The sequence below is a fragment of the Cetorhinus maximus genome, chromosome 7, assembly GCF_964194155.1.
Source record: "Cetorhinus maximus chromosome 7, sCetMax3.hap1.1, whole genome shotgun sequence".
Taxonomy (NCBI): Eukaryota; Metazoa; Chordata; class Chondrichthyes; order Lamniformes; family Cetorhinidae; genus Cetorhinus; species Cetorhinus maximus.
The window spans coordinates 84,027,294-84,315,651 of NC_135885.1; the positions used below are offsets into that span (position 1 = coordinate 84,027,294).

Genomic DNA, 288,358 nt, shown 5'->3' on the forward strand with positions numbered 1-288,358 from the left:
AGCTCTGTGCCTCAGGGAGATTTTGAAGTGCTCACTTGCACGCTCGCGTGAAGTTCGCCCCTTGGCCCACTGACCCCGCTCGCCCTCCTCCCCCCACCTGCACAGGTAGTGCTCAGCGTTGCCACTCACGTTTCATGCTGGGTGGGCCTTAATTGGCCCGCCAGCGTGAAATCGCGGTGCGGTGCTGATCACAGGTGGCTGTTGGCTTCCTGAACGCCCCTGCCTGCCCCCACTGAGGGCAAAATTCTGCCCCAGATATATTTAGTTAGCTGGCTATTAAAATGGAAACTGTTGCCTTCAATGGATACACAGGATTTCTTCAATTACCTATCTAACTTGCTAATGTGTTGATAATGTCTCTGTTTCAATCATTAACTTCGGTATTACATTATACAGTCTTACAACATGGGAACAGGAATACACCATTCAGCCCTCAAGCTTGTTTAACCATTCAATTAGGTTGTGGCTGATAAGTACCTTAAGACATGAATGGAGTTATCTATAACTTCTACTGATATTTAATCCTCCCATCCCCACCTCCTCGACACATTCTTCTGTCACCATGAGGCCGAAGCAGTTCTAGGAAACTAGGTCAGATAATTGACACTCTCATAGGCAGTATTTTCACCTCTCCCCACCATGGCTGACTGGTCGCGTGATAGTCTCCATCTGGTTGAAATCGTGTTGAAACATAAAATTCTTTAATAGTATTAACATTTTCATGCAATGGAAACGTTAAAGCGCTTCACAGAATGAATCACCTTGTGAATGTAGTGAACCTATTTATTTAGCAACCTCATTCAGGCAAATGTAGCTATTGAGCAGTTACATATGAGTACCAGTTGCTTTTTCCCTACACGTTGTTTGATTATTTTTGCTGGACCATCTCATGGACTCCTAGGGCACTGCAGACACCCTGTTGAGAACCTTTGTATTAGATGATGTCCATCCGTTGAATTTCCTGGATAGAAAGAAGTCCCACTCCCTCAATTTTCAAATCACCTGTGACAGCTAAAATTAATCCAACACGCTAAATGCCAGATTGCAAAGAGTTGTTACAAAACTTGTTTCTAGAGCAGTGGTTTCCAAACTTTAAAATCCCGCGAACCCCTTTCATTAAAATGCCAAATCTCACGAACCCCTCACTCCTAAAAATAAACTTTTTCTGGGGGTTTTTCTTCCTTATCTGAGTATAAGTTATAAAAGTAGTGATCTTGGAAATATAAAATTTGTTTTTCATATGACAAATAGTCATTTGGTAGTACAAAACTTGAGTATCACAAAAAAAGACATTTTTTAAAGTTTTTTGTTTTGCACACAGCAAGACAATTCTCAAGAATACAATGGAAGGGAAAACAGCAAATTTATACTGTATGAGAAGAGAGTGCTGGTTGGTTGGCATGCGAACCATGATTGGTAGAGGCATTGCCATAGCGAATGCACCAGTTGATGGTGACTGACAGTTAACTGCCAAACATTGTTTGAAATTTAAACCAGTCCCCTTGACTCCAATTGGTCAAGGCATTTCCCTGAGTAATGAACCAGTGAATGGCTCACTTATTTTGTTTATCTGAAACAGATGCAATTTGTGTACATGTTCTTTCTGCAAAGAATAGGGCCCTGTGTATTAATATGTATAGCTTCCAATTCACACAAATACAACACACTGTGAGCCTGACTGACAATCTTAAATTGGTTGCCAGCATAATTCTTAGCACACGGAGGATTATTTAGAAAATGTTGTTCAAAGAATCTGGGAGTCAGTAGTCTCCCCGCACCTGTGTTGCAGCTATTAAATGCCTCATAGAAGCATCAGGATAGAAAAAAACATACGAATATATGAACAAGGAGCAGGAATAGGCCATTCAGCCCCTTGAGCCTGCTCTGCCATTTAATAAGATCATGGCTGATCTGATAGTAACCCGAAATCTGCATCCCACCTTTCCCTGATAACATATCACCCCTTGCTTACCAAGAATCTATCAACCTCTGCCTTAAAAATATTCAAAGACCTTCGTGAAAAGGTGGTGGAAGTAGAAAGTTCCAAAGACTCATGACCCTCTGAGTGAAAAAATTTTGCCTCATCTCTGTTTTAAATGGGCAACGCCTTATTTTTAAACAGTGACCCTTAGTTCTAGATTTTTCCACAAGAGGAAACATCATCTCCACATCCACCCTGTCAAGACCCCTCAGGATCTTATATGTTTCAATCAAGTCACCTCTTGCTCTTCTAAACTCCAGCAAATACAAGCCTAGCCTGTCCAACCTTTCCTCATAAGACAACCCAACCATTCCTGGTATTAGTCTGGTAAACCTTCTCTGAACTGCTTCCAATGCCTTTACATCCTTCCTTAAATAAGATGACTGATACTGTATACAGTACTCCAAATGTTGTCTCACTACTGCCCTGTACAACTGAAGCATAACCTCCCTACTTTTGCATTAAATTCCCCTTGTAATAAATTATAATATTCTACTAGCTTTCCTAATTACTTGCTGTACTTGTATATTAGACTTTTGTGATTCATGCGCTACGACACCCAGATCTCTCTGCACCTCAGAGCTCTGCAATCTCTCACCATTTAGATAATCTGCTTCTCTTTTATTCTTCCTGCTAAAATGGACAATTTCACATTTTCCCACATAATACTCTGCTTTCTAGCTCTTTGCCCACTTGCTTAACCTATCTATATCTTTTTGTAGCCTCCTTATGTCCTCTTCAGAACTTACTTTCCTACCTATCTTTGTGTCATCAGCAAATTTGGCAACCATCCCTTCAATCTCTTCATCCAAGTCATTTATATAAATTGTAAACTGTTGCGGTTCCAGCACTAATCCCTGTGGCACACCACTCATTACATTCTGCCAACCTGGGTCAAAATCCAGGAACTCCATCCCTAACAGCACTGTGGGTGTACCATGGACTGCAGCGGTTCAAGAAGGCAGCTCACCACCACCTTCTCAAGGGCAACTAGGGATGAGCAATAAATGCTGTGGGTGAAGACCACATCCCATGAATGAATAATAAAAAACCTGAAAAATACCCATTTATACCTACTCTTTGCTTTCTGTTAGCCAGCCAATCTTTTATTCATGCCAATGTTACCCCTATACCATGAGCTTTTATTTTCCACAATAACCTTTGGTGTGGCACTTTAAAAATGCCTTCTGGAAATCTAAGTACAGTACATCCACAGGTTGTCCTTTATCCGCAGCACATGTCACTTCCTCAAAGAACTCCAATAAGTTGGCTAAACATGATTTCCCTTGCACAAAACCATGTTGACTCTGCCTGATGACCTTGAACTTATCCAAGTGCCCTGCTATAACTTCTTTAAGAATAGCTTCTAACATTTTCCCTTTGACAGGTGTTAAGCTAACTAGCCTGTAGTTTCCGGCTTTCTGTCTCCCTCCCTTTTTGAATAACGGAGTTATATTTGTTATCTTCCAATCTAATGGGGCCTTCCCAAAATCTAGGGAGTTTGGAAAATTAAAACCAATGTATCAACCATCTCACTAGATTCTTCTTTTAGACCCAAGGATGAAGTCCATCTGGATCCGAGTGCTTGTCATCCCACAGCTCCAACAATTAATTCAGTATCACTTCTCTGGTGACTGTAATTTTCCTGACTTCCTTCCCCACTTCCATTTCCTGGTTTATAGCTGCTTCTGGGATGTTATTTGCATCTTCTGTAGTGAAAACTGATGCAAAATACCTGTTCAATTCATCTGCCATCTCCTTGTTTTCCATTATCAATTCTCCAGACTCACTTTCTATAGGACCGATGCTCACTTTATTAACTGCTTTCTTTTAAAAATATTTATAAAAACTCTGTTTTTATATTTCTGTCTGGCTTTCTCTCATACTCTAATTTTTCCCTCCTTATTAGTCTTTTAGTATCCTTTGTTGTTCCTTATATTCTGTCCAATCTCTTAACCTGCCACCTGTCTTTGCACAATCATATGCTTTTTCTTTAAGTTTGATACTATCTTTAACCTTTCTCGTTAACCACGGATGGTGTGTCCGTTCCTTGGACTTTTTCTTACTCGTTGGAATTTATCTATTCTGTACATTCTGAAATATCCCCTTAAATATTAGCCACTGCACCTCTATTAACCTATCCCTTAACATAATTTGCCAATTCACTTTAGCCAGCTCATAATTACCCTTATTTAACTTTAAAAACTTCATCTCAGACCCACTCCTCTCTCCCTCAAACTGAATGTAAAATACAATCATATTATGGTTGCTGCTACCTAGGGGTGCCTTCACTATGAGATCCTTAATTACTCCCATCTCATTGCACAATACTAGGTCTAGTATAGCCTGCTCTCTGGTTGGAGAACATGCTGTTCTAAGAAACTTTCCTGAAAACATTCAATGTACTCCTCATCTAGGCTATCTTTGCCCATCTGACTTTCCCAGTCTATATGTAAATTAAAATCTCCCATGATTATTGCCATGCCTTTCTGACAAGTTCCAATTATTTTTTTCCTTTTTTCTCAACCCTATCATGTGGTTACTGTTAAGGGCTTGTACACGACTCCCACAAGCGACTTCTTGCCTTTACCATTTCTCAACTCTACCCAAGCCGTTTCCACATCCTGGTTTCCTGAACTTAGGTCATCCCTCTCTAATGTGCTAATACCATCATTAATTAACAGGGCCGCCCCACCACCTTTTCCTCACTTAACTGTCCTTCCTAAATATCCTGTACCCTTCAATATTCAGGTCCCAATCCATGTCCTCCTGCAACCATGTTTCCATAATGGCTATCAAATCGTACTTATTTATTTTTGTGTGTGCTGTCAGTTCATCTGTTCTGTTTCGAATGCTATGTGCATTCAGATACAGAGCTTTTAGTTTTATCCTTTTATTATTTTAATAACCTCTAGTTTCAGTTGATTTACTGTTAGATTTGTACTCTCTATCCCTTCCTGTCATGTTCTGTTTTTCATTTCCCATAATATCTTTTTCTTTTGTCTTGTATCTGCTCTTTGATTTATCACATCTTCCCAAATTTGATCCCTTGACCCCACTATTTAGTTTAAAACCCTCTCTACTTCCCTAGTTATGCAACTCACAAGAACACTAGTCCCAGCACAGTTCGGGTGTAGACTGTCTCAAAGGTACAGATCCCACTTTCCCCATTACTGGTGCCAGTGCCCCATGAACCGGAACCCACTTTTCCCACACCAGGCTTTGAGCCACAGATTCATCTCCCTAATCTGATTTGTCCTATGTCAATTTGCACATGGAAGACAGGCACTAACAGAATGCACAAGAGTGAATATAATGCAAACAAAGTTTAATTAATGAGTGAATTTATAAATTTGAATTGGAATGTGAATTTTCTGATTTTTTTATTTTTATCAGGAAGAGAACAATATGATGATTAGTAAATGGAGGACAAAATAAGGAGTGTGAAACTGGTGATAAATGTGGAGGTGTGGTTGAGGTTACATGTACTGATCATGAATTATTTGATCGTAGAGCACGGGCAGAAAGGAGCTGCCCCTGTTGTAGCCCCCCTTCTTCTTCCTGTTGAATTTCCTCCTGCTCAGCTTCTTTCCTGATGAATAGTGGCAAAAGCTATTCCCTCATAATGGCCAAGTTTGTACAGCATGTTCTATATAACCAAAAATCTTGATATCCATTTAGCCGAGTAGTGCAGGGCTCCTCCACAGTGGTTCAAGCTGCGTTGCCTGGGGCACTGATGGTGTGCTCCACAATATTCCTGGCACAGCAAGGCTGCCATTGTGGTCTTGCTGTGCATGTGGGTTTGGGCTCCAGGCAGGAGTCATGAACTATGTTATGAGGGGACAATTCTTTTCACCCAATAGCCAGCCTTATATTTAAAGTACCACTGGATTCTAAATGGCACAGAGGTTTGCCACAGAATTAAGGAATCATGACTACAGCCAGTAAGATGGGCATTCAGCTGCATGACAAGCTGCCTGTGGTCACACAGACACACAAGTTACACATTGAGGGAGTGAAAACCCTTCCACTCATGAAAATAGCAAGTTCAAATGAGATGCATGTAAGGCAATGTGCATGCAGTCAATAGTCCCCTACACCATGGAGAGATCTGCAATCTATGCAAACCTTTGTGCGCATTTCACCTAATTGTCCATAGCATGATGGAATGAGAATAAACTATTTGACTGTGTAAATGACATCCCTTATGCAGCAGTGCACTGCAAACTATGAGATGGTGCTTGTATGTCCAGCACGAGCCTGGAAGGAGCCAGACACAAAGTTAAGATCCACAGTCATTTTGACAGCCACAGACAATGTTGCCCTTGTTCTAGCTGCTTTGAGCTTGCAGTTATGGCTGCAGCAGTCGGCAGGTTTCAGTCATGACTGCCTTTGTGAAGCAAAGATGTCTCATTCAGTGGTCCTTGCTGAAATTCAGGTTATATTATTGTTCCTAAAGACCTTCAGCAATTATGGTCTCCTGTTAAAACCCCTCTCCCTTCCTCCTTCCTCTTCTAGTTGCTTGTCCTGCTCTACATGACCTCTCTTCATTCTCTCATGTATGTTCCATTCCCAGTCAAAGTCTTATTAGGTCACCCATGTCCGTTTAAGTTGACAGGCAAAAGCTTCAACACTGGCCAGGTCACTCATTGCAGATTTTCCAAACTTTGAAGTAGTATAGAAAAGCTTCAAAAGCAAATGCAATTGCACCAACAGCCAGAAAAACTAATCAGCAAATAACCCATAACTAGTTTGTGATCCATTTAAATAACATTGATGAGAGAGGCTCTTCATTCCATTTGGCATGTTCAACTATGTGAGGTTAAAACAGGGTGTTGACTGGAGTGTGCAATTGGAAAATGGCAGTGCTGGCATCTAATCATCACTACATGCTGATTGGCATCATAACTTATTTGCTGTGTATGCTATTGGTTGTGTAAACAAGCCCCCTTAGCAAGGTACTACCCTGCATACTTCCAGTCAGAAATCTGTGTGCACATCTCTTAACTCACTGTCAAAGAACATGAAGGAGTCCGGCTCCAGCTTGGCACAGGGTATTGTGCAGTTCCTGCTTTCTCCGCAGCCTCTGCTCCATCTCCTTGTTGTGAGGCAGACCCAGAGGCACTGCCAATGCTGTTCCCACTACCTGTTGCAGCCTTTATGAACATAGACCACCTACTCCTCTGGCCCCCTTGTAAGGATGTGACAAGACTCCCTGGCCATTGCAACTTCAAAAACACTCCAAAGTACTTCCGAACATGTGCTATAGAGAAAAATCAAGAAATTTAACTTACCTGCAATTGGACCTTTAAATAATGCTGGGGCCCATCTTGCAGCTTCACACTGATTTTTTTTGTTGAGCAAATAACAAAGACACTACCTGGACATATTGTTCAAATTTGTAATCATTGTGTGAAATCAGCCAGTTGGACCATATGATGTCAGGATTGTACCAAATCAGACTCTTCTGGTGCATGCATCAGAGACACCCTTACCTGGCAGAACTCTGAGGCTACACAGGAAGCAACCAATGGTGTGGGAGGACAATGCAAGATACTCTGTACAACCAGCACTATACAAGCGAATTTATGGCCCATGACTCTCAAACAGGCCAACTGTAAACACCATGTTTCCTAATAATGCATCAGATATGGGGATCTCATTGTAAAATTCTTTAAATTACATAAAGCACATCACCCTATGTCCTATTTTTTTCAACCTGGCAATTCTGCAAATGCCATGACAACTAAAGTTAATTAAACCTTTTCATCTTCAAAAACATTTGTAAAAGTCTTGAAGAAAATAAATCTTCACAAAAGATAGCTCTCAGGCATGCTGCAGAAAGCTTTCTGTGGAAAATTGAAAAAAAATAATTGCTGTACTTTAACATTAGGTAGAAACACTAAACACAATTATTATTGAAATGTTCAGAAACCATCATCTGCAAAGATTTCTGCCTCGAGTTTATATGCATTAATGTCTGATTGATTGATGTTTCTAATAGCCTTCAATTCCACTATCCAACCAAACATATTTTTGATAATGCAAACTTGGTGAAAAACAAAACAGGTTTTTCTTGTAGAATGCTGACAAGCTGATATGTGGGTAAAAAACATTGACTGTCAGCTTAACTTGATAGCTGGCCTTCTCATGTTTCCACCGAGTGCCCAAATGTGCTTTCCTGATACTTATCCTGCATTAGGGTTGCATCTAGGTGACACCCGAGGACTGGTATCACGAGCGGTGGCTAGCTGCTGCTCTTGCACAAGAGAACTCTTAGCACTAATGTGGCCCATGTCTCTTTATAGCTGAATACAGCATTGTAGGTTGTATTTCAGGCATCTGCCTGAGAAGCCTGTTCCTGCATCCTATGTGCTCTTTCAGCAAGCCTCTGAGCACGTGTGCCGTTATCTAGAAAAACAGCAGCATCACGTCACTTTACTCCAATTGTGCACCTGGTCCTGGGCTCGCATCCTGCTTGGCAACAGATAGTAAAAGTTGTTAGAAACAATCAAATCAGCAGGATGGCAGATCTATTGCTCACACCAAATCCTGAAATTGCTGAGAAATTGTTTCCTGTAACCTGGCCCCATGTCTCTGAAGGCCAGAATGCAGTTCTCTCTCAACCATGTTTCCCATGGCCTCCAGAGCTACAGACTGCTTCTGATGATGACAAAATCTTGAGCAATCACAAAGGAATCCTTTGGTAAGAAATCTTCTCAAAAGTAAAAACACACCTGTGCTTCCAGGAAATGGCTCCCACTTTAAGTTGCTACAGGCTTTTAAATCCTAGAAGCAACAATTTTCCTCTCACTCAGCGATTTACTTCATGTTACATAGTAGTTGTTTTTAAGTGTAAACATTGAATGGTGGGACTGAGCTGACCCACAATTCACCAGTGAGCAGATGTTCTGCTTTGTCAGGATTACTCCAGTGCAAAAACTGATATTACATTTTGATCCCATCGCTTTTGAAAATGGCAGAATTTAGATTCAAGGGCAAGTATGCTTTCATATCAATCGTGACTGTATGTTCCCAGAAATATGTAAATGAAGATGGTCTTCCTGTGCTTTTTTGTTGAATGTAATCTTAAATTTAACTGCTCTGTGGTTCTCTCTTCATGTTTCTAACTCCAATTCACAGATATTCTAAACACTGCTCTATCAAAATTGATTTTCTTCCTCTGTTGCTGTAGTGTCCTGGCTTGAAATATTTCTTCTTCCATCTTTTTAACCTCATTCCTGCCTTAATGTTAACTCATTCATGGTTTGAAATATATTTTTCTACTCACTCTCTGACCTACTCGTTCATTGACATTTTGACATCTATGTTTATCAAGCTGCCTTTGGTAACAAAATATTTGGGTAACAGAAGTCAGTTCTTAAGAGGCAATAAATTTAAAAAGCTTAAGCTCAATCTTTTCCATTTTTAGTTGGATAAATTCTTTGGCATTTGCCTGCACACTACTATCTCAGAGCAAAGTTGCATATTAACTGTTTGAGTACTAAATGTTTTAAAATTTTACATTCTAATAATCCCTCCCCGTCCAAACCCTGAAAAATGAGGTTTTTTTTGCAGAATAAAACTAGCAGTGGTATAGACTGTTAACTAAAAACATATTCAAAGAAAGAGAGAAGGTACAGTTCACTTGGTACTATTTTGGTATAGTAATATAATTCTTCTTGCTGGGCTTAATGCCATACTTTACTTCAAAATAATTGGTTCACTGTTTGAAACTCGGATATTTTAACTGGAGAGAGCAAATATTAATGTGCTGGGACTTAAGCAATAAACATAAGTGTGTAGTAATTTGATTTAATAACAATTTATGGACAATAGAAGCACGCTGTCATTTCACTACTGGGACTTGAGCTTGATTCACACTCAAGTTTCCTTTCTTTGTCGGCTATAAAAGGTCGGTAGTGAAATTAGTTTGAGATGTCTTTAAGCTTTACCATGAGGGCTCATGTTGCCCAGATGTTAGAGATTATACACTGTGGGTAAGATTTTGTCTGCATGCTATATGTAAATGTTTATAAACATTGTGGCAGAATTAAATGAGCTTTACTCACTGGCTGGCCCATCAGATGCCTGAAGCTTACATGTTTGATCCTGGTATTGGATGCCAAAACAATTCATTCACAGCATTGATAATATTCTGCTTATCAAGCAGAGTTTAAAAGTGGGAAAATTTACTCAGCAATCTTTTCATTTTATCTAACCCTCTAGGCCCCAGTCATCCATAGCCAAGACATGGCCAAACACCGCCCCCAAGGGCAGGTCTTCTATCCTATGTCTCTCATTCTGCACCTCAACTGAAAACTCAGGTAAGATCTGGAACTGTCTTTATGGGGAATAATTTCCAAAATACTTGAATAGTATTTTAAAATTCAGATTATTTTTGGAATATAAACATAGAAATTACGTTGATGTTACTAAGTGAACAGTTAGTGGGCAGAATCTTACGGTCCCCCACTGGCCGGTTTGCAGGTTGGGTTGGGGTAGGGGAGGGGATGTAAAATTCCCCGGGTGGACTTCCTGCCACCCGCCTGCCCGGCCTGATCTATCTGCAATTTTATGTGGGCAGGCAAAGCCAAGGTCAATTAAGGGTCACTTCCTACCCTGGCTCAATTTTGAGGCGATGGAGGGATTCAGGGGCTGTGGGAGAAGCCTAGTAGGTCGCCCTGCTCGGGTCTTGGGTGGGAAGTGGTGGGTGGGGGGCACTTGTCTCAAAGACCCCTTTCAATGTCAGGTGCAATGCTGCACAAGGTCTGCACCCACCCCCCCTCAGGTGTTCCCTTCATCCCTGGCCTTCTCATCAAGACCCCCACCACTCTGACTCTCACCTACCTTCCCCTCTGAGAGATCCAGGACTTAGAATCTGGGGACTGCAGATTGGCCAGCAGTTCTCAGAGGTGGGACTTCCATCCAAGTGACAGCCAGAAGTCCTGCCTCCAGCCAATTAATGCGCCTGGGTGTTAAATGGCTGCAGGCCTGCTGTGATTGGCAGGGACGTGATCCCCACTGACTCTTTGGGTGGCAGGGCAGGAAAAATTTGCCATTGTAAAGTCCTGCCTAATATGTTTGTATGAAACTCCTCTGTCTTCTAATTTAAAACTAGTGTTAACCCATTTCACATGGAATTAATGCCTTTGTTAAAATAGCATACAGGAATACTGTACAAATGCAATTCAAGTGCTAACAATAATTTCTAAGTGACATACAGGAAAAAATATGGTTCGATAATCTGGTTTAGTTGTGAAAGTGTTAAGAAAACATACGAAAACATAAGCCATGTTGTAAATAAAATCTTATTTCCAGGCTACACCAGATTGCTCTAGCCATATCCTGTATATTGGGTCATAAGTTAATGCAGCTACTATTGTTGCCAACAGTTTGGATAGTTGTAAATCTACTAAATCTGCTATGTATCTGCTGTTGTAACAAGATTAACGATGCTACAAGAGGCATTGAATCCCATAAGGACCATTTTCAAAAGTACAGTTACAAAACAAACAATTTAGTTAGACACAAGTAAAAAGGTGAGTTAGTCTGAGTAGCTGTTTCTATATTTAACTATCCAGTAATAATTTCAGATCTGTAGATACTAGTAAATGACATATACCACACCGTAACAGATTCCTACTAAATATCAAGAGAAGCAGTTATTTCTTCGATATTGGATTTCTACAAAAAGTAACAATTATTGTCAAGATGAAGGTACATTTAATTTTCACCTATAGCCACAGCCAGACCCATACTAGTTTTTACATGTCTGAGATCGAGGGAGGGTGTTTTATGGAGTGCACAATAGTGGGAAACGTGGTTTATGGGGTGACTGGATTAGGCAGGATGCAAAATTTTGATTTCCCGAAGGTGGATTGAGAGGCGGAGATAAAGTCAGCAGAGTGTTTACAGCGTGTCGAGCATTATGCCAGCCTGTGGCGGGTTCATACTCACAAATCGTTTGCAAGCCATGAGTACTCATTAGCATAACATTTTTTAAAAATAAAGTCCTATCTTCAAGATGAAGTCAGCAGGGCATGAGAATCTCGTCGCACCTGGTTTAAGTTTGTTTAAAGGTGGCATGCACCAGTTGACTTTGTATAGTTGTGTCTGAGGTCAGTGGTTTTCTTTGTTGAACTCTGCAGCACTAGGAAGGGAAGCAGAGGAATGGCAGCTTGCATGGAAGCTTGGGACTGGCAAGGGTGAGTCAGTGGTGAGGGAAAGGGTGTGGAGTGGGCTTGGGATATAGAAGAGTGAAGAGGCAAGGGCCTGGCACCCAGGGTATGGTGGGGCCGTCAATCAAAATAAGAAAATGAGGGGCCTAAAGGGCAGTGTCAGTGCTGTCTAATTGTGGGTCCATCTCGGGGTGACAAAGTCTTTGCAGGGCTTTGAGCTCACCTACATCATTTCAATTATCCCCGCTGAGAGTGATCTCGGACAATGTCCTTTACAATACATAGAAGGGAGGACCAGCTGAGCCAGCAAGTTCAGCCATTTCACGCAGCATGGCAAATACAACATAGACACTAAGAGCAGAATTTTCCCTTTGGCGTGCCCACGTGTAAAATGACATGCGGTGACGTCGGGCGAGTATTCCGACGTCATCGCGCACCATCGTAATATTTCGCTGGGCGGGCCTGCGATGATGTCCGAAGCAGCCCATCATTAATTAACGGGCCACTTAAGGCCGAGGCGCAAATTGATGCCAATTTTTCGGTGCCCGTTCAAACTTTGGGCACAACGAGCAGGCGGGTAGGACACATTTGTATTAGCCTCACCCATGGGTGGGATAAGAGAGCTCACTGGAGTCGCGAATGTGCACAGTCAAGCATTTATTTTTGAAAGTTTTTGAAACTTGCCTGTGTGATCTGCAGTACTTCAAAACGCATACCAGCTGTTTTGCCTGGACTCTTAACCTTCAGGTCAGCGCTCTGCAGTGAGTAATCTTTTCTGAGCCTACAGGTTTCAGGAAGCCTTCCCTTAGCCTGGGAATGGGAGCTGAACTGGCCACTGGAGGCAACTCCTCTGGGTAGGGAGGGAAGGCTAGAAGTGGGAGGAGGCCAGGAGTGCACATTCAGCCTCCAGGGGAGCCAACTTTGGTAGGACAGGCGCAGGCACAAGGGACGCAGGGCCAAGAGGTAGTCCAAGGCGGAAGGGGCAGGAGAAGACACCACTATCCTGCTGCCAGGGTATAGAGGCGGCGAAGCAGCTACCTCAATATGACTGAGGTGCAGTGCTGAAGGAGGTTCTGTCTCTCGAGGGAGACGGTCAACCATATCTGTCAGATGATTGGCCCTGAGATCTCCATTCACTGCGTGGGTGGACACCCCATGCCAGTGGCTCTGAAGGTCACAGCTGCCCTTCACTTCTATGCCTCTGGCTCCTCCCAGGGGTTGGTGGGTGATCTTTGCGGTTTCAGTAGATTCATAAGGGCAATAAGTGGAGAATGGGGTAGGGTACAAGACAAAAGCATCATGGAATTTTCCAGGAAAGTAGGGAGACACTTATATGATCACCACATTCCACGTACACAGTAATAAAACAAAGTCCTTTCCAGTTCATTGAAGTCATCTGCAGAGGTCCATGTGGCAATATGCATGAAGTATATGATGGTTAGGACTTTGGTGGAAGGTAGCTTGGAAGCCTGAAAACTGTGCAGAGCCCAAGCTTGTTGCCTTCTGGTTGTCCATGGAACTTTGCAAACATGGCATCAATTCCCCGATCAATGCAAAAATGAAGTGTGGGCTGATTGATGGTGTTGATATCCTGGCGCAGCCTGGATGCAACAAGAGGTAAACTCAAGGCAATAAGCAACCTTGCCTGCAGTAGGCAATATAGCACCACTTGTGGCAGTGGGTTGCAGATCTTGTTACAGAAGTGACTTAGGTTTCTGACAACCTCTCTGGAAAAGTACAGAGAACTGCATTGATGTAACTCTGGCCCTATGAATTCAGACAGGAGGGCAAGTAGTCTAGAGTTATTTTCCTCCTCTATGGTTACCCTCAGCTGCATATTTTCCTTCCACCTGATGCTGCGCTTCTCTTCCCCTAACCAAAATTGAGTGGCCAAAATGAATTTTGAGCTTTTAAGAAAAAGAGCAAGGATCTGCCCAGATTATAGGAGCTCAGAGTAGATGATCAGTTAAACTTTTGAGATGTTTAATTATACCAACTGTTATAACCTTGGAGAAGACCAGAACCTTTAAGAAATATGAGCTCCCAGTTATTAATTGAAAGAGTTATGCCACAAGATTTCACGTTTTGAACAAAAAAAACTTTACCGTTAAACAAAGCAAATACTAACAACACTATTTTTGGTAAATATTTATACTCATTAAGGCACTTCCCATTTTACTTTTATTTCCGTCCAAAAGTTCCCATATATTTTACAGGATTGAGGGTTCCTTCGCTTGTGATACCAAACGCGAAGCCGACCACTGCCCTCGATCGGACCCTGACACGAATTTCATGCTGGCTGGTCAATTATTGGGGTGGGGGTGGGAGGAGCGTGAGCACAGAAGTGTGCTCAGGCGTAGGGGTGCATGCAGTAAAAACTCTGAGGCACGTAGCTGCCTCAGGCAGCTGAAGATTTTTAACAATAAAAATAAAGATATTAAAAATAATGAAAACATGTCCCCTCCTGTGACTCTATCACATGAGCAGGGACAGGTTAAATGAGTGCTAAAAGTTTTTAATTTAAAAAAAAATTACTGGTTGAAACCTCATTCCACCCGTGGATGAGGTTTTGCCAAAAATGCGAAGGTCGCTTGGCCTTTTTGCCTGCCCGCCAGCCGAACAGTTGGATGGGCAGCAAAAAATTCGAGTCAGTTTAAGAGCTTTAATAGGCTGTTTAATTGTTGGCGGATGCACTGCCGACTCCCACACACACCCGCCAATTAAAATATTGCGAGCACGTGATGACGTTGAGATGCTTGCCCAATGTCATTGTGCTTTATTTTGCACTCGGTTGGGTTGGGCGTGGGCCCGCCAGAGTGTAAAATTCTGCCCTTGATTGGAAGGATTCAAACATGGAGCGTTGGGAAAGGTTGGCAGATTTGTGAGGTGATAACATGTTCAATGATTTTAGGAAAGGGAGGTGCAGATGTGGCGATAGTTTGCAAGGATAGAGGGATCAATAGTCATTTTTTATTGAGGAGGGGAGTGCTAACAGCAGATTTTAAAGAGAGGAACAGTACTAAAGAGGGAATCATGTGCAATCAGTATGCGTCAGGAAGGTAAATAGGGTGCTCGAATGTTTCTCTGCCTCATCTTTACCCTACTTGCACTATCCCATTGGAAATTTTAATTATTCAAATTCCACCCTTAATTTGCCTCTTCCCTTCTCCCATTCAGCCAGATTGTAGAATTAACAATTAGGCCAAATCCATGACGAGTTTATTTTTTTACTGGTCATAGTCTCACTTGAATCCTTCAAAAGTATTGTTGTTTCATCAATAAAAATAAGCTCAAGCTCAAGAGGTTGAAGAATTAAATTCAAATTTCATCCCATAAATATACTGAACCAATTACATGCATCAAAGTCTCAACATCTATCTGTACAAATCTCAGCATGAGGATTGGTTATTATTCTGGTTTACCAAGTAAAAGAAAAATCCAGGAATAGATGACTCCAAATTAATTGAAAGGAAGAGGGGTTATTAGAGATGATAACCTAGTTTTATCTTTCTGCTGCTAACTAATGTGCTGTGCATTTCCAGAAATTATGGTTTGTATTTCAGATTTCCATCATTTGCATATCGGGGTTAAAAAAGAGAAACAATTTGTGTTGTAAGAATACTAGTGCTTTTGTTAACATTAAGATTTTGGAATTCACTAAATGAATAGACACTTTAAAAATATTAGAACCCTATATAAACTACTCCAAAAAAATAAAATGACCTGGAGTGGGTAACCTGCCATATGCGACCCATCAGGGTTCTGAGCGCAGCCCCAAAGACATTTTGTTGACCGTTGCCCACGCTCAGGATTGCCAGATTTCGCTGGTTTCCATCCACACAGTTTTTTCCCCCCTACCAGTATCACTAAAAAGTGATATGCACGCAAAGCAAAGGCAAGAGAGGTGTGTGCTGATTGCACACAACAGCAACTATGAGAACCGTGTGTTCCCTCTGTGTCCAAAGCATGGCTATGGTTCAATCTGCACACCCCTCAAATTCTTATTCATGTGATCACATGCCCGATTTCAATCAATGAGGTGAAGGAGGGGCACTCATGCGACCCACTCATTAGCCTAGATTGCCCACTGTTTTATTCTCTGCTTTTCAAAAAAAAATCTCAAATGTTAGCAAACTATTAGTTGTCATTGTCTGCAAAAGTGAGAGTAATCACTAAATATTTGGCAGTGGAACACCCTGCCCACAACGGTATGTAAGCAGAGATGGTCAAATGGAAATTGGATGGGCACTGGAAGGAAATAAACTTGCAGGGTTACAGGAATAAACAGGAGAATGGGGCTGGCTGGATTGCTCCCGAGAGCTGGCATAGATTCATTGGGCCAAATAGCCTTCTTCTGCGCCATAATTGACTGACTTTATGAAGATTTGCATCTAATTATAGACAAAAACTTTAAATCATTGATAATCAACTTCTGATAAAACAGAAGTATTAGAAATAGTTGCAATTAGATCAAAAAATTGAAACATAGATTGAAAGACCATTTGGTTTAACTAGATCTAGCTGGCCTGAGCTTTAAAAACAAAATAGATGTTACTACTCTCCAATATATGCTGCTGGCTCTGCCTGCTGAGCATTTCTAGCATCTGCAGTATTTTGCTTTTATCACTACCCATATCATTCAAATGATTTTCTCTCCAAATGTTTGCCTAACTCAATGTCAATGGTCTGGATTTTGTGAAAGGAATTGGGGTGAGGCAGTCAACCTTTAACATGACAACCAAGTAAATCAGCTAGAAACTGCCAGTGTCGACCCATATGAAATTAAATGCAGAATATTGGACAGAATATGCTGTCCAAAATAACTCCGCTCCTCCCCAGGGTGTGCTGCAACAATCCTCATGGATAGAATTAGCACTGGAATCAATGTAATGGTGTAAAATTAGGGTACTTGCCCAGTAGGCTCCCCACTGTTAAGCTAGTTCATTCAGAAGCAAGTGATGTTTTAAAACAAAAAGCATGCTAAGCAATAATTATTGCCAAACAACCTCTCTGACCCTGAAAATTTAATCTTCCAATTAGAGAGATTTGTAAAGATTCATTCCCAGTTAATTCTTCATGGAAACTTAAGTTTTTCTTTCTGTCGATCTCTTATCCATCTATCAACCCCATCTGTCTTCCCCAATCTTTACTTCATTTTTTGCACCGGATTTAAATCTAACATATTTCCTGCTTTCTACTTCCTGGGTTATACTTCTCAGTGAGAATTCTTCAATCTGACTGGTGAAGTTCTTGAACAATTTCTTGCCCTGCTCAGATGCCTCAAATGTCCTGTAGAGGGTGCAGCACTGAATCAGAACAAGTCTCCTGGCTAAAGTCCATGAAAGCTTTGTGGGCAGTTAGCAACAAGATGAATGATAAACACCAGTCCATTGCTGATTACTGCAAAATCAGGGCCCATTTTACAGTTAATATCTTCAATAGGATATAAGCAGTCTGCTTGATCCCCCCCTATCCATAAACATTCACTCCATTGTACAATGGCAGCAATGTGTACAATATACAAGATGCACTGCAGCTACTCACCGAGGCCCTTTCAACACCTTCCAAACCAGTGGCTTCTACCCACTTGGACGAACGAGGGCAGCAGGTGCATGGGAACACCACTATTTGCAAGTTCCCCTCCAAGCCACTCACTAATCTGACTTGGAATTAAATAGCTTTTCCTTCACTATTACTGGGTTAATATAACACCAGTGTGTGTACCTACACCAGGTAGACTCCAGTGGTGGCTCACCACCTTCTCAAGGGCAATTAGGGATGATGCTGGTCTTGCCAATAATGCTCACATCCCAGGAAAGGATAAACAAAAACAAAGTTTGGGTTGTGTATTCCAAATATTCACCATTGAAAATATAAACTTGATTCTATGGCTACAAAATGTTATACTATAGCCAAGCACACCACTCTTACCCCTCTCATGACAGCTTTGTTGATAGCTGCCTACAAGATGAATGATAAACACTATTCCTGCTTACTGCAGCCACCCCCTCCCCCCCTCCCCCCAATTAAGAGCATTCCTGTGATCTGATTTGCTCTCTCCACTTCCTTGTCTAACATATCACCCATTGGCAATATCTTCTACAGATAAGGAACCAACTATCACACGTACACTTGACACCTAGCTCTACCTATACATCTCTCAACGCCTCCTCTTGCTCTCTGACTGCTTATCTTGCATCCAGTTTGGATGAGCTACAATTACCCCTAACTAAACATTGGGAAGACCCCAAGGACAAATTCTTGACTCCCACCACAAATATGAGACCCTCTGCAGGTGCTATTTGGGATTCTACTTGGCAATCAGAGAGTCCTGTTCGGCTATGAACCAAGCTTCTAACTCAATATCCAGTAAGGCAAAAAACACCTACTTCCACTCAATTAGCATTGCTCACTTCTGCCCTAAATTAGCTGCTAATGAAACCCTTGTCTATGCCCTGCTCAAGTCCAGACTCAACTAATCCAGTGCTTATGGCAAGACTCCCATCAGAAACTCTGCTGCCTATACCCTATGCATACCAAGCTCTGCTCACTCATTGTCTACTGAACAAATTTGATTCACAGTCCCTCAATTTAAAAAAAATCTCATTTTAGTGTTTAAATCCCTATTTTGCACCCCAACCCCCCCTTCCACACTATTTCAAATCTTCTCCAATACTACAACCCACTTTTGATCTCTCAATTCTGGAGTCTGATCTCATCATCTCATGCATCTTCCCTCTTCTATGTCCCACCATTGAGGTCCTTGCCTTCAACTCGAATTCCATCTGCTTTTCCAACATCTTACAATCTCACCTTTGACAAAGCCTTTAGTTACCCATCTTAAAATCTCTTTTGTTTGGGCACTTATCCCTTCATGGTTTGAAAATGTTTAAAAGCACAAGCAGTTGTTGTAGAAAGAACAATGAAAATAAGTTTTCTTTTTCAATTTTATTGAAACAAAGGGATTCTCTCCCTTCCCCCAATAACTGAAAGGAAATCTGCAAATAAAAATATGATCTTTCTTGACAAACCAACTCCATTGTTTCGTATTTATAAACTGAACATTTTTAATCTCAGGAATAAATGCAGATTATCCTTTAAGGGGAGAGTATATGGTTAAGAATGTATTCATTCCATGGCCACTCTAGCATGGCAGTAAACATGGAAAACTATTATGAATCTTGCAGTCTCGCTCATCAAAATGCAATGCAATACGCCATCTGTGTCAATCTCCACACTTGATGCCTTGTGTTTTTCCTCCAAGTTAGATTCAAAACATATGTAAATATCACAGGAAAAACTTTCCTTAAATAGGTCACAACTATAAAATCACATTTTTAGTAAAAGAGAAAATTATTCAGAAAAAAGCTGTTAAATAAAAACTGCAGGAATCAATTGAGTAATGAGTAAATTTCAACCCATCCCCTTTGACTGCTGGTGACCACAGATTCACCACTTACAACTTTTATTAGCAGCTGCAAGGGATAATTTTCACTAAATGTGCGAATTAGCAAAACAGATGTAGAGAGGAAAGTTACTTAAACTTTTACACATTAAGCAGTTTGTGTCAGATATGGCAGGAGCTGTCCTTTGCATTTGCAATTATGGAACCTCTTATTCCAATGTAGCTTTCTTCAAATACATCACAAAACAAGGCAGGTGGATTGAAACTAGTGATGCTCGTTTCATGCAATACATTTTTTGCATATACATTTAAGCATACAGTAACAAAGCACAAGACAGAGGCATAAGTCACAGCTTTTGAATATAATCGTTGAATATACGTATTATCAAGAAAGCATCCAAGATTATTTATAATACTGTTCGATCACCAAACAGATAATCACAAGATTTCAGCACACAACACAAAATACTTGTTTCTTTTTTTAAAATCTACTAAGTATTTTTTTCTTGAATACTTGAAACACATGACTCAAGGCTTGGTTTTGAGATGAAAGATTGGAAGATACATTCATTATATTTAGTCATCCAGAAGAATAAAGACATGGGAGGAGATTTCAAGTTTTAAACCCATTACTTAATTTAAATCCAGTTCTTTTGCCGGCACATATCAAAAACTGGCTCATTTGATAAGTTCAAAAGCTCTTCTAAGATGGTGTTTAAAACGGAAAAAAATTATGTCATCTCAAGGGAGAGGGCTTTGTTGTTTTTGGGCAAGAATTTTAATTTAAATCATACTCTTGTGCTCCATTCCCCATCGCTGAAGATGACGACAGACATACTTGCCTTTATAAAGATCCTGTCTGTGCCTTAGGATGCCCCCAAAGCATTTTACAGCCAATGAAATAAGTGCAGTCACTGTTGTACAGAACTGGTATCTGTTAACATTCTGAAGTGTTCTGGGAAATTTGCCATAGGTCACTTTATAAACATGAGCTATGCCTTCAATGCACCTCAAATTTGCCAGCCAGATAACAGTGGCAAATCACACCGAGCACACCAGCTGCATTGGGAACTTGCAGCCCTGTACACAATGCTTAATTAATTATGGGTCATTGTGCTTGATCGAGGTGTCAGACTGGGGCTAACACTGCAAATACACAGTGCACGCTGCAAACTCCAAGAGTTGCACTGCATAATTAGTGCTGCACTTAAGTCTTAATATCCATTATACAGATGTAGCTGTTAAATAACAGCAAATCCCAAATGATAAGAGTGGAGTTGATTTGGCCAGGAAGTCCATTTGAACAGCACAAACCATAACTAATTAAAACCAGTCAATCCAAGCAAACCAATTTTTTTTTTATTCTTTAAAACCACTTGGCTCTCTTCTGATGCCTGTAAAATAGCTGAAGTTATATCAAACGCAGTTGATTGCAATGCTTATGCCATGAATTTCCATTTTAAAATTAGGATAAAATTTTCAGGCAAAAAGTTGCACACTACTAGAAATGAAAATACACGTGAGACTCCTATTTCTTTGAGTGGTGGTTGTTCAACTGTAAATATTGGTTTTCAATGTGTTACTATTAGCAATTAAGCAGCAGGTTTTTATGCAATTTCCACACGTATTATAATTTTGGCACAAGGAACTCTCATGTTTTGAATAATCTTAATTATGAGAAGTGAGCACTTAAAAACATCCGCTCTATGAATTTAAATGAATGTTTGGTTAGTACCCTAGAGGAATTAACTGCAATGCCATTCGATGACCACCCAGATTATATCTTTGCCCTTCAAGTCACATTCCCCACCATCATAACATTTGGACAAAAATTTGCCAGTCACACAACAACATTCAATGTTTGGAAGGACCCACAGACCAGTGAACATGAGTAAAGGATACTCTTCCCAATTAAGTAAATAGGAATAGCAACTTGTACAAAACCAAATGCCAGTGCCACTTTTTAAATTTCACATCATGTGTGGGACTATGTTTTCCCAATTTTAAAGCAATCCTGGAATCAGAGAAAATTATATAGTCAGATATTAGAGGTGGTGGTGGTGGCAGTGGTGTGGGGAGAAAGAGCAGAGAGAAAAAGGAGTGTATTACACAATTCTACCAGAATTTAAATTGTGGCCATCCAACAATACTTGACACCTAGCAACAGAACTCCTTGATGTTCTTAATTTAAATACCGCCACCCAAAATAGGGACACAGAGTTAGGCATTGGTACTCATCATCTGGTTACATTTATAACTTGATTTGATCATTAGTCCAAAAAGTTCATGCAAGCAATAACCCAAAAACACTCAAGTTTATGGAGACACTGTGGTCACAGACTCCAAAATGTGTCAGGCACAGAAAAATAGAACTCATATGATCCTAGATAGTGAGAAAGTAAAACTCCTGAGGCATCCTAACTTTCCTTTGATACATTCAAACTTTCTCCCCCAACAGAAGTAGCCAATCCCTTTTGCTAGTCCTAAATGTGAGTGTACAATAAAACTGTTGAGCAGAAAGTTTCTCAAATTATGCAATACAATACAAAAAGACTTTCCTAAACAATTAGTGTCTTGTGATAAACAGCAGAATTTGCACTCTAAAGTGTCAACTTTGATACCAGAGCTTCTCTAGCCAAATAAAATCATAAACTGGTGAGACGGGCATTATTATCTCTAGAATAAATACAATGGAACCCAGCTTCTCTCAACAGCATATCATCTAGTTTCTGAAATTAGATGTTAAGAACTGATTTTGACAGATAAAAGTATTATCCCATCATTGGACTAATTTTCCCAAACTGTAATCAAATCTGTCTCTAACATATTTCTTAATTCCCATTTCTTAGCAGATAGCACTTAAAGCCTTAGCTCTCACTTTAAAAACTGAAGGTAAATTTACCCAATTAATATTCTCAACTAAATTTTTGTAAAAAGATATTTTAGCATTGGCAAGCACAAGTAATTCTCCTCCAAGTGCTAAATGTTGGTGCTGTCACCCCTGGGACTGGATTTTACGGCAACCCGCTGGGCACATTTTCAGTGAGGGGGCATATAAAATATGATGGGTGAGTAATGCACAGCCTTCCTGACTACCCCCAATCTGCTCCCCATAACAAGGTAGGTGGCCTGCCATTTTTAAAAAGATAATTAACGGACAATTGAGCTTGTAACAAGTCAATTGACCTGTATATAATGCTGGTATGGTTGATGTGGCAAGGCAGGCAGAAGTAGGTAGGCCACTTTTTTAACTCAAACTAGTTAAAAGGTGGGAAGGAAGGGGGTGGGTACTTAATTTGGAGGTTGTCCTGTGCACATCAGGGACACCTCCCACGCTCCCCCACCCCAACCAACCCAAGATATTTCCCTCCCATTGTTCTTTCCTGCATGACCTTCAAAGCCTGCCTCCATCTTGCCCCATTCCCTAGGTTGCCTCAACCCTTCCCACCCAGGACTTGCCATACTCCTGACCCCATCACTCTTCCTTGAGGGGGTGCTTGTCATTCCAGCAGTGCCCACTACTGAATTCTGACGCTGCTTGGACTGATTGACATCAGCATTTGAGGGTGGGACTTCCACTGAAGGGTGAAGTCTGACCATCACCTGCTTAAGGCCGCCAGCAGAGCGCGATTGGTGTGAGGCAGGCTTCTTCAGCGTCAGCCAGTGCGGGACCAGCTTTCCTCCTGGCAAGGTGGGGGGGCGGGGGGGATGGTGGGGAGCAATAGGCTCCCCCCCTCTGTAGAATTCAACCCCTTAAGTATTTCTTCATCCCAAAGTCTTAAAAAACTCACATGTAAAGCTCAAGCTCTATTCAATGAAACACAAAAACTAGATAATATGAACACTAATTTCCCCAAGAGTAATTGGTTGTGGCAATACAAATTCACAGAGCAATTTTTTTAGGATTACATTCCGTTTATGGTTTTCAACAGTAACAAATGAAGGGCAGGTGAACTTTAGCAAATAGTTTACAGCAAACTCATTTGATAAGTGCACGACAATTACAGATGAAAATCTGGTTTTGCTACATCCAACTTTCAACAATAAATAGTAATCATCCATTATTTATTCCCAATTGAATTATTTAGTAATCTCACCAAATCCCAAATGCTTTTGATTTGATTGAGACAGCCCTGCCTTTTCCATAGGATAGTTGTGTTAAAAACTTTATTCTGGAGATTACATTTCTGGAATATGTAGAACAGGAAGGGTTATGTATAAAATAGATGATTGTAACTACTACAAGAGAGCAGAGGATGATCAACAAATAAAACAAGTTCAAATCAGGTTTTAGATCACACGCACACAAAAATACATTTATTTTAAATTGCTCATCTATCTTTAGTGGGTCCAGTTCTTACATTTTAGGTCTACTGAAATCCTCTAGTTTATAAAGGCAGCTGTGCAAATAGAATTCTACTGTGACAAATGAGAAAACAACTCACAGGAAGGGACAAAACCCATCTATGCTAGCTTTACAGCAAACAATACCTTCAAAATGTTTGTGTTATGATTCAATTCACATTTTGAAAATTACCAAGGTCCTCTTTCACCCCCAGTTCTCTCAAACCACTTCACATTACAACCAACTGTAACTGAGAACAATAGCACAGGCAAATACATTAACAAGGGTCTGTGAATTTGGTGAGTGATTAGTTATGAGTACTTTTCAGTGTTAAACTTAGGAACATTTCAATTATTCTACAGTATAAATTGCACATAATAGCTAAAGTTTAGGACAATCTTCTAGAACGTGTTCATCGTCACAATCCTGATAATTCAGATTCGGCACTCGTTCACCTTCCATTGTCAGCAAAGTTCTTGAATAAACTCTTCTCCTGGTTTCAGGTCATGTACTGAGTTATAGCACGCAGAGCATACAGGAGTTCTGCTTGCATACGTGCTTCCATCAACAGCAAATTAACATGGATCTGAAAGAATGGAGAATAGACTTTTACAATCACACTCTCTCAGCAGAATAGTAGAGTTAAAAAAAATCCTTTGTTTGTGATGCTCAGTTGTCTGCAAGCCAGCTCACCCAATCTTCTGAACATTAAGGGCTGGATTTTTGTGGAGTCAGGGAGACTCTGTAGACCTTTAAAAAATGGCATGCGGAACTGGATTCCGGATCCCATTCCTGGTACCCACAATTTTCACAGTACAGGATAAGGGTGCGGACTGGTGCAGGTTGCGAGACTGTACTCGGAACTCCTGAACTGGCTAGCTCCAGTGCGGGGCCAGGCATGTACAAGCCCTCCGCAATTTTTGTGGAGATGGGCCAGCCAAGGACTCCTGATTCACGATCCCTCCGAGGTGTCGTGAACCATAGTCTGGATGAGGAAAGCTTTTGAAAGGTAGTTCTTAAGGTCTTACCATGTCCCCTTGTCAAGCTATGCCCCTCCACTCACCCCTCCCGCTGCCCCTCATACCTGCTATGCTAAGCTATGTCCCTTCACCTACCCCCATTTCCCCTCGTACTCTCCATACCAACCTATGCCCCCTCAACCCACTCAATGCCTCCTCATACCCTCCATACCAAGCTATGCCCCTCCACCCACCTCCCATGGCCCCTCATACCTGCTATGTCAAGCTATGTCCTTCTACCTACCCCCATTTTCCCTCATACTCTATGCCAAGCTATGCCCCTCCACCTACCCCATGACCCTCATACTCTCCATGCCAACCTATGTCCCTCAACCCTCTTGATGCCTCCTCATACCCTCCATGCCAACCTATGGCACTCACATACCCATTCACCCAGTGCACGCTCTATACAGAACCACTGAATGCTATAGTCACAATAGCATATGTAAAAATAGTATAAAGTCATTCATCCATACTTACTTTATTTTAAAAAGATATTGCTTTTATTAGAACCCTATGAAAGTGTCAATCATCCAGACACTTTAAAGTATCAATAGCTGAAACTGCAAGTACTTGATACCTCTTTGTAAACATTGTGCAATAGACAGAATAGACCACAGAGAAAGCACCGTCAATCGAGCAATGTTTTTCCTGGTGTGTATGTGTTTAAACAGACTAATAGATGCCTGGGCTATCAACCAAGAATGCATAATGTGAGGCTTGGCTGAGAGTCCAGGCATCCATCATTAAGTCCACATATTGAAGAGTCATCATTACATAAAATGCAGGAGATATGTTGAGCTGGACGTTATCATTATCAGTGAGTATAATAATACAGGTGTCAGCTTTGTTCATTTGATGATGCAACCTTCCAATTTGGGCAGGAGTGAGTTCAAGTCACCATTGTGGCTGCAAGTCAACTACTGAATTACTTCTCAAGTACATGGAGACATCTGGCATGTGTTCCATATGAAAGCAAGTTCTAACTGTTTGGAATGCTAAACATTCAATGGGATTAGAGCAGCTTAACCACCACTACAGTTAATATATAACTCCGCCAATAGTGTCAGGATGGAACAACTGCAAGTGGCACTGGAAACGTAAATAGTGAGCAGTATTATGTTGTGTTTCACTAGTTTAAAACTGGAAAAATATCTTGCAACATGCATTATTTTGTAAAGCTGAAGGAGCAAATACTTGATCAGATTACTGCTCGAGAAAAATATTTACAGTTGTAGAATCAAACTATATACATTGTAAACCTATGGAAAAAAAATCAAAAATGTGCACCAACTCTGGAGAATTGCAACATTCTTTAATTCAACAATTTTAATATCTTTCCCCACTTTTAAAAAACTCTGCAATAAAGAACTTCCTTACTTATGTGTGGTATTTCAAGAGTTAGCAGAGGGTTTGTTGGCCTCAAGGATCATTGAACCGATTCCTCACCACTGAGGGGTAATGGAGTTAGCACATATCAAGCATTAAAAGCAAGTTCTCCAAATGGCCCATGTGCACATTAACGATGAAGAAATTGGAAAGAAATACACTTTGCAACCAAGGAGTGAGATGACAATTAAAAGGCCAGACGCCATTCACAACCGCAAAAAACTTGAATTTATAGTGTCGCCAACATAGTAAAACGACCTAAGGCACTTCACAGGGGCATTATCAGACAAAATCTGACACCAAGCCACAAGGAAAGCTTAATCAAATATGTAGGCTTTATGGAAAATCTTAAAGGAGGCAAGGTACAGAGATGGAGTGGTTTAGGGAGGGAGTTCTGAAGCCTAACGGCTTGATAGCTGAAGGCTGCCATGACAGGGTGATGGAAATCTGAAATGCATAAGAAGCTGGAATTGGAAAAACGTAAAGTTCTTGGAAGGTTGGAGGAGATTAGAAGACGGGGAAGAGCGAAGCTAAGGAGAGATTTGAACATAAAGATGAAAGTTTCAAATTCTGCATGTACACAAAGTTTAATTTTGGACTCAACTGTCTACGTTTTTGCTGGAATCAAATTCAAAGATCAGAAAAGACAAAATTCTTGTTCTCTGCCAACAATTCAAGTTTTCCCAGTAATTTTTGAGAGCCAGATTAAGAAAACCCTGGTTTAATTGCCAATCTGTGTTGGGTTAACTTTCACATAAAACAAAGGTAGAGGCACTACAATCCATTTCAGTGTCTTGGATTAGGAAGGGAACATTCAACAGTGTTTTGGTGCCTCATCACTACTCTGGTAACATTGCTGGGTACACATACGAAGATGCTGCCGGAGGGCATGATTAGGCCCAGTTTTTTTAATTCATTTACAGGATGTGGGTGTTGCTGGCTAGGGCAGCATTTATTGCCCATCCAAAATTGCCCTTAAGGTAGTGATGAGCTGCCTTCTTGAACCGCTGCAGTCCATGTGGTATGGGTACACCCACAGTGCTGTTAGGGAGGGAGTTCCAGGATCTTGACCCAGTGACAGTGAAGTATGGTGTTTGACTTGGAAGGGAACTTGCAGGTGGTGGTGTTCCCATGTGTCTGTTGCCCTTGTCCTTCTAGATGGTAGCAGTCATGGGTTTGGAAGGTGCTGCCTAGGGAGCCTTGGTGAGTTTCTGCAGTGCATCATGTAGATGGTACACACTGCTGCCACTGATCATTAGTGGTGGAGGGAGTGAATGTTTGTGTGTGGGGTGCCAATCAAGCAGGCTTTGTCCTGGATGCCGTCAAGCTTTGAGAGTGTTGTGGGAGCTGTATTCATCTAGGTAACTGGGGAGTATTCCATCACACTCCTGACTTGTGCTTGTAGATGGTGGACAGGCTTTGGGGAGTTAGGAGGGTTACTCACCACAGGGTTCCTAGCCTCTGACCTGCTCTTACAGACAGTGTTTATATCACAATCTCAATGTTACAGCGCAGGAGGCCATTTGGCCCATCGTGTCCGTACCGGCTCTTTGAATGAACGTTATGAATTAATGCTTATATAGTTAGTCCAGTTTAGCTTTTGAACAATAGTAACCTCAGGATGTTGACAGTGGGGTTTTCAGCAATGGTAATGCCTTTGAACGTAAAGGGGCGATGGTTAGATTCTCTCTTGATGGTGATGGTAATTGCCTGGCACTTGTGCAGTGCGAATGTTACTTGCCACCTGTCAGCCCAAGCCTGGATATTGTCCAGGTCTTGCTGCATTTGGAAATGGACTGCTTCAGTATCTGGGGAGTCGTGAATTGTGCAATCATCAATGAACATCCCCACTTCTGACATTATGATGGAAGGAAGATCATTGATGAAGCTGAAGATGGTTGGGCCTAGGGACACTACCCTGAGGAACTCCTGCAGTGATGTCCTGGAACTGAGATGACTGACCTCTGACAGCCACAACCATCTTCTTTTGTGCTAGGTGTGACTCCAACCAGCAGAGAGGTTTCCCCTTGAATTCCCATTGACTCCAGTTTTGCTAGGGTCCTTGATGCCACTCTCAGTCAAATGCTGCCTTGATGTCAAGGGCAGTCACTCTCACCTCACCGCTGGAGTTCATCTCTTTTATCCATGTTTGAACCAAGGCTGTAATGGGGTCAGATGCTGAGTGACCCTGGCAGAACCCAAACCGAGTGTCAGTGAGTAGGTTATGGCTAACTAATTGCCGCTTGATAGCACTTTGATGACCCCTTCCATCACTTTACTGATGATCGAGAGTAGACTGATAGAGTGGTAATCGGTTGGGTTGGATGTGTCCTGCTTTGCGTGTACAGGACATACCTGGGCAATTTTACACATTGCCGGGTAGATGCCGGTGTTGTAGCTGTACTGAAACAGCTTGGCTAGGAACACAGCAAGTTCTGGAGCACAAGTCTCAGTAATATTGCTGGCATGTTGTCAGAGCCCATAGCCTTTGCAGTATCCAGTGACTTCAGCAGTTTCTTGATATCACGTAGAGTGAATCGAATTGGCTGAAGACTGGTATCTGTGATGCTGGGGACCTCTGGAGGAGGTTGAGATGGATCATCCACACTGCACTTCTGGCTGAAGATTGTTGCAGATGCCTTACCTTTTGTACTGATGTGCTGGGCTCCTCCATCATTGAGGATGGGGATATTTGTGGAGCCTCCTCCTACAGTGAGCTGTTTAATTGTCCACCATCATTCATGACTGGATGTGGCAGGGCTGTAGAGCTTAAATCTGATCCATTGGTTACGGGATCGCTTAGCTCTGTCTATCACTTGCTGCTTATGCTGTTTGGCATGCAAGTAGTCCTACGTTGTAGCTTCCCCAGGTTGATAGCTTATTTTTAGGCATGCCTGGTGCTGCTCCTGGCAGGGCCTCTTTGCACTCTTCATTCAACAAAGGTTGATCCCCTGGCTTGGTGGTAATGGTAGAGTGGTTGTGGTTGATTGTGGTCGAGTACAATTCTGTTGCTGATGGCCCCACGGCGCCTCGTGAATACCCAGTCTTGAGTTGCTTGATCTGTTCGAAATCTATCTATTTAGCACAGTGGTAGTGTCACACAAAACAATGTGAAGACAGGACTTTGTCTCCACAAGGACTGTGCAGTGGTCACTTCTACCAATATTGTCATTGACAGATGCAATATCTCCCATAATCGAATGGCCTGTTGATACAGTCTCCAAAACTTCTACCATCCAAGCTTATCCTGCCCAGCAGCCTATACTGGGCAAAGATTGCTAACAGCTTTCCACTGCCATCGGAGTCAATTACATTAACTTCACCTATAACAAAATAAAGCATGCCAGTTGTTCCAGGCAATTTCATAGGTTCTTCAATAAACTTGCATCTCATCAATCCCCTGTATTTCCTGGTTTATGAATATAAAGCAACAGGCAATATCCTCTTTAATTGCTGCATTTGAGAAATTAGCCCCATGTGATTCCAGTTGAGAAAAAAATGAGCTCTAATCAGGCCTCTACATCAAAAATCAAGCAGGGAAGGGAGAAAGAGAAAGGCACCATCAAAACAGGCTACCATTTAAACCATAGCACCCGATATTGATGGATTTCAACCTTGAAAATAATTCCATGGGGCTGTCTGTCCAGAATGTTAGCTTCAGTTTGTTAGTGACAGTACAGTCATCTGAACAGAAGTGATGTATTGTGGATAGAAGGGAAGGAAATCCAGTGCAAATCGTGGGGGCCACGCACTCCATCTGATGCTTTGACGAAACCATTTGTTGTAGAGACAAAAGGAAGAGTCTAACACTGGAGACAGGTGTACAGTATAAATTATGGTTAAAGCATCTATCCTTTATACCAGGCAACTTTCATCAACACCAAACGCTTCTGCTGTAAGCAGTGGACACTGTGCTTTTGGTCAAGACTTAAATACAAATAATTGTTACTTGGATGAGGAACTATAGGACAATTGGTGCTTAGAATGGTTCCCAATGAGGAGTTAATGCTTTAGAACAGAATGAGGGGGGAACAGAATTAGTCAGATTTATTTCTAATATAAATAGGAATGCATGATTTTTTTTGCATTTTTGTTAATATTAAAGAGAAGGTTGGATTTACAACATACTAATTGGGCCCAGCAGAAATGTTTCTCAGCTTGGATGTACTCACCTTTTCAGAGTGTTTGAATTGTCGCCAATAGCTATCATACATGCGTTTTGTGGTTCTTTCAGGATAACAGGTCACGGTCTTGATATAAACCTTCAGGCTTCGTTCTAGTAACTGGTTGACTTCACCATAATCATAATCATCATACCTTTAAAAAAAGTAATTGATTCCAAATAACATTTATTTAAGCAACTACACAAAAAATATCACACCATGTTTATTTAACTTTCTTTGTTTGAGATTTGAGTTTTAAAACCACAAACGAAATCAGGAAATACTATTAGAATTAGGGCTGCAGTGGTTCAACAAGGCCAGCACCACATTTTCAGGACAATTAGAGGTGCGATAAAGGCAGCCTTGTCAGCACATCCCATTGAACACAATTACCAATAGTAGAGTGGAAAACAAGTCAAATTAAATTGCTCCAAGTTTTTTCTAAAAATGGTTTGTTGCCATCTTGTTAGCTCAACTCGAATAATTGAAGGTCAAATTAGTCCAAATTTTTGCATTTGGAGAAAATGGTTAATTTTTAAAAAATTCTTAAATGGGATGTGGGCATCACCAGCATTTGTTACCCACCCCTAATTGCCCTTGAACTAAGGTAGCTTGCTAGGCCATTTCAGAGGGCAGTTGAGAGTCAGCCACATTGCTGTGGATCTGGAGTCACATGTAGGCAGATTTCCTTCCCTAAAGAACATTAGTGAATCAAATGGGTTTTTAAATGACAAATCAATGCTAGTTTCATGATCACCATTACTGAGATGATGTTTATTACCCGAATTTAAATTCCACTAGCTGCCTTGGTGGGATTTGAACCCACGTTCCCAGAGCATTATTCAGAGGCCCTGGCTTACTAGTCCAGTGACATTACCATTATACCACCACCTTCCCTATGACTGAAACATCATTTTTTTTTTATCATCAGCACTGTTCCCTGTAAAGACAAATGCATCTGTACTAGTCTATTTTAGAAAGCATTAAGCACATCATTACATATCCAGGTAAAGAGGAAATATTAAGTAGCCAGCACACATTTTATAAGTAACATTCATGCTTGACAGATCTTATTTATATAATTCTTTGAGGAGATAACAGACATGGTAGATAACAAATGAAATGGGTGTGTTTTACAAAGAATTTAGGCAAGTCTTTAACAAGGTATCACAGGGAAAATTGCTACAGAATAAGGGAAGGATAATAAACCGAATTGAAAAATTAGTTAGAAAGAACTAAACAGAATAGAAACCCTGGGCACTTTTTTGTCCATGGTGCTTGGAAGTGGTGGTAGTGTCTCACAGGATTCAGTCTGTGACTACTTCTGTTTACTATATACATCAATGATTTGGCCTAAAGGGAGAGGTGCTGCAACTTGTAGTTGATACAAAACATGCTGATATTATTTCTTCATAAGGCTAGAAGGAAGCTAGAAATATTTGATAAAATAGGAAACTGGCCAAAGGTGGCTGATAAATTGAGGTAAACAGAGGGCATTAAAGGCTGAAACTTAAAGTCACTAAAGCTATTAAAGAAAATAGCTAATGAACGTCTGGATTTTAATCTGATGAAGAATATGGAAGCAGAGAGATAATGAAGAGCCTACATCAAAGCTTAAGATCTTATGCAGTTTTGGGCTCAATATCATAGGAGAATATTGAGATATTATATAAGGTATAATCATATTCTCCAGAATATGATCTGGTATGAGGAAATACAATTATGAAGTCAGATTTAAAATATTGGGACTTTTATTATTATAAAATACATAACATGGGGTGATGATGAGGTGTTTAGAATTTTGAAAGGATGGCGCAAGGTAGATAGCAGATTTTGCCAGTAGTTTGCGGACAAGATACAAGATTAAATGCAAGACATTTATAACAGAGGGCACAGGAAACCTCTGTTGTTGTTTGAGTTGCGACTCTTATTGTGTTCACTTCCAGGGCTAGTGGCTGAAACAGGAAGTATGTCAACATTCAAGAAAAGGATGTGAAGGGATATGGGAATAGAGTATATAAATGTGATTAGGAATATTTGCTGTGTTTCAGTAGTACATCTGTCAGTTTCAATCTGCAACTTGTTCTTTTAAAATGTTCAATTAAGAGTTTTTGCCTCAATTGTTTTGGACTATTCAAAGTTCACGCAAACTTGTATATCCTGCAAAAAAAGTTAGTTAAACATCAAGTCAAATGCAATTTCTTTGAAGATGCAGCATTTCATTTTCAGATATGAAGCTTTACCTTATGCCAAACATGCAGTGAACATAGTTCCATATAGCTCTTCTTAACATGGTTGTGTCCACATCTTCATGTATAGCCATCGTGTTGTACGTTAGGTTGCGGACCATACGAAACTTTTCATCCAGCAGTTGGCCAATATCAGAATAAAGTCGGTTAACAAGAGAAAAACCATGGTCCTCCCAGGAGTAGTCCTGCAGAGAGATAGATAGATATCCCAAGAGGTCCATATGGGGAAGAAGATGAAAATATGGGTAGCAATATAGACCATTTTCTTTAGTCAAGATAGCAGGGTTAAAACAAATCAAGCAGAATGTATGGTTAGACAAGGGGCCAAATAGCTAACAAAAAAAACTTCTGATGTTGTTCCCGTTTCCTGGCACTGGAAACTTGAAACATTTTTTTACATCTTGATTTTTAAAGGGAGAAATTCACCATTGTTTAACAGTTTTAAAATTGTGATTCTTATTGAACATCATATAAATGTAGACATAGGGTATAGAGGCTCAAAAAGAGTACCCCCAATTTCAGGCTTACCCAAGATACTTGATTGATTGTGATACAACCTTCCCTGTCTATTGTTGAATTCTTAAGAGTGAATCTGAATACATGTGGCGTTTTGGACAGTCACCTGGACGCAGGATGTGGATGATGTGCTTCAGCTTTCCACATATGGTGATCTTCATATTAAGCCTCAGTTGAGCGCTGAATGATGGGCAAATTTGTCAAGCAAGTTTATCCCTTGGAGCCCAACTGTCATAAACAGCTCCCTCTCTAATCTTACAATTTACTGGGCAAGTCCCATCTGGGTCATTTAATAGACTAATAATCTAATCTATGCTTTATACTCCAAAAATAATAAAGAAACAAAGGAAAAGACTTGCATTTATATAACACTTTTCATGACCACTATATCACAAAGCACTTACAGCCAATTAAGTACTTTTTGAAATATAATCACTTGTAGTGTAGGAAATATGGCACCCATTATTTAAACTGCCAGAAACAGTAATTTGTTAATGCAGTTAATATGTTTTGTGTGATGTTGATCGAGGGATAATTGTTGGTCAGGACACCAGTGATAAATAGCGCCAAGGGATATTTTATTTCCATCTGATCAGGCAGATGGGGCCTCAGTTTAACATCTCTCCCAAAAGACGACACTTCAAACAGTGCAGTGATCCCTCAGTAATGCCTTGCTCATGCCTTGGAGTGGGACTCGAACCTGGAACCTTGTGATTTCAAGGCAAGCGTACTACCAACCGAGCCACAGCAGACAGAAATAATACGGTAGCAGACGGAATTATCATCATACTTGGACTTGATCCAAATGCTTTGGCAGATTGCAGGAGCTGAACTTATTGTAATAGGAAAACCACTGATCTCCATTTCTGGAGTATGTTGATGGCAAGTTGGTCAGATTCCCCTTGGATCAGAATCAGGAATATTGATTTGGGCTGACAACAATGTGGTCGGTGGCAGACAACAGAATATCTACAGGTATATAGTTCTTCTACATAGAATCAGAGTGGTTACAGCACAGAAGGCAGCCATTCGGCCTGTCATGTCCATGACAACTGACCTGGTGCCACTCCCTCGCTCTCACATTACAGTGCTAAACCCCAGGAAACCTTAGCAAACTGTGATCTCTTAAATTTTTGCAATGATTTACTGTTCATTGCACAAATGGTCGTCATTCTCTGGGTTCCAGGTGTGGTAATTTTAGGCTATGACCAAATGTCTGCAGTTACATTTGGAATAGTTTTGCCATTAGTAGTATTGCTCAAATAGATTTACAATTGCTTTCACTTTAATCCTGATTGTTCCTATTCTATCCTTGATTTTCGATAGAGGGGACAAATTACCATGCCTGATGAATTTTGATTTCTGACTCATTTCTGAACAACTGAGAATGTCAAGGATTGTGTTCCAGGATGGTGTGTAAATGTTTAATACGGATGCCTTGGATAATGAATCATTAATTGGTCGGGTTTCTAAAAAAGTGTTCTCACACATTTGAAAACCTTAAATAAAAGAAAGCATATTTTTTAATGGACAAAGACTATAGGGAAACCCAATCAGAATGTGGAGTATCTATTCACTTGTAAAGAATGAATGATCCTGGCAACTCCATTCCTACATATATTTGGCTATTACGATCAAAACAGTATCTTTAGTTTCAAAAAGGTGAAAGAAAAGCATGAGCTCTATTTTTATTGATCTTGAATCTCACCCTTCACAAATCTGAGACAAATTACCTGTGCTCTGAATGTAGGAAGGTGATCATCTCCTCGCCTGGCAAAATCTTTATACCCAAAGCTTGGGTCGTCTACATATCGTGACGTGTAAGAGGTTGGAATCAACTCATCTTCATAAGCTGTTGGGTCATTAAGTTCAATGCATAAGTAATGTAAGCATGAAGGACAAATTCAGCCTCTTCCTATGGTAAAGAAAACAAAACAATAGCAGAACTGGAAAGTTTTGTTAAATATTTAGGATGGAACGGCAAAAAAAAAAGGCAGACTTCCTGACCTTTAGTAATCTGATGTCAACTTACCACCATGCAGATATTAATAATTCATGTGCTAAAGTACATCTGCACTTGCACCAATTTACAAATTTCAGATCAGAAGTAATTTAAAAAAGTCAATTAACTTTAATGGTAATGCTGTAGGTGCTGAATTGTCATCACAAAATAGTTCATCTGAGCACAATCTGCTCAGTTCATCTGATCCTTCCACAATACCAACCATATACTCTTCCAATTAGAGCAGTTTATAAGATTAACTGTGCCCGAGCCTCAGCTACCCTTCTGGAAAGCAGTTCCATTCCCTAAAGAAATACTTCCTGATACCAGACCTAAATTTGTCCTGTGCCGCTTTAAATCTGCCTCTCGCTTTATGGCACATGAAGGATTAATTTAGTTAAGTACCTTTGAGGTTGAAAAGTCCTAGTGTAGTTCTTTCCTTTATTTTTTCCACCTGATACCATGGATTGACCTCAATCTGCATTGCCTCCACGCGTTAAAGGCCCCTTATGACGTGATGACAACTGAATACGGGTACTGCAACTGAACACTGCATAACTCGAGCATAATTTCTGGAGATGTGAACACAACTGATTTAGCTATATTAACCAGCATCTTATTTGCCTTATTGCCACCTCATTATATTTAGACACAGTAAACAAGTTAACTGCACCTCAATTTATCTGATTGGATCTTCTAAGTCATATTTAAACCATGCACTGTTTTGAGCCTAAGGACTGAAGTAAATACCTTTTTCCAAATCTAGTAAAATTATACCATATTGTCAAAAATCTATAATGCAGAAAAGCTGATTAATTTATCTCACTTTGGTACATATTGCATACACAATGCAATCTTTACAAATTAGTGAGAAATGCTGTTTATTTATCCAAAAAAAGAAAAATCAGTGCTTGGATAACTGACAGACCACATTTATTTGACAGGAAAACAGGCAGGTTTCCATTTATACTACATACAAATGATATGTTCAACATGTGAAAGGAGTGCAGCCAGTTTAGGATGTTGATCATTTTAGTACGTAGCATCCAACTGTATTTTCCAAATGCACATACCGGACAGGGACACATGTGGAAGTGAAAGAAAACTATGGGCGGAATTGACCCAGGTTTGCACTAAGTGCGGTAGCGGGCGTGAAAAAAATCATTTGATCCGCCGGCCACAATGGCAGGTTTTCATGCTGTATCACCTCCTTCCCGCCTCAGTAATGATGCATCCACAGGAAATACGCTGCTGGGCAGATTCAGATTGCCCGCCTCACTGTGACCTCAGTACTTCCTCACTCTGGGCGCCATATTTAAAGTGCACCAGAGCGCAGCCTACTTCAAATCTACAGATCAGGACTGCTCCAGGCAACAGAAAGCCCCAAAAGCAAAGAAAACTACAGCCCCTAAATGTAGTAATGCCGCTCCGGAGTGCCTGTTGGTGAAGCGGAAGGCTGTCACGATGTCCTCTACCCCGCTCTGGCTGACCAAAGTCACCAATCCAGCCTGGGAGGCAGTGCAGTGGTGGTCATTGCCACCAGAGCACAGAGGAGGTCAGCTGTCCAGTGCAGGAAGAGGACGAATGCGCTCATCCATTCCGCCAGGGTAAGTCAACCACCTCATCACTCAACTCTCACTCCCAAACCCATCACACATCCACAGGGGTCTCACACCTCAAGGGGCACCGCCACTAACTCTCACTGACACCCTCACATCTCCATCAGCCTCATTTCCTCTGGAGCTCACATCCTCATCCCATCCATGGCTTCGCTCACCACACAAAACATTCCACGCTGTGCCATGTGCCCTGCTCACACTCTGTGCATCTGTTTTCATGCAAGAGAATCTGGCTCACAACAGCAAGGAGGTCCCAGGCTGCAGTGGAGTTGCCCACAACAGGCCCCTCACTCACTTTGAAGGGCATGCCATTGTGCTAACTGGCGAGGATGTGGATCATGCCTGTAGCAGTGAGGTCGGGAGCAATCAACCAAGTGAGGATCTTGCACCACATCATCCCCCTCAATGCAAATGTGAGCGCCCACTCTGCTGCCATGCACTAATTATCTCTACTTTGGTTCACAGGAAGCTCTGCCAAGTGACCGACACCCTCAGCCAGCCAGTATCTCACTTCCAGCAAAGAGGACACCTCCTCCATTGAAGAGCTGGAAATAAGCAGCCTGGAGGACCCGTCACAGCGCTTACCCACACCCTCCACCAGCACAGAGACACACACACCTCAGTGGGACCGAGATCGGGAGCAGACTCGGATTCACAATCTGGTGGTTGCTGCAAGGACACGTGGCCAAAGCAGGGAGAGGCAGGTTCAGCTGAGCTCCCCAGCACGAAGGACTGCTGAGGAAGAGGCATCTGAGAGGTCCGAGTCAGATGACGAGTCTCTGGATTCAGCCTTCCAACTTATTGTGGAAAGTCAGCAGAAGGCGGGGGAGCATCACACAAGGCTGTTGGAAGCCCCGAGTGGCATGAGTTGGAAAATTACGTCCACCTGCTCTCTGATGAAGTCATACCCACATGTGCATACATGGATGTCTCCATGGGGAGGATGGCGGACGCCATGGAGACCCTGGTCCAGCAGAATATGGAGGTGTGTGCAGACCTGCACTCCATCGTGGTAGCCACGGGTGAGTTTTTGCAGTGGAAAAGCGAGGGGGAAAACAAGACACCTCGATGTCCCTCCAGGTACCCTTTCCCCTCAAGGAGTCAGAACCCCATCCTTTCCCCTCTCCCAGTCACCCATGCCCTTTCCTCCTCACTGTCGACCCCTCTGGTATCACCTTCCACCACCACACCATCACCTACCATCTTGAAACCTTGACTTTCCAAATGTCCAGGTGAACATGCATGCTCCCTACCTTCCTGGGAATCCCACCCCCATTGACCTCCCCAGCCTCTTACTTCACAAACCCAGGGTCCATGTCTGCCTCAGTCTCCAACAACCACCCTCGCTGACCCTTCTACTGCTCCCATTGCGTGCTCACCCTCCCATCCCACTGGCTCCCTCTGCCCCCTCTTACACCCACCCTCAGTTTGTTCCCCAGGAGGCATTCTTTGACTTCACAGACCCCTCCCTTGCACATTCATCAGGACATCCGCACTCCCTCTTCCACCCTGACATTTTTCCCTCCGAACTCCCTCCCTTACACCTAACTCCTCACTTGCTGCATTCCCCCCCGCTACACCCTCATCCCTCCCACTGATACCTTGGTTTTCTCTGCCCCTCCCACCCCTGTACGCCTTTGGCACCCCCCCTCACCACCCCATACATCTTCCTCTCCCACTTTTTTCCGTGTTTTCCCGCCGGTGTAACAGTAAATCAGGTATTTTTGGGGTTTTTTTGGGGTGGGGGGAGCTAGGACAATTCCAGTCAGGCCTTACTTTGCATTCCATTAGCGGGATGCAAGTCTGGTTCATGCCTGCCTCCAGCGGGATTCACACTCTGACGTGGTGGACACCATTGGATGATCCTGCTGTGCTTTGACACTGGCATGAAACCAATTTCTGTCCCTCCCACTGAATTGATCCCCCCCCCCAATCTGCCATGACACCTGCCACCAACGAGACCAGACGATTCCGTCCTATTTCTCTGTTGTAACTTATACATGGCAAGACTCCTTCATATGGATGTTAACTGTGGCAGAACTGATCAGAAACAGAACATTTGAAAACTATCACAGGATAATAAACAGCAGATACTGAAAGATTATGGGGTAGATTTTCAACTTGTTATTGGAATGGCGATCATCCAGCCATTACAGAAACCATCTAGTTTCTTTTCTAATGATTTCAATACAAATGAAAATTGGATGACAGACAGCTGATCCAGAAGGCCAATTTTACATCCTAACAAGTTGAAAATTTACCCCATCAATTGACATTAACCTGGTTTGAAAGACTGGCATGGACAGGTAATAGACACTGGAGACAAAGCAAGAAAAAGTTTTACTTCTAGCTAAAAATTTAGCCAATAAAGGTTGTAATTTAAAACCAAATTACACATGAGCAGTTATCTTCATTACAACCTTAAGCTAAAACTGAAAATAAAGATACAACTTGTAAAATATTTAAAGTGCTTGTATGGAATTTTTTCAGTGATGCGGTAATCAATTCACTACTAGAGTCATGCATGCCACATTAAAGACATTGGAGAAAAGTACAAGTTAATATGCCCTTTCTATTTACAAACTTGTACAAAATTTACCACCACTTTAAGGGGATCGGACATTGATAAGATTCAGTAAAACATAGGACGGAATTTTACAGCCCCTCCTGCTGACGCGATTTTCTGGTTCCGCTGAAGTCAATGGGCTTCAGAACAGCTGCCGTATCTTCCAGCCCTGCCATGAGATGGCCGTAAAATTCTGCCCATAGTGCGCTGAACTGGAGACCATGTCAGATATGGCAGAACTGGATACAAAACTCAGAATCCCATCACTAAATGTCTTCAGACATCTTGAAAACCCTGAAGTAATGTCGACAATGACTCGTTTTTAAAAAATATATGAGGAATTGGCTCTTCAGTCAACATGTTCCACCAACTGCTTACATTAAAATAACTTTATCATATTTGTGCATGTCTGAGTATTTCAATGGTCTGATGGAGACATCCCCTTTCCAGCAGTCACCAGTGTTATAATGATAGCTGATGGTATTTGCTAAGCAAGCTAAATTCCAGAAGGAAACTTGTCTTACTGATCATAACCGTTTTTTTTAATATATTCTGAAAATGAGGAGAAACCTATTGATCCAAGAAGCATAGAATTCCAGTAACACTTAGGATTTTACAATTGAAGGATTTATCAACGAGGGAAAAAACTTGAGCACACAAGATTAAAGTTACACAGTTAAAACAGTTTTACAAAACCTCTCCAAAATAACCCACTTGGTCAGAACACACAAGCAAACACCTTATGGCAACACTCCCTTATAGATTTTTAACTCTAAAAATCCAGTAATATTACCCAAGGCAAAACTGCTGTCACTTTACTAAAGGTGTATCACATGACTTCTCACTCTCTTCCACTCTGCTGTGGAAATTCAAGAATATTCAGAAACAAGACTGCTTTCTGAAACAAAGACTTTCATGGTTTCTGGATGGCTGCTTCAGATTTCACACCTTCTCTCAACACAGAGCTGGTCCCAGGATATCTCCCTCACACAGCCAACACAACTCATCTCAACATCTTTCCTTAAATATCTTTTGTCCCCTTTCATCTTTGAATACATTGTTTTCAAACACCTCAGCTTAACTGTTTCAAATATAAAAACTTCCATGTTTTCCTATTGCCTCCACTTTTGGGTCAAATAAAATTTAATAACCTTCCCTTGTTTAATTATGAAACCTTTGTAAATTGTAAAAGACCCTCATCACTTCTAAACTCCCCTTTGAAATTTAACAGCTGAAAATTCAAGTCCTTATGCAAATTTCAAACCCAAGCTATTTACTTGAAGTCCAACTTCACCATAGCCTCTCGTACAAATGCATGCATCTAGCACCTTTACCTGACATCTTTCAGTTCCCATAGACAAGTTGTCTTTGCTAACCTTCCCCCAGTTTAATTAATAATGGACACACACCCATCCCCTTCTTTACAGAATGCCACCACATTTCCAAAAATATTTTTAAAAAGATAACCTTCATCTTCACACCAGGATAGTAGTAATGGAATATTTTTGATATGTTGCTTGTATGTCAATAATGAAGTTTTGTTCAAAGTACAACTGTACTGGCTTATTTAATTGCCACAATACACAAAAGACAAAAAAATAACTTTGCTCACAGTAAAAGAATACTCAAACAGTTGCTGTTGTTTTGGCTTAGCCAGGAGTTTTGGATGGTGTGAGTACACACCAGTCAGTTCAAATCCAAACATCTAACTGTATTAGTTTGAATATAATGACTTCATTTTTGAAGTTTAAGTAAATTTCAAACATGGTCCAAAACCATATTCTCCAAGATTTTTTGTCAGCCTGACTGGTTCAAATTGGTGTGAGAGAGAAGCCGTGGAGAGCGACGTGTGTAGACACTGAACAAAAGGAAAAGAACTGCCGTGTAAGAATATATAGCTTAGTGCAGCAGTTACAATTATGTTTACTAAACTTACTTTCTATTTATTGAGTAGCAAGTTACTTCTGTACAATCTACGTTGCATCATAGCAACTTGATCTTCACTGTTTAATAAATTAGTTTGAAAGCTAAAGTCACAATCTAGCCTAGTTACTTTGCCTTCCAAAAGATGATCATATGAGGGCATATGATAAACCAGTAAACTGTAATGACCTTTGACACATTGCAAATTTACACACACATCTGAGCAAATGAAACCACTGAGTATTGAACCCCAAAAATGCCAAAGCTTAAAAATTCAGAACTCAGACCACAGGGACCAGGGAGGGGACATTGGAAAGCCTGGAACTTTTTCTCAGTCTGGATAAGCTGATGATTTATTGTTGCAGGTTTTCTAGCTTGTGGGATATAGAAGCATTGAATCTTTGAAGTTTGCAACACAAGAGGTTTGACCTTGGACACATTGTGTCTGTGCTGGGTCTTTGCTTGAGAAATTTAGAATGAATCCAGCTATTCTTGGATCTTCCTCTGCTTCAAATATTCATCTAATTTGCCCTTAAAAGGTGCAATGCGCTTGGCCTCAACCATTCCTTGGCAAAGCACTACATGTGTCAACAACACCACCTCATACAAAATGTTTTCCTAACCTTGGTTTCGACTGGTAGGAGGTACAGAAACCACAGGACACAGGTTTAAAAGAAATAGCACAAGAACCAAAGGAGAAATGAGAGTTTTATTTTAATGAAAACTAAGGAAATTGAATATTAAAACTATAGCCATACCTGCACATGTGTAAATAGCTCTAATTTCCCACCACTGCCATCATCCTGATGAGTTTATGCTCTATGAGCCCTGTGGCTTTAATGTCATTTCTTTATATGTTTTAAATAGTTGGTGTATTTCATATGTACCCCCTCAATTTTGACTTACACTTTCTGGAATGTTGACCCTTGACTTTTCTGTTTTGTCCATTTCATTCTTTAAATAATTGATAACAACATGGTGCTGCTCACTCTCCCTTTACAGTTTTTCTGCATACTTTGTGATGTGACTCCATGGTGCTGAGGGAGGCAATGTAATATTTGGGATTCCTGATCATAACTGCAAAACAAAACAAAAAAAGCTACCCATATGCCTGATTATAGAATCCACCATAATGACCATCCCCCTATTCTTGTAGGGAACCTGATTCACAACCTTGGTACCCAGGGTGCCACAATATAGCTCATGACTGTAAGGATTTGGGGTCTTGAATAAACAGATATTTTCTGCATGATATAACACCCCCTAAAAAGCTTTCTGAAAAGGCAACAATTTTTAAACAAAGTCTGTGGAAACAGGCATGGTCATTTAGTTCATGTTGTCATTCCCAAGTTAAGATAGTGACTTCTGTAGCCCCTTATCTATATAGTTGTTTAAGGAGGACCAGGATATGACCCTCAGCAACATGTAAATTAAAAAGCTGACCTCGAGCAGGGTGATGCACAAGGGGGGTGGGGTGGTAACCACCCTGACGTTTTGAGTACCTCTCCTGTACCCAATGGTCAGAATAGCTAGGTAGATGATTGACACTGGGTAAGCTACCAGCATCCTGCCCCCCACAAAAAAATGGGTATATAGATTGGTGTCATACTGGTGAGGAGCTGCTGAGGCGGCAGTGCTCATTGGGCAGCTGCCTTCTTCAGATGGAAGATGGACCAGAGGAGGAAGATCGAGAGATCAAGGGAAAAGAGTTTCCTAACACTTTGACTAGAGAGCAAAATGCTGTTATCACAAACTGTTACAGGTCATATACTTATAAAAAAAATATATAAAATTAATGTATCATATCTAAACTGTTGCTTCTTAGTAAACCATCTTAAAAATTACACACCAATAGTCGACTGCCTACTTAAGTATTTGTGGTCCTGCACCTAGAAATCGTACATGACCAGCCCCCTCTGAATTGCTGTCACTGCCCACTTCATATCCATCCAATTCTAAGTATCCATTGGACAACTCCAGTAATTTAGGATTCAATGCACCCACAAGTTCTCTCTCCATCTGCTTCCAAGTTCAACAACATTTATCAGAAGATTTGTTGAAGGTTCTTCCCAATGCTTTTCAATGTGAATTCTCATTCCATGGCCTGTACTTGGCAGTTAGAGAATACTCTTTGCGCAAAACAGTTTTTATATACTTCATCACAGTCTTCATTTAAAATAGCAATGTCAGAAATGAATGTAACATAAGTGATAATAACTTGTGAAAATAAGAGGATATTGTGTTATTAATGACTAAAGTTAACACACACCAGAATATCTCTACATAAGGAATACTGTAGGCAGCAGAAAGCACAAAATGGTTTATACAATTCCATCTGAGCAATATGAATACAAAGTTTTGTTTATAATAATTGATTATTTTATACAACTAAATAAATTAATTAAATATGAATCATTTTGAACTACATGGTATACAAAAAATTAAAAACACTCACCAGAAATATGTTAAATAGGTGCAGTTGTTTACATATTTAAGCCAAGTGGTTGTTCTGCCACTTCATGTTTATGGTGCTTGCCTTTTCGGTTTAATCCTTGCTGATTTTTGTCCTTTAACAACCCCAGCTAATGTCATATGGTTGTAATACATGAACACAGGTAATACACCTTAGCTGCAGTTTGGAAATCTTCTAACTCTCATTTGTGCTTACAGCATACTGTAATCTTTATTGGTGAATCACAGTTCCTTGGAGCTGAAACTAAAGCTAATGACAAACAGGTGTCTCATGCCTCAGGGTTTATTATATCCCTTGAACTATTGGATTTTGCCAGGTTGATGCAAGCCCTGTTGCAAACTTTGGATTTTTTTTTTCATTCTTTCATGTCGGCATCACTGGCTTGGCCAACATTTATTGCCCATCCCTAATTGCCTTCAAGGTGGTGGTGAGCCATCTTCTTGAACAGCTGCAGTCCATGTGGTGTAGGTACATCCAGTGCTGTTAGAGAGGGAGTTCCAGGATTTTGACCCAGCAACACCAAAAGGAATGCCAATATAGTTTTAACTCAGGATGGCATGTGGCTTGGAGGAGACCTTGCAAGTGGTGGCGTTCCCATGCATCTGCTGTTCTTGTTCTTCCAGGTGTTAGAGGTTGCAGGTTTGGAAGGAGCTGGGGAAGAAGCTGCAGTGCATCTTATAGATGGTACATACTGCTGTCATTACATGTTGATGGTGGAGGGAGTGAATATTTAATAGTGGTGGATGCATTGTCCAGGGTGCTGTCAAGCTTCTTGAATATTGTTGGAGCTGCACTCATCTAGGCTAGTGGAAAGTATTTCATCACACTCCTGACTTGTGTCTTGTCGACGGAGGACAGGCTTTGGGGAGTCAAGAGCTGAGTTACTCGCCACAGAATTCCCAGCCTTTGACCTGCTCTTGTAGCTACAGTTTTTATATGGCTAGTCCAGTTCAGTTGCTGGTCAATGGTAACCCCCAGGAGATTGATAGTGGGGGATTCAGTGATAGTAATACCATTGAATGTCATGGGGCAATGGTTAGATTCTCTCTTGCTGGAGATGGTCATTGCCTGGCACAGATGTTGCTTGCCACATATTAGCCCAAGCCTGAATGTTGCCCAGGTATTGCTGCACATGGGCGTGGACTGCTTCAGTATCCGAGGGGTGTCAGTGAATATTGTACAATCAGCATCGAACATCCCCACTTCTAACCTTATGATGGAGGGAAGATTATTAATGAAGCAGCTGAAGGTGAATAGGCCTAGGGCACTAACCTGAGGAAATCCTGGACTGAGATGATTGACCAACAACCACAACAATTTTCATTTGTGTTCAGTATGATCCAACCAGTGAAGAATTCCACCCCCCCCACCACACCACCGATTCCCACTGACTCCAGTTTTGCTAGGGCTCCTTGATGCCACATTTGTTCAAATGCTGCCTTGATGTCAAGGACAGTCATTCTCACCTCACCTCGATTTCAGCTCTTTTGTCCATGTTTGGACCAAAAAAAAGGCTTAATGAAGTCATAATGTTATACATCTGAAATAAGCACACTTTTTCTGTTTCATCTTAATCTCCATCTCGTGTGTCACCCAGGGAGCTCTCAATTTGTTTGCCCTGCCTTACCCCTCTGTGGGAATATACCATGACTGTATCTGAACTCTTCTCTTCTCTTTAAAAGGCAACCCTTCACTCATTTACACTTTTGCCTGCTCATCTTTGATTCCAATTTATCTGGGCCAGATCTATTCTTACCCAATTGAAGTTGGCTTGCCACCAGTTAATTATTCCTACTCTAGCTTGCTCCTCGTCATAAGGTTTAGTTTGGCTATAGAAAAGGACACAATGATCAATGTTTCCCTCCTGACACTTGATCCACTTGGCTCTATTCATTCCCAAGAACGAGGTCCAGCAATGCCTCCTTTCTTGTTGGACTGGAACCATTGCTGTAGAAAATTCTCCTGAAAATACTCTGGGAACTCTTGCCCCTACCTGGCCTTACACTACTACTATCCCAGTCTATATTTGGATTATTAAAGTCCCCCATTATAGCTACTCTATACCTCTTGCACTTCTCTGTAATTTCCTTGCAAATTTGTTCCTCTCCACCCTTTCCCACTGGTTGATGACCACACCAAACACTAACTGCACCTTGTTTGTTCCTTAGCTCCAGCCAAATAGATTCCGTCCTTGATCCCGCCGGGAGACTCTTTATTGCCAGCACTGTAGTGTTCTCCTTTATCAATACTGCCACCTCTCCTTTTTTTGCTAACTTTCCTGAAAGCCTTGTATCCAGGAATATCTAATACCCAGTCCTGCCTCTCTTGGAGCCAGGTCTCTTATTGCCACAACACATTTCCACTTGGGTATCTTATTTACCACATTCTGCATATTCACCTACATGCACTGTAATCCTAATTTAGTCTTTATTACTTTCCCTCTTTCGCTGAACCCACCTAATATCTTATTATTTCCTACTCTAGTGCCATCTGTCACTCCTAATATTCTTTGCACCTTAGTATCCCTCTCTACCATTACTTCCTGGTTCCCATACCCCTGCCAAGTTAGTTTAAACCCTCCCCAATAACAAATCACCCTGCAAGGAAATTGGTCCCAGCTCTGTTTAGGTGCAATCCCTCCAGTCTGTACAGGTCCCACCTCCCTAAGAACTGATCCCAATGCCCCAAAATCTAAAGCTTGCCCTCCAGCCACTCATTTTCTGCTCCACCCTCATTTCTATACTCACTTGCCTGTGGCACTGCGAGTAATTCAGAGATTGCTACTTATGAGGAAATTAGCAAGCAGGACCTATCGAGCTCCCTAAATTTTGACTGAAGGACCACATCCCTCTTTCTACCCATGTCATTTGTACTGATGTGGACCATGAGCGCTGGTTGTTCAATCTTTTCCCCTCAGGGTGCCCAGCAACCATTCAGTGACACCTTTGACTCTCAAACCAGAAAGGCAATATACCATCCTCGATTTACATCTGTGGCCACAGAGATGCCAATCTCTTCCCCTAATTACCAAATCTCTTATTGTTCTTTCAGTTTCTTCATGCCACCCTGTACAGCTGAGCCAGCTACAGTGTCACAGGCCTGGCCCTGGCTGCACTTCCTAGATGAATCATCACTTTTATCAGTTCTCAGAACTGAATACTTGTTGGAAAGTGAGATGCACTCAGGGGACTCCTGCGCAAACTGCCCATTTCTTCTTGACTGCCTGGTGGTCACCCATTCCTCCTCTCCCTGCATTCTCAAGTTGTGGAGTAACCACATCTATAAACATGCTATGCAAAGCTCTCAACCTCATGGTGTGCCGCAGTGACACCACCTGCACCGCCTGCTCCTCAAGCTCCAGAACCCAGAGCCCTAGCTGCTGCATCATACAACACTTCCTGCACATATCGTTATCCAGGACATGGGAAATGTCTTGGGATTTCACACATGCAACAGGGTGTGAACTTAGGGGCCAGTGCTGCCCTGCCATTCCTCTATATATATTTTAATAAAATCTACTACTAAAAAAAAACTCACCAGCTACTCACTTCTCTTTTTCTCCTGGCACTTAAATATATGGAGGTTAAGTGAAATACTTTACTTAGCCTTTATAAATATCTTTAGTCTAATTTCCTAATTTTGGAGAAAGGTAAGCAAAGCTACAATACTCACACCAATCAACTTGAGGCCTTCTTGTGATGTCACAGTTAGATTCCTTTTTCCTCTCACTTCACACGCCTCCTGCTCTTCTTGATACTCTTTTCGAGTTATCAACAGTCACAGATTGCAACTCTTTTGAGTACAATCACAATTCTTGGTTTCCGGGAGTGGGACATGAACCCACAACCCTCTGATTCAAAGGCGAGGGTGCTATGAACTGAGCCACAGCTGACACAGTTTAACCAGCCTATTAACTAGCATCACGATGTTGGACCAATAGCTTGATTCAATTGTACTCAAGTAACTTCAGCTCTACATCACAGACAAATACCTCTTTCCAGGATAACTGTCCCCATGTAGAGTTCCATCAGCTACTTTTTAATCCTGTTCTTTTGCAAGCTCTCATTTCCCTTTAGCCAAAATTCTGCCTCAAAATTTGAAGATGGAGAAGGCTCCAACTCTTTGCCATGTTGAGCCCTAGTGTTACTCCAGTGCCCCTGAAGTACATCTGGCATGCCTGCTTCAGCTGAGGATGTTACAAGTCATGATATTCAACAGTTTGATCAAAACCTTCTACAACTGATGGGCACTGCATCTGCTTCAGTGATGACACAAATCAAATCATTTAAAACTCCTCACTTGTTAAGCATTAGTGGTTCCCTCCTTCTGAGGTGGACATGGCGGTGGGGGATACAGATGGAGGTGGTGGGAGAGAAATAGTACTTGTAGTGGTATTTGTTCTCGTTACGGTAGGCTCACACCCAGTTCCAGTCTACTGGCCCCCAATTCAAAACAGAACTATGCCTCAGAGCTACTTGTATCTAATTTCCCCATGCTTCTACCATTGGATTAAATGCTAAACCAAAGAGGTTGCTATGCTTCAAGACACTGAAAAGCACCTTTTCTTCTGAATATCGGCCCTTTTCTCAAATTAATTAACAAGCATAATTTCATAAATTAGTTAACAATTAGCACCTAAGACTTCAGTCGGCAGTGTGAAGACAAACCTTTTGCGCAAACCTGAAAACATATGAATGCAACAGGACTCAAGTTGTTCTTTATCCTCCTATTGTTCTTAGTCAATTATACTTTTCATTTTAAAATGAAACCCAGAAAACTCAGTGAAAACAAAATGTTTTAGATTGGGTCAGCTTTAAAGAGGCTTCAAGCAAAAGGCTTAAACAAACATTTTGTGAAGAAGCAGACAAGTGGCAGATGAAGTTCAATGCAGAGAAGAAGTGAGAAGTGATTCATTTTGGCAGGAAGAACATGGAGAGACAGTATAAAATAAAAGGAGAAACTCTAAAGGAGCTGCAGAACAAAAGAACTTCAGTGTATATGTACATAAGTCATTGAAGATGGCAGGGCATGTTGAGAGGGAATTTAATAAAGCATATAGTACCTTAGGCTTTATTAATACGGACATTGAGTACAAGAGTAAGGAGGTCATGTTGAACTTGTATAAGACACGAGTTAGGCCTCATCTGGAGTACTCGCCTAGTTCTGGGCACCATACTTGAGGAAGGATGTGAAGGCATTAGAGAGACTACAGAGGAGATTCATAAGAATGATTCCAGGGGTAAACAACTGTAGCTATGAGGATAGATTTGAGAGGTTGGGTCTGTTTTCTTTGGAGAAAAGGCTGAGAGGAGACTTGATAGAGGCATTCAAGATCCTGAGGGGTATGGGCAGGGTAAATAACGAGAAACTGTTCCCACTTAAGAGCATCAAGAACGAGAGGGCAGAGATTCAAAATAATTGGCAAAAGGAGTAAAAATGCAAGGGCATTTTTTTTCAGAGGGTGGCTGGAGTCTGGAATGAACTTCCCGAGAGGGTGGTGGAGGCAGGTTCAATCGAGGTATTCAAAAGGGAATTGGATTGCTATCTGAAAAGGAGGAATGTGCAAGGTTGCAGGGATGGCTTGAAGGAGTGGGGCTGGGTGGAGCACTCTTTCAGAGAACCAGTGCAGACTCTATGGGCTGAATGGCCTCCTTCTGCACTGTGAAGATTCTGTGAATGCATGACTAGCTTTGAATTGTTAGTTAGCAGAATGATGTAAAGGTGCTGGAGACAGATCATGTTTTATTCTATCCTAGTTTGTAAGGCAAGAGGACAGTATATTTTATTTCCTTCCCATCTCTTCTGAAGGTACCGACAATTATTCAGGCGTTGATTCTACAAGGGCAATGTCACCGTCTGTGACCTTGCCCACGCGATTATTATCCATCTATTAGCCTAAACAGCGAGTGTCAGAATGCTATTTGATACTAATGATGACACAATTGACCCCAATCCAGTCACCAGCAGTCATCCAGACACATGTAATCCCAGCAGTTGGTTGATATTTCTTCCCCTTAACCCTAGGAACAGAGACAAAATGTAGTCCCTAGAGACCAGCTATTTTGAGATAAATCGAAGATCAGACCTAGGATTGCCTTGGTTTATTTGGCTCATTGAATAAACACAGGTCACTGGAAGGCCACAGTTTTGTATTTATCTCAAGATTCAAGAGTTCAGAGTCAGTTAGAAATTAATATAATACATGGTTTAGTTTTAAACACATTGTGCATTTGTTTTAACTGGAATAATTAAACTGTTCCTATGCTAGTCAACATGGAGAACATTACATCCACAAAGCAATCTGAAATAATGACTGAAGACGGCAATAACCAAACAGTGTAATTAAGTAAATTTGCAAATATCTTAGTTTGTAATTTGCGGATTCCCACTAAACTGACAAGTAGCTTGACTGTGTACAAACTCAAGTAAAGGATTACGTCACTGCTGGCTGCAATTGACCGAATGACATGGCTTAGAGACAGTCATCATCATTTGTTCTCACTAAAATTCATACTACCACTTAAGGCCTTTTGTTGTTTTATCTGCATTTTTTTCAGACTGGTTTCTGCTGGCAGGAGGATCAGTAACCAGAGGTTGCAGATTTAAGATGATTGGCAAAAAAATCGGAAGGAGAATAATTTTTTTTGTTTTTTGCTGTTTATCATGATCTGGAATGCACTGCCTGAAAAGGCAGTGGAAGCAGATTCAATAATAACTTAAGAGAATTAGATAACTACTTCAAAAAAAGAAACATTTGCAGGACAATGGGGAAAGAACAAGGGAGTGGGACCAAGTTGATAGCTTTCAAAGAGCTGACACAGGCGGGATGGGCTGAATGTCCTCCCCTGTGCGATATAATTCTTTAATTAAACAATCACAAGACAGAGCTGCTTCTCAAACTCAAAATGGCATGCAAAAGATGTACAATTTGCATGCATAAAAAGAAACCTTAAAAATTTCAAAACAAATTGCAAAAGTATGTGTACTGTTTTCCAAACTCATCATTATGAAATTAAGATGCTCAGGCCAACATATAACTGCCTAAAGCTGGGCATGTTATTGGCAATTAACGCAATCTACACAACTACAATATGGCAACTATAGTCCTTCACAGCAATACATAGAAAATTTTAATTCCCCATCAAGGCTATCATTTAATCATTACATTCCTATCACCTAATGACAAGCAGTTGACCCAGTAGCTGGATGCAAACTTCTTTTTAGGGGTGAAAGTCAGATTGGCTTGAGGGGGTTGCAAGGTGCAAACATGTACGATAGTTCTATGAAATTATTTGTCTTACTCTGGAAAGCCAACCTTGATCAATATGGAAAGATCATTGAGGGGCAGAATTGCTAACTTCTCTAAAAATAAGATTGCAATTAACAGTTGAATTACCTCCAGTGGCTACCAAAAGGCTGTCTTTCTTCTCCTTTTCAAAACGTGTTGCCATCTCTTCTTGTGATGCTTCTTCCTCTTCGTTCTCCTCCTGAAGTCTCTTCATTCTCTCCATAAGAGCCTCCAATTCACTGACCGAATCCAAAGTCTACAAGCCAATAAATAAATATTTTAGAGCTATTCTGGATTAGAGGACAATGGCATTCTGGCCAAGATTGAGAAACCAAATGCTTAAATTACTTCAGCTAATAAGATTTTGCTTAATTAGAAGCTGTAGAATTAAATTCTTGTGATATCTCCTGTATGGGAGAGTTATGAACTTAATGCAACATTCTGAAAATGAAAAATGCACAAATAAGAAAAGGGAATAACCTTCTGAACTATTGTCCTGAAATTAATTGATGGAAAGTACATGTTTGGTAAAAGGAGATGTCTTTCGAAATTATGCTGAAAGGAAAAACAAACTCATGACCCATGGGATCACGCAGAGATTACCAGAGGATTAGTGTAGAATTTTTATCCAGGAAAAAAAGTGTTTCTATTGAGTAAAGGGTTAATGTTTGTTAATTAGACAATATGTTAGTGATGCTGTAAGCATGACATCAGATCAGATGACCAAGGGATTCCAAAGCAGCAGGTCACAGAACAGTCTATGAAAAGAGACTAATGTTTCTTACCATGTGGTTTTGGTTGTAAATAAATAGTTTTTAAGAAAAACTTAACACAGCCCATGTCCAAGTCACTCACCATATAAGAGGAACCTCATCCAACCCAAAACCAACAGAGAGCTTAGGTCAATGATCCAAACCAGTTTCCTTTCCTTGATGTTGTGCTTTGCAAGTAACTCTTATTTGATTCCTACTAGTATATCTTCCTCTTGGGTTCTGGATGAAAATATTAAAAAGCATACAGCCCTAGTCCAAGATCCAAAGATTTTTCTACTTATAGGCTTGAAAAAAGTGACCTCCCCAGCTCTGAAAATCTATCATAAAATAGGATTCGGATGTATACTTCAAGAAGATTGCACTCTCCTTTCTACCAGTTGAGGGCTTTCATTATTTCTAAAAAGAATGTTTAATGCATCAGACCTGTGATCACCTAACTACAGATAAAGGCTCCAGTATGGAAACTGAATCATGTCCTCCAAAAAGGCCCTCAGCTACAGTGCCAGGAAGTTCCCTTTTAAAAAAAAGAGTATACATATTTAAATGGGGAGGGCAATAAGGTAGAGATTTAAGTAATAGGGAAAGATGAGTGAGAACGAGAAATCATTTTAAATGATTAATTACATGGAGTCTGGAAGACAGTTACATTTCTATTCTTAATCTGTAATTAGCTGAAGTAGCAAGCATAAAGTTTGGAAGTCACCAAAGGACAAAGGTGAGACTGGGCACAAGGGACCAATTAAAGGCCTAACTAATTATCAACCCCTAGAAAATTCATGGAGCTACAAGCATTTAGCAGTTTGATACTCACCAAGTGTTACAAATATTATACAGACGATTGGTAGAAATTCTCTATCATTTAAAGCTTGCTTTTAATTCCATAAATTTAATCTATTTAACCTCCATGCAGGTTTGCTGATCAGGAAATACATAGATTAGTAATCCTTGGCTTCCTCACTGATATACAAGGTCAATATACACTCAACTCTCTCCTGCTGGAGGGTATTATTCATTATTTCATGAAGCAAGAGTCCATCACTTCACTGGAACAATGCCTCCAGGTTACATCAACAGTTCAACTTTCTTTTGGCAATACAGTAATTAGAAGCTGGATTTTCAATGAGTTGGACTGACTTGAGCGCCCTTTAAAATGGCAGGTGCGTGCAGATTCAGGGATTCCTGACTTCATTCCCCATGGTTTTTGATTTCCGGGTGTGCCTGTCAAGGGTGTGGGAGGGCCGAGCCGGGAATTTGCTGACTCCTGCTATCCGCTTCAAGGATGAAAATCCAGCCCTATATACTTTAAAAATTAGCAGAGACAAGAGTTTTATCCCTGTAGACAGCCCACTATTTTTTAAAAAACTTTCTAGAAGCACTGTATTGAGGCAGATTTTTAAAAAATCACTTGGATCTAACACAGAAGGTTTGTTTTTATTGGAGACTATGTAAAGACGACCTAGATCCTCTCTATTTAGTACAATATGTTAAAACTCAGCTAAATTACTTCTGAAAATTTTACTTCTTTAGATGAATTATTGAATGTGTCACTGGCTTCTTAAAGTTTGCCCCTCCTGAAACCAAATGGAGATTTGATGAGCATCTTATGAAGATAATTCTTTTTTATTGGAAGATAGTCCCTGCAAATGGTGGAAAATAATTCAGAACCCAAATTTACAGCAAGGAAAATAAACCCTGATCAGTCAGCAAATTTGGATTGCGTACGCTTAGCTGAGTGTTCAGGAATCAATTAGAGTATTAAAATACCCGAGCCCCAGGGGAAACATGACTAATCTCATCCTATGGCGGGATGTGCTTTCCGAGATTAATTTAAAGAAAGATAAAAATGTTTGGGCACAAATTTCAGCATCCAAATGCTTAGGTGACTCATTCTGATGCATGGGCGTTTTTTCTGGATTTCTAAAACTGTTTTTATTGAATTTAAATTCTTCAGCGCCCTGAGGCAGCTCTCTGCCTTCAGGGAGCTTTCATTCCACACTTCCCCGTGCCGACTTCAGTGCTCGCCCTCCTCCCGCACCTACCCCGGCAGCGCTGAACCTTTTGGTGTGCATTTCACACTGGCTGGCCGATAATTGGCCAGCCAGCGTGAAATCACGGTCAGGGGCTGATCGTGGGTGGCAGTCTGTTCCCGGGCCCGCTGATCGTGGCTGTCCGCCAAACCGATCCTGCCCAATGTTTATTTACACAAGAGTAAGAGATTTCAAGTGCTTGCAGCTTCAGCTATTGATACTTTAAAGGGTCTGAATGATTGTCACTTATTGGGCTGTAGTAAAAACAAGTTTTTTTTTAAAGTGTAAAGTTATCGATGAATGATTCTGCTTCTTTAAAGTTATTTTGTATATCCTGTCACTATAAGGTTACAATGCAGTCTATAGTGGGTGGAGGGGAATGGAAATGCCATAGCTTGGCATGGAGGGGGACATGAGGGGCCATAGGGATTGTTTGTGGAGGCATATGTTGGCATGGGGGCATGAGGAAGACCTTTTGAACAGACCATTCAAAAGGTACCCTCATGTAGGTGATGGTTCATGACACCTGAGGTGTCGTGAACCACGACTCTTTGAAAACCTGGCCTGACTCCATGAAAATTGCAGAGCACAAGGACATGCCATTCCCTGCAATGCAGCCAGCCAGGTCAGGAGTGCAGGGTATGGACTCATGACCCACACCAGCTCACAACCTTAAACAGCACTGTTAAAAAATCATAAAACCCAGGAATGGGGTCAGGAATTCCAGAATCAGGACCCAACTGTCATTTTTAAAAGGGCTCGCAAGTCATCCTGATTTGACGAAAATCCAGCCCTTTAACTCTGGATTGAATGTGGCCTTGTACAAATTCTCTGTCCTATTGGTCTAGATCATGAAAAAAAAAATTGAACTCTTTTTCCAATCTTGTTATCTGGAATCTTGTGGATTAATTTTTCATCCCATCCTCATCATTTTACATTTATTCTTTCTAGCTGCAGGGATATGCAGAGGCTCAAATCAGTAACAAAACAGAAGTATAATGAGGTCTATGATAATATCTTAAGTGAGCATGAAACTTAGCTGGTGAGAATGAGACACAGAAGCAGGAATGAAGCCGAGAAAATGCATCCACTGGGTCCCCCTAGTTTCTGGGCCAAAGAACTGAACACTCAAATTTACTGTACAGCTGCTTCTGAAAATTGGATTGCCCCAGTGGTAGAATTAAAATGCATCCAATTCAGGAATTGTATATTCTGGAAACACCAAAGCTGCTGTTTTAACTTCAAGGTCAAATTATCATTTTTTCATTCAGTAAAATAATCTTCTCTTTTTAAAGAGGGATTTTGATTACTCCAAGGATAAAACAATTAAAAACAAATTAACTTAATTTCATGGTCTATTTAAACATTATATACGCGAATAAAAGAGAATTAAAATCTTTGTTTGTCTACACTAACCCCAGGACTGCTGCACATAAATATGACCTCTTCCACGTTGCTCGCATTGCTGGCATTGCACAGACAGAAGTTGCTGATGGCTGGTGTTCTATCTTGGTCAATCTCTGGATTAATGCCACTTCCAAAGACAAAGCTTGCCAATGCATGATAATGTGCCAACAGGACCATGGCATGTACCAACTCAGCAAGGGACCAACTGTTCTCCCCAGTTTTAAGCAATCTCTAAAAATGAAAACACAAAAGAGTAACATGAGCAATGTTTCTTTGGTCACTCAAACCCTACACAATTGAACTATTTCTGCAATGCACCCACTTTTTTTTCATAATATTAGTCAAATTAACACTTATGGGCCTCAATGCTAAAGAGGTCACTGAAGTATACAGCTTTTATGGTATGAGCACCAAGATGAAACACTTAATTTATTGAAAATATTTTGATCCACAAATTCATAAATCAGACTTTGGACAATATACAGACAGAAGCAGTCAAATAGCACATCCAATACAAAATTGTTTCAGACACAAAATATTATACATCTTAAAAATGTTAGATGGCTCAGGAAGAGAGAATGGTCTGTAATTGAATGGTAATTTGAATGATCCAGGTTCAAAATTTACACCAGGAATTTTATTTCTAGAGGAATAGAATTGAAAAAAATCAAGTTATGCTAAACCTGCATCAAACCTTGGTTAGACCACACTACCAGAGTACATGCCATATTATAAAAAGGATATAAGGCACTGGAGTGGGTGCAGAGAAGATTTACAAGGAAATGAACAGGTATAACTATCAAGAAAGGATTGGCAGGCTGGGTTTCTCTTCTCTTGAAGAAACAGGCTGAGGGGTAACCTAATAGAGGTATTTAAAATGATGAAAGGTTTTGACAGAGTCCTTGCAGGGAGAATGTTTCCACTTGATGGGTAGCGTGGAATTAGTGGCCATCAATAGAAAATAGTCACCAAGAAATCCAACAGGGAATTCTGAAGAAATGTCTTCATCCAAACAGTGGAAAGAATGCGGGACTTGCCAGGGAGTGGTTGAAGCAAACAATGCACATGCATTTAAGGGGAAAATAGACAAGCATGAGGGGGAAGGGAATAGATAATTATGATGGTAGATTTTGATGAGAAAAGATGGAGGAGGTTCAAGTGGAGAATGAACTGGTTACACTGGATGGCTAGTTTCTGTGCTGTATATGATTACATAATTATATGTAAATTCAGTCTGATCTATCCTTGGCCCCCTCCTATTTCTCATCTACATGTTGCCCCTTAACAACGTTATCCAAAAACACTTTAGATTCCACACACGCTGACAACACCAAACTCTGCCTTATTACCGCCTCTCTCGACCCCTCTACTGCTGATTTTTAACACTGCTTGTCCAACATCCAGTATCAAATAAGTAATAATTTCCTCCAATTAAAGTCTTCGTCTTCTGTCCCGGTCATGTCCTCTCTCCCTAGCAACCGTGAGGCTGAACCGGATTGATCACAACTTTGGCATCCTATTTGACACAGAAGTAGTAGTGAGCTTATGACTACATATCCATTCCTTAACCAAGATTGCCTACTTCCATCTCTGCAACAGTGTCCATCTTCATCTCAGTTTATCTGCTGCTGAAAACCTCAGCCATCTTTGCTCATTTCTAGACTGGCTCTTCAGTCAGCCTCCCATCTTCCACCCTCCATAAGCCTAAGATCATCCAAAACTCTACTGCCCATATCTCAACTTGCATCAAATTCATTCACTTATTTGGGAACTTGCTGGCTTCCATTGACTTCTGGTCTGAAAACACCTCAACTTTATAATTCTCATCTTTGATTTCAAACCCCTCTATGGTCTTGCCCCATCCTCATCACAACTTCCTTCTGCTTTGCAACCCTCCTAGATCTCTGCGTTTCTCCCAATTTTAATCACTCTCCACGATTGATGGTTGTGCCTTCAGTTGCCTAAGCCCCAAACTTAAACTTTCTCTCCAAGCCTCTCCACTTCTCTCTCAAGAAGCTCTTTAAAATGCACCATATTGACTAAGTTTTGGTCATCTGCCCTAATATATCAGTTTACATGGCTCTATACACTCTTATGAAGCACCTTGGAATGTTTTACTATGTTAATGACACTATATAAATACAAATTATTGTTGTTTTGCTGGATTAGATGATTTCAGATGGGTTGATAATTCCCTACTGTTGCCCTGAACAATCTCCTGCTAAATGGAGAGTCAGGGTAGTGGAGGCATGGTGGGAAGTTAGTTAGGTTTCCCCAAGCCTGGTCACTATCCAAATATACTAAGCTACCAATTATTAGAAATACACAGAGATTTTTTAGAAAACTAATGTTGACAAGATGTCTCTCCATAGAAGTCGAGAGAAGAATCAAAATTGGTTTTAAGAATCTATGCTGCAAATCATATACCAGTTGATTGCCCATGAAGTCCATGTAATCTTATGTGGGATTAGGAGGTCAGGAGATAATTGGACCAAGGAATACAGACATAATTTAGTCCCCATTTTAAGGTCATATATACTGTTCTTATTTTTATATATGTTGATTTTATATTAAACAACAAGACTTGTGGCAATTTGGAAAGCAAAGAAACATAGTTGATTGGAGAAGGGTTTCTTCAGTAGATGCCGAGGAGCTCAGCAATGCAACATTTAGTTCCTACAGCACCATCACAGGAAGGAGGGTGTAATTACAGGATAACAGGCTCTGTTACAAATGTGAACATGAGGATTTATAATGGAAGCGTACACAGATACAATTTTTTTTTAAAGTTGAAACGTTGCACACAGAGAATGAAGACATATGTAGTAGTCAGGTAAAGTAGGGTTAGAGGGCAGTGTGAACATCAGGACTGATGGGAGGAGGAGTAATTTTAGTTTTCCACAACCTCTTCAGACGAGTGAGAGGAAGCCAGGAGTTTGTGGTTAAGGGTGGAATTCATTGCTCGTGGGGTGGGGATGGTCATAAGTTGAATGGACAAAAGTAATGCTTGGTAGAAGGGGTGGCAAAGACCTAAATGCAGATTAGTGGTGGCGGTGGTGGGGGGTGGGGGGGGGGGGGGGGGTGGGGGGAAAGAGAGTGGGGATGGGGTACGGGCCAGGGAAGTGTAGGCAAAATGCAGTCAGTGGGGGACAATCACAAAGACTTATTTACTGCACAAAGTGCAGAAGCTGTTTAGTTGAAGGGATGCAAATGAAAAAGGAAGAGGAATAGAATTGGTGGCTGAGTTACCCAAAGAACTGCCAAGCAGGTACACTAGCAAGCATGTTGGCACGTGCATATTTGTGCCACTAGCAGCTGAAGGCAAGTTCTGGGATTAGTGGCTGAACCGAGGTGGGAAAAGGAGGTGTGAAACACCATGGGCAGAATTTTGTGCCTGCCGGGCGGGCCCGACCCATTCTCCAGTGAGCGGGGAGCTGATCCCCACCGGAGAAGCGGGCTCCGCTGCCATTTTACGTGGCCAGGCCAATTAAGGCCCGCCCAGCGTGACATCCGGTGGGAAGCGCTATGCGCTTCCTGTGCGGACGGGGAAGGATTCCCCAAAAGTGAGAGTACGCTCTTTCATGCATGCGCACGAAAGAGCACGCATCTCCCTGAGGCTAAGTGCTGCCTCAGGGAGATCGCTGACAGTTTTAAAAACAATGTCACATGAGATGAGACATGTTCATAAATTACACTAAAACTTTATTAAACTTTTTAAATCTCTACATGAAATCTTATCCCACCGCTGGATGAGGTTTTCATGTTTTTCCTAATTCCCGCCGGGGCTCCTGGCCTGCCCGCCAACCTTAAGGGTGGATGGGCAGGTCCTTTAATTGTTTCAATGATCCTGTCAATGGCCTCAATTGGCCATTGACAGGTCGGCGGGCGGACAGCTGATTTTGCTGCAGGCCCGCCTTCCTGAAAATTGAAAGGGGACGGGATGACATTGGGGGGTTCCCCCCCCGATGTCATCCCGCATCATTTTATGTGTCAGCGAGTGGGCCCTACCCCCTGCTCACCAACGGCAAAATTCAGCCCCATGAAAAAAACTGAAAACTAGCTTGCAGGGCCCTCGGCAGTCAGGGTCTACCTGTTAAGTAGGTAGCAGCTGCTGTACCCTAATACTGTACAATAACTAACCAGGATAACAGGAATCACATTATAATAGGTTCCCATAGATGGAATTGTATGAATCAATCCAACTTAAAACAAAATGGATTCGACTCAGCATTTTCAATAGATATAATACTGTACTTGATAAGTGTAATATTTATTGAAAAGGAAACAAAAATATGGATCTGTAGAACATTTTATTAGAATTAAGATTACTATATACCATACCTAACCAGTCTGCAAATATTTTTATACAAATTCTGAACCCAAACAGAAACAACACTTAAAATGCCATATACAAAAGAAATTAAACTTCCTGAATATCCCATTATGGACTGAAGAGTGTGACACTGTGGGTTAGATAACAAGTGATTTTGTTATTTGACCTGTTTTGAATTCTACTTTGAATACATCGGTATCAAGGGCAAGTTGGCTAAAAATAAAGGTTGGAAAACTAAATTAAAAGATATGATGGTAGATATGCAGTTGGAATACAACATGGCAAAATGTGAAGTTAGCCAGTTTGGTAGGAAAGTAGGCAAGTATAATATCTTTAAGTGTTGACAACTGGAGATGTTGGTATTTAGAGGGACCTGGGAGTTCTTGTACACAAATCACAAGGTTAACATGCACACAAATTAGAAGTAAGGGTAGGTCACTTGGCCCCTCAAGCCTGCTCCACCATTCAATAATATAGCAGCTGATCCAATTGTAGCCTCATCTCCACATTCCCTACATTTCACCCCCTTGCTTATCAAGAATCTATCCTTGCCTTAAAAAATTTCAAAGACTCTGCTTTCACCACCATTTGAGGAAGAGAGTTCCAAAAACTCACGACCCTCAAAACAATTCTCCTCCTCTGTCTTAAATGGGTGATCACTTTTTTTTTTTAAAAAAGTGATTCAAAAGGTTTAAATCTTTGAAATTTTCTACCCCAGACAGCTGTGGATGCTCATGGAGTAAATTCAAAACAGAAGAAGTTGATAGATTGAGTACCAATGGACAAAATAATGCCTTGCTACCCCTTCTACCAAGTGTTACTTTTGTCCATTAGTACTTTTGGCTATTCCTCAAAGGGAAACTTGGCCAAGTTATCACAATGATTTGCAATTTGCATTTTATTGCATAAAAGGTATATACGCTGAAGTCAGAAATAAAAGATTCCACTATCACTTCTGGAGATTTTAAATTAAAACATTTATTAACAAAAGAAAAACTTAAATGCACAGGATTATATCTACACAGTTAAATTTAGTCTTATAACATTTCTCAAAAGATTTCTACTTAACCAGACTCAAAAATAAACACCCTTTTTAGGCAACAATCTCAACAGATTCTTAACCTATAAAACATCCAGTAATATTACTGCAAGGCACCCACTGTTGCTATAAAGGAAGGCATTTCACAGGGCTTCCCCCTCCCTCGACAATGGAAATCCAAGGCTAAAAAACAAAACCTTGCTTTCTGGAACAAGCAAGCACTTCTTGGGAATGACGAGAGGCTGTCTTTCCACAGGTCTGTCTTTGCACAGGCCACCTTTCAAGATCTCACATGGTCGCTCACCCTTATACAGGTTTCAATCTTCCCTTAAATATATTTTCTCTCCTTATATCTCTAAACCCATTGTTCTAAACTCTCTTTGGAACTTACCTTTCCCAGAATATAAAAATCTTCCATGCTGTCATTATGGCCAGTACTAAAGAAAAATAAACTTAACTTTGCCTTATTTATTTGCAATTTTTGCCAGTTGTAAAACTTCCAATTATGCCTCTTTGAAATTTAACAGCTAACAATTCACTCCTTACTTATCTCCTAATGCAAATTCCCATTCATTCTGTATCTACTGGAATCTCATTTTAGCTCACCCATCTCCATTTCAAAATGCCTGTTTTTACACCTAATCCCTTTGATGATTTAAACCTTGCAGTCTGAATGTCATTAAATTACACTCAGACACACTCCTATTTCTCATACTCTTGGATACCCACTTTGTGTGAGGACCCAAACCATCTTAATCTAGTTATATATGTGTGAGATTGAATTTGGTTGCAAGGGCCTCTGATGGGCAGAGTGAAAACATTTATACTGGCACGCACATTCACGTGGCTTCCTCTAAAGTTGGGTTAGTATTGCTAAGGAAGCTATGGCTTAGTGCAATATTTGGTGCGAGAAAGATTAATGTTGGCACAGGATGGGAAAGAATGAACAATTGTTGCCTTCTTCAGTAGATAAATCTGTTTTATTGAGCACAAAAGATTTCCCTTTTACCTGAATTTAAAAGCCATGCGGTTGAAATTTGTCATTTGACATTTCAACATAGTGATTGAAAAAATCTATGTAACAGGAGTAAGTAGGGCATTGTTTGTTGTGAAACATCATGTTTAGACCGGTTATTCATTTATCTTCAGCTAAATGAAAATGACATGCTCATGATCGTTTTTTGAAAAAGGGGAAGAGAAGTGTAGGTCGCACCATGATGGAGCAGCAAAGAAAAAAAATGTTGAAACCTCAGGATTCACCCAAAATGGAAAATGGAAGAGATAAAAGAAAGCCCATGAAAAATACAGAAATTGTTAGCAATTCACTATAAGGCAACAAGCATACAAAAACAGATAGGTATCATAAAAAAGTTAGCAGTTAAGATGTTATCTTGCATAACCAACATTTTCCATACCAATTTCTGAAAAACCAAATCAGCTTTTCATTCAGCGCAGACATATAGTTAGAGGACAAACAATGTCAAGACTATAAAGTCTGTTAAGGGCCTATAATCAATCAAAAGCACGTCATCTGTTCAAGGTTTACCTTGATGTGTTCCTTTGTGATCAGCCAGGGTCTGTGTGCAAGGATTTTGTTGACTTCATTGATGTTTTTCAGTTTCTGTGGGACATACTCTAAACCATTTAGCCACTCTCCATCTCCACCCACCTGCAAGAACTCATTTACATGAGTGTTTACCAGATGGGAGCACTGGTGCCTGGCAGTAGCCTAGTTAGGAAAGGTCACAAAAAGCATAAAAGTACAAGGTCATAAAAAGCATAATGGTACAGAGTCATAAGTACTTTCATTCTGACAATGAGAAAGATGCGATTATTGTAGATTTTGAACATGTAGTGTTTCTTTAAAGCAGTGAGAGATATTCTGTAACCGTAAACCTTAGATCATCACTACTATTAGATTACAGGTAGAAAGTCTCAATTTCTACTGCTTTTTGAGAATCCCCTTTGTGCAATGGCACCAATTAATACAGAAAAACAACAGATTTTTGAGATCAAACGATGTAAAAAATCTGATATACCCTCACGTGCTTTGTCCTCAGAATAGGCAGAAAGTTCAAATTAATGTCAAAAGTCTTGGGAACCTTTTGTTCAATGTTACAAAAGGAAAGAGCTGCTCTTGTTTTAAATCAGCTTTATTATTGTCCAATGGCACTATAACTCTGCAGCAGCCTGACTCCATAAAAACAACTCTGTGGCTGACAACAGGATTTAAAAGGGAAGCAGACCAGAAATAGCAAAGTCTTCATGATGCCTCAAAAAATTTTTTAAAGTGCATTTTTTTGCCGACAAGGATCAAAAAGAATTCTTTGCATAGAGAAAGGCTGTACTAGACTTTCATTCAAGTTTTACAGCTGTCATTTGGATTAAAACTAATCAGACGTGGATTGTATTCTAGGATTTTGTAAGTGAATGGCTATCAAAAGCCTTATCCTCAGTGATTAAACAAACCCTGCACTTATGTTATCCCTTTTAAAATGTTACATATAAATCGCAACTCTGAACACAGCAATTACTGCATTCACTCAGCAATTGCTTAGCCAGTGGATTTTAGATAACAGTTGGCAAAATCTGATGTAGTGGCCCTTTCCCTTATTAACCCCCACCTCAGTGAACTAATGATGGTAAAAAGGAGGAATGTAATGAAGATACAATTATTAGTGGTTACTTATTCAGTAACATACCAAGCACCAGCAGAAAACATGAATATGATGTATTAATCCCATGTACAAAGATCACTTTTAAGCATGAGACATTAAAAAAAGAAAAACACGTTAAAGTGAGTATAATCTTCAGAGGTTCGTGTTTCCTTATAAGTGGTGACTGTACTGCATACATGGCCACTTTCAAAAATGGATTGCAAATGATATAAATCTCATTTAAAAACTCCAATGTAAAAGAAAAAGTTTGTATTTAGGCAGCATCTGTTACTAAGTCATGACACCCCAAAGTGCTTTACAGCTAATTAAGTACTTTTGTAGTCACTGGTGTAATATAGGGAAAACAAACCTGCTCAGCAAGGTCCCACAAACAGGCAATTAGATAACGACTGCATAATTTGTTTTAGTCATGGTGCTTGAGGGACCAACACTGGGGAGTCATAACACTGGGAGAACATCTTTCCTAATACTGTAATGGGATCTTTTACATACATATCTGAGGGGACAGGCAGTGCCATTGTTAGACATCTCATCCAAAAGACGCCACCTCAGACGCTCAGTACTGGACTGATGTATCAGCCTAGATTATGCGCTCAAATTGATGGAGCGGGATGTGAATTCACAACCTTCTGACACAGACGCGGTTAGAGTGCTACCACTGAGCTAATGTTGACATTGTAAAACGTTCCCAAGTGTCAAACAAGTTAAAGATCTGAAAATGTGTTGACTCTGTTATATGGTAATGTACAAACAGGAAATTAAGTGGTGTGTAAAATCGTCAATAAAGTAACTGCATTTTACAATTTGTTTCGTGCAATTATTTAAAACCCTGCAATAACTTTGACGCATGATTAAATACTTAGCAGTTGTATTCAGTTTGCTTTACCATTATTGCCAAGTAATGCCTGTATTCAAAGGGGAGCGGTCCGTCCATGCGCAGTATGTAATACTGGGTCCGGAGAAAGGATTCCAAATATTGAGGGTGTAAACCCATGATTCGTGTAGTGTTGTCAAGGCATCCTGTGGTGGAGTATTCTTCCAGAAATAGCAAGTTGGTATGGCCATCTACAGGATTATCTTGGGCAATCTATAAAAGGAAGACAACAATAGCAAAATCATAGAATGATTACAGCACAGGAGGACAACATTCAGCCCAGTAGGTCCATGCCAGCTCTCTGCAAGAGCAATTTTGTTAGTCCCACTCCTCCACCTCTGCAAATTTTCTGTGGGTGCTTATCCAATTCAGTTTTGAAAGACACTATTGAATCTTCTGCAATCAACCATTCCTGATCCTAGCCACTTGCTGATTTAAGGATATTCCTCATGTCGCCATTGATTCTTTTGCCAATCAACTTAAATCAGTAGTCTCTAGTTCTCCTCTTTTCCACCAATGAGAATGATTTCTCTGTCTACTCTGTGTAGACCCCTTATGATTTTGAATACCTCTATCAAATCTCCTCTCGGTCGTCTCTTTTCCCAGAATGCCAGCTTCTCCAATCTATCCACATAACTGAAATCCCTCATCCCTGGAACCATTCTTGCAAATCTCTTCTAAACTCTCTCTAAAGCCTTCACATCCCCCCTAAAGTGCAGTGCCTAGAATTGGATTCAATACTCCAGTAGAGGCCGAACCAGTGCTTTACATAAGGTTCACCATAAATTTTCTTGCTTTTGTACTCTAAGCCTCTATTTATTAAGACCAGGATTCCATATGTCCTTAACCAATTTCTCAACTTGCCTTGCAACCTTCAATGATTTGTGCACATATACCCCCTGATCTTTATGTTCCTACAACACTTTTAGAACTATATCCTTTAGTTTACATTACCTTTCCTGGTTTTACAAATATGTATCATTTCACACTTTCACATGTCCCATTCCACCAGTCTATGAAGTCTACCTCTAATCTCCTTTTATTCCATGGACTTCAAATTTGCTGGCAAGTCTATTATATGGCACATCATCAAAAGCCCTATGGAAGTCCATGTACATGTTCTTGTGGAAGTGCACGTCACTTGCCGACGTGACTATTCCCTCAGCATCCTTGGATGCATCCCATGAAGTCCTCGTGACTTATCAACTTTAATTGCAACCAGTCTTTTGATATCTCCTCTATCAATTTTTAGCCTCTCCAGTATCTCAACTATGTTCTCTTTCACTATGATCCCAGCAGCCATCATCTTCCTTGGTAAAGACAGATGCAAGTACTCAGAGAGCCATGCTCTCTGCCTCCAACTGTAGATCCCCTTTTCTGTTCCTGATTGGCCCTCCCCTCTTACTTGCCTTTTTCTATGCCTACAGAAGACTTTTGGATTCCCTCAAATGCTAGCTGCCAGTCTCTTTTCATACTCTCTTTGCCTGCCATTTTATTTTTACCTGCCATTTCCTTTTCACTTCCTCTCTGAACTTTTTATTTTCAGCCTGGTTCTCACTTGTGTTATCCACCCAACTCCTATCATAAATATCCTTTTTCTGCTTCATTATACAGTGTTTTGTCATCCTGGGAGCTGTGGCTTTGTTTGTTCTACCTTTTCCCTTCATGGACGTACCTTGACCCTACCTAAACTATGTTCTCTTTAAAGGCAGCCCATTGTTCGATTTCAGTTTTGCCTATCAATCTGTCATTCCAATTACCTGAGACAGATCCATTCTCAACCCACTAAAATTGGCTCTCCTCCAATTAAGTATTTTTACTCTAGGTTGCTCCTTGTCCTTTTCCTTGGCTAATCCAAACCTTGTGACACTATGATGACTATTGCCTAAATGTTCCCTTACTACACTTGATCTACTTCACCCAGCTCATTTGCAAGGGCCAGATCTTTCCACTTTGGGCTGGGAACACACAGGTCAAGGATATTCTCCCAAATATACTTTAAAAATTCTTCAGCCACCACCACCCCTCCCACCACCATTATTTCACTCTTCTAACACAGACTGGGGTGATAGTGTTTTGCCCCCATTATCACTACCCTTTAGTTCTTGCACCTCTAATTTCCCTGCCAATTTGCTCCTTTATCTTTCCCACTATTTGGTGGTCTGTAAAACAACCTAGTAGTGTAATGGCACTACTTTTGTTTCTTAACTCCAACCCAACAGATTTTGTCTTTGCCTCATCTCTCCCCAGCACTGTAACATTCTCCTTAATCAACATTGCCACCCCTTTTCATTCCTTTTCTTCAGTGATTTTCCTGAACACCTTGTGTCCAGGAATATTTAAGGTCCTAGACCTCCCCTTATGAGATGGGTCTCATTCCCACCACATCGTATTTCCATGTGCCTTATGGCACCTGGAAATCATCAACCTTATTTACCATGCTTTGTGCATTTAGTTACATACATAGTTAACCTGAATTACTGCATTCCTCCTTAGTAAGGTATTAGGTGGGTTGAGACTATTTCTCGCTCCAGTGCTGTCTCTCCCAGTGATTTGCATGCTTTGTTTCTCCTTTCTAATCTGCCCACCAAATTTTTTTAAATCATCCCAACAGCACCTAAAAATAAGGGACCACTGGTCCCAGTCCTGTTGAGGTCTAGCCTGTCTGTTCAAAATAGTTCCCACTGCCCTCGGAACCTGTCCCAATGCCCTAAGAATCTAAAGCCCTCCCTCCCACAGCATCTCTACAGTCACACATTCATCTGCACTTGCCTCCTATTTCTGTAGTCCCTAGCACATTGGCACAGAGGAATCCACAAACCGATACCCTGGGGGTCCTGCTTCGTAGTCTCATTCTTAACAGCTTAAAATCTGCCTGCAAGACCACATTCTTCTTTCTACCTACACTGTTGGCACCAATTTAGACCACTGCTGCTGGCTGTTCACTCTCAATGTTCTGCAGCTGCTCAGTGTAATCCTAAGCCCTGGCACCAGGGAGACAACATACCACCATAGAATCATAAGCAAATGAATAAATTCTTTGATAAATGAACAAAATGAAAAATTTTGTACTCTAAAATCACTGGCTATGGAAAGTGTGTTAAAAGTGTGTGTTTGATCAAAAACAGCACCAGCTTTGCAGGAGGGGTGGGGAAAGTCAACAAAATTAAAGAGATGATATTTGGGACAGAAAGCATTCAAAGTAGGCTGAGAGCAAAATTCTGCTTTATTCAATAATTGTACTAAATCATTAGAAACAGATTTCTCTTTTGTCAAGGAGAAAGTAACTGAAATATTTGTCACCTCACCAAACCTATTTGAGAAATATGCTATATCAACAGCAAACATAACTGAAGCATTCCATCAAATTTATCTTTCGAGCAAGATCAAATAGCAGTTTGTTCACATTTCCTCACCCAGCTTCACAGTCATTGACCAGAGAAGATTTTCTAGGTTAATTACTATGGCATCCAACAAAATTCTCCCCAATTGTTTTTTTTCATATCACTACTTTTCAGCTGTGCTGTATAACCAAAGCTTGAACATCCAGGCCTGAAATTCCGCTCATGTCGGGAGCCCAGAGTCAGGTGAATTCTCGGGTCCGGGAACACAACTCTTGAAAGAGTGCTGCAGAAGTTCCAATTTTCCTTCCTGGAAGTTGGGGGGGCAGGGAACAGGGTTGTGTTTTACAGGAGTCGTGTCCCAGAAACTGTTCTTACACAGCTACAGGGGCTGCTGGGTGTAGAGGTGGGCTGGGTGAAAGGCTGCCCCCCCCCAGTGATCCGGTGCACTTTGATCAGCTGTGAAAAAAGAATTAAACAGGCAAAAAAAAACAACAGCCCTCCAGCATTCACCCTTCACACCCCCTCACTCACTCCCCATGTCCATCCCCATGACCCTTCATGCCAACCTATGCCCCTCCATCTGCACCCCATTATAATACCTACACCAACTTAGTGATGACCCATGCCCCCCACCCAGCCCCCTTTGCCCTTACATCCTCTATGCTGACTCATCCAGTCTCTACTATGGACAGATCTTAAAAACTAAAGTGTCTACTGTTGAATTTACTATTTAAAAAAAAACCAAACACTAATAAAAACCCATTCACTACATTTAAACTTCTTTTAATCCCAAGAACAAACTTTTATATTCATTGTCCCACTTAAATAACTTTATAAGCACTTGGAGCTAACAAACTGTGAACTGATAAGACACCCTAAGGTGATAATGACAGGATGTGAAATCAGTCATTCAGGGCTAATCCTGTCATGGTGGCTTTTAGGATTATGTCAACAGAGAGAGATAGCAAGTACTGACTTTTTTCCAAACACTGCAGACAGTTTTCCCCCCCAAATATTTAAAGGGTAGGAGATTTAAATTCCTTGACAGTTCCAATGAGTTTATCCACTCTTGCACACATTCACGTCTAATTTTAACAATCCTAAAGGGCACCCGACTGCTCCCAAAGGTGTTCCAGGTTCATATCCAAAAGGATACCCTACCTCTATAAAAGAATTCCAGTAAGTTTAGACCTTCTCCTGCCAGGTCTAATGTCGACAAGTTGTATTTCCCGCTCTCTTCTTTCAAAAAAATCAGACTGAAGGCAGCTGGATTTTAATATGTGTAGCCGCCTCCATAAACCACAGTAGTCAAAAGTTTGACCTGCCCCATTTTCATCCCCTGCCCCCAGCAAAAATGGTGGGGCTTGGCTTCAGAATTTGAGCCTCCGGCACAATTTTTGCAAAGATGGAGAGTCTTTCCGTCTGCACAAAAATACAGGCTTTAGTTTGCTTTAACAATTTGCTTCCAAAAAAATGCAAATTTCAACATCCTAGCTAAAATATTAGCAACAGTACCTGAACTCAGCTGGTTCACACAAAACATTATTTTGCAGAAAAATCAAAAGTTATTGAATGTTGAGGTGCTAAAAAGGACAGAGGTAGGAGACGCAATGGATACACAATTAAGCTTTCTGCAATATGCAACATAAGTAATTTAATTTTTTTTGTTTTACCATTTAAAAAATATGTACAGAGCTATTATTTCACAAAAAAATATAGCTTTTAAGGACTTCTAAGTTCAGGAGTGCAACGTAATGGCAATTAACATGATTACTCACTCCTATCCTGGCTGATTCCCTGGAGTAACAACTTAAGCATCTTTAATGTATTGAAACACCCCAAAGTACTTCACAGGAGCATTATAAAACAGTATAACACCAAGCCACATAAGGAGATATTAGGTTGGATGGCCAAAAGTGTGGTCAAGTGGTAGATTTTAAGAAGGGCCTTAACTAATGGCAATAAAGTAGAGAGGGGAGAGGTATAGGAAGGGAATTCCAGAGTTTGGGGCCTTGGCAAGTGAAGGCACAGCCACCAATGGTGGAGTAATTATCATTGGGAATGCACAAGAGGTTGGAATTAGAGAAGAGCAGGTATCTCAGGGGGTTGTGGAGTTGGAGCTGATTACAGAGAAAGGGAAGGACAAGGGCATGGAGCGGTTTGAAAACAAGCATGAACATTTTTTTAAAAATCAATATGTTACTTGACTGGGAGCCAACATAGATCAGCAAGCAAAAGGGCGATAGGGAAACCAGGCTTGCAGTGTGTTAAGACATCGGCAGTAGAGTTTTGCCTGACTCAGTAGCCCCCCTCCTTCACTGCTGAAATCCAAGGATTGCACAATTGAATACACATGGCACATAATAGTCTTAACCTCTTCTCCCCAAACCATCCATCACTCTAGAATCTTCTTGAAAAGTGGCAATCACTCATTGTATTTTTTTCTCCACTACCAATTGCCTTTTTAATCCCTTTTCACTGTCTCCTCCAGCCTCAAGTGCAAGGCAATCATCAACTTTTATCACCAAGGTTGTGATCCCCATTCAGCTGCTACTGCTGCTTTCTACATGCCTCCCTCCATTCCTGATTTTCCCCTTGCTCATCAAGCCAAACACCTCCCCATGCTCCCACCTTATCCAGCTCTCCTATATTCCATCATACCCTCTCCAAGTTCATCCTCTTTCTCCCTTGATCCCATTCCCACTAAACTGATCACCAAACTTCACTTCCTGATCCCCACGCTAGCTGACATTGTAGATGGTTTTGGGCAGTAGCTGAAAACAGGGAACGGTCATTGTTCCTCAAAAAAAAGAAACAACCTTGATCCCTCTGCTCTGCAAAGAAATATCTCCTCTCCAACCTTCATTACCACTCCAAAGTTCTCAAATCTATTGTTGCCTCAAATTCATGCCCATCTTCAGCACAACTTTAATGCTTTCATCTCTTCAATTAGGCTTTGGACACTGCCACAAAACCAAAATGTCCCTGGTCAATCACAAATGACATACTCTTTGGTTGCGAGATTTTTCTGTCCTATTTGTAGCCTTTGATGTGGTTGATCACAATCCTCCTCCAACATCTCTTCTCCACTGTGACTCAGTGGGCAGAATTTTTCATATGGCGGGCGGGCTCGGTGAGAGTGGGCATGGAGCCGATCACCGCCCGCCATTAGCTCCGCACCACTATTTTATGTGGTGGGTCAATTAAGGCCTGCCCAGCATAATATGCGGCCAGTAGCGCTTGCTACCTTTGCGGGTGGGGGGAGGGAGGGAGAGAGAGAGAGAGAGAGAGAGAGAGAGAGAGAGAGAGAGAGAGAGAGAGTGAGTCTGGCTCAGTGCTCTTTGGCAGCCTCGGAGATTGAATCAACATTAAAACTATTAAATAAAAGGTGTAAAAATGTATTTAAACATATCCCCACATGTGGCTATGTCACATGAGTTGGGACATGTTTTTAAATTTTTGAAAATTTATTTATTTAATAAAAGCTTCAGGAAACCTCATCACATGCGTGGAAGAGGTTTCCTAAAAAACGCGAAGCCACTTGGGCTTTTTGCCTGCCTGCCAAACTTAAGGTTGATCAGGCAGCATTCACAAGTACTTCAATTAAATTCTTCATGGCCTTAATAGGCCGTTTACAATTTGGCGGGCGCGCAGCCGACTCCGGCACCCGCCCACTGAACGAAATAACGCGGGGCTGCATGATGACCTCAGGACGCTTGCCTGATGTTATCGTGCGTCATTTTACATGGTGTGTCAGTCCCGCCCCTGCACGCTGACTGAAAAATTCTGCCCAGTGTGATTACCCTAGTATGGCTCCACTCTGACCCAATGATGACCAAAGCATCTTCAACAATGACTTCTCTTCCTGCCCCCACACCACATTAATCATCAAGAATCTCCCAAAAATATTTCCTTGGCCCTTGGCACCCCTCTTCATCTACATACTTCACCTGGAAAATATCAGCAACCATGGAATATGCTTCTTGTACCTAGTTCTCTCTCTCAGCCAGTGCCTTTTTGCTGCCAAACGGCTCATTAGACCATCCAGTCTTGATGAGCTACAATTTTCTCCAGTTAAATAGAGCCCAATGTCTTTGGCTCTGCCAAAAACTTCATGCCCTTGCCACTGGCTCCATCCTCCTCCCTAGTGACAGTCTCTGGTTAAATCCAGCTGTTTCAAACCTTTATCCTATTCAACCCAGAGTTGTGTTTCCAGTTGCACACCCATTGCAAAGATCATTGACTTCCAACTTCAGATCACTGCCTACTTCCACCCCTAACTCAAGTATATTTGCTGCGAAACTCTCATCCAAACTGACTGAACAGTACAATTCTTCCCTACCAGTCTCCTAACCAGCATCTTCCATAAATTACAACTCATCCAAAAAGCTGCAGTTATATCCCATCTCATTCTTAAATCCTGGTAACCCAAAATCCTTTTCTTTGCTGACCAACACTGGCTCATTTTCCCAATTCTGCTGTATAAGCCTTTACTTACCCTCACCCCTCGTCATATCTGCAACCTCCAGTTTTAAAGCACCACACACCCACTTCACTCACTCAAACACACTTTCTCGGATCTGGCCTTCCATTTTCCCTTCCTTTTTACTGCATCAATATAGCCATGTCTTCAGCTGCCTTAGGCCCATATTCTGAAATTTCCTGTGCCCTCTGCTCACCATCTCCCTCTCCTCAAACACTTCTTGGGACTCTCTCTTTGACCAAGTATCTCGTCACTTCTCCCAATAACTCCTTTTCCCCATGGTCCATTATTTCTTTATTCTTTGGAATACCTAGGGACAAATGTTTGCATCAGAGATGCAAGCATTTCCCTATCCCACAACCAAGTTATATATTGTTTGGGCATTTTTTGCATTAAGAGTCATTATTTGCTGATATACAATTAAAACCTGACAAATCATACATCTGTCACATACAAAAAGTATTTATCTCACTTTCATATGTGAAGTTTGTACCACGCTTACTTTCCTGAGTCCTGCTCATCATTCATAAAAATGCATCAACTCCCTTAATGTTCAGTAATACTTAAAGTAATTGACATGTAAAAAAAAAAAATTACCTCTTTCTCTGGTATAAAGGCAGTTGGTCCAGTTTCTGTAGGCTGAGGGACCCTCACATTTTCCTGATGAAAAAAAAGAGTTCACCATATATAGATTTATTGCTGAAAAATTTTGAAAGCTCTAACAGACTGACATGGGCAGTGGTTACAATTGCTTTGCACACATGGATGCAACCACTTTAGGTGCACGCACTTAAATTTTTAATGATTAAAACAGGTTTGTAAATTCCAGAATACAGTGCAACTCTTCTCCCAATATAGATTTGCAGGAATCATTGCTACAAAGGCTCTACTATCCACATCTAATCCTTTACTAAGCCTCACTTATTTATCATCTTGCCTCATCAGGCATTGCTCAGCACTCATTAACCAAAATGTATGGATTTCAAAATCCTCTTCCTGGTCCATATATTCTTCCACTGTAGAACCTGCTCTAGGCCTACATCCCAGCTCATACCATCTGATCTACCAACTTCAGCATACGACGAGCTTCCTCCTTTCACTTTGCTCTACCAAAACTATCAACCTTCAAGTTACTGGATTCAGACTCCTTTCCTAAATCCATGCATCCATTTGATGCACACCACCCAACCTTCAAAATACCGTAAGCCATAGTGTAGATTACCTCTCCCAACTCTCGCCATGTCTTTATGAAACATCTTGGGGTAATTTTGTACATTAACAAAAGTTGTATTGTCCATTAATCACACTCTAGACTGCAATCCCTCAATGTATGCAAGTTTCAACGTCAACCTTAATTTGCAAGAGAGGATAAAAATTTGTTTTTCAACAATTTCTTCAGTGCCTTGAGAATCTAACCAACAGCTACAATCTGTACCTTTAAATGGCTCAGACATTAAAGCTTTCATCTTAAAAAAAGATTTTTGGTCTCATCTACTTTGGCCTTACATTAACTTCTAAACTTTCTTCAATACTCAGTCTCCCTGATTAGCTGAACTTATCCTTCATGTTTGACATGCTCCTAAGACATGAAACAAATCAAACTATGTAAATCAAACTTTAATAGTTAATTTTTTACTATTTGAAAATGACCTCTGCTGAACCAAAGGATGGCTGCCACAAGTCACCCGATGTCTGGAATTGAAAAGGTGACCACTAAGACATTACATGCATTGCACTGGAGACGTGCCCTGACATGTTGCTCATGGAATCTCATACCCGGGACTATCAAGGCCCATTTCAAATATGAACTATTGAAAGTAAATGATATCATTTACATCTTTACAAGCTTATCCACTAGTGGAGTCCGAGGATCTACCAAGACAATAGCTACCGAAAACACGGTCATCAATATGGATGATGGCTCTTTCAGAGACTAATGGCTGGGACATTATAAGCCACCAAACAAAAGCCAGTTCCAAACACCAAATAAACATTCCTTTATGAACTCATTGCAGAGGAAGGATCCAAGTGACATTTCAAACTCTCTATATAAAGTCGAGAACTCAAAAGCAGAGTCAGTCTGCTGATTTATCACCAACCTACAAACATCCAACAGCAGGAATCCAGGCTGACAAGGCAGCCAGCACCAAGCCCTTATCGAAGCCAGTTTATCTGGAAGCTACTGGTCACTGCCTGCCAAGCAGACCAAGCCTCTGATATCAACCTCATCTCACTGTGGCACTATCTCAAAAGAACTCTGCACTTCTGCCTTCAGCCAGGATCCTGCCTGAATTGGAACATCTCGGAGGGAGCCCACTCTGGATTTGGATTTTCTTGGCTCTGGAAATTATGTGAACTGATATCCATTTGTGGTTCTTTTTACTGTTAAGTTGTTCATAGTTGTAAGACCCTTCTTCCCTATCTCCTTCCTGTGTGCGCACATATGTGCACGCGAATTTTATGGCCTCATCCACCTGCAGAATTTCCCGGTCCTGCCGAAGTGAATGGACTTTGGAACAGCTCACCGCATTTTATGGCACCACTGCTACAAGGCCGTAAAATTCCACGTGTGCTCGCCCGCGTGTGACATTCAACACCCCCCAGGATTGAATGTGTGAATAAACTAAATTTTCCATTTAATCCCAAGAGACTCTGTGGCGAACCACTTTAAAAAAAAAATGACTACACAAACAAAGGGTTTTTCGAATAAGCGCCACAACCTATTCTTAAAGCAAAACAAAAAAAAACCTCTGTTTACAGACAGGCAAGAGAATAAAGGAGTTCAGTTTTTCCCCCCTCTTCTGTCTGTAACATGTCAAGTACTTGTTTTCTCATCATTAGTCTTCAACTCTAAGAACTGGGTATTCAAAGGACTGAATCTTACATTGATTGGGTCAGGCGTGCGTCCGCACGATCAATCAGGCGTGAAATCGCATGAGATGACGCCGGGTGAGCGCCCCGATGTCATCGCACACTTGTGTGATATTTCGTTTGGTGGGCGCATGCTAAAGTCAGAATCATGCCCGCCAACAATTAGGAGGGCAGTTAAGCCCATTAACGGCGCAGTTGTCTATTTTTCATCGTCCATCCAACTTTACGGTTGGCAGACAGGCAAATTGGCCAGGTGGCCTTTACATGTTCCATGAAACCTCATCCAAGGGTGGGATGAGGTTTCCGTAATAAAATAAAAATAAAAATCTGCGGGCAGCATTTTTATCATCTATATTTTCAGGTGCCTGGTGCTCAGACATTTTTCTTCTGCTTTTTAAAACTTTATTGAAACATTTTCAGGTCTGCAGCTCCGTGGCAGCTCTTTGCCTTCAGGGAGCTTTCTATCAGTGCTCGCCCCTGTTGACGTCATCAGCCACCATCTTCCTGCCCCCCACCCCGGCAGTGCTGAGGTTTTCAGCCCATGCTTCATGCTGGCTGGCTGTTGATTGGCCGGCCAGCGTGAAATCGTGGTTGAGTGGGCCGATCGCAGTCAACATTCCGTTTCCCGGCCGATCCAAACCAAGCTAAAAATTCAGGCCAAAGATTCATCCTAGATTCACCGACAAAGGATTGTCCAGCTGCAGCTAAATATTGGAAAATTAGCCAAAGGCAATCTAGATATAGTAAACAACTTAATCTCCTTTTCATTTAGATTGCTGCAAGGAAAATTGGGCAAATTTCTCATGGCTGTGTCTTACGCCAATCCAATTCTCTGATATTTACAGTGCCCAAGCAACCCTGGTTGTGTAGCAGGTCTGGACTAGCAATTCAAACGCCTGGATTAATAATCCAGAGTAAAAATTCAAACCCCAGTTTAAAGTTTGGTTTTGGCAGTTCGAGAATTTAAGCAAGGGAGCCACTTTATGGGAGGGAAAGTCTGCACTGTATGACTGGGGCTCTGATCAACTAGCTTTCCGATATTTGCTGCTCCCTTTTGTACTTGTCTATATGATTCATACAAGGACATACTGCCAAGATAACCATGAACATCATAAAGATCACCGTTAGAATTTCTATCCAAAATGATCACATTCACTGGGATTCATAAATAAATTACCTATTACTTTTCATTGCAACCTGCTGCTGCTCTGAAGTCACCCACCACCCCACCCCTCCCCCCGCACCCCCGACCCCGCATTCTTACTGTGTTTAAGAATCATCCTATGCTAATAGGTTTCCCTGAAGATCAACAGTTTGAGCATTTGTTTCCAACTACAAATAGTGAAAATCCCTATTTGCTGTCATTTATTCACTAGTTTTTAATTACATAGTTTTCCTTTTTTTTTAAAAAAACACCTAATCTTAGAGAGGTGTCATACTGAATAACCAGTGTTTCACCACAGTTCCTCATGAAAAACAAATACTCCCATTTATTTAAATCATCTGAGTTACTAGGATATTTCTAAGAATTATAGATAAGCAACATCACTTTGAACTCGTTACTGCTGTGCAAAGTTCATATCGTGACATCATTCTGATGCAACTACGAAAACAAAGGACAAAAGATCAATATTAGAAGTACACAAATTCTACCTTTTAAATCATAATTAGCAAATAAATAGGGAATGGCTATCTAGCCAAAAAACATTGTCCAAAGAAGAAAATGAAGATCTAAGGGATTAGAAACAGTATATGAATAAATCCCATTTGTTCTAGAAAATAAAGTTCTGACAGGGTTTGCTGTCGTAACTGCAAAATTTAATGCGGCATTAAAGTAATGCTGATCAGAAAATCTGGTGTGTTTAAATTGCCATCAACAGCATAGACTCCGGTTCAATCCATCATTATAAAACTGCACCTGTCCTCCAGAGAAGCGCCGATTAGAGGGCCTTCATTCTCCCACGACAAGGTGCGCGATAGAATGGACAGGCATAAAAGTTTGTGGAAGTAAAAGGCTGCACTGTACGATTGGTCCATTCTCTTTACATTTTTTTTTCTTTGGAACACAGCTAGTGATGAGTGGGAGAAGTTTTTCCTCCTGTATGGAAGATTTATATGATGGGAATCCCTCCAACACAAAGCAACAATGTTTGTTCAACTTTGCACTATTGTGTAACCTTGTTTTTCATTTCATTAAAACTTTCCCAATTTCCCTGGAAAAAACAAGAATAAATTATGCTTACTTCATATTAAAAGTAAACAAATCATTACAGATATAAAGCTGGAAAGTACCTCAGGAGCCACGGCCCCACAATTTGAACAGTCTCGTAGAAATTCCCTCAGTGCCGTTTCCTTCAGCATGGAAGGGTTTCTTGTACAGGCCACTTCCTCATCAACCATCCGGACACACCATGGTGTTCTGTCCTTCCGTCTGGCAGTGGGAGGGTCCCCAGAGGAGGGTCGTCTACATAGGAGTTCTCCCCCACCCCTCCCACCCCTTTTCCATCAGGAACCTGGCACAGAGGGTGTTCCAGGATTTTGACCCAGCAATAGTGAAGTAATGTCAATATAGTTCTAAATCAGGATGGAGTGTGGCTTGGAGGGAACTTGCAGGTGGCAGTGTTCCAATGCAAATGCTGCCCTTGTTCTTCTAGGTGGTAGAGGATGTGGGTTTGGAAGGTATTCTTGAAGGGCCCTTGGCGAGTTGCTGCAGTGCATCTTATAGGTGGTACACACTGATGCCAGTGTGCAAATGGAGGAGGAAGTGGATGTTCAAGGTTGTGGATGAGATGCCAATCAAGCAGATTACATTGCTCTGGGTGGTGTCAAGCCTGAGTGTTGTTGAAGCTGCACTCCTCCAGGCAAGTGGAGAGTGTTCCATCACTCTTCACTTCTGCCTTGTAGATAGCAGACAGGCTTTGGGGAGATAGGTGGTGATTTACGCACCATAGAATTTCCAGCCTCTGACTTGCTTTTGTAGCCACAGTATTTGTACGGCTGGTCCAGTTCAGTTTCTGGTCAATGGCAAACTTCAGGGTGTCGATTTTGGGGGATTTGACGATGGTAATGCCATTGAACATCAAGGGGAGATGGTTAGATTCTCTCTTATCGGAGACGGTCATTGTTTGCCACTTAAGTGGCAAGTAACATTCTCCACATGTAAACCCAAACCTGAATATTGTCCAGATCTTGCTGCATATGGACAGGGACGGCTTCAGTATGAGTCATCACAAATGGTGCTGAACATCATGCAATCATCGTGAACATTCCCACTTCTGACCATATAATGCAGGGGACAGAAGCTCACTGAGGAAGCAGCTGAAGATGGCTAGGGCTGGAACACTACACTGAGGAACTCCTGCACTGATGTCCGAGATTGAAATGACTGACCTTCTATAACCACATTAATCTTCCTTTGTGCCAAGTATGGCTCCAACCAGCAGAGTGTCCCCCCGATTCCTATCAACTTCAAATTTTGCTAGGGCTCCTTGATGCCACACAGTCAAATGCTGCCTTGATGTCAAGGGCAGTCATTCTCACCTCACCTTGAGTTCAGCTTTTTTGTCCATGTTTGGATCAAGGCTGTAATGAAGTCAGGAGCTGAGTGGCCCAGGGTGGAACACAAACCGAGCGTCAGTGAGAAGCTTATTTCTCAGGAAGTGCTGCTTGATAACACTATCGATGACACATTCCATCACTTTGCCAATGATCAAGAGTAGACGGACGGTGCACTAATTGACCAGATTGGATTTTTAAAAAATTCTTTGATGGCAAGGCCAGCGCTTGTTGCCCATCCTCAGTTGTCCTTAAAATGGGTGGCTTGCTAGGCCATTTCAGAGGCCACTGAAGAGTCCAAATGCAGCAAGATCTGGATGATATCCAGGCTTGAGCTGACAAGTGGCAAGTAACATTTGTGTCACAGAAATGCTAGGCAATGACAATCTCCAACAAGAGAGGATCTAACCATTGCCCCTTGACATTCAATGGCACTACCATCGCTGAATCCCCCACTATCAACATCCTGGGGGGTTACCATTGACCAGAAGCTGAACAGGACTAGGCATATAAATACTGTGGCTACAAGAGCAGCTCAGGGGCTAAGAATCCTGCAGCAAGTAACTCACCTCCTGACTCCCCAAAGCCTGACCACCATCTACAAGGCACAAGTCAGGAGCGTGATGGAATATGCTCCAATTGCCTGGATGAATGCAGTCCCAACAACACAAGCTCAACACCGTCCAGGACAATGCAGCCTGCTTGATTGGCACCCAATCCACAAACATTCACTCCCCCCACCACCGATGCACAGTGGTAGCAGTGTATACTATCTGCAAGGTGCACTGCAGGAACTCACCAAGACTCCTTAGACAGCACCTTCCAAACCCATGACCACTACCCACCTAGAAGGGCAAGGGCAGCAGACACATGGGAACACCACCACCTGGCAGCTCCCCTCCAAGACACTCACCATCCTGACTTGGAAATATCTCTGTTCCTTCACTGTCGCTGGGTCAAAATCCTGGAACTCCCTCCCTAACAGCACTGTGGGTGTACTTACACCGCATGGACTGCAGCGGCTCAAGGAGGTCACCACCACCTTCTCAAGGGAAAATTAGGGACAGGCAATAAATGCTGGCCCAGCCAGCAACACCCACATCCTGTAAAAGAAAAAAGTTTACAGCCTAGAAGCTAAACCTTTTTAACCACGCTCTAATTGATTAACACAGATGTGTTTACTGTGTCCTTACTTGATGGAATTTTTACGTACATGCACAAGTTGTGCCTGAGACTTTGCTTAATTACAAATCCTGAGAACATTTTGGGACCATTTGAACAGAATAATGTCCCAAACACCAAAAACAGGCCTTCAGAAACATTGGATGGAATCTTCCAATCCTGCCAGCAGCAGGAAGTTCGGTGGATGGAGGACCTTAAATTGGCATAAGGCCAAAAATCAATTTCCTGATGTCAGGATGGATTGTAGGAATTAAGTTCTTGGGACTTTAAAGGAGGGTTGAGCTTCCTGACGAACAATGTCGGGAAGACCTTTTGCATGTATTAACAGGTCACCTTCACAGGAATTAAGTTCTCCTCCAGTCAGAAATTAAAGCGTTCACTTTTCCAACTGTATACATACACCTGGCGAGCTCGATTCCTTCCACAACTTAAGACCATAAGGCATAGGAGCAGAAGTAGGCCATTCGACCCATCGAGTCTGCTCCACCATTCAATGAGATCATGGCTGATCTGATAATCCTCAACTCCGCTTTCCTGCCTTTTCCGCATAACCTTTGATTTCCTTACTGATTAAAAATCTGCCTATCTCAGCCTTGAATATACTTAACAACCCAGCCTCTCCAGCCCTCTGCAGTAAAGAATTCCACAGAATCACTATCCTCAGAAGAAATTCCTACTCATCTGAGTCTTAAATGGGTGACCCCTTACTCAGATTGTGCCCTCTGGTCCTAGACTCTCCTGCAGGGGGAAACAACCTCTCGGCATCTACCCAGTCAAGCCCCCTAAAAATCTTATATGTTTCAATAAGGTCACCTCTCATTCTTCCAAACTCCAAATGAGTATAGGCCCAACCTACTCAATCTCTCCTCATAAGACAATCCCTCCATACCCAAGATCAGTCCAGTGAACCTTCTCTGGAAGGTACAATGCCAGTATATCTTTCCTTAGATAAGGGGACCAAAACGGTTCACAGTATTCTAGGTGTGGTCTAAATAGTGTCTTGTACAGTTTTAGCAAGACTTCCCTATTTTTATACGCCATTCCCTTTGAAATAAAGGCCAACATTCCATTTGCCTCACCTATTACCTGAACTTGTATGCTAGCTTTTTGGGATTCATGCACGAGGACCCCCAAATCCCTCTGTGCTGCAGCTTTCTGCAGTCTTTCTCCTCTATCCTCTATATTCAGCTCCTCTATTCTTCCTGTTAAAGTGCATAACCTCACATTTTCCCACATTATATTCCATCTGCCAAGTTTTTTCCCCACTCGCTTAACCTGTCTATATCCCTCTGCAGACTCTCATCCTCACCGCTTGCCTTCCCACCTATTTTTGTATCATCTGCAAACTTGGCGATAGTACATTCACTTCCCTCATCTAAGTCATTAATATATATTGTAAATAAGTGTGGCCCCAGCATTGACCCCTGTGGCACTCTAGTTACAGGCTGCCATCCTGAAAATGCCCCCCTTATCTCAACTCTGCCTTCTATTAGTTAGCTATCCATGCTAATATACTACCCGCAACACCATGGGCTCTTGTCTTATTAAATAGCCTTAAGTGCGGTACCTTATTGAATGCCTTTTGGAAATCCAAATATATTACATCTACTGGCTCCCCTTTATCCATCCTGCTTGTTGCCTCTTCAAAGAATTCTAATAAATTTGTCAGGCGTGATATCCCTTCAGAAAGCATAAGGTACATCTACAGTGCGCTTAGGGAGGGAGTTCCAGGATTTTGACCCAGCAACAATGAAGCAATGGTAATATGGTTCCACGTAAGGATGGTGTGGGGCTTGCAGGGGAACTTGCAGGTGGTGTTGGTGTCCTTCTGCATCTGCTGCCCTTGTCCTTCTAGATGGTACAGTTTGTGGGTTTGGAAAGTGCCGTTGAAGGAGCCTTGGTGACTTGCTGCAGTGCATCTTGTAGGTGGTACACACTGCTGCTACTGTGCATCATTAGTAGGTGGAGTGAATGCTTAAGATGGGGGATGGAGTGTCAATCAAGTGGGCTGCTTTGTCCTGGATGGTGTTCAGTTTCTTGTGTGGTTGGAGCCACACTCACCTAAGTGGAGAGTATTCCCTCACACTCCTGACTTGTGCCAGTCACATGCCTAATGATGGCTTCTATTGCTCAGTTATTAATCAGAAATGCAATTAGCCTCTGTGGTTGGTGGCTAAAGAATTGGGAAACACTGCAAAATAAACCGAGCACTGATTAGTGGAATAAATGCAATCTTAATCTCCAGCAATAATCATATGGTAATCCATCACTGCTGGTAGTAGATGCATAATGCAAGTCTGGAACACAAATACGTTCAAGGATCACCCCTTAGCTGATGGAAAATTACAGCAAGTAACAGTGGCCCTTCCACATCCTTTTATTCTGCTTCAGCAATTTTACTCTAACTACCAAACTGCCCAACAATTAAATTCAAAATGTGATCTAGGTTTGGTTAACTTCAATATCAGAAGCTGATTAAGTTATAATAACACAGTAACGTCTGAGACAGATTTCATCTCTCACCACCATCTTTCCCAAATGCCTTTTCTAAAAAAAAGTGCTTAGTTTAAATACATTAAAATTATACTGGGCGAGTTGCGGATATTTGAGTTGAGCTCTGATGGCCAACTAGCCCTTCCTTATTCTTAACCCTTAAATTCTTACTTAATTTGGTGAAAGCAACTAAATGTTGACAAGTGCAAGATGAGGGATTTCCAGAAGCTGTAAGCTAACAGTGCCATCAAATTCCACCTGCTCTATGGTCAAAGAACGGAGTGTGACATCAAGGAGAAACAGCCTAGAAATGATTGCTTGAGAGAATGAGTATTTGTTATAGTATATAATATTATTCTGCTTTCAAGTACTAACGAGATTGTCAAATAAGAACCAACAAAACCTATGGAATTTTTAAGACTTATTCCTCATATAGGAGTATGTAGGTGATTCTTTATAGCATCTTCAAAAAAATGAAGACACTCCTGCTATAATAAATATATAAACAGGCACTTGCACACAAAAAACGGCATTAGATCATCACAAGATAAATTCAGTCGAAACTGTCCTTTAGTCCATTTCATCTTTTCTGTCCAGATTTAAACTTCCCCCAAGAACAGAGCCTTAGCTTAATATATGTATTTTAAAAAGTTAGCACTTCTGACATGATTCTCAAATGCACTGAACTAGAACAATTTAGAATTGTGCCCTCATTACAGCTTGAAACCATAATCTTAATTGGTTACATTTTGACCTCTGGTTGAAGTCAAAACAGACAGGCATTAAATTATAAAAGCAAAATACTGCGGATGCTGGAAATCTGAAATAAAAACAGAAAATGCTGGAAAAACTCAGCAGGTCTGGCAGCATCTATGGAGAGAAACAGGACATAATTGATCAGAAACTGAACTGATCAGCCATATTGTGGATGTGTTAATAAGGCCAGGGATAGGTTGTATTTTCTGGACAATTGGGTAATGTCTCGATTCTTTAAAGCCTTTCTGACATGAGATTGAAGTCAGTGACGAAATACTATTCACTGGCCTGAATATATTTGCAACCATACCCAGGTCAAGCAGCTCGAAACCACACCAGACAGAGCAGTATGCTCGATTGGCACTCTGGTCATGTGAATAGACGGATTGAGATTTTGTGCCTAGTGACAATAGATTACATGTTTTTAAAAATCAAAAATGCACTCGCCACATCTGGATTCCCTATTAATTCAATGTGGCTACTGACAAACATATTAGACACCACCTTTCCTTGAAGAATTAGGAAGTTCTTCATCCAAGGAGGATGCTTTTTGTTTCACAACATAGTTTATCCAGGCTCAATTTAACATTATGAATTGTAGAACTGCAGCTTTTTAAAAAAAAAAATCAGAAGGTTCATAGAATTCTTTTAAAGATAATTTAAAAAATTTGTTCATGGGGATGTGAGTGCCATTGGCTAAGCCAACATTTATTGCCCATCCCTAATTTGCCCTCAAGAAGGTGGTGGTGAGCCACATTTTTGAACCTCTGCAGTCCATCTGGTGTAGGTGCACCCACAGCACTGTTAGGGAGGGAGTTCCAGGATTTTGACCCAGTGACAGTGAAGGGCAGGCGATATATTTCCAAGTGAGGATGGTAAGTGGCTTGGAGGGGAACTTCCAGGTGGTGATGTTTCCATGTGTCTGCTGTCCTTGTCCTTCTTGGTAGTAGAAGTCATGTGTTTGAAAGGTGCTGTCTAAGGAGCCTTGGTGAGTTCCTGCAGTGCATCTTGATGGTCCACACTGCTGCCACCGTGCATTGGTGGTGGAGTGTGTGAATGTTGGTGGATAGAGTGCCAATCAAGTGGGCTGCTTTGTCCTGGACGCCTTCTTGCGTTGTTGGAGCTGCATTTATCCAGGCAAGTGGGGAGTATTCCATCACATTCCTGACTTGTGCCTTGTAGATGGTGGACAGACTTTGGGGAGTTGCTATAATCCAGATCTAACAATTTAACAACATATTAGATTTCCTCAGTTGTTAGAAAGCTGCAAGATCAAGTTCCACTGCAGGACATATTCATCCATGCCTTTGACTATTCCAATGCACCTCTGGTTGGTCTCCAACATTCTACCCTGCATAAACTGGAGGCCATCCCAAATTCTCTCCTAACTTGCACCAATCACTATACATCTATCACCGCTCTGCTTGCTGACCTATGTTGGCTCCCGGTCAAGAAATATCTTGATGTTAAAATTCTCAACCTGGTTTTCAAATCCCTCCATGGTTTCACCCCTCCCCATCTCTAATCTCAAGCTTCCAAGATATCTGTGCTCACCTAATTCTGGTCTCCTGAGCATCCCCAATTTTAACTGTTTCAACATTTTTGTGTACATGTCTCTAGCTTCCTAGGGCCTAAGCTCTAGAATACCCTCTCTACGCTGCTCCAGCTCTCTTTTTCCCCTTTAAATACTCTCCCTAGAATCTACCTCTTTGACCAAGGTTTTTGTATTCTGAGCTAATATCTCCTTATGTGGCTTGGTGTCATGCTTTTACAATGCTCCTGTGAAGCACCTTTATTGCACTAAAGGCACTACATAAGTATGTTGCTGGCACAGACACATCACTTCAGCGCACTGTCAAAGATGCAGATTGCTAGCTGAGATATTAAATGGTAGCAATGTGCTTGTTCAGGTGCACATAAGAAACTGTGGCACTATTTTAAAAGATAAGCATGGCAATTATGCTGCATGATATTTACCCACAAATCCTACCACACAGATTAAAAGGTCATTCATCTGTTATTTCGGAGACCTTGTTGTGTGCAAATTAGCCACTATATTTTTCCTACGTAACAGCAGTGACAACATTTCAAAAATAATTTCATTGTAACTGAAGTGTTTGGGTTGTTCGGAATGTGAAATATGCTACATAAATAAAGGCAACTACTTGTTTAATAGTGTTATGACATGGCAGATGGTGTGTGCCAGGTAGATCAAATCCACAAAGGAAACTTGATCGTGCTATCACAACAGTTTTGCAATTTGAATTTATTTTGATATGCGTGCATTGAATTCAGAAGTAATAAGTCCACCAAGACTTGAGATTTAAAAAAAATTAAATTATAATACTTATTAACAAAAGAAAAGATTTCAAGCCCATATAATAGTAGTAATTTGTAGTCCTATATAACTCCTAAAATTCCTAATTAACCTGACTCCCACAGTTATACTCCCTTTAAGGCAACGTTCCAAGATTTTAGATTTTAAACAGATCCAGCAAATTAACAATACCCTGAACAGTGGAATTCCAAATGACTTTTCTCCAGCTCCAGTTTCTATGGACAGCTGGCTTGTGCACAGATACTGTGGGCTTCATTAAGACTATTTCACACACTTCTGTTAGATCTCACAATGCCTTCCCCTGACACACAGCCTCATTCCCCTTTATATAGGTTTCTCTCTTCTTAATATGTAAATTCCATTGTTTCAATATACGTCTTTGAAACATTACCTTTCTCATAATTTAAATCTTTTCATGTTGCCAACACTCTCACTAACCTCTGAAATTCAAACCTCCCTTCATCTGTCTAAAAATGTAAATTCCCTTCACACCTTACATGCTAAGACCCGAACCATGTTTACCTACTTAGCATTATAAAGACACTTCTACACCATACTTCTTTTGATAACTTTAACTTGCAGTCTGCTTGGTACAAAATGTAATTAATCAGACAGGAAAACACAACCCCCCAATAAACCTACTTTACAATAAATCACAGTAATATTATAAATATTATGGAAATGATTATACTTTCATGACAACAGACTTAAATTCTTGCCATCTACCCCCCGCCCCCTCCTGTTTTTTTTTAACAGTTATCCTTGTTATTCAGAAAGTACATATTTACTCTCATTTCTCACTGCAACTGAACATTATAACAGAAACTCCTGGAATATACCATTTAAGTTCATTTCCTTTGGTGCTGTCAATTCCCATCTTGCAGCAACGCCATTTCAATGTTCAATAAATATGACCGGGCTGCGACTAGGAGCTCCGACATATCATGCTCCTGCTTCTCATCACCACCAGCTGATCACCAAAGAGCTTGAAGAAATTTTACCATCTGTACAAGGGCTTGTGCATAAGGCCAGTGGCACAGCAGGTCCCATACTATTTTGGTGGGGCATTGCCTGGTTGCAATGATCTGGTGAGCTTGTAAAATGGAGGACAAAGCCCTGCTGCAAACTTTGTTTACCTTCATAGTCATCAGCTGATCCACCACTGAAGGATATTGTTGTGGTACTGAATGGCCGCCCTTGCTCGCCATGCCACAGGGTGTTATAAAGTAAGTTTATCTGGGTTTTGAATGTAGAGGCACCATGCGCTACTTCACCCCACCCTAAATACCTTGCTGCTGCAGTCTGCAGCTACTTATTCATCAGGCGCCCTGCATATTTTCCAGCTATCCATCACCTGCCAACTAGGTCCGTGGCTGCAATTCCCAAGCCCCAATAACCAAGACAACAACCACTTCTGTAAAAGAGCTAGAGTGCTGACAATATACAAATTATTGCTCATTCTGAGTAGCTACAAAGATTGTTGATATATTCACCAAATCCTGCAAGAGCATGGGACTTATTCTGAACACCAGGAAGGCCAAAGTTCCTTACTAACCCACACCAAATATGTCAAATCCAACATCTTCAATTGAGATCCATGAAGTGTTGGAAAATGTCCCTCACTTATGTCACAAAAAGTTGACGTTGAATAAGAGGTACACCAGAGGCAGAATTCCAAACTCAAGAGAGCACAAACAGGTGCTCAAGAGCACAGGGGCCAAAGGATACATTTCAACAACAACAACCTCAAGGCCTCCATGATGGTCTGCTTTATTAGCATCAACACATGGGAAGCAATTACCTTATCATGACCAAAAATGCAATTCACCTTCAAAAATGTCGTCAAGGCCTACCAATCAACAAGAGCAGCCACAGTGAGAGCAGACAGACAGAGGGGTCAGGTGGGGGCCATGGAGGACTGGCAACAAGGGCTGGCTCAGCAGTACCCCTTTCCGAAGCCGGGCCCTCGGTCATTAATTATCTGCCCAGGGGCCACAGTTGGCGGCGGGGCAGGAAGTCTGACCACAGGCCTTCCAGCCCCAAATATAACTTTTTGCCAGAGGCAGGGTCCTTGCAAGCCACCCTCCTGCCTGATTAAATGTTCTCCCTACCTCCAAACACACAAGGGAGGGCATAAAACTGCCCCCTCCTGACATGGTTACGCTTTCATCTAACTACCAAAAAAGCCACCTATTCTGGTGTTTCGCTTTCTATTCCATTATCTAAGTCATTAAATACAGCAAATGATCGAGGCCCAAAAAGAGATCCTGGTAGGCATCACTGGTCACTTCCTGACAATAAGAGTACCCATGCATTATCCCTTTGCCTATTCTCTCCTTCCTATCATGGTCATATCCTATGCCCGTAGTATTTATCTTTAAAAAAATAAATAAATAGAGGCAGCATGAAATAGACAATTTATCTTACAAAATAGGCGCCAGAGGGGTCCAGTGACTTCTTTGTGGTTTCTATACAGACAATAATTACAGTGGCATATTCAGATGAGTTAAAGTAATTAAAATGTAGATGCCCTTGTGGCAAACCTTCCAATGAAGAGAATCAGGATGCAACAAGATCACTTGTGGAATTTACAGGTACTATTGTCTGGATATTTACAGAAACTCAAATATAAATGATCATCTCTGTCTGCAAACTTGAAATCTATCAAAGTGGGATATGAAGGAACCATTTTATCACAAGAGATGTGGACGGCCACCATTCATTCCCCATTGTGACAAATGGCTTATGACATTGTATTCCATGTCTACACAAATGATCACCAATATTGCTACATGATTGAAACTGGCTGGAGATGCCAATTATCTTATTAATCCAGATGGGCAGTCCAATGTGTTACAGGGAAGCCATCTCTCATCCAGCACAAGGGAGAACCCTGCCCCAAAAGCCACCTTTGGCAAAGAATTGGGGCTTATTTGTTTTACCTGCAAGATTATAGATCTTCACTACAGGGACTCAACTAACTTAAAATAGAAATCCAGAAGCTTGCTGTTGTTTGAGGTGAACTATTACGAATTCATCACCTTCATTTTTCTCCAGTACATCGAGAGAATCTTTCAGGCCTGCAACATTTCAACAACCATCTTATGGGCTGATTAGAGTTGTTTTTTTAAAAAGTAATTTCTAAGATAAGAAGAGTTATCCATGCTACATCTTTTGAAATCATGGGAAGAATTTTCCTGTCAGCGAGCGGGGGTGGAGCCCGCTTGCCGGCAGGTAAAATGATGCGCGGTGACGTCGGGCGGGTGTCCCGACATCACCGCGCGCCATTTAGATTTTCAGTTCGGCGGGCGCGCAGCTGAGTCGGCTGAGCACTTGCCGAACTACCAAAGGCCTGTTAAGGCCATTTAAAACCTAATTAATTCAATTTAGTGAGCTGCCCATCCAACCTTAAGGTTGACAGGCAGGCGAAGAGCCCAGGCAGCCTTCGCATTTATCATGAAGCCTCGTCCACGGCCGGGATGAGGTTTCATGAAGTGTTTTAAAATCTAATAAAAATGCATACATATATTCTTTGACATTTCCCAGCTCATGTGATAGTGTCACATGAGGGGACACGTTTTAAAAGTGTTAAAAACTTATATTTAAAAAACTTTAGCACTGAAACAAATCTGAGGCACTTCCTTGCATCGGGGAGATCTCTGCACACTTTCTTGCGCAGGGAACCACTCAGGGAATCCCCCCCCCCCCCGCCCGCACGCAGAGTGCTCAGCGGCCACAGATTGGGTTCGCGCCTACCCACTCCTGACAGGGGGAAATTTCTGGCCCATCTTTTCCTGTACATTTAGTGTGAATGAGGAATGGATGTTTGTTATGTTTTATTTCCGGTATTGTGAACAAAAATTCTTTGATTGAAACTGACAAGAAAAACTGTTCAGTGTCTGTTCTTTAATGTCACAGCACTCCAGGGGTTAAAATTCTCCATCTCTAAAAATACATATTGCTGAGGTTAGCCAAGAGGTAGAAAAGGGGAAGTTATTCCACATCTCACCCCCCGATCTCCAACATTCCATTCAGCTAATTTCCCAACCAGGTCAATAATTTGCCCTCAATTCCATCAGCTTTAACTTTAGCTAACAGTTTCTTTTGAGGGACTTCATCCAATACCTTTTAGAAGTCCATATAGATAACATTCATAGACATTCCCCTGTCTCCTACTTTAGTTACCTCTTCAAGCAAAAAAGTTCAGGTTCTTCATTTGTACCCTTTACAAATCCATGCTGGTTCTCCCTGATCAGCTGAAAGTTCAAGATATTCAGTCACCCTATTCTTAATTATAGACTTGAGTAATTTTCCAACAGTAGATGTTAAGTTAAACAGTCTATAATTTATTGGTTTTCCACTCTCAGTAGCTCTTAAATAGCACGCACAATTTTCCAATCTCAAAAAGAACAGTTTCCAAATTGAATGAACTTTGTAAGATTATAGTTAGGGCACCTGAAATTTTTCTCATCTACCTCTTTTAAAACCCTGGCCGGAAACCATCTATTTATTGCTGTCTAATGCTTATGTTAATGTTCTTGTCCCTGATTCAATCTCAGTTTCTTCAGGATATCTGACATGCTGATCTCTCCCATTGCTGTAAATACTGACAGGGAAATTGTTCAATGTGTCCATTTCCTTATTTTCATTGACAATATCACTTATCTGTTGACGAAGGGCCCACAAAGCTGCTGACCAGGACACCCATTTTTTCCTAATATAATTTTAAAAATGGTGTTGATTGCGATACTCCCTTTTTGTAGTTCTGTTTTGTCATCTTTTCCTGCTCTTTACATCTTAATCATTCACCAGGATGTGTACTATTTTCTGCATTTTTGTATGCTTTTTCTTTTAGTTTTTTGGTGTCTCGTACTTTTTAGTTGTCCATGTTGGTTTTTTTTTGACAAGAAGAACTCTTGCTCCTTAGGAGAAAGATCATAAAATAGGCCCTTTGACCCATTGATCCTGCTCCACCATTCAATACAAACATGCCTGATCCACTTTCTTGCCTGTCCCCTGTAACCCTAGACTCTCGTCAATTAAAAACCTGTCCAATTCAGCCTTGAATATATTCAATGACCCAGCCTCTACTGCTTTTTGGAGAAGAGAATTCCAGGGACTAATGGCCCTTAGAGAAGAAATTCTTCCTCATCTCCATCTTAATTAGGAGATCCCTTATTTTTAAGATATGTCCCCTAGGAGCTCCCTGGATGACAAAGGAGATGGAAATTAAGTTAAAGATGAAAGAAAAAGTGTGCTTACAGCAGGTGTCATGTAGCAAATACAATTGAGAACCAAGCTGAATACAGAAGGTTCAGAAGGGATGTGAAAAAGCAAATACAAGAAGCAAAGAGGGATTATGAAAAAAGACTGGCAGCTGACATAAAAGGAAATCCCAAAGTATTCTATAAGCACATCGATGGTAAAAGGGTGATTAAAGGAGGAATAGGGCCGATTAGGGACCAAAAAAGGGGATTTAAACTAAAGGTAAGAAGCAGGGCTGAGGTGTTAAATGAATACTTTGCATCAGTCTTTACTTACAAGGCAGATGCTGCCCAGGCCATGGTGACAGAGGAGGAAACTCAGTCACTAGAAGGGTTTAAAATTGATAAGGAGGTGGTATTGGGTAAGCTGTTGGTACTTAAAGCTGATAAGGCACCGGGACCGGATAAGATGCAAGAATATGAAGGAAGTGAGAGTGGAAATTGCAGATGCATTGGCGATAATCTTTCAATGTCCCCTGGATTCAGGGGAGGTGCCGGAGGACTGGAGAATTGCAAACATTATGCCCTTGTTCAAAAAAGGTTGTAAAGATCTGCCCTGCAACTCCAGGCCAGTTAGTTTAACTTCAGTGGTGGGGAAACTTCTAGAAACAATTATTCCGGATAGAATTAATAGTCACATGGAAAAACGTGAATTGATTCGGAAGAGTCAGCATGGATTTGTTGAAGGAAAATAGTGTGCGACTAACTTGCTGGAATTTTTTGAAGAGGTAACAGAGATGGTTGATGAGGTCAAGGCCATTGATGTGGTGTATATGGACTTCCAAAAGGTGTTCGATACAGTGCCACACAACAGACTTGAGGAAAGTTATAGGACATGGAATAGAAGGGACAGTAGCAACTTGGATACAAAATTGGCTACACGATAGGAAACAGAGTGATGGTTAACGGGTATTTTTTAGGCTGGGGGGAGGTTTGTAATGTAACTTCTCCAGGGGTCAGCATTGGGACCCTTGCTTTTCCTGAAATGTATAAATGATCTCGATCTTGGTGTGCAGAGGACAATTTCAAAGTTTGCAGTTGATACTAAATTTGGGAGAATTGTAAACTATGAGGACAGTGTAGAGCTTCAAAGGACATTGAACCATTGGTGGAATGGGCAGGCAGGTGGCTGATGAAGTTCAGTGCAGAGAAGTGTGATGTGATACACTTTGATACAAAGAACATGGAGAGACAGTATAAAATAAAAGGACACTATTGGGTGTGTAGGAGCAGAGACATCTGGGCTGTGTGTACATAAGTCATTAAAAAGGTACCAGGGCAGATAGAGAGCTGTTTCTAAAGCATACAATGTTCCATGCTTCATTAATAGGGGCATAGAGTATAAGAGCAGGGAGGTTTTGATATAAGACACTGGTTAGACCTCAACTGGAGTATTGTGTACAGTTCTGGGTGCCACAATATAGGAAGGGTGTGAACGCATTGGAGAGAGTGCGAAAGAGGTTTACAAGAATGGTTCCAGGGATGAGACACTTCAGTTATGAGAAAAGATTGGAGAAGTTGGGACTGTTTTCCTTGGAGAGAAGGCTAAGAGGAGACTTGATAGAAGTTTTCACAATTATGAGGGGTCTGGACAGAGTAGATAGCTTGTAAATGGATCAAGAACCAGAGGGCACAGTTTGAAAGTGTTTTGCAAAAGAAGCAAACGTGAGGTGAGAAAAAGCTTTCTCATACAGCGAGTAGTTAAGGTTTGGAATGCACTGTCTGGAAGTATGGTGGAGGCAGGTTCAGTTGAGGCATTCAAGAGGCCATTGGATGATTATTTAAATAGAAACCATGTGCAGGGTTACAGGGAAAAGGCAGGAGATTGGCACAAGGTTAAAATGCTCAGAGAGCCGGTGCAGGCACAATGGGCCAAATGGCCTCCTTCCACACCATAACAATTCTGATTCTGTGAAATTGTAGATTAGGAGATCATTGCCAGGTTGTACTCTTGATAAGACCACAACATTAACCCAAATGAATTTCTTCTGGGAAAGTTCCTCTTCCCAGCCCCATCCAACTTTTCAATCCGATTCCTTAACTGAACTTTTCTTATAATAAGTTACCATAAAACCCAACATATTCTAATTTGAGAACACATTCAAATTAATTCATGCCAAGTGCAACTTTTCTCAAAGCCTACACAAAACAAAATCATTTGACGCCTCGTCTTCAACAACACTCAAGCTTGACAACATCCTGGACCAAGCTCAACTGACCCCTCAATCCAGTCCAACACTGAATTTATTCATCTACTCATTTATAAACATCCACCCTCTCCGTCACCACCATATTGTGGTTGTTCCTTCAATGTCCTGGAGCTCTATCTGAAAGCAATATGGGACATTCTTCACTCAAATTTCAGTTGTTCAAAGCCTTTCACCATCTTGAGGGCAACTAGGGATGTACAATAGATGCCAACATGTCAAGGACAGAGTTCAAAAGGCAGAATGAACTCGTTCTATGCCCAGCTCAAGCAAGTGCTGCAAAATGGAACTGCCTCCAGACATTTCACACTCTTGAAATGAAAGCTCATCGTGTTACCACAGACAGAGACTAAGTTAATGGAATAGAGTTTCCCTCTAGTGGCAAAATTCAAACTAGGATTTCTTACTTCGATCGGTGGAACTTTCCACTTCAAAATTGCTCAAACAAGTTAGCATTAAGCAATATAGTTTAACTGTCAAGGGAAAGAAAAAGAATCTGATTTTGGCAGTGTGCATTAGAATAAGAAAATTGATTGGCAAAGGATAAATGGTAATTGGTTTACATTACTCCTACTCCAAAACTACTTCTATTAGCTACAATGAATATTGGCCTGGATTTTGCAGTTGGCAGCAGATTGATGTGGCTTGCTGATCTCAAAAAAAAACAACCCAAAAATATCTAGTGATCCCTGTAGTATGGACTTCTCCTTTCCTGGTGTTAGCTTGAATCTGGTGCCAAGTCGAGGATCACCAGCCATTCAATAACAGTTATCCTCAAGCAAGTTAAGCAGTCGATCACATTGAGAATATTCTCAGAGAACAAAGCTGGTTAGAATCTTTAAAAGTGCAATTTGTGGATAAATATGACAAACTCCAGAAGTTAGTCAATTTCAGAGAAATAATGCCAGAAAAACACTGACCATTTTGCCATCATTACTACCATGAAATTCAGGCTTAGATTATTCCTTCAATGTATCTGCAAATACAAAACAAGATACATTGGTACATTGCCTCCCTGGTCCCAGGGTCAAGGGTGCCACTGAGTGACTGCAGAAGGGTGGGGGTAAGGATGAACAGTCAGGAGGTTGTGATCCACACTGGTATCAATGGCATTGGTAGAAAAAAAAGAATGATGGAGGGCCTGCAGGCATATTTCAGGGTGCTACAAAAGAGAGAGATTAATAAACAGGGATGTCAAAAAGGTAGTCATCCCCAGATTGTTCCTGGTGCCATGCATTATGGAGTATAGAAATAGGAGGATGACGCTAATGCATACATGTCTGGAGCTGGACAGGTGGTGCAGAAGGAAGGGAGGGCTTTAGATTCCTGGGACATTGAGGACTGGTTCTGACCAAGGTGGGACCTAAGCAGGCTGGATGGGCTAGACCAATGTCCTTGCAGAGTGGTTTGCTATTTCTGTTGGAGAGAGTTTAAACTACCTTGACAGGGAAACAGCCACCAGGATGTAGCATAAGAAGAAGCAGGGTGCACAAAGAATTAGGAGAGGAAGATAGCCCTGGTGTGAGAAACAATAGGATATTAGGTGAATTTAAACTGGGAGAATACAAGGTAGTCTAAAATCAGGCTTATAGTGCATGTAAATAAATGCCTGAAGTGTGGTAAATAAGACTGGTGAGATACAGTTGCATATATAGCCACATGGGAAAATTATGTGACAATAAGGGAGATACTCAAAAAAGCCAGGATTGGGTAATAAATATCCTTGGAAACAAGAAAGGAGGAATGTCAGTATTAAGGAGAATATTAGAGTGCTGGAGGGGAGAGAGAGGGAGAGAGAGAGAGAGAGAGAATGTGAAAGAGAGAGTGGGGCGGTGGGTGTGGATGTCCTGGAGAGTTCAAAAAAAGGGACAAAATCTAATTGGTTAGAGTTAAGAAACAATAGGAGGTACATTACACTATTGAATGTATTCTATTGGCCACCAACTTGTGGCAAACATATAGAGGAACACGTTTGCAAGGAAATTACAGAGATTAAAAAAGTAGAATAGTTATAATGGGGGTCTCCAATTATCCAAATACAGACCAAAATAGTAATAATGTAAAGGGCATAGCAGGAAGAGTGTTTCTGAAGTGCATTCAGGAGAATTTTCTTGGCCACTATGGCATCCAATGACGAAGGAGGTATTGTTGGATCTGGTTCAGGGGATTTAAGGGGTCAATTGGATTAAGTGTCGGAGTAATTTTTTAAAAATTCATTCATGGCACGTGGGCTTCACTGGCTAGGCCAGCATTTGTTGCCCATTCCTAATTGCCCTTGAGGTGGTGGTGAGCTGCCTTCTTGAACCTCTGCAGTCCGTGTGGTGTAGATACACCCACAGTGCTGTTAGGAAGGAAGGGAATTCCAGGAATTTGACCCAGCGACAGTGAAGGAACAGTGATATATTTCCAAGTGGGGATGGTGAGGGCTTGAAGTGGAACTTCCAGGTGGTGGTGTTCCCACGTGTCTGCTGCCCTTGTCCTTCTAGATACTAGCAGTCTTGGGTTTGGAGGGTGCTGTCTAAGCAGCCTGCGTGAGTAACTATAACGTAAGGTTTAGATTAGCTATGGAAAAGGACAAGGAGCAATCTAAAGTAAAAATACTTAATTGGAGGAGAGCCAACTTCAGTGGATTGAGAATGGATCTTTCCCAGGTAAATTGGGATGAAAGATCAACAGGCAAAACTGAAATCAATAGGCTGCATTTAAAGAGAAGATTGTACCTCTATTGTAATTGAACATTCTCACGAAGGGAAAAGGAAGGGCAACCAAAACCAGAGCTCCCAGGATGAGAGAGACTATAAAGCAGCAGGAAAAAGGGGTAAAATGACAAATACAAAGTTCACACTATAAGAAAGAGCCAGGCTATATATAGAAGATTCAGTAGGAAAGTGGAAAAGGAAATAAGAGGAGCAAAGAGAGAGCATGAGAAAAGACATAGCCAACATCAAAGGGGAATCCCAAAAGTCTATAAACATATAATTAGCAAAAGAGTTGTGAGGTAGGGATGGGCAGGGCCATTTAGGACCAAAAAGACGACAGATGCAGAAGGCACAGTTGAGGTATTAAATTAGTACTTTGCATCTGTATTTACCAAGGAAGTAGATGCTGCTGCCAAAAAGTGGATCAGAAGGTAGTTGAGATGCTGGATATGCTAAAAAATTGAAGAGGACGTACTGAAAAGGCTGGCCACACTTAAAGTTCATTAGTCACCACGATCAAATCAGAGAGAAGGGAGGGTGGAAATTGCAGAGGCACTGGTCATAATCTTCCAATCCTCCTTAGGGGTGGTACCAAGGAATTGGAGAATTGTAAATGTTATACCCTTGTTCAAAAAGGGTGCAAAGGATAAACACAGCAACTACAGGCCAGTCAGTTTAACCTAAATGAAGGGAAAGCATTAGAAATGATAATCCAGGACAAAATTGTCACTTGGATAATTGTGGATTAAGAAAAGCCAGCACAAATTGGTTAAAGGCAAATCATGTTCAGCCAACTTGATTGACCTTCTTGAGGAGGTAACAGTGTTAATGAAGATGATGCAGTTGATGTGGTGTGCATAGAATTCCACAAGCTGTTTGATGAAGTACCCATAATAAACTTGCCAGTAAAGCTGAAGCTCATGGAAGGAAAGGGACAGTGTGGCACGGATACGAAATTAGCCAAGTGACAAGGAACAGTCTTGGTGAATGGTTGTTTTCAAACTGGAAGGTAGGTATATAGCAGGGTTCTCCAGGGGTTGGTACTAGAACCACTGCTTTTCCTGATATTCTTAACCACTTATATTTGGGTGTATAGAGGACAATTTCAAAATTTGCAGGCAATATAAGCTTGGAAATTTAGTGAACTCTTGAGGAGGGTAATGATATCAAGTGATCATAGGTAGGCTGGTAGAATATGCAGACACCTGGCAGCTGAAATTTGAAGCAGAGGGGAAGTGTGGAGTGATCCATATTGGTAGGGGGAACCAGGAGAGGCCATCTAAAACAAAGTGTACAATTCGAAAAGCATTGCATGAACAAAAAGATTTAGGGATATATGTGCACAAATTGTTGAAGGTGGTAGGGCAGGTTGAGAAAGCAGTTAAGGAAGCAGATTGGATCCTGAAAGTTATAAATACAGACATAAGTACGAAAGCAAGGAAGTTATAATGACCCTTTACAAAACACTGATTTGGCCTCATCTGGAATAGTGTGTCCATTTTTGGGCACTACACTTTTCAAAAGATGTGAAAGCTTTGGAGAGGTTGCAGAAAATATTTACAAGAATGCTTCCAGGGATGAGGGGCTTCAGTTACGTCAATAATTGGAGAAGTTGGGGTTGTTCCCCTGTGATGAAAGTCCAATAATTTTCCCAATATTTTTCTGGTTTATTGTGAAGGTGGTTTATGGGGGTAAGTATAGTTGGGTCTGTGTGTGATTTAATTACATTTGGAGTCAAGCTTGACATGCTGATGAGTAAACATGGATGGCGACTTAGCATGCAAGGTGTAAAGGGAATTTGCATTTTTAGATAGATGAAGAGATTTGGATTTCAAAGTGGTCTTAGTCTGTTTACAACTAGCCAGATAAGCAAGGCTAAGGAATGTGTTTATTTTTCCCCAAAGGTTACTGACAATATATATTGGCAACATGAAAGTTTTTATATTGTGAGGAGGATGCAGTTTCAAAGATGTATGGAACGATAGGATTAACATATTAAAGGAGAAACATATATAAAAGGAGAATGAAAGGCTGTGTGTCAGAAGACCATGTAAGATCTAACAGGAGTGTGTGAAATAGCCTTAAATGAAGCCTCCAGCATTTGTACATAAGTCTGCTATGTAACGAAACTGATGTTGGGGAAAAGCCAATTGGAATTCCACTGTCCAGGGTATTGTGCTAACTTGCCGAGTTTGTTTTAAATCCAAAATCTATTCTGGATTGTTGCCTTAATAGGGGAGTATAACTGTAGTCAGATTAATTAGAAATTTTAGCAGTTATTATAGAAGTAATTTGTAGTCTTACGTATGTGCTTTAAATTTTTTAAATCTCTAAAAGGTCTTGATAATGTTTTTTTTGAATTCAGTGCACACATCTCTTAAATACAATTTCCTTGCGAATTTGGTCCGCCTTTCACACATAATATGCCACATCATAACACTCTTTGGATTAGGTAAGGTGGAAGATTTGAAACAAATGTTCTTTGATGGAAGGGTGAGGATACCTATTTAATGTGATTGTTGCTTTTGGTTGTTTTTCCAAGGAAAACCTTTTATTTTATAAAATGCAGAGAGTAGCTATGATCTGGAATACACAGCTTGATGGGGTGTGAAGGAGGCAGATTCAATAGTGGCTTTCAAAAGAGAATTGGATAAGTGCCTGAGGGAAAAACAATTGAAGGGCTACGTGATAAGGGCAGGGTAGTGGACTAGCTAAATTGCTCTTGCAGAGAGCCAGCATGGGTTCAATGGTCTGAATGGCCCCCTTCTCTGTTGTAACCATTCTTTGGTTCTAAAATTCTAAGTATTACTACCTTGTGTATTAGGCCTCCAAAGTTGTCAAAGAATCTTTCAAGTTGTAGACTCCATTCATAGTACTATTTGGTTTATTTAAGACAATGAAACAGATTATTCTAGCTAGTAAGTATACTCAAATCCATTAGGAGGTTTTTAGAATTAGAATCAGTGGATTGGATATGAAATAACACCTACAATGTGGGAAAGAAATTTTGTGAATTCCATGCATTGACTTTTTCCTTTTAAAAAACTACATTGGCTAACATACATCTTTATTATAAAAATATCAAACATTAACATAATGCAGTTTGTCTCAAAATGAGCGAGTGTTTAATGTTGCACTCATACGAAGTCATATATTTTTAAAAATGGTTTCCCACTTGTTAACTTCCAGTGCCTCACAGATTAAATGTTAATGATCAACCTGCAAAGTCTACAGTGTAACAATTATTGATCTATTAATATATTGATGATCACAATATTGATGGGCAACATTCATCCCACCACTTACTGAGAATTTTCATTTTTATCCTAGTAATTAAATCACTTTAATGATTGCAATGTTTAGTTCATTTGTCACTACTAAGGCAGTTGTGATTTAAAAACTACCAGAATATGGGACAAAAGAAATGCAGAATACAACTGTGCTATGAAACGATTTTCCGAGTTACATCCACGTACCAGCAGGGATCAGGGGCTGCATACACAAGTTGCAGAATATTCAGACCAAGGAAACCAGTTGTGCTGATTTGAATACAAGATATAAGTAAGGTTCTAACACAACAAAATTAAATTAGTATCTTTAAGGTCTTAAATACGATTAATGAAGATTAAACTGTCAAATTATCCATGCTTTTGTTAATTAGTTGCTGCAGTTTAATTTAGGATTAATATCAAAAGCCATAAAAAGGAGGATTGGGGAGGGGGAGGAGGGCAGGAGGGAGGGTCAGTCATTAGAAAACTGAAAGATTTAATAAATGTTCTTGGAAATAAGTTAATTGGTTTGTATTTCTGCTATCACAGATAGGGGAAAACTAAGTGGAAAATCAAACCATATCACTGAAATAATGGGCTTTATTCAATGACTTATTGTAATTAGCTTTATGTTTGCATTATTGGAATGAAATAAATTGAGTGTTTCGAAGCAATGTACTTGGGTGCAGCAATGAACAAATCTGAAAAAAACTGAAATTGTGCTCATGGAAATGGGAAACTTGAGACAGACGCTTTCACATACCTTAATGCCCAGCTTGGGGAGTGGGGGTGGGTGGTGAGAAAAAAGGGAGACCACAGGAAGGAAAGCACTATATAGTAGCAAGGGATTTAACTATCAGGAGTAGAGAGTGTTTTTTTTTTAAAAAAAACAGCGATGACCCAGAGTCCCAAGTAGTATGCTATCTCCCATGTTGCCAGGGTGTGGAACAGGGAGGAGAAATTTCTGGAAAAGGAGAGAAAGCAGCCAAAATTCATGGTCCACATTGGAATCAGTGGCATGGATAGAAGAGTATACATAAGGTCTTGCAAAGAGAGTTTAAGAAATTACATACTAACTGGAGATTCCAAAAATGGTAATCTCCAGATTGTTTCCTTGGCCGTTCCCCAGACAGATTGAAAGGTAGGTAAAGGCAATGTATATAAGAATATATATAACTGAAGGAGAAGGGGGTTCATATTCGAGGGGCAAGGGAGCATTTTCTGGAACAAGGGAAGGTAATGCTGAAGGGAGAGCCTTCACCTAAACCAGAATAGCACCCATTTCCTCATGGAGAGCGACAACAACAGTGGGACAGGATTTAAATGAAGAGGAGCTTGGGAAAAGATTAGTTTTGATGGAAGGGTCAGAGGACACCTATTTAAAGTGATTGCCACTCTTGGCTGTTTTGCCAAGAAAAGCCTTTTTTTGTAAAATGCAAAGAGTTGTTATGACCTGGAGAGAGGGAGAGATAGGATGTGGAGGAGGCAGATTCAATAGTGGCTTTCAAAAGAGAATTGGATAGCATCCAAATAGCTAGCAAAAGGGAGAGAGCAGGATTGATAAGATGCTGGAAGCAGAAAGCAAGATTAAAAGGGTGAGAAACTAAGAGGAAGAAATGGTAAGCTAGCGATGACTGTTACAGAAGGAAGGGACAAACGATGTTAAAATTAATAAACCAGGAAAGATAATGCTGAAACAAAAACTAGAATCAGACTTGGCTCATGTATGTAAATGCACAAATAATTCAAAACAAGATTGGATACTTAGAACCATTAATAGCTATGTAGATAGTGAATAACCCACCTCCTGAGGTCCGGCACATCACAGGTGCCAATATTTAGCAAACTCAATTCACTCCATATGCTATCAAGAAATTGCTGAAGGCACTAGATACAGCAAAGACTATGGGGTCTGACAACATCCTGCCAGTAATACTGAAAATTCGTGCTCCAGAATTAGTCATACCCCTAGCCAAGCTGTTCCAGTACAGCTATATAACATTGGCATCTGCCTGAATGTAGAAAATTACCCAAGTACGTCTTATGCACAAAGAGGACAAAATCATTCCGGCTAATTACCACTATCGCTCTACTCTGGATCAAAAGTGACGAAAGGGAAGGAGTCATTAAAGTGCCATCAGGTCGTACTAACACAGTAACAACCTGCTCACCAATGCTCAGTTTGGGTTCTGCCAAGGCCATTTGGCTCAAGCCCTCATTACCGCCTTGTGCCAAACATGGACAAAATAGCCAAACTTAAGACATGAGGCGAGAGTGACTGCACTTGACATCAAGGCAGCATTTGATCAAAGTGTGGCATTAGGGAAGCCTAGCAAATATGAAATCAACAGAAATGAAGGGGAAAACTCTCCACTTTTTAGTCATACTTAACAGAAATGAAGATGGTTGTGGGTGGCCAAACATCGCAGCCCCAGAACATCATAGGACTTCCTCAGGGTAGTGCCCTAGGTTCAGCCATCTTCAGCTGCAGTATCAGTGACCTTCCCTCCATCATAAGGTCAGAAGTGGGGATGTTCACTGCAATGTAGAGTGCCATCTGCAATTTCTAAGAGACTGAGACAGTCCATGTCCACACACAGCAAGACGCAACAACACAGACTTAACAGCCTAAGTGGCAAGTAACATTCATGCCCACAAGTGCTGGGAAATGACCATCTCCAACAAGACAGAACCTAACCATCTCCCCTTGACATTCAACAGTATTACCATAGCCGAATCCCCCAATAACATCCCGGGGGTTACCATTGACCAGAAACTGAAGTGAACTAGCCATATAAATACTGTGGCTACAACAGCAGGTCAGAGGCTGGGAAGTCTGCAACAAGTAACTCACCTGCTGAATCTCCAAAGCCTGTCCACCATCTACAAAGGCACAAGTCAGAAGTGAGACAATACTCTCCACTTGCCTGAATGAGTATAGCTCCAACAACACTCAAGAAGCTCAACACCGTCCTGGACAAAGTAGCCTGCTTGATCAGCACCCCATCTACCACCTTAATTATTCACTTCCTTCACCTCCGGCACACAGTGGCAGCAATGTGCACTATTATACAAAATGCACTGCAGCAACTCACCAATCCTCCTTCCAAACCTCGCAACCTCTACCACCGAAGAAGCATGGTAACACCACCACATGCAAGTTCCCCTCCAAGCCACTCACCATCCTGACTTAGAACTATTGTATTATTCCTTCATTGCTGCTAGGTCAAAAAAAACCTGGATCCCCCTTCCTAACAGCACAGTGGGTGTACCTACCAGAGATGGGCTGCAGCAATTCAAGGCTCTCCGGCACCTTCTCAATGGAAATTAGGGATAGGCAAATGCTGGCCTTGCCAGCAATGCTCACATCCCATAAAAAGGAATATAAAAAAAAGTAGCAATTAAAGATAGAGATACAGATTAACAGTGTGGATTTTTTTTTCTGGCACTTCTAAATCTGATATACTTCTAGGTCACATATAGCATAATTCTTTTCATCATGTCTTAGCCTTAAATCTTATACTGCATCAGTGTAAATGTTCCACTTATTATTAAGCCCTTTAGGACGTATTCCTAGGTTAAAGTATCTTATTACTGTAACTCATTCTTGATATGAAAATGTCAATTATAAATTGTTGCTCATTTTGTACTATGTGCTCTGTATCAAGAACAGTTACGGACATTGTTTTAATTTGCTGATCTTGTAAATTGTCTGGTACATGAACAGCAGTAACCTAAAGTTTCTATATTAGCTCACATTTAACTATTTTCTCTCCTCAACCACTATCCCCTTCTCCTTTAATTCTACTGTCATCGCCCCTCGCTTCAATAAACTAACTTTTTGCCCTTTATCACTCCAAACTATTTCCTCATCTCCAACGGTCTGTGAATAAGCTATTGCCTCCCAAATTCAGCCAATCATTTCTAGAACTTGGTGTTTGAATCAGGTTTCCAGCCTTGCAGTGCCAAAATAGCACTCAACCTCTCAAATTACATCCTATATAATGGTGGCCATGGTAACTTATCCTCCTTGAACTTAAGTTGTCTGCAGCATCTTTATCCAATATCTCACTAGGTAGGGCTGCACTCACCAAGTTCCATTTTTATCTATCCAGTCATAGCCAAAGAATCACCCGCAATAGCTTCCCTTCCCACTCCTGCACTGTTACCTCTGGTGTCCCCCAAGGATCTATTCTTGGACCCCTCCACTTATATTTCTCCTTGGTAACATTATCTGAAAAAATGGTGCAAGTTTCTACATGTACACTGACGATATCCAGCTCTACCTCACCCACTACCTATCCAGCTGCCTGTCCAACATAAGAGTACTGAATGAGATATTTCCTCCAAATGTTGAGAAACCAAAGCCATTAACTTTGGTTCCTCCCATGAACCCCGTTCCCTAGTCACAGGCTCCATCCCTCTCCCTGCAACTGAGAGGATGAACCAGACGGTTTGCAACCTTGGTGTCATATTTGGTCCCAAGAGGAGCTTACGAGCACATATGTGCACCATCACTATAACCACCTACTTCCACCTCCATAACATTGCCCCGACTCCACTCCTGCTTCAGCTCATCTGCTGCTAAAACCCTCATTTATGCCTTTTGTTACCTCTCAACTTGACTATTTCAACACATGCCTGCTTGGCCCTCTTATTTTCTACCCTCCATAAACTTGGTCATCCTAAAGTCCTGTGCTAACTCACACAAGTCCCATTCACACCCCATCAACTTGGGGCATTGACCTCCATTGTATCTCAGTCAGATAACACCTTGATTTTAAAAATTCTCATCCTTGTTTTAAAATCCCCTCATGGCTTATGATTAGTTGTTGTTTCGGTCATGAAACTGCCACCATACAAGTGCTTATGAAATATCCTTATTCCGAAAATCATGGACAATGCTTCATGTTCCGAGCATAATTCGGTCACTGGCACTGAGTGTGCATGAAGCAAATCTTTCCTCACCGTTATCCAACATGAGTTCACAACACGTCCTCCATAAGGAGAGGCAGCACATGCCAACAACCTATTTGGACACGTCATAACATGCAAGCATTGTAGCGACTATCAGTTTTACATAACTTGAAAGCTTTGTCACACTCCTTTGTCCAAATGCACAGAACACCCTTTCAAGAGTTCATTCAATGGATGCAATGAGGTTGCCAAGTTTGGTCTGGATTTACTGTAGTAATTCACTGGGCCCAAGGTCTGAATTCAAGAGATATTTTGAGGATGTTATTATTTCTTATTGCTGGAGCCTTACTCTTGGTAAGATGTGACCCATCTTCATCTACCTTGTCACCAAAGTACCCTACAGAGTTTTGAAACATTTCACATTTGTGTGCCTTCTGCCAAACTCCATGCTTTTCCAAATGTTGGAACACCTCTTTCAGTCCGTCACCATGATCAACCTGTTTGGAGCCAAAAATAAGTATGTCATCCAAATAGCACACTATTCCTTGAATGCCTTACAAAAGTTAGTTCATCACCTTTTGGAAAATTCCAGGGGCTCAAGAAACACCAGTAGCAGCCTATAGAACTCAAATAGGCATGTGTGTGTATTGATAGACAAGTATGACTTAGGCATTTGTCAGATCTAACTTTGGAAAAAAGAATCTGGCCTCCTAACAACATTATGAATAGCTCCTCCACATTTGGCAAAGTATTGGGTGGGTTATATTCCAGGACCTGATTGACGGTTACCTTATAATCACCACATATTCTTACACTACCATCAGACTTTGGTAATACCTCTCTGGGAGAAGCCCAATTACTCTGTTCTTAGAGATGTTTCAATTCTTGTTCCATTTTCTCTAAGAGCAGAGTGTACTGGACAAAGCCTGCAATAAACAGAATTTCTCTGAACCCATACGTTAGCCTTGTATCCTTGAATCTGTTTGTTGGTTTCACTGAACACTTGAGGGTACTTGTTGATCAATGTTGTGGTGTGAATCTTGTTTTGGTGTGAAAAAGCACGTCCCCATTCAACTTAAGTGCAAACCAGTTTGTTCCTAACAAGGCTGGATTCACCCTTCGTTACAATGATGGGCGATTTTGCACACTGCTCAATGTATGACTGGAACTGACATTTCCAATTATGGGAATTTTCTCTCCTCCATAACTGCATAATTCTATTCGCAATTTCTCCAGCTGACAAGATACTTCAGAAATCACGCTGACGGATGCGTCGTGTTGACCTCCATGTTTAGCGAAGCTCTATCCATCACAACATGGGCAACGATGCTTTGTGAATTTCCACTGTACATCCTTGTGCTTCAGATTGTATGGATCTCAACCAACCCCTCATTGGATGTGTTCAACAACCATATGCAGTGACTGCTGTTACCTCCAGCCAGCTTTTCCTTAGTTTACATTCATTCGACATGCCTTGGCAAGATGACTCTTATTGCAGCTGTAGCACTATCTTCACAAAATGGACAACTATGCCCAAATAAGAACAGAAAAGGCTGGAGAAACTCAGCAGGTCTGGCAGCACCTGTGGAGAGAGAAACAGAGTTAACATTTCCAGTCTGTATGGCACTTCGGAGCGATATGGACCCAAAACGTTAACTATTTCTCTCTCCGCAGATGTTGCCAGGCCTGCTGAGTTTTTCCAGCATTTTCTCTTGTTTTTATTTCAGATTCCCAGCATCCGCAGTATTTTGCTTTTAACACTGTGTCCGATGTTGGTCTAAGCACTGGTAACAGGACTTTTTAGTACCACTGCCACTGTTTACTCTGGCCTTAGGGCCTTCTGCTCACTCAGCTGCAGCTTATCCAGCAGATGACTGGCGATTGTTAACTAACTTTGAGTCACGTTCCACCATGCCCATGGACGATGCTGTTTGCCAAAGTTAACTTGACATTGACAAACCTTGTCGACAGTTATCAACTTACTGCGAATGTGCTCACTTTTTTTTTAAAAAAAAGTCTAACACAAATTTGGTCCTGCGAGCTTCTCTTGAAATTCTCAAAAATTACAATGAATGAACAGCTCTTTCAAGACCACGATAAACTCTCCAAACGTGCTCTGAGCAACTGATTTCTTGTTCCAAATCGATAGCTTTCAGCAATCTCCAATGGCTTGGGGCTTGTAGTGCTGCTCAGGCTTACACAAAATGTCTGACAGCAGCATGGCCTTTAGGCTTTATTGGAACAAGCAAATTCTTGAGTGTTTCATACATGTCTGAGTCTGCTTTCAAAAAATAAATAAATCACCCTTTTCCTTTCCCTCACTGCCTTATTAACAGCTGGATTATCAGGTTCTTCAAGGATATTATTAGCGACAAACATTATCTCCAGCCGCTTCACATACCTGCCATTAGACTGTCAATGTTGTACTCTCCCAGTCGCGCAATAACACCTGTCGATACAGCTATCTCTGAAGGTCAGTCCACCAATGTGTGCAGATAGCCTTTTCACCAAGGCCAGATTTTTAAGCCTATTTCTCATGGTAAAACACATTAAAGTTCCTCTGCTGGTTTGATAGAAGCTTCTCAAACCCAAATTAATTCAGCTAGGAATACCATAAACCCAACCTCTTTGCTAGACAAAACACTATGCAGCGTAAGAGCTTTGTACCCAGGTGAAAACGTTTTAATCCAGTTTGGTTTACACACACACATGGGGGTGCTATTAAATTGGCCTTGCTTCTTCCCATCACTAAATTTCTCCAGCCCTCAGAGCTACCTGTGCTTCAACTCTAGCCTCTTGAGCTTCCCTGGTTTTAATTGCTCTACCATTGGTGGCTGCACCTTCAGCTGCCAGGTCTTAAGTTTTGGAATTCCCTCTTTCTCTATCCGTCTTTAAGACCTCTCTTTGACCAAGCTTTTGGTCATCTACCTTAATATCTCCTTATGTGGCTTGGTGTCCACTTTTATTTGATAATGTTCCCGTGACACGCCTTGGGATGTTTTATTGCGTGTTGTGGTGCAGTGGCTGTTGTTGAATTGAGGAACTCAGATTGAATAATGACCAGGGTGGTTCATGGTTCTTATAGAGAAGACATTTCAATAGTGCTGGGAATTCAAATGGGAGTGATGGTGAAGGACAAGAGAAACAGCAAGATCCAGCAGCTTGGTATTTCCTATTGGCTGAGAACCACTGGATCCTGACAAGAGACCATGAGGTTAAAATTACAAAGTTTTGACAACAGTTGTCTTCTGAATATTAATTCAGATATACATTGAGTTGTGACAAAGCAGCCGAGGAAGAGGGAACTGTGGGCAGAATTTTGCCCTTGGCGTGTGGGCTCGGCAGGGGCTGTCAGGAAGCCGACCAATGCCCACAATCAGGCCTGGAAGGCAATTTCACGCTGGAGGGCCAATTAAGGCCCGCCCAGTGTGAAACGTGTGTGCCAGCGCTCAGCGCTGCCTGTGCTGAGGCAGGGGAGGAGGGGAGAAAGAGAGAAAAAGAGGGGAGTGCGAGCTGGGAGAGTACGACCTTTGCGTATGTGCGCTACATAACCTCCGAGGCAGGGAGCTGCCTCAGGGAGATTAATTTATTTTTCAAATCAACTCAAGATTTGATAAATGTTATGAAACATGTCCCTTCTCATGTGAAGGAGTCACATGTTATTTGTGAAAAATTAAAGTTTTTATGTAATTTTTATTTACTTTTGGAAACCTCATCCCGCCCGTGGATGAGGTTTCCAAAAAAAAATGCAAGGGTCGCTTGGCCTTTCCGCCAACCGCAAGGTTGGACGGGCAGCGGAAAATTTACTTCAATTATCTTTCAAATGGCCTTAATAGGCCTTTTAATTGTCAGCGGGTGCGCTGCCGACTCTGGCATGCACCCGCTGACTAAAATATCATGAGCGTGAGCAATGATGTTGGGACACACGCCCGACATCACTGCAAGTCATTTTATGCTCGGTTGGGTTGGAAGTGCCCCTGCCCACCTGCCAAGTTAAAAATTTTACCCTATGTTTCTTTCCTTCCAGAGAAAACTAAAGACTGGATAGCAAGATTCCATTCCATTTCAATAAGTTATATTGATGCCTGCCAATGAATTTGGGATTCAGTGTAATAGATTTATATTCAGATGTTGAAAAGGCAACTTCATATCCGTACAAGTAATGAAACCACAGATTTGCACTGGTTAGCTTTGCTACCAGAGAACATCAATTGCTTTAGTGTATTCATCCACTACAGTGATGAAAGCCGTATTTATAATGCCACTTTTGCTTTGATATGAAGCAATTTAGTGTGCATTTCAAAGTTAAAAACTCAATAACTCCAATTTGCAATGCCATATGGATTCCAGCTAGTTGAGACCCTCCAGGCGGTCATCTCATGCGACGTGAAATTGGCATCAATTAGTACACAACTCTGTTGCAGTCCGAAGTTCTGTTTATAAAGTGCTCAAGTCATCCGACAGACTTGATAAAAAAAAAAGTCAGAATCTGGTTAGAAAATGTACGTTCCTGTCTGCTCTCCAACATTCGGTATGCAGGTCCGGATTGTGCCATGGCAAAGAAACAACAGCTCAGATATAGAGACACTTTTATTGTTTAGTAGATACAAAAATCATATTTACACAGTTGTACAAGACTAAAAACCGTTCATTTTTCTATCTACTTTACAGCCTAAATCATGATATAAGAATTTATGTTTACCTGGCCTGCTGGAATGAATAATCACATAGTAGCAGGTGATGCAATCTAACTTACGACAGCGAGGGTTTTTTGTTCCAACCTTGAGTCATGTCGTCAACCTGGATATCAAGCAGATAAGGCACTCGACAGGTGTTGGGATCTATTATCTACTTCAGGGCTTCCCAGCAGCAATGGCTGCCGTGGAGCTCTGACTGAACGTGAGGCCCCTTTAAATCCTCACTTTTTAAAAAAACTATGGTGGGCATGGCCTAAATGGACGATACTTGAGGCCCGATTCCTGCTCCAAAAAACAAATTGAAAAAGGCAAGTTCTTAAAAATACGCAAAGACTGAAAACTCTCTCTCCTCCCCCCCATCCCCCACACTCTCAGCTCCCACTGAGGGGTCATGGGAGGCAATGGTCTACTTACAGGAGTGGAGTGATCAGCAATACGGAACTAAAGTTGATTGACTAGCATCAAATGGAAGAATGTAATACAACCCACATTATGAGGTGAACATTGCTGATTGTATTTTACTCTCCAGCTTTCAGTCTCAGACAAATTATCTGTCTGAAGTTTGATTAGTTAGAAGAATCTTGTTCTTTCAAATAGAATGGTGCTTTATATAGATAAGGCAATGGAGGGTACACCCCACAGCAATTTTAAATCTGTAACCTATTGTTTAAATTCACCAATTTAATACTAGTCAAATACTAGGAGGAATAAATATTGGGAAGATGTGGGTCAATGTAACACAAATACAGAGTAAGTTTTCAATAATTCAAATAAGGTCAGCTGTACAACTAGAACAAAGCAAAGCAAAAGATAACAAGGTACAAACAGGATCCCAGGATTGCTCTCCAGAGTGGTTTTGGGGGAAAAAAAAACTTACATCACAACCATTGGATCCTTAGTCCTAAGATAAATGAACATTTTCTTCCAGCTACTGCCTAGGCCTCTACACTACACTAGTCAAACTATGATATTTTTAAAAGAGTCAATATTTTTTTTTTAAATTTGAAAAAAATTGTGCTCAAGGCATGTTAATTTTCTGGCAGTTCAGAATACACCCTAACCAGGCAGGGAAACCAAAAGAATCCGTTAGGAAATGCAGAACCATCCTGGCGCAGCTTTTGACAGCCAAATAAAACAGAGTGTTGTATTTTTAATAGCTACCTTAAGTCCAGTAAATTGTCAACAATCACAGCATTTTGGAAAGATTATTCTATATAGTTCCATATCAAGACATTATGATCTATTTAAAAAGAATGCACATTCCTGCAAATTGCCTTGGGATGTTTTACAATGTTAAAAGCGCTTTATACCAGCAAATGCAAATAATTGTTTCACAATTGCACCACACATCACATCCTCCAGCATTTGCATGGCCACGAAGATAAGATTAAAGTAGCCATCCTGAGGATGTCTTAAAGAATAAAAAAAATGCTTTTATGTTTCAAGTTGAAAACCGAATGCATCACAAATATTTGGCAATGAGTTTAAAGTCAGATAGACATTCATAAGCCAGTGGCACTGCCCTTATGCAGTTTGTAGTACCAGAGGTGCTTGCCTGAATTATATCATCTTGCAACTTGCTGCCAATCATCGTTTTATTAACCTGTATACACATTAAAAACCAAATACACAGCAATTGCACAGGCTATAAAAGTCTCACACCCCCTATAAAAAAGTTTCTAGAACTCTTATAAAATGTTTAACACATCTGTTGCACATTTGCTTTTGACTAAGAAATTCCTCCTTTAGTTCAGTGTACATCTGCAATGAGGGCTCTTTTCAAAAGCAATAAATGAACTAGTTAGTTTATTACACAAGCCATCTCAATTAAAAAGCAACCTTTGCAGAGTGAGTTTCATCCAGCTGTATACTGCAATCCCTATTTAGGGCATTCTTTGAGTAGAAAACAAGAGTTCTGGTGATCAAGCTCAATATTTCCATTAATTCAGATGGGTTGCATCAGTTAAATGACATGTATTTTAGATAACCCACAAATTGCCCAACTTTTAGGTACAATGGTTTAGAATGCTAGATCTCAGGGATTGGAAAATCCTAGTCCTGTGAATTCCCACATACCGCTGTGATTAATTAAGAACTAAAGTACATAGCCAGAACTAACAATCAAATGTTCCATAGTTTAATGAAAACAAAATGCTAGAAAGACCCAGCAGCTCTGAGACCATCTGTGGAGGAAGAAACAGAGTTAATGTTTCAGGTCATTGACCAAAGTAAAAGAAAAAGTGTTCACCATTATTTGTGTGCAAATGTTACAGCAAGTTCAAGTGAGGTCAGATGTGTGGGTTAAACACGGCAATCCACGATGTGCCACTCTTCTGTTGTCTGGTGCACCACTGAAATGTGTTGATGCAATAGTTTATAAGACTTGCCAATTTCAGTCCCAATTACCATTTTAATGATGCAATGTGTTAATTGTTGCCAGTCAACCTCTCTAGCATGAAGATTAATTTCAAAATGTGAAGTCTCATTCCTTCAAGTTTTAATTGTTGTTGGAAATTTTTAGAAAATCATTTAAAACTTTTTTTTATTGTCTTTCACACCCTTGCCCCGCACTCCCACCATCCAATCTCCTCTTGCCCTCTATACTTCTTTTGGTACCTGATTTGACATTGAATTCACCCACTAACTTACACTTCTTTCTTAGTCCTTGCACTGTCAATTTTACAATCAATCAGTTGTCGGATTAGTTGAGGTCAGGGGTGGTGGTGTAGTGGTATTGTCACTAGTCTAGTAACCCAGAGACCCAGGGTAATGTTTCAGGGACCCATTTGAATCCCACTACAGCATGTGGTAGAATTTGAATTCAATTAAAAAAATTTAAATCTGGAATTAAATCCAAAAATGACCGTGGAACCTTCGTCGATTGTCGTAAAAACCCATTTGGTTCACTAATGTCCTTTAGGGAGGGAAATCAGTCATCCTTACTTGGTCTGGCTTACACGTGACTCCAGACCCACAGCAAGCCAGTCTGAAAGGAATGAAACCGGACAGATCACGCTGCATCGACCTAGGCACCAGAAACAACAATGGTAAACTCAGCACCAGAAACAACAATAGTAAACTCTGCCCCATCAACCCTGCAAAGTCCACCTGGGAGCTTGTGCCAAAATTGGGAGAGCTGTCTCAGACTAGTCAAGCAACTGCCTGACATAGTCAAACTCATGGAATCATACTTTTACAATAACGTCCCAGACAGCATCACCATCCCTGGGTATCTCCTGTCCCACCAGCAGAACAGACCCCAGCAGAGCTGGAGACACAGTCGGGAAGGAGTTGCCCTAGGAGCCTTCAACATCGACTCCAGATCCCATGAAGTCACATGGCATCAGGTCAAACATGGGCAAGGAAACCTCCAAATTACCATGTACCACTCCCTTCAGCTGCTCAATCAGTGCTCCATGTTCAACACCACTTGGAGGAAGCACCAAGGGTGGCATGGGCACAGAATGTACTCTGGGTGGCAGACTTCGCTGTCCATCACCAAGTGTGGCTCAGTAGCACCACTACTGACCAAGTCCTAAAGGACATAGCTGCTCGACTAGGTCTGCAGCACGTCATGAGGGAACCAACAAGAGAAAAAATATACCACATCCTCACCAACCTACCTGTCCCAGATGCATCTGTCCATGACAGTAATCAGCAGGAGTAACCACCACACATTCCTTGTGGAGAAAGTCCTGTCTACACATCGAGGATAGGCTCCATTGTGTTGTGTGGCACTACCACTGTGCTAAGTGGAAAAGGATTCAAACAGTTCTAGCAACTCAAGACTGGGCAACAATGAGGCGCTGTGGGCCAACAGAAGCAGAATTGTATACAACCACAATCTGTGACCTCATGGTCCATCATATCCCCCAATTCTAACATTACCACCAAGCCAGGAGTTCAATCCTGGTTCAAAGAAGAGTGCAGGAGGGCATGCCAGGAGCAGCACCAGGCATACCTAAAAAAAAAAGAGGTTTCAACCTGGCGAAGCTGCAACACAGGACTACTTGTATGCCAAACAGCATATAAGAGCTCAGTGATTCCACAACCAATGAATCAGATCCAAGCCACATCCAGTCATGAATGGTGGTGGGCAATTAAACAACTCACTGGAGGAGGCAGCTCCACAAACAACCCCATCCTCAATAATGGGAGAGCCCAGCACATCAGTGCAAAAGATAAGGCTGAAGCAACAATCTTCAGCCAGAAATGCCGAGTGGATGATCCATCTCAACCTCCTCCGGAGGTCCCCAGCATCACAGGTGCCAGTCTTCAGCCAATTCGATTCACTCCATGTGATATCAAGAAACGGCTGAGGGCATTGGATAATGCAAAGGCTATGGGCCCTGACAATATTCCAACAATTTTGCTAAAGACTTGTGCTCCAGAACTTGCCACGCCCTTAGCCAAGCTGTTCCAGTACAGCTACAACATTGGCATCTACCCGGCTATGTGGAAAATTGCCCAGGTATGTCCTGTACACAAAGCAGGATAAATCCAACCCGGCTAATCAGCGCCCCATCAGTCTACTCTCCATCAGTAAAGTAAAGGAAGGTGTCATCAACAGTGCTATCAAGCGGCACTTGCTTAGTAATAACCTGCTTACTGACGCTCGGTTTGGGTGTCGACAGGGTCACTTAGCTCTTGATCTCATTACATCCTGGGGGTTACCACTGACCAGAAATGGGACTGGACTAGCCATATAAATACTGTGGTTACAAGAGCAGATCAGAAGCTAGGAATCCTGTGACGAGTAACTCACCTCCAGACTCCCCAAAGCCTGTCCACCATCTACAAAGCACAAGTCAGGAGTGTGATGAATACTCTCCACTTGCCCAGATGAGTGCAGCTCCCACAACACTCAAGAAGCTCAACACCATCCAGGACAAAGCAGCCTGTTTGATTGGCACCACATCCACCACCAATGCACTGCAGGAACTCACCAAGCCTCCTTAGACAGCACCTTCCAAACCCATGACCACTATCATCTAGAAGGACAAGGGCAGCAGGTACATGGGAACACCACCGCCTGGAAGTTCCCCTCCAAACCACTCACCATCCTCACTTGGAAATATATCGCCATTCCTTCACTGTCACTGGGTCAAAATCCTGGAACTTCCTCCCTAACAGCATTGTGGGTGCACCTACATCACATGGACTGCAGTGGTTCAAGAAGGCAGCTCACCACTACCTTCTCAAGGGCAATTAGAAATGGGCAATAAATGCTGGTTTGCCAGTGACACCCGCATCCCATGAATGAATCAAAAAAGGTAGAGTTGCTTGCCTGTTCGTCCAGCTCTTCCCACAGCTATATTATCAGTTAGCACTTTCAACAACTTGTCAGAAGGAATAATAATTTTCATAATGTACTTTGCCTGGATCTGTTTAAATCTATGTTTTACTGTTGCCTTAAATGAAAGTAGAACTGGGAGTTAGATTAATTGGGGGAATTAGAAATTATCATAGTAGTAATTTGTAGATCTATGTGCGTGCTTAAAATCATTTTTTCTATCAATAAAGGTTTAATTTAGTTTTGTAGGAAACCTATAAGACTCGGTGGTCTTATTACTGAATTCAAAGGCACGCATCTCGAAACTTATACACATTGCAAAACAGTTGTGGCAGTTGTTTCAAGTTTCCCTTTGGGATTTGAGCAGCTTGACATTTACCATTGGCTGTGCCATAACACAACTTGTCACAATTTTTTTTTTTTAAAACCTTAACATGCAAAGGCAAAATCTAAATAAAAAGGTGGACACCTTTAAATGCTCTGCTGTGGCAAATTATGGTCCACTATTTGCTGCAAGTCCTGGCAGAATTTCCAACCTACCTCAAGTCCATTAGGTTACAATGCAATTTATAATGGCACCACGGTCAGTCAGATACTCCTGAATTAGACAGACCAAGAACTTCAATGGAGATAGGGTGTTTAAAAATACTACTGAAAGTCTGGGAGGTCTCAGCAACCCAGTAACACTGACAACTTTACTATAAATTGAACAATAAAGAGGTGGTTTAACTGTCTACAGTTGTTAGTCCCTGCAAATACGGAAGCCTGCACAACTCTAAGGGAGCAAAACAGCATCGTTGATATTTGACTTATAAAAAGTTGATAAATACCTATGAAATCTCTTGCTGGTGTTGTGCTTTGACATGTTCTTTTTACTGGCAGCCTCTAGATCTTAATTATTCTACTGCTTATTGTTTGTCTCACCTCTCCTGAAAATCATTCTGTTGTAAATTGATCAACAGTTTGAGACATTGTATTGCAGATTGACTGGAGACAGTGGAAATGCTATTTTAGCTCCAATAAGCCAAATAATATACTAATTAGGACAACTGTTAGCCCCACTCAAATCAAATCATGATATACACTGCCAGATCACTAAGGACATTGCTTGGTCCTGGATAAAGTTGTATAAATTAAAATATAAACAAACAATGCTTAAAAACAAATTAATGTAATCATGGATAAATTTAAGATTTTGCTCAATTGTCAGCAGAAAAATTAGCCAAAGTACTTTGTAGTTACAATTTGACTTTCATCCCAAGTTTTTCCTCATGCAATTAGCTCAAATGACCAGTTTTCATAAGCAGAGCAATTCTCTGGTGAAATCCACACCTTTATTCTGTGTTGGATTTAGTGTAGCCAGCCTAATAAATAAATCATCCATTGCAGAATCTGCAAGATACCCAGCACATTGTGTCATCCAGACACCATGTGCCACAAAACAAAACTATTGTTTGCATTTACAAGTACGACAATGCATTCATTCAGGAATGCAAATGTTCAAAAAGAATCATATGCAACATAATACTTACATGAAATGGAATTGCCTACAGTATGTAATAAAACCTTCTCAGAAAACCAGCCCCTTTCAGGTTCTTGAAGGTAAGCGTTCCTTTGGATAACAGTTGGTTTCTGTTTTCGTATCCATGTTCTTTCTGGTTGAGATGTTAGATGCAGTACGTGCTTACTGGAGACGAATGGGACACAGACCACTGAAAAGTCCTAGTTTTGAGTAACTTAATCCTTTTGAAGGCAGGGCCGTCAATCACTCATGATCAAAGGCACAATATTCAGTGCAAAAATATCGTTTTCTGGCACATGAACACAAAGTTAACAAATCATCTGGGTCTCGTACCAGCTACAATCCTTTACAAATCTACACCTCTACCAAAATGTTATAGCATTCTTTCAATATGTATTACACTATGATCAATGAATGTTTGCTCTACATTGGGGAGACCAAACACAGATTGGATGATCACTTGGCGAAACATCTCCATTCAGTCCACAAACACAACCCAAGCTTCTGGTTGCTCGCTGTTTTAATTTTCCCATCCCCTCAATGCAAGCTCAAGGAACAGTATCAGCTTTTGATTTGGCTCATTGCAGCCTTCTGGACTTCGACATTGAATTCAACAATTTCAGATCATAGCCTCTGCCCAAAGTTGCAGGAAACAAATGGAGGCAATGATTCTACTATTCCCAGGTACACCTCCTCTAGAGTCATCTTTTGTTTCCTGTCCCATTATCCCTCGTCACTTGACCTCCCGTCTTTCACCACCCTTTCACTGGCCTTCCTTTTTGCCCGTGTGTCCTTACTTAAAATTGTTACTTCTCCAAATTTTTCCTCAGTTCTGATGGAAGGCCATCAACTGGAAACATTAGGCTACACTTTACAGGGTGTGAGGGTAAATATTGCTCACGCACCACCACCAACCCCCAACCCTGTTACAAAAGTCAGTCGCAAACCATCTGACTTTAAAAGAAGGGCTGTCCTACTGTGATAACACGCTGCTGATGGCCTGAACAAGCAGAGAGTAGGACTTCTGCCCCTCAGCTGGAGGAAGTCCCACCCTTGAGAGCTGCTGGCCAGTCTGATTGGCCAGCTCCAGTAGTTCCAGAACCCAGCAGTGAGCACTGCTGGAACTGCAAGCAGTCCCATGGAGAGCAATGGATCCCAGAGGGCCCTGACAAGTCTGGAATTTTTGGGCAGGGAGGCATCGGGCAGGGAGGAATCACCTTGGGTGGTGGGGGGTGCGAGCAGCCAAGGGTTCAGTTTGCCCCCAGTGCACTCCCCCCAAAAGAATGAACCACCCCTTCCTTCCCACTTTTGCACCTCAGATGGTGAAAACGCAGATTCCCCACTCTCCCCCCCTTATCCACACCAATCACATAATGGTGTGGGCAGCATAATATTCAGGTAAACAAGCTCAATTGCCCATTAATGATTTTCTTTAAAAAACAAGGTGGAGGAGGGGGGACTGCCTACCATATTATGGGAAACAGGCGTATTTTACCCTTGCGCAGGATGGCAGCAGTCCCGATTTGCAAATATAAAATCTTGGCCTTTAACTCTATTTCTCTCTTCACAGATGCTGCCAGACCTGCCGAGTATTTCCAGCAATTTTTGTTTTTAAATATCATCTTAACCAAGTTTCTTAACCACGACTTCGTCGAGCCAGAGAGATGAACAAAATGGTTTGATCACATTTCCCTTACGATTAGATTACAAACAACATCACTGATTTACAAACAGAGAGAAACAAGCTGGATAAGTCATGCTTCATTTTCTTAAGGATCCTGCCAACTGACAGCATTTGATTCCAATGTTTTTCTTTAAAAAGAAAATAGCAGTTTCTTGATACAAGCTAAACTATTGGAGGTTCACATAGTTACTAGTTGCAGAATGATATTGATCGGTCACCGGCACCAGGTTACCTGACTAACTTCCAAGACACTGAATGGTACACAGTTGTGGGGGAAGGGGATAACAAATGGAGAGGAAATTATAAATAATATTTTCTACTGCACATGTTTTCTTTTAAAAATGATAGAATTAAACAAACATCTCTGTCAGTGGAAATTGTCATTAGCTATATCACGTATGCACACAGATAGTTATACAATACATTCACATGGTGCACATTTATTGTGAAAGGACTTATTTTGGCAGCAGATCCAGTTCAATTATTAAAACTCTAAGAGCAATTTTGACATGGTGCAACCCACCATATAGTGCGTATCTTGGAGAGGTCATGGATTAGATTCCTTCCTTATTGTTTGAAGCAGGCAGTTTCACAAAGAACTGAGGGATCATACTTAGAATAAAGAAACATAAAATTAGGATTCAGCATAGAGCAGCTGGCCATATCCAGTCACAATAACAATCTTGCACCAATCGCACCACTCTCTGCTCTTTTAACCCCACTTATACTTCAAAACCAGACTATATTACAAAAACTAGTTCCAGCGGCCAGTCACTACGTTAATGGGAGCAGACAGGAAATAATTGAATAAAACAGCTAATTTGAAACATAAACGTACCACAATTTCACATAGTTCTGCAGAGGAAGGATTCAAGTGACAGGCAATTCAAGTTTCAAACAATTCTAACATGATCTCTGCCCCCATGTTACATAATCGGGTGGGAAAAAAGTAAAAAGTGTTCTCCAACTTGCAGATTAGACAGACTAAAGCCATAATTTCTCAACGCTTGCCCTAAACTCCATCTCTTTCACCAGCCATTCACTAAAGCTGCCATCCCACTTGACTAAATGCTGAGCTTAAACCCCAAATTCCATCAACCACAAAACTCAATTTTATCACTGCAACACTACCCACTATCCAACTGTGGTGCTTTTAACATGCCAGTTCCTCCACCATTTCCAGCTGCTCCAAAACCCAGCCATCCACTCAGCCGCTCACTACATTGATCTTTTTTGTCCCCCCCCCCACCCCCGAATATGGTTTTGCAATGCACCCTGTGATGCTGTTTTACGTTAACTTTTTATATAAATGCAAACTGATAATCCATACCAATACCACTTCTCAAGGTATTATGAGGAAGTGACTCCCTCTCGGGAGCAATCTCACACTGCAGGTAACTGGCATGCCTACGAGCTGGATGGAGGTGGAGGAAAGAGGGGGAGCTGGAAAAACAGCAACCGAGAGAATGGATTGTGAAACATGAAAGAAATTTATTTATTTTCCCTGTTCTGTGACCTCTAAATTCTGGAGGCAAAGTACAGCGAGATTCTGATTAAATAATATAAAGCAGCAGCAGGAACAACCTCATTTATGTAGAAAATCTAACATTGTAAACATTTTTACAATCATAAGGGGACAATAGGTGGCCAAAAATACGTTTAAAGGAGGGGAGAAAGATGGTGAAGCAGAGTGGTTTAGGGAGGGAATTCCAGAACTTAAGAGCCTAGACAGCCAAAGCCATGGATGAGAATTTTAAAATCAAAGCCAATATTACGATCACACCCTCATTGTGTTTTTAAGTCCAATCCTTCTGCATTCCCTATGCTTAGTTGACCAAGAGTACGACTGAGCCACATTGTTTGGTCTGTGCAAGCTGCTGCATTTTGAAATAAAGTGATGTAAATATCCCCCACTATGCCTTCAATAGCAGGAAACAAAATTGAACCTCGAAAGTTATATTTGAGTCCCGTTTCCTCTTTAAAATTCTCAAAGCACTGCTCCCAGAAGGGAAAAAAACCAGTAATACTTGGGAAATGACTGGTTCTGGTCCAAGTTGGTCTGGTACACTTTTAAAATGGAACTCCAGTTCAGACTAGTACCAGTCATTTCCCACGTTTTACTGGTTTTCCTTCTGTTTGACAGCTGGTCAATAATTCCACTGTAATTAGACTGGCAACTGTAATTATACTTCAAATATAATTGAAGTAACAGTAGACCAGCATTCTGGACTGAAACTGAGTTTAAGAAAAAAACAGTTTGTGAAACACTGTCATCCTGGCCTTGGCTCCTCACAAAAATGGCGCTGCAGAAGTTTTGAAACCCAGTTGCAATTTCTAGTCCTCTGTCCATTTTTTTTAAATCTTGTGTTTTATTATGGGTCAGCAGTAGTTCAGTTGTAACACTCTTGCCTCTGCATCACACGATTGTGTGTTCAAGTCCCACTCCAGGCACTGTGCATTAAAATCAAGGCTGACGATCTAGTGCAGCACTGTCGGAGGTGCCGTATTCCGGGGAGGTATTAAACCAAGGCCCCAGCTGCCCTCTCAGGTGGAAAATCCCAAGACACTATTTCAAAGAAGCCCAGGAGAGTGATCCTCAGGGTCCTGGCCAATATTTATCCCTCAAATCTTTTTTAAAAATCATTTTGCTATTTTTGGGAGCTTCCCATATTAAAGTAAGACCATAAGACATAGGAGCAAAAGTAGGCCACTCAGACCATTGATTCTGCTCCGCCATTCAATGAGATCATGGCTGATCTGATAATCCTCAACTCCGTTTTCCTGCCTTTTCCCCGTAACCCTCGATTCCCTTAACTTATTAAAAATCTGTCCATCTCAGCCTTGAACATACTTAACGACCCAGCATCTACAGACCCTCTGTGGTAAAGAATTCCACAGATTGACTACCCTCAGAAGAAATTCTCATCAGTCTTAAATGGGCAACCCCCTCACTCTGCAATTATGCCTCATAATTATGAAGTAATTACACTTCAAAAAGTCCTTCATTGTCTGTAAAGCGCTAAGACATCCAGTCTCGTGAAGAACACTATATAAAACACAAACCTTTCTTCATCAATATTCACCACATGGGAAGACCTCTTGGCTACACCAATATTCTTTCCTCCTGTGTTTGTGCTGCCACTCTGGTGCCACTTTACTTAGCTGCTATATTTTATAACTGGAGTAATTATACAAATTTTAGGGCACAAACATCACACCACCAAAATCTTACTGGATCTTCTAGGTTTTGGAAGTCAGCATTGCAACACTAGTTTTATAACCCTGCACTCAATACTGTTGTCCTAACCATAAACATCATTAGAATTTTGAGATCTTTTGAGACCTAGTTGGCTGGACAGCTCAACACAGACTTGTACTCCACTAGCAGGTTTAATATTCAGCGATGAGCACACTTCACAATGCCTAACCACATTAGGAAAGCGAGCATCGCAAAGCTCACAAACCTGACTCTATGCATTGAGACAAGTGAACAGGTAGGGAGGGGGAAAAAGGAGACAGTGTAGAGCAGAATTCTGGTTCATGAAGCTAACTAACCTGTCTGAACTTAATTTGAATCAAAAGTTGATTGTACATGAACTGAACTCAATGTAATTGTATTAAATTCATACATTGTTTAGTTCAAATTGACTGGGAAGTTTCAACTTCTGGTGGGCAACTCTGGTGTCCAGAACCCTCCGAAAATGTCTCCAAATTAGAGTCAGAGACTTCAGAGAGTTCCGATTCACTTCCCAGAATAGTTACCCAGGAAACGTTAGACAGGAAAAAAACCATATCAAACTCTTGGATAGCTACACAACTGACACCACCCCCCAATGACTCCCCACAGAGATCTCCCCCATTTCCAGACCCTATTTCTCTCACACACACACACATACACACACATACACACACACAGTGAAAAGGTATTTAAATGCCACAAAGTTGTTTTTACTATGTTAGTGAATGAAGACTTACCAATGTAGACAGCTAGTTCTGTAAAGAGACAGTGTGGCTTGGCTTGCCCGATGATCCTGCCCTACGAGGAAGGGCTCCCAGAACAGGTACACTCCACATTTCTGAAGACACCTGGTTCAGAAGTCCACATGAGAAATGCGGAGCTCTAGCAAGGTGTAAAAAAATAACAGCAGGGTGGCAATCTAACAGTGATTACCACTCCTCAGAAGATTTGGCCTGATGATTTGCACAGTGGTGGTCAACTTAAGTGTTAAACATCACCAGGTGTGACACAGCAGCTCCACATTTGCTGCATTTGAAGGCAGTGGGCTGAGAGGGAGCAGGATTCACTGGACTCTCGGCCAACTGAGCTTCATTTCTCCCAGTCCCTTCCAATGCTCCTCTGAAGTAAGCTTCCAGAGATCCTGATTACAAGTGCTCAACTATAAATTGTGACTTTGTGTATTCTGCAGCGTAGAGGGCCATTTAATGCTGTTGCAACAGTGAAATGCATTCCCAGCATTTAGTTACATTAATTCAACTGTAGGTTAATTGCCCAACTAGGAAGCAATAACTATGTTATGACCACTTCATGTACCTGCATATTAATTTCAGCACAAACTATTCTGCCAAAGTAGCCTGAGATTACAAACAGCAGGGGGGGGGGAATGGGAAGAATCAGGTCAAATTTATGAGTGGCCTGCTCCTATAGCCTCCACTGTGCAAACATCTTCCTTGAATGAAAAAAACAAAAATAGCTGGAAAAACTCAGCAGGTCTGACAGCATCCGAGAGAATGAAACTTTACTCACTCAGCTATCTCACTTCCTACTCCTTCATTTCTCTTCCCACACCTAGTGGCGCATGAGGCACGCAAAGCAGGTGCACACATCTGTTTCCATAGCAAGTTTTAGCTGGAACAGGTTGCTAGCCTGGTCACCAGAGGCTAGAGGGGTGTCACTCCACATCAAGCATAGCTGACCGGGAGACTCTTCTGCTCCTATTACCTGTTACAGGTGTATTGGAAGGATTTACAGGTTGATAATCATCCTGTTTGGCCACATTATGAACGCACCATCCATGACCATTAAATCCTGGGATTCAAACCCAGGGCTTCTGGCTCAGAGGCAGGTATGCTGCCCGTTGCATCACAAGACCTCCCTCACTTCCAAAGCAGTTTAGCAAGTCACACAACCAGTTTGTAACAATTACACTATAAACTCTGCACTGTACAGCAGAAAATGTACAAAGCCTGAAAGCACTACAAAAACAAGGGCTGAATCTTACTGTTGCGATGAACATGGTAACTGCTGACACTATTGAACATTTAAAAATGCAAAACAGATGAAAAACTAGAAAATATGGCTGTAAATAGAGTTGACTCATTACATTAATACTCAGGCATTATTCACAATTACATCTCATTTTGAAAGTATTTTTCATAATTGCAGTTATGAACCAAGTCTTCTATAGTAAGTCTGCCATGGCCTAGTTTATGGTAAGCCAACTAAAATAATCAATTTGAAAGGCCTATCTCAGTTACTGATTTAAAATACTATTAAATCAAACCCAAGTTGGACAAGCCAGAGGTTTAAACAGCTGCAGTATAGCGGAAACATGCATTATACCCTCAATTTCAAAACACTTGTTTTAAGTTTACTCGATAAACCGTAGCTGTAGCATAGAAAACTAAAACTCTTTTATATCAATGTTCACGAGCCAAGAAATAGAATGATTGAAAGGATCTCCTTTAATTTAGTTGACCTGGGAGAGTGTGCAGAGGAGATTTGTTCGAATGATAAGCAGGAAGGAGAGACTTTAGTTACATGGTGAAACAAGACAAACTGGGATTGTTCGCATTGCCTGTGACAAAAGTAAACTATTATCCCTCTTCATTCTTCTCAACCAGTCTGTAGCCTTTGACACAGCTGATTACACAATCCTCCTCCAACATCTCTCCACTGTCATTCAACTGGTTCGGACTGCAATCATTGGTTCTATCATTTGTCTAATCAAAGCCAGCAATGATTTCTCTTCCTACTCCCAAGTATTATTCTGGTGTCTCCCAAGCCCTCAAAACCCCACATCCCGTTTCTCATCAACTCGCTGCCCCTCTGCAATATCATCTCAAAATTGCCATTAGTTTACGCTGATGGCATGCAGCTCTACCACCTCTCGACTCCTCCAATATCTCTAAATTATTAAACTGCTTGTCCAGTAATGGATAAGCACAAATTTCTCCAGACTCCATTTAAAAAAAGAGCTTTTGATCTGGAAAAGTGAGGGTCACTGGCAAGGGCAGCATTTATTGCCCATTCCCAGTTGCCCTCGAGATGGTGGTGTTGAGTCACCTTCTTGAATCGCTGCAGTCCATCTGGTGTAGGTACACCCATAGCTGTTAAGGTTGGAGTTCCAGTTTTTTGTGCCAGTGAAGGAATGGCGATATTGCTCCAATAGAAGATGGTGTGTAGCTTAGAGAACTTTTTGCTGGTGGTGTTCCAATGAATCTGCCACCCTTGCCCTTCCTGGTTGCAGGTTTGGAAGGTGCTGTCAAAGGAGGCTTGGTGAGTTGCTGCAGTGCATCTTGTATATGGTACAAAATGCTGCCACACTGGTGGTGGAGAGACTGAATGTAAAAGTTGGTGGATGGAGTGCCAATTAAGCAGGCTGCTTTGTCCTTCCTGGATCGTGTCAATCTTCTGGGTTGTTGTTGGAGCCGTACTTATCCAAGGAAATGGGGGAAGTACTCCACTCCTGACTTATGCCCTGTAGATGGTGGACAGACTTCAGGGAATCAGGAGTTACTTGCTGCACAATTCCCAACCTCATACCTCCTCTTGTGGACACAACATTTATATGTCTTGTCCAGTTCAGTTTCTGGTCATATGGTGAGTCCCCCAGGATGTTGATGGTGGGAGATTCAGCAATGGTAATGCTATTGAATGTAATGGGGAAATAATTAATGCTTGGCACTTATGTAGTGCCAATGTTACTTTCCACTTATCAGCTCAAGCTTGAATGTTGTTCAGGTCTTGCTCTATATTGCCATAGACTCTTTCAGTAAGAGTTGTGAATGGCACTGAACGTTGTTGCTGATGATTGCACATCCCCACTTACAACCATATGATGGAGGGGAGGTCAGTGATGAAGATAGCTGAACCCAAGACTCTACCTTGAGGAACTCCTGCAGCAATGTCTGGGTCTGGGCCATTGACTTCATCCCTTTCCCTGGCACTGTCTGAGACTGCACCAGGCTCTTCCAAGGCGAGCTTCCAACTACTTACCCACACCTTCACTAAGAGCACCTCTTTTCACCTCTAACATTGCCTAACTCTGCCCATGCCTCAGGTCATCTGTTGCTGAAAACCTTATCATCCATGCCCGTGACCCCCAGATTTGAGCAGCCCAACACACTCCTGGCTGGCTTCCCTTGTTCTACCCTCTGTAAACTTGTTATCCAAAACTCGGTGCAATTAAAGACATGTGCAAGAAAGTACCATGCACCCATTACCCCTGTGCTCACAGACCTACAATGGCTCCCAGTTAATCAGTGCCTTGATTTTAATCCAACACATTAATGAGATATGATAGGAAAGAAAAGTATCTTTTAGTTGTAAGGTTTGAGAATTAGGACAGTTAAAATGGATGTGAATAAGCCCTCAGAACAAAACTAGCCACAGAGCATAATTTGACAATATATGAAACTATTTGAATAATTGATGCAGTAACTGGTATAGAAGGAAAGTGTTATTTCAAAATATCTGGTTACAGCAGGGGAGTTATTCCTGATCATCTGGCCAATATTTATTCCTCAATCAACATCACACAGAAAAAAAGATTCTGGTCATTAACGCATTGCTGTTTGTAAGAACTTGCTGTGCACAAATTGGTGACAGTGTTTCCTACTTTACAAGAGACTATACTTCAAAGAAGTACCTTATTGGTTATAAACACAGATGTTCAGTGGTCATGGAAGGCACTATATAAATGCAATGTTTTCTTTATTGAATGAGAGAGCGTCACTCTGCACAGTTGTGCATGCCATTCCAAGCATCAGAAGGTTTTTAAATTGCTTTTATTGACACAAACATAAGTTATTCAGCTAAGGAGGGGGAATAGACTTGCCGTAAGGCCCATTCCATGTCATTTAAACTCAAGTATCCCCAAAAGACTACAAAAGAGAAAGGAAATGCAGCGATTCAAGAAAGCAGCTCAAGGACAATAAATGCTGGCCTAGCCAGTGAAACCCACGTCCCTGAATGAATAAAAAAAGGACTTGTATTTCCCCACTCATGTGGGGATAAAATCCTACTTGATGCTCTCCATAATGTACTATTGCTATGTATTTTAAATTATAAATTAAATGCAGACTTGTTTATTTTCTGATGAAGCAAGGCCACCTGCAACCATTCAATACACCCAAGATGTTTTGCAAGTGCTGTAACTCACCCCCTCATTTTGAACAGGTACATCTATGCACCATATAAAAGTTTTGCAATAAAGTAAATGCACAAAAGTGGATAATAAAAATGCAAATTGTATTTGAAGAGCTTAAGTAGAGTCTGGAATTGTACGATGTTAAAATAGCTATGAATATATCAGTATTGAAGCCTGATCATACTGCGATGTGTTGGTTAGCTAGTCATAAATTCAGCCAACACCAAATACTTGGCAATGTAACTCTTTGAATACTGCACATTGCATGAAGTGAAAGTGCCGATGCCAGCCATCAAAAAAAACTACAAATAAAAATATTTCTCTTCAGTGCTTCATGGATGCCAAATACAGGCACATAAAAAAATAAATCACTGTCCAATTCTAGGTTTCCCAATTAATTACATAAAAAATGTCCAACAAGCAGGTCTTCCCTCAAAAACTGTAAATGGCACAGAGCAGGTTAAGTACAAATCCAACAAGGAGTGTTGCCACTGTAATACCTAAAAGAGTATTATCTAAAATCTTACACCACTTTCACTTGTATCGTAAAGATGTTTTTATTAAAAAAAGCAGTAAAGCAACATTGGAAAGATTTATAGCTTAAAAGAAACAAATATGTAATTTAAGACTCTTCCCCAATTTATGTAGTGCCTTTAACAAAGCAAAACATCCAAAGGTACTTTACAGGAACATAAAGTCTGATACCAAGCCATTAAGGAGATATTTGGACAGATGACCGAAAGCCTGGTCAAAGATGTAGGCTTCCGGATGCATGACAGTGGAGGGATGGGGGTGTTGAGGGAGAGAATTCCAGAGCTTTGGGCCTAGGCAGCTGAAGGCACAGCCACTAATAGCAAATAGCAGAGCAATGAAAATCGTGGGTGCCCAACAGGTCAGAATTGGAAGAGCTCAGATCAGAGGGTTGTAGGGCTGAAGAAGGTTACAGAGGTAGGGTAGGGGTGAGAGGATGGAGGGATTCGAAAGGATCCGAAATCTAAAAGTCAAGGCATTTTTGGACCAGGAGTCAATTTGGTCAGCAATAACAGGAGTGATGGATCAAACAGGACTTGGTACAAATTAGGATACAGGCAGCAGAGGCTTGTATTAGCTAAGGGAGGAAGAGCTGAGAGGGGAATTGCTAAGCGCTGCAAGATGCTGTTACAAATCTAAGAGCAAAAGAAATCTATGAACCGCTACAGGTCCCTGAAAAAAAGATACCAAGTACTATAAAATCTGATGCACTAATCAGGCCTTCATTGCATGTTGAGATGCCTTTTGCTCCAGGGGTGAAATTCCCATGTCTGCAAGGTACGGTGGTTTTAAACATGTTAAAACAAACTTTGCAATGTCCTCCTATACATACTTATGCATTATTTGCCAGTTCAAAACAAAATCTGTAGACTACATATGGAAACCGACAACCAGTGCAACTACAACAGACACTCATTGATTAGCTCAAGGGCCAGTTTACAGGAAACATAAATATTCCATTTATCAACAATCAAACCCTTAAAGATTCCAACCATTTAAATATTGCAATATAAGAAATATAGGTTTGTTCTGCACAAAAGATTGGCCCTACTCAGTTTACATTAAGAACATTTGGGTTTCAATTACTGCAATATAGAATATTCTAACAAGCAGTGTACCACACAGAATTTAAATTTGGCATTTGGGTGAAAAGGCAAAAAAAATGTGGGGATTAAAGAGTCCTCCAACCTTTTCATTTCAGACCATCAGACTAGGCTGATAACTGTTAAAAGTACTGACATACTTGTATTTGCAAGCAGTCTTAACAATTTGCTGCTGAATCAGCAAGTCTGTAAGCACTTCTGAAAATGTGGCAATGAACCAAAGCAAGGATTACTAGAGAACAATCGTGAGTCTTATGCATAGCAACTCGTGAACAGAAATCAGGAAAAACAAGTCCCACAGTCACCAGTGACCCTTGACGGAATCAATGCCAAATTACAGACCATTTCATTGCACCCAGGCTACCCTGATGTACTATAACATTAAAAAAAAATGACACATTGAGAATATCAAGTTGTCCAAAAGGAGAAAACTGATCACAGCACTTCAACTTGAAACTGAGGTTAATTTTAAAATGCATGTTCTATCTCCTAAGCACAGTATATCTCAGAGATCAAGTCAGCAGCAAACATTACAAAACAATATATGACCATTTCATCAAGGTACAGCTGAAATAAAATAGACCCGATTCCATCTTTCAAAAGTTCTATCCGCTCCAAAGATAAGGGATGGACAAATGGTAATCCCATGGGCCTTAGTCCTGCAGGAGAGAGGCCAGAGATACATATTGATTAAAGTGAAAGCAAAATACTGCAGATGCTGGAGATCTGAAATAAAAACAAAGTGCTGATAAAGCTCAGGAGCATCAGTGGAAAAAAGGGTTAACATTTCAAAACCAATATTACTCTTCATCCGAAGACGACTCCAAACGTTAACTATTTTTCTCTCTCCACAGACGCTGCCAGATCTGAGTTTTTCCAGCACTTTCTTTTTACGATACACATTGACTGGCTCCTCATCATCTGAGAGATAATAAAGCAAGCAGAAATTTGAAATTTAAAACTATTCCAAACTTGGAGTGAAAGAGAAATTTAATCCCAAGCAAGCTCTTTGCAATTGAGAGTAGAGGTTACTTATGAACTGCAATTGGAAGGTGCTGCTGCTCAATACAGCGCAGAGGACTGACTTTCTGTCAGAGCTGGGCAGAGAGGAAATGAGCGAGTGTTAATAAGAGAACACTGGGACCTTCTGGGGTTGAAGGAGGCAATTTAAAAAACAAAACTAGGCACAAGAGGAGAGGGCCTATGTGTTAATATTTTAAGTATCATACCAGCACGGATGGTGTTTGGGGGTGGGGTGTGGAAGATGCACAAAACATTTTACCAAAGCAAGGCAGCGTTGCAGTTTTTGTGAAAGGAAATATTAGGATATTCGTTTACTAGCTTTATGACGGAAATTCTTGACGTCTTTTTTTTAAAAAAAATCTATAATCGATTAGAAAACATGAAGAGTCTCAAAAGCTTTCCGATTTATCAAGTTCAGCGGACAGAGCTGGAAAAACAACTTTGATTGACATCTCGGCCAGCCGGTAGCAAGAGGCTAAAGACTGTGTCCTGCTCAGAGGTTGCATTCGACAGAACAAAATCTCTTGCAAAATTAGCACCCAACAATAAATACACAATATAAAAACTATATTTAAACAGCTATCTACACACACACATATTCAACTCGCAAAGTCCTGACGAGGTACACATTGAAAATTAGAGCGTGCGCAGCAAAATGCCCAATTTCCATGATGTTTTTAAACGGGGTGTCGTAAATAGACCATTAAAATATTTTGTGCTCGAGTTGCCCCCCATTTGAACCAACACATTGAGGCCACTCTCCGAGCCATGGAAGGCAGTCGCCTGCTTTATCTATTCCTGCATCGCAGAAGGAAGCAACTGAACTAAGGTTACCTTTCGGAGGACTTTTTGACAGTTGGTACAGATCATGGTGGAGAGCTTTTCTGAATTCATGGTGTTCCTGTTTTCTTTGCAAGTTGTGGATATGAACATTATTACCAAGGATTTGGGGTCACTCTCTTCACAGAGCCGCTGTAATAACTATCATACGTGGGCATGAGTCAATGTAAAGAAAAGAAAACATTCAGTCTCTGGCGCACAATGACCATAAAACCAGAATTTCTAAACTTCTAGACCTTTTTCAGACAATCCCTCAGCTCCCAACTAAATAGCTGCACCAACCAAACCGTCACTAACTCCATCATCAGCTGTTCTCAGAGTTTAATGTAACAAATTCACAGCTGTAACCAATTGCCTTTCCCCTGACCAATCATTACACAGGACTACAATCAGTTACCCGCCTCCTGACCAATCATTGCACAGAAATGGAAAGCAACGGCTCAACTCTTAACCAATAACATTACAGAGTTGCAGCCATTTCTAACCAGTAATTTTTCAGTGTTTGACCCAATGCCCTCCCTCTAACCAATGCTCTTTCGAGACATTGGGGCACGCCCTCACTGCTAGATAATCAGTCACTAAGCCGCTTTCATGGCCAACTAACGTGTTCCATTCACTATTTTGGCCCAATCACTTAATAAGTCTGTAATGAAATATTGTAAAAATAGAAAGCACATTTATATGGCGCCTTTCACGACCACAAGTCACAAAGTGCTTTACAGTCAACGAAGCACTTTTGAAGTCACTATTGCAATTCAAAATTGTAAAATCAGCTAAAAAAAAATGAAAGAAAAACACGAAGGGGAGAAGTTGTTTCTGTTAATCATTTGATCATGGATTGTTTGATTTGTCTGTGTGAGCTGCGTTTGCATTTAGGCATGTCTGAAATGCTAGATTGATATCTTTATTTTGCAACACATTCGGGTTACATTTTCGGAAACGAAAAAATTTTATTTATAAAGGAAGTTCTGACCAGCTTTCAATTATCAGAACGGTTCTGCCTATGTCTTGACTTAATTGGTGTTCCCAAAAGGTTTGGACTGCAATTATCACGAAATGAAAAATGCATTGAATTTGCAGCCAATATCCCACTTTGGCCGTTTTTTCCGCTCCGACAGTACAATGTTCCCCTATTCCAGGCTCCCGCTCTATCCTGGGGACGCTTGAGTGTCAATCAAACCTGTTGATTAAAAAGGCAGAAAGTGTTCACCTTGTTTCATCGTAAAAAGAGCAGTTTCAATTTCAGACGAGAACAGTTTTGTCATTACAAAAAAATAAACGTTTACCTAATTATAAAGCAAAGCAAATCTATGTGCATTTCCGTGTGTAGTCGACCTGAATTGTGAAACAACCCTTGCGCCTGCTCTATAACTGGTAAACTATATCGCCACTGCACTACCAAAGGTCATCGGCGTGCGTGAAAATCGGTCACTGCAGCCACTGAACTATCGTTAGTTATCTATTACAGTTAATTAACAGGCCATAATCGTTTGGTTTAAATTGAATAACTAAGTCGTTACATCTTAGTGCTAGTGCTTGCTCGAAAATGCAATTATTAAGTTAACTGAGTTATGACATACACACAGCGAGTGCCAGACATTTTATGCAAAGACTTCATCGAACGGTTCAATTAAATTCCTGCGAAACAAACAACTTTTGCCCCAGCAATTTTCCACCCAGCAACAGAGTGATGTCAGAACGAAGGTCCGAATAGCCAATCGGCTGTGGCCGAGTGGGGTCAGAACTCGAGCTGACTATGATAAGCTGTCAAGGAACAGCCCCAGCATTTCCTCTCAGCTCAAAATCTAGACAAACTGGCTCCGCCAAATCGATGGAAAGAGAGCACACAGTAAATGCAAACTAAAACGCAGCTTTTGCTACATGATTGTCCTAATATTTTTTGAAAGTTGAGGATATATTGATTTTAGAGTACAGCTGTCACTGTTAATGTGCGTTTTGTTTTACTTTGCTTACACAAAAAAGTACAATGATCATAAAAAAAACAAATTCTCCCGGTTGATATATTTGTGAAAGCAAGTGTCACGTTTCAGTGACGGCCAGGTAACTTTAGTTAGCAAAAGCAAAATACTGTGGGTGCTGGAAAGCTGAAGTTCTGTTGAAAGGCCATCGACGTGCAACATTAACTCTGAGAATTACAGAGGATATATGTCACAGAAACAGGCCATTCAGCCCAACCTGTCCATGTCGGTGTTTATGCTCCACCTCCTCCCATTTTGCCTCATCAAAATCCATCATTGTAACCCTCCATTCCCATCTCCCTCATAGACTTGTCTTGCCTCCCCTTAAATGCATCATACTATTTGCTTCAACCACTTCTGAGTTCCACTTTCTCACCACTTTTTGGGGAAGGAGGTTTCTTCTGAATTCCCTATTTGATTTCTTGGTGACTGTCTTATATTGGTGGTCTGTTGTTATGCTCTTCCTCACCAGTGAAGATATCTCTTTATATTTGCTTTATCAAAACCTTTCATAACCTTAAAGATGTCTATTAGTTCACCCCTTAGCTTTCATTATTCAAGAGAGAAGAGATTCAGCCTGTCATTCCTTTCCTGATAAGTATAGCCACACATTTCTGTTATGATTCTTGTAAGTCATCTCTGCACCCTCTTCAGTGCCTCTCTATCCGTTTTATAATATGGCAACCAGAACTGCATGCAGTACTCAAAGTGTGGCCTGACCAAGATTCAATACAGCCTGAGTGCATAACATCCCTACTTTTCAATTCTATCCCTCTCAAAGTAAAGCCTAGTGCTTGGTTTTCTTTTTAGGCCCTGCTAGCCTTGGCTCAACTTTTGGTGTATTTGTGCTCTGAGATCCCTTTGTTCCTCTGCCCCACCTAGACTTCCATCTTCCAAGTAATAAGTGACCTCCCTAACCTTCCTACCAAAAAGTTCTACCTCATATTTATCTATGTTGAACTTCATTTGCCAATTACTTACCCATTCTATAATGTTCCCCTATAACTTGTTGTAGTCCCCCTCAATATTGACTATCCTCCCACAACTTGGTGTGAACCACAAATTTAGGAATCGTGTTTTCAATTCCAAAGTCCAAATTGTTAATGTAAATTGTGAACAGCCATGACCCCAACACAGACCCTTGTGGGACATCACTTCCCACCTTCTGCCACTCTAAATAACTACCGTTTACTCCCACAATCTGTTTTTGGTCTTGAAGCCAACTATCAATGCATACTGCCACTTTTCCCCTCACTCCACATTCTCTGACATTATTCATTAGTCTATTATGGGTTCCTTATCAAAGGCCTTTGTCTCTCTCATCACAGATGCTGTCTGACCTGGTGAGTATTTCCAGGTTTTTCTGTTTCCATAGTTACAAAGGAAAAAAAGTAGTGAAAATAAATGTGGATCTCTTGCAAGCAAGGGCAGGAGAAGTTATTGGGAAAATGAGGAATTCACAGATATTAAACAAATACGTTTTATTCGTCTTCACAGTAGAAAACACAAAATATTCTGGAGATCGAGGGTCTTGTAAGAATGAGAAACTTTTAAAAATAGTATTAATAAAGAAATAGTGCTAGAGAAATTAATAGGATTAAAATGGAAATGTGGTATAGGCCAAATGGATCAACTGGCTATAGGGAACATTTGGGTTTAGATAGTAATTCAGAAAAGCAAGGAACAATCTAAAGTTGAACATCTAAATTGAAAGAAGGGTAATTTTAATAGAATGAGAAGGAATCTAGCATGGTAAATGGAACCAAATACTGACAGGAAAACTGTAATGGAACAATGGGTGATCTTTAAGGAAGAAATTCATCAGGTACAGGCAATGTACATTCCAAAAAGGACATAGTGGAGGTGAACCAAGACCTTGGCTCCTTGAATGACTAAGGAGATAAAGATTATGATGAAACAAAAATGAGGCTGTATGATGCATGTCATGTAAATTCTTCAATCAAGAACTAGGTGAAATAGAGTAAGTTGAGAGGGGAAGTGAAAAGGAAAATAAGACTGGCAAAGAGAGAATATGAGAATTGAATGGCAGCCAACATAAAAGGGAATCCAAAAATCTTCTATTAGCATATAAATAGTAAGCAATTAGTAAGGGATGGAGTGGGTCCTATTAGGGACAAAGAGGGTAATATAAGACCATAAGACGTAGAAACAGAAGTAGGCCATTCGCCCCATCGAGTCTGCTCCACCATTCAATGAGATCATGGCTGATCTGATGATCCTCAAATCCACTTTCCTGCCTTCTCCGCACACCCCTTGATTTCCTTACTGATTAAAAATCTGTCTATCTTAGCTTTGAATATACTTAACAACCCAGCCTCTACAGCCCTCTGTGGTAAAGAATTCCCCAGATTGACTACCCTCTGAGAGAAGAAATTCCTCCTCATCTCAGTTTTAAATGGGCGCCCACTTACTCTGAGATTATGCCCTCTGGTCCTTGACTCTCCCACAAGGGTAAACAGCCTCTCAGTATCTACCCTGTCAAGCCCGCTAAGGATCTTATATGTTTCAATAAGGTCGCCTCTCATTCTTCTAAACTCCAATGAATACAGGCCCAACCTACTCAACTTCTCCTCATAAGAAAATTCCTCCATCCTCGGGATCAACCTAGTGGACCTTCTCTAGGCTGCCTCCAATGCCAGTATATCTTTCCTTAGACAAGGGAACCCAAACTGTTCACAGTATTCTGGGTATGGTCTAACTAGTGCCTTGTATAGCAAGTCTTTTAGCAAGACTCCCCTATTTTTATACTCCATTCCCTTTGAAATAAAGGCCAATATTCCATTCGCCTTACCTGCTGAACTTGTATGCCAGCTTTTTTTGATTCATGCACAAGGACCTCCAAATCTCTCTGTGCTGCAGCTTTCTTCAGACTTTCTCCATTTAAGTAATATTCAGCTCCTCTATTCTTCCCGCCAAAGTGCATAACCTCATATTTTCCCACATTATATTCCATCTGCCATGTTTTTTGCCCGCTCACTTAACTTGTCTATATCCCTCTGTAGATTCTTTGTGTCATCCTCAACACTTTCCTTCCAACCTATTTTTGTGTCATTCGCAAACTTGGCAAAAGTACATTCATTTCCCTCACCCATGTCATTAATATATATTGTAATTAATTGTGGCCCTGTGGTAGCCTAGGCAACTACAGGGAACCCATTTAGCGCTAAAATGGTTTATTGGGAAATTGAATTATATGCCTAGGCCTGACAGAAAAATACTGCAGCCTTGAGAACAATACCACCTTGTCTGACCACAGTTGTAGGATGAGCCCTGAGACATTCCATTTTGTTCTTTCTCAGGCTGAATGTAATCAGGATCGTGATAAGCATTTGCATAAACGCACCACCTGTTGTGCTGGGAATGAAAATTTACTAAAATATGGATTGGTCAGTTAACTTATGCAAATAAGCGGATAGGTTTGTGTAAAATTTACTGATTGGCTGTAAAAATGCTTTTAACAGGTCTGCGTGTATTCTACTACGAGACGGTACAATAGCTCTCGTTGTGTTGTCTCCCTTGTGCACAAGTAATAAATGGGGTTTCTAAGTACTAAATGATGCCTTGGTGTGATTAATCTCCGACAGCCCCAGCACTGACCCCTGTGGCACTCCACTAGTTACAGGTTGCCGTCCTGAAAATGCCCCCTCGTATCCCAACTCTCTGTTTTCTATTAGTTAGCCAGTCCTCTGTCCAAGCTAATATACTACCCCCAACACCATGGGCTCTTATCTTATTAAGTAGCCTTATGTGTGCTATTTTATCGAACGCGTTTTAGAAATCCAAATATATTACATCTAATGGTTCCCCTTTATCTATCCTGCTTGTTACCTCCTCAAAGAATTTTAATAAATTTATCAGGCATGATTTCCCCTTCATGAAGCCATGCTGACTCTGCTTGATTATATTATGCATTTCTAAATTCTCTGCTATTACTCAGTTTATAATAGACTCTAACATTTTCTCGATGACAGATGTTAAGCTAAATGGCCTATAGTTGCCTGTTTTTTTGTCTCCCTCCCTTTTTGAATAAGGGTGCTACATTGGCAGTTTTCCAATCCTCTGGGACTTTTCCAGTATCTAAAGATTCTTGGAAGATTACTACCAGTGCATCCACTATCTGTGTAGCTACTTCCTTTAATATCCGAGGATGCAACCCATCAGGTCCAGGTGACCTATCAGCCTTTAGCCCCATTATTTTCCCTAATGTTTTTCCTCTAGTGATAGTTATTGTATTTATTCCCTCCCCCTCTTTTGCCCCAAGATTATTTAGTATTTTTGGTATGCTATTAGTGTCTTCTACTGTGAAGACTGATGCAAAGTATTTATTCAACTCCTCTGCCTTTTCCTGGTTCCCCATTATTATTTCCCCAACCTCATTCTCTAAGGGGCCTATATTGACTTTGGCCTCTCTCTTCCTTTTTACACATTTAAAGAAGATCTCACTGTTCATTTTTGTATTACTTGCTAGTTTACCTCAAAGTTTATTTTCTCCTTCTTTATTTTTTTTTTGATCACCTTCTATTGGTTTTTAACACTTTCCCAATCCTCTGGCTTACCACTAATCTTTGCCACATTGTATGTTTTTTCTTTCAATTTGATACTACCCTTAACTTCCTTGGGTAACGATGGTTGGTTTATCCATTTCCTACAACCCTTCTTCCTCACTGGGATATATCTTTGTTGCGAGTCATGAATTATTTTCTTAAATGTCTGCCATTGTTCATCAACTGTCTTTTCTGCTAAACTCCTTTCCCAGTCCACTGCAGCCAACTCTGCCCTCATTTCTTTATAATTACCCTTATTTAAGTTAAGCACAGATGTTTCCGACCCGCGTTTCTCACTCTCAAACTGAATGCTGAATTCCACCATGTTATGGTCACTGTTTCCTAGGGGATCTCTTACTCTGAGATCATTTATTAAACCTGCCTCATTACACATTACCAGATCCAAAACAGCCTGATCCCAGGTTGGATCCACAACATATTGTTCTAGGAAACAGTCCTGAATACACTCTATGAATTCTTGCTCATGCCTATCTTGGCCAGTTTGATTTTCCTAATCTACATGAAGATTAAAGTCACCCATGATTACTATACTGCCTTTCTTACATGCCCTCATTATCTCCTGATTTATTCTCTATCCTACGGTATAGCTACTGTTAGGGGGCCTATAGACTACTCCCACCAGTGTCTTCTTCCCCTTGTTATTTCTTACCTCCACCCATATGGATTCCACATCTTCTGATCCAAGATCATTTCTTGCTATTGTACTTATTCCATCTCATACTAACAAAGCTACCCCTCCACCCTTTCCTTTCTGCCTGTCCTTTCGAAAAATCACATACCCCTGAATATTTAGTTCCCAGCTTTGATCTCCTTGTAACCATGTCTCCGTAATGGCTACAAGATCATACCCATCAACCTCTATTTGTGCCATTAATTCATTTATTTTGTTCTGAGTACTACGTGCATTTAAGTAAAGAGCCATTAATTTTGCCTTTTTACCATTCCCCCCCCCCCCACCTTTGACCCTATTTGCTGCTGTTTTTTTCATGTTTGTACACTCTGTTCCATTCTGTCACACTCTGGGTATCATTACCTAAGTAGCCACCCTGTAATGCCGCCATATCCTTTAGCTTTGTAAGCATACATATCCCTGCTCCAGAACCCTCCCCCCACCTCTATTTAGTTTAAAGCCTTCTCTACAGCCCTAGTTATTCGGTTCGCCAGGACACTGGTCCCAGCATTGTTCAATTGAACCCCATCCCACCGGAACTGCTCCCTTCTACCCCAGTACTGATGCCAGTGTCCATTCCTCCCACACCAATATATGCTTAGAGGTGCAGGACAAGGCTAGAGTACATAATGGCCAGGATTTCAAGGCCCTGTCACAGCATATTTTCCCCCCTGTGGATGCAACGAGCCATTTAAATCTCCATTTAGTTTAATGGGACTGTAATATCCTGCCAGGCAGAACAGGCCGTAAAATCCTGGCCAATGAGTATTTAATGCCAGTGTTTACTAAGGAAGAGGAATTTGACGAAATATCAGTAGAAGCAGAGATGGTAGAGGTAATAGATGGTGTGAAAATTGAGAGACAGGGGACACTAGAAAGGCTAAGTCACCTGATCCGGGTGGCTTGCATCCCAGGTTGCTAAAGGAAGTGGAGGTAGAGGAAGGGCTTGCCACAATCTTCCAATCTTTCCTAGATAAGGGGAAAGTGCCAGAGGATTGGAGAGTGGCAATGTGACACCTTCATTCAGGGAAGGGGGTAAGGACAATCCTAGCATTTACAAGCCAGCTAGTTTAACATCAGGGGTGGGTAAGGTTTTAGAAGTAAGAATCAGGGATATAAGTCAACAGGCACTTGGATAAGTTTGATTAGTCGAGGATTGTCAGCATGGATTTGTAAAAGGTAGATCATGCCTGACTAATGATTTAATTTTTTGATGAAGTAACAGAGAAGGTTGGTGAAGAGGATGCAATGGTATTGTCTATATGGATTTTAAAAAAGCATTTGACAAAGCACCACATAAAAGTCTCATTGACAAAATTGTGGCTCATGGAACAGCAACGTCAGTGTCAACCTGAATAAAAGAATTTTATAAGGACGGAAAACAGCGAGTCATGGTGAATACTTATTTTTCAGACTGGAGGAGGATAGACAGTTCTGTCCCCCAAACATGACTTGGATATTGGAATACAGAGTAAAATTTCAAAATTTGCCAATGATACCAAACTTGGAAGAGTGGTAAATAGTGAGGATGACATTAACCGACCGAAACATAAATAGGCTGGCAGAGTGGGTAGGTGTGTGACAGATGGAATTTAATACAGAGAAGTGTGAGGTGATGCATTTTGGCAGAAGGGATAGGGGAACACATTATTTACTTAGTGGCACAGTTCTAAAGAGTGTGCAGAGACAGAGGGACCTGGGGGTACATGTGAATAGATCTTTGAAAGTGACAGAACATTGTTATGGTACAGCAGGTGGGAAATACTGAGCTCTTCAAATCCCAGAGGGAATCTTAAAACAACTGCCGCAACTATTTTACAATTTGTATTTATTTTGAGATGCATGCCTTGAATTCAGTAGAAATAAGACCAATGAGTCTTATAGGTTTCTTACAAAACTAAACTAACCCTTTATTAATAAAAAACGATTTTAAGCACACGCATAGGTTTACAAATTACTACTATGATGACTCCTAGCTCTCCTAGTTAATCTAATTCCCAGTTACACCTCCGTTAAGGCAACAGTAAAACACTTGGACTTTAAAAGACCCAGGTAAAGTAACATACCCTGAACAGTCGAATTCAAAGTTCACTTCAGTTCGTGTAGACAGCAATTTGAGGCCTAGAGCTGGAGGCTTTTTCACACTTGTTAGACCTTAGAATGCCTTCCCTTACACACAACCCCATCCTCTTTATACAGGCTTCTCCCTTTGTAATGTAAATCCCATTGTCCCAATATGTCTTTTCAACTCTACTTTTCTAGTAATAAAAAATCTTTCACAGTACCAATTTTATCAGTGAGCTTTGGGAAAAATAAACACATTGGGCAGAATTTTATGGCTGATGCGCAGGTGGCAGAGCCCGCACATCAGGGCTTAAAATGTCATGAGCATCTCAACGTCAGCACACAGCATCATGATATTTAGGTGGGCGGGCACGCTATGAAGCGCGAGGCCTGCCGCCATTAATGAAAGGCCTTGTTAAGGCCCCTAACTCGGCAATTGACGCTGATTTTGAGGAGCCCGTGCGATCTTGCCCTCGGTTCATGGGCACAACGGGCAGGCGAGTAACTGATATTTTTAACAAACCTCATCCACGGGCGGGATATGTGGGCTCAGAGGGGTTGTTAATGTTTTTCCTGAAGTATTTAATGCAGAAAGTGTTTTAAACTTGCCTGTGTGATTGTTAACAGTTTAGATCGATTTCCAATAGCTTTCTCTGTACTTTGAAGCTTCAGCTCACCAGTTTGCAGACAGTAATCTTTATCGGGCCTACAGCTTTCCGGAGGCCTCCATTTAGACTGGGTATGTGTTCTGACATCTCCACTGGAGGCAGCTCCTCTGAGGAGGGAGGGAGGGATAGAATAAGGAGGAGGCCAGGAGTGGACAATCAGCCTCCAAGGGAGCCACCTTTAGGAGGCCAGGCGCAGGCACAAGGGGCGCAGGGCCAACAGGTTGTCTAAGATGGAAGGGGCCGCAGAAGACGCCACTATCCTTCTGCCAGGGTATACAGGCTGCAAAGCAGCTACTTCAATATGACTGAGGTGCAGTGCCGAAGGAGGCTCCGACTGTCATAGCGGACAGTGAACTATATCTGTCAGATGATTGGCCCTGAGATCTCCCCTAACTGTGTGGGCGGACACCCCATGCTAGTGGCTCTGAAGGTCACAGTTGCCCTCCACTTCTATGCATCTTGTTCCTTCCAGGACTCGGTGGGTGATCTTTGTGGTGTCTCCAAATCAGTTGCCCACACTTGTGTCAAGCAGGTTACAGACCCTCTTTTCAGATGGGCATTGACCTTCACCCACTTCCACTGCAACCAGGCAAGCCAGACACAGTGAGCCAGAGGCTTCGCAGCCAATGCTGGCTTCCCCCGCGTCCAGGGTGCAATAGACTGCACACATGTGGCCATCAAGGCACCAGCAGGTGAACCGGTGCCTTCATCAACAGGAAGGGCTTCCACTCCATGAACGTGCAGATAGTGTGTGATCACAGGATGCTGATTCTGCAAGTTTGTGCAAGGTTCCCAGGCAGCTCCCATGACACCTACATCCTCAGACGCTCCCAGGTGCCGGGGCTCTTCAGTGTTCAGGCTCGGCTGGATGGATGGCTGGTGGGTGACAAGGGCTATCCCCTCAGAAGGTGGCTTATGACGCCTCTCCACCATCCAAGAACAGGAGCTGTTCAGAAGCTGTGAGGAGTGCTACAGTAGGAGCCACGGCGCTTCCGTTGCCTGGACCGCTCAGACGGCGCACTCCAGTACCCACCAGATCACGTCTCTCTGATCGTGGTAGTCTGCTTTGCTCTGCACAATCTTGTGCTGGAAAGGGGGGATGCAGTTGACGATGAAGACCTTGACGCACTGGATGAGGCTGCACATGATGAATCCAGCAGTGCCTCAGAGGATGAGGAAGCACAGGGCGATGATGAGGGGCAGCACGCCGACCCACTACTACACCAAGTGGCAGGGACATCTGGAACAATTTAATCCAAAGAACCTTCAGCTAGCTCCACACAAATGGATCTGCAGGACCAGCATTGCCTGGAGCTTCCACACCTGGCACTTAAGTGCTACATCTTCCAACTCATCAGCTGCAACTAAGGGCTTAGTACAGAAACATCAATGTCCACTCAAACACTCATGATATGTCTGTGAAACATACAAATGCAGCACAAGGGAAACACCCTCAGCCATGGTCAGAAAAGTGGACTTTATTGCCACCAAAATAAAGCACAAACGTCGCTCTGACATACATAATGATATATTCCCTAATCTAGGGCCAACACAAAACCAGTGACAAAACGTAGAGTGCCTAACGTCCTTATGCTTACATTTGCGGTTACTACGTCTAGGTGCTGCCCCATTGCTCGGAGTGGCTTGTGAGACAGCCTGCTGACTCTGCTGCCCTGTTGGCCTCAATGACCTTGTCGGCCGTCCTCTGGCCTGTGGAACCTGTGCTGGCCCCTCCTGGGAGGGAGTGGCCAGTGCCAGAACTGGCGCCTCCCCAGTTGTCGCAGCCTCAACGGATGCAATGGTCACCGGCAGAGGGGCGGAGGAGCTGCTGCCCTCATCCGGAGCGCCCTGAGAGGAGCTTGCAGCGACGACAGGCAGTTGCTGCGCCGACGTGAGGTCCATTTCGTCCTCCCTGCTCACCGCAGATGGATGGGCACCGAACGCCGACGCTTGGTGTCCACAACATCGCCCACAATGGGAAAGACCACCTGTGGCCATTACCGCTGTGAGGACTTGCAGGTCAGAGCGTGCCTCAATCAGAAGATTCTCAATCTGTTGGAAACCCCTCTCCATGAGAGTCGCCAATCTCTCAATGTAGGAAGCCTGAAGCTCTGCCCTGAGGTTCATGCCATCACTGACACTCTGCCTGGATTCCTCCACCACAGAGACCAAAGGAAGCACACCCTCATGCAACCCTGCCAGATGCTCCCGCGCACCCTGCCGCTTGTCCTGCAGCTGCTGCATGGCTGACATCTCCAGAGGCACATCATCAATGGCTGACTCAGCATGTGCCTGGTCCCCTGGAGTCCTCCGGCTGCTGGTGCCATCGGCACTCTCTGTCCATGCCATCTCCTCCAGCGATTGTGAAGTGCCCTCTCCACTGTGCCCTGGGACACTAGCTGATGTTATATTCCCCACCGATGTGTTTGTCACTGCGCTGGTGCCTAGCTCACTGAAAGGATGTGACGTAAGTTGAAAGTGTTGGCCTTCAGGTGTGGAGGGGGGGCTCCGGCCTTGTTTGGCGCGGCCATGCGGTGGTGATGCTGAAATTAACAACAAGGACAGTGTATCAGTTAACGTTCAGTCAGTAACACCTTTCATCCCTTTCCCCCCCCCAGCCTCATACGTCGCTCACCCTTCAAGAACCTAAGGGGATGAAAATTGGTGGGGTGGTAAATAGTCAAGAGGAGGCCCAAACATTATACACACATACAGACAGGCTGGTCAGATGGCCTAAGGAATGCCACATGGAATGTTATGTGGATAAGTGTGCGGTTAAGCATTGGGCAAGACAAGCAAGGTACGGGAATACATGAGTAATGGTAGGACTGTGGGAAGTCACGACGATTACAGGGACCTTGCTGAGCAGACCCGTTAAGGTGGCAGAACAGGAACATAAGGCGTTTAACAAGGTGAAAGCCAGACTTGACTTTATTAGCCGAGGGATAGAATATAGGAAAAGGGAGGTCATGTTGCAAGTGCAGAAAATGCTGTCGAGGCCACATCGACACTTCTGCGTTCAGCTGTGACCTACGCTTCATGGGAGGGATGGCATTGGAGTGGGGAGAGTACAGAGGTTCCTGACCTGGATGTATGCTGGCCTGGAGAGTTGGAGTGATGAGGAAACATTGCAAACACTTGCGACATTTGCCGTGGAGCACAGGAGATTGACAGGTCACATTATTGACCTTCATGAGGGGCATAGAACGGGTGGACAGAAGGCAACATTTCCCCTTGGCACAGGGATGACTAACGTGGTTGCATTTATTTAAGTTGAGTGCCATGAGGTTGACAATTGAGGTGTTGAGGACCTTTTGGACAGAGTAATGTGGGACGCACTGGCTGAAAGGGTGGTGGAGGTCCCAAACCCCCTAAGTTGATATAAGTCTTTAGATGTGCAGCAGCAATGCCATGGCATGTTAGGCCATGGGGATAGTGGTCACAAATGGAATAAGACGACTTTGGAAGTTGCTAGAAACGCGCATCCTCAAGGGGCCGAGGGACCTTTTTGTATGACCCACACGCCTGACTGTATCAGTCTGTGAATGAGCAGTGTTGCTGCATTAACGGTTGCAGCAATCATCAATACTTTGGATGGTGGGGAGACAGAGTGGATGGGATTTTGGCCCTCAAATACCTGGCCACTGCACCCCAGCCTTGCCAACACCTGCCGACCTGGCCGCCTGCCTCTTCCCCAGCTCCATGGCCTGCTCCTCAAAGATCGTGAGGCGCTGGAGCAGGGCGTGCCCACCACCAGTCCGCAAACATTCCCGGCTATTGTTCTTAGTTTTTGCCTGCAGAATAGAGAAGAGCATTTATTGGAGCTGCTCACTCATGTACTCTGCACGCGCACGCGGCACCCCAAACACAGTGGCCCATCTGATGCCTCCAGCGGCTCCTGTCCACACTACAGTCACCAGAAGATAGTACGGCTGCTCCCAACCCCCTCCACCAACGGCCACCTTGGACACATTCGGCGTCCATCACTTTCAATAACACACGGGTCTTAGCGCCCATGGCAAGGAGGCACAACTAGGTGTGGCACCGAGGCCAGCAGATGCCTCTTGGCCACGAAACCTTGAGGCTCCCCTTCCAACATCTCATCACCATCAATAAGACATGTGTTGGAGTTCTGAGTATGTGTCTAGCTGCCTCCCCAGTAGGTTGCCCCCACACTACTCAAATGCGACAAACACCAACATATGCTGCAGGGAGAATCCATCTTTTCCTCAACCACTAAGGCTGATGTAAACATGGTCACTATCTGTTTGCCCACCCAGCATGTGCCAAATGCCCAATGCAGTAACGACACTAAGACATGGGAGTAATGGGGGTGGGCTTTCTTTATACAGACTGCTGGTTCCCCATCGGAACCGGCGGTCTGAACACGCCTGCCGCCGATTTGAATTTCCTGCTGAACACGGGAGTCTGAAACACGCTGGGTGGGCCTTAATTGGCATGGCCATGCCAAATGGCGACGTGGCCCGTTTCGCTGGCAGGGATCAGCTCCCCGCCCGCCGCCGATTTGGTCGGGCCCGCCCGCCCGACAAACGCAAAATTCAGCCCCAGTGTTTGGCTTCTTATTGTAACATCCCATCACCTCTTCTGAAATTCAAATTATTCTGATTTATCTAAAAATGCAAATGTTCCCTTTACACCTCACATTCTAAAACATCAGCCATGCTTACCTAGTTAGCATTTCAAACCTAGCTTCTCTTTTGATATGTCAAAGCCTTCAGACCAGCTGTCTTTAATTCAATTAAGTCCACCCACCCCACACATACACACCCACTACTACTGCTTTACAATAAATTCAAATAACATGATGGAAGTTATTATATTTTCCTGACAGACATAATGAGGAAGACTGATTAGCAAATCATATGGGATCTTGGTCTTCATAAATAGAGACATTGAGCAAAAAGGCAGGGAAGTTATGCTGAGCCTTTATGAGGCTCTGATTAGGCAACAGCTAGAATATTGTGTTCAGCTCTGGTCACCACACAGGAAGAATTTTAGGGGTCTTGAGCAGATGCAGAGGAGAGTTACCAAGTTGGTTCCAGGGTTGGGGATTTTAGCTAACAAGGTTAGGCTGGAGAAGCTGAGGTTATTCACCTCGGCGCAAAGAGGATTAAGGTGAGATTGGATAGAGGTGTATAAGATTTGGATAAGGTAGACAAGAAAAACTCTTCCATAAGCTAATGGCATAAGAACCAGGGGACACAGATTTAAGGTTTTGTGTAAGAGATGCAGGCAGAATGTGACAAAGAATTTTTTTATGCAGTAAGTGGTAATGACCTGAAACTTGTTACCCACGAGGGTGCTGGAAGCAAAGATGATCAATGATTTCAAAAGGAACTTGAATAGACACTTGAAGGAAATGAATTTGCAGGGCTATTTGGATAAAGTGAGGGAATGGGACTGATTGGGCTGTTCCACAGAGAGCCACCATAGACTTAATGGGCCGTAAATGACCCTATGACCCTATGAAAGCTGACAAATCCTCTGGACTTGATGGCCTACATCCATGGGTTTTATAAGAGGTGGCTAGAGAGATGATGATGCATTGGTTTTCATCTTCCCAAATTCCATAGATTTTAGAATTATCCCTGTGGATTGGAAAGTAGTAAATGTAACCCACTTTTCAAGAGAGGAGGGAGAGAGAAAACAGGGAACCATTGGCCAGTTAGCCAGCTAGTAGGAAAAATGCTAAAATCTATTATTAGGGTCATTGTAACAAGGCACTTAAAAAAAACATAATATTTATAGAAGTGAAAATATGTTTGTCAAATTTGTTAGAGTTTATTGAGGTTGTAACTAGCAGGATAGATAAGAGAGAAGAGTGGATGTAATCTTTTTTTAATTTTCAAAAAACATTCAATAAAGTACCACACAAGAGGTTATTACCCAAAACTAGGGGCTCGTGGATTTGAGGGTAATACAGTACCACAGATTGAGGATTGGTTAATGGGTATAATTAACTGAGAGTAGAAATAGACTAGTAATTTTTGAGTTGACAATCTGCAATAGTAGGGTAGTGCAAGGATTGGTACTTGGGCCTCAGCTATTTATGATCTCTGTCAATGGTTTTGATGAGTGCGCTGAGTGTAATGTATTCAAATTTGCTGATGACATGAAGCTGGGTGGGAAAATAAGCAGTGAGAAAGATGCAAAAGGATATAGACAGGTTCAATGAGTGGGCAAAAACATGACAGGTGGCATATACTCTGGAGAAATGTGAAGTTCTCCACTTTGACAGGAAAAATAGGAAAACAAAAATTTTTCATATGGTGAGACACCAGGAAATACTGTTATTCAGAGGAATCGGGTTGCCCTTGTATATGAATCACAGAAAATCAACCTGAAGGTACAGCGATGGTATGTTAGTCTTTATTACAAAGAAATTGGAGGATAATACTAAAGGAGCCTGATTGCAATTAAGTAGGGCCTTGGTGAGATCCAAACCAGGACCTGGACTTTCCCTCCCGAGTTGGATAGCATGAGTCGGGAAATTTCCTGACTCATCGCATTTGCCTCAGGAGAAAAGCTCCCCTAATGGCAGGATCTTCATTTGGGGAGGGGGGCAAGGAGAGTGGGATGAAGCCAGGTCCACAGCTCCTGGCTGCAGATTGTAGGTGGCCACAGGGGCTGCAGTGTGCCAAGGCAAGCTGTCTAAAAGATCCATCTCAGTTCTCTGAGACTTTGTCCCAGTTGCTCTGTTAAATATTAGGCTCTCTAACCCTCACCCCTCACACCCCCTCACCCGCACACCCATGCCCCATGCCACCTCCATGCCAACTCATGCCAATACCCCACCACCTTTTCCCCCTTACATCCTCTATGCCAACTCACCCAGTATCCACCATAGAAAGATCTCAGGAGCCATACTGAGTTGAAATAAAATACAGTTTTAAATATCTACTACAGCCTTCACTATATGAAAAAATACTTCCAATCATGAAAGCCCATTCAAAACATCTAAATTTACTCAAGTACTTAACCCCTCATACAAACAAACAATTGTATTCATAACCCCACATCAAAGACAGTTAATCCTTTAATGACCTCTTTGGTCTGTGAATCAAACTGTGAACATACACTGCCCGACTGTGATAATGATAGGTTATGGAAAACAGCCAACGATTAATAATGATGTAATGATAGCCCTTAGAATTATGTCAACAAACAGCTTTTGGAACTGCTAGAACAGATATTATTCACCTCTCACTGACACAGGCAGACTTTTTTTTAAAGTGCAGGGGAATTAAATAACTTGACAGCTTAAGTTTTTGATCTCTCACTGGCACAGGCTGACTCTTTAAAAATTTTTTTTAAAGGATTGGAGATTTAAATAACTTGACAGCTTGAGTTTTTTTTACTTCTCACTGGCACAGGCAAGCTTTTTTAATTTTTAAAGGGTTGGGGATTTATATAACTCAACAGCTTGGCAGTTATACAGACCTTGTCTGCCCTTCAAGGGAATTTCTGACTACTCTAAAAAGATGTAACTCCCACACTACAAGTTAAGGCCTTTGCTCCAAAGAAAATGGGATCTGTTTGAACTCTGCTGAGTTTGGGAACCCCACATGTGTGAGTCATAGCCTGGCTCCTTTCCGTTACCAACAAAAATGGGATCTGGCAGAAATAGGGGTGAAACTTCTGGATCCAGGTTCCATCCACCATTTTGCAATCCCTGCAGAGTCTCTACTGCTCACCGAAAATCTGGGCTCTGGAGTACTGTGTATACCTTATCTAAGGAAAGATATGATTGCTTTATGAAGGGAGTGCAACAAAGGTTCACTAGACTAAGTTTTGGAATAATAGGAATATCTTATGAGGAGAGATTGTGTAGACCAGGCCTATATTCCTTGGAGTTTGGAATAATGAGAGGTGATCTCACTGAAACAGATAAAATTGTTGAAAGACTTTCCAGGGTAGAAGCTGGGATGATGTTTCCCCCGCTTGGGAGGTTAGAACTTGGATTCACAGTCTCAAAGTAAGTGGTTGGCCATTCATTACTCAAATAAGGAGAAATTTCTGCACTCAAAGTGTTGTGAACCTTTGAAATTCTCTACCCCAGAGAACTATGGATGCTCAGTCAGTGAGTATATGCAAGATAGATATAAATAAAAGTATCGGGGAATGGGGACAGTGTGGAAAAGTGGAGTCGAGGTAGGAGATCAGCCATAATGTTGTTGAATGGTGGAGCAGGATCAAAAGTCCAAATGGTCTATACCAGCTACTATTTCCTATACTGAAAAAGATGTGAGCTCCAAGAAGCATATTTTGTAGTACCCTATTTAGGGGAGATGATGACGCAGTAATAATGTCATTGGACTAGTAATCCAGAGGCCCAGGCTAATGCTCTGGGGACATGGGTTCAAATCCCACCATGGCAGCTGGAGGAATTTAAATTCAATTAATAAATCTGGAATTAAAGGCTAGTCTCAGAGACCGTGATAGCCATAATCAATTGTTGTAAAATCCCATCTGGTTCACTAATGTCCTTTAGGGAAGGAAATCTGCCATCCTTACCTGGTCTGGCCTACATGATCCACAGTAATGTGACTGGCTCTTAACTGTCCTCTGAAATGGCTGAGCAAGCCACTCAGCTAAAGGGCAATTAGGCATGGGCAACAAATGCTGGCCCTGCCAGTGATGCCCACAGTCTGTGAAATAAAAAACACTCTGATTTGTTTGTGATATCAAACCTATGTGAATGTTCTGCACTGATAGCTTTCAGTGACTGATTGCAAGAGAACATTCTTGTTCAGAATCGTTGCACTAAATCCAAAGAAACAAATTATAACAATGTTAAGATGAAAAAAGTGGGGCTGCTGCAGGCATGTTGGCCAAAATTTGATTACACTTAGAAATGACCTTCAGCATTTTGACAATGAAAGTGTTTTTAACTTTCAACACCTGAACATATCTCAGAGAAACACTTGTGCCAGAAAATGCTGATTAATGTGTTTACCAGTGTAGCACGTAGTACATCCTAAGTACTGTAAAATGTCAGTATTCTGGTGAACTAAAAGGTACTCCATATTGATGGGGCTAGAAATTGGATATCTCAGGTTTTAGGTGGATTCGGATCCAGGGGCAGTATGCAAATTTGGTGTATGCCCCTCATCCGAATGATTTTAGCATTGGGACAAATAGGTGCCATGCTGTTCTCTCTCCTAAACACCATCTGTGGTGCAGGAAAATGGCTCAACAGATTCATCAATGCCACATTGGAAGCATTGGTGGCAAATGTAGAGTCCAGGAAATGGCAATGTGATGAGCAGGAAACCTCCAAGTACATATTCAATAATTTCATTTTGTACAAGAAGCTTGCACACCCTCAGGATATAGGGCGGAATTTTCCCAGAATTGCACTAAGTGCGGTAGCGGGCGGGTAAAATGGAGTCCTACCAGCCGATGAAAATGGTGGGTTTTCACGTTGTATCTTCCCAGCCCACCTCATTCTATATTCACTCCCATGAAATGCGCTGTTTCCATGGCGGGCGGGCTCTCTTTTGCCCGCTCGCCATCACCCGCTGTTGCACTACGCTGGCTGCCATCTTTAAAAGGCAGCCGCCAGCAAAGCGCTCATCGTCACCAGCTCACCACTGCTGCCTGGGAGACAAAGGTAAAAAGACTGCAGTCCCCGCTTCAACAACGGGTTCCTCGAGCGACTGCGGATGCTGTGGAGACCCGCCGGAATGTGCTCTACCCCCGCTCTGGCCACAGGATGGGCAGCAACGCCACCAACCCGGCTTGGGAGGCGGTGACAGCGATCATCAGCGCGAACGCCCTGCAGAGGAAGACAGCCACCCTGTGCCACAAAAGGATGATCTCCTTCGTTTCGCCAGGGTAAGTCACTCTTTTCATCACTCCCAACTCACACACTCACAAACCCATCATACACCCACAGGGCCCTCACTCACTGCCAGTGTAAGGGACATCACCATTCACTCTTTCACACACACCATCATTGTCCTCATCCTGTCCATGGGGCCACTCACCACCCACACAGGCCAGGCATACTTATCATCTGGCCCGGCAGATGTCCTGATTCACGCTCCCTGTCTCTATCCATGCAGGACAAACTGGCTCACAACAGGAGGGAAAGGTCGCAGACAGGTGGAGGGATGCCGGAAATCAAAATTCTGACAGAATTTGAAAACAGAGCCATCTAGCTGGCCGGCAAGGATCTGGACCGGCACTGTGCTGATGGTGAGGTCGACGCTGCTCTACCAAGTGAGGATTCAGCAGTGCAACATCCATCAGACGACCATACTGTGAGTGATGTGTCCTGTTTCACAAGCCACTGCCATGCATTAATTATCTCTCCTTACTTTCGCAGGCACATCTGCCAATCAGCCGATGGAGCCCATGACCCAGGGCCTCCAATCAAGCTCCAAAGAAACCCCTGAAGAGGAATCCTAAGGCAGCCACCCTGAAGTCCTGTCACAGCGCTCACCCACACCCTCCGCCAGTGCAGAGACACACACCTCCGTGGGTCCTAGCTTTAGGGTAGCCTCAGGATCACAACCTGGTGAGCACATTGTACTGTCTGATTCACAGCAGGCAGTGCTAGGAACTTCCCAGGTCCCCGGCACTCAGATGACTGCTAGAGGCCAAAACATTGCTGAGCCCGAGTCAGGTGACGAGCCTCTGGACTTGGTCATGTCACAGTTGCTGGAGCTGCAAAGGCAAGCTCAAGAACATCAGGAAGGGCTGTCCGCTGCACTCCTCAGATTGCAAGGCACGATGGAGGAGTCCGTCCGTCTTCAGGCTGAGCTGATAGCGTTGACATTGCAACACACCGAGGTCAACACTGGCAGGATGGCGACCGCCATGGAGATCTTGGTCCAGGACTTCACACCTGCACTACTTCACAGGCTTAACTCCATCACTGATGCCATAGTTGGCCTCCAACAATGTGTACTCAAGAGGGTGCTGGGCAGCTCAATCTCACTCCAGCTACCCCTTCCGCTCACGAAGTCAGCCAGGGGCCCTCGGGCACCCATAGGGAGGAGGATCAGCAGGTGCACACTCCAAGGCCATCCACCCAGGTGACTCTGGGAGTGACCAGCCCATCTGGCTCCCCTCTTCCTGTGACCTCCGCAGATCCAGCTTCACAGGCCGAGGAGGGTGCCATTGCCACACAGCAGGACCCCGAAAGCAGACTGGGGCCCTCCAAGTCTCGGCCCTCCAGAGGACACCAGCACAGACAGGGCGTCACAGTCAGTAGGCTGCCTCCACCTCCTGCTGTGGATGTCCAGGGTGCACCAAGAAGTAGCGGCAAGGTTAGGAAAGTTAGGTAAAAATAGTTGCACAGCCTGGGCATGGGTGTTGATTACTTGTACATACTGTTCATTATTGTCAGTAAACTCTTAATAATGTCACTCTGCCTGTGGCTCCTTGTTCTGATGAGCAGTTTTCTTGTCACTCAGATGTGAAACCTTTCTGCACAAGATAAAGGCAGGTGCCTCAGTCCAGAGCCTCTTCACTGTGCTCTGTGCAGCCTTCAGACCAAAGTGATGGTCCAGCCTCACACTCCCTGGTAACATCACTGATGCCTGCACCTCGGCAGTGCTGGTCATTGCTGCCAGAATGTAGTCTCTCATTCTCTCTGTGTGCTCTCAGCACCTTTAATGTGGTGCTGGCCCCCATCACACCAGCATCTGCGACGAGTGATGCTGTGCACCAGCTCCTGAAGGGCTGAAGTGCTGAAGGTGGACACAGCATCAGATGCGTCTAAAGCTTAAACAAAAACAGAATTACCTGGAAAAACTCAGCAGGTCTGGCAGCATCGGTGGAGAAGAAAAGAGTTGACGTTTCGAGTCCTCACGACCCTTCAACAGAACTGAAGTATAGTTGGGAGAGGGGTGAAATATAAGCTGGTTTAAGGTGGGGGGCGGGGGGGAGAGAAGTTGAGGGTGGGGTGGTTGTGGGGACAAGCAAGCAGTGATAGGAGCAGATAATTAAAAGATGTCACAGACAAAAGGATCAAAGAGGTGTTGAAGGTGGTGATATTATCTAAGAAAAGTGCTAATTAAGAATGGATGGCAGGACACTCAAGGTACAGCTCTAGCGGGGGTGGGGTGGAAAGACTGGCAAGGTATTAGTTGTAGATTTAAAAATAATGGAATTAGGTGGGAAAAGAAGAATCTATATACATTATTGAAAAAAAAAGGGAGGGGGAAGAAACAGGGTGGGGATGGGGGCAGGGAGTTTAAGATCTAAAGTTGTTGAATTCAATATTCAGCCCAGAAGGCTGTAAAGTGCCTAGTCAGAAGATGAGGTGCTGTTCCTCCAGTTTGCTTTGGGCTTCATTGGAACAATGCAGCAAGCCAAGGACAGACATGTGGGCAAGAGAGCAGGTTGGAGTGTTAAAATGGCAAGTGACAGGGAGGTTTGGGTCTTTCTTGCGGACAGACCACAGGTGTTCTGCAAAGCGGTTGTCCAGTTTGCGTTTGGTCTCTCCAATGTAGAGGAGACCGCATTGGGAGCAACGAATGCAGTAGACTAAGTTAGGGGAAATGCAAGTGAAATGCTGCTTCACTTGAAAGGAGTGTTTGGGCCCTTGGACGGTGAGGAGAGAGGAAGTGAAGGGGCAGGTGTTGCATCTTCTGCGTGGGCATGGGGAGGTGCCATAGGTGGGGGTTGAGGAGTAGGGGGTGATGGAGGAGTGGACCAGGGTGTCCTGGAGGGAACGATCCCTACAGAATGCCGCCAGGGGGGGTGAAGGGAAGATGTGTTTGGTGGTGGCATCATGCTGGAGTTGGCGGAAATGGCGGAGGATGATCCTTTGAATGCGGAGGCTGGTGGGGTGATAAGTGAGGACAAGGGGGACCCTATCATGTTTCTGGGAGGGAGGAGAAGGCGTGAGGGCGGATGCGCGGGAGATGGGCCGGACACGGTTGAGGGCCCTGTCAACGACCGTGGGTGGAAAACCTCGGTTAAGGAAGAAGGAGGACATGTCAGAGGAGCTGTTTTTGAAGGTAGCGTCATCAGAACAGATGCGACGGAGGCGAAGGAACTAAGAGAATGGGATGGAGTCCTTACAGGAAGCGGGGTGTGAGGAGCTGTAGTCGAGGTAACTGTGGGAGTCGGTAGGCTTGTAATGGATACTGGTGGACAGTCTATCATCAGAAATTGAGACAGAGAGGTCAAGGAAGGGAAGAGAAGTGTCAGAGATGGACCATGTGAAAATGATGGAGGGGTGGAGATTGGAAGCAAAATTAATAAATTTTTCCAGGTCCCGACGAGAGCATGAAGCAGCACCGAAGTAATCATCGATGTACCGGAGAAAGAGTTGTGGGAGGGGGCCAGAGTAGGACTGGAACAAGGAATGTTCCACATACCCCATAAAGAGACAGGCATAGCTGGGGCCCATGCGGGTACCCATAGCCACACCTTTTATTTGGAGGAAGTGAGAGGAGTTAAAGGAGAAATTGTTCAGTGGGAGAACAAGTTCAGCCAGACGGAGGAGAGTAGTGGTGGATGGGGATTGTTCGGGCTCATGGCTGCGTCTCTGAGATGGCCTTAATCATGGAGTGCAAGCGAGCTGCCCTCAGCCAGACAGGAGTCAGACATTCACATAAGCTATGTGAAGATCTATCAAGTGTCCTCACTGCATGTCGTCATCGCCCTCTACAAATCTGGCGGCTATGAGGGCCTCCCGAGTACGCCTGCCTTGTCTGACCAGTGTGAGAGCCTCATCCCCGTCGTCGTCACCACCGAGGACTCCCTAACCCTCATCCCATTGGCGCCTTCCTCATCGAAGAAGACGTGCAGCTCCTCCATCTCCTAATCAGCCAGCTCCTCACCCCATCGCAGCACCAGGTTGTAAAGGGTGCAGCAGACAATGGCGATGCGGTGACACCCTCTGTGGACTGTATTGCAGGACTCCACCAGACCGGTCCAGGCACCGGAACCACATCTTCAGCATCCCGATGGTCTGCTCTGCCAAGTTGCGAGTTGCAGCATGAGCCTCATTATTGTGTTGCTCTGCTGCAGTCTGAGGCCACCACACGAGTGTCATCAGCCATGGCCTCTGCGGTAGCCCTTGTCCCCGAGGAGCCAACCTGCAGCCTCTGTGGACCCTGGAAGGCTGCAGGGATCTGCGAGCGACTCAGGATGTAGGCGTCATGCACACTCCCTGGAAACCCTGTGCGTACCAGCAGGATGTGTTTCTGGTGGTCGCACATCAGCTGCACATTCAGTGAGTGGAAGCCCTTGCGGTTGATGAAGTCCACTGAATGTAGTGATGGAGACCTGAGCGCCACATGAGTGCACCTGTGGGAATCCTGAGATCAGGGCGAATCCAATGGCCCTTGTATCCTGGCTGCCCCGGTCCTGGACGGAATGCACAAAGTTGTGTGCCATGGAGAAGATGGCATCTGTGACCTCATGGATGCATTGTTGGTGGTGGATTGTGAAATTCCACAGAGGTCACCTGTGGAGCCCTGAAAGGAGCCCTTCATACCCCCTTGGCGCCAAGTCCTGCAACAAGTGGCAGATGTGAGCCACCAGGCCCCTAGACTTGCACCATTGTCGGCGACACTGGTTCTCAGTCATCTGCAGAAATGGCAGGCGGTGTCTATAGACCCTGGGTGTCACTAGGCGCTGACCAGCCAAGGCTCGCTCTCGCTCCTGGGCAGCGTGTGTGGGAGCCCCTGCTGCCTCTTCATGAGGTTGCTGCTCCTGCCTTTGCATGGCCAGGTGCCTCAGTCACTCTCTCCTCCGTATTCTACGATCTCTGTAGGCCATCAGGCATACAGCTAGGTTACCAGGATCCATGATCTTGACGTGGTCCTCCTGCAGCGTGAAAGAGAGAGAGAGACGTGGTTATCGTGGCTGTAATTAGCACCTTTCCTGACCACTCCTTAATGTTTCCTGGAGAGTGCTGGTCACCCCTCGGATGGCCAGAGATGAGTGCGCTGCATGGCTGCCCTGTCAACCTGCGACATGGGGGACAATGGTCCAAACTAGAATGCTGAGATTTCAAGGGGCTGTGAGCACCTTCAGCGGTGACTGCTACATGGTCAGCATTGGTGAGGAGATTGTACAATGTGCGCAGTGCAACTGCTCCGTGGTGCAATAAAGTGGTGGCAGACTCAAAGTCTGTATCGGGGGTTGGGGTGGGGGGGCGGAGGGGGGAGCGTTGGGGGTGGGGGGGAGGGTGCGGTGCGGAGGGGAGGTAAGATATGGAGCACTTGGTAGTCCTTCAGTGCATCCACATTGCTTGCATGGGCAGGCAGGCTAGGAGCCTGATCCCAATCATATCACTGTGGCTGTGCCTAATCTGTCTTAGCTGCAGAGGCATGGTCAGTTTATACAGGTGTCCCTAATGTGTGGCCATTTCCTTTGCTTACCCTGCCCCCCACCTTGATTGCCTGTGTGCGGGATGCAGCGCCTGCCCCCCCACCACCCCTCCTCAGCAGTCACCTCCGAGGCTGGCCAGCACTTGCTCCCAGACATCCCCAACCCCTCAGCAGTCGCCTGCTAGGCCAGGCATCAGTTTCCTCTGTTCCCTGGTGCCCCTGAGGCCTGTAAACAATGGGTGAGCTGTGGAGAACGCTGCTGCTCACTCATCTCAGTTCCCCCAAAGTGAAGAGCGCCAAGTACACGTCACCTGTGTGCTGTTGTGAAACACGTCAGCGTGCTTTCCCGCCGACCTGGATGGACAATATGGTGGGGTTCCAGGAGCCTGGCGGGATGGCCTTTTAATTCTATGCTAATGTATTCCAATTAGCTCCTCGCTGACCGATTGCAGGAAACGCCGTTGTCGGGCTGAGCGGAAGATCGCGACCTGCCTTCACACCGTCGTGAAGTGGGTCCTGCCATAATTTCCACACACTACCTATCATGCCCGGGCTCGGAAAATTCCGCCCATAGTTTCAGATGGATTACAAGCTTTGGTACTCTTTTTACAGCTCTAGCAGTAAATGCAGGACAGTTTATACATAAGTACACTGTTCTATACATTAGGGTGAGGTATGTTTGGTGACAAAGCCAGGGATATACCTGGTCATGGGTACTGAGGCCTTACAGAGAGGAGGATATGGTGCTGAATGATTATAGCAGCAAGATGTCCTTATTTGCATTGTGCATGATGGGGACTATCTCCTTATCAGATAGACCTGCGGTTGGTCTGGTTGGGGTTCTTGAGGTGGATTAGAAGGTGAGCCACAGAAAAAGGTCCTCCTAATATCTCCTAGCAATTCTCAAACTCCATGCATTAACCATACAACCATACATTACTCAACCTGACTGGCAGATGTATCACAGGCGCTTAAACCACATGATGCCAGCAGTGGACTGACTGCTTCAGCTTGGGTTCTGGCTTGTCATTGCTTTAGTGACCTCAAGCATATCTATTCAAAAATGGTTGATCAGAGGACAGGAACAGAATGTTTTTGTTTCGGGATGTGAGTGTTGCTGGCATTTATTGCCTATCCCTAATTGCCCTTGAGAAGTTGGCGGCATGTAGGGGTGTATCCTTGTGCTCATAGTTCTACCAATGTGTTTCTGGTGGGTCAGGTTTTTAAGTTTGGTGGGATGAGGTATGTGGGGTGGAGGGTTCTGAGTCAACCTTATCTAATAATGCTACAGTCATAAGTTCAATCTTGGTGTCCCTTTCGAATCTTTTCATAAGGATGTGTTCAAAGTCACAGATACCTGATTTGACCACCACTATGCTGTCAAAAGCAGAGACTCTGGGACATGTTGGATGTGTAAATGTATATGTATTACAGATAAATGATTTGTGGACTCTGCCCAAAGTTACATCAAGACAGTTGTTGAGACTCATTAGGGTTCCCAGATAAAGAAACTAAACCTGTCCATTCCTCTGCTTGCAGGGATGCCAATAATGTGGTTTTGTCATGCCAACCCCTGTTTTCCAAGTTGTCTATTTTTGTTATCATTTCCTGGCTTCTGCTCTGTATGTAGAGCAACTGGTTTCTGATTACCATGAGATTTATGTATCTCAAATGCAGACTACTTGCCAGAATGACCAAATGGTGCACTGATTGGGTGCTTGCAATTTGAAGTTTGCAGATTTCTTGATTGGGGTGGGGTACATATTAACCAACAACTTATGTTTATAGAGCACCTTTAACAAAATAAAACACCCCATTGTGCTTCACAGGAGCATTAAAAATTAAAATATGACATTGAGCCACAAAAGGAGATATTGGATCAGATGATTAAAAGCTTGGTCAGAGAAGAGTTTTAAAGGAGGAAGGTGAGGTTGAAAGGCAGAGAGGTGTAGGGAGGGCATTCCAGAGGTTGGGCCCATTTGAGTTGAAGGCATCAATGGTGGAGCGATTAAAATTGGAGGTGATTGAGAGGTAAGAATTCGATGAGCGCAGATATCCTGGAGGGTTGTGGAGTGGAGGACGTTTTAGAGCTTGGGAGAGTGATTTGAAAACAAGGATAAAAATTTTAAAATCAAGATGTTGCTTGGCCAGGGGCCAATGTAGATCAGTGAGCATAGGGGTGATGGGTGAACTGGACTTGATGTGAGTTAAGACACAGGCTGTAGATTTTTGGATGACCTCAAGTTTACAAGAGCAAAATATGGAAGACCAGCCAGGAGTACATTGGAATAGTCAAGTTTACAGATAGCAAAGTGTTGATCAGCAGATGATTTGAGACAGGGGCAAAGTTATGGAGGTGGAAACTGATGGTTTTAGCAATGGTGAAAATATGTGGTATTGTGAACATACTGTACTGTCCTCTGCTTTTGGCAGGAAGTTCACTTACTTAGAAGGTATCACCTGGGCCTGAATTTCACACTCCCCCGCCAGCAGGTTATTAGGTGGGAGGGAGTTGAAGGAACAGGAATCTCTCTGCGTTCTGCGACCTGGTGGCGAATGACTAAACTTGCTACCCACCATATCTGTTCAAGGTCTCTCTTGGACAAAAGGGAGCAGAGATCAGGGCTGTACCAGGGATAATGGCTAAGGTGAGAGAGAATAATTATTTTAATTGGGACAAGAACATTGAAGGTGGAGCTCAAGGTGTGTGAGCAGATTGGTAGCTGCATCAGTGTTGTGGTGAATAGAGGACCACAGGCTAGATGGGATGGGATTTTGAAGGTGCAGCTGTAGCGAATTTTAAGCAAATTAGTTCTAGGGGCAAGCAGAAGAAATAAGTTTGGGAAGAGAAGGGGAATGTGGGTGGAGAGTGATACAATGAACTGATCAGAGATAGTTTTATGGGAGTAATGGGAGTAGTCGGGCCACTTGAGATGGCAAGGTCAGGAGAGTGGCCATGAATATGGGTTGGGGGATTTATATGAAGGGAGAGATTTAGGGAGGACAAAAGGGCAATGAATTCAGAGGAGCGAGAGCATGGTGAATTGAGATAAAAGTTGAAATCACCAAGGGTGAGAAGTCACTCATTGCAGAGGCTTGAAAAGGGCAAAGTGCATTTTGCTGACTCCATGTGGTTATTCAGATGTCACTTGTATGTACATGTGATGTACTGCAATTTAGTAGTATATGTATAGAATGTAGAGATCAAAGTTGTGAGTGAATCATTGGATTCTGAGTCATACTGGAACCATTAAGTGTGATGGAGCAGAGTACACATATTGGATAGTGGAGTATTTTATCTCTTTAAAGACCTAACCCTGCATTACTACACCTGTGTGTGTGTTCTCTGGTGTTTAAAGAAACAAAATGAAGTAGAACAACAGTCCAGCATAGCCCAGTGCAATGCAGAAACTAGTCTTGAGGGGAAAATTTTATTTGCGTAGCACTGCTTCACGCAAGCTATGTTGATTCCCTGGCATCGGGATGTGTCACATGTCACTACCTGCATGGCTGGAAACCCATGCAGGCTGTGCAGGTAGCCTCCTGCTGCACTGGCTGCCCTCAGGGAATCATGGAAGTTTACATATCACCGCTCAAAGCTCAAAGTTTGTTTTTATTCCTTATTTCTTCTATCTCCTGTCCCTGTCTCCCCTCAGCCGAGTAGAGCAATCTGTTATATCAATGATTGCATTTAGAAGCTTTGAATCAATGATTGCCTCTGAAATATGTTTGTATTCAGTTTTTTCAGAATATTGGGGTAGAGTTTCCTCTTTGGGCACAATCAGCAAACTGGATACAAATTGTGCCCGAAATTGAGCTAGTATTCCGAAAAAGTAAGAAACACTTGTAATTACTGTATATAACAGCTCTCGGGATCTCAAAGCAAGATACAGCCAATAAAGTACTTTTGAAGTATACTTACTGTTGTAATGAATGAAAATCCGGCCACCAATTTGCACACAGCAAACCATCAAAAAGAGCAATATGGTAATGACCAAAGAACCTGCTTTTGTGATGTTGATTGAAGGATAAAAATTGACCAGTACGCTAAGGATAACCTCCCTGGCCTTCTTCAAAATTGTGCCAAGAGACCTTTTGTATCTGCCGCTGAAGGCAAATGGGACCTCATTTTAAGTGTCATCCAAAAGACCTGACCTTGGGCAGTGCTGCATTCCTTCAGTACTACAAAAGTCTGCCTAGATATATGTGCTTAAGTCTCCGGAGTAGGACTTGAATCCACAATGTTTTGACTCAGGTGACCGTGTTAGCCACTGAACCACAGATGACGCTGCCAAGTTATGGTTTACATTTCTGCTCAAACTCATTTGCATTATCACAAACATGTTGGACATGAAGCTAGACAGGAACTGAAAACAGGCTGAGATATCATAATGTATAATTAAACTGTGCCTGTTGCTTCTAATGCAGGCAGCACACAAACTTCCCACTGCCTATAAATTTGCGTGATGCCAGAGTGGTGCAGTGGTGACTGGTGGCACAGCTCAGCAGGGGGCCCAGAATTGTGTGGCACTGGCACAACTTAAAGCTAATCTGCACTGTTTAAAGTCAGTCTGCATTCCTAAAAGGGGAGGTGCATCCTGGCTAGAGTGGGTGCTGGGAAAAACAGGTGCTGAGGAACAGGCTGTAGAAGAGAATGTGAACAAGAAGAACACTGAATATGGTGCAACAGGGTAGACAGCATGTGTTAAAGTTCTCATATGCAGTTCTAAACACCATGGTGAATGAGGTGGATAGGAGGCTTTCCAGTCAAACAATGCAATGGTATTGGGGGCAGTTAGCTTTCGCAGTCAAAGCCAGGAGTCCTGCCTCGAGGACTTAGCTGCAGTGCCACAAAAAGTTCAATGACCTCCCACAAATGGTTAAGGTCAGTGAATTAATCTGCAAATACCATTTCCCACCAATGCACCAGACACAACCATCAATTCAGCACACCTCCATCACCGACCTACCAACAATACTGATCAATCACAACTCATATCTAACATTCATAAATTCACCTCACCCTCACATACAAACCTCACACCCACATCTCTCAACTATTCAACTGTAACAGCCACATCACCCAAACACATAGCACTAACTTCACCGACACACTTTCCTTGCTATTGCAGGACAAGCTGGCACATAATTGGAAGCAGAAGCACCTAAACAGAGGGGAACAGACATGGCTGCATGTCCTTACCCCCATAGAGGAGATGGTGTTCACCATCATTGGAGCAGGCATGACTGAGGCAGTGGCCAGTAGTAGGGCTGAAACCATTGCAAATGGCAGTATGCTTATAGCTAATCCTCCTTCTCACATCCTACTTTCTCATCATCCCACAACCTCTTCTGATTTTCAAAAGGCACGAACCTCTTATTTTTCCCTGCTTTTCACATCAACCCTACCCTTATGCCTTTGTCCTTTGAGATACACAAAGATTAAAACCTGGCCAGAAAATAATGGAAGAGAGGAGGATGGAAGAGCGGGAAGGCAGTGTGGAAGGAGGAACATTCACTGTCACACTCTCAGCCACGAGCTGAAACACTGACAAATGTGTGTACTTTAGGGGATCGCTCCGAGGCAGAATCTGCACATGGTGAGACATCTGGCACAAGTGGCCTGAAACTAGAGCAGGGGGCAAAGGAAAGACATAAACAATTATGTTCTAAAATGCCACCCAATTCTTGGTTCATGGAAGAATTTGACTGTGAACTTTGGTCAGCTTGCCGGAGGACGATGTCACAAATGAGTTCTGCCTTAGACGACTTCAGATGAGGACTTCAGCGGGATAGCTGACAGAAGAAGGCTGATGGATATGCTGATGGATATGCAAGTTTAATGTCTGTTGCATTGGCCAGCCTGCTAGAAAGCCTGCATGCAAAGCCAAGGGGCATTGAGGAGACAGGTTCCCAAAGCATAGGCTTTTGTGCACAGTGTGGAACTGTCCCTCTCCAGTGTGGAAGTGGTGGCTAATTTCATGAAAACATTTGCAGACCCGAATCTTGCTGCATTGCCTGATGGCCGATGTCTCAGCTACCATTGCAGCACAAGTAGGAGGTGAACAATGTCTGAATGCTGCAGTGGAAGCTTAGACTGAAATCATGCTGCTCAGCTTGCAGCCATGCAACCGGGAAGGATTCCGCTCCCTCAAAATCCAGCTGGTGTGGGACTACAGGCAGAAAATCATGCGGAACAATGCCTGACATCCTGGTAATTTCATTCTGAGGTAGTCAGCTGTACCATCCACATTTGAGTCACCATTATAAACCAGAGGAAGGTGAATACTAGGTGGAAAGGAATATCCATTGACCACCTAGCTGATGACTATATCGTGCAAGCAATGTGAACAGAATTCATATAATAAAAGCCATGCTGCCACAGGAAATACGATAGAGCAGACCCATTGATATGCTTAACAATGGACATTACTGCATCCATGTCTGGGAGAGATTAGTTTGTGTAGAATCTTTGAAGTTGTCTTAAAGGAGTTTCCGTAGTCTTCTGCTGGTTAACTGTGAGTTTTTATTAATTACTAGAATTATTTACACATGTACACTAAAGGGTACAAGCTAGGAGCTGTTTCAATGCTTAGGTCTATACATATCTCTGCTCTACACCACACTGACCCTGGGTCTGGGTCTTTTGCCTTCTTACATCACTGTGTGAGCGGTACTGTACTTAGTCCTACATTAACCCTACATGTGCCAGAAACTTATACGACAGAAGTCAGTTCAGTTACTTGGATAGGTTGGAGAAGCTGTGGCTGTTTTCCTAGGAGAAGAGCAGATTAAAAGGAGAGCTGATAGTGGTGTTCAAAATCATGAGGGTTCTGGACAGAGTAGATAGGGAGAAACTATTACCTTTGGTGCAAGGATTCAGAACCAGAGAACACCGATTTAAGGTGATTTGCAAAAGAAGCAATGACAACATGAGGAAAATCCTTTTAACCAGAAAGTGGTTAGGATCCAGAATTCACTGCCAGAGAGTGTGCTGGAGGCAGATTCAGACAAGGCTTTTAAAAGAGAATTGGATAATTTGTGAAGAGAAAAGATTTACAGGGCTACGGGGAAATGGTGGGGGAGTGGACTAAATGAGTTGTACTTGCAGAGAGCCATGGACATGGCAGACTGAATGATCTTCTTCAGTACTGTAATAATTGGAAAAAAGTGTCAGTACAAAGTCCGTCAGCACCAGCCACACCTCTGCTTCTAGACTTCAGCAATCATAAAGAATGCTGGAAACCACCAAACACTTCTACAATTGGAACAGAAGCCAGTCTCTACAAAAACTCACCCTGGTGACCCCAGAGGTCTTATATTATGGACACTACGGGTCCAGTGTTTGTAGGCCTACCAGTATGCAGGAACCTGTCCTTGGTCACCATCCATGGTATCTTCAAAACAATGATGAGGACCACAGACCATTAGGAGCACCACTTGAAACCCTGTAACTATACTGAGAGAAGATCCCCTAACTCTGCAAAGCAGATTATCAGCCAGCAGGCTACATGAGTTTGAACTGAATACTGTGGATCCAATGCAGAACTACCGTACGACAGACATGCGCGAACAACCCTCCCCAGTCATCACTTGTCGATACTCCCAGGGGTACGTGATGCCTTGATCGAAAAACAGGAAGATGAGAGATGCCCAAGACTGGCATGCAGATAACAAATTACCCAACCTAAACATTGGACAGAAAATTCGACTACAACACCAAACTGATGGCACCAGGAATCTAACAGAAACCATCAGTATATGCCCAGAATCAAGATCGTATCAAGTACAAATACCAAATGGCACAACAATGCGATGAAACAAATGCTAAATCAGAACAATACACAACCAGAAACACCAGAACAATACACAACAGAAACACCTAGCAGCCCTGGTCTAAGATACAACACAACAAAGCACCCTGACCAGCATTCTGAAACTGTACGGCAGCCCCCAGCAAAGGCCGCCATAACTAAAGCTGGGCAGGTAAACAAACCACCAATATATTTCAGAGACTTGTAAATTTATTGCTCTGTGTTAATTGAATTTTGGCCAGTATCCAAATTTTCCTGTCCTGCCCACAATGATGCCTGCCACTGGCAGGACCAGAAAATCCTGCCGAATGTTATTTTGTTTTGCTGTTGTGTTAGTAGTTTGATTCTTTAAAGGTAAACCTTTAGTTTAGAAAAAGGGGGATGTTGTGATATGATGACATGTACCTTTAAGAGGGCATATCTTAACTGCTGTCAATCATTACCACCTCAACAGGAAATGATGTATTAGTTCCATGATTTGTAGGCAGTCAGCAAGCAGGATGGTAGAGATCTGTTGTACCATACTTAGTCTCACGGTGAATTATCTGTATATAGCATTATCTTCAACTAAAGACCTCACATTATTGTTTCACTTATCTTTGTATATGATTGGTATGTTTATGTCAAAGAAAAGGAGAACATAACACAGTGGACTTTTAATAATACGTCTGACATTGGGTTTATCACAAAAAATAAGCATTTTTAATTTGTCTAGTCCACAACCCCCACTAACCTGATATTTAGTAAGTGACTACTTAAGTCACAGGTCATGCCTCTTGCTGTAGCTAATTTAACCTGATATCATTCTTGGAAGTAACTTTACTGTTTATCATCAAGCCAAGGTACTTGAATTTGTCCACTGCTTGGTGCTTTCAATCTTGTCTTTTCCACTTTGCCATTTAGAGCCATAATGTTGGTCTTTGCTTCCATTATATTCAGTCCAAAAGACTCACTGTGTCTTTTTGCCATAGTCTCCAGCTCTTCCTTTGTTCTGGCTATGAGAGAGGTGTCATCTGCATACCTGAGATTCCATATGCTACAACCTCCTATGGTGCAGTCACATCTCTCTGGTAACTCTCCCTGCACCATTCTCATAAACTTCTCTCCCACAGCACTAAACAGCATGGGTGACAGAATAACTCTGCCAGACTCCTTTCTCAAATTGGAATTGGTTTGTACGCCCATCACCAACTGTGACAACTCTTGAAGCATTCCTGTACAGCTCTTGTATTAGCATCACAAGGTGTTTGGGTATATCAAAGTCTTTAAGTGTCTTCCATAGAGCATCAGGTGAAGTGCATGAATAGAAACCCTATCCCCTAATATTAATGCCGCTAGCCTTGTAGTAGGCATTGAAGCAAATATAAGGCAGTTTTTAGATTGCTAAGAAGATGACCATTTTCTAACAACCTGTCTATTTGACAACTACTTTGTGATTGATTCAATTAGATCATTTCAATGACAAATAAAAGATTTTTATCTGCCTGTCAGTTGAAACTGAAAAACAGTGTGCTGAACATATAGGATACTTTGAGCAGGATTTTCCAGCCTCACCCGCTGTTGGGATCATCTGGTCCCACCGAAAGCCAATGGACTTTTGGCTGGGCTGGCACATCCCCTGTGGCGGGTCCCGCCACCATGGGCCAGAAAATCCCAGTCTTTGACTGGGCCGTGAAATAGATGACCAGCTGAAACACGCACAAACCTCATCAATATATTTAAATCAGGGTCCAATGCCGTTGTAGAACCCCAAAGCAATTTTCAACCACTGATGGCCAGAGCATTTGTTGCTCATGCTCTGTCCAGTGGTATTCGACACACAGTGACCTAACCAGGCCAAACTGAAAACAGCAACAAAAAGTAGTATCACAGGCCCCACAATAATCTTCCCACTTGCTTCCAGTTGCTTATTTTTCCTGATATTCCATTGGAACTAAGTCCAAGGCAAGGAAGTTCAATATAGCAGTCATCTTAATTGCCGGTCGCAGTGCAGTTCATGAAAACGCCAAGACAGTTCAGGTTCCTTTTCTTCATCTTCATCTGAAGAAGAGTCATACGGACTCAAAACGTTGACTCTGTCTTTCTCTCCACAGATGCTGTCAGACCTGCTGAGTTTTTCCAGCACTTTTTGTTTTTGTTGCATTCTACTTCCTATTGGTTTCAGCCTTATTTGGAACGACATAGGAGTTTGTGTCTTGCCTCTATTGTGACTTGGTAAAAATCACAATAAACTGAAAGATCAGGTATAGCCAAATTTTACACTCTCTATATTGTTTGATCTAGAATTTCTGCCACCGAAAAGCCACTTTTGTGATTAAATCAATTACTTGTGCAATGGCTGATTAGGTACATTAATACCTGTACAAAGGTTTGTCGAAGGCCACATGCAGAAGGGTCGATAAGAGATCATTTTTATGGAAGTCTCATCTGAGGTTATTTAAAGGTCTTTGTAAAAAGATTTTGTCATGAAAAACTGAAGGGTGACAAATGTTACACCCCTATTGGAGAAAGGGGAAAGACAATCTAGGGAATTATTGGCCAGTTTGTTTTTCCTTAGCTATGGGTAAACTTTTAGGGCAGGATTTTACCGTTGGTGAGCGGGGGCAGGGCCAGCTCGCCGACGCGTAAAATGACGCGGGATGACATCGGGCGGAACTCCCAACGTCACCACACCCCATTTAAATTTTAAGAAAGGCGGGGCCGCAGCAAAATCATCTGCGCACCCACCGACCTGTCACTGGCCAATTGAGGCCATTGACAGATCAATTAAAGTAATTAGTGGATCTGCCAGTCCAACCTTAAGGTTGGCGGGCAGGCCAGGAGCCCCGGCGGCAACGAGAAAGAACATGAAACCTCATCCACTGGCAGGATGACGTTTCATGTAGGGTTTTAAAAATTTTAATAAAGTTGTTATGGAAATTATTAACATGTCCCAACTCATGTGACATTGTTACATGAGTTGGGACATGTAAGGGAACTTTTTTTTTTCTATTTTTAATATTGTTGAAAGTAGAGCCGATCTCCCTGAGGTAGCACTTATCCTCAGGGAGATGAGTGCGCTCATTTATGCGCATGCGCAAAAGAGCGCACTCTCGAATTTAGAGATTCCCCTCCGCCCGCATAGGGAGTGCATAGCGCTTCCCTGCAGACGTCACGCTGGGTGGGCCTTAATTAGCCCGCTGACGTAAAATGGCGCCGCACCTCCGATCGGGAGCACCGATCGGAAGCTCGCTGACATGTGCCCGCCCATCAACTCCCCACCCCCCCGACGGTGGGAAAGTTCAGCCCTTAGATTCCAAAATGCAGCATAAAATTAGAAATCCATGGGCTAATCATGGATGGTCAATGTGGATTTGTAAAGGATAGATCATGGCTGACTAAATTAATGGGACTTTTTGAAGAAATCACCATGTGTATCTATTAAGGGAATGCAGTGGATGTCATTTATGTAGATTTTAAGAAGACATCATATAAGAGATATGTTTCAAATGTTGATACATCGGGTTGGATTTTGACTTTGTGCAATGGCATAAAATGGGAAATAGCAACTACGAAGTCTATTTTACATTACTTCTGATTTTTATTTGCTTTGATCTCATTGGCGATAAAAATCAGGAGAGATATAAGCATCTTGCCAAATTTTGTTTGATAATGTTCCTATTAAGTGCCTTGGAACATTTTACTAAGTTATAGGTGCTATATAAATGTAAGATTTTTTTAATGAGTATCCATCTGTCAAAGGACACTCCTCAAGGTTTGTAAATATATTGTTTTTATTCTGCCTTAGAGTAATGTAGCCAACTGTATCTTATTCCATAATACAATTTCTGTTTTTCCTGCCAGCAGTGTATATCACGTTAATTTGTTAGCATACATTATCATACATGCCAAAACCAATAGTGTTTCATAGCAACAGTGTTTTTAAGATTGTGACAACTTGTCAACACTTACTAAGAGAAACTAGCATGGAATTTGATCACCCAGCATAGCCTTTCAATTCCTCTGAGGTCGCTCCAGAATGTTTTCAAAATGTCTTCTGTGCATGTGTGGAACCTGTGCATTGCAGAATCAGGTAACTCCCAGACTGGTTTATGACCAGGCATTCAGCCCCATGTACAGAAGTGGAAAATCTAAAAGCACTTCTGAAGCTATGACAGGTAAGCTAAAAGGAGGTAGTATTAATTATTTTCTACTTTTGCATTTCTTTTTGCGTGGGTGTCACTGGCTAGGCCAGCATTTATTGCCCATCCCTGATTGCCCTTGAGAAGGTGGTGGTGAGCTGCCTTCTTGAACCGTTGCAGTCCATGTGGTGTAGTGCTGTTAGGGAAGGAGTTCCAGGATTTTGCCACAGTGGCAATGAAGGAAGGGGTGACTTGGAGGGGAACATGCAGGTGGTGGTGTTCCCATGTATCTACTACCCTTGACCTTCTAGGTGGTAGAGGTCACGGATTTGGAAGATGCTGTCAAAGCAGCCTTGATGAGTTGCTGCAGTGCATCTTTTCATGGTGCACACTGCTGCCACTGTGCTTCAGTGGTGGAGGGAGTGAATGTTGAAGGTGGTGGATGAGGTGCCAATCAAACGGCTGCTTTGTCCTGGGTGATGTTGAGTTTCTGAGCATTGTTGGAGCTGCACTCATCCGTGCAAGTGGATGGTCTTCCATCACACATCTGACTTGTGCCTTGTAAATGGTAGTCAGGCATTAGGAAGCCAGGAGGTGAGTTATGCTCTGCAGAATTCCCAGCCACTGACCTGCCCTTGTAGCCACAGTATTTATATGGTCGGTCCAGTTCAGTTTCTGGTCAATGTTAACCCCCCAGGATGTTGATAGTGGAGGATTCAGCGATGGTAATGCCAAGGGGAGATGGTTAGATTCTCTCTTGTTGCAAATGGTCATTGCATGGCTCATGTGTGGCATAAATGTTACTTGCCGTTTATCAGCCTAAGCTTGAATGTTGCCCAGGTCTTGCTGCATTTGGACATGGACTCCTTCAGTATCTGAAGAGTCGCGAATGGTGCTATACATTGTGCAATCATCAGTGACTGTCCCCTCTTCTAACCTTATGATGGAGGAAGGTCATTGATTAAGCAGCTGAAGATGGTACAGTCTAGGACACTACCCAAAGGAACTCCTGCAGCGATGTCCCGAGATTGCAATGATTGACCAACAACCACAGCCATCTTCCTTTGTGCTAGCTATGACTCCAACCAGTGGGGAGTTTTCCCCCGTGATTCCCTTTGACTTCAGTTTTGCTAGGGCTCCTTGATGCCTCACTTGGCCTTGATGTCAAGGTCAGCTACTCTCACCTGACCTCTTGAGCTCTTTGGTCCATGTTTGGTCCAAGGTTGTAATGGGGTCAGGAACTGAGTGGCCCTGGCGGAACCCAAATTGAGAGTGTCAGTGAGCAGGTTATTGCTGAGTAAGTGCCAGTTGATAGCACTGTCGATGACACCTTCCATCACTTTGCTGATAATGGAGAGTAGACTGATGGGGCGGTAATTGGCTGGGTTGTGTTTGTCCTGCTTTTTATGTACAGGACATACTTGGGCAATTTTCTACATTGCTGGGTAGATGCCTGTGCTGTAGCTGTACTGGAACAGCTTGGCTAAGGGCACAGCAAGCTCTGGAGCACAAGTCTTTGGTACTATTGCCAGACTGTTGACAGGGCCTGTAGCCTTTGCAGTATCCATGGCCAAATCATGGCCTGAATCTTCCAAGGAGCAGCAATCATCATCAGATTACCGCTCCACTTGAACTTTGCTCCACCTCGATGCTGCTCTGCATTTCTTGCCGGGCATTCCAAGTTCAACTTTCCCAGAAATGCAGAGTGCAGCATCCCTCAGAGAGCTCCATCAGATCACTGTAGAGTCAGGGGGGAGACAGGACACACCCTATTTATATGGCACTAGCTGCCTTATGGTATGTTTAAAGGTCCAGTGTGAATGTTAGTGAATGGGAGAATGAGTGAGTGGATGAATGAGTGAATGGGTAGGGTGGTAGGGTGGATAGGTGGGTGAGGTAAGTGGGTAAATGAGTAGGGTGGATGAGGTGGTAGGCATTGTTATGGCGTGGCAGATGATGATCCACAAGAGAAACTTGCTTGTGCTATCACAACGGTTTTGCAAGTGTATTTATTACGAGAAGATGTGTGCACTGAATTCAGAAGTAATGAGTCCACCAAGACCTTTAGAGATTTAAAAAATTAAATTAAAATATTTATTAACAAAATAAAAGATTTCAAGCACATACATAAGACTACAATTACTTACTACTATAGCAAATCCTAAAATTCCTAATTGATTTGACTCCCAATTACACCCCTTTAAGGCAACAGTCCAAAATAGATTTTAGATTTAAAACAAAACCAGCAAGTTAACACAGTACCCACTTAGCAGTGGAATTCCAAATGGCTTCCCCACCTTTAATTACTTTACATAGCAGACTTATGCACACTTTGCTGGAGGCTTCTTGAAGGCTGTTTCACACACTTCTGTTAGATCTTACATGGCCCTCTCCTCACATAGCCTTTCATTCTCCTTTATATATGTTTCTCTCTCTTTAATATGTAAATTCTATTGTTCCATATGTCTTTGAACCCATAAGTTTCTCATAATATAAAAACTTTCATGTTTCCAATATTGTCAGTAACCTTTGGGAAAAATAAGCACACTCCTTAGCCTTGCTTATCTGGCTAGTTGTAAACAGATTAATATCCCTTCAAAATCCAAACAATCCTTTCATTTATTTAAAAAATGCAAATTCTCTTCACACCTTACATGCTAAACCAGCATCCATGTTTACTCATTAGCATTTCAAGCACATTTCTACACCTAGCTTCTTTTGATGATTTCAAGCTTGCTACCTGCTTGACTCCAAATGTAATTAAATCACACAGATAGAACCACCCATACTTTCATCCATAAACTGACTTCACAATAAACCAGAAAAATATAATGAAAATTATTATACTTTTGTCACAGGTGGGTAGGGTGGCAGGTGGGTGTGGTAGTAGGTAGGTAGGATGGCAGGTGGATAGGGTGGCAGGCTGGGGAGGTGACAGGTGGGTGAAGTGATAGGTGGGCAGGGTGGTAGGTGGATGAGGTGGTAGGTGGGCAAAGTGTCAGATGGGTAGGATGGCAGGTGAGTAGATTGGCAGGTGGGTGAGGTGGTAGGTGGGTAGGGTGGCAGGTGGGTAGGGTGGCAGATGCATAGGGTGGCAGGGGTGAGTGTGTAGGTGAGTTGGGGCTAGTCATGGCTGGTTGGGAGGTAGTTGAGTGGTGGAGAGTAGTCAGATCTGGTTGGGGGTAATTGGGTCAGGTCAGGGGGTAGGGATGGGATTAGTGGATAGTCAGGTGGTCAAGAGGGGTAGTTGGGTCAGGTTGGGGGGTAGTCGGGTGTTGGGTGGAGGGGGTAGTTTGGCAATGTGAGTGATTGGGGGGTCAGTTTTGTAGTTACCCAGGAGTTAGACTAGGACTTTTCTGCCTATCATTTCTGGGTAATTACCCAGGTAAGTTACACAGAACTGTCCAAAGTCTCCGACTCTAACTCAGAGATGAAGACATTCGTGGAGGGCTGCGGGGAGCAGGAGAATTACCCACTAGAAATTGCAACTTCCTGGGCATTTCCCGCTGAGATCAGTGCTTCAGGACTTCCAACAATGCAGACACCGGAAAATCTGGGCCAACATTTTCTGGCTCAGAACATAGCACAACCTGTTCCATTGGCCACCTGATATCCCGTCCTCCATTTCTCAAGTGGTAAAGAATTTGCAAAATTCAGATATGTGCCCTGGAGGTGGTCATGGCCCATTTCTCCTTCTTAATCTCCACACTGATAAATGGAAAATTCTGACGATTTAAATCAAAACCCCACCAGATACTAATCTCCTTTCCACTATCTTGACATGCCTTTCATTTTGTGTACAGAGTTGTAGGAAAGAGTCATTTTGATTTACAAATAAATATTTCTGCATTTGTTTCTGGTTCTGTTAAAAAAAAATAGAAACTAAGATGTTTGGGGGGAATTATGTGACAGGTGAAAATGTTATAGTGCAGGACATCACCAAGGTAGAAGTGAGTAAAAAGGAAAACATTTTTTTGCAGCAAAAGTTTGTGCTTGTTTATTATAATTTGCTGGCAATAACCAGCACGATTGAATTTCTTTCACTGCCAGCTCATTTTCCTGATGTTACCCCAGAAAGGTTTGAAAACACCTTAACACATGATTGGAATTATCTGCAAGTGGATTCAAGCGATTTCCAAATTAACTTATGACCTGTCACTTGGCACCAGATAACTACTTGAAACTTACAGGGAGACATATACTGTAGAGATTGATCATGTACATCATACTAGAGAGATTAAATGCTGTACAATGTAACACATGTATCTAGAAACTATAAACTATTGGTGTATGTGGCCAAAGTTTGGAATTCATCCAGAATGCACAGTTCAGATAAAATAAAACTGGATAAAGCTGGCTGCGAGAATTGCTGAGCTTCTGTTTCAAGAGAAGTACTGTAGGGGGAAATTTCTTCCCATGCATGCTCATTACAAGGCCACCTCACTGGAATTAAGTTCGCCCTCCAAATTACTTTCCCTGCCAGTGAGAATTTAGAACGTGCAGTTTTTCAACTGTATATAAGTGGCGTACACCTGGCAAGCTTCACTTCATCCATGACTTTGAGGTTAGTAGATGCTGCTTTCGCCTTCCTGTGGACCTCACATAACTTCACTCATGTCAAGTGCCAGAAGCTAAAGCTGTGCCAAGACTGGACATGGGAGGCAGGCTAAACAGGTGGGTAAGGGGATGGTGTGTGTGGAGAATGTCCAGGGAAGTGGGGGAAAGAGTGTCTCAGGCCTGAATTTTTCAGGTGGCTGGCGGGCTCGGAGGGAGTGGGTGGGGGCAGCCGCTGAGCTGATCGCCACCCACGATCAGCTCTGCGCCATCATTTTATATGGGCGGGCCAATTAAGGCCCTCCCAGTTTAAGATGCGAGCCGTAGCGGACTTGTGCGGATGGGGGGAAGAGAGAGAGTCGGGTTCAGCGCCCTTTCGCACATGCACGCGAAAGAGTACTTCAATCTCCCTGAGGCACGGAGCTGCACAAGACAGCGCGATGATGTCAGGATGTGTGCCCGATGTCAGGGCGCGTCATTTTACGCGTCAGCGTGTCGGTCCGGCCCCCGCACGCTGACTGAAAAATCCTGCCCTTAGAGAGCGGGGTCGATGGTGTCAATGGTGGGGTCCTGGGGTGAGAACTTAGAATCCAGGTGATAGGAGGGAACAGTCACAGTCGAGGGAGGAGTGGGATGAGGTGGAGGGGACAGGTGCAGGGTGAGAGTTTTGTAGGTGAAGGTCTCATGGGGGAGGTCATAGAGTGGGTCAAGACAGGTGGCTCGGATAAAGGGAGAGGGCAGCATCAGGTGGACATGGGGACGGTAATGGGTGCCAGCTCTGATGGGAGGAATGGCATGTGGAGATGAGTCATGATAGGGTCCAGGGTAATGGGGGGAGGTTCAAGGATGACAGGAATGTTGATATTTGATGGGTCAAGGGTGATGAGGGGAAATTGGTGGGTTACAGGGGAAGGGTAAAAGATGGGGGACCGAACCTGGAAGGTGACGCACACCATTTTTCAAATCCGACATTGACCATGCAGTTAGTCAAACAATGAGATCCCTTGAGGTGTGAGGAGCATCCTTTTGGGTGGGCGGAGTTCATGGTCAGCATGATTAGCCGATTAAAGGAACACCCTAATAATTAAGAGTTAACTGGTTGTCAACCATGCTCAGTTGTGTTCTCCTGTCTATGGTGAAGGCCACATGGCAGCAGGCAACTTCCTGCGCGCCCCGCCACGAGATTCGCCATGCTGCTCACAGATGCATGATTAATGAGCTGAACAGTGGAAGATCACATGCGTTCAGCCTATATACCCCACAGCGGGAATAATGGCGACTTTCCCAATCACCACCAGACTTAGACTCCAGAACAGAAGGTTCTGCTCAATATCGCCTTCCAAGATGTGTTGCAGAGAATCGTAATGAATGATCTTGGAATGGGTGTTCCTTTTTGCAGATTATATTATGTGGACTCACCTAGAAGTCTAATGTATTCTGCTCATTATCCTTTGGGATATATTGGTGATGCCTGCAATCTATTATTATAACTTTAGTACTGGTATAGCTATAGTATTGCAGCTTTGCAATGTTCAAGAGGAAATTTTGAAGCTTTGATTGGAAGATACAAGGACTCTCTGTCCCAGTTACTGACTCACATCAGAACCTGCGGGTACTGGTTGATGCTAACCTCAGCATACAAATAGTCTTTTAGGATACCACTGAGAAAAGGTCAAAGGACACTTTGATCTTTTGTGCATTTCTTCAATGATAACAAAGTCCCAATGCAGGTTATGTTTGTGACACCTAAGAAAAGTTCAGATATTTATTCTTTGTGGTTCAAAACCCCAGTGAAAGGGCTACTTCTGCCCTGAGTGTGAGACCTAAAAATGTTTATTACTGACCTTGTTACATCTTTTAGCCATAGTATATACATACATTTATAGAGGTTTTCTGTGCTCACTATTAACTTCCAAAGTTAATTAAAACTTGTAACAACTACTGTACTTTATACCTATAACCCCTTTAAAATGAACTGTTTCTTAAGTTCAACACCAGAGTTATAATAGTCTCCAACAAGGAAGTAGACAACAATCAACGTTTTCTGGAGGAGGACATATCCGAAGATGTTAATTGTGCATTTTTAAGCTCATCTCAGGACCTGAGCTCCTATAACATTGAGGCCTGAGGCCTAATCTATGTATTATTGACTCTCCTTTATATAGCATATTTTTGTTCTGTTGCATTTGTTCTAATCTAAAGCATGAAGGAGAGATGCCTGAACACATCTGAAGTTTGTTATGACAAACACTTAATTTAATGCGCTTTCACTGCAATAAACTATTTTCACATATCAGAGCAGTCTTTGATTTTCAGCTATCAAAGAAAAATAGCATAAATTTTGAAATGTCACCCCAAAATATTGTAAAAGGCTTTGAATCTCATATAATAAAAACAGAATTTAGTTTAGATAGCTGGCCTAAAGAGGTTCCCTTTGTCATATGATTACATTGAGAATTATTTTTGAGATGTTGATTGCTTTTTAAGGCTGTACCTGTTAGCTTTTTGAAGCTGTTTACCAGCTTTTGTGCATTTTCTAGATTGTTTTATGTGCATTATAGTGTGCCAGTTCCATTATTGAGACAGTTTATATAATATAATGCAATAGGTTTGACAACAGACAGAGACTAATGACAACTGATTTCTGAATAAGTATCCTAAACTACCAATGATAAGTTCAGCTACTGTTTGGAATCCTCATCCATCCCAGTTGAACAGTTAGTCAAACAATTACACCACATAATGCTTGAAAATGATGGATTTGTATGAATTCAGTGGCTAGGTGTCAGGGTTATAGCCAGGATGTTTCCAATCCCCCTTTGCCAACATGAACATGTAAATAATTCCTTTGGGGAAGGAATTCACTGTAACTGGACCCCAGGGTACTTAGCATTAAACTGGGTACTAGCATAGCCGGGAAGTCAACAGGGATCACATGTGAAGAAGCTGTCCACAGGAATTTTACACTCCTGGCTCTGGGCCAATGAATGAGAGTTGAGCACATCCCCTGGAGCTGAGTCCATGGTGGAGGGTAGGCTGCAGGCACGTTTGCAATTCCATTTTGAATGCTTAAAATGCCTTGATGCTTGTAAATCAAAATCTTACTTTCATACAATTTAGAACACTTATATGGAAACAGGTGGATGTAAAAGATCCCATGGCACTATTTCAAAGAAGAGCAGGGGAATTATCCCCAGTGTCCTGGCTAACATTTATTCCACACCCAACGCCACTAACACAGATTAGCTGGTCATTATCACATTGCAGTTTGTAGTAGTTTGCTGTGCACAAATCAGCTGCCACGTTTTCTACATTACAACAGTGACTGCTTCTAAAAGTGCTTCATTGGCTGTAAAATGCTTTGGGACATCCTGTGACCATGAAAGGCACTATATAAATGCAAGTCTTTCATTAATTTTAGTTCACACAATTATTGACACACCAGCAGTTTCAGCATTCGCATGGACAAACAACTGGGCCACCAGCCTTTAAACAATGCTTGAACTATGCAACTCAGTTCAATATGTCTCAGCGACTTAACTTTTATTTATGCCATTTCAGACAGTGTGAAGCTGTTAACAATGTTCTCTTCTCCAGCTCTAATTCAGAGTGAGTTAGCCAATTGATATTAATAATCCGTCGGTTTTTATAGTTGATTTGCTCACCACTTGGCAATTGATTTGCTGAGGTCATTGTTAACTTATTTTTATGCATAGTCCCATATAGTGCTGCTTTCAGCAGGTTGATTAGCTGAATCCTGATCTGTGTGTTTTGCTGTTGATCTTTAATAGCAGCATTCCCACTTTGTGCCCAACACCTGGTGCAGAAGCTCAGTAAGTGGAGTACCTTTCGTTTACTGACTGTCTTAAATATTCAGAACGGCCCCATAAACAGGCCAAACGGTATTCCAATTCATATGTCTCTGACTCCAGTGAAACCATGTAAGTAGCTAGATACTGGAATAATGTATGGCTGCTGCTGTATAATGCTGAAGTAGGCACAACTGCACATTAGTCAGAGTACCACAGTATTATGATGTACTTACTCACCCAGGCAATTTTACCACCTCTCACCATCCTTCAAAGCTGGTAGACTCACATTGCTAAATAGAACATAAGGGAGACCATATTCATGGACTTTGTTGTAGAAAACCAGGGTACTGCTGATGAAATTGAGCTTTATGCCAGTGAGAGCAAATAGAAGTTAGTATCTGATTTCTCCTGAGTTAAAATGGAAGAACTACATGTTCCCAGACCGCACTGCATGGCTAACAATCCTGGTGCTATTGGCTTGCTACTAAAAATATGCTGGTTATTACAAAATCCGTGATCAAACTTTAAATTTTGGAGGACATTTCAGCATCCAGAGGTAAAGTACCATGATTTTGTTCACAAAAAACTGTGACAGCAGAATACAATTAAAAGACAAATATGTATTTATGCTGCACTTTTCAACAGCATGCATTTACATAGCGCTTCTAATGCGGAAAAATATCCCAAGGTGCTTCACAGAGGTTCATCAGAAATAAATGAATGCTGAACCAAAGAGGGATGTAGTAGCTATGGTGACTAAAAGCCTGACCAAAGAGGTAAGTTTTAAAGAAGGCCTTGAAGGAGGAGAGTAGAGACAGAGTGGCATCAGCAAGGAATTCCAGAGTCTGGAGCCTAAGTAGCAACAGGCATGGGCAAAGGAATTTAAATACAAGGATGAGAATTTTAAATTGGATGCATTTGGGCACCTGTTCAAGAAATTCAATCAGGTTTGCCAGGCATTACAAATCCAGGTTGGTCTCTCTGATCAGCTGAATATTTTCAAGGTGTTCAGTGACTGAGCTCCTGATAGTGCTCCAAGGATGTTGTTAAATATGCACCTGAAAATAGAGCTAAACTAATTTTCATCCCAAAGAGAAAAGACTGAGATCAAGCAAAGGAAAGCATGAGAGAGAGAGAAAGAGAGAGAAAAGGGAAAGGACTTGCAGTTCTAAAATGACCCATTATTTCCTTCAGGATACCAAAGCACTTCATATAAGTACAATCACTACTGTCATGTAGGCCACAGCCATTTTCCAGACAGTAATGAAATGCATGACCAGTTCACAGTATCTTTATGTGCAGAAGGAGGCCATTCAGCCCATTGAGTCTGCACTGACTCTCTGAAAGCATTCCACCTAGTCCCACTCTTCTGCCTTATCCCCGTAACCTTGCATATTCTCTCTTTTCAGAGAGCAGTCCAATTCCCTCTTGAATACCTCGATCGAACCTGCCTCCACCACCCTTTCAGCAAGTTTGTTCCAGACTCCAACCACCCCCTGGGTGAAAAACATTTTCCTCACATCACTTCTACTCATTTTGCCAATTATTTTGAATCCGTGCCCTCTAGTTCTTGATGCTCTCTTGAGTGGGAACAGTTTCTCACTGTTTACACTGTTCATACCCCTCAGGATCTTGAAAACCTCTATCAGGTCCCCTCTCAGCCTTCTTTCCTCCAAGGAAAACAGTCCCAACCTCTCCAATCTAGTCTCATAGTTATAAATGTACCGATAGCACCAATAGAACTACATGTTCTTCTGTAGGTTGGCACCTTTAGCGTTCACCCAAACAACAAGGAAAAGGAGATAAATTCAATGCCTGATCTGTAGAACAAAACAGCACAACTTAATTTCACATGCTCAAGTCTTGGACTGGGACTTGTAAGTATAACCTTGTGACTCACAATTGGCTGTGCTACCAAATGAGCCATGGTGTCACAAGAGAGGGGAAAATCTGCCAGGATTTCTGCTGTGGAAGATTGGATCCCTTCCTATAAAACTGTACCCCAGCATGACTGCAAGCCTTTCCTGACCATCCATGTCTGGAAGCAACTTGTTTCAACACAAGCTTTTAAATCAATAAAAAAGTATTTCATGCCAGCTAGTCCATCCCCTGTAGACTGTTCAAGCTTTACCCAAGTATAAGAAAGCTTCAAAACATGGGGCAGAATTTTGAGGTCGGTGGGCGGGCATGGTTGGTGGGCCTGGGAGCGGCCCCTGGCCGCGATTTCACGCTGGTGGGCCAATTGAGGCCCACCCAGCGTGAAACGTGGCTCCTCACTGGTCAGGAAGTGGCAGGCAGGGTGGGTACCTATCAGCCGCTGGATCCAATGATGATCCAGCGGCCGGTTTAAAAATGGCATAGGCAGCCCCTGGAGAGGCTGCCATGGAAGAACATCTCCTCTGCCTCTTCAACATTTAAGTTATGTGGCTGGACACAGCAGGCAGGGTCGGCCCCCCTGCTTTTCGGATGAGTGCCTCGTGATCCTCTTGGAGGGGATGGATGCCAGGAGGGACACTCTCGTCCCCAGAGATGGGAGGAAGAGGCCACCGCACCTCACAAAGAGGGCATGGGAGGAGGTTGCAGTGCTGGTTAGCAGCCATGATGTGGTGTGGTGCACATGGGTGCAGTGCCAGAAGAGGTTCAATGACCTGTGCGCTCAGGAGGGATGAGTACCGTGTTGGCATGGGTCAATGTGCAGAAGTGTTAAGGTGTAGCCATACCCACGTGGACCTCAGAGGTGCTGGAGTCTGAGTGCCAACTGTCAGTGACGCTGGAAATGGCCAAGGGGATGCACCCAGGCTGCTTGAACTGAGTGCCTTGCGGCTCGAGGGCCATGACTCGAATGTGCCCTGTGATGTGTTCTTCAGCTGGGGTTGGCTAGGCTGCAATGGCGCTGCAGGTACAGAGTGGACTAATCAATGCTCCTCCATCTTTTCAGGAGAAGACAAGCCATAACCAGTTGGAGAGATCACGGACAGGCGGTGACTTCCCCAACCTGATGCTGCTCACCAGGTTCAAGCAGGATGCCCCGAAGCTGGAAAGCCGGCACACTCCACGTGCAACTGGGCATGGAGAGGCAGGGGTGTCAGACGTAGGTAAAAGCGCAGTGCACAGAGAGTTTTGGATTATTCAGCCATTCTACTATAGTCTCTTCATTGATGGGAGCCTCAAATGTGGAGTCCCCATTGATCATTGAAAATTGATGAAGCCATGATGCAGATCTCCATTGTCTCACCAGAGTGCCTGGCATGCACAGTGACAGAGTGATGACCTTAACTGAAGACATGTCTTTGTTCTCCCTTAGATTCACTCGGACACAGTCACAATCTGGACCCCGAAGGGCCACCCCTGACACTGGAGGACCACCGGGCTTCATTTGTACCTGCGTCACATCTGCTCTCTGAGTCAGGCACCAGTGCAGATACCAGCGCCTTGGTGGGCATTAGATTGGCAGCTAGAATGTTGGTGCACATTGGTGAGGGCACTTCACATTTGCTTGAGGAGCAGGTGGAGGTAGAGAGTGCCAAGGACGCTGGCAGTCGGAGGAATGCTGGGGACCAGCATGATGCTCAGTCGAAGGCAGATGATGAGCCTCTGGAGTCGACCATTAGGTGGCAGATTCTGGATATCTAGTGGTCCAGAGGGTCTGGTGGAGATACATGAGGGTCTGTTTGCCATGGTCTCTGTTGTGGTGGAGTCCATGCGGAGCATGAGCACTGCGTTGACCCTCATAGCCGAGTGCACTGCCTCCTCCATTGAGAGAGTGGCGACTCTCATGGAGAGGCAGCTCCAGGGACAGAATCAGGGGTTCCTGGCGTTGCGCTCGGACCTGCAAGCCCACACTTAGGCAATGATTTCAGGTGGTCAGTGTCAGTGTGGGAGATGGATGAGGTACCCAGTATCCCAGCTAGGTGCCCAACCATCAGTGGCGAGCAGGGAGATCCAGAGCGACCTCACGTTGGCACACGAGCTGCTTGTCGTCTCTGTGGGGTCCTTTCAGGGCGCTCTGGGTGACGGCAGCAGCTCCTCTGCCCCTTTGCCAGTGACCATGGAATCTGATGAGGCTGCAGTGGCTGGGGAGATGCCAGCTGTGGCATTGGCCGCTCCCTCCCAGGCGGGGCCAGCACAGGCTCCACTGGACAGAGGACGACCGCCAAGGTCATCAAGGCCAACAGGACAACAGAGTCAGCCGGCTGTCTCCAATGCTGGTGCCAGTGAGGGTGCGAAGGGGGGGGGGGGCGGTGGGGGGCACCAAGACGCAGCACTCGGAAACGTAAGTTAAAGGCACCGTGAGCATAAGAGGGACAGTGCACGGGTGGTTTTCTTTTCATTTATGTTTGGTTTATATGTCTGTTGGCATGGACATCAACACCAGTAATGGTAATGTCGTTATGCTTTCAATGTGACAATAACATTAAATTTGCTTTGGTTCTGATGGCCTGAGTATGCTTCATCTTTTTTCTTTCTGGTGCAGGGTACACCAGTATGTAACGCTGAATGTGAGTGACTCTAAACTTTATCGCACAGGCACCGAGTGGACTTTGGGTGCAAATGAAAGGGTCATTTCAGACAACCGGGATGGAGGCGGCAGCCCTGGTATGTGGTTGAAGCTGATCTTTGGTAGCTTAGCTAAAGGAACGTTGGATCAAGGCATCCCTGGTGTCCCTGCCTCCCTGAAGAATAGAGAGGTCTGGCTCCATACCCTCAGTGTCCTCCTCACCGTGCTCCTCTTTTGACTCACTACTGGATTCATCCTCTGTGGCCTGTGGAGCTGCCTCAAGATCCTCTTCCTCCAGTGGGCCCCCCCCTTGCCTGAGCCAGATTGTGGAGAGCGCGGCATGCAACCACTATCTGTGACACCCGCTCTGGAGGATATTGTAGTGCCCCCACTGAATGGTCCAGGCATCAGAAGCGCAGCTTGAGAAGACCTATGGTTCTCTCTATCACTGCGCTTATGGAGGCATGGCTCTTACTGTACAGCTGCTTTGACTCAGTTCTTGGGTGGCAGAGAGGCATCATGAGCCACCTCTTCAATGGATAGCCCTTGTCACCCAGCAACCATCCATCCAGTCGAGCTGGAGCACTGAAGAGCCTTGGCACCTGGGAGTGTCCTGAGCTGCTAAGGTACATTGCACAGACTTGGAATATGTGTCTTGTGGTCACACAATATCTGCACGTTCATGGAGTGGAAGTCCTTCCTGTTGATGAAGGCAGCCGGCTAACCCGCTGGCACCTTGATGGCCACATGTGTGCAGTCGATTGCACCCTGGATGCAGGGGAACCCAGCAATCATTGCAAAGCCTCTGGCTCGCTCAGTCTGGCTGGCCTCATCCAGACAGTAAAGAATGAAGGCCAGCACATACCTGAACAGAGCTTCTGTCACCAGCTTATGCAACTGTGGAAAGCTGATTGGGAGACCCCACACAGATCCCTCACTGACCCCTGGAAAGACCCAGAGGCATAGAAGTTGAGGGCCACTGTGATCTTCAGCGCCACTGGCATGGGGTGCCCACCCACACAGTTGGAGCTGATCTCAGGCCCATTCATCTGACAGATGAAGGTCATGGTCTCCCTTGAGAGGCAGAGACTCCTTTGTTATTGCACCTCAGACATATTGAGGTAGCTGCATCGCTACCTGTAAACCCTGGCAGCAGGATAGTGGCATCTTCTGCGGCCCCTTCTGCCTTGGACTTCCCGTTGACCCTGTGCCCCTTGTGCCTATGCCTCTCCTCCCACAGGTCCATCCCTTGGAGGCTGCATAAGGACACCTGGCCTCCTCTCCCTTCTGCCCCTCTCTTCCTCCTCAGAGGAGGTGCCACCAGTGGAGACCACAATCCCCATTTCCAGGGAAATGGAAGGCTGTCTGATAGCTGAAAGGGTCCACACAGTCTGAATCCTCCGGGGCCTTGAAGACACCAATGAGTCCTGAAATGAAGCCTGGAAATGCTATGAATGAAGCCCTGAACAGGGATGAAGCTGCCAAGTACCAATAAGCAACCAGCAGCAAACTATCTCCAAAGCTCCTCACTATTCACACTGACAATGCACTGATTTTTCACCCCACCCTTGGATGAGGTTTTTGAAATTGTTGGTTGTCTGCCTGCCTGTTTTGCCCATGTGAGGAGCGCGAAATTGCACAGGCAACAAAAAATACAGCTTAATTGTCTTTTTAATAGCCTTAACGGGCCTCATAATTGATGGCGGGCACGGCTCTGACTCCCACTTGCGCCTGCCAAGTGGTGAGTGCATGGTGACATCGGGATGCTCACCTGACCTCACCGCGCACTATTTTACATTCGAGCGTGTTGGGCGCGCACCCGCACGCTGAACGAAAAATTTTGGCCATGTAGATCTGAACCAGTAGCTTGAAAAAAATAATCCGTTATAGTTCTGATCCGTTTAAATAGCTCTGGTGGAGGGATAGGGGGAGGAGTTGTCCTTCATTTTGTTTTAACCCATGCTCAGCTGTACAAGGTTAAGACAGATGGAGGCAAACAAAAATGGCAATGCTGGCTCAAATTAGTGTTGCACACTGATGACATCATAATCTACCTGCTCGACATGCTGCCTGCAGTCATTAGGGGCAAGTATGCAAATTCCTTTCCCAAGAGTCCCATCAGAAGTGTGCATGCACCTCTCAGATGCTATTTTCGAGCATTTTTAGACTGCATAATGCCTAAAAAGCTGCTTATATGGAACCAAATGTCTCTCCCATATCTCTGAAGCAAAGGTACAGTTGCGTATAGGAAATTAACTGATGCAAAAGTTTTGATATAATACTGATAGCATAAACTTTACATACCAATAGTAAGAAATAACCATTTCAGAGCACTGAACACAATTTATTTATTTATATTTCAAAGGTGTTCTACTATGTGAAATCAATCTAGGAAATTGTTTCATGCAAAACCATAGTACCCGTGTCTAAAACACAAATTTTATTCCTGCTTCCCCTTCCTTTCAAAATGAGAATTATGCCTAATCATAAAAGCATATCGCTCAGTGAACATTACCAGGATGGTTTTCTTCTTCAGATAGGTTGCCTAAAAGAACGCTTGACATAAATAAAGAAGGCGCATTTACTTTGAAAGCAATTTGAAAAACAAAACAATGTTTTCGCTGCCTAAAGTGTAATGCATACAAAAATACCCTGAATGCCTCGATATCCTGAAACGTTAATGTGGTGATAGAGTAAGATGTTGTGTTCTTAGGCTGTAGTTGCATCCACCAGTTCTATTTTGTTATCTAGGCTCTGAAAGGAACCTGAATTTGACCTTTTTTTGTACTGTAAATTGGCATTATGTTGTACACATTACTGTTTAAATAATTATAGCCAGGCCGATTTTAATTCCTGGAAGTGGTCATGCAAGATGTACAGCCCTCTACAGCATGAGGTCCAAGCACTTTAGCTCCTGGGCCTCAATTGTATAAACCCATTGGTTGTCCAATCGAGGCCGGGAAGCGCTAACTGGTTGATAGGTAGGAGTGGGCGTTTAGACAGTGTGAGGCACGTGAATAAACGGTGCCTGGCATTCAGGTAAGCTTTTGGGAGGAAATTCGCAAAGACAATGCTATCGAGGGTGGGAGAAGGAAGTCAGGGACAGAAGAGGTTGAAGGTTTCTTTGTAGGAGGTATGGACTCCTGCTCTCCCTGGCCCACAAGAAAACAAAAACTAATACAATTAACTTACCTTTTTGGGGGTCCTCTGGCTCTGACTTCTCATGCTTGGTTTGCCAGGCAGTGAAACCACATTTCTACGTAGGTCTTGGGATAAATTTGCAATCAGGCCCCAGTGATATCATCAGATCACAATCTGCATATTGAAAGAAGAATCCCGCATCCTTCTCACCTTTCTGGAGGGAGTGACAGGAAACCAAGACATGTTTATCTTATGCTTTCCAATGCACCTTAGTGGTTCAGAAGTCTAACAGGCTTATATGCCACCAGTGTCTGAAAGAAGAGTTGGTTTTGATATTGATGCTGTTCAGTAGCTACATGTGAGCTAAACATAGTTTGTCTCAACAGTAAATGAGTGGAGAAAATGAGGGTTGGATGATGGTATGACTTCATCTATCATATTTCCTATCAGCTCTTTATAATTGCTATAGCCCATGAAATGTGTCTTTACGCACCCTTAAACCTTTTCCTAAATGTTACTCTTCCAGATACCACCTGAGTGACTGGTTGCTCTTTGTGCATTTGAACATAATGGGACTGAGAGGGCTGATGTTTCGAGCAGCTACTGAGCTACTGTCCTAAGAAAGGCCAGTTACAGGTTGAATTACCAGGACAACCCTCTAATGGTCTTAATCAGTGCTGAAGATACCCCTGTCTAAGGTATTCAATGTGGGTACACAAGGCACTCATTGTAGACGTTTGAGACGCTTTGTGGAAAACAGACATTGCTCTAGAGGTTTCATCCATGGGGCAGCATCAGTAGGTGCTCCTGGAGTTGTTGCCCTTTGCTTGGAATGGCAGCAAACTCTCTCCAAAGATGCTTCATATACTGATGATGGGTTCTCCAGCAGACTGCGAAGCATAGCTGGCGAGACACTTGATAATATTTACACATGATTCAATACATCACAGGTATCCTTCAATTCAAAGTGGAGCCTCAAACCTGTGGCCCAAAGCTCTTGAGCCAAAGTTCACCTTCAGCTTGAGATGTAAATGTTGGATTATTCCTTCCTCATATTTTTCACAGATTTTTAAAGCTAGATACAGTAATATCTCTGAGAATTAACTTCATTTATTCTTGCTTCAAACTATTCATCTTAAACCTTGCATGCAAAATAGTACACATTTAGCACCATATCTGAAGGCATTTATGCAGGGAACTTTTAGAAGTTACTCATGAAAATAGCTTATCCAAACCTATTTATGTATCTGACCTTTGCAAAGAAAAATCAAACATTGCATCTATTTTTATATCATTTTTTGCAATGGTCCACTTCTTGCTGGATGCAGCACACACCATCAGGTGTTTTTTGACCTTTAGCTCTTTGAACAGTTTGCTGGATAGGGATGAGTGTCTTCATGCCTTTTCATGTCACTCTGTTAGTTCATATCATTGCTTTTCCTGAGGCATAGCTTTGTTATACAAACCTTTAATGTATGCTCTATAGCAACCTTTTGCTTTTTTATACTGCAGGACTCCCCTCTCTTATACTCCAGCGCGATGAAAAGCTTGTGTTTTAAATTGATAGCTCCCAAATTTGGAAAGAGGATCATGATGCGCAATTATTCCCTGCCCGATTGATGTGATGCATGCAGCACACACCTGCTTCCTGCTCATTCCCATGATTGTGGTATGCTAAAACACACTGCTGATTGGCTGCACACCTCAGCAGGGGGTCAAATTCACGCAAGGCTAGCACCAACTAAGGCCAGACTGTACCTCTTAAAGGTGAGATGCATTCTGGCTGCCCCAGATGCTGAAAGTTGCTGGGCAACATTGGAAGAGCTTGAGGAAGGACCCAAAATGGTACAACATACAAGGGACCGTGGCTCCCGAAACCACACTGGAGTCACTGGTGGAAGAGATGGACCAGGTGAGAGAGGTTCACTTCCTCCTGGGGACCAGAAGGCCCTCCAGCCAATTGCTTAGAAGGCATTGGGAGCAAGTGGCCGTGGCAGTTAATGCCAACAGTCTGGTATCCAGAACATGGATGCAGTGCTGCAAGAAGTTTAATGACTTTCCACGAGTGTCAAGATCATTGAATGTGTCCTTACATGCCAAGTTCTACCAACTGCAACATTAGCCTCATACACTACTCCAATCATCACACTCCCTTCACTTACCTATCAACAATCTATATCAACCATGACTCATGATGGGGTTAATTGGTGTGTTTGTCACTGAGGCTGTGATCAGCAACATCACTGAAGCTATCCAGTATGACAATATGTTCCATCATCTTCTCAAATCTCACTTCATCCTCATCCCACAATCTGGTATGGTTTTCAAGTTTCAACTGGTTTAAGCATTCACCTCTTGTTTTCCCCCCACCCCCACTTCCCTTCATCCAACTCTACTCTTGTGCATTAGTGCTTTCAGATACCCAAAAGCCGCCACCTAATTAACCAGTAGTACCTGAGGCTGAAGGCCCAGAGGAAGAGCAGTTCTCTGAGGAAGGAACACCCCACTTGATCTGACATTCACAGCTACCAGCTCAGTTATCGGCACTGCACAATTCTGAGGGACTAGTATGGAGGCAGAATCTACACGAGGTGACTCACTGGACACAACTAGGCAGTCAGACAGGCAGGAAGAAGAGCACGTGTGCCAGTTCACTGGAAGGCAAGTTCTGGTGTTGAGGATTAAGCTGATGATTTTGATGAGGCAGCATTTAGAACATGCAAACAGAAATGTTTGTTGCATTGGCAGGTCTGGCAGAGAGCCTGCTCTCCCTGTCAAGGAGCATGGAGATGTTGGACTCTAATTTGGCTCAGTGTTCGCACAGAGCTTGGAGCCCATCCTTTCCACCTTGGGAGTGGTGGCCAACTCCATGACGGTATTTATTGACCAGCTATGATGCAGCATCTAAGATAAAAGCAAAACACTGTGGATGCTGGAAATCTAGAACAAAAACAAAAATACCTGGAAAATCTCAGCAGGTCTGACAGCATCTGCGGAGAGGAACACACTTAACGTTTCGAGTCCATATGACTCTTCAACAGAACTAAGGAAAAGTAGAAAAGAGGTGAAATATAAGCTGGTTTAAGGGGGTGTGGGACAGGTAGAGCTGGATAGAGGGCCAGTGATAGGTGGAGATTGCCAAAAGATGTCATAGACAAAAGGACAAAGAGGTGTTGACGGTGGTGATATTAGCTAAGAAATGTGCTAAATGGGGACATTAAGGGTGGAAAGCAGGACGAGCAAGGGACAGATAGCCCTAGTGGGGATGGGGTGGTGGGGAAGCACTTTACCTGCCTGAACCCAGAATATCATGCCAGTGAACACCCATTATTCTGGCAGCAGCTTTCATCCTACGCCAGTTCCAGCAAAGTGACTACTCAGAGACAAGGGCTATACCCACTACACATGGCTGATGGATCCCCTCTACCACCCCACCACATGTGGCCAGTGCTTGTACAAGAGGAGCCATGCTGCAATAAAGAACTTCTGAAGAGGAACTCAGCTCTGCTCCCCGTTCCGACTGCAGTTCCAAACCTCGCTGCTGCACAATGTTGTCCAAAATGGCCATTTTGGATACCCTGGCTTGCCCGTAATGAAGGATACCTCTAGATTTGCCTAGACACCTGAAGCGCCTGCTCAGCAAGCCAAGGGCCTGTTCAGTCATATATCTGGTGGCCATATGGCACCCATTGTACCACATTTGGAATGCATTGGTCAGGTTTTTGATGAGTGTTATCAGCCAAGTTTGAAGTAGGTATCTCTTAACAACCACTCTAAGATATGTTGCAGCTTGGACTTATATAGGGAAAAATTATCATGTCATCTCCCCAGGAATCCTGGGCACACCTACACGAGTATCTTATTGTGGCTGCAGGGCTATAGCTGCTGGGCTCTGGAAACGCAGGCCTGCCTTGAATTCCTGTGTGATTGCTCTCAGCTGACACTGAAGGGCAGTTTACAGATAAGTGGCTCAATGGATTTCTGGTAGGAGGAGATCTCTCTCAGAGCCACAATCCTTGGTCTGTAGCAGTGAGGTTTCTTCAGTCCACCCATGGCTGGAATACTCTTCTGGGTCACTTTGGTAGCCAACTGTTTGTGAGGACATATCCCTTTGGTTGAGTTACGCTGTCTGTTCAGTCCTGGCCATTTATGAATGGACCTCAACACAATATTGGGCACACATACGGTGAATGCAAATTCTGCTGTGTGTCCACCTTTTTATGCTCTGTTATGGATCACCCCCAAGCAGGAATTGGCTGGAGCCTGATACCCACACCGCTTTGATCCAAACTCTGGTGATGAAATAAAACAAAGCACTGCAAACTAATGGTCCCAATTGGCTAATCTTTAATTATTCCTCAATTTTGAAAGCCTGCCAACTTTAATGCAGGAAAAAATGTTTGACAAAAGCTTTTGTTTATATTCTGCATAGTAACATAATCATTACCAGATAATAACAAAAGAGAAGGACAAAACAGACGTTGTAGTTAAGGAGGAGGGTTAAATAGTGGATGGCATAAACATAGTGGGGGAGGAAATATTGAAGTGTTTAGCATCCTTGAAAGTGATGTGACCAGGCCCAGGTGAAATGTATCTCAGGCTGCTAAGTGAAGAAAGAGGCCCTGAATCTCATTTTCCAATCCCGTCTGGCTACATACACAGTTACAGAGGACTGGAGGACTGCTAATGTTTGATTATTGTTTGAAAAGGGAGGAAGAAATAGGCCTGAGTAATTAGAGGCCAGTCAGCCTAGCCTCTGCTGTGGAGGGCAAATTACTTGAAAAAAATTTGGGAGACAGTATAAATCGTCATTGAGAGAGGCATGGATTAATCTGGGACAGTCAGCATGGATTTGTTAAGGGAGGGCCATGTGTAACTGACTTGATTGAATGTTTTGAGGAGGTAACAAGGAGAGTGAATGAGGATAGCACGTTTGATGTAGTCTACAAGGATTTTAGCAAAGCTTTTGACAAGGTTCCACATGGCAGACAGATCAGAAAATTAAAACTCACAGGCAGATGCGCAGTTGAGAAATTTTCCAGTTCACTGAACCCGTCTCGGGAAACAATGCCCAGGATGGCAGGAGGTAATCTGGGGTTGTTCTCTTTGGAATACTGGAGGCTGATGGATGATTTAATTGAGGTATATAAAACTACAAGGGATAGATGGAAGGGATAGTTAGGACCGATTTCCTTTATCAGAGGGGTCAATAATCAGGAGGCATACATTTAAAGTAATTGGTGAAAGGACTGGGAGCTGAGGTCATCATTTTTTTAACCCAAGGCGTAGTGAGGTTTTGGAACGCACTGCCTGAAAGGGTTGTAGAAGCAGAAACCTTCATTGCACTTCAAAAAACACTTGCGGCAGGATTTTTCAGTTGGTGTGAGGAGGTGGGCTCAACACGCTGATGTATAAAATGACGTGTGATGACGTCGGGCGTGCATCCTGATGTCATCACGCAGTCCCACGATATTTCGTTCAGCGGGCGCACGCCAGAGTCTGGCACATGCCCACCAATATGTAAATAGCCTATTAAGGCCATTAAGAAAGTAATTGATCTAATTGTTAACGCTGCCCATTCAACCTTGAGGTTGGCGGGCAGGCGAAAAGACCAAACGGCCTTCGTGTTTTTTAGGAAACCTCATCAACAAGCGGGATGCGGTTTCCTAAAGTTTTTATTAAAGAAATAAAAATTTTTACCTAAATATAAAAACATGTCCCATCTCATCTGAAAGTCACATGAGTGAACATGTTTAAATAATTTTTTTAACCATTTATTTAAATATTTCAATATTGATACAATCTCCCTGTGAAGCGCTCTTTTGCGCGCATGTGCTAAAGAGTGCTGGCCCAGACTCTCCCTCCTCCCCCGCCCACACAGGTAGCGCTGAGCACTATGACTCGCGCATTACTCGGGGCGGGCCTTAATTGGCCCACCCATGTAAAATGGCGGCACGGAGCCAATTGTGGGCGGCGATCGGCTCCACGACCGCGCCTGCACGCTCCCGCCGAGCCCGTCTGCTGCCTGAAAAATTCAGGCCTTGGATATTCACCTGAGGTGCTATAGCCTACAGAGCTACGGACTAAGACCTGGAAAGTGGGATTAGGCTGGATGTAAACATAGACACGATGGGCCAAATGCTTAGTTCAGTGGCATAAAAATATCTTTCTATGTTTCAGTTACATTTTTCACCAAGCCTGCTTCTCAGTTATCTCACACACATTAGGTACTATCTTAGTCACAGAGATCAGTGAAATAGACTTGTGACCATTATGGCCAGAGACAGAAGGAATAGTCAGCCTGTGGTGATCTGAGCTCAATCATGGATTTTCAATCCTACTGTCGCATCTAAGAGTGCATATAGTAGCTGTTTGCATTTCACACTTGACTGAGTGCCACTAACAAGGGTAGAAGCTTTTGCAGTTGATGAATACTCTTGACCTGCTTGCAATCGATACCATCCAGCATCTGTGGGATGCAAATCACCTCTCCCACTAGCACCTGTGCAAATAGCTCTACCCATTAGTTGAGTGCACTAGAGATTCTATGAGTACCTTATTGGAAATCTTTTAATGCTTAGCTCTAAAAGATTTTACTTATAGCTGTAATGCTGGGAAGGTGAACATCTACTGGAATATTTCTTAGAAAAGGCAATGAACAGTTAGCCAGTTAGGGTGAATTAGAATTCTTCTGCAGAAACTGTGCAGACAGGATCTAAGATCCAATTTCTTTCCCTGCTGCCTGCCTAGTTAATGCAGTTGAAGTACTCACCTAACTTAGGCTGGAGTCTCATGAATAAACAAAAACTAGGGCCCTGTGATATCATTAGGACCTGAAGCAGTTTTAACTGCCTACTGACTGGCCTTTCCCAGTGGCAGCACTGTAAAACCATTTTAAACCTCATCTTTGTGGGGCCAGGAGAAGCTGCTGGGACAGCTCCTCTAATCTACATTGTGAACATTTGAGTTACTGTCACCTGCAAAATCCTCCTGAACCCTGCCCCACCATCACCCCACAACTAACTGACTGCCTGCCTGGCTGTCTGATCCTCACAATCTCAACACCACAAGTTGCCTTTGGCCAGCCATCTGGCTGGTGGAATATTAAGGCCTGGTGGTTAAAATGGACTCTGCCTTCCACTGCAGCTCCAGGGCAAACAACCCACAAGACTTGTCAGCTTACTGCCCAGAAATTAAAATGTCCCCTAAAATGAAGTTATGAAGCTAGGTATATGCCATGTAAGACAACAGAGGGAGACTGAGTGTTAATAGAGAGAAAGTCAGTGAGGACAGGAAAAGCACACCAGGATGCAGAAAGAATAATGCAAACACCTCAAATAAAATACTCTCATCAGTACCTCATGTCTATAAGTATATTCTAATAGAGCCATAATATAATACATATCACCAACTCATTTTTTCAGCAGATGTGTTTGGCACTAGAACACCTAAGGCTGAGGTAAAGGGAAAAAGAACTTAAAAACAAGGGAGTTTCATTTTGAAAAATCTGACCATATCTCCACGAGTGATATTAGGACCATGTAATCTGCCTAACTGCATAGGACCCCAAGCCAATCAGGGCCCTCAAACAGGTGCAGTGAATATTTAGTAAGATTGTCCAGTGAAATGTAAAGTCAATAAGCAAAACTTGGCATACGGCCCCCACAAGGCAAATGTTGCCCCCACTCCTCTCACCTCTTATAATCCACCGTGTAGAACAGTAGTCATGCACATTCCAATATGGTGGAACTGCAGTAAGATATTCTAAGATGGAGACCTCTATTTAATTCTTTTGGATATTCCAAGCAAAACAGTCAGTATGGATATGAAGAAGGAAGCCTGTTTTATATTCACATAATTTTTTTTCACTAACATTAACAGAGAAGACTATAACCCATAGGTTGATATATAATGTGAAATATCCTTCATACCTGGATCTTGGAGCACCAAATTGTTAAACAAAAAATAACCATGTTTAGATACCTTATTAAGCTATTTTCTAATACAGTTGTACTGTGCAGTGTATTGCATTTGCGCAGATGGACAAAAGCAAAATCATTTTGTTTCCATCACTGCCAAAACCATAACGGAAAGCAGGAAGCTGCAAACAGATTTCACAGTTAATCTTCCACACATCTTGGTACAATGTTAATGAATGTCTAAATTGCTCTGTTGAAATCAGTCAGCTGTTCACTTTGGCTAATACTGTGAGAGCTCATAACTGTGACCTTTACTCTCACAACTCGAGCAGATTTTAAAACGGCTATGTCTCTGTTTTCGCCAATCACAGTGCAACCATTAGTTGTCATTAAAACCTCATATATTCATGTTTTTGTATCCAGAAAAATGTTATCAGCCTGCACTATAAACCATTGTATTACTCCATGGTAATATCCATTTTATGTCAGTTAATGTAAAGTGCACTTTAAAGGGGTCCTGTGTTTAAAGTATAACTGTCAATGAAATTTTACCTAACTGTAACATTAATTGTGTTGCTTAATGGGAAGGTAACACTTTTTAAAAGAAAATAGTATTAGGTTGGAGTGTGGTACAGACAGGAACTCACTCAAGCAGTTAATAAAAGGTGACTTTCCAACTTCATTCTATTGGTAGGATAATGCATGATTCTAATTTTTGGAAACTTATATTAAAAACACACACAAATTTCTGATATGTACTTCAGGTGGCAAAGAACCATAAAGCTGGAAAAATATTCCTTCATCTTAACTACAAGGGAGTGCTCCAAACGGACAGAATTTCTTTTTTACAATATATTTATATTGTTAAAAACCTTGATCCCTAAAAATTGTATGAATGAATTGTTGCAGCCTTCTAACATTCCAATATTGGCCCATGTCAACCCATATGAGCCAATCAGACCATTAGAGAACAAAATTCAACCCGCTTTCTGCCGGCATGATAATTCCCGTACCTTTCAACATCACATTCACCCCAACCAGCCTTGGTCAACTTCTGCTCCTTTCAACATTCCTGTTTACTCCTGCACTCTGCTTTAGTGTCAACTTGACATCCTCCCAGATCACTCTGCTTCATCTCTGCTTCCCTCTCCTCTGCTACCTCATCCTCCCATGAAAGCCTCCCAGTGCTCCAGCTTTAACTGGGCTCTTCCATCCCACTAAAGTTGGCCCAGAAAAATACCTTTTCTCCCACAATATTTGCCCTGAATACTTCACATTCACACACTCTGTATCCTTGCCAATAGTTTTTGGAGCATCCATTGCTGCAGGCATCACTATCGTTGTTCTTCTTAATCTGCTTCACCCAACCATACTGTGTCCCCCAGCTCTCTGGTGCTATTCCAGTCCCACACTGTTTTACATCTCGACACTTTGACCATTTGGACTCCCCTGCCTGCTACCTCTGCAATCAAGCTGCTGCCTTGTCGAGTGGGGGGTTGGTTAGCTCAGTTGGCTGGACAGCTGGTTCATGAAGCAGGGTGATGCCAACAGCCCGGGTTTAATTCCTGTACCCTGCCTTCTCAACCTCACCCCTTGCCTGAGGTGTAGTAACCCTCAGGTTAAACTCACCATCAGTCATCTCTCTCTGATGAGAGAGCAGTCTATGGTCCTTTCAGACTATGGTGACATACATTAATTTCCTCATTCAGGCCCTGCTTTGACATGTCTATTTCTAATGGGTCCCCACTGTCTCCCTAATCAGTCTCTCAGCTCAACTCTAAGATCATTTAACTAAAGTTTCCTTTCTATCATTTCTTTGTGTAGTATTGCTATTTCTCACCTAAGCTAGTTTTCTGTTCCAATTATACATCACTATCCAGAACCTTCTCCTTCTTGCAGCACTTACAATTTCTCTGGCATGTTCTGTCGTATTTAGTGCTGTTTCTCCCTCTGAAAAAGGTTTTGATTGATTTCTTTCATTTAGCAGGTGACTTGGGTTGTGCCAGTTGGAACAGGTACACCTGGGGTAATTTAAACCTCCAAAATAAGTGGAATTGCTTAGGGTGGGATGTAAAAATGTTAAAACCTCAGACCCAAACTAAACCCGGCTTCAAGTTGTCGACTTCCAGTTTTAACCCGGGAAGTGAATTGTTCATTTTCATATTATATTGAGGCTGCTTGCCTCAGATTTAATCTCCATTTTAAGTTTATCCCTGAACAGCCAGGGAATACTGGCAGCTAGAGGGTTGCAAGGGCTGCTGAATTCTGCAGGCAAATATCTTTCTATTTACATGCTGGATCCAGCTTACCTGCTTCTGCACATCCTCCCATCCACCCTGAACCACTATGTCCCTTGAAACATGATCTCCCACTACCCCCGATCATTCCAATCACTCCATCCTGGGTGGCGGCCTCTGATCTCCCACCAACTCTTCTAATCTCCCCGCCATTCACTCAATCTCCCCACTAAGACCTCCAATCTCCTCCACCACAAACCCTTCCAATCTCACCCCTGAGGCCATTCCAATCTCCCCTCAAGGCCATTCCGATCCCTCCCTCCCTTTTCATCATTCCTGGCTGTGGCCTGGTGTCAAAGGCTCGCCCACCCGCCGACTAACCTGTTCTCAATCTGGTTGGTTGTGGCTGGGAAAGGGAGACAAAATTATTAACCAGGTCCTGCTGTAAAATTTAGGCAGAGCCTGAGGTAAACTCACTCCTCCAAGTTTCCCAAACTCAAAACAGCACCTCTCACACTGCCCTCAGCTCCCTCCCTGCTCTGAGCTTTTGCTTTCTCCGCAGGAAAATTTCTATTGAGAACCTTTTTTAACTGCCCATTCAACTTGCACAAAGTAGTACTGCTCATGTAAAAAGATTAACACAGAATGCTTTGCATTGAGGGGGAAGCGTGGGTGGAAATGAAGAATCTAGGTGGGGAGATCAAAGGCACTAATGCTTTATGGAGGCTTTTGAGTGCTGAAGTCAGACAGGCCTAAAAAGGTGATGAAACCAGAGAATAACACTCATAATGTAAATCTGTTTTCTGCACACATTCTACTCCACTATTGTGTTGGAAAATATCATTTGTAATATATTATGATGTATGATAATCTATATAGAGAGTTTCTACACATATTTTGGAAATAGAAATTCTGTAAGATATCAAAAAACTTGTCTGCTAACAGGGATAGAGGATTCTTGTCTCTGAAGTCACCAGTTCTGTTTGTTTTGCAATGCATCGGTGAAATCAGTGAAAATCAAACCATGGTAATGGATCCACTCAAATATTCGGAATAACTCTAGTCCTATAATATTAATCTCTACAATGAAAACGATCAAAAATAAAAAAAAGCACTTTGGTAACAATAGCCCGATGATAATTCAGAAGCATGTTTGGAATGGGGTGGGGAAGGGGGCCGACATAGGGGTTGGGATAGTGGGTGAGAAACTTCGAAGAAGCCTCAATGGGTTGGTTTGTGCAATTTCAATGGGGCCAGTTAATTATAATGTCAATTCTGGGTTTGGTGCCCTACACGATGGTGAACATGATAGGGACAAGCATTACATGATATTAACCAGACCATTTAAAATGCCAATCTAAGGATGGAATCTGGAGGAGTTGGGAGTTGCAGCAAGTAAAGTGAGGGAGGAGTGCTGCAAAGAGATATTCTTCCCAAGCAATGGGCAGAACCACCTGCTATTGCAATGAAGAAGGTGTAGCTGGATTCAGTGCATGAAGTGCTTTATTGACCTGTACAGGTCAGGAAAGGAGTACAGTTGCATGTTCATCTACTTCCTGCTGTGCACATCACCTTCACCCCTTCACACTGCCTTGTCAAGACTACACCATCACATCACTCCTCACACTCCTTTATCTTGCAAGCCCAACCATCATTCTCTTTGAACCTCACATCACCATCTACCAATTGTCACACTCCTTAATCCTTATGCAATTTAATGCATCTCCTTGATAATCACCAAATGCACTCTATTTATTGGGTGAACACATGCCAATGCAGTCATTTATAGGTGTGTTTTTTCCCTGTTGTAGGAGAAAACAGCACAGAACACCAGGGAGAGAGAGAGAACTGGAGATGATCCTTCACAAGCTTCCCAGCTAAACCATTGTAGAGGACAAAGTTCTGGAAATCAATTGTGCCTTGGCATACCTGGGAATTGGAGATGGGACATCAGGGTATCAATAATCCTATTTAAAATGGCATTCATAGGGCACTCCTGCCTTTGAGTAATCTTGCTGGAGGCAGGATCAACGCAGCAAAGGGTCACCTGCCAATGTGCCAATAGCCAATTAGGCCACTTAAGGGATCACCTGGGAGCAAGCTCCTGTGGCGTTAGGATTTGCCCGACATCAGGCTGGAACCCGACAGGTACTTGGAGGTGGCCTCCCAGTGGCCTCTTAATTAGCTGCCTCCATAAGATTGCGATGCCATGCGGTCAGCTGACACCAGTGGGGTCATGACCCGCTTTTGGTCCTGGCGGCAGAAACATTTCAAAACTGGTAAAATTCTGCCCATAGTGTGCAAGCCATTGGTGAGAGCCTGTGTGTCCTGTAAGAAGGAAAGGAAAGACCTATGAGTGAGAAAAATGGTGTGTGTTGAACAGATGGATGGAGAGAATTTGTTGAGGGTGACTATGAGAGATAAGTATGACATTGCAGAAAGATGAGGGCGAGTGTCAGTGGTAAGTGGACAGATGGGGATGTGGAAGTAAATTAACAGAGAACGATTGATGCGTCTGCAAGATAAGCTGGTGTGAGGAGTGATGTGTTGCAATAGGCTTGAGAGTTAGGGTGTTGGGGTGATACACACACCAGGTTATTAGTGTTTGTATCTTTCCTGCCCTGATTAGGTCATTGAACCATTTCCTGCATGGTATCAGGAATGTGGCACTACACTCCTATCCTATATTCTTGGCGTGCCAGCTGGCTTCTTCCTCCCATCCCTCGGGAACAGTAAATCCCTTCAGTTCCTCTCCTCATAGCCCCCAGCATCACATCAAGGGAACCATCACTGAAATTAGGCACAGCCTTTGACCTTCTAGACTCCATTCTGACACTTCCTTCCCTTTGTCTCCCAACTCCAAACAGCAACAATTTATATTTATAAAATGCCTTCAACATAGTGAAACAAGGTGCTTCACAGGAACATCATAAAACAAAGTATGACACTGAGTCACAAAAGGAAATATTTGGTCAGATGACCAACAACTTGGGTTTTAAGAAGTGCCTTGAAGTAGGAAAATGAAGTAAAGGGACAGAAGGGTTTAGGGAAAGAATTCTAGAGCTTGGAGCCAAGATGACCGATGATGTGGCCACCAATGGGGGAAACAATTATAATTGGGAATGCACAAAAGGCCAGAATTAGAAGAGTGGAAATATCTCGGAGGGTTATGGGTTTGGAGACAATACAGAGGCAGGGAGGAGCAAGGCCATGGAGAGATTTGTAAACAAAGGTAAGTATTTTAAAGTCAACATGTTGCTTGACTGGGAGCCAGTGCAAGTCAGTGAGCACAAGGATAATAAGGGAATGGGACTGGCTGTGAGTAAAGACACAGGCAGCTGAATTTTGGTTGACCTCAAAGTTTACAAAGGGTAGAATCTGGGAGACCAGCCAAGAGTGCATTGGAATAGTCAAGTCTAGAAATAACAAAGGCATAAATGAGGGTTTCAGCAGCAGATAAGCCGAGACACAGGCAAAGTTGGGCAATGTTACAGAGGTGGAAACAGACTGTTTTAGTGATGGTAATGGTTATGAGATTGGAACCTCAACCTGCGATCAAATGTGGCAAAAAGGTTGTGAACAGATTGGTTTAATCTCAAACTGTTGCCTGGGAGAAGGATGGAGTCGGTGGCTAGGGGATGTGGGGGCCAAAAACAATGGCTTCTGTCTTCCCAATATTTGAATGGGGGAAATTTCTACTCACTCAGTTCTGGATGTCAGCGCACTCTGATAATTTAGCAACAGTGGAGGAGTCAAGAGAGGCGGTAGTGAAGTAAAGCTGGGTGTCATCAGCATAAGTATGAAAATTAACCACTTCAAATTGCAGGTTTGGTGTTTCCCTTTAATACAGTAGGCAGTATCAGTAATCATGCCTACTGATACTGATTGGTCAGGAAAAGCTGAAATGGTATGGTAACACAATGATTGGGTTAAGAAGCCAGAGTCAGAAGTGCTGCCCTGACTTCTAAGTTGCCCATATGCTACCAGAATCCCCTCAGCCACTCTCAGCATGGCATAAACTTAAAATCCATTCCTGCATGTATCAGTTAGTATTGTTCAATCGAATTGGTCGAGTATTCATGCTGTTGCTTGGCCTGACAGATCCTCTATAGAGGACACCACATTGATAAAGGTCTCTAGTAGCCACAAGTTGGTGCTCAAAAGGCCACAATAATTCTTCGGGCAGCTGTGAACATGTTTGCTGCTGCACAGAATGGGGAGCACAGAGAGATCCAGGAACAGAATGCTTCACGAACTGTGTGATAACATGGCAATTTGGTGCAGTGGGAATTCAGTGCAGAGGGGGAAGGAGATAGTCACTGGTGAACATTCTTCTTTTATCAAGCTACGAGACTGTGTCTTGCTATTAACTTTACTAAATAAATAACTGATTAACTAATCAAACAAATAAAAATAATATTAAACAGACATGGCAAGGTAAGTTATACCATAACTGCAACATGTGAGAGTTTGTGGAAAGCATTACAATCCCAAATAATCATATCTGAGTTAAGTGACAGCTCAAGCAACTTTGGCTCAGGTCTGCTGAGCTGCCTTCTGATCTGCAGACATAGACAGGCATTAGGAAGAATGGGAGTTACCTGGGCACTTTGGCTGGAATCTGTCCAGATTTGCATGAGGTGCGGTAGTGGGCGGGATAAAGGACATTTTACCCGCCGGCCGCAATGACAGCTTTTCGCACGGTAGCATCACATTCCCGGCATGTCCCACCTTGTAAACAATGCATTCCTGTGGAACATGCTGGATCACTGGTGGGCAGGCTTGGATTTGCCCGCCACACTGTGATCTCAGCTCTTCCTCGCTCTGGGTGCCATATTTAAATTGCACCAGAGTGCATGCCCACTTCATGTGGACATCAGGACTGCTACAGGCGACAGATGGCCCCCGAAAGCAAAGAAGTTAGCAGCCACCAAATTTAGTGACGCCTCTCTGGGGTGCCTGCTGGATGTAGTGAAAGGCCGCCACGGTGTCTTCTACACTGCTCTGGCCGCAGGAGGTCCACCAGCATCATCAATCCAACCTGGGAGGTGGCAGCAGTGGTGGTCAGTGCCACTGGAGCACAGCTGAGGTCAGCCATCCAGTGCAGGAAGAGGATGGATGCTCTCATCCATTCCACTAGGGTAAGTCAACCATCTCATCACTTTCAACTCACACACTCACAAACTCATCACACATCCACCAGGATCTCACACTTCAAGGGACAACACCACTAACTCTCACACACACACTCACATCTTCATCAGGCTCTTATACTCTGGAGTTTGTGTCCTCATCCCATCCATGGCTTCACTCACCACAAAAACATTCCACGCAGAGCCATGCATTCTGCTCACACTCTCTCCACCTGTTTTCATGCAAGAGAAGCTGGCTCACAATAGCAGGAGAAGCCCCAGACCGGGGGTGGAATGGCCCACATTAGGCCCCTCACTGACTCGTGAGGACGTGGACCTTGTCTGCGGCGACAGTGAGGTTGGCGGTAAACACCCGCCTGAGGATCCTGCACCCGTCATCCCTCTGTCAACGCAACTGTGAGTGCTCTCTCCCCTGCTTTTGACTCTGCTGCCATGCACTAATTATCTCTGGTTCACAGGGAGCTCTGCCAAGCGACTGACACCCTCAGCCGACCAGTCTCTTAGCTCTATCCATGTCCTCACCTGCAGCCAAGAGGACACCTTCTCCATTGAAGAGCAGGAAATAAGCAGCCCGGAAGACTCGTTACTGCGCTTACCCACACCCTGCACCAGTGCAGAGACACTCACCTCGGTGGGCCCTAGATCTACAGCAGGCTCGGGTTCACAATCTGTTGGTCGCCTCACGTACACATGTCCACAGCAGGAGGAGGCAGGTTCAGCTGAGTTCCCCAGAGCTCGGAGGACTGCTGGGGAAGAGGCACCTATGAGGCCCAATTCAGATGATGAGCCTCTGGATTCAGACTTCCAAATCATTATGGAGAGTCAGCAGAAAGCAGAGGAACACCACACAGAGCTGCTGGAAGCCCTCAACACAGTGGCACATGAGTCAGAGGAGTGCATCCGCCTGCTCTCTGATGAAGTGGTGCCCACATGTGTACGCATGGAGGTCTCCATGGTAAAGATGGCAGACACCATGGAAACCTTGGTCCAACAGAACGCATAGATGCATGCAGACCTGCACTCCATTGCGGTAGCTATGGGTGAGTTCCTGCAGTGGCACCGCGAGAGGAAATGGGGCACTTCGATGTCCCTCCAGGTGCTCCTTCCCCTCAAGGAGCCAGGCCTGGGCCCTCAGGCACCCAAAGGGAGGAGGAATGGCAGCTGGACACCCCTGGGCCATCCACTCAGGAACCTCAGAGGCGGTCTGCTCCCTCCAAGTCCCTTTGCCTCTGAACCCCTCAACCTCATCCTCTGTCACCGCAGAGGGAGCAGCTGGCCAAGAGAGGACAGCCAAAGCAAGCTGAGGCCCTCAAGGGCTCGGGTCTCAAAAGGGTGCATCCTGAAGTCATCAGAGGCAACAGGGCCAATCATTGCACAGGCTGTCTCCATCCTTGCTGTGGATGTCAGGGCAGCACCTAGAAGAAGTGGTAGGCCTAGAAAAGTTAAGGATTTCTGATCACAAGTGGTTGCAAGGATGGACACATTTTGTCACTTTATAATCTAAAAATATATTCGCTTTCACTCAATAATGTGTAATGGTTACTTTCAGCTTCATTTACAGGCTTCATAAGTGCTCCCACTGTATTTCCCTCCGCTAGCAGTTCATCTGTGCGCAGCCGGACCATGAGTGATTCTTGAGGGAGAAGTTTGTGTGTGTGTGGCAGGGCTTTTCGGAACCTCGTGTAAGTACTCCCTCATTCACACGCAGCGTTCTTCCTTCACAGTCATCTCAATGTCCTGAGCATTTTCAATGCTGCCTGTTGGGGTTCACTTTCAGTTGTCCATCTGAGCTGACCTGCATCTCTGGTCGCCCACTGACGGCACTCCCACGCAGCACCTGTGCCCACACAACATAAAGGTTCACTCATCACGTTTCTGCTCAGCTCCCCCATCCTTTCCCCTCCCCAGTCACCCACGTCCTTTCCCCCATCGCTGTTGACTCCCCCCCGGCATTACCTTCCACCTCCCCCGTCACCTACCAACCCGAATCCTTTTTGTTCCAGGATGTCCAGGTGAACATGCACATTCTCTACCTTCCTGAAAATCCCACCCTCATCCACATTGACCTCACCGACCTCCTCCTTCCCACCCCCAGGGTCCGTGTCTGCCTCCAAGTCCCCACCAACCACCCTCGCTATCCCTTCCATCGCTACCAATGCACCTCATCCTCCCACTGTTCCAGCTCACTCTGCCCCCTCTTATACTCACCATTCCCTCCTACCACACCCACCCTCAGTTCACTCCCCAGGAGGCAGCCATTGACTCCAAAGACCCCTCCCTTGCACATTCACCTGGACATCCCCCCCTTACTCCCTCCTCCATTCTTATTCCTGACCCCTCCGAACTCCTTCCTCCCCCCAACTCCTTCTTGCCCTTTGACTCCTTCCCACCTCCAAACTCCTTCCTCCCCCATACTCCTTCCTACCCCCAACATCCTTCCCCACTCCAAACTACTTCTTCCCCCGAAGTACTCCCCCCCGAACTCCTTCCATTACACCATCCTCTCCCTCCCACCTACACCCCCCCACTTGCTGCAATCTCACCCGTTACACCCTCTTCCCCCCATACACCCTCCTCTCCGCGTATGCCCTCCTCCCCTATCCCAACCGTAACCCCCCGATACCCTCATTCCCCCTCCCCCACCAACCCCACTCCCACCAGTACATTTTCCTCTCCTAGTCACAGCTGGACCTTCCTCTCCCCCACCTTGCCGATCATCTGTAGCAACTATTGCAAGACCGTGATGTTCTGAAGCAGACCCGAGACATCAACGGTGACCGCCCACCTTCCGTGAGCTGCTTCACGATGGAGCCATGTCCATGAGAATCCACCCAGCATGCTATGCATGTGTCCCTCCAGGGTCCGGTGGCTGTTAGGCTCCAGCATCTTCTGCTCCTCAGATGTCCGCAATCTGAGCAAGGCCCTAACGGTAAGTCCCAACTTCTGCACGTCACACTTGTCCAAACATGTTCTGGGCCGACATGTTTTCCCACTGGCATATTGGTAAATCTGGCGTGGGGGATCGATTCCAGACGGGCCTTATTTTGCATCCCATTAGCTGGATGCAAAGCAGGTTCACACCGGCCTCCAGCAGGATTGGCGTTCCGCCATGGCAGACACCATCGGATGATCCTGTTGCGCTTTGACGCTGGTGTGAAACCAATATTTGGCCTTCTTGCCATATTGTTCCCCCTCGCTTGCCCCACCTCCTGCCTGCCATGATGCTCGATGCCAACGTGGCTAAAAAATTTCGATCTTTGTTCCGGGATGCAATTACACTCCACAGGTTAAGTAGAACTTTAGAGTTGGTCAATGGTCAATGAGGGTGTGACTGTGGGTTGAGCAGGTATAGGGATCCAGCAGGCAGTGTTGGAGGGGCTGCAGCCCCTAACTTTGACTAACAGGCACGAGTTACTTGATGCCTATGTGGATGAGAACAAGGACTGCAGTGTGGATGAACAAACTAACCAATGGACCGTGATGCATTTAACCGGGGGGGGAGTAGTGAAATAGAATGTGGTAGTGAAAGGAGGCATTATAGTCAGGAGGATAGATACTGTTCTCTGCTGCTGTGATAAGGAGCTCCAAAGGTTTTGTTGCCTACCCGATGCCACAGTTAAGGACATCTCCTCATGTCTGAAAATTAACTCAGAATGGGGAGGGGGAGGATCAAACAACATAGGTAGAACTAGGAATAATACGCATGTACAGGAACAGGAGAGTGAGCACATCCTGAGTGGGGCACAGCCAGAGTGGGTATTCGGAATTTGGTGCAAAGCGGGAATTGAACTGGTAAGTCTTTCTCTTAAGTTTCTCTTTAATTTTTGTAAGTTCTGTAGTCTAGTTAAAAGGTTGGTAAGGTAGCTGACTCAGCTGACTGTGCTACAGTTAACTGTCAATCACCTGAAGCCTGATTAGGGCCTGAATAGGGGTTAATTACTATTTGAAGCTTAACTAGTTCCGCTATTTAAGAAGGGTTGTAGAGATAAGCCAGGGAACTACAGGCCAGTGAGTCTCACGGCAGTGATAGGGAAACTACTGGAGAAATTTCTGAAGGAGAGTATCTATTTCCACTTGGAGAGGTAAGGTTTGATCAGGGATAGTCAGCATGGCTTTGTCAGAGGGAGGTCACGCCTAACAAATTTGATTGAATTTTTTGAGGAGGTGACCAGGTGTGTAGATGAGGGTAGTGCAGTTGATGTAGTTTATATGGATTTCAGCAAAGCCTTTGATAAGGTCCCACATGGGAGACTTATAAAGAAGGCAAATGCACATGGGATACAGGGTAATTTGATAAGGTGGATTCAAAATTGGCTTAGTTGTAGGAGGCAGAGGGTGATGACAGATGGATGCTTTAGTGACTGGAAGCCAGTGTCCAGTGGCGTACCACAGGGATCTGTGCTCGGTCCCCTATTATTTGTCATTTATATAAACGACATAGATGACTATGTGGGGGGTAGGATTAGTAAGTTTGCAGATGACACAAAGATTGGCTGGGTTAACAATGAGGTTGAGTGTCTTGGGCTACAGGAAGATATAGATGGGGTGGTCAAATGGGCAGATAAGTGGCAGATGGAATTTAACCCTGAAAAGTGTGAGGTGATACACTTTGGAAGAAGTAATTTGACAAGGAAGTATTCAATGAATGGCATGACACTAGGAAGTTCTGAGGAACAAAGGGACCTTGGCGTGTGTGTCCATAGATCTCTGAAGGTGGAGGGACATGTTAGTGGGGTGGTGAAAAGGCACATAGGATACTTGCCTTTATCATTCGAGACATAGATTACAAAGGTAGGGAGGTCATGTTGGAGTTGTATAGAACCTTGGTGAGGCCACAGCTGGAGTACTGTGTGCAGTTCTGGTCACCACATTATAGGAAGGATGTGGTTACACTGGAGTGGGAGGGTGCAGAGGAGATTCACCAGGAAGTTGCCTCGGATGAAACATTTAAGTTATGAAGAGTGGTTGGATAGACTTGGGTTGTTTTCATTGGAGCAAAGAAGACTGAAGGGTGATCTGATCGAGGTGTACAAGATTATGAGGGGCATGGACAGGGTGGATAGGGAGCAGCTGTTCCCCTTAGTTGAAGGGTCAGTCACAAGGGGGCATAAGTTCGAGGTGAGGGGCAGGAGGTTTAGGAGGGATGTAAGGAAAACTTTTTTACCCAGAGGGTGGTGATGGTCTGGAATGAGCTGCCTGGGAGGGTGGTGGAGGCGGATTGCCTCACATCCTTTAAAAAGTACCTGGATGAGCACTTGCCACATCATGACATTCAAGGCAATGGGCCAAGTGCTAGTAAATGGGATTAGGTAGGTAGGTCAGGTGTTTCTCTCGTGTCAGTGCAGACTCGATGGGCCGAAGGGCCTCTTCTGCCCTGTGATTCTGTGGTAGGAATGATTGTTCTGCAGAGAGAGTTTGAGGAGGTAGGGTCCAACTAGAATGGGGAACTTCAAAGGTTGTAATCTCTGGGTTGTTATCTGAGCCATGTGCCAATTGGCAGAGGGTCAAGCAGATTAATGAGTCAAATGCGTGGATCAAAAAGCAGTGTGGGATCAAGGGGTTTTGATTCATGGGGCACTCACACCAGTGTTCAGGAAAGAGGGACGTGTTCCATAGCCATGGGCCCCACTTAAATCAGGTTGGGATCAGTGTCCTGCCAAATCATATAATTAAGGCTTTGGAGAAGGCTTTAAACTGAAAGGGTGAGAGAGTTCAGGTGAACAGAGATTTAGAAATCTGAAGAGAAAAATTTGGACAATAGAATCGTATAGCGATTTGGGTAAAGTCAAGCAGAATATGACAGATAGGAATGGAGAGTTTAACAGTAATACTGCATCAATGACTAATATACATGCAAAGAATAATGGGAAAAAGAATTGAAGACCATTTATCTGAATGCACAAAGCATTCACGATAAGATAGGTGACGAGAAACTAAACTGGACTCGCCATAGAAATACTGTGGCTACAAGAGTAGCTCAGAGGCTAGGAATCCTGCAACGAATAACCCACCTCCTGACTCCCCAAAGCCTGACCACCATCTACAAGGCACAAGTCAGGAGTGTGATCGAATACTACCCGCTTGCCTGGATGAGTGCAGCTCCAACAACACTCAAGAAGCTCAACACCATCCGGGACAAAGCAGCCCGCTTGATTGGCACCACATCTACAAACATTTACTTCCTCCACCACCGACGCACAGTAGCAGCAGTGTGTACCATTTATAAGATGCACTGTAGGAATTCACCAAGGCTCCTAAGACAGCATCTTCCAAGCCCATGATCACAAAGGAGAAGGGCAGCAGATAGATGGGAACACCACCACCTGGAAATTCCCCTCCAAGTCACTCACCATCCTGACTTGGAAATATATCGCTTCCTTCACTGTCGCTGGGTCAAAACCCTGGAACTCCCTCCCTGACAGCACTGTGGGTGTACCTACACCACATGGACTATAGCGGTTCAAGAATGCAGCTTACCACCACCTTCTCAGAGGCAACTAGGGCTGGGCAATAAATGCTGGCACAGCCAGTGAAGCCCACATCCCATGAATGAATAAAAAAAAGTGGTAAAAATAGAGATAAGTGGTTTAGACCTAATCACCATTGTTGTGATCCTGTTAGGGCTTATTAACATTGCTGCAAGAGCTGCACTCCATCACAGCTGTGGCTCAGTTCATAGCACCCTCGCCTTTGAGTCAGAAGGTTGTGGGTTCATGTCCCACTCCCGGAAAAAAAAAAAGTCAAGAACTGTGAATGTACTCAGAGTTACATAGTTGCTGGGAAAGATTTATTCCAGACCACACAGCTCATCACAGCTGTGGCTCAGTTCATAGCACCCTCGCCTTTGAATCAGAGGGTTGTGGGTTCATGTCTCACTCCCGGAAACCAAGAACTGTGATTGTACTCGAAAAGAGTTGCAATCTGTGACTGTTGATAACTCGAAAGAGTATCACTGAAGCACTTGCTGGCATCCATCAGAGTCAATGCGAGAGGGGATGGGGCATCTCAAACTCACACTAGCTGCCTCTTCCTCTCAAGGAGTCAGCCAGGGGTCGTTGGGCACCCATTACTGAGGAGGATCAGCAGATGTATGCCCCGGGGCCATGGACCCAGGTGACTCTGGGAATGTGCGGCCCATCTGAATCCCCTCTTCCTGTGTGCCCGGCAGCTCCACCTGTGCAGATTGAGGAGGGTGCCACTGCCACACATCAGGACCCCGAAAGCAGGCTGGGGCTCTCGGCCCTCCAGAGGACACCCGCCAAGGACATCACAGACAGGGTGAAGCAGTCAGCAAGCTGCCTCCACCTCTGCTGTGGATGGCGGGGGAAGCACCCAGACAGGGTTAGGAAAGTTAAGAGGATTGCACAGCCTGGGCACAGGTGTTAATCATTTGTACTTAATATTCACTATTGTAAATAAACTCGCAAGAATGTCTGCTTGTCCATGACTCCTTGTAATGGTGAGCAGTGTTCGTGTCGTTCAGATGTGGCTGTAGAGTCCAGGGTGGTATGATGCCTCCCTGGTGCCAGGGTCAAGGATGTCACACAGCAGCTGCAGAATATTCTTCTGGGGGAGGGTGATCAGCCAGAGGTCATGGTCCACATTGGTACCAATGACTTAGGTAGGAAAGGGGATGAGGTACTGAAAGCAGACCTTTGGGAGCTAAGAAGGAGATTGAAAAGCAGGACCTCTAATGAGTAATCTCAGGATTACTCCCAGTCCCACGTGCAAATGGGCATAGAAATAGGAGAACTGAGCAAATAAACACATGGCTGGAAAGCTGGTGTAGGAGGGAGAGCATCAGATTTCTGAAGCATTGGGACTGATTCTGGGGAAGGTGGGGCCTGTACAAGCTGGATGGTCTACCCCTGAAAAAGACTGGGACGAATATCCTTGCAGGGAGATTTACGCGGGAACCACAGGGCAAATTCAGAGCAGGGAATGGGAGATGGAGAATTAGTGAGTGACTCTGAAAGACAGAAGAAGCATAGGTTAAAAAGTGTACGGCACAGGAATTTGACAGTGTTAAAAAGTGTATATGTAAATGCAAGGAGCATAGCTAATAAAGCCGACGAGCTGAGGGCACAGATAGACACATGGCAGCATGATATCATCGCTATAACCGAAACTTGGCTTAAGGAGGGGCAAAAATGGCAGCTCAGCATCCCTGGATATAGAGTTTTCAGGCAGGATAGGGAGATAAAAAAGGTGAGGGTGTAGCATTATTGGTTAAAGAAACAATTACAGCTATGAGGAGGGATGATCTACTAAATGAAGCATCAAATGTGGCCATATGGGTTGAGCTCAGAAATAAGAAAGGGGCAGCCACAGTGCTAGGATTATACAATAGACCCTCAAAGAGTGGAAGGGAGTTAGAAGAGCAAATATATAAACAGATTTCTGAGTGCAAAAACAATAGGGCAGTAATCGTTGGTGACTTCAACTACCCTAATATCAATTGGGTTACGAACAGTGTGAAGGGCACAGAAGGCGCAAAATTCTTGAACTACATTCAAGGGAACTTTTTTAACCAGAACATAAAAAGCCCAAAGAGAGGGGGTGCAATTCTAGATTTAGTCTTAGGAAATGAAGCTGGGTAAGTGGATGAAGTAGCAGTGAGGGACCATTTTGGAGATAGTGATCATAATATAGTTAGATTTAGCATCATTATGGAAAAGGACAAAGATAGAACAGGAGTAAAAGTTCTAAATTAGGGGAAGACAACTTTTACAATGCTGAGAGGTGAGCTGGCGAGATTGGACTGGATACAGCTACCAGAAGGAAAACCTGTGTCAATCAGTGGGAAGCATTCCAAAGCGAGATTCTATGGGCATTGTGTATGTATGTCCCCACAAATGAAAAGTGTGCTACTGCCAAATCTAGAGACCCCTTGTTACCCAGAAGCATACAGGCCAAGTTAGAGAAAGAAAAGAAAGCTTATGACAGTCACAAAAGACTTAATACTGTGGAAAGCCTAGAGGTGTATAGAAAGTGCAGGGGTGAAGTAAAAATGGAAATTAGGAAAGCAAAGAGAAGTTATGAAAAAATATTGGCAGGTAAAATCAAAGGAAGTCCTAAAATTTTTTACCAGTACATTAAGAGCAAGAGAATAACTAAGGAAAAGGTGAGGCCTAACAGAGATGTACATGGTAACTTGTGGGTTGATGCAGAAGATGTGGGCAGGGTTCTCAATGAGTACTTTGTCTGTCTTCACTAAGGAGAGGGATGATGCAGGCATCCTAGTTAAAGAGGAGGGCTGGAATTTTCCAGCCCCTCACGCCAGCGAGATCTTCTGGTTCCGCCGATGTGAATGGAGATTTCAATGGCTTGTTGGGCCCGAGACCGAGGAGTGTGAAATATTAAATACAATAAGCATAGTGAGAGAGGAAGTACTGGAGGGACTGGCATACTTGAAGGTGAATAAACCACCAGAACCAGATGGATTGTATCCGAGGCTGTGGAAGGAAGCCAGGGAGAAAATAGCAGATGCTCTGAGGTTCATTTTCCAATCCTCACTATATACGGGCAAGGTCCGGGAGGATTGGAGTCTACAAACGTTGTACCATTATTTAAAAAGGAGGTGAGGGATAGGCCAGAAAATTATAGGCTGGCCAGTCTGACTTTGGTGGTGGGAAAATTATTGGAAACGATTCTGAGAGACAGAATAAACTGTCACATAGAAAGGCACGGATTGATCAAGGATAGTCAGCATGGTTTTGTTAGGGAAGATCATGTCTTACTGACTTAATAGAATTTTCTGAGGAAGTAAAAAGAAGGATTAATGAGGGTCGTGCAGTTGATGTTGTCTACATGGATTTTAGTAAGGCATTCAACAAGGTTCCACATGGCAGTCTGGTCAGAAAAGTGAGACCTCATGGGTTACAGGGGAAGGTGGCGACTTGGATTCAAAGTTGGCTCAGTGACAGGAAACAAAGGGTAATGGTCGATGGATGTTTTCGTGAATGGAAAGCGGTTTCCAGTGGCGTTGCACAGGGCTCAGTGCTGGGGCCCCTGCTGTTTGTTGTTGTAATTATTTGGACTTAAATGTGGGAGGGATGATTGGGAAATTTGTACATGACACAAAAATTGGCCGTGTAGCTGACAGTGAAGAGGGTAGCTGTCGACTCCAGAATGATATCAATGGTTTGGTTGAGCGAGCAGAGAAATGGCAAATGGAATTCAATTCAGAAAAATGTGAGTTAATGCATTTGGGGAAGGCGAACAAAGCAAGGGAATACACAATAAATGGGAAGTTATTGAGAGGGAGTGAGAGATCTTGGAGTGCATGTCCACAGGCCCTTGAAGGTGGCAGGACATGAGGACAAGGTGGTCAAGAAAGCATAGGGAATGCGTTCCTTTATTGGCTGAGGTATTGAATACAAAATCAGGGATGTAATGATGGAACTGTATAAAATGCTGGTTAGGCCATAGCTGGGATTTTGTGTGCAGTTCTGGTCACCACATTACAGGAAGGACATAATTGCTCTGAAGAGAGTGTAGAGGAGATTTACAAGAATGTTTCCAGGGCTTGAAAATTGCAGCTACGATGAGAAATTGGATAGGCTAGGGTTGTTTTCCTTAGAACAGAGGAGACTAAGAGGTGACCTAATTCAGGTGTGCAAAATTATGAGGGGATGAGATAGGGTAGACAGAAAAGACTTGTTTCCACTAGCTGAGGGGTTAATTACCAGAGGGCATAGATTTAAGGTGATTGGTAGAAAGATTAGAGGGGACATGAGGAAAAGCTTTTACACCCATAGGGTGGTGTGCATCTGGAATTCACTGCCTATGTCGGTGGTTGAGGCTGAAACATTCAACTCATTTAAAAGGTTCCTGGATCTGCATCTGGAGTGCTGTAACCTGCAAGGCTATGGACCAGGTGCTGGAAAGTGGGATTAAAATGAGCGGCTAGTTTCTTTTTTCTCTTTTTGGCTGGCACAGATATGATGGGCTGAATGGCCTCTTTCTGCACCATAACTTTTTGATGGTTCTATGGTGCTATGTGAAACCTTGCTTCCTGCACAAGATAAAGGCAGGTGTCTCAGTCCAGGGTCTCTTCCTTGTGCAGTGTTGTAACCTTTAAACCGAAGTGATGGTCTGGCTTCACACTCACTGGACAAATTCGTGTTGCCTGCACTTCAATGGTGCTGGTCATTGCCACCAGTATGTTGTGGGCAGGCATCACAGGGTTCTGCCATTCTCTCTGTTTGCTCTCAGCACTTTTGAGGTGGGACTGGCCTCCATCTCTTCAGCATCTGTGACCGGTGATCCTGTGTTCCTGAAGGGGTCAGGCGCTGAAGGCTGACAAAGGGTCAGGTGCTTTTAAAGTTTCATGGCTGCATCTCCATGATATGACCCTGATCATAGAGCGTAAGCGAGATGCCCTCAGACAGTCAGGAGTCAGACATTCACAGAGGCTATGTGAAGATTTATGGAGTGTCCTCACTGCATGTTGTCAGCATCCTCCTGCGATCTAGCAACTATTAGGGCTTCCGCTGTGTCTCCATGACATGAGCCTGAGCACTGAGGGTATGTGAGCTGCAATCAGCCACACAGGAGTCAAACGTTCACAGGTGAAAGGTGAGGATATCAGGACTGTCCTCAGTGCATCTCATCATCATCCTCTACAAATCGTGCGACTATGAGGGCCTCACCAGCATGCCTGCCTCGGCTGGCCAGTGAGATGGCCTCATCGCCGGCATCCTCGCCTTCGAGGACCTCCTTATTGTAGGATACGTGCAGCGCCTCCACCTCCTCCTCAGCCAGGTCCCCTCCCCTTTGCAGTGGCAGGTTGTGGAGCGCACGGCAAACGCTGATGATGCGCTCTGGGGATTGTATTGCAGTGCTCCACCAGACCTGTCGAGGCACCAGAACCTCATTCTCAAAATGCCTATCGTTTGCTCCACCAAAGTCTGGATTGCGTCATGAGCCTTGTTGTACTGTTGCTCTGCTGCAGTGTGAGGCCACCACATGGACATCATCAGCCATGTCCTCTGTGGGTAGCCCTTGTCCCCGAGGAGCCAACCCTGCTACCTATGTGGGCCCTGGAAGATGTCAGGGACCAGAGACCTGCTAAGGATATAGGAGACATAGACACTCCCTAGGAATCATGTTCCAACCTGCAGGATGAGTTTGTGGTGGTCGCACACCAGCTGAACATTCAGCGAGTGGAAGCCCTCGTGGTTGACGTAGTTGACTGCCTTTTGCCATGCAGATCTAATTGTCATGAGAGTGCAGTCGATAGCACCCTGCACCTGTGGAAAACCAGAGATCTGCACAAATCCCAGTGTTCTTGCTTCCTGGCTTTCCTGACCCCGGGCGAAATTCGCAAAGTTCTATGCCTTCATGAAGATGGTGTCCATCACCTCCTGGATACACTTGTGCTGGAGGCTTGCAAGATCCCACACAGGTCACTTGTGGAGCCCTTGAAAGAGCCACTGGTATAAAAATTGAGCTCCATAGTCACTTTCATGGCCACTGGCAGTGGATGCCCTCCAGATCCCCGTGGTGCCAAATCCTGCAGCAGGTGGCATATGTGACCGAGTAGTTGCCTAGGCACGCGCAGTCTTCGGCGACACTGGTTCTCAGTCATCTGCAGGAATGATAGGCGCTGTCTATAGACCCTGGGTCTGACGATGTGCCTACAAGCGACGCCTCACTGTGATCTTCAGCTGCGTGTGCAGCAGGCCCTGTCTCTCCTTCATCTTGAGGGAGGTGCTCCCCTCTTTGCTGAGACAGGCACCTCCGCTTCTCTCTTCTCTTTCTTTGCTCGCTGTAGGCCATGAGGCATACCGTTAAATCACCAGGCTCCATGATCCTGATGTTCTCCTCCTGCAGGATCAGAGAGAGACGCGTGGGTTAGCATGGGTGTACTAAGAACCTCTCTTGGTTAAGTCTGAAGGCTCCTTCATGCATGCAGGATAGTGCTGGCCACCTCATTGGCTGTCTGATGCCATTGGCCCACCTCCATCCCATTCCACTTGACCGATTGGTGGCAGCTTTGGCTACAGAACTGCATGCTGTGCCCTCAGCTCAGGTGTAGGCATTCTCCTAACCCACACTGCAAGGCTGTGCTGTTAGCTTGAATTATAATGGGTACTGGTCCACACCGTAATTAATCCATTGCAAGGGGCTGTGAACGCCTCCACCACTGACTGCGCCATGGCCACTGTAGTGATTGTAAGTAAAACCTTTCATACTGATTTGGGGATCACATGACTGTACAGACGAATCAGTCTTCCGTGTGGGTAATCTGAGGGTTGGAGCTTTTCTAGTGGTGGTTTTAGATCAAGCATGTAGTTTCGTCAGGAGCTCTGCAAATAAAGTTTACTGTTTCTCACAAGCCACCTGTCTGGTACACCAAGTTTATTACAATTGACGACGAGGGTAAATAGCCCCGATGCTGCACCTCACCTCACAAATGTGAGTATATTGATTTTTAAGGGAAGAAAGAAAAGTATACTCACCAGTCATACCACTCTTCGGCAGAATCGACCCGTACGACTTATCCATGGAATACTGGAGTCAATAGATAGAGTGCCCAGGTTTCTACTTTGTGGTGAATGAAATAACAGCAGAGGAGAAACAGAAAGCAATTCTTCTAAGTGTCTGTGAGAACAAGACATATAACCTCATCTGTAGTCTGACGGCCCCGAACGTGCCAGATCTTTTAATGAGCTTGTAGACCTCGTGAACGCACATTTTCAGCTGAAGCCTTCGGTAATTATGCAAAAATTCAAGTTCAACTCTAGAGTAAGGGTCCCGGGTGAGTCAATCGCAATGTATATCATGAAGTTAAAACAATTGACTGAGCACTGCGACTTCGGAGATACTCTCAATGACATGTTGTAAGATTGTTTAGTTTGGGGCATACACGGCGATGCCATTCAGTGCCGATTACTTGCAGAAATTAACATTGATCTGAAGTGCACCATGGAGATAGCGCTAGCAATGGAGAGTGCTGAGAGGGACTCGCAGGCTTTGCAGAGTATGCAACATGGCGTCGTTCTTCAGTTGGGACAAGAACCTACCGCAGACATAAGCATGAAAACCAGGGAAACAACCATGAAATGGGACACAGTGCCTACTACTCAAAAAATAAAAATAAATACTGGAAGCATCTCACCAGTGATTCAGAAATTAAATTGTTATCAATGTGGGGGTAACCATGTACTGGCAATCTGCAGATTTAAAGAGGCAGAATGCCACTTCTGTAACAAAAAAGGGCATGTCATAAAGCAATGCAGGGTGAAATCAAGACAGTCAAACAGACAGCAGGCTAGGATGATTGAAGTGCACAATATGAGTGAACCAGAAGCTGCTGACACTGGTATCTATTCTCTATACAATGTCAAGGCAGTGAAAACTGAACCAATCACTGTCACCTTTCAAGTAAATGGGAAGCCTCTAGTCATGGAGGTTGATACAGGACCATCGACCACAGTGGTGGGAGAACACATCTTTAAATACCTAAGCGAAGGTACCCAGCCACTGAACATGGAGAAAACCACGGCTCAGCTGAAGACGTACACTGGAGAGGCAATACAGGTGAAAGGCATTACCTCTGTACCTGTATCCTACAGGCAACAGACAGCCCAGCTGCCAGTGATTGTTGTAACAGGTGAAGGACCTAGCCTTCTGGGCCACAATTGGTTGAAAGGAATTAAGCTCAACTAGTCAGAAATTTTTCAAGTTAGGAAAGGAGGAATTCCTGAGCTGTTAAAAAAGTATGACAGCATATTCCGAGATGAGCTGGGAAAGACAAAAGGCCTACAAGAGAAAACATGTAGATTCAGAGGTAACCCCAGTTCTTCAAGGTCAGACCTGTGCCTTACACCCTAAAGGAGAAGGTGGATGCAGCATTGTGCTGCCTAGAGAAGTTAGGCATAATCCAGCAAGTCCAATTATCAGAATGGGCAGCGTCCATAGTCCCTGTGATGAAACCAGATCAAACCATTCGCATTTGTGGAGACTACAAATTAACTGTGAACAAGGCTGCTAAATTAGACAGATACCCAATTCAAAGGATTGAACATATGTACGCTAAGCTTGCAGGAGGAAAATCCTACACTAAACTGGACATGAACCATGCAAATGGACAGCTAGTGCTTGACAGCACATCTAGAGGGTATGTAACCATCAACACGCACAGGAGCCTGTACCAATATACAAGCCTACCCTTTGGTGTATCATCTGCCTGTGCGATTTTCCAAAGAACGACAGAAAGTCCACTACAAGGACTTCCCTGAGTTGTAGTGTACCTGGATGATGTCCTGATAACAAGATCAACGGAAGCCAAACATATGGCCAACCTAAAAGAGGTTTTAAGGAGATTTTTGGAGGCTGGTGTATGATTAAAAAAAAGAGAAGTGTACTTTTCAAGTGACTGGAGTCACTTATTTGGGTCATCAAGTGGAGGCCCAGGGGTTGCATCCAGTAGAGGAGAAAGTCAGGGCAATCAAGGAGGTGCCTTCTCCTACCAGTACCACTGAACTCAATTCTTTTTTGGGCATGATAAATTATTACGTTTGCTTCTTGCCTAATTTGTCTACAATGTTAGCCCCTTTACACTTATTATTGAAGAAGAACCACAAATGGTCATGGAAGGAATGACAAGAAGAAGCCTTCATAAAAGTCAAGAAGCTATTACACTCATCATGTCTGCTAATACACTATGACCCATCAAAAGAATTAATATTAACCTGTGATGCATCTCCCTATGGTGTGGGAACGGTATTGTCACACAAGAGGGAAGATAGTTCCAAAAGGCAAATAGGATACGTCTCCAGAACCCTCTCTGCAGCCGAGAAGGGTTACTCACAACTTCAAAAAGAAGGCTTATCTGTAATATTTAGAGTAAGAAGCTCCATTAATATTTGCATGGTCGAAAATTTCACCATAATGTCGGATCACAAGCCACTAATGGGTTTATTCAGTGAAGATAAAGCAATTCCACCGACAGCTTCTGCCAGAATTCAAAGATGGGCCTTGATTTTGCCGGCATATGAGTACACTTCCATGCACCATCCGGGTGTGCATATAGCAAATGCAGACACCCTCAGTCGTCTTCCTTTGCCAGAGGGCATTATACATGCTCCAGTGCCTAAAGAAGCTGTACTTGTGTTGAATTTCCTAGACTCCTCACCAGTCTGTGCAAAGCAGGTAAAGAATTGGATAAACTGGGATCCAATTTTATCAAGAGCCCGAGAACAGGTATTGCAAGGATGGTCAAATGCATAATTCTCTGATGAGTTAAAACCATCCTATGCCCGTAAAACTGATTTAAGTTGTCAAGATGGCATCTTCTTGTGGGGAGCAAGAGTCACCGCCCCTTCGCAAGGAAGAGAACCATTCTTGACAAGAGCTTCACAGTGCACATCCAGGCATTTCGAAGATGAAGATACTGGCGCAAAGCTAGATCTGGTGACCAGGTATAGACAGTGATGTAGAAAAAATGGTTAAACACTGTCTCCAATGCCAGCAACAGCCGAAGTCACCCACTTCAGCTCCACTGCATCTGTGGGAGTGACCTGGTTGACCCTGTGTTAGACTACTTGTAGACTATGTAGGCCCATTTTTAGGCACCATGTTTTTATTGATCATCGACGTGCATTCTAAGTGGATGGATGTATATGAAGTTAGATCACCAATGCCATGTGCAACTATTGAAAAGCCATGCCAATGTTTTAGTGTACATGGCCCACCAGAAGTTATTGTGTCGGATAATGGTACTGCTTTTACTAGTATGGAATTCCAGAGATTCATGAACTTAAATAGAATTAAACATGTCAAAACAGCACCATATCATCCCTCATCCAATGGGTTAGCAGAAAGAGCAGTACAATCTTTTAAAACAGGAATGAAGAAATTATCCGAAGGAGCGTTAGAAACATAAATTTCAAGATTTCTTTTCACCTATTGCATGACTCCTCATGCAACTATGCGTTCAACACCATCTGAGTTACTAGTGAAATGCCGCCTTCGTACAAGATTGAGTCTGGCATTCCCACCATTGGGCATTGGGAACCTCATTGTAATACATCTGCATATCATTATTAGGCTAGCCTGCTGAAATCATCCCGCCCCTTCCCAGCTGGGTCGCCTGTCCACATCGGTGGGAAAGAACACCGCCGTGTTTCACATCGGCATGCGCTTGGCGGGCTGCACTTTGAGGGGATATTGGAGGTGAGTACACAGCAACGATGTGCGGCGCTCGCCTGGGTTGCCTGTTGGATTTCAAGCTTGAGGAGCATTGTGCAGGGGATCAAGGGCAGCCTTGCTGTTGAGGCGAATTGTGTGAGGGGCAAGGGCTGCCTTGCAGTTGAGGTGACTTGTGAAGGGCAGCCCTGCCATTGAGGTGATTTGTAGGGTGTGGGGGGTGGGGGGAGGGCAAGGGCAGCCCCGTCATTGAATATAATGCGCAAGCATTCAGGATGGGAGGGAGGATGGATGAGGGAAGCAGCCACGCATTAGGGAAACATGTAGAAAGTGACCATTCCTCTGCAACTGAGACAGTTCAAGCACAGCCACATTGATATGATTGATGTTGGGCTTCTAGTTTATCTGCCCACTCAAGCAATGCAGAGGCATCAAAGTGCCACCAAGTGCTCCAAATCTTTTCACCACCCCACCCCCCACTCCCCACCCCATCCCCGCCCCCCAGCACAGACCGCAAAGTCTTGAGCATTTTAGTGGGCTGCAGAAGAGTTGGATGACTGCACACGCTGTACAATCTCCTCACTAAAGCTGGCCGTGGAGCAGTCACTGGTGGAGGTGCTCACAGTCCCTTGCAATGTCATCATCCCAGTTTGGACCAGTCTCCTCCATAGTTCAAACTAACAGCGCAGCCTTGCAGTGCGGGTTAGGAGAAACTCCATGAAAAATGTGAAGGCCACCTGGGCTCTTCACCTGCCCGCCAATCTTAAGGTTGGATGAGCAGCTCCAGTAATTATTTTAATTGTTAGTTAAATGGCCTTAATAGGCCTTTGACAGTCGGGCGGGCCCTGCTTGCCGAGCTGAAGATTCTCCCCACTTGAAGTAGTTCTTGACATCAGCAGATATGAAATTCCTTGGTAGTGTCTGGGCATGTCTTAATTATATTCCATATTGGAATCTTCCAGAAACCTGGTTAACTGGTAATACCAGTCATCAGCAGACTTGTGGCAGCCATCTTAAGTCAATGTCTTTGCTTGATTTTTTAAAAAGGTTCTTTTTAAACAGTTCAATGTATGTTTGATCAGCTGATGAAATTACAAATTGATATAATTCATCCACAAGTCACACCATTGTGACAGCAGGTTTAGTAAGTTGGCAACAAGATGGCAAATGAGAGTATAATGAGGGAAGTGTGAGGTTATTCACTTTAGTTCTAAGAATAGAAAATCTGAAATATTTTTAAAAGGTATGAAACTTGCAAACGTTGGTGTTCGGAGTGATTTGGGTGCACTCGTACAAGGAATACAAAAAGTTAGCATGCGGGTATGGCATGCAATCAGGAAGGTAAATAGCATGTTGTACTTTATTGAAAGAGGATTGAAGTGTAAGAATAAGAAAGTCTTACTACAATTGTACAGGGCTTTGGTGAGACACACCTGGAATACTGTGCAGAGTTTTGGTCTTCATATTTAAGGAAGGATATGCTTGTCTTGTAGGCAGTACAGCAAATGTTCAGTAGATTTGTTCCTGGGATGAGAGTATTGTCCTATGATGAGAAGCTGAGTAAATTGGGCCTATACTCTCTCAACTTTAGAAAAATGAAAGGTGATTTCATTGAAAAATACAAGATTCTGAAGGGTAGACACTGAAATCTTGTTTCCACAACAACAAAGGTTGTTGGGAAATCTAGAAAACAGGGGCATATTCGCAGGAGAAGGATTCATCATTTAGGACTGAGATGAGGAGAAACTTCTTCACTCAAAGTGTTATGAATCTTTGGAATTCTCTACCCAATACCACATGTAATACCACAGTTGAGTTTGCAGTTGTGGGTGTTCCAGCATTGCTTATTTTCATCAAGGTTGAAGTCTCAAGAAAATTCGGATAGCGCTTGAGGCATCATGTGAGATCGTCTGAGATAGTTTAGTTCCAGAAATTTGTAGTATTATAAAATAGAGGGAATGGACAGGCCCTGGTAAAGTCATAGGTCATAATGTTAAGACAGTATTTATCAATGCATGGCAATCAAATTATTAAGGTTCATTTCCTGCAGTTATTCAGAATTTATTATAAAACCTCAGACTCTGAGATGAAAGAAGTAAACAAGGCACTTGAACCTCAAATACTCTTTTTTTATGTGATTAAGGTCCTGAGAATAAGATACATTAGATCAAGAGCTGGATAGTGGTAATGTGAATGATCATGACACACATGACAGAGCTGTCACATCTAAAGTTCAATACTCCAGAGTGGGTACTTGGGTGACATATATGCCAGAGGGAGCTACTGAATGGAGGGAGTGACAATTGTAGGACATGCAGGAAAAGCTTAAATATTGGCTGAATGTTTAGGATGATGGTCAAAACATGTGGTCTACGGAATGGCTGGGTGGAGATTAAGAAAGCCCAGTACAAGTACTAATAATGGGTCCGGAAATGACTTATGCGTCAGAAGATGATCATGTACTGGAGAAAGACCCTCCGATAGTGCAAGAGGGTGATCTCAAAGTAGTTGTTGCAACAGGCATAAAAGTGCAAGTAAAGGCCATAGCTTGAATAGATTACATAATGAAATAAAGGCCACAGGACAACCTGGGGACAAAACTAGAAGCAGACATCCTCATTATTGTGAAGATTTACTGTTTGTTAATAAACTTGAGGATCAGCTATTAAGAGAGGTAAAACAACGAGAATTGGATGTTTGGAAAGAGTTTGGAGTTTACTCTGAAGCACTGGATAAAGGTCAACTAGCGCTGTCACCCAAGGGATTTGTACTAAATAAGTCCTTGCAGATGGAACTTATGAGACTAAAGCAGCAGCAGTTGTTAGGGGTTTTGAAGAGCAACTGGGTGATTCATATGCTCATTTCTGTAATAGGCAGAATGTCTTTTTAGCTTGATGGCAGCATCCTGTTAGTGGTGAATACCACATGTGTTGCTATTGCATAGAGCAGTGTGAACCCCATCTTCATCTGTTCTTCAAATTTCTGAGACACCTTACCATTCTAGGGTAATCTGAGGTAGACTGGGCACTGGGTTGGGTGGAGAGTGGGGTAATGTGGTATGTGAATTTCAGTGCTGGTGCGAAGCCACCGTACATCCCAACGATTGGTGGATCGTATCAAACAGCATGCTCTTTTGATTGTTCATGGCAGGCATGGTACTGACTGTACTCAACCAGGCCATGCTTGCAAAACTCAGAACATAGTGTCCAACATTAGGGACAATTCTGCGATTGGACAACACTTGCTAAATAATTGTGCTAAGAATTACACTGACAACCAAATTAAGATTATCAGTCGGGCTTGTAGTGTGGCACACTTACGTGGCTAGAAGCTACATATATTCACACACATGGCCCTGTCCTTTGGAAACAGAAAGAACATGTCCACGCATTGCACCTTTTCAACTAAACAACAGCTTGGGAGACAGCCATTCCTTGACCAATTAGAGTTGGCCTGCCTGGTTTGAATTTAAACAAAAGCTTAGCAGTTAACTGTTCCCTGGTGCATTCTCCATGGCAAGAACTCTACCAATCAGAGTCCACTTGCCATCCAATCAGCACTTTCTTTTCATGCAGTATTATTTGCTATTCCCTTTGAGATTTGTAATTCGTGCAAATCTGTCCTGATGAGTGCAAGATGAAAAACTTCAACAGCATGTCTCTTTTTTCAGAAATATTCAAATTAAACTTGTTTGACTTTGATTGGCATCAAAACATTTCTGGATATAAGACATCCTTGATTTATAGCAGCCTACTTTTAATACAAAAGCAAAATACTGCAGATGCTGGAAATCGGAAATATAAACAGAAAACGCTGGAAAGACAGCAGATCAGGCAGCACCTGTAAAGAGAGAGATAGAGTTAATGATGTTGAATCTTCATGGACAGTAGAGTTGGAACTGGGTGGAGAGTGGTAGTGGGTTGGTTCTGGGTGGAGAGAAGGGTGAGCTGGGTGGAAGATGGAGGTGGGTCTGGATGGAGAGTGAAGCTGAGTCTTGTTGAAGGGTGGGGTGAGTCTGGATGGAGAGTGTGGGCAGGCTGTTTTTGGGTAGAGAGTGGAGGCAAGAGCTGGTTCTGGGTGGAGAGGGGGTCAGTGCTATGTCAGTGACCTGAAACATTACATTAATTTGTTTCTCTCTCCACCAATGTTGCTTCACCTACTTTAATTGACTCTTTTTTATTTGTTTCATTGGCACATTTCTTCAAATCTGACACCTTAACCCTGGTGTTTACAAAGGGGTAGAAGAGTGAGTTGGAGGTGAGTGAATGAATGTAGCCAGGGAGTACAGGGGTAACATTTTTAGCTTGGCAGGCAGGCGCATGCCCGACCCAACCGAGCGTAAAATGATGCGCGATGGCATCGGGCGAGTGTCCCAATGTCATCACGCAGGTCAGCGGGTGCACGCTGGAATCGGCAGTGCGCCCGCTGACAATTAAAAGGCCTATTGAGGCTGTTAAAAAGTTAATTAAAAGAAATATTTTGTTGCCCGTCCAACCTTATGGTTGGCGGGCAGGTGAAAAGACCAAGTCGCCTTTGCACGTTTTTGGAAACCTCATCCACAGGTGGGATGAGGTTTCCAAAAGCAAATGAAAATAAAATAAAATCTTTAATTTTTAATTAATAACACGTCTCTGCTCACGTGGCAAAGTCAAATGAGGGGACATGTTTTATAACATTTGAAAAAGAAAATAAAGATTTTATAAATCTGTTCATCTCCCTGAGGCAGCTCTGTGCTTCAGGGAGTGTTGCTAGCGTGCAATCGTGCACACACGCAAAATTCGCGCTTGCCCTGCTCGCACGCCCCCCCCGCCCGCACAGCAGCGCTGCTGTTCGCGTTTCAAGCTGGGCAGGCCTTAGTTGGCCCACCAGCGTGAAATCGCAGTCAATCCCCGATTGCGGGCAGCGGTCGGCTTGCCAACAACCCCCGCCCACCCCAGCCAAGCCAGCCCGACAAGGGGCAAGATTCTGCCCCAGGTTCCCTGGAGGTCCTGACATGGTTGGGTCCAGAGAAGACATCAACAGGGTAGGACAGTAGATGGGGGAAAGGTGAATATACTGGGTGGGGGGGATGGGGGAGGATCCGATAATAGGGAGGGAAGTGAATATGCTTGGTGGGATTGGAAAGTAATTCTACTGCTCATGATCCACAAGCAGTACTGAAAAGGAACTTACTGATAGATCAGGCCTTTCTCACCTCCCTTCAACTAGTGGGTTTCCCGAACCATGGAAAACATACTCTGTTAAGAGTAAAATTCTGCTCAAATTTGAGGCAAGCAGCCTCGTTAAAATATTTAAATAACTTACTCACCTTTGGAGAGCAAATTAGTTGCCTGCCCCAAACCCATCTCCATTAAAAGTTGCGATGAATTTAGGATTGGGTTTCCAATTTATCAATCCTCTCTGCTTTAATGTTCATGAAGCAGACATTGGAGATTAATTAGGCATTTTCAAGTTGGGAGCTTCTAACTGGTGGAGTGTTGCAAGGATCAATGCTCTGGCGTCAGCTATTTATAACCTATATTAATGCCTTAGAAGGGACCAGGTGTAAAGTATCGAAATTCGCAACAATACAAAGCTAGATAGGAATGTAAGATATGCAGAGGACAAAGAGGCTCATAAAACAATCTCTTCAGCTCAGGGATCAGCCTCGTGAACCTTCTCTGACCTGCTTCCAATGCAAGTATATTCTTCCTTGAATAAGGAGACCAAAACTGTGGGTAGTATGTGGTCTCACTCATATACAGCCATGGCAAAACCTTTGTACTTTTATACTCCACCCCCTTTGCAATAAAGATCAACAATCCATTCGTCTTCCTAATTATTTGCTGTAACCTGCATCCTAACTTATTTGATTCATTACAAGGACACACAGATTCTCTCATACTGCTGCATTCTGTGTCTCTCTCCATTTAAATAATATTCTACTTTTCTATTATTTGCATCAAAGTGGACAACCTCACATTTTCCCACCTAATATTCCATCTGTGAAAATTTTGTCCACTGACCCAACCTATCTATATATTTCAGATTTCCAGCATCCACAGTATTTCGCTTTTATCTATATCCCTTATTTTTGTGCTCCTCACAATTTGCTTTCTTACTTATCTTTATACTTAGGAAGGAAGAATAAAAAAGCAGAATATTTTTTAAATGGTGAGAAACTGTTAGATGTTATAGTCAAAAAGATTTGGGTATCCTCATACCAGAAACACAGAAAGTTAGCATAAAGGTAAAAGCAGTTAGAAAAGCAAACACCATGTTGGTTTTTATTGCAAGGGGCCTGGAGTACAAGAAATAAATAAGTATGACCTGATAGCCATTACAGAGACATGGCTGCAGAAGGACATGGGTTGGGACCTGAATATTGAAAGGTACAGGACACATAGGAAGGACAGGAAATGAGGAACAGTTGGAGGAGTGGCTCTGTTAGTTAATGATGGTATTAGCACATTAGAGAGGGATGACCTAAGTTCAGGAAGCCAGGATGTGGAAACAGTTTGGGTAGAGATGAGAAATGGTAAATGCAAGAAGTTATTTGTGGGAGTTGTGTAAAGCCCCCTTAATAATAACTACATGGTAGGGTGGAGCATAAAGGAAGAAATAATGGGAGCTTGTCAGAAAGGCATGGTGTTAATCACGGGAGATTTTAATCTACACAAAGACTGGAAAAGTCACATGGGTAAAGGTAGCATAGATGAGGAGTTCATAGAATGTTTTTGGGATAGTTTCTTTGAACAGCATGTTCTGGAGCCAACCGGAGAGCAGGCTATACTAGACCTGGTATTGTGCAACTAGATGGAATTGATTATTGACCTCATAGTGAAGGTGTCCCTAGGTAACATTGACCATAATATGATTGCATTTTACATTCAGTTTGAGGGAGAGAGGAGTAGGTCTGAGACCATGTTTTTTTAACTTAAATAAGGGCAATTATAAGGGCATGAAAGCAGAGCTGGCTAAAGTGAATCAGCAAATTAGGTTAAGGAATAGATCAATAGAGATGCAGTGGCAAACATTTAAGGGGATATTTCAGAATACGCAGAATAGATACATTCCAATGAGTAAGAAAAAGTCCAAGGGACAGACACACAATCTGTGGTTAACTAGAAATGTTAAAGATAGTGTCAAACTTAAATAAAAAGCATATAATTGTGCAAAGTAGTTGGAAGGTCAGAAGATTGGGCAGAATAGAAGGAACAGCAAAGGGTGACTAAAATATTATTAAGGAAGGAATAAGTTAGAGTATGAGAGAAAGCTAGCCAGAAATATAAATGCAGATACAAAGAGATACTATAAATATTTACAAAAGAAATGAGTTAATAAAGTGAGCATTGGTCCTATAGAAAGTGAGTCTGGAGAGTTGATAATGGAAAACAAGGAGATAGTAGATGAATTGAACAGATATTTTGCATCAGTTTTCACTATAGAGGATACAAGTAACATCCCAGAAGCAGCTATAAATCAGGAAATGGAAAGGAAGGAGGAACTCAGGAAAGTTACAATCACCAGAGAAGTGGTACTGAGTAAACTGCGAGCTGTCAAGAGCCCAGATCCTGATGGACTTCATCCTAGGGTCTTAAAAAAAGTGGCTAGTGAGATAGTTGATGCATTGGTTTTAATTTTCCAAAACTCCCTAGATTCAGGGAAGGTCCCATTAGATTGGAAGATAGCAAATGTAACACCATTATTCAAAAAGGGAGGGAGACAGAAAACGGGACACTACAGGCCAGTTAGCTTAACACCTGTCATAGGGAAAATGTTAGAAGCTATTATTAAAGAAGTTATAGCAGGGCACTTGGAATAGTTCAAGGTAATCAGGCAGAGTCAACATGGTTTTGTGAAAGGGCAACCAACTGATTGGCGTTCTTTGAGGAAGTAAAATGTGCTGTGGATAAAGGGGGACTGATGGATGTACTGTACTTAGATTTCCAGGAGAAACTTGACAAAGTGCCACATCAGAGGTTATTGCAGAAAATAAAAGCTCATGTTATAGGGGTCAACATATTGGAATGGATAAAAGATTGGCTGGCTAACAGGGAGCAGAGAGTGGGCATAAATGGATCTTTTTCAGGTTGGCAAAATGTTACAAGTGGTGGGGCCTCAACTTTTTACAATTTATATAAATGACTTGGATGAAGGGATGGATGGGATGCCAAATTTGCTGATGACACAAAGGTGCGTAGGAAAGTAAGCTGTGAAGAGGACATAAGGAGGCTACAAAAGGATAAAGATAGGTTAAGTGAGTGGGCAAAGATCTGGCAGATGGAGTATAATGTGGGAAAATGTATAATTGTCCATTTTGGCACGACTAATAAAAGATAATCTAAATGGTGAGAGATTGCAGAGCTCTGAGATGCAGAGGGACCTGGGTGTCTTTGTGCATGAATCACAAAAGTCTAGTATGCAGGTACAGCAAGTAATTAGAAAAGGTAATAGAATGTTATCATTTATTGCAAGGGGAATTGAAAACAAAAGTAGGGAGGTTATGCTTCAATTATACAGAGCCCCAGTGAGACCACATTTGGAGTACTACGTACAGTCTTGGTCACCTTATTTAAGGAAGGATGTAAATGTGTTAGAAGCAGTTCAGAGAAGGTTTACCAGACTAATACCTGGAATGGGAGGGTTGTCTAATAAGGAAAGGTTGGACATGCTAGGCTTGTATCCACTGGAGTTTAGAAGAATAAGGGTTGACTTGATTGAAACATATAAGATCCTGAGGGGTTCCTGACTGGGTGGATGTGGAGAGAGTGTTTACTCTTGTGGGAGAATCTAGAACTTGGGGCCACTGTTTAAAAGTAAGGGGTCATCCATTTAAAACAAAGATGAGGTAAAATCTTTTCTCCCAGAGGGTCATGAGTCTTTGGAACTCTCTCCCTGAAAAGGCAGTTGAAACAGCCTTTGAATATTTTTAAGGCAGAGGTGGATGGATTCTCAGTAAGCAAGGGAGTGATCGGCTATCACCGGTAGGTGGGATGCAGATTTGAGGTTAGTATCAGATCAGCCGTGATCTTATTGAATGGAAGAGCAGGCTCGAGGGGCCGAATGGCCTACTCCTGCTCCTTGTTCGTATTTTCATATGTAATAAAGAAGTCTTACTACAATTGTACATGACTTTGGTGAGACCACATTTGGAGCACTGTGTGTACTTTTTTGGTATTCTTATCTGAGGAAAGATTTACTTGTCTTGGAGGCAGCACCGTGAGGGTTCATTAGATTAGTTCCTGGGATGAAAGAGTTGTGATGAAAGGCTGAGTAAATAGGGCCTGTACTCTCTGGAGTTTAGAAGGGTGAGTGAACTCATTGAAACTTCCATGATTCTAAAGGAGCTTGAAAGGGTAGGCATTGAGGCGACACCCTGTCCCATTCCTTCCCGCAAGATACCTTCCCTTTTTACAGGACCTTTCCATGCAAGCACAGGCAATTTAACACCTGTCCATATTACCTCCTCCCTTCTCACCACCTAAGGCCCCAAACATTCCTTCCAAGTGAACAGCGATTACCTGTTCTTCTTTCAATTTAGTATACCATGAACGCTACTCATGATGTGGTCTTTATATTGGGGAGACCAAATGCAGATTGGGTGATTGTTTTGTGGAACTATAATGAGCCTGAGCTTCCTGTCACTTGTCATTTTAATTCTCCACCTTGCTTTTATTCTGACCTTTCTGTCCTTGGTTACTATAGTTCCAATGAAGCTCAACACAAGCTCAAAGGATAGCCACTCATTTTTTGACTCAACATTCAGCCTTCTGGACTCAAGAATTGAGTTCAACGATTTTAGACCATAGCCTCTGCCTCCATTTTGTTTCATTTTCTTTTGCTGGTTCAGTTGTGCCTCATTTCTTTCTTTATTCCTTCATGCTGCATTTGGACAGTTGCTATGCAGCCATTCACACCTCATCTGGACACATCCTTTGTTTCTTTACTATACCCATTACCATTCCCTTTGGCTTTTCCATGAAACTCTTAGTCTTTTAATCTCTCCTGCCCTCTCCTCAGTTCTATGAGGTGTCACCACGACCTGAAACATTACCTTTGTTTCTCTCCATAGATGGTGTCTGAAATCATCTCAGAATTGCACTAAGTGCAGTAGTGGGCGTGAAATAAGTCGTTTTACCTGCCGGCTGCTTTGGCATTTTTTTGCACCATATCGTCCTGTTACCAGCATGTCCCACCTCATTAATACTGCATTCACGGGAATCATAATGGCAGGGATACCTTGGCAGGGAGGCCCCTGATTTGCCGTCACTTCAGGCTGTCAGTAATCCGGGCACCATATTTAAAGGGCGCCCCTGCAAAGCACTAGCTCTTTCTAAGGGATTGGAAGCTGCAGGAAAGTCATGGCTGCCAAAGGGAGGAAACATGCTGCCCCCAAATTTAGCAACGTCTCCCTCGGGCGCCTACTGGATGAAGACCAGCAAGCAAGGTCACCAATCCAGCAAGGGAGGCAATGGCAGCAGCGGCCAGTGCCAACACCCTGCAAAAGAGGACAGCCACCCAGTGCCGAAAGAGGATGAATAATCTCCTTCATTCTGCCAGGGTAAGTCACTCTTCTCATCACTCTCAACTCACACAGTCACAAATCCATCACACATCCACAGGGCTCTCACTCACTGCCAGTTCAAGGGACATCACCATTCACTCTCTCACACACACCTTCAACTGCCCTGTGTATTCATCCTGTCCATGGCACCACTTACCACCCACATATGCCAGGCATTCTTCTCATCTGGCCTGGCAGGTGTCCTGCTTACACTGTCTCCATCTGTATTCATGCAGGACAAGCTGGCACACAACAAGAGGGAGAGGTTGCAGACTGGCGCAGGAATGCCCAACATCAAAGTCCTCGAAGACTTTGAAAATAGAGCCATCCATCTGGCCAGCGACAATTTGCACCATACCTGTGCTGACGGTGAGGTCGGTGGTGCTCAGCCAAGTGAGGATCCAGCAGTGCAACATCCATCAGACAACCATGTTGTGAGTCAGTTCCCCTGTTCTGCAGCCCCCTGCCATGCACTAATTATCTCTCCTTTCTTTCGCAGGTACATCTGGGAAGCAGCCGATGTGATCCACAAGCCAGGTCCTCAACTCAAGCTCCAAAGGCACCTCGGAAGAAGAATCTGATGATACCCTAACTGAAGACCCACACTGTCCACCAGCACAGAGACACACACCTCGGTGGGACCTAGTTCTAGAGTAGCCTTGGGGTCACAACCTAGCGAGCACATCGCACTGTCTGATCCACAGGGATTCCCCTGGTTTCCAGAACTCGGAGGACTGCTGGAGGCCAGAAATCTGCTGAGTCCGAGTCAGATGATGAGCCTCTGGCCTCAGTCAAAGCTCAGTTGCTGGAGATGCAAAGGCGAGCTCAGGAGCATCAGGAAGGGATGTCTGCTGCACTCCTCAGATTGCAAGGCACAATGGAGGAGGCTGTCCACCTTCAGGCTGAGGTGATAGTGCCAGCATGCCAACGCACCGAGGTCAACACTGGTAGGATCACAGAATCACAGAATCAAACAGTGCAGAAGAGGCTCTTCGGCCCATTGAGTCTGCACCAACACGTGAGAAACACATGACCTACCTACCTAATCCCACTTACCAGCACTTGGACGGTGACTTCCATGGAAACCTTAGTCCAGGACATTGGTCCTGCACTACTGCGCGGGCTGAACTCCATCGCTGACGCCATAGTTGGCCTCCAACAGTGTCAATGTGAGAGGGGTGTGGGGCAGTTCGATCGCACTCCAGCTTCCCCTTCTACTCCAGGAGTCAGCCAGGGGCCCTCGGGCACCCATAGTGAGGAGGATCAGTGAGTGCAAAACCTGGGGCCATTCATCCAGGTGACTCCGGGAGTGTCTGGCCCATCGAAATCACCTCTTCCTGTGACCCCAGCAGCTCCAGCTCCACTAGCTGAGGTGGGTGCCATTGCCACACAGCATGTCCCCGAAATCAGGCGAGGGCCCTCCAGTTCTCGGCCCTCCAGAAGACGTCCGTCAGGGTCATCACAGGCAGGGTGTAGCAGTCAGCAGGCTGCCTATCATTTGCTGCACCAAAGTCCAGGTCGCAGCATGAGGTTGTTATACTGTTGATCTACTGCAGTCTGAGGCCACCACATGGGCGTCAGCAGTTTCATCCTCTGTGGGTAGTGCTTGTCCCTGAGGGGCCAACCCTGCAGCCTTTGTGGGCCCCAGAAGATGTCAGGGATCCTGCTAAGGATGTAGGAATAGTGGATACTCCATGGGAATCATGTGCAGACCTATAGGATGCGTTTGTGGTTGTTGTACACCAGCTGAACATTCAGCGAGCGGAAGCCCTTGTGGTTGATGTAGTTGACTGCTTGTTGCCAAGGTGATCTAAGCACCATGTGAGAGTGTCGATGGCAGCCTGAACCTGTGGAAAACCAGAGATCTGCGCAAATCCCAGCGCTCTTGCTTCCTGGCTTTCCTGATCCCGAGCGAAATGCACAAAGTTCTGCGCCTTTGGAAAATGGCATCCGTGAACCCTTGGATACACTTGTGCGTGGAGGCTTGCAAGATCCCGCAAAGGTCACCTGTGGATCCCTGGAAGGAGCCACTGGCATAGAAATTGAGCGCCACGGTCACTCGCACGGCCACTGGCAGTGGATGCCCTCCATGTCCCAGTGGCACCAAATCCTGCAGCAGGTGGCATATCTGACCAACCAATTCCCTAGATATATGCAGTCTTGGGTGATGCTGGTTATCTCTGCAGGAATGACAAGTGCCGTCTATAGACCCTGGGTCTAGCGAAGCGCCTACGAGTGACGGCACGCTGTGGGTCTTCAGCTGTGTGCGCAGCAGGCCCTGCCACCCATTCATCTTGAGGGAGGTGCTGCTCCTTTTGCCGAGCCAGGTGCCTGCAATGCTCTCCTCTTCTTCTTCTCTGTTCCCTGTAAGCCATGAAGCATACCGTTAAATCACCATGTTCCTGATGTACTCCTCCTGCAGGATCAAAGAGAGAGATGCATGGGTTAGCATATATGGCTTAAGGACCTCTCTTGGTTAAGTCTGAAGGCCCCTTCACGCATGCAGGAGAGTGTTGGCCACTACTTGGATGGTCAGTGTGTAGTGCACTCATTGGCTGTCTGAAATCCCGCCCAATGCTGCCCCACTCCACCTGACTGATTGGCGGCAGCTTCACCCATTGGACTGCATGCTGTGCCCTCAGCTCAGGCGCAGGTATTCTCCTAACCTGCACTGCAAGGCTGTGCTGTTAGCTTGAACCATGTGGGAGACTGGTCCAATCCTTAATGAACACATTACAAGGGGCTGTGAGTACCTCCACCAGTGACTGCGCCATGGCCACCTTTCGCAAGGAGATTGTACAACTTGCCCAGTTGGCCAATTGTTCTGCAGCCCCCAAAACGCACATTAATTTACGGTCTGCGACCAAGGGGTGAAAAGTTTTGGGTCATTTGGTGGCACTTAAATGCTTTTGTGCTGCTTGAGTGAGCAGTAAAGCTTCAGGGGCCCATCTCCAAGCATGTCAATGGAGCTGCAGCTGAACGCTCTCAGCTGTGGAAAAACGTTCACTTTTGATAAGCTTTTCCAAGTCTGTGACCACTTCCCTCACCCTCCCTACCTTCATGTGCTTGCGTACTTCCTTCAGTCTGTGCTGCCTTGCCCCTCCACCTGCTTGCCTTCCGGCCTGATGCGCATTGGAGCCTTGCCCTGGCACCGCTCTGAAAGTCAGCCAGGAAAAAGTGACTTGCCTGTGCCCCCGACAAATGCAAGGTGCCTCTTCCTTGGTGTCGTCCAGGCGATGGTTGCAAGCACTGCTCAAGGTTGTGTGCACTCACCTCCGAGCTCCCCTTGAAGTTCGGGTTGCCACATGTATGCCTTTTAAAGGCAATCGTGAAGCACACCGCTCTGAAGTCACGCTGAAGTGGGTGGTAAATTTGATGTGGGGGGGGGATGAATCTGGTGAGCGGGGACTATAATGAGATGCTAAATTATTGAAATGAGGTTCCCGACATGCAGTGGCAGGAAAAGTGGGCCGCCATTGGCAGGTGGAGTGGACGATTGCAAACTGGTTTCACAACGGCATAAAACAGATCTTTGGCCTTCTCACCATATTGTTCCCCTCCCCCGCCCGCCATGATGCCCGAAGCCAATGGGAGTGGAAAATTCTGGCCTGAGAGTTTGGCTTTTGCTCCTGGGTCAGGAGTGCAGCTGGGGACCCAGGAACAAAGAGGCCCAGAAGGTCAGATTTTTGTTTTGGGGGTTAACTGAATTAGAGGTTGGGTCTGCCACTTCCAGAACGAGTGTGGAGGCTGCTGGGTGCAGAGGTGTGCTGGGCAGAGGGCTTGCCTCTGTACTCCGGCACTGTGTTGAAGTTATTTAAAAAATTATTAAAACAAAAAACAACCCTCCAGCCTTCATCTGTCACCCCCCCACCCCAACAGACTCCTCATTGCCCCACCCATGCCAACCTATGCCACCTCATGCCCCCCCACCCACCCCTTATGGTGCCTGTACCCTCAATGGCACTCTGTGCCCCATACCGGCTCCTATGGCCCCTCATACCCCTATGGTTGCATTAGATTGGAAAATAGCGAATGTAACTCCTTTATTAAAAAAGGGAGGGAGACAGAAAGCAGGAAACTACAGGCAAGTTAGCTTAATACCTGTCATGGGGAAAATAATAGAGGCTATTATTAACGACATTATAGCAGGGAACTTAGAAAAATTCAAGGTATTCAGGGAGAGTCAACAGGGTTCTGCACAAGGGAAATCTTGTTCAACCAATTTAATGGAGTTCTTTGAGGAAGTAACATGTGCTGTAGACAATGGGACACCGGTGGAGGTGCTGTACTTACGTTTCCTGAAGGCATTTGATAAGATCAAAGGTATCAAAGGTTACTGCAGAAAGTAAAAGCTCATGGTGTAGGAGGTAACATATTTGTATGGATAGAAGATTAGCTAGCTAACAGCAAACAGAGGGGAGGCATAAATGGTTAATTTCCTGGTTGGCAAGATGTACTAAGTAGTGTGCCACAGGGATCAGTGATGGGATCTCGACTTTTTATAATTTATATAAATGACTTGGATAAGGGGGCCAAAGGTATGCTATATTTACTGATTACATAAGTATGTTATGAAGTGGAAAGTATGTTATGAAGACGACATAAGGTGGCTACAAAGGGATAGAGATAGGTTAAGTGAGTGGGCAAAGATCTGGCAAATGGGGTATAATGTGGGAAAATGTGAAATTGTCCATTTTAGGTGGAAGAATAAAAAAGAAGCATATTATCTAAATGGTGGGAGATAGCAGAATACTGAGATGCAGAGGGATCTGGGTGTCCTAGTGCATGAATTGCAAAAGGTTAGAATGCAGGTACCAGAAGTAATTAGGAAAGCTAATAGAATTTTATCATTTGTTGCGAGGAGAATTGAATACAAAAGTGAGGAGGTTATGTGTCAGTTATACAGGGCACTGGTGAGACCACATCTGGGTACTGTGAACATTATTGGTCTCCTTAGGAAGGGTGTAATTGCTTTGGAAGCAGTTCAGAGAACTGGACTAATACCTGGAATGGATAGGTTGTTATGAGGAAAGGTTGGACAGACTAGGCCTGTATCCACAGGAGTTTAGAAGAGTAAGAGGCAAATTGGTTGAAACAGATAAGATCCTGAGGGGTCTTGACAGGGTGGATGTGGAAAGGATGTTTCCTCTTGTGGAAGAATCTAGAACTAGGGATCACAGTTTAAAAATTAAAGGTCACCCATTTAAGGCAGAGATAAGGAGAATTTTTTTCTCCCAGAAAGCTGAGTATTTGGAACACACTTCCTCAAAAAGTGGTGGAAGCAGAATTTTTGAATATTTTTAAGTCAGAGATAGATAGTTTCTTGATAAGCAAGGGGTGAAAGGTTATTGTAGGTAGGTGGGAATGTGGAGTTGAGGTTACAATCAGATCAGCCACGATTTTATTGAATGGTGGAGCAGGCTTGAGGGGCCGAGTGGCCTACTCCTGATTCTAATTCAAATGTTTGTATGCCAACCCAAGCCCCTCTACCCACCCAATGTGGCTCCTTATAGCCCCTACACTGCCCAATGCCCCTTTACCCAGCTTCCATGGCCCCTCATGACCCCTGTGGCACCCTATGCCCCTCTACCTAACCCCATGTCCCTCATACCCCTGTGCCAACCTATGCCTCCTACGCATCCCTATGGCCCTTTATAGCCCCTATGCTAACTTAGTGTAAACTCATATCAAGGCATGCCCCTACCTGCCACCCTTTGCTCTTATCCCGTCCATGTCTACTCATCCAATATCTACCATGGACAAACCTCAGGAGCCATGTTGGGTTAAAATGAATTTATGCATCTATAAATTACATCACTATTTAAAAACTATTATTGATTAAAAACCATTCAATACATTGAAATTCCTTCAGCTAATCTCTTATAAAAACAAACATTTATTTTCTATAACCATTAGGAGCTGTCAATCAAACTAATTACTTAACAAGCACCACACTATGATAATGTCAGGCTGTAAAATTGGTCATGCAAAGAAAATCTTATGATCATAACTCTCAGGCTCATGTCAACAGACAGAATAAAATAGCAGGCACTGATTTTTTAAAACTCCACACATATGTTTTTAAATTTAAAACCTTGTGGAATTAAACCCCTTGACAGCTTTGGCAGTCCTTTGACAGCTTGACAGTTCTTTGACAGTTTGACAATTGCAATGAGCTCTGACAGCTCTTTGACAGTTTGACAGTTCTTTGACAGCTTGACCCAGTTGCAATGAGTGTATGCACTTTTTACACACAATCATGACTACTTTTAATAATCCCAAAAGGCACCTGACCTACCTGAGGGGTGTCTTCCCTCTCCCAAAATGTAACTTACCTCACCCAAAGGTGTTCAGGGAACATATCCAAAGGGCTATCCTACCTCTCTAAAAGAGGGCCCTGACTACCCAAACAAATCCACAAGGTCCAGACCTACTCCTACCAAGTCTTAATCTGTACTCTTTGAGTTTTAGACACCTACCTCACCAAAATCACACATGATTGGAGGCAACTGCTTCTGGGAACCAGGAACCACCCCTACCACACCCCCTTCCAAAAATGGTGGAGGCCGGGTTTGGGGGCTGGACTTCTGGATTTGGTTTTCTGCTGGTATTTTCCGCAGATGGAGAGCTGCTGAGGAATATAGTATTCAGAGGGGCATGGCCTCAGGATAGGCAATCGATCATTTAGGAAAGAGATGAGAAGAAATTTCTTCACTCAGAGGGTTGTGAATCTTTGGAATTCTCTACCCCAGAAGGTTGTGGATGCTGCATTGTTGAAATATTGTAGGCAGAGATCAATAGATTTTTGGATATGGGGACAGTGTGGGAAAGTGGAATTGAAGTAGAGGATTAGCTATGATTTTATTGTACGGTGGAGCAGGCTTGAGGGGCTGAATGGCCTGCTCCTGCTCCTATTTCTTATGTTATGTATCCTGCTCATATTCCTTATTCTAAGGAGGTTAAATTACTTCCTTTTTGCAGCTTTCCATCCAGGATTTGCAGAAACAGAATTAAACATTGACCACGAGGGCAAAGGCCCCCTGTGCTTTCTGTAACCAATGAGTATTGAGTTGCTCCTCCCTACCGAGGAAAGTACTTCTCAATGACTGCACACCACCTACCAAGAGGTGCAGATTGTCATTAATGAGTCAGGATTTATGGCTTCTGCACTAACTTTCCATTTCAGCCAGAAATTATTCACTTCACAGCCCAATCAACCCACAGCACATGAATTGTGCTGGTTACATGTCTGTTAAGCTGGTTGCGCAGGTGCTTTCAGCTTGGTGTTAGCTTTAGCATAGTTTAACACGTGAACTTAGAGAAAGTAAGAGAAGTAAAGTAGCGCATTCTTGGCATTGCATTAAAAGCAAAGAGTTAAATATTTAATTCCTATTTAACACTTGCCCTAAGAGGTAATTTAAACCTTAATATTTCTAAAAATTTGTATTTCTAATGAATGTTATGCTCATCAAAGTTAGTGCTAGGGAATGGAACAAATTTCTGCTTTAGGATTTCAGGACAGAATCTTACCAATTCAGTTCTTGCTACAGCAGTAAGATCATTTTCAGAATTGGAGTTCAACTCTCTGCACAGTGTGTCCAAAGGTTGCTCCTTTACCTTACCCGGTTATCATCCCACCTCCGGGCTCTGCAACCAATTAGGGAGGGGCAGAGGGATGATATATCCATTCTATCAAAGAAAGGATTTCTAATTAAAAGCACTATGCTGTGTATCAGAGAAGTTCATCAGCACTTGGGTTTTTCAGGCTGCAGCAACTACAGGAATGGAGAGGAGGCCTGGGACAGCTGCTCCCGGGATCTCTCACTCTGATCTGGAGGCCCTGCTGAGGGATCAGGCTTCCCAAAGACAGGAGGAAAAGGACAACCTCGCCAACCAAATCTGGAAGTGGTCGAAGAAGCTAGTAGCCTGATTTGGGCACCGTCCAACCTGGAGACAGGGGACCAAGAGGGTCTCGGACCTCAGTAGGGCATGACAAATGTCTGGCTTAACACTTCCAGGTGCCACTCCCCACCCTTTGAATTGTCCAGCATCCTGCACAGCACACCTTAGGTCAACAAACCTTGCATCTCCACAGATTTCTGTCCCTGCAGGAACCTACTCATATCCCCATCTGAGCAGCCAACACTCACCCTCTCGCACTCATACCTCACAGTGACCCTCCGCTAATGGTGTCCTTCCCTCTCTGTACACAAGTCATTATGAACACTCACCTCTCTGATTTCTCTCCTTGATGGAGAAGAGAGCACACAACTTGGCAATAGGCAGAGACCTAGGGTGAGGTCTGTCTATGTGAGGGGGTGGTTGAGGTGGTGGGGTTGTTCTCCAGTGACGGGCATCTTGACGCTCACTTTCCAGGACTTTCCTACCCGTTCACTCCCGAGGCTACCTTAGACAGCCTGGGAAAATTCCGCCCTCTGTGCTGTTGGCAAGCACTCCCCACCTCATATTACATCTTAAAGCCAAATTATTCTGGAATACAAGCAGTTTGGTATTATGGATCCATATCCTCGAGGAACTGAGTTGAGCTTGTTCAAAGCTTGTCACTTTGGACCTACACAGCCAAGAGAGTGAGGAAGCTGAAATTTCATCACCTCATCCTGGACTGGGTTCAAGCTTATGCGTCTAAGGTGAAGCAAAATTCTTCTATCATACTGCACCAGCCAGTCACTCCATATCAACACTACTGTGGCTTTCTCTAAAACTCCCCTGTCCAATACAAGCACTTAGCTGATACTTCTCAACTCTAAACATACAAAGGAATCTTTGAGATTATTGTCTATAATTGGCAATGAAGAATTCTATATTTATACATAGCCAACTCATGTCACATGCAATAATAGCACCACTGAAATAGGAGAGGAAGATTTTGTTCCAGAAGACAATCAAACCTTGTTTAGTGTATTTTCCAGAACCTGATCAAATGGAATTGATAAATTCATTGCAGTGCATAAACACATCAATGTTTATAAAACTTCTTTTGGCACCATGTCATGGAGAAGTAAGCCAAATATGATGTTAAGCAGCAAGCTCTGCCAATTCCTGATTCGGACACATTAAAACCTCCTTACTTTACTTTTGCCAAGATGATCTCTGCCACTGATTGCATCACTGCTGCAAATCAATATTTACTATGGTAATGTGGCACTGGAAAATTTCTATATTAACCCTTTCCACTTATGTTACTGTTCCTAGTAGTTAGCAAATAGACTTTGGTTGTTATGGAAACTTTAAGGCAGCTACATCTGTTCACAAAGCAGTCTACCGGCGATTGTCAATTAACACAGAAAACATTAATTCGATTACCTCAGTTTTACTTTCCACTTCTTAAGGGGAGATTACACGGTACAAATTCATTTCATTTTGTAAATACCAGAAGAACAGAATGCAGGAAGTTGAGAGCTAAAAACAAACACCTGTCATAAGACGTCATATTGGCACATCAATCTATGTCAATATTTAAATTAGCGCTTTACACTAGTAATTCTCACATTCATCCTGAACAATAGTTTGTGCTCAATGGTATTATGATATGACTATGAATTGAAAAATAAGTCATTATTTTTAATATTTAAAATGATTCAGAAACAGCATTATAATTTAAAACACTATAGATATTTAGGTGATGTCTCGCAAAACATAGTAATCTTATTCTGTTTTACTGAGGAAGATACAAGTATTGCAAGATTTGAATGTAAGAAATTGAATGCAGAAAAAGCTCTGTGACTTCACAAATGAAAGCAGTATTAAACTCAATAATGCATGTGATGACTAAATCCATATTGGAAACAGTATTTCATGCCAGGAAGAGATAAATATGTAACTACTGTCTAAATATTTACTGTTTCATTTATTTATTTTTCCAGGCAGTATTTTTGGCCCTCCTTTTCTGTTACAGACAGGAGGGGGGTTATTTAAATAACCATGATTTCTCCTCTCACCACCCGTCCATAAACAAAAAGATGTTTTGACTTTGATTTACCTCTTTAAAAGTAGTGGCATATTTTCCCCAACCCCTCAGTTTTGGTATGATCCAATTTCTATTAACATCTCCACAGCAAACTCGAGGGTAAAACTCTGGGTAAAACCAGAGGGTTAATTTATCTTACGCACACTCAAAATGCGGGAGAGGGGTGCTGCTACTTATCCCCTGTTTCATTCATACAATAAAAGAGGGCTAAGAAAGAGGATCAGGGCAAAGACGATAGGGAAGAAAAGAATTATTGTTTCACATGCGTCCAGACTCCAGAATCAAAGTACAATAGTGTATTCTTTCGAGTCAGCAGGTTGAAGACCAATGCTGGATAATTCATTTTCAAGTGGAGTTGACTTCCATGATGAGATGGGCATGTAGCGATGAATTAGTCTTGTAGGCACTGGTACAGAATTTTAGAATTTCCAGCAGAAGGGGGCCAAGCATTCACCTGGACCGGGCCCTTGTTCTGAGCTGCTGCTTGGTTGATGGAAAGTGGCAGTCTGATCTGTGCAGCTCCACAAGGCAATATTACAGGTTCCAGCAGCTTGAGTGTGGGGGGGTAGGGGTTGGGGGGGTGGGGGGGGGGGGTGGGGGGGGGGCGGGGTGGGTGGGGTTCAGGTGACTCCCACGCTCTCCACAGTGGCTTGGACAAAGGATGTATTTTTCTTAGTCTGGATTCTTGAAATTGGTAATGTTTCAACCATTAATAATTTCAACAGAGGTTTCTGGGGTCCTTTGTCCTCACAGACTGATCGGGCGGAATCGTCCCAGATTTGCACTAAGTGCAGCAGCAGCCGTGAAAAAAGAGGTTTTACTCGCAGGCTGCAATGGCAGGTTTTCATGCCATATTGTCCCCTTCCTGTCTTATAAATTATGCAGTCACAGGAAAAATGCCAGATTGCTGGTGGAAGGCCTCCAATTGGCCGGTCACATTGTTACCTCGCCACTTGCTCAAGCCAGGTGCCATATTTAAAATGCAGCCACGCACTCACAATTCTCAATGCTCGCAGCCCAGAACTGCCCTGCTGAAGACATTGCCCCAAAATCCAGGAAGATTGCAGCCCCCCCAATTTAATGACGCATCCCTGGGACGCCTTCTTGATGCCGTGGAGGCCCGCCATGAAGTCTTTTGCTCTTGCTCTGGCTGCAGATTGCCCATCAGTCCCACCACTCCAGCTTGCGAGGCGATGGCAGAGGTGGTCAGTGTCAATGTTGCCACCACCTCATTGGTCAGCCATCCGATGTAGAAAATTGATGAATGATCCCATCCATGCCGCCAGGGCAAGTCAACCAACTCATCAATCCCAACTCACCCACTCACAAGGCAATCACAATCACTGGCATCTCACTCACTGCCAGCTCAAGGGACATCACCACTCACTCTCTCACACACACCCTCACATTGCCACCTGGCCTCATCTCCTCTGGATACTGCCTCCTCATCCCGTCCATGGCTCCACTCAACACACACGCACACCTGGCATCCTTTTCACTTGGCCTTGTGTGCGCCTTGCTCACACTCTCTCCATCTGCCTTTATGCAGGACAAGATTGTGAGCAATCACCAGGAGAGGTGCCAGAGCAGGGCTGGAGTGCCGGACATCAAGGTGCTTACTCCATTCGAGAGTCACGCATTGGAGCTGGCCAGAGAGAACGTCAGCCATTCCTGCGGCGATGGTGAGGTGGGCAGCAAACACCCAAATGTGGATCCTACACCACATGATGCCTCTCTCAACACTACTCTGAGTCCACTGTTCTGTGTTCAACGTGGTTGCTAAGCACTAATAATCTCCATTTTCTCTCCTAGGCCCATCTGACATGTCGCCCTCAGGCAACCTTGAGCCTGACCCCAGCGCCAAGAGCACCTCGGCTGAGCACCCTGAGGGCAGCATCATTGAAGATCCATCATGGAGCTCACCCATACCCTCCACCAGCGCAGCCACACACACCTCAGGATCACAATTTAGTTAGCAAAGCATACAATTTTTCGACAGCAGGCGGAGGTAGGGACATCCTTTGTCGCCGGAACTTGGATCACTGCTGGAAGCAAGGAACCTGCTGGAAGCAAGGAACCTGCTGAAAGGTAATGCTATGATTCTGAAGGGGATGGGTGCTGAAGGTGGACAAAGGATTAGGTGCATTTAAATTTTCACAGCTGTGTCTCTATGATATGACCCTGATCACAGAGGGCAAGTGAGCTGCCCTTGGCCAGACAGGAGTCAGACATTCACAGAGGCTATGTGAAGATCTATGGAGCATCCTCACTGCATGTCGTCATCATCCTCCTGGAATCTAGCGACTATTAGGCCCTCCGCTGCATCTCCATTACACATCTCCTGAGCACTGAGGGTATGCGAGCTGCCATCAGCCACACAGGAGTCAAACATTCACAGATGCAAGGTGAGGATATCAGGACTGTCCTCAGCGCATCTCATCATCATCCTCCATGAATCTTGTGGCTATGAGGGCCTCCTTTGTGCGCCTGCCTCGTCTGGTGAATGCACTGGCCTCATTTCCGGCATCCCCACCCTTGAGGACCTCATCACTGTCATCCCCTTCGACGTCCTCCTCATCGGAGGAGGCATGCAGCTCTTCCATCCCCTTCTCAGCCTGGTCCTCCTCCTTTGTAGCGCCAGGTTGTGGAGTGCGCTGCAAGCAACAATGATGCTTGAAACAGGATCAGGAAGCAAGAACGCTGGGATTTGTGCAGATCTCAGGTTTCCCACAGGTGCAGGGTATCATTAACTGCACTTGCATGGTGCTTAGATCTCCATGACAACAAGCAGTCAACTACGTCAACCGGAAGGTCCCTCGGTGGACTGTATTGCAGTGCTCCACTGGACCTGTCGAGGCACCGGACCTCATTTTCAAAATGGCTATCATTTGCTTCTCCAAAGTCCAGGTCCCAACATGAACTTCATTGTGCCGTCGCTCTGCTGCAGTCTGAGGCCACCGCACAGGAGTCATCATCCACATCGTCTGTGGGTACCCTTGTCCCCGAGGAGCCAACACTGCAGCCTCTGTGGACCCTGGAACGTGTCAGGGATCTGTGACCTGCTAAGGATGTAGGAATTGTGGACACTCCCTGGAAATCATGCACAGACCTAGAGGATGCGTTTGTGGTGGTCGCACACCAACTGAACATTCAGTGAGTGGAAGCCCTTCCGGTTGACGTAGTTGACTGCTTGTTGCCAAGGAGATCTAAGCACCATGTGAGTGCAGTCAATGATACCCTGCACCTGTGGGAAACCTGAGATCTGCACAAATCCCAGCGCTCTTGCTTCCTGATCCTGGTTGCATAAAGTTCTGTGCCATCCTGAAGATGATGTGCATGACCTGCTGGATACATTTGTGCGTAGAGGCTTGTGAAATCCTGCACAGATCACACCTGGAAGGAGACACTGGTGTAGAAATTGAGCACCGTGGTCATTTTCATGGCCACTGGCAGTGGATGCCCTCCATGTCCCCGTGGCACCAAATCCTGCAGCAGGCGGAATATCTGAACGATTAGTTCCCTAGACATGCGCAGTCTTTGGCGACACTGGTTCTCAGTCATCTGCAGGAAAAACAAGCGCCATCTATAGACATTGGGTCTAGCGAAGCGCCTAAGAGTGACGGCTCACTGTGGACCTTCAGCTGCGTGTGCAGCAGGCCCTGCCACCCCTTCATCTTGAGGGAGGTGCTCCTCCCTTTGCTGACCTAGGTGCCTCTGCCGCACTCTTTCTCTTCTTCTCTGCTCCCTGTAAGCCATGAGGCGTACCATTAAATCACCAGGCTCCAGAATCCTGATGTTCTCCTCCTGCAGGATCAAAGAGAGAGACACATGGGTTAGCAAATTTATCCTAAGAACCTCTCTTGGTTAAGGCTGAAGGCCCTTTCACACATGCAGGAGAGTGCTGGCCACTACTTGGATGGCCAGTGTGTAGTGCGCTCATTGACTATCTGAAATCCCATCCACCTCCGACCCACTTAACTTGACCAATTGGCGGCAGTTTCATTGGACCGCATGCTGTGCTCTCAGCTCAGGCGCAGGCATTCTCCTAACCTGCACTGAAAGGCTGCACTGTTAGCTTGAACCATGTGGTCCAAACCTTAATAAAGACATTGCAAGGGGCTGTGAGCACCTCCACCAGTGACTGCGCCATGGCCACCTTTTGTAAGGGGATTGTACAACTTTCCCCCTAAAACACAGGGCTTATAATGAGATGCTAAAGTATTGAAATTAGGTTCCCAACATGTGGCAGCAGAAAACGCGGTCCGCTATTGATGGTTGGAGTGGATGATTGCAAACTGGTTTCAGATGGCGTGAAATCAATTTTTGGCCTTCTCGCCATATATTCCACGCACGCCCACCATGACACCCACCGCCAATGGGACTGGACAATTCTGCCCATCATCTCTGTTGGCCAATGCCTGGCCCTAGAAATGTTAATAGCCTTTGTACAGGTCCTTGGGATTTGATCTCTGCAATCACAGGGGGGCTGCTGCATTAGCACCTCTTTGGAGATGACGAGGTGGAACCTGTTCTGAATGCCAGGGAGTTCCTTTTGTTTCAGTCATAGCCAGTCATGGCTTCAGTCATTTTAAAGCTTTTGTCCAGTTTTTAAAAATAATTTTATCAAGCAGCCAGGATGACATATATATGTATTTTACAAAAATATGAAGTGAGGTCTTGGCTCTGGGACACTTCTGAACAACCAACTCCTGCTGAAATTTGGTTTGCTGGGCATAGTACTTTTCCCATCAAGTAAGCATTCTTCGAGCACCTGTCTGGACATTGAGGCCATTAAATCCCTGGGGTTGGAGTGGTTATAAACTCAACTTGCACTCGGTGGGTGTTGGGGATTGTGAGGCAGTGGATGGGGTGGTGGGGGTGTTGCTGAGCAAGGATACAGGGCCAGCCCTGGTTCTGTCAAGGTTCCATCCCTTTAGAGTGGAACTTTAAATTACAATTTAAGGGAGTGCAGTAGTGGCTTTGGGCGTCTTTTCCACATGTCTAATGTATATTCAGAGGATGTATCAATCGAACAGATGAAAGATCATCAATCTAAAACATAAATTCTAGGGGCAGGATCTTCCGGTCAGCGAGCGGGGGCGGGGCCCGCTCACTGACGTGTAAAATGACGCGGGATGACATCGGGTGGATCTTCCCAAATGTCACCCCATGTCATTTCCATTTTCAGGTCGGTGGGGGTGCAGCTGAGTCAGCTGTGTGCCCCCTGACCTGTCAACGGCCTATTGAGGCCATTGAGAAACTAATTAAGGTCATTAGTGGACCTGCCCGTCCAACCTTAAGGCTGGCGGGCAGGCCGGGAGCCCTGGCGGGCATTGGAAAAAGCACGAAACCTCATCCACGGGCGGGATGAGGTTTCATGAGGGTATTTAAATTTTTTATCAAGTCTTTCAATAAAAGTTATGGACATGTCCCAACTCATGTGACAGTGCCACATGAGGGGACATGTCAGGGAAATCTTTCTATCATATGTATTAAAAATTTTAATTCGGAGCCGACCTCCCTGAGGCAACACTTAGCTTCAGGGAGATGATTGCGCTCTTTCACGTGCATGCACCCCTGTTTCAATCTTAAACTGTATGCCCAAGACATAAGCAGAAAATTTCTCACATGCCCAACTCACTGCGAGGGACTATTTTTCGACAACAGCATATCGCTGTTCAGTCTCTGTTAAGGACCTGGATGCATAATAGATAGGTCTTCTTATCACTTTGGACCTGGAATAACATCACTCCCAGTCCGATTGCTGATGCATCCACCACTACAATAGTTGGAAGTTCAGGATCATAGTGAGTTAGGATCTCTGAAGGTATTAACATCATTTTGATTTGTTTAAATGATTTATGCTGATCCTCCGCCCAGCACCATGTCTGGTCTTGTCACAAAAGTTGTTGTAGAGGTTCATTTACTTGAGCTATTTTGTGGAATTTTTCCAATTGCTTTACCATACACATAAACCTTTGTAGTTCGTTAATACTCCTGGGCAGCAGAAATTCTTTTATGGCTTTTGTCTTCTGCAGGCCTGCAATGATTGCTATTGTCTGTCTAATATGGCCTAGGAATTTTACTGTGGGCTTGGAAAACTCATAGAGTAAACTTCTTGCCGACTGTCAAGCCAGCATCTTGCAGTGTTCGTATGATTTCTCCTACCCTTTTGTCATGTTCTTCCTTTGTTGAGCCATGGGTTAAAACGTCATCCATGTGCCCTATGACACCCCCCATTCCCTCTAGTATGTTGGACATCGCTCTTTTGGAAAATCTCTGGTGCAGACGTGTTACCAAAAGGCAGGCAGTTGAAATAGTGATGTCCAAAGGGTGTTATGAAGGTGGTTAGGAGTTTTGACTCCTGATCAGGTGGCAACTGCAGAATCCACTGTTTGCGTCGAGCTTGGTAAAGATTGTACTATCACAGTCTCACAGTAACTTTACAGTGCAGAAGGAGGCCATTCGGCCCATTGAGTCTGCACTGGCTCTCTGAAAGAACATTCCACTAGTCCCACTCCCCTGTCTTACCCCCATAACCTTGCACATTCTTTCTTTTCAAATAGCAATCCCATTTCCTTTTGAATACTCGAATGAACCTGCCTCCACCACCCTTTCAGGAAGTTTGTTCCAGGCTCCAACCACCCTCTGGGTGAAAAAAATGTCTTAACATCACATTTACTCCTTTTGCCAATTATTTTGAATCTGTGCCCTCTAGTTCTTTATGTTCTCTTGAGTGGGAACAGCTTCTCACTATTTACCCTGTCCATACCCCTCAGGATCATGAATACCTCCATTAAGTCTCTTTTCAGCCTTATTTTCTCCAAGCAAAAGAGTCCCAACCTCTCCAATCTATCCTTATGGCTACAGTTTTTTATCCCTGGAATCATTCTTGTGAATCTCCTCTGTACTCTCTCCAATGCCTTCACATCCTCCCTCAAGTGTGGTGCCCAGTATTCCAGATGAGGCCTAACTAGTGTCTTATACAAGTTCAACATAACCTCCTTACTCTTGTACTCAATTCCCCTATTAATATAGCCTAAGATACTATATACTTTATTAGCTGTTCTCTCAACATGCCCTGCCATCTTCAATGACCTATGTACGTATACACCATGGTCCCTCTGTTCCTGTACCTCCTTTAGAGGGTCTCCCTTTATTTTATACTGTCTCACCATATTTTTCCTGCCAAAATGACTCACCTCACACTTCTCTGCATTGAACTTCATCTGTCACTTGTCTTCCCACTCCACCAATACGTCTATGTTCTTTTGAAGTTCAAGATTATCCCCATCATAGTTGATAACATTTCTAATCTTTGTATCATCTGCAAATTTTGAAACATCACACCACAATCTAGGTCATTAATATGTATCAGGAACAGCAAGGGTCCCAACACTGACCTTTGGGGAACTCCACTACAAACTTTCCTCCAGTCTGAAAAGCAACCATTTATCACGACACTCTGTTTCCTGTCACTTAACCAATTTCTTATCCAAGTGCCTACTTTCCCTTTTATTCCATGTTCCAGCACTTTGCTCTCAAGCCTGTTGTGTGGCACTGTATCAAATGCCTTTTGAAAATCCATATACACCACATCAACAGTGTTTTCCTTATCAACTTTCTCTGTTACTGCAAAAAACTCCAGTAAATTAGTTAAACATGATTCTCCCTTAATGAATCTATCCTGGCTTTCCTTAATTATCCTGCACTTGTCTAAGTGACCATTGATTTTATCCTGTACAATAGTTTCCAGAAGTTTCCCTACCACTGAGGTCAAACTGACTGGTCTGTAGTTGCCAGTTTTATCCTTGCGCCCTTTTTTGAACAAGGGTATAACATTTGCAATTCTCCAGTCCTCCAGCACCTCCCTTGTGTTTAATGAAGACTGGAAGATTATCACTAGTGCCTCTACAAATCCCACTCTCACTTCCCTCAGTACCCTCAGATGCATCTCATCCGGACCTGGCACCTTAACTATTTTAAGTAAAGTTAACCTTTCCAACGCCTCCTTTCTCTCAATTGTAAGTTCTTCTAGCGTACCAGTTACATCCTCTCTCACCTGGGCCTGGGTAGCATCTTCTGCCTTTGTAAAAACAGATATTTCTCCGCTATTTCTCCAGCTTCCACGTGCAAGTCCCCTTTTTTTTCCCTAATCAGCCTACTATTTCTTTTACACCAGTTTATCATTTACACGCTTATAGAAGACCTTGGGATTCCCTTTTATGTTCACTGCCTGCCTCTTTTCATGCTCTCTGCTTGCTTTTCTTGTTAGTTTCTTCTGGTCCTTCTATACTCAGCCTGATTCTCCATTGTATTTTCTATCTAACATCTGTCGTACATGCACTTCTTCCTTTTCATCTTTACCTCTATCTCTCTCGTCATCCAGGGTGCTCTGGATATATTTGTCCTACCTTTCCCCTTCAAGGGAATATATTTTAACATTGGCTGCAATACTTTTTCTTTGAATGTGGCCCATTGTTCAGCCACTGTCTTTTCTGCCAAAATTTGATTCCAACTCACTCGACTCAGATGCATTCCCACCCCATCGAAGTTGGCTTTCCCTCAATTAATTATCCCCGCTCTGGATTGTTCCTTGTCCTTTTCCATGATTAACCTAAACCTTATGATACAATGGTCACTGTCGTCTCGAGACTCTTCCACTGATATTTGAGCCATTTGGGCCAACTCATTCCCCAGAACCAGGTCCAAAAGTGCCTGTCCTCTCACTGGAGTGGAAACACATGCTGCTGCAGAAAATTATCTTGAACACATTCCAGGAGCGCTCACACAACCCGCCCCCGCCTTGTTCTTTTGCACTATTCCTATCCCAGTCTTTATTTGGATAATTGAAGCCCCCCCATTATGACTACTCTATAATTCTTGCACCTCTCTGTAATTTCTTAGAAAATTTGTTTCTCCACATCCCTTCCACTAGTTGGTGGTCTATATACTTCACCAATCAATGTTATTGCACCTTTTTCATTCCTCACCTCTAGCCAGAGAAATTCCATCCTTGACCCCTCTGGAACATCCTCTCTCTCCAGCACTGTAATGCTATCTTTAATCAACATTGCCACTCCCCCCTTTTCTTCCTTTTCTGTCTCCCCTAAACACCTTGTACCAAGGAATATTTAATGCCCAGTCCTGTCCTTCTTTGAGCCAGGTCTCTGTTATAGCAATAGTATCATAATTCCATTTGTCAACCTGTGCATGTAGTTTACCAATCTTATTAACCACACTCTTATGCATTTACATACATGCACATTATCCCTGATTTAGGCTTTTTTGGTTTCCCCCCTTATTCTGGCCCCATCTAATGACTTATTATAGCCTACTCTAATTCTATCAAACTCTCCAAATATTCTATCTACCTTGATACTCAAGATTCTGCAGCTGGTGACACTTACTGCAGATGTATTCACCGAGGGCACTTTGAGCCTGCATGACTTCCTACATCCTGCAAGATGTACATTCCACATGGTCGAACTGCGCTGACGTACCTTAAACATTAAATAAAGTGTTTACTACTGTATTTATTTACTAATTTATTTCAATTTATTGATTGATTTTAATTATTTCTAAAATTAGTTTAGAATAACCCCTATGTATACTACAATTTACTGTGTTTATTAAATGCTAGCACCACCCACAAATACAACTTTTTTTTATTCGCTCATGGGATGTGGACGTCACTGACTAGGCCAGCATTTATTGCCATTCCCTAATTGCCATTATTCAGAGTCAACCACATTGCTGTGGGTCTGGAGTCAAATGTAGGCCAGACCAAGTAAGGAGAGCACATTTCCTTCCCTAAAGGACATCAGTGAACCAGATGTGTTTTTACAACAATCAACGATGGTTTCATGGTCATAATTAGACTTTTCAATTCCAGATTTTTATTGAATTCAAATTCCACCATCGCGACAATATCACTATGCCATTGCCTCCCCTCATAGTTATACATTTCTTAATTACACAGGTATGTGTTTTAGGTATTTATTTTAATTATTTTAGCTATTTTATTTTAATTATTTTGTTTTATTTTAAAATTTTACTACTTGTTATTTATAGATCAACCTTAACTCCCATGTCCTAAGCTGGCTTTTAACACACAGTACCTTACAGCAAGCACTTAACAGCCATTCAATTTACTGGTTTCCTGTGATGTCACAGTTGTTTAATTGTTTTTTTTACACTCAGTTTCTCCAGAAGCTAAAATTCTCCCAGTTTTCGACCTGCCTCTGCTTCACCACCAGTTAGGGAAGGCTGCACTCTGATCCCCAGGCTCTATTTATGCTGCCCCCGGTTCCCGACCTGCCTCTGCTCCAGTCCCAGGTAGAACAGGCCGCGTTCTGACCCCCGGGTTCTATTTATGCTGCTCCTGACTCCCGACTGCTCGTGCTGCGGTCCCAGGTAGGCTAGGTTCTCATCTACCAATGCCATTGGATGTATTTCTCGGTCCACCTTGTTCAGTGTGTCAGGTCAATGCAGATTTGTATGGAGCCATTTAGTTTTGGAACTGGTACCATACCAGAGCACCACCTGGCTGGTTTAGTAACTGGTGAAATAACCCCTTGTTGAAGAATCACCTCTATCTCACTCCTGACCCAGTTCAGAAGTGGGTGTGGGGCCTTCCTTTGTGTAAATAGACAAATGGGGTTTTACACCAATCTTGAGTGTGATGAGGTACCCAGTTTTCTATTTTCCCAAGCCTCTGAAGAATTTCAGAAATTCTCTTCTACATTAGATGTCTTGTTCTTGTTCGTTAACTTCACTAACTCCAAGGATTAGACCTATGCAGGTTTTCCTGCTCAACTTCCTGACTCTGAATAACATGCAGTGCCTCAGAGATTGCCCTATCTTTGTATTTTAGTGTTGCATCAAGCTGACTGTTAGCATTTAGCTTAATTCCTCCTGGACCTTGGAGTTGAATTGATGAAGGTTGCAGGGCATTTTTTTGGGGGTGATTGAACTCCGTCAGATAAAACTGAGACTCCAGCTCCTGTGTTCAATTTGAATTCGGCAGGATATTCATTGATTTCAATGTTAGCACTCCAATATTGGCTTTTATTTTCTCCTTTTCTCCTAGGAAGATGATTTCTTGGCTGCCTGGTTCCTATGTCTCTTCATTAGAGCTTCCTTTAGCAGATTTCTCCTTTTGTTTTGTAAACACAGGCTTTCTTCAATGACAGACTGCTTTAAAATGACCAATCTTGCCACACCCATCGCACTGTGAGATTTGGATGGGGAATTCTTTCTGTGTCTGTGGACCTTCTTTCCACCACAGTGGGGACATCGGAAAATGGCAGTTGCTGCCTTTTCAGGGCACTTGCCTAGTTGCTGCTGACATGTATTTTCAGTTTTACAGTTCACAGACTGAAAGGCTTCATTAGGCTGTTGCTGCAGGATTTCCTTCGTACCTCTTACGTCTAAGATGCCTCAGCTCTTCGGCCTGCCTGGCCAGTTGCACAGCTTTGATTAATGTTAAATCTTCCCGAGATTGTAAAAACATGTTTTCATCTAAAACATCTACAACTATTCTATCTCTAATCAAGTTATCTTTTAATGTTCTGTACTCATCATTGTCAGCCAAATGGTAAAGATTGTTGATGAATGAATCAATTCCTTCACTCTGTTTTTGACTGTAGTAATTAAATTTTGTCCTCTCTATTACAATTTTTCGACAGGCTAAAGTATGAGTCCAAGGATCCAATAACATCCTTGTAGGAGGCTGTTTCGTCATTCGCCCCACCAACATCCACATTGCTGCTGATGGCATATAACAAAATGCTAACCTGAACTTTGTTACTTTCACTTGCAAGACCTGAAGTGTTGTGGTTCCAGGTGAAACACCTTCTCCAGTTTTGCCATTGCTCAGTCTGTCTGGGGCAACCTACGTTTTGGAAAAATTCTGGGAGAGATAGGGTAGAAGCCATCGCTCACCCTGGGTCAAGGTTGCCATTTCCCTTTGCTGCTTGCCTTGCTAGTCACTGGGCTGTCCTCGTGATTTCCCTCTCCAGTCTGGTTGCTGGGCTGGCCTGGCAGTCCTTCACCTGCTGCTCTCTGCTTCTGCTGAGCTTTCCTTTGGGGAGTTTCCCCCCATTTCTCTGTGAGTATAGCCACTGCTGCTACCATCTGATATCCTTGGGTTATCTTGGGAGACATTGGTTTCCTTACTCTAGAAGAGATCTTGCTGGAGGCAATGTTCTTTTCTTCAAAACTCTTTTATTTAATAACTAAATATATGCAAGGTTACAGAACATCGGGGCAGAATTTTTCATCCCGCGGGCAGGTGTGCACTCGACCTGAACAGGAGTGAAATAGCGCACAATAACTTTGGGTGAGTGTCCCGACGTCATTGTGCACTCTCGCAATCTTTTGGTCGGCGGCAGTGTGCCCGCTGACAATTAAGAGGCCTATTAAGGCCCTTGAGCAATTAATTAGTTTGTATTTTTCGCTGCCCGCTCAACCATTCGGTTGGTGGGTGGGCGAATAGACCAGGCGGCCTTTACATTTTTTACAAAGCCTCATCCACGGGCGGGATAAGGCTTCCAACAGTGACTAAAAAAAATAAACATTTTTTAACACCATTTTTTTCATGTCCCTCTTCATGTGACTGAGTCACATGTGGGGGGACATGTTTGTATCATTTGTGAAATGTTTATTTTTGTATTTAAAATTCTTCAGCTCCCTGAGGCAGCTCTGTGTCTTCAGGGAGCTTTCAGTGTGCGCTCCCCAGTGCATGCGCAGACTTCAGCGCTTATTCTCCTCCCGCTCCCACCCCGGCAGCGCTGAGGCTCTTAGCGCGTGTTTCACATTGGCTGGCTGTTAATTGGCCATCGCAGGTGGCAGACTGTTTTGCACCCATTCCCAGGCCCGCCTGACGAGGGGAAAACCCTGCCCCAGGAAATAGCTACAGTTCTTCTCTTAGGTGCTTCTCACTATTCTAACAGTGAGTGACATCAATATAACATAGCTCATTATGCACATGTTTAATAGCTATTATTAGAGTTAACCCTGTGTTCTACAAAGGTGATTGGTTAAAGAGCCAATGGCAACATGAGGACAGACAATTTTTTATGCAGCAAGTTGTTTCTATCTGAAATGCACTGCCTGAGAGGGTGGTGGAAGCAGATTCAATCATGGCTTTCAAATGGAATTGGATAAGCACCCGAAGAGAAAAAAGCTTCCTGGGCTACGGGAACAAGTTGGGGAGTGGGGCTAGCTGATTTTCCCTTGCAGAGAGCCGGCACAAACATAATGGTCTTCTTCTGTGCTGTAACCATTCCATGCTTCTATGTACTACATTCCGGTCAAGAGAATGGGTGGAAAGCTAACTTTTCTCAAAGGCAGAATTTTCTGCCTGTCCAGCGTGCAGAGCTGGAGGAACATGGGTGGGCATGGACCGGATCAGCACCTGCAATCGGGTCCGCACCGCCATTTTACACGGACAGGCCAATTAAGGCCCCCCAGCGTATTCACGTGAATAGCAGGAGTGTGCGGGCAGCGGTGGGTGCGCACACGCCTCTGGGTCCAATGGTGACCCAGCAGTCTGTTGAAAGGAGGCCTGGCAGCCTCCTGTAGGCTGCTCACAATGGCCACTTTGAGGTCACACTTCAGGGGGTCGGCTGAGCAGGGCACGCTGGAGGGAAGGGCAGAGGAGCAGGCCAGGCTGCAGGGTAGGCCAGCGGGAAGCCAATGTACCCCTTGCTTTACAGATGAATGCCTTGCTGCCCTCCTTGAGGAGGTGGCAGCACAGTGGGAGGGTTCCCCAGGATGGGAGGAGGAGGCCCCTCCACATGATGAAGCGTGACTGGGAGGAGGTGGTGGAGGTGGTGAGCTCCCGCGACGTGGTGCAGCGCGCCTGGATCCAGTGTCATAAGCACTTCAATGACTTGTTGCGCTCTGGCAGGGTGAGTACCTGCATTTAACCCAGCAGGTAGCCTTAGCCTTTGAGGCGCCCGCCCCACCAAGCCTTCTTGTCGTGACTGCATTGAATCATGTTGGGCATTTCTCCTACACTGGGTGGGCAAGCAGATAGTGCGCATGCTTACATCAGCCTCAGTGGTTCATGAGGAGATGAGTTCTCCCCGGCACCATGTGTTCCTCTTAGCCGCACATGACTGGTCTGGGGGCAACCTGCAGGATATGCAGCTCGGCACATACTCAGAACTCTAACACATGTCCTGTTCACGGTGATGAGATGGTGAAAAGGGAGCCTCAATGTGTCATGGCCAAGAGCCATCTGCTGCCCTCAACGCCGCATGTAGCTGCGCCTCCTTGCTATGGGAGCAAAGACCGTGTGTTTCCTAAAGTGATGTACGCAGAATGTGTCCAAGGTGGCCGTTGGGGGGTGTTGGGAGCAGGCATACTATCTTTGTGTGACTGATCAGCAGTAGCGGGTAGAGGAGTCTCTGGAGGCCTGATATGGGTCACTGTGGTTGGGGTGTGGCATGCGTGTGCAGAGTCCATGTGCAAATTACCACAATGAATGATCTTCTCTGTTTCTCAGGAGAAGAATGCTCATAATGTGTCTGGGCGTTCGTGGACTGGAGGCGGCCAGGCTCGCCTCATGACGTTAAGCCGCTTTGAACAGGAGGCCCTGGAGCTTGAGAGGCGCCATCCGCCCAGGTCAACTGGTGTCGGTGAGGCTGGGGTGGAACGGCCAAGTATTTGAGGCCAACAGTGAGATCCGCTATGTCTTCCCACCATCCATAGCACTGCTGATTGTTTAATTTGTTATTGTTGCAACATTGCTCAGTCACAGAGTGATAGAGTCAGAGGTGTGGGTCATAGAGAAAGGTCCCTTGGCCCTTCGAGGATGCACGCGTCAAACACCTTCCTTTGTTGCCTTATCCCATTTCCCAGCACTATGCCCATGGCCTTGTATGCCATGGCATCGCAACTGCACATCCAAATACTTATTACATGTTAGGAGGGTTTCTGCATTCACCACCCTTTCAGGCAGTGCATCCCACATTCCCAACACCCTCTGTGTACAAAAGTTGTTCATCACATCCCCTGTCAACCTCATGCCCCTTACCTTAAATCTATGCCACCTGCTTACTGATCCCTCCACCAAGGGGAAAATTTCCTTTCTATTGACCCTATCTATGCCCCTCATAAGTTTATAAACCTCAATCATGTCACCCCTCAATCTCCTCTGCTCCACAAAATCACAGAATCACACAGTGCAGGAGAGGCCCTTCGGCCCATCGAGTCGGCACCGACATGTGAGAAACACCTGACCTACCTACCTAATCCCATTTACCAGCACTTGGCCCATAGCCTTGAATGTTATGATGTGCCAACTGCTCATCCAGGTACTTTTTAAAGGATGTGAGGCAACATGCCTCCACCACCTCCCAGGCAGCGCATTCTAGACCGTCACCACCCTCTGGGTAAAAAAGTTTTTCCTTACATCCCCCCTAAACCTCCTGCCCTTCACCTTGAACTTATGTCCCCTTATGACTGACCCTTCAACTAAGGGGAACAGCTGCTCCCTATCCACCCTGTCCATGCCCCTCATAATCTTGTACACCTCGATTAGGTCACCCCTCAGTCTTCTGTGCTCCAACGAAAACAACCCAAGTCTATTCGACCTCTCTTCATAACTTAACTGTTTCATCCCAGGCAACATCCTGATGAATCTCCTCTGCACCCCCTCCAGTGCAATCACATCCTTCCTATAATGTGGCGACCAGAACTGCACACAGTACTCCAGCTGTGGCCTCACCAAGGTTCTATACAACTCCAACGTGACCTCCCTACTTTTGAAATCTATGTCTCAACTGATAAAGGCAAGTGTCCCATATGCCTTTTTCACCACCCCACTAACATACCCCTCCGCCTTCAGAGATCTATGGACACACACGCCAAGGTCCCTTTGTTCCTCAGAACTTCCTAGTGCCATGCTATTCACTGAATACTTCCTTGTCAAATTACTCCTTCCAAAGTGTATCACCTCACACTTTTCAGGGTTAAATTCCATCTGCCACTTATCTGCCCATTTGACCATCCCATCTATATCTTCCTGTAGCCCAGGAGAAATAACCCCAGTCTATGCTGTCTCTCCTCATAAGTCAAACTCTCCAACCCAACCAGCATCTTGGTCAACGACCTTTGCACTCTCTCCACTCCAATCACATCCCTCCCGTGAAGCGCATTTCAGACTGCACGCAGAACTATAGCTGTGGCCTAGGCAGCGTTTTCTGCACTTGGAACATTACCTCCCTGTTCCTATATTCTATGCCTCGGCTAATAAAGGCAAGTATAGCATTTGCCTGCTTAACTACCTTATGTAACTGTCCCACTACCTCAAGGGACCTATCGACATGCACAGCAAGGTCCCTCTGATTCTCTCTACTTTCCACGGTCCTACCATTCATCATGTATTCCCGTGCCTTGTTTGTCCTGTCCAAGTGCATCACCTCACACTTATCCACATTACATTCCGTTTGACATTCATTAGCCCATCTGACCAGCCTGTCTATATCTGTCTGTAATGTAAGACTATCTTCCTCACTATTTGCCACCCCACCAATATTCGTGTCCATAGGTTCTGGAAGGTTGAGCGCATAATAAGCCAGGGGGAAAGGGATGAAGTGTGTCACTGTGTGCACACTAACTGATGCACTGTCCTTGTGGTTCATTTCAGCATCATCAGAGCCTGTCTGCCAGGAGGAGCTGCAGATGCCCCCTCTCACACCTGAGGGCCCTCAACTGTAACCTGCGTTATGCCATTTCTGCAAGGCAGGCACCAGCACAGATACGAGCACCACGGTGGGCATTGGAACATTGGCTAGTGTCCCAGGGCACAGTGGAGAGGGCGCTTCACAGTCACTGGAGGATCTGGCAGAGACAGAGAGTGCCCATGGCGCCAGCAATCGGAGGACTGCGGGGGACCAGGCACGTGCTCAGTTGGTGCCTGATGATGTGCCTCTGGAGTCTTCCGCGACGCAACAGCTGCAGGAAATGCGGCCAGGTGTGTGGGAGCATCTGGGAGTGATACATGAGACTGTGCCTCGCTTGCTATCCGTGGGGGAGGAGTCCACGTGGAGCATCACTGCTGCAATGAGCCTCATGGCAGAGCGTCATGCTTCCTCCATGGAGAGAGTGGCGACTCTCGTGGAGAAGCGCCTCCAGGAGAACAAGCAGGTTCTCCTGGGGTTACGCTCGGACCTGCAAGGCCTCCCAGTGCCAGTGGCCACAGCTGGTCACTGTCAATGTGGGAGATGGTGTGGGCTTCAAGCTGCCCAGCTCTGTACCCATCCATCGACAGTGAGCAGGGAGGTCCAAGGCGACCTTACGTCGGTGCAGCAGCTGCCTGTTGTATCTGCGGGCTCCTCTCACAGCGCTCCAGATGAGGGCAACAGCTGCTCCGCCCCTCTACCAGTGACCGCTTCATTGGGTGAGGCTGTGACGACTGGGCAGATGCCAGCTGTGCAACTGACAGATCCCTCCCAGACAGGGCCAGAACAGGCTCCACGGGCCAGAGGACGGCCGCCAAGGTCATCAAGGCCAACTGGACAGCAGAGTGAGCAGGCTGTCTCAGATGCCACTCCCAGCGATGGGGCAGCACCAGGACGTAGCACCCGTAAATTAAAGCATAAGGCACTTTAGGCACACCACGGGTTTCTCACTGGTGCTTTTGTGTTGGCCCGAGATTAGGTCCTTAAAATTTTTTTCTGCTTGATTAACGTTTTGTTTTGGATTTGTGAGAACATCTGATGTTTAAAATTAAAACCAGATGTGTTACCATGGCTGAGGGTGGCTCCTTTGTTCTGCATTTGTATGTTTAAGATAAATGTCATGAGTGTTTGTTTGGACATTCAAGTTTATGTCCAAAGCCCTTAGTTGCAGTTGATGACCTGGCAAATTTAGCACTTAGGTGCTGAGTATGGAAGCGCCAACCAAGGCTGGTCCTGCTGATCCATTTGTGTTGAATTAGCTGAAGGTTCATTGGATTAAAGCCTCCTGGGTGTCCCTGCCTCCTTGGTGTAGTCCCGGGTCAGCGTTTGGCCCCTCATCATTCCCCTGTGCTTCCTCATGCTCAGAATCAGTGTTGGACTCATCGTGTGCAGCCGCATCCACTGCATCAACGTCTTCATCATCCACTGTGTCCCCCCTTTCCAGCGCAAGATTGTGGAGAGTGCAGCATGCTACCACCATCACCGACACACGATCTGGGGGCTACTGGAGTGCGCCCCCTGAGTGGTCCAGGCATCAGAAGTGCATCTTGAGAAGACTGATGGCTCTCTCCACCACAGCCCTTGTGGTGCCCTGGCGCCTATTGTACCGCTGCTCAGCTTCTGATATTGGATAGCAGAGAGGCATCATGAGCCACCTTCTGAGGGTATAGCCCTTGTTACCCAGCAGCCATCCATTTAGCCAGGCTGGAGCACTGAAAATGCCCGGCACCTGGGAATGTCTGAGGATGTAGTCGTTGTGGGAGCTGCCTGGGTACCTTGCACGGAATCAGCATCTTGTGATCACACACTATCTGCACGTTCATGGAGTGGAAGCCCTTCCTGTTGACAAAGGCACCGGGCTCACCTGCTGTCGCCTTGATGGTCACATGTGTGCAGTCTATTGCACCCTGGATGCGGGGGAAACCAGCAATGGCTGTGAAGCCTCTGGCTCGCTGTGCCTGGTCCTGGTCCCAGCGGAAGTGGATGAAGGTCAATGCACGCCTGAACAGAGTGTCTGTGACCTGCTTGACACAAGTGTGGACAGCTGATTGGGAGACACTGCAAAGATCACCCACCGAGCCCTGGAAGGAGCCAGACGCATAGAAGTTGAGGGAAGCTGTGACCTTCAGAGCCACTGGCATGGGGTGTGCACCCACAGCGTTAGCAGAGATCTCAGGGCCAATCATCTGACAAATGTTGTTGACTGTCTCCCTTGACAGTCAGAGCCTCCTTCGGCACTGTACTTCAGTCATATTGAGGTAGCTGCTTCGCCGCCTGTATACCCTGGCAGCAGGATGGGGCATCTTCTGCGGCCCCTTCCACGTTGGACTACCTCTTGGCCCTGCGCCCCTTGTGCCTGCACCTGTCCTCCCAAAGTCTCCTGTGGTTGTGGAGACAATGGAGACTAATTACCACAGCTCAGCAGAAACCATCTCCTTTTGAGCTATATCTCAGAATGTGGAAATGATCTGAGTTGAAAGAAAACGGACTCGGGGCAAAATACATGTTTGTTTTTTCCCCTTCCAGAAATACACAAGGAAATGGGCTAAAAAGCTAGCTGCAGACCTGCTCTGCATGTTCTAGTTCTGGTGTGCTAGTGTGTGCTTGTGAGAGTGATAGCAGAAGAATATTGATTAGGCACCCCTTTGCAGCTTGTAGGCAAAGACTCTCTCTCCTCTCTCTCTCTCTCTGTTGCTGGAGGCAAGTCAGCAAACCTACAATCAAAAATGGAAACAGGGCAGTTTCCTCAGCTAACCTGCTGAACCAAGCGTCTCCAAACCAAACTGCCAAAGTCAGCTCTATCAGAATCATCCAACCTAATGGCGGCAACATTTTGTCCTCTATGCCTCATGGATAAGCCAAAGACTGATGCGTATATCTTTTAAAAGTTTTTTTTGGACTCAACTTCTCCTTTCTGATCTGTGTGCATGTGTGTTGTGTTTTTATTATTTTTTTCTCTGATTTTTCGTAACTAATAAACTTACTCTTTCTTTGACTCAAGAAAGCCTGGTTAAATTGGCTCCTTCTAAAACATAAATAGATTTGGGAAAAGGTACCCATGAGGGAAGGGATTCATTTTAAATTAACCTTGTTGTGACCAACCAAGGGGGTTGAATAAAGAGGGGGAGCCAGCTCATTCCTCCTCACCTGGGAGTGTAACAAAATTGGGGTCCTGTTCGGGAAGTTAACAATTTGGGGTACCTTGTCCAGGATCATAACAAATTGGGGGACCTCACCCGGGGACCAGTCATAATAAAGAAGAAAAAGTTATATTAATTGAGCTGCAGGGAATTTTGATCGTTGTTTCACAAAATTGGCGTACGAAATTGAGGAAAATTGGGCATTGTGTAAAAGCCTGCATGAATCACTGAAGCCTGAATTTTCTTGATCTTCTACGCTATATATAAAAAAAATTGGTATTTCACTGTACTTACACCCTTGTTATGTTGGAAAATACAAGGAAATTTGGCCATTTTGATCATGGTGAGATACTTGGGATCAGAAATTGAAGTGCTATAGGCAGCTATTTACCAGTTCTAAGCAAGCCCAGAATCAACTTGAATATTCAGTTGTTCCTCAGTGTTTCAAGTGCATTGGAGAGTAAGAATTCTTAACCAGCATAAATATCTGCTATAAAAGAAGCAATCAATTTAGAATGAAAACAAATGAGTTAATAGGCTACTTCCAATACAAATCCCAGTGGGGTGTTAATTTGTATAATTGTGGACATATAAATGTGGGCAGTTGAATCCCAATAGTTTCTGACTTAACTCCTCTATAAATTTACAATTTCAAGTTCTTTGCCGTTAAGGTCATAGTCAAATATTTTGTGTTAATATGTTCCCCCACACCCCATCCACACTGAAATATTATGCAGGGAATGAAAACAAAATAAGGTTTTGTTTCAAAGGTGTTATGATCCTGGACCAGGCGCCCAAGTTTTTGGTAAGATGCGGCTAGGGACCAATAACTTTTGTTTAAAGTAGACAAAGTTTGAAATTCAAGACACTTGCTAAGAGAATAAAGCCACAAAATTCTATGGGTTTTGAACAAACAAAAATAAAATTTACTGTACAAGATCAGAAAGATAAAACAATTTATAAAATCTACCTTATACTCTAACATTCAGGGGTAATATGAGGTACATGTGAATTGACAGATAAACTGTGGTCCAACGCACCATACTGCACAAACAGTGGCAGATGTGACAAAGACAGGTTCCATGGATTTCTCAACAACCCACCCAGATGTTAATAAAACTGTGAGTCAACCAATCTCATTGAAACTCTGCATCTTTCACAAATAATTCCAGTCTTCACCTTTGAAGATCTCCCCTTGGAATTCTCTCCAAAAGTCGCTCCAACTTCAACTGTAACTATGAGGATAGATTGGAGAGGTTGGGACTCTTTTCCTTGGGGAAAAGAAGGCTGAGAGGAGGCTTGATAGAGGTATTCAAGATCCTGAGGGGAATGGACAGGATAAATAGTGAGAAACTGTTCCCACTCAAGGGAGAGTCAAGAACTAGAGGGCACAGATTCAAAATAATTGGCAAAAGGAGTAAAAGTGACCTGAGGAAAAATTTTTCACGCAGAGGGTGTTTGGAGTCTGGAATGAACTTCCTGAGAGGGTGGTGGAGGCAGGTTTGATTGAGGTATTCAAAAGGGAATTGGATTGCTGCCTGAAAAGAGAGAAGATGCAAGGTCACGGGGATAAGCTGGGAGGCACGGTAGGACTTGGTAGAATGCTATTTCAGAGATCCAGTGCAGACTGGGTGGGCCGAATGGCCTTCTTCTGCACTGTAAAGATTTTGAATTTCTGAAAGCTTAGATGAAAGCTTTGCTTTTCTGTAAAACTGTACAGACGTACCAAACCATGTGAAAATTGTTTGTGAATGTACAGTATTTGCAGCTTTGTGCAAGCAGCAATCTATAAATTTGCAGAGGGATCAATGGCAAAATTGTGACTATATTATAGTATGTACAATGATAATTTTACACCTATCTTCATCCATTGTCCTAACCTTGAAATTGGATTCAGTACTGCCTGATCTCAAGCTGTGCTTTATAGCTTCATTAGTTTATGAATAAACTGACACAATAGACAGTGATTAAGCAATGAATAAATTAATATCATACAATGCATACTCCAATTGATTCAACAACTCCTGAAAAAGGCATTGATAAAATAACCACGTTTGATAGTTTTATTCCAAGGTCATGCCAACACAGCTGAAGACTTTGAGAATTAAAGCATTGCAAGATGTATATTGAATAAGGTGACTTTAGGCCCAGATTTTTGCCATGACAGAGAGGCTTTCCATCATGATGAAAATAGCGGAAATGCCTGCAAATCCTGACCCTGAACACGGCACTTCCCATTTTTGCGGGGGGGTGGGGTGAAATTTGCACATGCGCAGTATACAGAAGCAGCTGTCCATTTAAATCATCAGCTGCCTCCACTTAAGTGGGATTTTGGTAGGCCAGGAGTGTGAAACCCAATGGCGACAAACTAGACCAAGTAAGAGCAGTTCTGAACTCGGTGGATTCGTTTGGGCAGCCAGGGTATCCCTTTGATCCCAGGACATCTTTGAGGGAGGTCAGGTGCCCTTTGGTAAAGGCGAGGTGCCCTTGGAAGTGTTAAAAATAGGCATAAATGTACATAAGAAGTGTACAAACTCATTACTGTCAACTCATTGGAACTGTCAACAGATCTGCCAAAATCAATTGTCAAAATTGTCAGGAGCACCTGTCAAAGGGATCTGTTAAGGGGAGCTGCCAAGCTGTCAAGGCATTTAAAAGTCCAGCCCTTTAAAACTTAGAAAAAAAAATGTCTGGAGTGTTTTTTAAAAAAAGCATTGCTAGCTATTTCATTCTATCTGTTGACATAAGCTGAGGACATCCATTACTGGGTTACTGCTGCATGACTGATTTTGCAACTATCCATTATCGCAGTAGGGTGCCTGCTATTTCACCATTTGAATGACAGCTACAAGTGGCCATAGAGTCTTTAACATGGGACTATGAATTCCAATGCTTGAAGTTATGAAGGATTGTGCACTCAAGTGAAATGTTTGTTGTTATAAAGACTATTTAGTTGAAGGAATGCAAATATAGTAAATGGGTTTTTTATGACTAAGAGTGTGTTTTTCAATACAGTAAAGTTGGCAATGGGCACTTAGAACTTTATTTTATCTTTCTACAGGTCTTGAGGCCTCCCCATGGTAGATACTAGGTTAGTTGGCATCATAGGCATAAGGAAAAAAGGGTGGTGGGTGGGGGGCATGGATGGCATGAGTTGGCACTAAGTTGGCATAGATGCTATAAAGGGGCATGGGTATGGGTACAGTAGCATAGGTAGGACCCTGGAAAGTACTGAAGATCAGAGGGACCTGTGCATATTCACAGATCCCTGAAGGTAGCAGGGCAGGAGCTAAGAAGGTATATGGGATACTTGCCCTTATTAGCCGAAGTGTTGAATACAAGAACAGGGAGGTTATGCTGGAACTGTATAAAACACTGGCTAGGCCACAACTGGAGTACTGCATGCAGTTCTAGTCACCACATTATAGGAAGGATGTGATTGCACTGGAGAGGGTGCCTGGGCTGGAGGGTCTGAGCTATGAGGAAAGATTGGATAGGTTGGGGTTGTTTTTCTTGGAGCAACGAAGGTTGAGAGGGGACCTGATAGAGGTGTATAGACTATGAGGGGCATAGATGGGGTGGATAGGAAGGCACTTCTTACATTAGTAGAGGAGTCAATAACCAGGGGCATAGATATAAGGTAAGAGGTAGAAGATGTAGAAAGGGGAGTTGAGGAGAAATCTTTTCACCCAGAGAGTGGTGGGAGTCTGGAACTCATTGCTTGAAAGGGTGGTTGAGTCAAAAACTCCTGTAACATTTAAGAAGTATTTAGATATTTACTTGCATTTCCATAGCCTCCAGGGCTATGGGCCAAGCGCTGGAAAATGGGACTAGTGTAGTCAGATCCTTGTTGACTGGCATGAATATGATGGGCCGAATGGCCTCCTTCTGTGCTGTAAATGTCTAAGGGTCTATGAGTAGCAGCAAAATTGCATACAACCTCTATGAGATTGGCATGGAGGGTATGAGGGGCCAAGATGGTGGGTAAGGGGCATAGGTTGCTCTAGGGGCTATAAAGGGCATGGGGTGGGTGCATGGGCATAGGTTGGCATAGAGGGTATGACAGGCCAAGGTGGTGGGTACAGGGCATGAGGTGGCTTGGGTTGGCATGGATGGGGCATGGGGAGTGTGTAGGGAGGTGAGGAAGTGTGAGGGCTGAGGGCTGGATGGATGTCTTATGTTTTAATCTTTATTTTTTATTTTTGGACACCATGCCCAAGCCCTGAGGCAGGCCTCCCGCCCAGCCCACCTCTGCACCCGGCAGCCTCCTCACTTCTTCCTCAGTCACCTGCTCCAACTCCTATTCTATCCTGCCACCCCAGATCCAACATTCAGGCAGCCATTTTTAAAGAATTCTCCCCGTCTCTGTGCACCCAACCCAGGTGTGAAAATCTGGGCCTAAGTCTCCTTTCTTTACTTCCTTTGTCTTCACTGATTAAAAGAATTCAAATCCCACTATTCACCCCTGCACACTAGTTCCACACCTGACCAAATATTTTAAACATTAAAACTTTACAAGAAGGATCTTAAACTACTACAACACGGGTTCAAATGCTTTATAAATGAAGTACTATAACGAAACTGTTCTTGCAATATTCTTTCCTTTCTCGGGAAGGTGCAGCCTTTGAGTATTTTGGTAAGGCAGCACTCCGGGAAGATTATTACTAACTTTCTCATGCTGTCTGCGTTGATATTCTCCTGGAGCTGTGGAAATGCCAAATGGCATGCACAACCATCTGTATTTCCTGAATGGCGTCTAGAATGTAGTTAGAAAGTTACTGCTTTCATCTAACTTCACTTGCCAGTAACCTTCCTTTGTATCTCGGGTAGTAAAGATCTTTGCCTTGGCAAGTTGCAGCAAAATTCCTTCGATTGTTGGCACCTCTTCAGAGATCTCTTCAGAGCTTTATTTAGATCTTTTGAGTCTAAGCATACTTGCAGCTTTCCAGTCTGTAGGAGTTGTCACTTTCTTGATTACTCACTTCTTTTCCAGCTGTTCTATCTTGTCTTTTGGGCTTGACTTGAGGGCAGCTGGAACTCTTGGCAGATGCTGAATTAGTCTTTCACTCTCATCTACTTCCAGGTGATATTCATAAGTTAGGTTCACTCTGAGTTTAAAGTGTTCATTCAAAGCTTTCAAAATCTCTGCTGTCTGTTTTCTTTCTTTGTCTGTTAGATTTAGGGTGGAATATAATTGTAGCAATACCTCCCCAGCAGTGTTAGAAGTGTGGCTACTCTTATCGGTTCTGGCTTATTAATTATATCTGTTGTCAGCTTGTAGTTTTACCATTGCAAGTGAAAAAGTCTGCCAGGTTCTGCCACATCACCTTTCATTTCAACAGGAGCTGAGAGTGGAAAGTTTACTGCCATGCTCATTCACTCAATATTTTACTTGCAGCCTTGCCTTCAGTATGTGTTTGCTTTTCCTTGTCCTTTTTCAGCAGATTTGAACATATCTGTGTGCCTTTCTGAGTTGCATCTTCTCTGCAGCTTTCCAGGATTTCAAAACTCTATCTTATTCCATTTCTGACACTATGGGCAGAATTTTACACAGGTGGGATATTACAGTCCCGCTGAAGTGAAGGGACTGTTGAATGCATTGCCCCATTTTACAGCCCCGCCCCTGCCACAATGGGGCCGTAAAATTCCATCCCATATTTCGAGTTCAATGATTTCAGTGCTTCCCAGTCTGAAGTCTTGATTGAACTAATTGTAAGATGGCAGCTTACAGAGCTTCCCTCATGGCAGAGGTCACATGACTGCAGCAAACCAGATAGGACATGTAGTACTGTTGCATTTCAAAGCCCAAACAAAGCACCAGATGGAAAAAAGTCACTTCCTTTTTTAAAAAACAGGCCAAATGCACTTGCTTTTAACTTTAAAGAAGGCCACCTGCAAGCCTACCCAGTAACTCATATGCCATGTTTTCATGGGAGTTCTGGAGGCTTGCCATCCAACATGTCTGTGGGCTTGAAAATGGCATACCACCCTTCACCACCTGCTTTTACATATGGTAATGAAGTTCCCATCTATCTAAGCTTCAAATGCCCACTCCAGGTCCAACTAGAAAAACTGGAACCGATTTCTGTCAACATTTTCTACATCTGCCATATTGCTGGTTTCGCAAATTGGCCTCTTAAGAAGAAAAAAGTCACCTCAAGCATGTCTAATTAGTTCTATGAATCGCCTGAAATTATACAGCAGCATAGTTTCACAAGCACAAGAGGCTGAATTTTGAATTTGAAAAGCAGGACTGCTGTAGTCCCGCGTCATGATCTTGATCGCAAATACAACATCATCTTGCCAGCCCACCATAATACAGTAGGCGGGTAGGCACTAAAATTGGCAGCTCACCCACTATTTTTTATATACCTCATTAACAAGTGATTAAGCTTGTTTGGAAGCTAATTGACTGGGATAAAACGTGGCCCATGCCATAATGCAGTGGGTGCACAAGAAATACGGTTGGTGGGAGTTACATTTATTTTCATGCATTGTTGGAATGATGGATAAACAGGGTAAAAGTGGAACTATGGTTGACTTTAGCAGGAGAGCCTGCTGCAGCTGGTCTTAGACTTAGGGAGTTTTGCAAATTTTGGTTTTCATAACATTTACATCTGCATCAGGACAATTCCTCAGGGAAGTGAGCATAAAAGAAATTCTCTCATCATAAGAACATAAGAACATAGGAGCAGGAGTTGGCCATTCGGCCCGAGGCTGCTCTGCCATTCAATTAGATCATGGCTGATCATCTACCTCAACGTCAATTCCCCAAGCTGACCTCTTATCCATTGATGTCATTAGTATCCAGAAATCTCTCGATTTCTATTTTGAACATACTCAATGATTGAGCTTCCACAGCCCTCTGGGGTAGAAAATTCCAAAGATTGACCACTCTCTAAGTGAAGGAATTCCTCCTCATCTCAGTCTTAAGTGGTCTGCCCCTTATTCTGAGACTGTGTCCCCTGGTTCTAGGCTTACCAGCCAGGGGAAACATCCTATCCACTCTACCTGTCACGTCCCATAAGAATTTTGTAAGTTTCAATGAGATCATCTCTCATTCTTCAAATCTCTAGAGAATACAGCCCAGTTTCCTTAATCTCTCCTCATAAGAAAGTCCTGCCATCATAGGGATTAGTCTGGTGAACCTCCATTGCACTCCCTCTGTGGCAAGTATATTCTTCCTTAGGTAATGAGACCAAAGCTGTACACAATACTCCAGGTACGGTTTCACCAATGCTCTATACAATTGCAGCAAGACATCTTTACTCCTGTACTCCAATCCTGTTGTGATGAAGGCCAACATACCATTTGCCTTCCCAATTTCTTGCTGTGCCTACATGGTAGCTTTTAGTGGCTCATGAACAAGGACACCCAGGTCCCTTTGGACATCAACACTTCCCAACCTCTCAACACTTAACAAATACTCTGCCTTTCTGTTTCTTCTGACATGGATAACTTCACACTTATTCACATATATTTTGTCTGCCATGTTCTGGCCCAATCACTTAGCCTGTCCAAGCTCCCTTCAAGCTTCCTTGCATCCTCCTCACAACATACATTCCCACCTAGTTTTGTGTCATCAGCAAATTTGGAAATATTACAATTCATCCCTACATCAAAAGTATTTTTATAGATTGTGAACAGTTGTGGCCCCAGCACTGATCCTTGCAGTACCCCATTAGCAACAGCCTGCCATCCTGAAAATGACCCATTTATTCCTACTCTACGTTTTCTGTCTGTTAACCAATTCTCAATCCATGTCAGTATATTACCCCCAATCTCATGTGCTCTAATTTTGTTTACTAACCTCCTATGTGGGGCCTTATCAAAAGCCTTTTGGAAATTCAAATACATCACATCCACTGGTTCTCCTTTATTTATACTACAAGTAATATCCTCAAAAAACTCCAACAGGTTTGTCAAACATGATTTCCCATTCATAAACCCATGTTGATTCTGTCCAATCATATCATTATTTACCAATTGTCTAGTTATCACATCCTTTCCAATAGAGTCCTACTACTGACATCAAACTAACAGGTCTGTAGTTCTTCGTTTTCTCTCCCCCTCCCTTCTTAAATTGTGGGGTTACATTTGCTGCTTTCCAGTACACAAGAACCTTTCCAGAATCTATAGAATTTTGAAAGATAACCACTAACGCAACCACTATCTCTATAGCTATCTCTCATCAAGATTCTGGGATGCAGCTCATCGGGTCCAAGGGGTTTATTAACTTTTAATCCAATTAATTTTTTGAGTATTACTTCTTTATTAACACTAATTCCTTTCGGTTCTTCATTTTCACAAGCCCCTTAGTTCCCTAAGTATTTTTGGGAAATTTTCTGTACCTTCCTCCATGAAGACAGACACAAAGGACAGAACTTTACCCCAGTGGGATTCTACAGTCCCGCCGAAGTCAATGGACTTATTGAATGTCCCGCCGCATTTTATGGCTCTGGCCCTGGCCCTGGCCCTGCTACGATGGGCCCTAAAATTCCACCAAAAGTAATTGTTTAGTTTCTCCACCATTTCCCCATTCTCCATTATAAATTCTCCTGTCTCCACCTGTAATGGACCCACATTTGCTCTTGCTAAACTTTTCCTTTTCACATACCTAAAGAAACTTTTACAATCCACTTTTATACTTCTGGCTAGCTTGCATTCATATTCTCTTTTCCCTTTCTTTATCAGTTTCCTGGTCATCCTTTGCTGGATTCTAAATTGGTCCCAATCTTCAGGCCTACCACTTCTTCTGGCAACCTTATAAGCCACTTCCTTTGATCTAATGCAATCTTTAACTTCTTTTGTTAGCCAAGGTTGATTCACCTTTCCTGTTGGGTTTTTGTGTCTTCGAGGAATGTATATTTGCTGTAGACCATGTAACATTAGCCATTGCCTGTCGACCATGAATTTTTTTAGTGTATTTTCCTAATCCACCATAGCCAACTTGCCCCTCACACCATCGTAGTTTTCTTTGTTCAGATTTAAGACCCGAGTTTCAGAATGAACTATATCACTTTCAAACTTAATATAAAATTCTATCATATTGTGTTTACTATTTCCTAAAGGCTCCTTTGCAGCAGGGTTATTAATTATCCCTTTCTCATTACATAATATTAACCCTAAAATAACCCGATCCCTAGTTGGCTCTTCAATGTACTGCTCATCAACATTGAGCACTGCATCATTTGTGCTGCAAATCGGTGTCTGATATGGGAATTTTCCATTCTGTTGGAAGCACCTCCCCCAATGAAGGTGAGAGGGAGAATGAGAAGGAGGGGGACTGCTGACCAAGGGCAAATGTGCCATGACACCCAGGGAGGTGGGCAACCTGCTACGGAGCAAGTAGTGGTGGAGGGGAGCAGCAGCAGGCAGGCAGATGTAGCAGGAGGACCTACTTTTCCATCCAAGTGTACAGGGTGTTCTAATATGGGCTCTTTAGAAGTCTCAATGATGTGATCTTGAGACTTGTATATTTAAGCATAAACCATTTATTGTTAACCTTTAACTGTTTACAGATCCCGGGAAACTGTCATGCATGATGCTGTTACCTCCATGCACTGGAGAGTATTCTCCCTAGACTATAGTCTCAGTCTATTACCATGTGACTGTATACATCACACTGTGGGTGGCACTCTTCTTCAGTCCCATGTTAACCCTTGCTCTGCTGAGCACTTTACATTACAGTGGCATGCAGGCACATCATACAACATAGGGCCAGAATGTCTGATCTGCAGATGACAAAGCAACAATGCCTCCGAAGACTTTGGACAGGATCTTTAGGTCGGTGAGCAGGGGGCAGAGCCCACTCGCTGATGCGTAAAATGACACGGGATAACGTCGGGCGGAACTCCCGACATCACCCCGCATCATTTCAATTTTCAGGTTGGCGGGGGCGCAGCCGAATCAGCTGTGCACCTGCCAATGGCCTATTGAGGCCATTGACAAAGTCATTAACCTCATTAATGGACCTGCCCATCCAACCTTAGAGTTGGCGGGCAGGCTGGGAGCCCTGGTGGGCTTCAGAAAAAGCATAAAACCTCATCCATGGGCAGGATGAGGTTTCATGAGGGTTTTTAAAAATTTAATAAATGTATGATTTAAAGTGATGGACATGTCCCAACTCATGTGATAGTGTCACATGAGGATACAAGTCAGGGAAATTTTGTACTTGCACCTTTGTCATTTTTAAATTTGGCGCCGATCTCCATGAGGCTGCACTTAGCCTCAGGGAGATGAGGCCTCTCAGCTGAAGGAATCCCCCCGCCCGCACAGGGAGCACATAGCGCTTCCTGGCAGACGTCATGCTGGGTTGGCCTTAATTGACCTGCCCACATAAAATGGCGGTGCACCCCCGATTGGGGGCGCCGATCAGAGGCGTGCCTGACCGCGCCCACTCTTGCACTTCCCCCCCCGATGGGGGGAAAATTCTCCCATTTGTCTATCAAGGGAAACTGTCACATCGTTTTGTGACACGCTTTCAGCTGAGGTAGCCTCAAATTGTGTGGGTGGCCACCCAATGCCTGTGGCCTTAAAAGTCAGAATGACATTGAATTTCTTTGCCTCTGGGTCATTCCAGGCAGAATGTGGAGACCTTAGTGGAGTCATCCAGCCTGCAGCACATCACTACATTAAGATTCTCACTGATGCCATATTTAGGCGTGCCCATCATTATATCTCTTTTACATTTGACAATGCAAGTCAAGTGGAAAGAGCCAGAGGCTTTGCAGCCATGACTGGTTTCCCACAGGTACAAGGGGTATTTGATTGCACCCATGTAACCATAAAAGCACTAGCTGGACAGCCAGGGACATTCATTAACAGAGAAGGATACCACTCAATAAGTGTGCAGATCCTGTGTGATCACAATCAAAGAATAATGTAGGTGTGTGCACATTACCCGGGCCGTAGCCATGATGCATCCATCTTTGGGCACTCCCAGGTACCTGAGATCTTTATCAGTCCAGAATCTTTGGATGGCTGGCTGATCAGCAGTAAAGGATACCTGTTAAAAAGATCGCTGATGACTCCAGTAAGAAATCCATAAATGGAGCCTGATGAGGATATAATGATAGCCAGGATGTGACTAGGGCCATCATCGAGTAGATCACTGGCCTCTCAAGATGTGAGTCGAGTGTCTGAATTTCTTAAGTGGTGCTCTCTTAATATGCACTTGCCAGAGTGTCCGTTATAGTCATCATTTAGTATGCATTGCACAACCTGGCCTTTCAGAGAGGGGAAGCCCTGTCGGAGGATTAATGGACAAAGATAGCCCGGTCCTATAATGACGAGTCCGACGTAGTGGTGGGTGAGCTGCAGCAGGCAGCTGTGCAAGGTGGTCCTTGGGAGGGTCTGGATGCACATGAGACAAGAGATGGTCTGATACGTAGAAGGTTCCAGCATCAGTGTCTCCAGCTCAATAACACTCATTGCACCTTCTCCCGTTAGCTCCCTGTCATGAACATGTAAGGGAAATGTGAGCCTCCAAATAATGTCAGGCAGAGGTACGTACATGATCACAAACACACATAAAAGCAGCTAACAAATCCAAAACAAGACCACCACGTCACACACAGATAATCCATTAATGCAGCTGGAGATTCATGTGACAAGAAAACTCATGTTCACAATAACTCAAAACAATATTCAAATGTCAAAACTAAGAAAGGCACATGTGTGACTAATGTGGGCTTTTCTTGATTCTTTCCCGGGTGCTGCAGCGTGGGGGTGTTGCAGTTTTTCCTCCCCCACCCCCATCCCGTCACCCTCCAAAACCCCTGTTGTCATGGAGAATGGCATGACTGCATCATGCCGCCTTACACGCTTGGGCAACACACAAGACAACCCCATAATTGACCCACATCACACTCTTCCCTTTATGTCCATCTCCAGAATGGTGACTCACGCATCCTTGCACTCACCCTCAGAGAGCATGAGGATGTCCCACCTATGATTTACAGCCTGAAGGAGGACACACCAATGGCTTTGTCAAATCTTGGGGCCTTGTCTTTCATTCATCCTCATTCCAAGTGTTGACTGCACTATGGAAAATCTTCTCCACTGATTTCTATTCTCTGCTGCACTCACTGCCTGTCCATAGGGAGGCCAGTCCACGTTCCGATATTATCTATCCATGCCATCTTGGGTCTTCCTTGTGCACGCTTGCTAGGTGTTATGCCTTGCATTACCTCTTTTTCTAAGTACTCCTCTCCAGTTTGCATTATATGTCCAAAATATGTGAGCTTCCTGGGTATCACTGCCTCAAATAAGTTTCTCTTAATGCCAGCTTTATCAAGCACCACTCATCTATCATTTGACCGTCCACGACACACGTAATATTTGTCTTTCATTTCAAATGCTTTTATTTGAGCCTCGTCACTCTTCTTGATAGTCCAGCTTTCACAGCCATACATTGTCACTGGCCATGCAAGGGCTTTCAAAAGACAAATTTTCATTGTAATTGAGATGCTGTGGCTCCTCCATATTCTTTTGTGTGAGTTCACAATGCCATGACCCTTGTTAAGTCTAGCCTAAATTTCTTTGGTAGACTCTGCATCCTCTGTGATGAGTGACCCAAGTTAGGGGAAAGTATCAACCTGTTCAAGCTGAGCTCTGTTAATCAGAATCTTGCAGGTCTTTCCACCCATCCCCATTGTCTTGTCAACATTGATCAGGAGATTGTATTTCCAGTTAACTTGATCAAGACAATCCACCAACTCCACTGAGTTAGCAAGCAGAATAATTTGAAATTCGCTGGCTGTCAATCGATACTCCACCTTTGTATCCATCAAGTGTCTCTCTCCTGACCATTTCTGTTTGGATGTTGAATAAAAATGGGGAAAGTACACACCCCTATCGAATACCCTTTTTGACTGAACCATTCTGAGAGGGTGCCAGCAACTCTAACCCTAGCCTGTTGCTTCCGACAAAGCTTGGCTAGCAAGTCAGCTAAATGTGGTGGGTATCCCATGTCTAACATTGCCAACCAGAATTTCTCATGTGAGACCAAATTGAAACCTTCTCAAAATCAATGAAGCACATTGGCTACTGATGTTCTTGGACTTTGCGCATTATGTTTCTAAGATTAGTGACTTGATCTGATTCCTCTTCCATGTCAAAATCCAGCTTCCTCATCAGCAACCTCACTCTCTGTATTTTTCCGGATCCATTCCAGGATGATCCTGAGCAAGATTTTACCAGCGTGAGAGATCAAAGCAATTGTTCTATAATTTGTGCACTGTTTCAGGTCACCTTTCTTCAGCAGAGGGATAAAGATAGAGTCACTTCAGTCCTCCAGCCAATCACCGGTCTCCCACAGTGCCACACATATTTTATACATCCAATCTACTACTGATTCTCCTCCCACCTTAAGTAATTCTGCCGATATATTGTCCAGGCCCATGGCCTTACAGCTGGCCACCTGATGAATAACTCACTGTACCTCAGCTCAAACTGGATGAGGCTCAAGTTCAACATGGCCTTTAAATTCCGACTCACCATCATCCTTGTAAAGGTACTGGCAATATTCACGCCATCATTGGTCTTTTGTTTCCCCAGCTCCAGGCTCCATTCTCTCCTACATCTGTGGAGAGATAAAGAGATTTAAAGGGCTGGTTTCCAATATCTCCTGAAACACTTGCTATTCGTCAAGGGAATGGGTCAGCCGCATTCCAATGCTATTTCTTCCCTGGCAAAGGTCCTGACTGCTTCCAAACCAGCAGAACATTCATCCACGTTTATAAACAAGCTCTCATATACTGCAATAGTTCACAGGAATTTAAATTCTTCCACACAAAATACTTAAACGTGCAAAGAATGCATCATGTTGCAGCTGCCACAGTCCCATGCCAGGAGAGCCTTGAATTCAAGTAGCCATGACCAATTCCAGTTCACAGCAGCCCCCTCTGCCCCCAGACTTTTGTGACCGATTTGGCGTGCTGCCCACCGTTGCTCGCTGCTGCCGGCTAGCTCCCCACTGCACAGCCATCAATTGGCCGCTACACGTATTATCTGACATTTTTCAAAGGCGGGAGGAGCCGATGATCCATGTACTTCCAGATTGAACTGGTGCCTACCGCCAAGGTATGTAAACTTCAGCCCAATGACTGAGATAATAATATGAAAGTCGCTTCCAAACCTGGAGTTGGAATTGCTTGGTGGAAATGCAGAAGTCAACTCAGTGGGTCAGAATCTATGATTTAAACTCAATTGTACCAATAAATTTTGACGTTGAGATTTTGTGCCCGGAAGCTGTGCAACAGGTGTGATCCGTACCAGCATGATGCAATTTCAGCGGTGTTTCAAGGAACAACACACAAATGGAAATGGGGGATGTTCCGGATGGATGATGGACATTGAGCAAGGCTAGCACCCAGGTTTAATGATGCCTTGCTGGGGGTAGTCAGGAAAGGAAGGCTTACATTTATATCATGCCTTTCACAACCACAGCATGTGCCAAAGCACTTTACAGCCATTGAATTAACTTTTGAAATGTAGCCACTGCTGTAATGGAGGAAATGCAGCCGTCACTTTGCACACAGCAAGCTCCCACAACAACAATGCGTTAACAATCAGGTATTTTGTTTTTGTGATGTTGATGGAGGGGAAAGTATTAACCAGGACACTGGGGATAGACCCTCTGCTCTTCTTCAATATAGCGTCATCTTGTACGTCAAACTAAGAGAGCAGATGTGAGTCCAATTTAACATCTCATCCAAAAGACGGCACCTCCGAAAGCACAGCAGTCCCTCAGTACTGCATTGGTGTGTCGGCCTGGATTTTTGAGTTCAGGTCTCTGGACTGAGCTTAAACCCACAACCTTCTGACTCAGAGGTGAGAGTGCTACCAAATGAGCCCATGGCTGACACCACTAACATGGGGTGTCATTCTTTTGTTATGATGTGGCAGATGATATGTGCCAGGTGGATCAAATCCACAAGGGAAACTTGGCCACACTATCACAACAGTTTTGCAATTTATATTTATTACGAGAAGATTTGTGCACCGAATTAAGAAGTAGTGAGTCCACTAACAACTTTGATTAAACAAGATTTAAAAAATTAGATTAAAACATTTAGTAACAAAAGAAAATAATTCAAACACTGACATAAGGTTACAGCTACTTGATAGTATAACAAATGCCAAAATTCCTAATTAAACTGGCTCCCAACTACATGCCCTTTTTAGGCAACAGTTCAAAATAGATTTTAAATGTAAATAAGCAATCCAGCAAGGTTACCACAGCAGCCACTTGATAGTGGAATTCCAAAGGCTTTACATCTTTAGTTACTAGATACAGCAGGCTTCTGCAAAAGTGGCTAGATACTTTTCCCCAAGGCTGCTTTACATGGTGTACCTTTCAAGAGGATACACAGCCACACCCACATAACCTTCCATCCTTCTTTATATATATTTCTCTCTTTTTCATGTGTAAAATTCCATTGTTCTACATGTCTTCAGAAATTTACTTTTCCCATAATATAAGAATCTTTCATGTTGCCAATATGTTCAGTATCTTTGGGAAAAATAAACCTACTGCTTGGCCTTGCTTATCTTGTTAGTTGTAAACATCCTACCATCCCTTTAAAAATCAAACAACCCCTCATTTATCTAAAAATGCAAATTTCATTCACACCTTATCTATGAAACCCTCAGCCTCGCTTGACATCTCCATTTCAAAAGTCTGCTCTATACATAACTCTTTTAATAATTTCACCCCTTCAGTCTATCTGCCTCTAATTCAATTAACTCAGTTGCACAGACAGAACTATCCTCACTCATGCCCATAAGCGCACAATAATATCATGAAAAATATTATAGTTTTGTGACACTTTTCCCCAATAATGGGAGGGAAAAGCTGCTACTCTCACCAAGAAGGCAAGGTTGCAGGTCGTTCAGCAGGTGAGCAGTGGGAGAGTGGTGCCTAGGCCTTGGATGCAATGAAGGAATAAGTTTACTTACCTAACCAGTGCCGATCCAACTACATTCTGTGCTTTAAGCACCCCACTGCTCCCTGAGTTTTACTCTGTCTTGTGAAGCATTCTCCATCACATTACTTTTCAAACCCATTCAACTTTCAGCAGCACTTTGCCTTCAATTGCTATTCACTTCATCACCTCCCAATTATCCATCCACCATTGATACCATAATCATTGTATAATGTGATACATCTATCTCATTGCCACCTTCACTAAAGGCACTTCATCCATTGAATGAATACCTCATCTTCACTTATTCACATTTTATTCTTGCCTTGTATGAAAAGCATATAAGTAGAAAAGTCTTCATGTATGAGGCTGCAGGTGTCTGCCTCCAGTTGACATGACAACATCAACCAGTGAGCACTATTCTTCTGAGAGGCCGAGGAAGTTAAGCCTCTGTCTGTAAACCCTGTAATGTATGCAATGCCTCGTGAAATCTGGGCCCCCCTCCTGTGCATACTCACCTCCAGCGCACTTCTATCCTGTGTACCACTTTCCAGTGCGCCTCTATTCTGTGTACCACTTTCCAATGCACCTCTATCCTGTGTACCACTTCCAGTACACCTCTATCCTGTGTATCACTTTCCAGTGCAGCTCTAACCTGTGTACATCCCTCCAGTGTATGCCCCTCCTGTGTACATCCCTCCAGTGTACGTCCCCCCTGTGTACGTCCCTCCTGTGCATGCCCCTCTTGTGTGTCTCCCTCTTGTGCACCTATTCTTGGGTGCATTCATCTGAAATTCTTCTCTCCACTATCTTAACAGAGACAGTAACCCAGTAATTTGGGTAATAATGGGCCTGCTAAGCATTGATATGGTAGTATTGCACAGTGCACTTTCAGGTCCTAAATCATTAGTACACACAGGGCGCAAATGTGGTTTCAGTAGAACCCCCTCCTGGGGTCATGTGCTGCAGCACAAGCTGCTCCTGCAATGACCCATGTGGCTCACCTTCTTGAGAAAGACACCAGCGCAAGTATCCAGAATGCACTGGAAGCAACTGAATCAATGCTATCCTGATGGCCTGAGCGGCTGACATGATATCGGACTTCCTAATTTAGACCTCACAGGTCCACTGAATAAATTTGCTCATCACTATGCAAAGGACAAGTGTTGGGCTGCAAGATGAACCCTGCTCCTTTGTTTTATAAAGGGCCAGGCACCCAACTTACAGTTAAGGCAATTTTGAAGCTATTGCAAAGCATCTGGAATTACTGCGGGGTGTTTCTGGAGGCATGGGGGTGACCTGAGAGGGAGTGTTGCTGCATCCTTACAGGGATGTGGACAGAAAAGCTGCAACAGATATGGGGGTTGCAGTTCCAGTGTCTCTGGGTCAGCAGGATAATAGGGAAATGGAGCAGAGGCAGCAGAGGAGGCAAGTTCTGCATGATGCCCTCTGCCAAATTGGAGCCAGGCTTATTCTTGCTCCTTGACAGCGACAGGAAGCTGTCTGACAGACCAGGCAATGCATCCATCATCCCAGTGTGCATGCTCATCAACATTCTCCTGTATCCTTCCCCATTGAGGTCATCATCTGAGTTCCCAGTAGCAGAACTCATCTCTGATCTTTCCCTCCGGTGAGCTGGCACATGAACCATCATTTACCCTGGCCTGGTGGACCCTAGTCATACCCAGTGACCCACCAGCTGCTGATCCCCACTCTATAGTAGCCTTAAGGGTTCCTGCAGTGCCGGTATCTGAGCTGGCGGCTGCAAGAGTCAGATCAAGTGACAATACTTCTTCATCAGTGGTACTGTTGCTCTGTCTCCTCCTTCTGGGGTTGTTGTGATTTGGCACATGGCAGTTCTTCAGTATGAATATTCTCAGGGATGCTGGTTATCACGGGCTCTGTCACAGTTGGTTCCATGATACAGAGAACCATCTCCTCTGTACAGCTCACGAGATGCAGGCATCCTTGTGCCTCATGAACTCTGCTCTGCTCGCTTCTATTGTGGACCACCTTGCCCTGTAAGAGAGATAAAAGAATTTCAGTGAGTGTGTTGCACTGTGCTTGGGTGATGTGCCTACCATGGTTGAATAGCTGGAGGAAAATGGAAGCTGTGTGAGAGCTAGGTGTGAGGCTGGCATCACTGGAACATGTGTGAAGGTGAGGTGGAGTATCTGCATGTTAGGCCTGAGTTCTGCGTGTCAAGGCATGGGTGAGAGATGAGGATGTGATGCAATGAGCAACATGAGAGGTGGTGGAGCAGGGGGTAGGAGATACAATGTGAAGATGCATTCACTGGCCTTGACCACCCGTGTGAGATCATTGGACTTCTTATACTCTTGTGAAGTCATGGGTCCAGACACCAGGAATTGACCTCCCTGGCCACTTGCTCCCAGTCCTTTCTGAGGAAGGTATTTGAAGGCCTCCATGGCCACCTATGGAACCGTGGAGTCCCTTAACCTATCCACTCCACCACTAAGGCTTCCAGATCCGCATCTATAACCCTGGAGCCCTGTCTCTTCACTGGTGTTTAATTTTGCCTTGTTTAGATTCAGTGCAGCTTCCCTTTAAGAGGAATAGATTGCCTTTAAGAACATAAGGTTGACTGCACCTGTGCAATCAGTACAATGCTGCTCGGCCCCCTGCTGAGCGCAGAGGTACTCAGCAGCGGGAAGGCTTCTCATTCAAAGTTACCTTCAGTTAAGTGTGGTGGCCGCACCAAATTTGCATGCTGCCCGCATTGATATGGGAAGGTCACGAAACACACCCTCCCATACCCAATTGACGGCACAGATGAATTTTTAGTCCGGAAACTTTTAAAACCTGAGAAAAGTCTGTTGTGCAGGTTGGAAAATAGCTTGTTGTTTACAATAATCTATCGTATTCCATTATTAAGTGTTTAAGTATGACTCTAGGTTTATTTAATTTTGTGATTATTTCAGTTGATTCCATATTTCAATGAACATGTTATGAATAGGGAGACTATTAGAGCTGACAGGCTGTGAGCAATAAAACATCAACTGTACCATTAGCTGCACTATGTTTAGATATCAGATTCTATGCATTCTTTTATTACCCATCTGCTGCACTATCGTTTCTTGTTGGTTACAGCACGCGGAAGATCAGCCTGTATAAGAGAGAGGCATAAACATTCATTTGAATACAGACCAAAAACTCAAATGTTCATTTTGAACAGAAATTTACAGTAACGTCGCCACTGAATGCCAGTAAATTCCTTTTTGGAACTGAAAGATAATGAAACATTTCTTAAGTATCTGGTGCATGTTATGCTGGCTACATTTTTTTATTCATTCATAGGATGTGATCATTGTTGGCAAGGCCAGCTTTTATTATCCATCCCTAATTGTCCTTGAGAAGGTGGTGGTGAGCCGCCATCTTGAACTGCTGTAGTCCAAGTGGTGTAGGTACAACCATAGTGCTGTTAGGAAGGGAGTTCCAGGATCTTGGGTCAGGATTGGGTGTTCGGGGGATGTCGGGTGGTTGGGGTGGTGTAGTTCAGGTGTTTGGGCAGTAGTCAGGGGTGGGAGTTTGGGTGGTCAAGGGTGGGGTGGGCAGGTGGGCAGGTGGGAGGGCTGTTGGGGGGAGTTGGGCTGTCGGGAGAGTCGCGTGGTCAGGGGGTATGGGGTGGTAGGGGGTTTGGCTGATCAAGGGGATCGGCTCATTTTGGGTGTATGGGGGTAACAAGGGGTTCAGTCGGTGGGGGGGGGTGGGTAGCGGGGGAGGGGTGGCGGGCGGTCAACATTACTGTTGGTTCTGGAGTGCTTTGACAATCCAGATGATTTACTTAGAGTTTCGCTGGTTTAATACCTGCTCTTAAGGAAATCCATGTAAAAACCAGGGCAAATATAGTGCAAATAGCCCAAGTCTGCATGGTTCTGGCCAATCACGGAGCAATCACGGCAGAGTAAAACTGGAATCGGAAGTTTAAGCTTCTCACGTAAGTACCAGGAATGTGCTTATGTTGCAATGGGTCCTGCACATATCTTTCGGGGTACATCCAGTCTTCAACCATCCAGAGACAGGAAGATCTGGGCGGCTGGTCTTTATCTGTGAAGTCCCCATTTCACGAACAAATAAATGGAATGAAACTGATGTCCCAGGAAAAAATTTTAAGAGTGAAATCACGAAGCTTGACATCAGCCTCAGTCAAAGGCTGGTGTTTGCAAAATTTGTTGTGAAAGCCTGAACTCATAGCTTTGAGGGTCATTTCCAGACTTAGACATACTTTTAACTGCCTTGGAGTTTACTCACTGTCATCTGGTGTAAATTTCCCTGGTGTTAAGCCTTCAGTGCAGCATGGCAGCACCTCATGCAACACCACATGTTGCACCACATGCAGCACGAGCCTGGACCTCTGAGGAGCAGAAACAACAACTGTTGCTGCCTTTTCACAGCCAGCTGCCACTCCGATATGACAGAGAGGATGAACACAGAGCTCCAGCTCCATTAAGGCAATAGCCCTCAGCATAGGGCAGAGAAAAGACAATCAGTTCAGTGTGCGCTGCCCCCATGTACTCCTGCATAACTCCCTATTGTTGCTGCAGCCAAGAAACTGAATCAGGAGATCACAAGTGTAAGGGTGAAAATGTTATTTTTATTCAAGCCAAAAAAAAACTAGATGCAAAAAGAGATTAACAAATCCCTTGAGGATTGGAAGGCCTCTCAGCCATTGTGGGCTCATAGTTCTGAGTGTCGTCATACGTCTGTGGAAGCTCATTCGGCTCAAGTCTAGCCGCTATTAGATTCTCTGCCAGGCGAAACCATTCACAGTTTGGACTGTGTACAAAACAGGTCCTGCCTGAGCAATCATCATGGCAGGAACCCATTTAGCCCCGGTAGCATAATTACGAGTTAGAACCTCTTGTCCAGAACAGAAAGTTTTTGGCTTTGAGCTTTGTGCTTTTCTCTTGGTCCTGCTGTTGATCTTGCACAACTTGTCGTGTTTTTGTTGGTCTCAGCAGATCAAAGCAACTACGCGATTGCCATCCCATTACTAGGAATGCTGGAGGTGCTTTAGTTGTAGCATGTGATGTGTCTCAGTATGTCAACAGAAATGTTTCCAGACGCTTTTGAATGGACGAATATCCTTGTGCCGAACTTAAAGCATGTTTCATGATTTGACCAAATCTCTCAGCTAATCCATTGGTGGATGGGTGGTATGGTGCTGAGTTGATGTGATGAATTCCATTAATTCTCAAAAAATTCTCAAACTCCTGTGAGACAAACTGAGGCCCATTGTCAGTCACAAGTTGTTCTGGTAACCCATAACAACTGAACATTTCTCTTAGCCTTTGAATTGTACTCTTAGCTATAGCAGAGGACAGCACTGAAACTTCTGGCCATTTGGAATGAGCACCTACAACCACCAGGAACATTGTTCTTTTAAAATGGTCCAGCAAAATCAATATGAATGCACTGCCAAGGGTTTTCCAGCCAATCCCATGGATGGAAGGGTACCAATGGAGGCATGTTTCTCACACTCTGTCATGAAGGACAAGATCTTGCCTTACCTTCAATGTCTTGGTCCAGGCCAGGCCACCAAAAGTAGCTTCTTGCAATCTCTTTCTTGTGAACTATTCCACAGTGTCCAAAATACAGTTGGTCCAATACTGGTTTCCTCAATGTTGGTGGAATAATAATAACTAATAATAACAACAATAATAATAATCATAATTCGCATGCTCCAAAGCAAACATCCTGAAGTGACTGATAACTCCATCTTCCTGGAAACGAAAGGATGAAGGTCGGGGGGGTTTGGAAGTTCGGGGAAGAGTTGCCATGCATCACAAGGTCCATGACTTTGGGTAATGTTGGGTCCACTCGAGTGGCCTTCTTGATTTGGACTGAAGTGATGGGGGTGTTTTCCATGTGTGCAAAGTAGAAAATATCTTTCTGAGCATGTCCACATAGCTGACTGGTAGTGGCTGCCTCAAAAGACCATCCACATTGCCATGCAAGATAGACTTTTAATATTTGATGTCATATCTGTGAGCACTCAACATCATTGACCATTGCTGCATCCTGCTGGCAGCTAAGGAAGGGATGCCTATGTATGGACCGAATATTGAGGCGAGAAGTCGATGATCAGTCAGCAGCATGAACTTCTGTCCAAACAGGTCCTGGTGAAATTTCCAGATTCCGATCGATTTGAGTGCATTGGCCCTCTGCTTTGCTTAAAGTCCATGAAGTGAATGCTATGGGCCTCTCCACACCTGAGGGCACTATGTGTGAAACAACAGCCCCAACTCCATAAGGCAATGCATCACACACAAGTTGTAGAGGTAAAGAAGGGTCAAAGTGTGTCAGTACCTTGGAATCTGTCAGTGCTGCTTTAGCCTTCTTGAACGCAGCATCACAGGCTTCTGTCCATTTCCAGGCTTTGTTCTGACACAGAAGCTCATGCAGGGGTTTCAGCAGGGTTGCCAGCTGTGGAATAAATCTCCCGCAATAATTCAACAGCCCTAACAATGAGTGAAGCTGGCTGGTATTCAGAGGAGCTGGAGCATCCACAATAGCCTTGACCTTGGAGGGAGCTTTGTGAAGCCCAGCAGCATCAATGACGTACCCAGAATATTCCACAGTGGGCTGAAAAAACTTGCATTTGTCTTTACGAACCCGTAGGCCATTCTCCTCTAGCCTTTGTATGATGGCATCCAAGTTCTTGAGATGATCCTCATCAGTCCTGCCCATTACCAAGGTAGCACTGAACTCCAGGCAAGCCAACAGGATCTGGTCCATGGTCCTCTGAAACAATGCTGGAGCTTATGTTATTCCAAAAGGCAAACGGCAATATTGGTACAGTCCCTTGTATGTTGTGACTTCTCATCAACATGCATTTGTAAGTAGGCCTGGAATAGACCTCATTTGCTGAATTTCTGTCCATCAGCCAGGCCAGTGAAAAGGCCCCAATATGTGGAAGTGGATATTGTTCAGCACACAACATGGGGTTAACAGTAACCTTGAAATCTCCACAAATGTGTATGGAGCCGCCTTTCTTGAGCACTGGAACTATGGGTGTGGCCCATTCGCTATGAGAGACAGGTACCAAGACTCCTATCTTGACCAGACGTTCCTGGTTAGCTTCAACTTTTGGCCGTATAGCCTAAGGCACAGTTCTGGCCTTCAGAAATTTTGGTTGAGAGTCAGCTTTGATATTCAATTTTACGGTGATTTCCTTCATCCTTCCCAAATCTCCTTTGAAAACAACAGCTGTCACACCAATTTCTTCTTTTGCAATGCTGTGTACTTCTGCCCAGTTTAACCAGATCTTCTCGAGTCATGACCATCCAACTAAAGTTGGGTAGTTGCTTTCACCACAAACAGTGGTAACTTAACAGTCTGTCCATCTAGTTCCGCTTTAACTTCCGTTCTGCCCATCATAGGTACAGATTCCCCTGTCTATGCTTTCAGAATGATTTTTGCAGGCATCAAGGGAAGATGTTTAAGCTTCTCCTTATACACAGCATTTGCTGGCCCTGTATCCAGTTCCATTCGTACTGGTTGGCCCTCCAGCAGCAGTGTTACCCAGTTGCCCTGTGAACCACCTGCCACTGACAAGATGTGGAGGGGCTCTTCTTCTTCAGACTCGGTATCACTTTGGCCCACCCGTTCCTGCTGTATGACATGCAGATTTTTCCTCTTGTTACGCCAGATGGCAGATCTCTTTTTCTCTGGTTTGCCTTTCTGAATCACTGCTACTTTTTTTATTTTTATAGGTATGCTCAATGTGTCCCTTCTTGCCACACTGATGGCATTCAAAGTCTCTGCAGCAACATTTAGATGGACGGTGACTAGGTTTTCCACAATGATAACATTCTCGACTGCTTGCTATCTTGTGCTTCTTTTGCAGCCAGCTCCATGGAGATTGCAATCTCTATGGCTTTCTGCAAAGTGAGGTTAGCTTCTATCAGGAGGTGTTTCTGGATTTCTTCAGTACAAAGGCCACAGACTAACCTGTCACGGAGGGTATTGTTCAATACTTCCTTGAATTCACAATGTTCAGTGAGCTTTTTAAGTACTACAACATGCTGCGCAATTGTTTCCCCCTCTTCTTGGTTTCTTTTGTGAAACTTAAATTTTTCTGCTATGATATGTGACTTAGGAGAAAAATGCATCTCCAGGACATTTACAATGTCCTCATATGATTTTGTGCCAGGTTTGTCAGGCTGCACCAAGCTTCTTGATAAACCAAATATTTTAACTCCCAACGCACTTAAGAAAGCTGTCACCTTTCTATCATTTTCAATTCCATTTTCAAGGACAAAATACTCAAAGTGTTCAGTGTTGGAGCTCCACTGTTCCAGGGTCTCATTGAAATGTCCCATAGGTCCGGTAAGTATTGTCATTTTCCACCTTTTTATTTTCTCTTCATCATCAGCTACTTCATGTTTACTGTCATTCCTTTTTTCATAGTTACCATTTTAAATGCTGTTACAGCTCAAGGCAGTAACTTTATTTTTAACTCAGGCTGTCAGCGGCTGCTGGTTATGTCTCTGTGGTTTTTCCTGCACTTTTCGGGTTTTTTGGCGAGCTCTGCAGCAATTGTGGACCTTCCCTTTCTGTAAGTTTTTAAACTTTTTTAAAAATGCAGCACATTCTTCTCTGTGTCTTCTTTTTGAACCCAGCATGTCCTATATATTTGGAGCTTCAGAGGCTGTCTGCAGCCGGCAGTCCTGTCGCTGTATTTTTCGCACGTTTTCTCAGGACCCTCGCGATCATGGGTCTCTTTTTTTTCTGCAAACATGGCTGCTTTGCTTTTCGCTGTAAGCTTTTGTTCCTGAACCTCTTTCCTGTTCAGAAAGACACAGCAGCAATTTCTTCTCTTTCTGTCTTTTTGTCTTCGCCTTGCAGATCCCCTTTGTCTGAAATCCAGGAGGGCTCCAGAAGAGTAGGGGCACTTTTCTTTAACTAGTAATTTCCTTTTACTAGCTGGTTCACTTATCGAGTGGCCTTACCGCAAAGGTCCTTTGTTCTTGTCGCCAGTTTGTTATGTATTAATATTGGTATGGCTGATAACGTTTTAAAAACTAATCTATACTCACGGAGGCGTGGAGGTGATTGAACATTTCAGCTCTCATTTATTCTACTGCAGCGACAGAACTAACAAAAAAACATGGATTCTGTGATCTCATAATGCACTGGCTTACAAAGTACAGCAAGCTAAACAAGACATTAAATACATAACACTTCCTGTTTATGAATCTGGCCGGCTGATGCCAGGGAGCTGTGATCGCCACATGCAGTCAATTACCCCTTGGGCCTGAGGGAACCCAGCGATGGGTGCAAATCCCACGGCTCGAGCATCTTGGCTCTCTGGGTCAAAGGTGAACAGCACAAACTCATGTGCTTTCCTGAAAAGGGCATCCGTAAACTCCCTCATGCACTTGTGGGTGGCCACTCGGGAGATGCCACACAAGTTGGCAGTTGAGCTTTGAAAGGAGCTGGTCGTGAGGAAGTTCAATGCTGCTCAGATCTTCAATTCCACAGGCAGGGCACTGCCTCTCAATCCGTGTGGCTGCTGTTCCTCTCACAGGAGGTGGCAGATGTTGGTGACAGATTTCCTAGTCATGCGAAGACCCCTCCACTCTTGTCTTTCAGTCATTTGCAGGTAACTGAAATGCCTTCTATAGATCCTGGCACGGAATGCTGCTCGGCGCCACTGCTGACCCTGGTTCCACTCTTCAGGCACTGCCTGTTCCTCTGCAGCTACAGCCCCCTGAGGTTCGAGTCCCTGCTGTTCCAGTCCCTGGGCCTCCCTTTACCTCTCCTCCTTAGGCAAAACCAGAACAGCTGTCGAGGTCACCTGGCCAAACATTGCCAATGGAAGCATTGATCAGTGAACATTTCGCAGGAAAGAGCTGGTTGGCTTTTTCCAGAAATCTTCCCCTCGCCCCCATAATCTTTGTACCCTTCTCACCCATGCTCATATCTTTGGTGAAAGCTGGCCCTGCACCCACCCCAAAATGGTGAGGCCCATCCTGCAGGAACCAAGACTGATTCTCCTTTCTCTCATGCAGACATGTGTAAGGAATCTGTAACCTCGAGCATTACACCGCAAGCCATGCATGTGCAACTGAGTTCACTCTAACTCTTGCTGGTTTCCATCATCCCCTGTGACACATCCCTGCAACCATTGAATCAACAGCATGTATGGGCGGAATTGTCCGTGCCCGCTGGTGTCAAGTGTGCTCAGCAGCGTGAGCGGACAATATGGTGAGGCCAGAAATCGGTTTCATGACGTCGTGAAACCAGTTTGCAATCATCCACTCAGCCCGTCGATGGCGGGACGCATTTCCTTCCATTGGACATCGGGACCCTCATTGTAATACATCTGCATATCGTTATAAGGCCAGCCCGCTGGAATCATCTCCACCCCCACTGGATCGCCCACCACGTCGGCGTGATTGCACGCTGACGTGTTTCACAACAGCATATATAAAGTGTGCACTTTGCAGGCTGCACTGTGAGGGGAATTTGGAGGTGTGTGCACAACTGTGCAGTGCTCGCCTGGGTCACCTGTTGGACTTCAAGGTTGAGGCACATTGGAGGCGTGGGGGCAAGGGCTGCCCTGCGGTTGAGGTGACTTGCGGACGGGGTCAAGGGCTGCCTTGCAGTTGAAGGTAGTGCACAAGCATGTGCGGGGTTGGGGGAGAGGGAAGTGGCCATGCATTAGGGAAACCTTGTATAAAGTGACCATTTCTCTGCAGCTGAGACAGTTCAGGCGCAGCCACATTGACATGCTTGGAGTTGGGTCTCCAGTTTATCTGTCCACTCAAGCAACACAGAGGCATGAAAGCGCCACCAAGTGCTCCGGACCTTTTCACCCCTCAACCACAGACTGCAAGCTAATGAGCGTTTTAGTGGAATGCAGAACAGTTGGATGACTGTGTACGTTGTACAATCTCCTTACTAAAGCTGGTCATGGAGCATTCATTGGCTGGAGCACAGCATGCAGTGCAATGGGCGAAGCTGCTGCCAATCGGTCAGGTGGAGTGGGACGAAGTGGGTGGGGTCTCAGGCAGCCATGCAGCAGACTAAACTCTGGCCATCCAAGTGGTGGCCAGCACTCCCCAGGATGTGTTAAGCGGCCTTCAGACTTAACCAAGAGAGGTTCTTAGTACACACATACTAACCCACGCATCTTTCTCTTTCTTCCTGCAGGAGGAATACATCAGGAGCACGGAACCTGGTGAACTAGCTGTAAGTCTCATGGCTTACGGAGATGACAGAGAAGAGAGTGACGGAGGTGCCTGGCTGGGCAGAGGGAGGAGCAGCACCCTCAGGAAGAAGGGGCATCTTGGGCTGCTGCACATGCTGCTGAAGAGCCATAGTGAGCTGTCATTGGTCGGTGCCTAGCTAGACCCAGGGTATATAGATGGCACCTTTCTTTCCTGCAGATGACCGACAAGTGTTACCGAAGACTGTGCATATCTAGGGAACTGGTCAGTCACATCTGCCAACTACTGTAGGTTTTGGCATCATGGGGAAATGGAGGGCATCCACTGACCGGGGCCGTGAAAGTGACCTTGGTGCTCAATTTTTACACCAGTGGTTGCTTTCAGGGCTCCACAGGTGACCTCTGTGGGATATCACAAGCCTCCACCCACAAATGCATCTATGCAGCCATGGATGCCATCTTCGTGAGGGCGCACAACTTTGTGCATTTTGCCCGGGTCCAAGACAGCCAGGATGCACGAGCGATTGGATTTGGCTTCCCAGAGGTGCAAGGTATGATCGACTGCACTCATGTGGCACTCAGGTCTCCATTGCAACAAGGGGTCAACTATGTCAACTGCAAGGGTTTCCACCCGCTGAATATGCAGCTGGTGTGCGACCACCACAAACTCATCCTGCAGGTCTGCAGGTCTGCGCATGGTTTCCAGGGAGCGTCCACAATTCCTACATTCTCACTTGGTCATCCATGACATCTTCCAGAGTCCACAGAAGTTGCAGGGTTGGCTCCTTGGGGACAAGGGCTATCTGCAGAGGATGAGGCTGATGACACCCGTGCAGCGGCTTCAGACTGCAGCAGAGAGAAGGTATAATGAGGCTCATGCTGCAGCTCACAACTTGGTGAAGCAAACCATTGAGATGCTGAAAATGAGGTTCCAGTGCCTGGACCGGTCTGGTGGAGCCCTGCAATATAGTCCACAGAGGATGTCATGCATCATCGTCACCTGCTGTGTCCTTTACAGCCTGGTGCTGCAACAAGGAGAGGAGCTGGCTAAGGAGGAGATGTAGGAGCTGGAGGTCTCCTCCGATGAGGAGGGCGTCGACAGTGATGAGGGTGAGGAGGTTTTCGAAGGCGACGACGATGGCGATGAGGCCCTAACACTTGTCAGACGAGGCAGGTGCACTCGGAACGCCCTCATAGCTGCTAGATTTGTGGAGGATAATGATGACATGCAGTGAGGAGACACCATAGATCCTCACATTGCATCTGTGAACATTTGACTCTAGTCTGGCTTATGGCAGCGCACATACACTCTGTGACAATGCTCCTGTCATGGAGATGCAGTGAGGGTCCTAACAGTCACTCAATTGCAGGAGGATGGTGATGACATACAGTGAGCACAGTCCATAGATCTTCACATAGCCTCTGAGAATGTCTGACTCCTGTCTGGCCGAGGGCAGCTTGCTTGCGCTCTATGATCAGGGTCATATCATGGAGATACAGCCATGAAACTTAAAAAGCACCTGATCCTTTGTCTGCCTTCAGCATCTGACCCCTTCAGGGGCACAGAGTCACTGGTCACAGATGCTGAAGAGATGAGGGCCCTGGGTCGTGGATTCTCTTGGCTGTTTCCCAGATGTGCCTGTGAAAGCAAGGAGAGATAATTATTGCATGATAGTGGCCTGTGAAACAGGACACCGCTCATAGCATGGTTGTCTGATGGATGTTGCACTGCTAGACCCTCACTTGGTAGAGAACTGCTGACCTCACCATCGGTGCAGGAACGGCCCAGATCCTCGCTGGCCAGCTGGATGGTTGTTTTCAAAGTCTGTGAGGGCCTTGATGTCAGGCATTCCTCCACCGGTCTGTGACCTCTCCCGCTTGTTGTGTGCCAGCTTGTCCTTCATGAATAGAGATAGAGAGAGTGTAAGCAGGATGCCTGCCATGCCAGATGATAAGTATGCCTGGCATGGGTGGGTGGTGAGTGGTCCCATGGACGAGTGAGGACAATGAAGGTGTGTGTGAGAGAATGAATGGTGATGTCCCTTGAACTGGCAGTGAGTGGGGGCCCTATGGATGTGTGATAGTGTAATGACTTGACAGACAAGACAGGTTTCAACAAGAAACAGATAAATTTTAATACAGTGAGCCTTTTAGATGCTACATGCTTGATCGGGACTCTCACCAGGAAGTCCCACCCCCTGGATTGCTCATGCTTAGGGCTCATTGGTCTGAGCCTCCAAGAAGATCACGTGACCCCTGATAGACAGCAGGAGAGGCTATGCCTTCAGTTACTCCACATGGATTTATGAGCATGTGAGTTGCGAGTGATGAGAAGAGTGACTTACCCTGCCAGAACGGAAGAGATCATTCATCCTCTTGCGGCACTGGTTGGTTCTTTTGCAGGGCTTTGGCGCTGACCACTGCTGCCACCATCTTCCAAGCTGGATTGGTGAGGTTGCTGCCCACCCTGGGCCAGAGCGGGGATAGAGGACATCACGGCGAGCCTCCACTGCGTCCAAAAGGTGCTCATGAGATGTGTTATTGAACCTGGGGGCTGCAGTCTTCTTACCTTTCAGGGCCATGTCTTCCATGCAGCATCCTGGGCTGGAAACACTGAGAGGTGTGCACGAGGCTGAGCTTTAATAATGGCGCCTGGCATGATGAAGCAGCGAGGCGATGGCGTAGCAGGCAAAAATGAGCCCGCCTGCCATGGAAACGGCGGACAGAATCGTCAGTGCCCACTGGCGTCGGGCATGCTCGGCGGCGTGAGCAGACAATAGAGCGAGAAGGCCAAAAATCTGTTTCAAGACTTCATGAAATTGGTTTACAATCGTCTGCTCAACCCGTCGATGGCGGGCCGCGTTTCCCACCATCAGACGTCGGGAGTCTCATTATAATACATCTGCATATTATTAAAAGGCCAGCCCGCTGGACTCATCCCGTCCCTGCTGGATCGTCCGCCCATGTTGGCATGACTGCACAACTGCACATAATTGACATGCACCTGGCCGGCTGCACTTTGCTTGGGACTGCGAGGTTCATTTGCCTCCCTTGCTTCAAGGAGCACTCGCAGTTATCAGCGCCAGGCTTCGCAGACAGAACCACATCACATTTAGGGGGGCCCATGTGCAAGTCTCTACCTACCAGACCAGTGAATGTGTGATGGGCTTGAGTGTGTGAGTTTAGAGTGATGAGATAGTTGCCTTACCCTGGTGACACGGATGAGATCATTTCATCCTCTATCTGCATTAGATGGCCAACTTCTTCTGTGTAACATTGGAAGTGACCACCGCTGCCACCGCCTGCCAAGCTGGAGTGGTAATATTGCTGCCCTTCTTGCGGCCTGAGCTGGGGTAGAGGACATCACAGCGAGCCTCCACAGTGTCAAAAAGATGCTCGAGGGATGCATCACTAAACCTGGTGGCTTCAGTTCTTTTGCCTTTTGGGGCTAGTCCTAGATGGAAGCACTGAGAGTTGTGCGCGCGGCTGTAATTTAAACGTGGCACCCGACATGATGAAGCAGCCAGGTGGCATGGTGGCGGGTGAATTGCAGCCTGCCCACCATTGAAGTGGTGTTTTTCCCGGGAATGCATAATTAATGTGGCAGGTTTGGGATGATGCGACATGAGAAGCCGCCATTGGGGCCAGCAGGTAAAACATTGTTTTATCCACCTACTTCCGCACTTAGTGCAAATCTGAGATGATTCTGCCCACAGTCATCAACCAATGTTATTTGGAATCATCCACCTGGGGCAATGAAGGCTCCTTGGCTGTTTAGCGTTTTTACAACCAACATTGCAGATTGAGAGTTGCCCTTCAGCACAGACTTCAATGACCACCTGACCTGGTTGGGATCTTGGTGTTATGAGAGGCAAGAGCATGGAAGCCTTTGTGCTATCCTGAGTGCATCTTTGCAGTGTTCATTACAAAACTGAGTGCAAGCACACTTCCTTTTACTGGTTTCTGTTTGGCTTCACATTTATTTGGGAATGTGAGCAGTCCAGGAACTCATGGAATTGGACCTGAGGCTCCTCCCATTTCTACTGCGCAGTGTCAGCGAGGGACTGCATAGTGTGCCAGCACGAGTTACAATGGTGCACCTTACCTTTTTTTGATTCCTTCACCCTCAAATGTCCCCTGTGACATAACAACATAGCAACATCCCCCCATCACCATAGACAGGTGGCCAAGTTGCGCTATTAATGATAGAGTTGATCTGCAGGCACTTCTTGGGTGGAAACATAACGTTTATTTACAATATACTCAGCAGCAACTACACGTGTGCTTTCAACTCCAACCCTATCCCTACACTGACTGCTGAGGTAGCCCGCGCTACTCTCCTATTGATTACTACAGATCATGTGATCTTACCTAACGAGTATTATTCTTAAAGGTACATTGCACACTAAATAAAACCATAATTACTACATTCCTCCCCTTTTTACTCAGCTATACATACTATATTTACAAGTGCATATTTTTCAAGACAACAATAATTACACTGGGTAAGGAATTTACAAGTTCAGTCTTTCAGGTGGTTTCCTGGTATGTGTGGAATGTCACAGCTCCACAACTTCAGATTCTTTGTCAGGAACCTCCTTCTCCAGAGTTGCCTGAACATCAGGTGCTTCGGCGGGCACTTTCCAGTTCTGTATCCTCAACTCTTACAGGAACATCAGACATGTCAGTCCTGGGTTGAGTATCCTCAACAGGAAAGGCAGACCCGGTCATGGTCAATGGTGAAACCAAATCTTGGTGATTTGTCTCTCTCTCTTCCTTAAATGGTTCACATGCTTATGGATTATCTGGCCTTCCACCTCCACATGATAGATGGAGGTCCAGTCACCACACTTATTTCACCTGGTAACCGCTTTGGTCCTTCCCCGAAATTTTTCACGTATACCGGCTCTCCCATGGTAAATTTCCTTTCACGACTATGCCAATCATGTCTAGTTTTCAGGCTTCCATGATCCTTTCCACCTTCCCCTCTAAATTTGGCATTATTAAGCTCAATCTCGTCCTGTGGTGGCGTTTCAACAGTAACTCAGCAAGTGTGACATCTGTGGTTGTGTGAGGGGTAGTCCTGTAATGAAAGAGAAAGCATACTAGCTTGGTTGCCAAGGAATCGCCAGTTAGCTTTTTCATGCCTGCCTTGAACGTTTGAACCGCCCTTTCGGCCAGTCCATTTAAGGAAGGATGGTACGGTGCAGTTTTCACATGAGTGATACCGTTGAGGCTGATAAACCGTTGAAACTCATCACTCATAAATGCCGTGCCGTTATCGGAAACAACTACTTCTGGTAGTCCGTGAATGGCAAAACTCTGATGTAGTTTCTCAATTGTAGCAGCTGACGTTGGTGACTTTAACTCATGTATGTCCAACCATTTTGAATGTGCATCGACAATGAGCAGAAACATTGTTCCCAGGAAAGGTCCAACGTAGTCAATGTGTAACTGCACCCAGGGTCTACCTGGTCACTCCCATGGGTGTGATGGAGCTGTCACTGGCAACTTTTGCAGTTGCTGACATTGCACACAGTGCTTTACTAAACTCTCTATTTCACCATCCATCCCAGGCCACCATAGATAGTGTGTTATGGTTTTCATTCAGGAAATTCCTAGATGAGCACTGTGTAGTTTAATTAAAAGTGGCTCCCTTCCCTTTAGAGGAACCATCACTCATGCTCCCCACAATAAGATGACATCCTGGCTGGTTATTTCATGCCTCTTGTTGAAGTACAGTTTCATTTCGTCAGACAAGGGCTCTTGTGACCAAACATATAGCACTTGTTCTTATATTTGAGATAGAACTGGGTCCCGACTTGTCCAGTGTCTGATCTGTCGAGCACATGCCAGCGAGAAATCTAAGAAATTTAACAGTGAAATAAGTTCCTGTGGATCTGGGATGTGTTCATCATTTTCTCGTAAAGGCAAATGACTAAGGGCATCAGTGTTTCCTATTTGATTGCCAGGCCTGTGTACGAAAGTGTATCTGTATACTGCCAGAATTAAAGCCCTTTTAGTATTTCTGTATCTTCTTTCTATGTGCCTTCTTCTTTATAGCACAGATTTTAATCTCGGCCTTTTAGACTTCACTGTTGGCCAGGCTTCTCTCAGCTGCAAGCTCAACTTGCCTGAGCTCAGTGCCTGAGTCTCCCAAAATTTCGTTATCTGTCTGCTTTTTGGGAAATTCTGTGACTTTTGCTTCCAAAGCCTCTTTGGCTTCATATAGCTGATTTTTTAGCTCTTCCATCTCTTTTTTGTATTTATTTGCTGCCTCCTGGGAAATTGAGCATTGTTTTGTCTTCTCTGCCAACTCATTCTTCAGTTTGTTCAGAGAGGTGCTGAATTCTTTCTGTTTCTCTTCATACTTTTCCAGGGGGAATCTTGTGTGTGAAGGTCTTTCAACAGATTTTCTTTTTCCCTTTGAAGGTTGTTCAGCTCATCTTGAACTCTGTCA

General features: G+C 43.7%; 1 protein-coding gene across 2 annotated transcripts; it reads right to left on the reverse strand.

Moving 5' to 3' along the window:
- Positions 1 to 19,091: 19,091 nt before the first annotated feature.
- LOC144682909 (sestrin-3-like) lies at positions 19,092 to 129,049 on the reverse strand. Of its 2 annotated transcripts, none has more exons than XM_078545788.1 (10): positions 128,706 to 129,049; positions 72,675 to 72,737; positions 64,263 to 64,463; positions 62,245 to 62,427; positions 55,336 to 55,557; positions 51,228 to 51,375; positions 34,982 to 35,100; positions 32,727 to 32,917; positions 30,493 to 30,637; positions 19,092 to 24,498 (listed from the first exon to the last, which is right to left on the reverse strand). In XM_078545788.1, the coding sequence occupies exons 1-10, from the start codon at positions 128,802 to 128,804 to the stop codon at positions 24,412 to 24,414; spliced, it is 1,458 nt and encodes a 485-aa protein (XP_078401914.1). In that variant the 5' UTR covers positions 128,805 to 129,049; the 3' UTR covers positions 19,092 to 24,411. The 2 variants fall into 2 exon arrangements, with proteins under 2 accessions (XP_078401914.1, XP_078401915.1); XM_078545789.1 differs by lacking the exon at positions 128,706 to 129,049 and adding an exon at positions 117,348 to 117,502.
- Between the last annotated feature and the right edge of the window lie 159,309 nt (positions 129,050 to 288,358).

Bases quoted from the DNA above. Each gene is read 5' to 3' on its own strand.
- LOC144682909 (XM_078545788.1), bottom strand. From the start codon at position 128,804: ATGTTCATATCCACAACTTGCAAAGAAAACAGGAACACCATGAATTCA. The intron at 32,918-34,981 runs GTAATTTGTCTC...ATCTCTCTGCAG, and splicing joins TTCCTACATTCAGAGCACAG to GACTACTCCTGGGAGGACCA. The intron at 30,638-32,726 runs GTAAAGCTTCAT...CTTTTTTTAAAG, and splicing joins CACTGCATGTTTGGCATAAG to GTATGATGATTATGATTATG.